The sequence below is a fragment of the Dryas octopetala genome, chromosome 1 (assembly GCF_963921425.1).
Source record: "Dryas octopetala chromosome 1, drDryOcto1.1, whole genome shotgun sequence".
NCBI lineage: Eukaryota > Viridiplantae > Streptophyta > Magnoliopsida > Rosales > Rosaceae > Dryas > Dryas octopetala.
Window position 1 is genome coordinate 11,038,682 of NC_141366.1, and position 281,639 is coordinate 11,320,320.

General features: G+C 35.8%; 35 protein-coding genes, 1 long non-coding RNA gene and 6 pseudogenes across 55 annotated transcripts; 14 read left to right on the forward strand and 28 right to left on the reverse strand.

The window, feature by feature from the left end:
• Positions 1-11,571: 11,571 nt before the first annotated feature.
• On the forward strand, positions 11,572-15,401 carry LOC147297771 (protein ACCELERATED CELL DEATH 6-like). The gene is made up of 4 exons (XM_086239065.1): positions 11,572-12,267; positions 13,389-14,024; positions 14,136-14,659; positions 14,748-15,401. The coding sequence occupies exons 1-4, from the start codon at positions 11,616-11,618 to the stop codon at positions 15,399-15,401; spliced, it is 2,466 nt and encodes an 821-aa protein (XP_086095191.1). The 5' UTR covers positions 11,572-11,615.
• A 1,005-nt stretch (positions 15,402-16,406) lies between these two features.
• LOC147297772 (endoplasmic reticulum oxidoreductin-1-like) lies at positions 16,407-20,750 on the reverse strand. Its single transcript, XM_086251821.1, has 10 exons — positions 20,514-20,750; positions 20,143-20,274; positions 19,220-19,478; positions 18,803-18,913; positions 18,397-18,515; positions 17,936-18,040; positions 17,637-17,839; positions 17,411-17,534; positions 16,867-17,054; positions 16,407-16,753 (listed from the first exon to the last, which is right to left on the reverse strand). The coding sequence occupies exons 1-10, from the start codon at positions 20,667-20,669 to the stop codon at positions 16,732-16,734; spliced, it is 1,419 nt and encodes a 472-aa protein (XP_086107947.1). The 5' UTR covers positions 20,670-20,750; the 3' UTR covers positions 16,407-16,731.
• Positions 20,751-31,265: 10,515 nt separating this feature from the next.
• Positions 31,266-32,963, forward strand: WAG1 (WAG 1). Its single transcript, XM_086229085.1, has one exon. It carries the CDS (start codon positions 31,306-31,308, stop codon positions 32,800-32,802), a length of 1,497 nt encoding a protein of 498 aa, XP_086085211.1. The 5' UTR covers positions 31,266-31,305; the 3' UTR covers positions 32,803-32,963.
• Positions 32,964-35,763: 2,800 nt separating this feature from the next.
• LOC147297774 (Leucine-rich receptor-like protein kinase family protein) lies at positions 35,764-40,927 on the reverse strand. The gene is made up of 3 exons (XM_086246718.1): positions 37,024-40,927; positions 36,402-36,782; positions 35,764-36,009 (listed from the first exon to the last, which is right to left on the reverse strand). Exons 1-3 carry the CDS (start codon positions 39,944-39,946, stop codon positions 35,993-35,995), a joined length of 3,321 nt encoding a protein of 1,106 aa, XP_086102844.1. The 5' UTR covers positions 39,947-40,927; the 3' UTR covers positions 35,764-35,992.
• Positions 40,928-45,126: 4,199 nt separating this feature from the next.
• Positions 45,127-48,331, forward strand: LOC147297775 (putative glutathione S-transferase). Its single transcript, XM_086233615.1, has 2 exons — positions 45,127-45,500; positions 47,820-48,331. The coding sequence occupies exons 1-2, from the start codon at positions 45,186-45,188 to the stop codon at positions 48,162-48,164; spliced, it is 660 nt and encodes a 219-aa protein (XP_086089741.1). The 5' UTR covers positions 45,127-45,185; the 3' UTR covers positions 48,165-48,331.
• A 482-nt stretch (positions 48,332-48,813) lies between these two features.
• LOC147297776 (putative glutathione S-transferase) lies at positions 48,814-50,237 on the forward strand. Its single transcript, XM_086236311.1, has 2 exons — positions 48,814-49,306; positions 49,694-50,237. The coding sequence occupies exons 1-2, from the start codon at positions 48,995-48,997 to the stop codon at positions 50,036-50,038; spliced, it is 657 nt and encodes a 218-aa protein (XP_086092437.1). The 5' UTR covers positions 48,814-48,994; the 3' UTR covers positions 50,039-50,237.
• Positions 50,238-50,487: 250 nt separating this feature from the next.
• LOC147297777 (putative glutathione S-transferase) lies at positions 50,488-52,763 on the reverse strand (annotated as a pseudogene). Its single transcript, XR_015121130.1, has 2 exons — positions 51,313-52,763; positions 50,488-51,040 (listed from the first exon to the last, which is right to left on the reverse strand). The product of XR_015121130.1 is annotated as a putative glutathione S-transferase (transcript).
• Positions 52,764-55,993: 3,230 nt separating this feature from the next.
• On the reverse strand, positions 55,994-57,916 carry LOC147297778 (uncharacterized). The gene has a single exon (XM_086239180.1). It carries the CDS (start codon positions 57,914-57,916, stop codon positions 55,994-55,996), a length of 1,923 nt encoding a protein of 640 aa, XP_086095306.1.
• A 2,659-nt stretch (positions 57,917-60,575) lies between these two features.
• On the forward strand, positions 60,576-61,977 carry LOC147297779 (putative glutathione S-transferase; annotated as a pseudogene). The gene is made up of 2 exons (XR_015121120.1): positions 60,576-60,965; positions 61,354-61,977. The product of XR_015121120.1 is annotated as a putative glutathione S-transferase (transcript).
• Positions 61,978-62,113: 136 nt separating this feature from the next.
• Positions 62,114-63,428, reverse strand: LOC147297780 (putative glutathione S-transferase). Its single transcript, XM_086236143.1, has 2 exons — positions 63,060-63,428; positions 62,114-62,692 (listed from the first exon to the last, which is right to left on the reverse strand). The coding sequence occupies exons 1-2, from the start codon at positions 63,372-63,374 to the stop codon at positions 62,348-62,350; spliced, it is 660 nt and encodes a 219-aa protein (XP_086092269.1). The 5' UTR covers positions 63,375-63,428; the 3' UTR covers positions 62,114-62,347.
• A 3,303-nt stretch (positions 63,429-66,731) lies between these two features.
• Positions 66,732-68,047, reverse strand: LOC147297781 (putative glutathione S-transferase). Its single transcript, XM_086230222.1, has 2 exons — positions 67,636-68,047; positions 66,732-67,310 (listed from the first exon to the last, which is right to left on the reverse strand). Exons 1-2 carry the CDS (start codon positions 67,948-67,950, stop codon positions 66,966-66,968), a joined length of 660 nt encoding a protein of 219 aa, XP_086086348.1. The 5' UTR covers positions 67,951-68,047; the 3' UTR covers positions 66,732-66,965.
• A 5,767-nt stretch (positions 68,048-73,814) lies between these two features.
• LOC147297782 (uncharacterized) lies at positions 73,815-76,649 on the reverse strand. Its single transcript, XR_015120006.1, has 4 exons — positions 76,611-76,649; positions 75,054-75,290; positions 74,089-74,148; positions 73,815-73,913 (listed from the first exon to the last, which is right to left on the reverse strand). It is a non-coding gene; the product is annotated as an uncharacterized LOC147297782 (long non-coding RNA).
• Positions 76,650-77,938: 1,289 nt separating this feature from the next.
• Positions 77,939-79,161, reverse strand: LOC147297783 (putative glutathione S-transferase). The gene is made up of 2 exons (XM_086239558.1): positions 78,708-79,161; positions 77,939-78,358 (listed from the first exon to the last, which is right to left on the reverse strand). Exons 1-2 carry the CDS (start codon positions 79,020-79,022, stop codon positions 78,014-78,016), a joined length of 660 nt encoding a protein of 219 aa, XP_086095684.1. The 5' UTR covers positions 79,023-79,161; the 3' UTR covers positions 77,939-78,013.
• A 3,103-nt stretch (positions 79,162-82,264) lies between these two features.
• On the reverse strand, positions 82,265-84,233 carry LOC147297784 (2-oxoglutarate (2OG) and Fe(II)-dependent oxygenase superfamily protein). Its single transcript, XM_086228844.1, has 3 exons — positions 83,371-84,233; positions 83,134-83,204; positions 82,265-83,041 (listed from the first exon to the last, which is right to left on the reverse strand). Exons 1-3 carry the CDS (start codon positions 84,204-84,206, stop codon positions 82,926-82,928), a joined length of 1,023 nt encoding a protein of 340 aa, XP_086084970.1. The 5' UTR covers positions 84,207-84,233; the 3' UTR covers positions 82,265-82,925.
• Positions 84,234-84,608: 375 nt separating this feature from the next.
• LSM2 (Small nuclear ribonucleoprotein family protein) lies at positions 84,609-87,655 on the reverse strand. Its single transcript, XM_086251442.1, has 3 exons — positions 87,503-87,655; positions 87,226-87,384; positions 84,609-84,917 (listed from the first exon to the last, which is right to left on the reverse strand). Exons 1-3 carry the CDS (start codon positions 87,503-87,505, stop codon positions 84,798-84,800), a joined length of 282 nt encoding a protein of 93 aa, XP_086107568.1. The 5' UTR covers positions 87,506-87,655; the 3' UTR covers positions 84,609-84,797.
• A 725-nt stretch (positions 87,656-88,380) lies between these two features.
• LOC147297786 (putative glutathione S-transferase parC) lies at positions 88,381-89,725 on the reverse strand. 2 transcript variants are annotated; one of them, XM_086251428.1, is made up of 3 exons: positions 89,657-89,725; positions 88,931-89,302; positions 88,381-88,820 (listed from the first exon to the last, which is right to left on the reverse strand). In XM_086251428.1, exons 2-3 carry the CDS (start codon positions 89,246-89,248, stop codon positions 88,473-88,475), a joined length of 666 nt encoding a protein of 221 aa, XP_086107554.1. In that variant the 5' UTR covers positions 89,249-89,302; positions 89,657-89,725; the 3' UTR covers positions 88,381-88,472. The 2 variants fall into 2 exon arrangements, with proteins under 2 accessions (XP_086107554.1, XP_086107545.1); XM_086251419.1 differs by lacking the exon at positions 89,657-89,725 and having other exon boundaries at positions 88,931-89,630.
• A 104-nt stretch (positions 89,726-89,829) lies between these two features.
• Positions 89,830-96,238, reverse strand: UBP25 (ubiquitin-specific protease 25). Of its 3 annotated transcripts, XM_086251407.1 has the most exons (10): positions 95,723-96,238; positions 95,258-95,607; positions 95,103-95,143; positions 94,945-95,020; positions 94,713-94,805; positions 93,701-93,787; positions 92,850-93,601; positions 92,170-92,298; positions 90,266-90,404; positions 89,830-90,158 (listed from the first exon to the last, which is right to left on the reverse strand). In XM_086251407.1, the coding sequence occupies exons 1-9, from the start codon at positions 95,907-95,909 to the stop codon at positions 90,302-90,304; spliced, it is 1,818 nt and encodes a 605-aa protein (XP_086107533.1). In that variant the 5' UTR covers positions 95,910-96,238; the 3' UTR covers positions 89,830-90,158; positions 90,266-90,301. The 3 variants fall into 3 exon arrangements, with proteins under 3 accessions (XP_086107533.1, XP_086107525.1, XP_086107517.1); XM_086251399.1 differs by having other exon boundaries at positions 89,830-90,099; positions 95,103-95,607; positions 95,723-96,237; XM_086251391.1 differs by having other exon boundaries at positions 95,103-95,607; positions 95,723-96,232.
• An 888-nt stretch (positions 96,239-97,126) lies between these two features.
• Positions 97,127-101,661, reverse strand: LOC147297788 (Nucleotide/sugar transporter family protein). Of its 2 annotated transcripts, XR_015119825.1 has the most exons (9): positions 101,426-101,661; positions 100,013-100,120; positions 99,894-99,928; positions 99,330-99,442; positions 98,791-99,052; positions 98,424-98,692; positions 98,058-98,219; positions 97,718-97,817; positions 97,127-97,333 (listed from the first exon to the last, which is right to left on the reverse strand). XR_015119825.1 is itself a non-coding variant. In XM_086228829.1 (8 exons), the coding sequence occupies exons 1-7, from the start codon at positions 101,525-101,527 to the stop codon at positions 98,095-98,097; spliced, it is 1,014 nt and encodes a 337-aa protein (XP_086084955.1). In that variant the 5' UTR covers positions 101,528-101,661; the 3' UTR covers positions 97,405-97,817; positions 98,058-98,094. The 2 variants fall into 2 exon arrangements, 1 of the variants encoding a protein (XP_086084955.1); XM_086228829.1 differs by lacking the exon at positions 97,127-97,333 and having other exon boundaries at positions 97,405-97,817.
• A 523-nt stretch (positions 101,662-102,184) lies between these two features.
• On the reverse strand, positions 102,185-105,777 carry LOC147297789 (uncharacterized). 2 transcript variants are annotated; one of them, XM_086228830.1, is made up of 10 exons: positions 105,309-105,777; positions 105,132-105,185; positions 104,596-104,679; positions 104,177-104,302; positions 103,810-103,877; positions 103,389-103,458; positions 103,190-103,255; positions 103,030-103,107; positions 102,903-102,940; positions 102,185-102,574 (listed from the first exon to the last, which is right to left on the reverse strand). In XM_086228830.1, exons 1-10 carry the CDS (start codon positions 105,642-105,644, stop codon positions 102,556-102,558), a joined length of 939 nt encoding a protein of 312 aa, XP_086084956.1. In that variant the 5' UTR covers positions 105,645-105,777; the 3' UTR covers positions 102,185-102,555. The 2 variants fall into 2 exon arrangements, with proteins under 2 accessions (XP_086084956.1, XP_086084957.1); XM_086228831.1 differs by lacking the exon at positions 102,185-102,574 and having other exon boundaries at positions 102,721-102,940.
• A 2,101-nt stretch (positions 105,778-107,878) lies between these two features.
• On the forward strand, positions 107,879-112,359 carry GOX2 (Aldolase-type TIM barrel family protein). The gene is made up of 12 exons (XM_086230159.1): positions 107,879-108,036; positions 108,744-108,906; positions 109,037-109,161; positions 109,401-109,447; positions 110,052-110,129; positions 110,252-110,376; positions 110,587-110,653; positions 110,729-110,791; positions 111,078-111,147; positions 111,230-111,330; positions 111,458-111,562; positions 111,962-112,359. The coding sequence occupies exons 2-12, from the start codon at positions 108,770-108,772 to the stop codon at positions 112,151-112,153; spliced, it is 1,110 nt and encodes a 369-aa protein (XP_086086285.1). The 5' UTR covers positions 107,879-108,036; positions 108,744-108,769; the 3' UTR covers positions 112,154-112,359.
• Positions 112,360-112,989: 630 nt separating this feature from the next.
• Positions 112,990-117,843, reverse strand: LOC147297791 (bystin-like protein). Its single transcript, XM_086228248.1, has 11 exons — positions 117,450-117,843; positions 116,944-117,067; positions 116,753-116,804; positions 116,128-116,452; positions 115,395-115,474; positions 114,938-114,985; positions 114,459-114,605; positions 114,193-114,265; positions 114,036-114,111; positions 113,779-113,868; positions 112,990-113,647 (listed from the first exon to the last, which is right to left on the reverse strand). Exons 1-10 carry the CDS (start codon positions 117,792-117,794, stop codon positions 113,789-113,791), a joined length of 1,350 nt encoding a protein of 449 aa, XP_086084374.1. The 5' UTR covers positions 117,795-117,843; the 3' UTR covers positions 112,990-113,647; positions 113,779-113,788.
• Positions 117,844-118,673: 830 nt separating this feature from the next.
• LOC147297792 (UDP-Glycosyltransferase superfamily protein) lies at positions 118,674-124,262 on the reverse strand. 2 transcript variants are annotated; one of them, XM_086248856.1, is made up of 18 exons: positions 123,921-124,262; positions 123,741-123,832; positions 123,541-123,574; positions 123,316-123,371; positions 123,056-123,196; positions 122,618-122,766; positions 122,447-122,536; positions 122,276-122,342; positions 122,120-122,183; positions 121,907-122,015; positions 121,030-121,196; positions 120,768-120,878; positions 120,605-120,666; positions 120,444-120,496; positions 120,207-120,282; positions 119,697-119,825; positions 119,255-119,314; positions 118,674-118,967 (listed from the first exon to the last, which is right to left on the reverse strand). In XM_086248856.1, the coding sequence occupies exons 1-17, from the start codon at positions 124,183-124,185 to the stop codon at positions 119,297-119,299; spliced, it is 1,683 nt and encodes a 560-aa protein (XP_086104982.1). In that variant the 5' UTR covers positions 124,186-124,262; the 3' UTR covers positions 118,674-118,967; positions 119,255-119,296. The 2 variants fall into 2 exon arrangements, with proteins under 2 accessions (XP_086104982.1, XP_086104973.1); XM_086248847.1 differs by having other exon boundaries at positions 121,907-122,021.
• Positions 124,138-126,292, forward strand: ABCI14 (trigalactosyldiacylglycerol 1). Its single transcript, XM_086248868.1, has 3 exons — positions 124,138-124,273; positions 124,802-125,061; positions 125,162-126,292. Exons 2-3 carry the CDS (start codon positions 125,015-125,017, stop codon positions 126,165-126,167), a joined length of 1,053 nt encoding a protein of 350 aa, XP_086104994.1. The 5' UTR covers positions 124,138-124,273; positions 124,802-125,014; the 3' UTR covers positions 126,168-126,292.
• Positions 126,293-128,345: 2,053 nt separating this feature from the next.
• On the forward strand, positions 128,346-131,883 carry LOC147297794 (coiled-coil protein (DUF572)). The gene is made up of 9 exons (XM_086247521.1): positions 128,346-128,492; positions 128,607-128,876; positions 129,048-129,197; positions 129,312-129,446; positions 129,691-129,756; positions 130,366-130,419; positions 130,556-130,666; positions 131,233-131,317; positions 131,436-131,883. The coding sequence occupies exons 2-9, from the start codon at positions 128,679-128,681 to the stop codon at positions 131,690-131,692; spliced, it is 1,056 nt and encodes a 351-aa protein (XP_086103647.1). The 5' UTR covers positions 128,346-128,492; positions 128,607-128,678; the 3' UTR covers positions 131,693-131,883.
• Positions 131,884-132,678: 795 nt separating this feature from the next.
• Positions 132,679-136,816, reverse strand: LOC147297795 (interactor of constitutive active ROPs 1-like). Of its 4 annotated transcripts, XM_086255584.1 has the most exons (4): positions 136,454-136,816; positions 135,023-135,081; positions 134,787-134,888; positions 132,679-134,058 (listed from the first exon to the last, which is right to left on the reverse strand). In XM_086255584.1, exons 3-4 carry the CDS (start codon positions 134,798-134,800, stop codon positions 132,927-132,929), a joined length of 1,146 nt encoding a protein of 381 aa, XP_086111710.1. In that variant the 5' UTR covers positions 134,801-134,888; positions 135,023-135,081; positions 136,454-136,816; the 3' UTR covers positions 132,679-132,926. The 4 variants fall into 4 exon arrangements, with proteins under 4 accessions (XP_086111710.1, XP_086111706.1, XP_086111715.1 ...); XM_086255580.1 differs by lacking the exon at positions 135,023-135,081; XM_086255589.1 differs by lacking the exons at positions 134,787-134,888; positions 135,023-135,081.
• Positions 136,817-139,601: 2,785 nt separating this feature from the next.
• LOC147297796 (E3 ubiquitin-protein ligase DA2L-like) lies at positions 139,602-146,614 on the reverse strand. 2 transcript variants are annotated; one of them, XM_086243207.1, is made up of 10 exons: positions 146,245-146,614; positions 145,347-145,412; positions 144,947-145,238; positions 144,432-144,483; positions 144,306-144,351; positions 144,097-144,178; positions 143,840-143,981; positions 143,655-143,757; positions 143,283-143,349; positions 139,602-140,666 (listed from the first exon to the last, which is right to left on the reverse strand). In XM_086243207.1, exons 3-10 carry the CDS (start codon positions 145,136-145,138, stop codon positions 140,112-140,114), a joined length of 1,239 nt encoding a protein of 412 aa, XP_086099333.1. In that variant the 5' UTR covers positions 145,139-145,238; positions 145,347-145,412; positions 146,245-146,614; the 3' UTR covers positions 139,602-140,111. The 2 variants fall into 2 exon arrangements, with proteins under 2 accessions (XP_086099333.1, XP_086099323.1); XM_086243197.1 differs by having other exon boundaries at positions 144,947-145,412.
• Positions 146,615-150,508: 3,894 nt separating this feature from the next.
• LOC147297797 (VQ motif-containing protein) lies at positions 150,509-151,109 on the reverse strand. The gene has a single exon (XM_086243220.1). The coding sequence runs from the start codon at positions 150,978-150,980 to the stop codon at positions 150,654-150,656; it is 327 nt and encodes a 108-aa protein (XP_086099346.1). The 5' UTR covers positions 150,981-151,109; the 3' UTR covers positions 150,509-150,653.
• A 4,989-nt stretch (positions 151,110-156,098) lies between these two features.
• Positions 156,099-157,765, forward strand: LOC147297798 (exopolygalacturonase-like). The gene is made up of 4 exons (XM_086229826.1): positions 156,099-156,158; positions 156,472-156,780; positions 156,870-157,385; positions 157,497-157,765. The coding sequence occupies exons 1-4, from the start codon at positions 156,114-156,116 to the stop codon at positions 157,725-157,727; spliced, it is 1,101 nt and encodes a 366-aa protein (XP_086085952.1). The 5' UTR covers positions 156,099-156,113; the 3' UTR covers positions 157,728-157,765.
• Positions 157,766-158,660: 895 nt separating this feature from the next.
• Positions 158,661-164,295, reverse strand: LOC147297799 (polyadenylate-binding protein-interacting protein 9-like). Of its 2 annotated transcripts, XM_086238790.1 has the most exons (10): positions 163,577-164,295; positions 162,583-162,693; positions 162,439-162,483; positions 160,158-160,230; positions 159,955-160,067; positions 159,774-159,833; positions 159,572-159,619; positions 159,394-159,462; positions 159,048-159,109; positions 158,661-158,965 (listed from the first exon to the last, which is right to left on the reverse strand). In XM_086238790.1, the coding sequence occupies exons 1-10, from the start codon at positions 163,832-163,834 to the stop codon at positions 158,908-158,910; spliced, it is 897 nt and encodes a 298-aa protein (XP_086094916.1). In that variant the 5' UTR covers positions 163,835-164,295; the 3' UTR covers positions 158,661-158,907. The 2 variants fall into 2 exon arrangements, with proteins under 2 accessions (XP_086094916.1, XP_086094909.1); XM_086238783.1 differs by lacking the exon at positions 159,048-159,109.
• A 3,078-nt stretch (positions 164,296-167,373) lies between these two features.
• On the forward strand, positions 167,374-167,978 carry LOC147297800 (2-hydroxy-palmitic acid dioxygenase MPO1-like; annotated as a pseudogene).
• Positions 167,979-173,586: 5,608 nt separating this feature from the next.
• On the forward strand, positions 173,587-174,127 carry LOC147297801 (2-hydroxy-palmitic acid dioxygenase mpo1-like; annotated as a pseudogene).
• Positions 174,128-174,820: 693 nt separating this feature from the next.
• Positions 174,821-175,324, reverse strand: LOC147297802 (disease resistance protein RPM1-like). Its single transcript, XM_086229752.1, has one exon. It carries the CDS (start codon positions 175,187-175,189, stop codon positions 174,821-174,823), a length of 369 nt encoding a protein of 122 aa, XP_086085878.1. The 5' UTR covers positions 175,190-175,324.
• A 59-nt stretch (positions 175,325-175,383) lies between these two features.
• Positions 175,384-177,781, reverse strand: LOC147297803 (disease resistance protein RPM1-like; annotated as a pseudogene).
• Positions 177,782-198,779: 20,998 nt separating this feature from the next.
• Positions 198,780-201,274, forward strand: LOC147297804 (9-cis-epoxycarotenoid dioxygenase NCED1, chloroplastic-like). Its single transcript, XM_086239980.1, has one exon. It carries the CDS (start codon positions 198,980-198,982, stop codon positions 200,861-200,863), a length of 1,884 nt encoding a protein of 627 aa, XP_086096106.1. The 5' UTR covers positions 198,780-198,979; the 3' UTR covers positions 200,864-201,274.
• An 18,090-nt stretch (positions 201,275-219,364) lies between these two features.
• LOC147297805 (gibberellin 2-beta-dioxygenase 1-like) lies at positions 219,365-221,239 on the reverse strand. The gene is made up of 3 exons (XM_086239073.1): positions 220,628-221,239; positions 220,188-220,542; positions 219,365-219,827 (listed from the first exon to the last, which is right to left on the reverse strand). The coding sequence occupies exons 1-3, from the start codon at positions 221,026-221,028 to the stop codon at positions 219,576-219,578; spliced, it is 1,008 nt and encodes a 335-aa protein (XP_086095199.1). The 5' UTR covers positions 221,029-221,239; the 3' UTR covers positions 219,365-219,575.
• Positions 221,240-230,313: 9,074 nt separating this feature from the next.
• On the forward strand, positions 230,314-233,017 carry LOC147297806 (protein FAR1-RELATED SEQUENCE 5-like; annotated as a pseudogene).
• A 6,504-nt stretch (positions 233,018-239,521) lies between these two features.
• On the reverse strand, positions 239,522-241,760 carry CAT8 (cationic amino acid transporter 8). Its single transcript, XM_086247267.1, has one exon. The coding sequence runs from the start codon at positions 241,703-241,705 to the stop codon at positions 239,942-239,944; it is 1,764 nt and encodes a 587-aa protein (XP_086103393.1). The 5' UTR covers positions 241,706-241,760; the 3' UTR covers positions 239,522-239,941.
• Positions 241,761-244,318: 2,558 nt separating this feature from the next.
• On the forward strand, positions 244,319-252,001 carry UBP15 (ubiquitin-specific protease 15). Of its 5 annotated transcripts, none has more exons than XM_086244277.1 (14): positions 244,319-244,453; positions 245,186-245,651; positions 246,439-246,895; positions 246,987-247,446; positions 247,523-247,668; positions 247,815-247,903; positions 248,471-248,556; positions 248,660-248,822; positions 249,008-249,131; positions 249,283-249,440; positions 249,547-249,631; positions 250,085-250,297; positions 250,553-250,614; positions 250,897-252,001. In XM_086244277.1, the coding sequence occupies exons 2-14, from the start codon at positions 245,353-245,355 to the stop codon at positions 251,582-251,584; spliced, it is 3,030 nt and encodes a 1,009-aa protein (XP_086100403.1). In that variant the 5' UTR covers positions 244,319-244,453; positions 245,186-245,352; the 3' UTR covers positions 251,585-252,001. The 5 variants fall into 5 exon arrangements, with proteins under 5 accessions (XP_086100403.1, XP_086100394.1, XP_086100417.1 ...); XM_086244268.1 differs by having other exon boundaries at positions 244,322-244,453; positions 245,224-245,651; XM_086244291.1 differs by having other exon boundaries at positions 244,322-244,453; positions 245,224-245,651; positions 246,439-246,877.
• A 145-nt stretch (positions 252,002-252,146) lies between these two features.
• Positions 252,147-253,543, reverse strand: HBP1 (SOUL heme-binding family protein). The gene is made up of 2 exons (XM_086244313.1): positions 253,207-253,543; positions 252,147-252,791 (listed from the first exon to the last, which is right to left on the reverse strand). Exons 1-2 carry the CDS (start codon positions 253,461-253,463, stop codon positions 252,371-252,373), a joined length of 678 nt encoding a protein of 225 aa, XP_086100439.1. The 5' UTR covers positions 253,464-253,543; the 3' UTR covers positions 252,147-252,370.
• Positions 253,544-254,125: 582 nt separating this feature from the next.
• Positions 254,126-256,831, reverse strand: LOC147297810 (F-box/kelch-repeat protein At3g23880-like). 3 transcript variants are annotated; one of them, XM_086252040.1, is made up of 3 exons: positions 256,693-256,831; positions 255,173-256,416; positions 254,126-254,371 (listed from the first exon to the last, which is right to left on the reverse strand). In XM_086252040.1, the coding sequence occupies exon 2, from the start codon at positions 256,391-256,393 to the stop codon at positions 255,185-255,187; it is 1,209 nt and encodes a 402-aa protein (XP_086108166.1). In that variant the 5' UTR covers positions 256,394-256,416; positions 256,693-256,831; the 3' UTR covers positions 254,126-254,371; positions 255,173-255,184. The 3 variants fall into 3 exon arrangements, with proteins under 3 accessions (XP_086108166.1, XP_086108159.1, XP_086108163.1); XM_086252033.1 differs by having other exon boundaries at positions 255,168-256,416; XM_086252037.1 differs by having other exon boundaries at positions 255,168-256,416; positions 256,684-256,820.
• A 1,064-nt stretch (positions 256,832-257,895) lies between these two features.
• On the reverse strand, positions 257,896-260,475 carry LOC147297811 (F-box/kelch-repeat protein At3g23880-like). The gene is made up of 3 exons (XM_086252024.1): positions 260,345-260,475; positions 258,734-260,005; positions 257,896-258,021 (listed from the first exon to the last, which is right to left on the reverse strand). The coding sequence occupies exon 2, from the start codon at positions 259,979-259,981 to the stop codon at positions 258,746-258,748; it is 1,236 nt and encodes a 411-aa protein (XP_086108150.1). The 5' UTR covers positions 259,982-260,005; positions 260,345-260,475; the 3' UTR covers positions 257,896-258,021; positions 258,734-258,745.
• Positions 260,476-276,984: 16,509 nt separating this feature from the next.
• On the reverse strand, positions 276,985-279,230 carry LOC147297812 (Tetratricopeptide repeat (TPR)-like superfamily protein). Its single transcript, XM_086229566.1, has one exon. It carries the CDS (start codon positions 279,038-279,040, stop codon positions 277,100-277,102), a length of 1,941 nt encoding a protein of 646 aa, XP_086085692.1. The 5' UTR covers positions 279,041-279,230; the 3' UTR covers positions 276,985-277,099.
• Between the last annotated feature and the right edge of the window lie 2,409 nt (positions 279,231-281,639).

Below are 281,639 nucleotides of genomic sequence, written 5' to 3' on the forward strand. Positions count from 1 at the left end.
AACTTGCAAACAGGATAAATTAATTAATGGCATACTTAATTATGCCTGATCGATTACTGAATCCCATATTCTTTGCCTAATTGCCTTCTACTGATTGTTTGGAACTTCGCATATATAGGAGGTTCAATAATCGAATCCTCCTAGCTTCCACTATGTTCTCGAGTGAAGGCCTACTATCCTCCTAGCTCCCACTATCATTTCAATACGTATGTTTTAGCCTATAAAAAATAAACCAGTACATACCATATTTTAAGTTAACTCCAGATCAGTGGCCAAAAAAAAAAGTTAACTCCAGATCATTGGATGCTGTTTTTTAGTTAACTCTGGATTATAAACATAAGTACTCTAATTAAATAGCATTTGTATATATATATATATATATATATATATAGTGTACCGGAAAGTCCAAGTAAACACAAGTCTTTAAGTACCATTTAAAGACTGACTCAAGAAAAAACAAAAACATGTAAACACTTTTTCATCTTGATTCTTTTCGATCATACTCATGTAGCAAAGATTAATAATGGCTGTCATTGACTAATAATAAAAATCAAATAAAAAAGGTGAATTATACAAAACACCCCCTATACTTTGGACTTCTAAGACTTTGACGCCTATCATCCATTCAAAGGTAAAATTACTGGGGAATTGGCTACAATCCACGTGACATGACCCATGTAATGGTTTAAAATATAATGTAAACTTTTAAAAGATGCATGATATTTTGTCCTCGAGGGAAAGTGGAAGCATAAAATACAATGTGAACAAAACAAACTGACCAATGAGTGTGGTGCTTCTCGAGTGACCAAATTACACGTCATGTAAATAGGGAGGGAAAGTTTTCAAATATGTAAGCAACTAAGCAACGAGGGAGTTTTGTATTGGCTTTTATGTGTAAGGAGGCTTTTATGTTAGCATGCTTTGTTTTTTGGGCATTACGTGTAAGGATTTTATTTATTGAAATGGAAGTGGAACTTTAAAATCATGTCTACAGAGTCCATCACAGCATACCCATGTGTTCCAAAACAATTAAAAAATTAGATAAACACATAAAAAACAATTAAAAAAAAAACTCAAAAGTCTTTTTAGTGGCAGATCATTGGAAATAAACAAGAAAAAAGGCATTTGGAAATCCGGACCACATAAATGAATGCAAAACCCAAACCAAAAGGACAAAACTTTTGAGAAAAAGAGTTTCCCATTAAACAAATAATCATCCAAATAATAAAAAATTACATAAACCCAACAATATTTAACATCCAGAAATTAAAAAAACAAATAATCATTATTGAAAAGATCATTATGGAATCGAACTAGAACCACGTGGCGTTTGTACTGTACAAACAAAAATAAAATACAATCCGGGCGTTACACGTGTATATGATGATTGATATGATGTCACTATGATTTTTTTTTGTAAGATGTCCCTATGATGAGGTAGTAAAACATCAGATTGAAGACTTTCTTGTATGAAAAAAGGAAATTCTATTATTATATTTAGACAATTAGACTCAAGTAATATATATATATATATATATATATAAAAGATTGATGGCCTTTTTTTTATGGTTTGTTTCAAGCTCCCAAAATCTAAAGCCTGGCCCAGCCTGCATTATGTTTCATATGTAGTAATGCCTCTAAGAAAATTTAGTTTGCAAGGCATATGTACTCTTTTTGTGACATATTCATATATATAATTCAGTATAATAAGATGCTTGGTTCCAATCTCCAAAAAATCCGGGGGTGACACGTGTATATGATTGATAAGATATCACCATGATTTTTTTGTATGATGTCACTATGATGAGGTAGTAGAATATTAGATTGGAGACTTTCTTGTATCAAAACGGGAAATTCTTGATAAATATAAGCATACATGTATAGTTATTGGACTACGAAATATTAGTTATTGGACTACGAAATATTAGTTACGCTTGGTGCTTGGGGGGTTACATTGGCTGAGAAGGGTGTTTCAAAGGGAGGGGTCGCTAGCGTTGGCTGGGGGGTTGCCCGACCCCCTACCTTTGTGAGTGGATCCGCCACTGATTGGTCCACATAAGATGGTGAGGATATAAGGTCCTCACTCTCTGAGCATTATGGCTTAAGATTTAGGTCTTGGGAGCCCAAAATTTGAGAGCAAACCTTAAGCCGTTTTGCTACGTAGTTCAAGCACAAACCTTATACAAATGAAAATCTACATAGTAGTATATGTTTATTGATTCGTTGTAATTTATATTTTTCTATTTTGGTCATTAATTAGTGACTATTTGTAACTAGTCTTTTTTTCGTCGGATATATATTATTTATTTTTGTTAAGATTTATATTATTTTTTTAACCCTACTGCAAGTTGATCGGTGCTTATAATGAAATACTAGCCTTTTAGTGCGTGCATACCTCAATTTCCTTTTCATATACACATATTTAAATATTGTAGGTGGGTTTATTTGTCCAGTGGCAATCTGCCCAATTTCTTTTAGGAAAATTTAAAAAAGCCACGTCGAGTGCTCCGCAGGGTGTCGAATACTCGGCAGTGTAAAAATAAGGGACTTGTTTTAATGTGGGTTTATTTGTTAAAAAGTGGACTTTTTTGTCATTTCAATATTTTAAGTGGGTTTATATATCATTATATCAGTTAACTCTGGATTATAAACATAAGTACTCTAATTAAATAGCATTTGTGTATATATATATATATATATATACAGATTCCTTCTATTGAGGTATACCTCAACTTAGTTATGTTGAGGTATGACTTTGTTGGGGCTCACACGAGTCGTTTTGTGTCGATTCGAACCGTTCATTTTTTACATCTTTATTGATAGATCATCCAAAAAATTAGTTAAATCGGAAATCATTTGCCTATCTAACTTTGATAAAACAAATTGACGGTTTCATCAAAAATATTTGGTTCGTCCACTTATTTGATCAAAGTTAAATAGGCAAATGATTTCCGATTTGGCTAATTTTTTGTAAGAATGATCTATCAATGGAGATATAAAAAATGAACGGTTCGGATCGACACAAAACGACTCGTGTGGGCCCCAATAGGGTATACCTCAACATAAATAAATTGAAGTATACCTCAATATATATATATACTATACCGGAAAGTCCAAGTAAACACAAGTCTTTAAGTACCATTTAAAGACTGACTCAAGAAAAAACAAAAACATGTAAACACTTTTTCATCTTGATTCTTTTCAAACTCATGTAGCAAAGATTAATAATGGCTGTCATTGACTTAACAGAGGCGGATGCAGGGTGGGGTCAATGGGGTCAATTGACCCCATGAACCCAAAAATGCTTGGCTCCCATGAACCCAAAAATGCTTGGCTTGAGGAAAATTTTTGACCTAGGGGTCGACAATGGGCCGGCCCGGCCCAAATTTTTCGGGTTCGGGCCGGGCTTGGGCTTTAATACACAAGCCCAAGGCCCGCCCATCGGGCTTTGGCTTGCGGGCTTGGAGGGCCGGGCTGGGCTAGGCCCGAATGGGCGGCCCAAAATGGGCCTAAAGCCTGTTTAGACACATATATATATCTTCAAAAAAAATATATATAGGATTTTGGCTATGTTGTGATTTGAACATGAGATCTCACATAACAAGCTTCAACTCTCAACTAACTGAGCTGACTAGTTTATTTGTCAAGCTTGTGAATCGTAACATATTTAATAGCTCTTTCGTTTGTTTACTTCAATAAATTATTAATATGCTTATTAAGTTATTATATAATACTATTATATTAGTAATAGTGTAATACCATAAATAATAAACTTTTAAAATTATATACAACATTACAACTATAATAAAACATAAATGTACATATGTTTTATTATATATTTTATTACATATTTTTATAAACAAACGATGCAATTGTGTTGTCAACGATCCGAACCGTTCAAATTTTAGTTCCTCACTCAAAGATAATTCGTGCAAAAAATTAGCTCAATCAGAGATATAAAAGTGACATAATGGTGGTCGAATTAATGAACGATCATGATTTTTCTAATGATGATCGAATGGGTAGATGAATTTCGATTTAGCCGATTTTTTATACGGATGATTTTTGACTATGAACATAAAAAATGAACGGGTCAGATTGTTGAAATCACGTTGTGGTCTTCATAATTATGGAAACAACAAGGTTTCAACGGGAAAGTTATTAGAATTATACTCTTCAAGTGTATTTGTATGTAGAAGCTCACATATCGATCGTGTTTTCAACGATCCGAACTGTTCAAGTTTTAGTTCCCCACTCAAAGAGAATTTTTGCAAAAAATTAGTTTAATTGGAGATGTAAAAGTGACGTAACGGTGGTCGAATTAATGAACGATCGTGGTTTTTCTAATGATAATCGAATGGGTAGATGAATTCTGATTTAGCCGATTTTTTGTAAGGATGATCTTTGACTATGAAAATAGAAAATGAACGGTTCAGATCGTTGAATTAATGAATTGACGATCGTGGTTTAATAACTTTAATTATAGTTGTATTATAAAAGTTGTATATACACATATACATTTATGTTTATTATAGTTGTAATGTTGTATATAATTTTAAAAGTTTATTACTTTATTATTTATGGTATTACATAGTTTACACTATTATTATTTACTAACATTATAGTATTATATAATAACTTAATAAGCATATTAATAATTTATTAGAGTAAACAAACGAAAAACCTATTAAATATGTTATGATTCCCAAATTGGGCTTTGGGTCGGGTTTTGGGCCGAGCTTCGAGCGGCCCATGGGCTTCAAAGGGATGACCCAAGCCCAAGCCCAACCCAAGAGACTTTCGGGCAGGGCCGGGCCGGCCCAAATTTCGGGCCAAATCGGGCTTCGGGCCTAATGGGCCGGGCGGGCTTCGGGCTTTAGGCTTTTTGGTGAGGCCTATTTTGACCCCATGAAGTTTGGGTCTTGGTGGCAGGCGTAAGGGCAAGAATGCATTCAATGTGTTTGTGTAAATGTCTAAACAAGAAAATAAGAACTAGACTGTAGAGAAAAGGGAAGAAAGGGTGAGTGACAGTCACGTGAAAGGGTGAGTGATAGAGCAGAGCCAGACCAGACCCAAGGGCCAAGGCAGAAACGAAGGGCTGAAATGCTGAAGGCAACTTTCCCTGCGCAGCTGCGCGCCTACGCTCGCTCACGACGTCAAACCCAGAAACGTCATCGCCCCCTGTGCGGCTTCTCCCTCGCGACGGCCTTTGCTCGCTGGGTTAATTTTGCCCCCATAATAGTTGATTTCTGAATCCACCACTGATTGACTAATTATAAAAATTAAATAAAAAAAGGTGAATTATACAAAACACCCCGTATACTTTGCGCTTCTAAGACTTTGACGCCTATCATCCAAAGGTAAAATTATTGGGGAATTGGCTACAATCCACGTGACATGACCCATGTAATGGCCTTAAAATATAATGTGAACTTTCAAAAGATGCATGATATTTTGTCCTCGAGGGAAAGTGGAAGCATAAAATACGATGTGAACAAAACAAACTGACCAATGAGCGTGGTGCTTCTCGGGTGACCAAATTACACGTCATTTAAATAAGGAGGCAAAGTTTTCAAATATGTAAGCAACGAGGGAGTTTTGTATTGGCTTTGAAAGTTCATGGGTGAAGTGTCAAATACCCTATACTTGAAGGGCAATTTGTGTAATTCCCTTTAAATATAAAAGTTAGAAATTAAAAATTTCATGTTAGGATATTATTTTCTTGACAGGTAATTTTCAATAAATTAATCTGGTCGGATTTATCGATCGATGGCCGGCCTCGTTTATATAATTAAGCATATATACATTGTTGAACACACATCTGTCTCCAGTGCATATCGGTACCTTGATAAAGTTGACTTAAGAGAGCTAGCTAGACTTGGTTCAAAACTTGACAGCCATGCATGGATCCTTCCCTGTATGAGGCGGCATCATCTGGTGATGTTGGTTTCTTTAGAATCAGCGACGGTGATGTTCTCAATTAGAAAACCCCTAAAGACAATAATATCCTTCACATTGCTGCTGAGTTTAAGCAAATAAAGTTGTTTGAACAACTTCCACTTGATCATGATCAATCTTCGCTGTTTTGGGCCACCAACAAGAAGGGCAACACTCCCCTGCATATTGCTGCGGGAGTAGGCTGTGATGAAGTAGTAAAGTTTCTGGTCGAAGAGGCGAAGAAAACACTGCATATTGGAGGAGGTGATCAGCAGGAAAGCGGAGCAGTTGATGATAAAAAGTTACTCCGAATGAGTCTGTTAATGGAAGCGGATCCTGAATTGTGTGGTTTGACAAATAGTGCCAACGAGTCCCCCTTGTTCCTAGCTATATTCGACTAACAAATTTGACAATACCCTCCTTTAGTCCTTCAACCATGCACAATCATTAGCACCAAAAAAAGGGGCAATGTTACCTTCCTTGAATGTTACAATTTACATATATATAAATAGGGAGGCGATTTTCACACTTTACTTTTCTCCATTTGCACTTCTTATAATTTTTTAATTATTTTTCACATCATTTTATCATTGTGTTTCCAAATGTACCCTTTCTAAACATTTTTACTCTATATCTATATATTTGTTATGAGGGCTCCCTGTTTCTTTACACATTAAATTTATGATTCTTCATCTTCTTCATCTCTCTTTACTCAAAAATTGTTTGTGTTCCGCTCATATTCTTCTCTTACTTTCTATCTCTGCTATCAAAATCATAGACCAAGATAATTTATTTCCCTTCAAATTTATGGTCTTTGCAACCAAATAAATGAGAAAAGAAAAGGAGTTGTTGGGAGAGGAGAAACAATACCAACACTCGCTTTGACTTTTGCAACCCAAACTAGCTAATAGATCGAATTACTTCCATATCAAATTATTTCTATTTTACATTTAATAAATAAAAAATGAAAATTTACTGAAAAAAAAAAAAAGGAGAAGCAACATCCTAATCGAAGGATGAGTAATTATATTGCTTATAACTCCTTATTGAATGACATTACTCATGATAGACATCTAATCAATAAAAGGTTTTACCAACATGTAAATGCAATTGAAAAGTCTTCACCAACTTTGGAGTAGCTTTTGTAACTGATGCTATTTAGGAAGGAATTCATTCGAATACTCAATTGTTTGGCATATGGCCAAGGAAACTCACACTGCTAGTTTCGATGGTGGAGTGGTGGTCTAAATATAATAGATCTGGTAGAAAATCAAACCAAAAAATGTGTTGATTTATTACCAATATGGACACTTAAGGAGAGAGTTGATATATGCAGAGCGTCTAGAGGCTCAAGGAAGAAAGCTTGGGTTGGTTTGACGAGGAGAGAATGCAACAAAAAAAGTAGACTAGGCAATACATGTAATAAAATATATAAATAATAATTAAAAAAATAAAAAAGAGTGCAAATGGAAAAAAATGGAGTGCAAAAATCACCTCTCTATAAATATATATAATTGATTCACATTAATTTGGGTAAACTCTTTTGGCAAATCATCCTTTAAAAACTCAAATTAAGAAACCTTTCTAAAACCCAACACCAGTAGTTGTCATCAATTTTTCACTATTCATACAGTCGACCTTTCGTTAAAATTTCATTGGTTAAGTACATGGACCTATCTGAAATATACTCCAAACTTACCAATCAAAACTAAACAGCTACAGATCAAGACACAAGATGAAAGGGAGGATCCAGCTCAGGTCTGCAACTTGGGGCGACCCTTGGAGGAGCGGGGAAGCCGCGTTGCGGGAATCAATCTGCTGAGTTTAATGTATTTGACTTCTATTATTTGAGTAATTGTCCTAAATGAGCTCATTTGGGTTTGTGGGCATGACTTTTTATCTTTTTTAGCTATATGTAATTAGATCGAATATCTTTTGTTTTCAGGATTTCATATTTGTTACAGTTCATGTGGATTTTCCCTGCTCTCATTCTTGTCTAATTGATTGCCAATCTACATCAAACCAAATTGCTTCTTTTTTTTTTTACGTGCGGAATAATTATTAAAATATCGGATTATATTTTAGAAAAATGATTCCTGTATGGAATGTTTTATTGCATTTCTCAATGACTGAAAATGCGCTTTTGGCCGCGGCTATTGATGGTGATTTCTGGTGGTGATGGTGTTGGAGTTGGGTGGTGGTAGTGATGGTGTTGGAGTTGGGTGTGTTTGTTAAGTATAGTAAATAGAATTGTTGGTTGTGATATTGAGTTTAGTTGTTGGTTTTCATAAAAATAGTTTAGGAAAAAATGTTGGGTGTACTAATGAGTTTTAAAATTTTTCAAAATGAATATGAGTGTAAAGAGTATATTAGACTTACTGATAAAAAAAATTGTATCTGAATGACGACACCCTATTACATATTAACCTTAAACATATCTTTGTGAACAGGCCCGGCCCTGAACAGATCCAAGTGGAGCACCCGTACAGGGCCCAACAATTAAGGGCCCCTACAAATCTTTATATAAAGTAGATGTTTCAGTTTTCCAAACGCATCCAGTTGGTTCTGTTGGGCTAATTATTGTAAAACGTGAGCTAATTTCATTGGGCCATTATATTGAAACACATGCACTAATATGTGGGATTCAGAAGGACTCCACTTTCTTTCTTTTAGAAGCTGATCTGATCAGATATTTATTGGGCCAACAAGCTTTTGAATAACTATAATTAGTTTCTTGGCATTTTTATCCAAATACCACATGAACTATAAGGGGTGTGCTCTCATATCACTCAAACTTTTTTTCTTGCCAATTTACCACATGAAATTATCAATATGTGCTAATTTACCACCTAACATCCATTTTTCTGTTAAATCATCAAAAAATTTCTCAAACTTTCCACTTTGTCCTTGAATACAATAAAAAAATAATATTATTTTAAAAACTTTTTTTAAAATATAATTATAAAAAAACTTAAAAACTAAAAAATAGAAAATGGAAATACCCTTGTTTTTAGGGGGTTTACTTAGATTTTTTTTTAATATTTAAAATGCATTTATTATATAAATTGACGAAAATACTCTTGAAATAAATAGAAAATTTAACTAAAGTGACGGTAGGTGGTAGATTGACCAATATGTGAAAGTTCAGGTGATAAATTAACAAAAAAAAAAAATTTAGGTGGTATTTGAGTACACCCTCTATAATTCATGTGGTATTTGAGTAAAAAAGCCTAATTTTTTTAATACAATTATTTTTGGCTCAAATAATCATCATTGAATCCAGCTGGAATCACGTGGAGTACGTTTGGATTGGCTGAATTGATTGAGACAGAACGAGCAGACAAATTATTAACCCAACACTCCAACTGCCTCTTAATGATGATCGTACATTTGGTTACTATTTCGGATGAATAGTGGCCCAATACACATGCATGCAATTAATTATAGTGGGAGATGCTGTGTTGGACAACTACAATTAAAATATAATTTAGACTCAAGTTCATTTTTATTTATAAACTATAGGATCTATTTTAAATTGATCCATGTACTATTAAATATTTTAAATTAACACATAAACTAAATAAAAGTATACAAAATAACCCATCTGTCAAATATTAGAGGAGTAATTTTGTCATTTCATCCGTTAACAATATTTAATTAATATTTAAATAACCAAAATTAATATAACTAAAATAATTATTAAAAAAAACCCGCCCAGCCCGTTCCCCCACCCCCGCCACCTTGCCCCTCCACCCCCGCCACCCAGCCCGTCCCGCCGATCAAGACCCGCTGGCCCCACATGGCCTTCGCTGGAGAGTGAGCCGTTGTCGAAGACTTTTGAACCTGGTTTGAACCGGTCCACCACAAGCGCATGAATGAAGGAGTTGGAGCCACCCACAAGCAGAGGCACCTTCCTCCGAGAGGTAATGGCAGAGATGGCTTGGTCGGCTACACGGTGGAAGTCGACAGGGGTGAAGTCGGTGTAGAGGGGGTCGAAGTCGCCGAGGAGGTGGTAAGGGACGTTGAGGCAGTCGGGGAAGGGAAGCTTGTTGGTGGTGATGTCGAGGCCCTTGAAGACTTGCATTTTGTCGGAGTTAACGATTTCGAAGGAGGGGAAGCGAATGGCGAGGTCAAGGGAGAGGGAGAGGCGGGACTTGCCTGCGCCGGTGGCTCCCATGATGACGAGGAGTTTGTCCTTGCGGCGGGGGGTGGCGGTAGGGGCGGAGGCCATGAGGGGCCAGCGAGTGGGGGAATGGGCTGGGTAGCGGGGGTGGAGGGGCAAGGTGGCGGGGGAGGGAGGGGTTGGGTGCACTGGCGGGGGAGGGAGAGGCTGTTTTTTGCTCAAGTGGTGGAGGGGCAAGGTGGCGGGGGTGGGGGAACGGGCTAGGTGGGTTTTTTTTAATAATTATTTTAGTTATATTAATTTTGGTTATTTAAATATTAATTAAATATTATTAATAGATGAAATGATAAAATTACCCCTCTAATATTTGACATATGGGCTATTTTGTATACTTTCGTTTAGTTTATGTGTTCATTTAAAACATTTGATAGTATATGGACCAATTTAAAATAGACCATATAGTTCATGGATAAAAATAAACTTAAGCCTATAATTTATGTTATGCAATTATTGTTTTGCTAGTATACTATATATTTCTTTAATCTTACTGCAAGTTGATTGTTGCCTAAAATGAAATATAATATTTCTCGTGAAAACAGTAAATAAATATAAGCAAAATATTTCAAATAAGACTTAAACTTTGATTTTTGTGTCAATTCAAGATTGGTATTATGAGTTGTATTTAATATTTTAATATGCTCTTTTAATTTTAATTTTGAAGCTAATTTACCATTTTCATTAGTTCAGTTACATTTTTTTTTCAAACAAAAGACCATGTAAGTGAAGTAATTTAACTTTTATAAACTTGTATTACAAGTGATGATAAAATTATTTCTCAAAAAGTAATCATGTGCGTGACACGTGGTGATAATTTTTATATCGAATTTGCAACTGAATTGACAACAATAACATATTAACATCCAAAATAAAGTTGAGAGGAGAGATTGATAAAACTAATAATTCATGTTCTGAAATGACTCGACACAAAAGACTTTAAGTCATTTTTTAATATTTTTTTCTAAATATAATTATTAATAATGGTGATATGTCATTTTGATGAAGTAGAGACTGTAGAGAAGAATGCTTATCAATAAACGAATAATGATTTTTGGCTCAAATAATCATTATTGAAAGATCATTATGGGATCCAACTAGAACCACGTGTCGTTTGTATTGTACAAACAAAAATAAAATACAATCCGGGCGTTACACGTGTATATGATGATTGATATGATGTCACTATGATTTTTTTGTATGATGTCCCTATGATGAGGTAGTAAAACATCAGATTGAAGACTTTCTTGTATGAATACAGGAAATTCTATTATTATAAGTGTGATAAATATAAGCATACATAGCTGTAAGAGAAATATTAGTTTTTGGACTACGAAATTTCACTATGAACTTTCCTACTTACATTTTTTCCTGTTGTTACAATGATTGATCGCCTCCTATAAGTACACACGATTCACACAATCCTCTACTCAGTGCATTGCAAAATTTCTCAACAACCTTAAATAAGTTGAGAGAGGGATCAGTTCAAAGCTTGCCAATTATGGATCCTTCTGTGTATAAGGCAGCAGAAATGGGTGATGTTGGTTTCTTGAGAAGAATAAGAGATGGCGATGTATCAATTGATCTTCTCCATCAAAAAACACCGAAAGGCAACAATATTCTTCATGTTGCCGCTGAATTCAAGCACACAGATATCTTCAAAGAGGTCCAATCGCTTGATATTAATCAATCCAAGCTATTTTGGGCCACCAACGAGAAGGGCGACACTCCACTCCATGTTGCTGGGAGAGTAGGCTGTGATGAAGTAGTAAAGTTTCTCATCAACCACGCCAAGACGAAGACAACGTGGCGACACGTTAAGGGAGTAGATGAGGAAAGAGGACCATCTGATCATGGAGAAGCTAAGAGAAATCTACTCCGAATGACTAATTTGAATCAGGATACAGCATTGCATGTGGCTGCTCGGTATGGTCGCAGTGGAGTAGTGACTCTGTTAATGGCAGCCGATCCTGGACTGTGTTGTTTTACTAATAGCGCCCACGAGTCGCCCTTGTTCATTGCTACTCGCCAAGGCTTTCGGCTCATAGCTCTTTCTATTTTGGGCGCGTGTCCAACATCTCCTTCTTATAATGGTTTTAACGGTGTCACAGCTTTGCATGTAGCAGTAACTCACCTAGATGAAGAAGACAAAGGCAAACATGATAAATTAACTATATATATGTACATTATAACGACAAGGCAACAACTTGCAAACAGGATAAATTAACTAGTGGCATACTTAATTATGCCTGATCAATCACTGAATCCCATATTCTTTGCCTAATTGCCTTCTACTGATTGTTTGGAACTTTGCATAGGAGGTTCAATAATCTAATCCTCCTAGCTTCCACTATGTTCTCGAGTGAAGACCCACTATCCTCCTAGCTCCCACTATCATTTCAATAACTACTTTTTAGCCTATAAAAAATAAACCAGTACGGACCATATTTTAAGTTAACTCCAGATCATTGGATGCTGTTTTTTAGTTAATTACTCTGGATTATAAACATAAGTACTCTAATTAAATAGCATTTGTATATATATAGTGTACCGGAAAGTCCAAGTAAACACAAGTCTTTAAGTACCATTTAAACACTGACTCAAGAAAAAAAAAAAACATGTAAACACCTTTTCATCTTGATTCTTTTCAAACTCATGTAGCAAAGATTAATAATGGCTGTCATTGACTAATTATAAAAATTAAATAAAAAAAGGTGAATTATACAAAACACACCCTATACTTTGCACTTCTAAGACTTTGACTTCAATGGTAAAATTACTGGGGAATTGGCTCAATCCACGTGACAAGACCCATGTGATGGCTTAAAATATATATAATGTAAACTTTCAAAATATGATATTTTGTCATCGAGGGAAAGTGGAAGCGTAAAATACGATCGATATGAACAAAACAAATTGACCAATAAGCGTGGTGCTTCTCGGGTGACCAAATTACACGTCATTTAAATAGGGAGGCAAAGTTTTCAAATATGTAAGCAACGAGGGAGTTTTGTATTGACTTTGAAATTTCCTGGGTGAAGTGTCAAATACCCTATACTTGAAGGGCAATTTGTGTAATTCCCTTTAAGTATATAAGTTAGAAATTAAAAACTTCATGTTAGAATATTGTTTTCTTGACAGGTAATTTTCAATAAATTAATCTGGTCAGATTTATCGATGGCCTCGTTTATATAATTAAGCATACATGTTGAACACACATCTCTATCCAGTGCATATTGGTACCTTGATAAAGTTGAGTTAGAGAGCTAGCTAGACTTGGTTCAAAACTTGACAGCCATGGATCCTTCCCTGTATGAGGCGGCATCATCTGGTGATGTTGGTTTCTTTAGAATCAACGACGGTGATGTTCTCAATCAGAAAACCCCTAAAGACAATAATATCCTTCACATTGCTGCTGAGTTTAAGCAAATAAAGTTGTTTGAACAACTTCCACTTGATCATGATCAATCTTCGCTGTTTTGGGCCACCAACAAGAAGGGCAACACTCCCCTGCATATTGCTGCGAGAGTAGGCTGTGATGAAGTAGTAAAGTTTCTGGTCGAAGAGGCGAAGAAAACACTGCATATTGGAGGAGGTGATCAGGAAAGCGGAGCAGTTGATGATAAAAAGTTACTCCGAATGACTAATTTGGAAACGGACACGGCATTGCATGTTGCTGCCCGATACGGTCACGGTGGAGTTGTGAGTCTGTTAATGGAAGCGGATCCTGAATTGTGTCGTTTGACAAATAGTGCCAACGAGTCCCCCTTGTTCCTAGCTATTCGCCAAGGATTTCTTCTCATAGCTCATTCTATTTTAAACGAGTGCCCAATATCTCCTTCTTTTCAAGGGACCAACGGTGTCACAGCATTGCATGCGGTGGTAACTCACAGTAACAAAGTCGCCCAAGGTAACTAAATGAGTCTTGCGTTTGTTTGGTGTTCAAATTTAAATTGTTATTGAAGCGATTTTCACTACCTCTCGATCAGTTCTAATTTTACTATATCAACATGCATGCTAGACATTGTGAAGAGTATGGTGTCCAAATATCCTGAGACCATCAAAATGGGTGATGCGCTCGGGTGGACTCCCTTACACTACGCAGCATTGAGAGGGAACCTTGAAGCAACTCAAGTGTTGATGGAATGCGATAGTTCTGCTTCTTACGTTCCGGGTTTGTCTGGAATGTCAGCTCTACATGTCGCGGCTTATGCAGGTCGCACCAAAGTAATCAAAGAGATTATCCGATGTCGGCCGGATACTTGTGATTTGCTCAATGACAAGGGCCAAACGATTCTTCATGCGGCAGTTTTAGGTGAACGAAAAAATGTGGTCCAGTACATATTGAAGACACCTAAGCTTGCGGGACTTATAAATGAAGCAGATGAAGATGGAAACACTCCTCTGCATCTTGCTGCCATTTATCAAAATTGTGAAATTCTTAGGGTTTTAACATGCGACGAAAGAGTGAACACGACTGCTATCAATAAGAAATTCTCAAAGGCCGTTGACATTTTTCTTGGCGACGATAGTTCTAAAGAACGGGTACGCAAATTAGGCCCAATTCCTTTATAATTAGAAAATAATTGTACAGGAATAGTGACCGTAACTAATGAACTTTTCTATGTTATAGCAAATCAAAGGTGACCGTATGGGTTTGCACCATCTGGAGCGCTCCGTTGGTGTGCCATTTCTCCAACAACAAATCAACCATGATTTCTCGAAATTAGAATTTCCGGAGAAGGATAGTTCTATGGCACCGGCCAGTGGCACAGACAAGAAGGAAAGGTCACAAGCTTTTTTGGATCAAGCCTTGCAAATTCAAGATACCAAACTACTAGTAGCGACACTTATTGCAACTGTCACATTTGCAGCGGCTTTCACCATCCCTGGAGGATTTAAAACGGATGGAACGGCGGTTTTATACAAGAATACGTTTTTTCGAATCTTCGTGTATTGCGACTTGATCTCCTTCGTTCTCTCAATTTATGCAATTGTTAGTGGATTGATGACGGTAACTACCTTAGAAAGACTCTTACAAATCCGTCTACCCTCACCTGCAAGTCTTCCCATTCTGTTGTCCATTCTAGGAATGTTCTTAGCATTTGGTTCCGGCTTGATGGCAGTGGCGCCCCGCAACAACCACAGAGTGGATGTGGTTGACATTTTGGTCTGTATCTTCGTGATCACTGTATTCATAATAGCTGTCATCTCCATGTTCAAGACTGGATATCAAACAGCCAGTATGGGAACAAAGATCCGCGAGCTCCGGAACCGTGTAATCTAACGGCATTTAGTTAAGTCCACTCTTTATTATGTTTTGAAAGTCCTGATCTCATGAACACCCGGATCGTCCGAACCCAAATAGTCCCTATACGGCATTACATGGCACCCACCGTATACCCTATACCAGAAAGTTTTTATGCAGCATTCTCGTATAAGATGCGAGTCATGTACCGCTGTATAATATCCGGATTCGGACTAAATCTTCTTGATCCAAGTGCTTATGCAAGAATTTCTGTAGTTTTAAGTGTACTTTTTGTTTATCTTCCACATGTATATGTTAGTCTCAGTACGGTAAGTTAATTAGCTGCAACACTGCTTTGCAAGATAATTTTACAAGACAGCTGATCAGGCTATTGATGATCTTATTTCTAGATTCGCTTTCACTGTTGTTCTCTAGCTATAGATTCGCTCTTATACATTCTCTTAGAGCATGTACATTGGTAATTGCTAAATGCTAAATTTAGCAGGATTTTTTAGCTTTAGCTTTAGCTATAGCATTTATGTGTTTTGCTCCGATGGCTAAAAACTATAGCTATATGAGATTAAAAAACCAGTCAACTAATGACTGCCATGTGGAAACCAATTCACGTGGGAAGCAACTAAAACCAGCCAACCAAAGCTGCCTAGGACCCACACATGCACACAACAAATGGGAAGCAAGCAGCTGACTCCACTCACTCTTTTCTTGAACTTTCCAACAAGTGGGTCTCTTTTTTTCTTGGCTTTGGAGCATGCTATGCTAAATTTTGTTACTAAATTTAGCACCAAAATTTAGCAATTGCTAAAATAGCATTTAACAATCCTCTCCCATTGTAGCTCATTTTTCACCAAAAATTGCTGTCTTTGCAATAGCATTTAGCATTTAGCACTTGCATTGTGCATGCTCTTAGCTGTTATCCACTTATCCCTATGTTGAAGTGTAATATATTACTAATAAAAGAAACAGAAAAGACCCACTGGCTCCAGAACAGCGTTATTTACTGGCACTTAGTGGTCGAGTCTATTAATTTATGACATTCATATTTCAATAAGCAAACTAAAATATTTGTTTTCCAGTCCCAACAATATCATATCACTGTTGAACAGACGAAGTCCAACCAAATAAAAAAAAAAGGAATGGAAAATTGACAGGGCATTAATTTCTATATCTGGATCCCATAAGATATGGATATCTTACAATTATAGTTGAAGCCTGACATCTGTATAGCTCCAAAAACTTGTTTCCAAAATTCTGATTCATTAGTAGACTTTTACTTGGTCAATGACTCTTTGTGTGGTATGCTTTATACATTGCTCCCAAAATTGGTATGAAGGGATTGGCGGATGAATTGTTACAGTAGTAACCTACGTAACCTGCAAAAATCATTCATAAATAATTTTTCAAACCTGCACCCTCCTGCTACCTGAGACTATACATACATGCAACAAAAAGGCCAACTTGCTTGCAGGATAAACTACTGACATACCTAAGCCTGATCACTGACTCCCATATTCTTTTCCATGTGCTGATTGTTTGTATAGGAGGTTCAACAACCCATCCTTCTTCCACAATGTTCTTGATTGAAGGTCCATTTTGACGAACAAATTTGACAGATTCAGAGAGTCGATTTAGCAGATTTAGCAAAGCAATCACTTCATTTCGTTGCAGCTGCAACTGCACACACAAAAGAACATATGAGAGACAGAGACAAACACAAAGAGATGCATTCAAGTTCACCTACACTAATTAACTGCTTCTTCCCTTCAAAAAAAAAAAAAAAAATTAACTGCTTGTTATAGATCCTTAACCCAAAAAGTTAAATATTTAAAGTTGGAAAAACCTCCCAAGAAGAATAAGCGGATCAACAGGGTCACCAGTTTTGGTAGTTAATGGAATAAATCCGTTTGGGGGTAAACCTACCCATTTAGTGTTCTTGGTTAACCTCGCAAAATGACCAATCCGATCCAGCTTTTAGAACAGTAAGAAAAGTTATGTTGGGAGATTTGTTAAAGAGAGCTGCAAGAACTTACAGGTTGATCTGGATGATTTTGACCATCAACAGAAAAGAGGATCTTTAATGCAGTACCAAGACCAAGAACCTGAAGCTTTCCCCAGAGCCGACACTTCTCACAGCCCACACAATCCATTAATGCACTGCAATTTGCAGATGAAATGAATAATTTTCTCCATATCAAGGGGGTCATGCTTCATCCAAAATAAATCAGTAATTAGTGAAGTAAATGCTCTGAGACAAACCTAATGTTTCTGAATTTCTTTTGAATCAGTTGCTTCAATTGGGGTCCACTTTGACCTTGCCAGAGCTTTGCTTCATCAAATGGTAGAGGACATGCAGCTTGGAGTTTAGGATTGTAGAGTAGCTGTCTCATCAAAGACTGTGTTTTCAGGTCTTCCTCATGATTACCAGTGTCATACTCAGCCTGCTCCAAGTAATCTGCAGCCTACAAAACATTAAACCCACCAACAATCAGTATAATGTCAGCATTAAGAAAATTGATTTTGTGTTGTCAAATAAAGGGTATGTGGGGAATACTTACTTTAGTCACAGCACGAAGAACAAAGAGAAATGTGAAGTACAAATTGTGGACACGATATGGATATCTTAAAACGCGATCATACATCAGCTCCATATTTTGACCCCACTGAAATTTGCATGCAGGAAGGTTAAATGTTGCTCAACTGAACTAAAAACAGGGCAATTCTTTTATCTACTGGTTCTACCTTGGTCATACAAGTCAAAAATTACATGCATGACCCATCCAATTATGAATTCCAGGTCATTCACTATATATATGTTCACCAGTCTAGATTATCTCAATTAATCAATTTCAACTGTCTGATTTTTGGCAGATATAAAAACATTGTCCAGCAAATTTAAATTTGGCAGACAGCTGAAAACTTACTGCTTTTATTGTTAACCACTCAACTGGACATTAAAATGAAATCAAATGGACAGGGAAAAGAAAAATAGTCACATGATATAAGGCAGAAGTAGAACCAGATCGGTAGTTTTGTCAAGAAGATAATCAGCAGCTATGTGGATCGAAATTGAGGAGTGAAGACCAGATATTAATTTGTATAAAACTTTTTTCTCCTGGCAAATGTCCTGAGATGAATCTGCAGAACAAGAAGCAAAAAACATTGAGTTGAAAATAGGCATCACTAGATAAAACATATTGATACACACTCAAGTTCTTCAAGCAGGTATAGAGATAACTCATTGATATGCAACCTGGCCTCCATAAAGTATCATGTCACCTTTGGATGTCTAATTACCTGCTCTTGCAGGTGTTGAATTGGCTATACAAATAACCTCAATATGAAATCAAGATTGAAAATTTTAAAGATAAAATGCTACAAGCAGTCAAATTGTCCACAAGAATCTTACAAAAGGTTCAACTCACATTTGGGGCAATTTTCAGAATAAACAGCATCCCATATCCTTCTAGCGGATGGACCAGAATAGCCAGTGTAACGCTCAGGGTTTAGTAGAAGGTTCACATATGTCATCTCACCTGCAGATCTAAGTCAACAGTCAATCGCTGCACAACATTATTAAAAAATATTTAGGAACCGAAGTTTAGGGTGCGTGCGATGAAAACTCCAGGTTTGTAAATTTGAAAGTAAGATTAATGTTTTCATAAGTAGGTGATATCTCTTAAGTTGTAGCTTTCCATTTCCCAACTAAATCATATATGACTGATTTCTGATCTAAAACGTCAATGCATAATATATACTCCAGCTACCAACAGACAAGATCTTCAAGACTCAATTACAGTTATTACAATGCAGACCAGACTCCAATATATATTGTAAATTACCGTTGTCAGTCTCATCATCATTTGTCCATGGGTTATCTGTCTCAAACCAGCCTCTGAAGGATCTACTGTCTAGTGTGCGGTCAACAGTCCCCTGCAGCTTTCCCTCTTGACACACTAAACTGTCAGATGGAAGGCCATGGTGCCAGGGCCTCTTAAAAGGTTCTGGAAATTCATTTTCTGGGCATTCACAAACACTGCAGTCACGCAATTGGCACATACCATCTTCAGTCCAAAAGGGACAGTCACACCACAGCTTGGCCTATCATATGAACCAAGTGCGTAAGCCCCCACTAGGTAAAAACAAAAGTAATGACAAGCTTACTAAATTACTGTAATATAAGTAAGTAAAATGTCAATGAAAATTTCCATAAATTATATATCAATTCTGAAATTTTTCCTCGGTGACAGCTAGATTTGTATGATTATCCCAGCACTAGAATGTTAATTAAGCATATATGTTAAACTAAGTGATAAGTTGGACGCCACAGAAATTGTAGCAAGTTTGATTTTGGCCTATTCCTGGTACAGCAGTTTCCAGCCTTCATGCACAAAAGTACAGGCTCAAGTATTCAGACTAGCCAATTCATATGAGAAATGCCAAAGAATATGAGTGGATCATATTTACCACTACTGTTTACTGAGGCCCTAATGACAATTGTGCATCTTAATCAAACCACTTCAGGAAAGTCATGATATTTTATACAACCAAAAATATATATATATATATATATATATTTAAAATTTGGCTGTAGGACAATCAAAGATTGAAATTCTTAATCTTGCTTGAAAGCTATTTGATCTGTTTAATTTCTTAAAGACCTTAAGCAGGGTTCGAACTGCAGGGTCAGCTGGCAAAATATTAACAATACCCAAGAAGAAAACATCTTTAGCGGAAAAACAATAAGAAGGCTCACGCAGCAGACCTTAAAATATCGGAAAAAGGGAGTCGTCACAATCTCTTGTAACAGAGGATGCAACACTTCTGCATTAACACTGTCTACTGTCTCATAATCGCAACAGCAATCCTCAACAATGCCACTGTACTTTTGGGAATCCTACACTCAGAAAAGATGATTATAGACTACACAGTGTCACAGTAATAAGGTCTTTATGCCCCCATTACATAATAATTCCTTTCTTGATTATGAATTTATACAAAAATAAGCAACAAGTGAGGACCAATGCTTAACTTGTAACAATATAATCATGAGACAAACCACAATTCACAAACTCAACTAAAAGACATGCATATTAGAACATGATCAGTTTTTTCTTTGATCAACATAAAACTTACCTGGGGACAGTGGCAGGACTTGGGATCCTTAAAAAGTTGAGAGAGGTTGAGTCTGAAAGCAGTTCTTGTAGAGGTGAGTGCTGTGGCTAAAAACACCACCACCACAGCACCCACTACAACCCATCTCCTGCTATTCACATTCTTGTCCTTCACCATCTCCAATGCCACCAAAACCTCCTAAAATTGTGCACCAAACACATATATGATAATATCAGTGTATGCAATTGTATACATTAGACTGACTAGAAATGTTGGTAACATTAATGCGCGTTGTTGCTTTTGTTCGTTTGGTTTTGAAAGTTCAATTCACTTTAATGGCATGCCCCACAGAGGCTACAGAGCAGAGACTAGGCAGATACAGAAGCTTACGCGCCAACGCTCAAGGGGAGGACTAGAGAAACGGTCCACCTGCTCCTGGTTAGAGCAAGACCTCGACACGCATGAATTGAATTGGGTAATTGACACGTGGTTGGGTGGTATTGGACAGTGAAATGGACATTCCGTTTGAGCGAGTGGGCTGTATGTGAGCTGGGTTTTCTTAATCTGTGAAAGCTCGTTTGGTCAAGTCTGTCATATGTGACGTGCTCGAGCCAATGACGGGTCGGCGTTTTACAATAAAATCATGGGTTGCTTTACTTGCTAGTTATTGATATTCAAAATCCAATTAAATCCGTCTATAATTAATTAGTTTTATGATTTTATCTAATTTAATCATATTTAGGCCTCGTTTGGGATTGCGGTGGAAGACCCAAAAGCTGCTGTGGATGACAATTCTCAATCAACTACAGCAGTTTTAGTGTTTGGTAAAAAAATTAAAAACTGCTTTTCCCCACAATTCTCAACTCCCCACAACAAAAACATAAAGCATGTTTCTAGGTGCTTTTGAAAGCTGCAGTGAATCACAGTAACAATGAATATTTTATTTTACCCATAATATCCTCATTGATTTCTATATTTTTAATTTGTTTATTTTAAATTAAAAAATATGTTCATTGTTAGTTATATTTTATATTGTGATAATTAATTATGATATTTTATTTGCACGATTAAAATTATAATATACCTAAAAAAATAATAGACATAGTTATTTAATAATGTTGTTCTTAGAAAAATTAATGCTAATAAAAATTTGTAGCCAACAATTTAAAAAACAAGTAAAATACATTTTATTTTTACCAAACAAATAAGTAAAGACATTTTTAACATCATGTCTATTTTAGTAATTATACACTGTCACAGCATTTTTACATTAACATTTATCAAACACTTTGATACTGTTTTTTGCACTCACAGCACTTTTGAAAACATACTTTACCAAACACTCAGCTGCTTTACTTTACAGCTGTTTTACCTCACAGCTGTTTTTTCACACACCAATACCAAACTGGCTCTTAATCTGATTAACTTTCACCAATTAAATTAGATCTCTAAATTCAAAAGAAAACAATTTTAGAGTACGTTTGTCACATTTATCAAATTTCAAATTAATCCAATAATGACACCATCATTACTATTATATTGTATTTGATGAATAAATTTGGTAATTCTATCATTATTTTTTCTTTTCTTCTCAAAATTAAGGAGTCAGCCAGTCAAGTCAATAGAATTGATTGACAAAACCTTTTACCCTTGACAAAAGAAATAGTTTATCAAAAAATGATGGGTGAAAGTTTTAATTTTGTGATTGGTCTCAAATGATGAGTGTAAAGGCAGCCTTTAACTATTTAACTAGTAACAAGTTAATTAGCAAGAGAGATTAACCTATTCATGAATAAGACAAAGAAATTAACCTATTTATATATAAATATATATGTCTTTTATAGCTAATGCATGGATAGACAACTTCAATAGTTATTCATTGGCAAAATTAAATTTTCAATCATTGAACAAGATCGATGTCAGACGTATTCATTGCCTTATGAAGATCAATGGATGGGCAGCTTCGCTAACCACATGTTCTTTTGTCCCAATACCATTTCATTAATGAGATAAGTCGGATAATTGTGTTCCCTGAATTTCAATTAGACCGCACCAAATTAAGTACAAATTAAGACAAATATTGTGGAGAAGCCATAGTTTATAAGGAGGATAAATTATTTTGTATAACCGATATATTATCACGTGGTATAACAAAAAATTATTATGTATAACTAATATATTAATATTACGTGGCATAACCTACCTATGTGTTATAATATAAGTGGATGTTATTAATATTATACCCTACAAATATAAACTTGACGTCTAATAATACCCTTACACGTTGGATTAGTTACACCACATGACGATATATCGGTTATAGCCAATAATTTTTCTAGTATAACCAGTCTATGTGTTATAATATGAGTAAACTCTATTAATATTATATTATACAAATATAGACATGACATCTAATAATATCGTTACATATTATATTAATTACACTATATGACGGTATATCGGTTATACCAATAATTTTACCATAATAGTATTCGATCAGTTGGGCCAAACGAACATGTGAGATTGTCCATCCCTTTGATCATTATTTTTAAAAATTTGAGTGATGAAAGTTTACGATGATTCTGATGAAGAGCTTATAAATATCGGACCTAAGAATGAAACCCATTAATGGGCCTGCTGAACCCTGCATGCGGACCTCTTGAGTCCAATGGGCTCTGACTTTGCTTATTAAGATGGTTTCTAACATGATATGCCCCAAGTAATTTATACCCTAAATTATTTTGAAAAGATGATATATATTTCGTGATTTGAAAAAAGAAACTGCTATTAGCTACCTTCTATTTCTACTCTTGATTTAGTGTTTTAGTGTACTTTTTTTTTTTTTCACATGAACAGCAGTTTATAATATTCAGATAATACCAGCTAGCCACATTACTTAATTATTTGCCTGCAGTAGCAGTAGCAGTACTTCTTTATTCAATGACAAATTGGTTTCTTTTATTTCAACTATCTTTAAAGATATTTATAATATATATTTATGTACTTTGATCATCATCTCTAAATATTATATATTTTATTATTTTCTTGTTTTAAAATTGAAACTCTCTGCCATGCATTCATGATAATTAAGGCCGGTAGATTAAGTTTTTGCAACTGAAATAACTATAAACCAATATTTTAAGTAAAGTGGCCAGTGGTATCTGCAGGTTCTATAGATCGAATTCTTGGACTTATCATATCCTGTTGTTTTTATGAGCAAAAAAAAAAAAAAAATCCTGTTATTTTTAACTTGGCATCTTCTCCTATAATTAATAATGCATAAATGGCGCCTAGCTATTAATTAAATTTTTAAGTACATATTGATCAATCAAACTCATCAACCCAATTTGGTGGAATCACACACAAACACAAACCCATGCATGCATATACACTCAACTGCATCTATAATGTATTGTTGGTTAACACTACCTAATTACCTGATTATTATTCCACTTCTCTTCGAAGTTTTAAAATATAAGCTAGCATCTTAATTTATAGTTGATGGGCTGCACAATTATTAGATTTGAAGTTTGATGATTACATACTCTCCTTCTCTCTCTCTCTCATTGAGTTAATAAATTTATGGGATCCAATTAAGTTAATGATTAGGAGTTTGCAAGTATGATAAACAATGGAAATAACATGCATGTGACAATTATGTGAAGGAGCAAAAAAGACTTAAACCAAGAAACATACATGAGCTAGGGAGCTTAGGAATTATCATTCTATATATTATGTATAATAAACAATTAAGTACATATATACCTAACTATATATGAATGTGGTATTACAAAAAAAATAAAATAAAATAAAAAACAAAAAAAAACTATATGAATGGGACCAATGGGCTGATACATTGTATCCACTATCCAAAAAAGGAGAGAGAAAGCAAGAGTATGTTTCCATCGTATTTCGTAAATTTCCTTCTCTTCCATACATGCTGTACATGCATGCACCTGGTCGTTTTGAAAAAGAACCAAGTACTTAAAGGTTGGTACGTTAAAGTTAAGAAAAACTAATAGCTTATGTGCAAAAGATAATTTTATAATGGTTCATTGGTGCAGTTGAACTACTTACTAAGAGAGCATATTTTCCAGGGCCCAACATTAATTTCAATATATTTTCTATTTCCCACCTCCCTTTCATAATTTGTTGGCCCTCTATGTTTAATTAGGGTCCCATAAACACTCATGTCAAACTCAAGCAGATCCTACATATGGACACTCAGTGTGCCATGTCTGACTCACCAAAGAACATGAAATGAGAAATAAATGCAACCAACCATGAAAGGAAATATAAATTAACCAGAAAAGAAAAAGGAGAGCATCCACTGTGGTGGCACATGCATTTGCCACATGGCCCTACTAATTGGCACTAATCTGCTAATTAATATGTTCGTGATCGAAGAAGCCCAAAGGATCCTGGACCTACACCCCAGACCCCAGTGATACCATGCATTTTGTTGGTCAGAAAGAATTCTAGGGTCAAGGACAAGACATCTTTAAAATCTCTCAGAAAAATAAAAGAAAAAAGAAATGAAATATGTAATAGGGTACTGGTGCATGGACATCCACCCTAGGGCGATTAAGAAATATAACTCGCTTCTTCCAACTTGGACATATTCTATATTCTGAAAAAATCTTGAAACTATATATTATTTACACTACGTATGAATGATAAATGATTGATTGGTTATTCTGATAACGGTAATTTGATAGCTGGATTTATGGGGAGAATTGTGACTTGCTACCAACTTTAATTTCTTCTGTTAAACTTGTGTCTTGGAGCAAAAAACAAATAGTTGGCAGTACTCAACAAACACAATATATATTGTTCAACCATTGCCTTAAGTGACTCTTGGATTCTTTCTAAGCTTTTAATGATTCACCAGGCAAAGGACAATCACTATAATTGAATTATGGAAAACTACATAATATGACTTGTTTGATTGAGCCTCCTATAATTTTGATCTTTATTCGAAAAGACCAAATTATTCCTCATATGCATATATCCGAATTATTCCTCATATGGATCAAGTGTGACAGGAAATATATAATCGTTTCTCGATCCCGAGAATTTCTCTAGTGGGTTTTCGGTGGATTGGTCTGTATAGCTCAAGAGTTTCGGAGTTGTGGAGTGAAGATGGCTAGAGAATATCGAAATTGAGCTAATCAAAGAGATGATCAAGTGCATATATCTATATGAGAGTAATTCAATCAAAAAATAACTCAAAGAATTAAAATTATATATTAAATTTTGTAGACATAGGTCCTCTAGGAAGTTCATTAAAACAGATCATTTTATAAAGTTTTCCTTTGAAACTGCCAACATTAGTAGTGCGCTAAAAATAAGGTCATGTATAATTTTTAACTGCTAGATCAGATATGAACAGACCTTAACCTTAAAAGAAAAAATAAAATGAACTTATACTGTTTGATCGCTTGTAAAATGAGGGCCTATGTTAACTATTCATAAACATTCCTAACGTTTTTTTTTTCTTTCTTTTTTAGTGTTCGATCTATGTTTATGGTGGTGGCATATATTTAATGGAGTTATATCTATTCCAGCAGATCGACCCACCAGCAGCTCCATCTCTCTGATCATGATCAGCACGAGAGAAGGACAGAAACATTATTTCTTCTGCCTACATTATTATTAACATCACTGAATACCACTTCGGAAGGTGAATCCATTATTGATCAATTATTATTATATAAAAAAATTCAACGATCATAAATTTGTACTATTTTCTGTAAATTAAATATGAGAAATATAATTTAATAATTGGGAGTCAAATATGGAGCGAATTATCATTGAGTGGTAGTGTGAGCGACAATGTAGGGACAGTGTTGATCACGTGGCAGACAGCATCCTCTTCCATTTCAAAGTGGGTCCCAGCCTTACTGAGTGAACAAGTCATCTTGGCCCATCACATGGAGCCATCCATAGCTTCCTATTTAATTTGGTCGAGACGTACCTTGCTCTATCAAAGACGTTAATAAATTAGCATAGAGTAATTAATTAATTAAGTTAAATACAAAAATGGTCCACGAACTTTACAATGAATCTCAATTTGGTCCATTAACTATAAAAAGTGTCAATTTGGTCCACGAACTTTTCAAGTTGTACTAAAGCAGTACAAATGTTAACTTTTATTGAAAAATTTAACGAAAACTGGTCATGTGCACAGCAAGTGACCACATTTTCAAAGGCATTTTAGTCCGTTCATCACATTTTCATGTGACCAATTCCGTTAATTTTTGGATGAAAATTAACATTTGTACTGGTTTGATACAACTTGGAAAGTTCGTGGACCAAATTGATACTTTTTATAGTTAGTGGACCAAATTGAGATTCACTGTAAAGTTCGTGGACCATTTTTGTATTTAACCCTAATTAATTTTAGATTAGCACATATATTAGTGTTAGTGTATGAGTTAGTAGTTAAATAATTAATAAGTTTTATTGTTACAGTTAGTTATTAAGAGTATATAAAGTCTTGTACTCTCCTCTGTAATATTTACATGAAACAATATATGTAGTCTCTCTGAATTTTTCCTACTCTCTCCTTCTATCTCTCTCTCATTTTCTCAGCAATCCTAACAATTAGAAGTCCAGTTATATTAATTGTTGTTATTTTACTTACAAAAGCAAAGGTCGGCTACACGTTAAATTTAATTCATTTTCATTCTCATGCATAGACTGATACTTTGTGTAAATCAATTAAAGTTGTACATGAATTAATGCTCTTTATTTTTAGATGCAACGTTAAGACTGTTTAAGTACTGGCTGGCTATAAGAACTAAGATATTAAGATCCAAACTAATATAGGAATCAACATCATGAGCATTGAATATTGAAAATTATTTTTATTGTTGAATCTAGAAACTCATGCATGCAACCACAATTTTGATATTATGTTATGTAACTCCTAAATCCAAAATTTTTAATTAGTTGTTAAAGAAATATTGGACAAAAAATGCGTATCAAGCTAATATAGACACTAGAGAGCTTTAGTTATTAATAAGGTACCCAAAGCAAGGAGATAAGAATGAAAACAAAAATTCAATTTCTTACATAAAGATTAACATAAATCTAGGGGAAAAAACAAAGAAAAGTTGACTGACAAGTAGCAATTGATATGCGTGCGCACAAGCAAACACCAATCGCCAATTGCCGTTTTGGCGCACAAGAAAACTTGACTCAACGTACAAGTTTTTTTTTTTTTCTTTCTTTTTGGCCGTCAATGTTTTCCTTATATGTAATAGAATAGAGTTGAGATGAAGCAACTCATGTATATTCGTCGTGTAGGATTTGCAAGTAGCGAGGTTTCAACTTTCTTTTAGAATTGGATGAGAATGGTGAAAAAGTATATGGACATATAGGTTTATTTAATTGGTTGTCAAATTGATGTCATGCATGGAGACCCACTGACCAAGCTAGCAACCGCGCGCACAAGAGAAGAAAAGGAAAATATTTTGCCCAATTCCCACCCCTTTTAAGAAAAGTCTACCATATTTTACAACATTCTATAAAATGGTACTATTGAAACCTTCTTCTTTTTTTTTTTTAGAATAACTTCATCAAATTATAGGATTTTCTTAGTTGATATTTTACTTATACATATATATATATATATATCGAAAAGAACTCTAGAGCTAACCACTTAGTAAAAATAATATGACGCTAATCATTCTTTTGAACCCACTACACAATATAGTTTTATGATATGAACTGTTTATTTTTTAGGTTCACATTCAAAGATCATCTTTGCAAAAAATCAACAAAATCGAAAATCATTATTAGTAAGCTAATTGTGCTCATGTAAATGGACGAACACAAGTTTTTTAATAAAACATGAAATGGTTGTAATGATAATCAAATGACTAAATTATTTATAGTTTGGTTGATTTTTTGCAAGGTTAATTGATCTTTAATTGGAGACCTAAAATGTGAATTCTTTGGTTCATAAGATTACATATTGTGTACTAAGTCCAAAATGGTGGTTAGGATCATATTATCTAACTAACTGATTAGCTCTAGAGTATTTTTGTAACCGTTCATATTTTAGGGCATCATTCCAAGATCACTTTTCTAAAAAATCAGCCAAATCGAAAACTGTTTAGCTAATATATTACTGTCAACAACATTTACCCCTTTATTTGATGGACTGTATTGTTTGCACAGTTTGGAAGACCAAACAATTACAAGTTTCACTGAAATTTTACAGGGACGACCCTTAAGAAGGGACCTAAGAAATGGACGGTCTCGATCATGGAATTCCCCACTTTGTGATTGCTGGGTGGTTAGGTGAGCGTGAAATTCTCCGCTATATATATATCAAACACAATGATATATATCACACATTTTAAGACGATTTAAGAATTTAAAGTTTATGATTCGGTACTAATTAAAATAGAAAGACAATTATATAGATGTTTGAAAGAACACGACTTGTACTCTAAACGTAATATCAATAAAAAAATATAAGTAATTAAATTAATCCGAACTTTCTTAATTAATTTACATGCAGTCAGTGCTAGTTATTTTCAGAAAATAATTATATATATACGTGTATATAATTATTAAAAAAAAAAACCAGATGGGATTGTCAATATTATTTGTCTCTTGGTCGATATATGCCTACATATTGTATACATTATTTACATTGGCAAGCATTATCCTTGATGGACTCCTATATTATATAAGATGCCCCCTCAACATTATTGAGTCATTAACTTGCATGCTTACTGCTTGCTATATCTTAAACCCTAGCTAGCTTGTTCTTATCCCAAATGGAGGTTGTAGTTTCCCAAGGCCAAGGGTGTAACTTAATTTGAACACAATAGCCAGCCTTTTTAAGTAGCTAGTGCATATGGTGTTGTAATAATATCATTGGTGAGAACTGACCTACCCTCGCAGAAACTAATAAGCAACAGGTCAGAAACAATTAATAATAATTCATTCAAAATGGAATTGAAATGAATCGTAGTACCAAAGTCATGAGTCATGACTTTCTACCCAAAAAAAAAGTCATGAGTCATGACTACTCACTAATATTAACTAGTACGTACTGCTCGAGTGTTTGTGCTTACGTAGCTACCCACAGCGACACATGCAGAATTACAGAGCCGACTAGACTGTATATTATAGCCGTTTGTGTCACCTTAATATTCAAATTTTTAATTAACTTCATTCACACCCTTCGATATCATAATTAAACGCGGCTCCTCTTAGCCCTTTCCCTTTGTCAGCGCCTTCAATTCTTCAAACACCCATCCCCATCACCCTCCTGCGCGTTGCATGGGGTTTTGCTCCCCTACGCATTTACCATACCTGCAGTTAATTTTCTGCATAATATCTTGATCTTCCAATTAATCGAATGGTCTTAAACAGTAGCTCCATATCGGCATAATTAAGTTATAGGAATTGACTGATAGGTTTTGTAATAATTCATTGACTAATCTCTCTAATCTTTACATATATGAAAAGGTATTTCTCTTTACAATTCAATAAATCATAATTTTGACATGTATTCAATGTTGTATTTTTTTTAATGATTTAATTCTTTTGTGTAGCTAGGTTAATGTGTACCGATCAAATTGTACTTTCTTTGTAAAAAGCAATTGCTCCTTAATTACATATATAGAAGTATAGAACATTAACGGGTTCATTATTACTTTTTATAGCTTTGTTAGATGTATAAGATTTGATTGAATAGATTAAATAATTAGATTCATATATGTGCATGTATTTATGGAAGAAATTTCTACTTTGAAGAAAGAAATTAAATGAGAGAAAAAGATGGACTAGTTATAAGAAAAACTTATCCATTTCACTCCCCCAAAAAAATAGTGGGATTAGTATGGATAAATTTTCTCTTATAATTAATTCATCTTCTTTATCACATTAATTAGAAGATATGCACTCTCCATATTATTTTTTAAATACACATGAATTTAATTATTTTAATATATTCAATTCTTAAATACACATGAATGCATATAGTTATTTAATATATTCAATCTAATTCTATGTATTAACCAGCCCTATGAGATTAACTAATTACTATCATTAACCAACTTGGATCGAATATACAACATGCAGATCCGGCCACTTCCTGATTCTTAAGTACTGCATGTTTAATTTCATGTATTTTTTGTCTTGTTATGATCGATTCAGAGGAAACCAGAATCATATCTCTAAGTGGTCCATTCATATTCTATACATCCGATTTCTTATTAATTATAGTGATATCAAGTATCTAAGACTATTAGATTAATTGGGTGACCATGATCTATAAATGGAGAAAAAGTGCTAATATGGTAAATGTAGAGGAGCAAAATCCACATGGGATCATGCATGCCTCATTCCTAGTATTCCCAGAAATCCCTCTAATTAAACTTCCTAAAACCCTCTCTTTCACATATACAGATATACTATAAAATTATTTTTCTCTTTCATTAATTAACATGCAGATGCTCAGTTTGGTCAACCTACCACAGTACCACCTTCTTTTGTTACCATTTCTCAGTTTCTCTCTCTTCCAGTCTCCACCACTGCAAACCTATACATAATACATATGCAGTTGGGTCAACCAAACACCTTAATTAATCCCCACAGGCCCTACGTACTTACCTTTCACCCTCTCTCTCTCTCTCTCTCTCTCTCTCTCTCTCTCTCTCTCTCCTCTCTTCATTCTTTATAAGCCTCCAAACCCCTCCAAATTAACTTGCATTTGCATATCATCAATATCGATCAGCACTCAAAAACTCAAGCACATATATATGCACCAGCTACCCAGCCAGCAGCCATGGACGTCGAAGAAACCCCTTTCCCCATATCCGACTACGCAGATCTGGACCTGAGCTTCACCAGCTGCACCTCCATCTCCACCACCACCACCGACCGCACCTTTGCCTCCTCCTCCAGCGCCCGCTCCAGCTTAGCCCGCAGCAGCCTCACCCTCAGCTTCAACGAGTCCCGCCTCTCCACCACCTCCTCCTCCGCCACCACCACCACCACGCACCTCCACCACCGCAAATCGGACTCGCATTGGTCCGCCATCAAAGCCGCCACCACTCTCTCCTCAGACAACAAGCTCCACCTCCGGCACCTGAAGCTCCTCCGGCACCTCGGCACCGGCAACCTCGGGCGCGTCTTCCTCTGCCGCCTCCGGGACTACCCGGCTGCCAGCACCTGCTTCGCCCTGAAGGTCGTCGACAAGGATTCCCTGACCGCCAAGAAGCTGAGCCACGTGCAGACGGAGGCCCAGATCCTCTCCGCGCTCGACCACCCGTTCCTCCCTACTCTCTACGCTCGCATCGACGTGTCCCACTACACCTGCCTCCTCATCGACTACTGCCCCAACGGCGACCTCCACTCCCTCCTCCTCAAGCAGCCCGGATACCGCCTCCCGCTCCAGGCCGCCCGCTTCTTCGCCGCCGAGGTCCTCGTCGCCCTCGAGTACCTCCACGCGCTCGGAATCGTCTACCGCGATCTCAAACCCGAAAACATTCTCTTACGCGAGGACGGCCATATCATGCTCTCCGATTTCGACCTCTGCTTCAGGGCCGATGTGGACCCTACGCTCCAGCACCGCCGGCTCCACAAGCTGGGCCCCCCAGGAAGAACCAGAAGAACGAGAAAATCCTCGCGCGGTTGTTTCGGTTCCAGGGAACAACAAGAACCAGCGGAGATGGTGGCGGAGTTCGTTGCGGAGCCCACCACGGCGTTTTCGAGGTCCTGCGTTGGGACCCACGAGTACTTGGCTCCGGAGTTGGTGACGGGTAACGGTCACGGTAACGGCGTCGACTGGTGGGCTTTCGGGGTGTTTGTCTACGAATTGCTGTTCGGGACGACGCCGTTTAAAGGCGGGAGCAAAGAGAGCACGCTGCGTAATATAGCGTCCAGCACCTGTGTGAGGTTCCACGTGGCGGAGAATGAAGAGAAGGGAATGAAGGAGGCGAGGGATTTGATAGAGAGACTGCTGGTGAGGGATCCGAGGGAGAGGCTAGGATGCACCAAGGGTGCTACTGAGATTAAACGGCAACCGTTTTTTGGCGGGATTAACTGGGCCTTGCTACGAAACTACAGGCCGCCGGAGGTGCCTGGGCTCAGGAGGAAGCCCAGCAAGGCCCATATCAGCCCAGTCAATGGGGTTTCGTTTTCATATTCTTCGCAGAGGAGAAGAAGGCGGTGGTGGAAAGGACTTGGTCAGTTTGTGAAGACTAGATACAACAAATATAACCACAGTAATAGCAATTACTATCAGTATGTCAGTAATAAAATGGTCAAGAAAAGTGCTTAATTAAGTTTAGTTTTTTTTTTTGGCCAGGCTTAAGTTTAGTTTAATTACATGGCTATTTACCTTTTTGTTTTTTTGCAAAGAAACCCTTTTGAATTGTCGTGTTAGAAATGAAGATTGAGGGAAGGACTTGTAAAAAACTAAAAATAGGTAGTATACAGAAGTCCCTGTAGAGATGTAATTTTCTGAGGCATGCACTTACTTGTGAATTTTAATGTATACGAATCAAAGTCATAGAATGAAGATTCACTTTTTAGTTGTTTCTAAAAGTTCTAATTCTTGCCTAAGTACGATCATTTTAGTTCTACTTTTTATGGTGTCTAAATGCATGATCTTATGCCCAATTTCTTCTACATAGCCTGATGAATGTGTACATAATTTGCATAAGTGGATAATCTTTGAATTTTAGTCGTATGCAATCTTATGTCTAAAATTTTAAAGCTAAAACTTAAGTCCTAAACTCTAAAGGGATATATTAATTTCGATGCAATCTAATAATCCAATAGACGAATATAATATTTCTAAAAACAGTAAAATGATGTTTGACATGTGATGCATTCATTTATATATATATATATATATATTTTTACCACCGATACTTTCTATATTATTAAATAGAGGCTTCAACATCAACAATTCAACTCCATGAGGGACTTAATATTAAGAATAACACATATAATAATTGTATAACGTGTTCAATCCCACTATTGAATGTGTTGGAGGCAAATGTCGTAGGTAACCCAAGAACAGTAATGCTACACTTACCACATTTTTATACCACAATTTCATACCATCTTACATGGCATTCATACATTGGATACTACAAATTAAAAAATAAAACTTAAAAAAGAAAAAGGAAATACATATCCAGTAAAATAATGACACATCAGGTGGGATACAAATGTGGGAAAAAAAATGTGGGACAACTAGCATTATTGACCCAAGAATGTAGTTCTTTAGGCACAATATATCCAATTATAAAAACTTAAAAAGTTCTAGTGGACTATAAGATGCGGCAAACATAGGTGTCCAATCGGAGGCATACATGTCTGAACTATGAGGTAATCCTAAAATCCACAATAAACCATAGTACATTTTTAGTTAAAGAGTATTCTACATAGCTAATAAAGTTATTGGTTTAATAATATTTCTTAATTTTACAATTTTGGAGATGTTTTAAGTTCCAATTTTGTATTTTCTAAATATTTTACATGTACTAAAAAAGAGAAGAAAAAAGAAGAAGCATCAATTTCATGCGTCATTAAAATTTATTATCATTTATTTGCACCAAGCCACCAACTCATAGTAATATATTTTCATTTTTTGTTATGAAAAGATTCTTTCTTTGGTAAGTCACTTTATTTTTTATCTTCCCATATATGTTTATTAATAGCTACATAAGCATCTATGTAGCGCGTGAGTAGTCTTAATTAACCATGCTTTGATGTGGGTCTCATACTAATTCCTACACGGCTACACATAACATGGTTACAATTATTCATGCGCCACATAAAGGAGTGTAGTAACTTTTCGAAGCATATCTGCATATATTGAAAATTGAAGCGATTTTATGCAGGGATTTTTTTAGCCAAACAACCATTCCTTTGATACCATCCCATTCCAAGTGGGAGTGGGATTGATTCTTCCGCCTTTCCTCCCGGCTATGAATATGGAAGTGGCCATGATCAGTTTTAAAAAAGCTCTATGCGCATAGAGTTGGGCATCGCACTTGGAGGCCTCATTGCAACATGAGTAGGCTAGATTTTATTTAATAAATTCAATTGTTGCACCTGTGCAACATGAGTATCTATTTGATCACAGATTAATGCTCGATCGTTACTTGAAATTATATGTAATCTAGATTTTATTTAACAAATTCAATTGTTGCACCTATATTATATATCACATGAGTATCTATTTGATCCCGGATTAATGTACGATTCTTAATTACTAGAAGTTTTATGTAATGAAAGTAAAATGTGTAATAGTCCATTCTGTACGTGTCTACAAATTAATTTTCTTTTATGATTGCTTCTCCATTAATTTACATTTCGACTCGGGCATTTCTTGAATGGAGGTAAAAATGAACTCTTAAGAAAAAAAGAAAAATAATTGGGGCACTTATATGTGGGATTTTTTGTCCAGATCTGACAGCTAGAGAATACAAATTTCTTCTGCCTCTTATTTCTGTAAACATCTGAAACTGAGTGTTTTAGTGGGTTCAAGTCTTGAGAGGAAGTAGTCTTGGTCTCGTTTGGTTTGGTTTGGTTTTTCCCAACTTTGTCCGATTCACAGCACCAAATCCCACCGAGAGAACACTTCTGGGGCGGTGCATGGTTCTCGGGGTAAACTGAGCCAAACCACGCTATACCCACCCCTAGAAGTAGGTGGGAAACTCCCTAATTCCTTGGGTTGGCTAGTATGTTGAGAAGAAGTAGTTGGCCTTTAAGGCTGAGATTAATGAGGTTTGGCAACAGGAAAGAGCAGTGTGTTGATCTCTGCATATGAGAGAAAAACAGAAAGAAGCTGCAAGAGTCATAAATTGTTGGTTGTCACTAATTTGGTTTTGAAAACAAGGTAGACCTCTAGACTGCTCCCATGGGCTAAACTAAAGCAAATATCTAAAAGTTTGAAATTTGATGAATTTCCTTGTTGGAAAACATCAGGCTATTACTATACTAATATTCTGTCGTGTTATAGGATCCATTAGTAACAAATTTTATTGTTACAAACTGAGTCCTTCAAATTAAGCAAAATTCTAAGTTAATTACTGATCCCACAGCTTGAGATAACATGAGAGATTATTGCATCCTGCTAGCTGGTTAGTGTAAATGGTTCAAACCAAGAAGTCAAAATACAGATTGCTTATTTGTGGTTTACGGTGGGTGCTCGGAGGAGGTTTTGCAGGAAACAGTGATTTGAGAGATGGATGGAAGAGAAAGTATAAAGATGCTTGATAAATTTTGGGATTGTGTCAAAGTGGTGTGTTTTCTTTAAAGCCACAATATTATGCTTCTACAAACTAATCTTAATACAATCAAGGTAGCGCAGAGATGGTTAGTACAAAGCAGAACATGGATAAAATCTTTATTTTCTAGAGCAATCCAAGTGAGAGGGCAGATTACTTATTCAGTATGTAGTAGTATGGGAGAACATATGAGTCTAAGCAACCTTTCTGGAAGATGGAGTGAGCCTACAACTCCATAGAATCTGCAAAATTCATAACAGTGCAAGCCAATGTTAGTTTTCTGAATAATCGGTTTATCTAAATAACAAGGAATATCTAAAGTAAGACCACATAATACAAGTTTCCCTCTCATGGAAACCTCAGGATTTCCAGTGCAGAACTGTAAATTAGAATAACCTTCTAAACTAATACAGATGGCAAACAAATAATAACATATTTAAATTTCTGCTTCAGAGAATATTAGAATTTAGATATTTGGAATGTAATGAAGTTTGGTTAATAAGCAATTCATCACTTTTAATCAAAACAAATGGGGCATTGGAGCCCCATTGATTGCCTCTGGGATTTTAAAGGAATGCAGAGGGCAGTAACAACTTCTACAGCTAGAAGGATAAAAACTAATTTGCTTTCTAACCTCTTGAAGGACCTTCATCTAAAGGACTCTCAGATGTTGGTGATGATGAGCAATTGCTCACAGACTTCCTAGCATCAATCATCATTGCAATGACCTCTCTCATTGTTGGCCTATTAACTGGGGATGTACTGGTGCAGAACAATGCAATCTTGAGAAATAGAGTCATCTCCTCGATTGTCCTTCTCACACGCAGATCTATCCTCTTGTCAAATATTTCAGGTGTTGGCACTGCATTACGTATTGCTCTTCTCACCCAACTGACTAGGTCTCCTCCCTGCTCCAGTGGTTGAACAGGTGACTTTCCGGTTACTAGTTCCAGCAGAACCACTCCAAAACTATAGATGTCACATTTCTCAGTCACTTTCATTGTGTAAGCATACTCTGAAATAAATTTCAAGAAAATATACTGTCAGAAGTAGCAAGAAGCATTCTTCCCTTTCTTTTTCTGGATTCAGTATTGTAAGTTCCAACACCATCAGTTAAACATTTGATACAATCATAAGGTACAGATTTTATGTTTGAGATTATAATCTCATCTCCATGAAATGTTGGACAAACTTGAGTTATGCTCATATGAGTGCACAATGGGTAAAAATAAAGAATACAATGAACTATTTCTTACCTGGGGCAATGTAGCCGTATGAACCTGCAACAGCAGACATGGATTTTGAGTATGGGAGTTCAATCAATTTTGCCAAGCCAAAATCTCCTACATGTGCATTAAGAACTTCATCCAATAAAATGTTATTTGACTTAATGTCACGGTGGATGATTTGAGGCTTGCAATCATAATGGAGATAGCACAAACCCTCTGCTGCTCCAAGAGCAATCTTATACCGAGCATTCCAGTCTAGAAAACATCTTTGCTCATTTGCATGGAGACATTCTCCCAGACTGCCATTTTCCATGTACTCATACAAGAGAAGATTTGAGTCTTGGTGGTAGCAGAAGCCATAGAGCTTAACAATATTACAATGCCTGATCTTCCCAAGGGTTGAGATCTCAGCGCGGAAGCTGCTATCAACACTTACTCCTTCTCCATGTGCCTTGAGTTTTTTAACTGCAATCGCCTCACCATTAGCCATAACAGCTTTGTACACAGTGCCACAGGCTCCCCTTCCTATAACTGCACTGTCTGAAAAACTGCTAGTAGCTTCAACAAGGTCCTGGTATGTGAAACCTTCCTTAGGAAAGTAATAGTTGTCTGATACATTTGGCTTTACTGGATCTTCAAGTGAAACAGTGGTAGGTCCTCGACGCTTTATTGCCCAACAGAAACCCACTATGAAAAACAAGGAAATTGATCCAATTATAACAGAAATGATGCTCACTAGTTTCTCTTTAGATGAACCCTCCTTTATCCAGCTTCGTTTTGCAGTAAGAGATGGAACTGCAGGTGGGTGACAATGGTAAGAATCTGATCTGCACAAGCCATTATTTCCAGCAAAATTTGTAGGATCCATCCTTCTAAATACAGGGGTGTTTGGCACAGTTCCCACAAGGTTATTGTTAGAAAGGTTGCACACCAGAAGACTAAGCAACTCACCAATTGAGGCTGGAATTTCTCCAACAAGCTGATTGTCATTGAAGTAGAGGGATTCCAACATCTGCAAGTTCCCCAATTTGTCGGGAATTGCACCTGAAAGATTATTATGGCTAATGTTGAGGGCAATCTGTAGAGCACTGAGTTGACCAAGCTCGACAGGAATGCTACCAGAAAAGTTATTTCCCCCCATCTGCAACTCAGTCAGTCGGTCCAGGCCCCCTAGAGTACTTGGTATTCCTCCCATCAAATTGTTATCAGAAAGCTTCAGAAGTTCCAGCTTCACTAGATTTCCGAGTTCTTCCGGGAGATTGCCAGTGAAGTGGTTCCTACTAAGATCAAGCCTTTGTAGTTTTATGCAATTTCCCAGTTCATGAGGAATGCTCCCCGAGAGCATGTTAGATGAAACGTTGAAGGTCACAAGCTGCAACAGACTCCCAATCTCAGGAGGAATATACCCAAGAAAATAGTTATCCGACAAGAGTAGCCTTTCCAAATTTCTAAACCTGCCTACCTCTGGAGGAATTGGTCCTAAAAATCGGTTTTGATAGAGTTCAAGAGCAGAAAGAGTATATAATTCCGTAGGGAAGCTTCCAGTAAGATGGTTGTCTCCTAGCATTAGCTTCATTAGAGACTTGCACATCTTAAGACCTTTAGGAATGTTACCAGACAACCTATTTGACCCAAGGCTTAGAAATAATAACTTCTGATACTTGCAAAGATGCTCAGGAATGCTACCAACAAGATGATTTGCAGACATGTCAAGAACGATGAGGGCACTGTTAACTCCAAGGAGAGGAGGAATTTTACCCTCGAGATGATTATCAAATAGTTGCAAATCAACCAGGGAAGTAAGATTCTGAAATTCTAGTGGGATTGTGCCTGTCAAATGATTTATAGACAAGTCTAACATCTGCAGCAGCTTCAACTGTCCAAGCTCCCTATGTACACTTCCCTGCAGCTGGTTTTCAAAAAGGTTAAGCAGGTGGAGATTAGGAATGTAACCCAACTCCCGGGGTATGTACCCACTTAACTGATTTTCCGAAAGGTCTATGTCAACAGCACTGGTACAATTCCCTAGTTCACTTGGAATTGTTCCATTCAACTGGTTGCTATATATATACAACCTTTTTAACCGCCATAACTTCCCAAGTTCTTTGGGGATCATTCCACTGAAAGAATTTTGATGCAAGGCAAGCAATTGCAGCCTACTTATATTACCAATCTCAGGAGGAATCAGACCACTTAAATGGTTTTGCCAGAGGATTAAATCAGTCAGATTTTGAAGTTTTTCAAGCTCCCTAGGAAGGGAACCTTCTAACCGGTTCTGAGCCAACCCAAAAACCTCTAAGCTCTGACACTCACCGATAACTATTGGTATCGGCCCTGAAAGGGTGTTTTTACCTGCCCTGATGACCTTGAGTCTTTTCAACTTACTAATTGACATGGGAATGATGCCAGTAAGATTGTTATTGTAAATGAAAAGCTCTTCAAGTGAAGTTAAATTCCCTATCTCCTCAGGCATTTCACCATAGACATAATTCTCACAAAGATAAAGCTTTCTAAGGTTGGTCATTTTGCAGAATGGGGTCAACAATTCTCCATGAAACCTATTGGTGCATAGGTCTAGAATCTCTAGATTATGACAGTTAGCAAGGTCCTTAGGAAAGGGACCAGAGAAGAAGTTCTTGGACGCATTGAATTTAGTTAAGTAAGGTAGATTACAAATGCTTGGAGACAAAGTGCCAGACAAATGAAAACCACTGAGATTTATAGAAGTTACCTTGGAATTGGTACACCCCACACCGGTCCAATTGCAAGGAGTTAAATGTGATGAATTCCAGCTTTCAAGATTGTTACTAGGATCAGAAAGGGCTGCTTTGAACTTCAAAAGAGAAAGACCCTCTTCATCTAATGAGTTTATGGAGGCAACACAGAGACAATATATGAGTGCAAAGTGGAACAGCTTTTGGAGGAGGAGAGGACTACCCTGCCAAGCCATTTCTACTATACAAATTAAGAAATCATATAGGAGCAGATGAAGCAATGTGGATGAGATATGACACAAAACTACATGGTTGCTCAACAAGTTTTATGGCATGAAACTTTTTCGAAGGAAACCAGTTGTTCAAACCCAACATACCCTTCAATTTGGTACCAATGAGGGAAAAGCTAAGAGGGGCACATCATGAATGCCATGAAAGCGGATGCATCAATTAACAAGAAAAATTCACAACAAAAGAGAGTGAGAGAGGAAAAGAATGAAAACTGAAATAGGAATTCTAGGGGTGCTACATGCACTTAATGAGGCATGAATCTCTCAGTGCATGATATCCAAGCTTAGAGAAAAAGTCCTTCACATTCCCAAAAGAAAGAGATAGAGTCCTTCCACAGTACAACTTTCTATCTTATACAACAACAACCCCGGAAAAACTAAAAGGAAATTTTGGTCTCAACAGTAGCATTAACTAAAGGGTAGCATTAACTAAAGGGACCGAAAACCAATTGAGATTTAAAGCCCAAGAAAGCAAAGAGAAATAAATAAGCCCATGAAGCAATGAATAGAGTCAGAGTGTCAGAGATGAGGAAGAGAGAGCGCTACACCTACCTTTACAGAGAAAAAATGAGAGGCAAACAACAAAAACAGAGAAAGATTGATTGATGAAGGCAAGAAAGTGGAGGAAGACCGTGAGAGTCACAATCTGAAGCAGTAAAAGAAAGAAAATAAGAAGTCAACTCTACCACTTTACAGCAAAGTGCTTCTTTAACAATTCTTTACTGTACTTGCTCTGTTTCCTCTTCTTCTTCCTCTTCCTCTGGTTTTTTTACTTTTTCTTCATGGCATCCACCACGTTTTGCTTCTCACTTCCCATCATTATGATTTTGGTGCCTTCTCTTCAAAACGGTGCGGATTGAGAGACTAGTCATGTGGGAATCTGAGATTACAATCTGTGCCATTGTTGCTGGGCCTGCCAAGTTGGGAGTAAATTCCTTTGGCTTTTATTGTTGATGGGACTGTGTGTCTTGGGTTGAAATGATTTCTTTGAAGACTGTGATGTTTGAGTGGCTTAGTGGATTGGTTGGGAATCTCTTGAATACAGCAATGATATAAAGTTACAAACAACCACACTAAAATGATTTCTTCGCACCTGCATTGCATGTAATTGTAATTAAAAGCTCACTATCAAAATGAAATCTATACTTTGGATGCTAAAACTATTGTAAAGTATTGAATTGGAATTGGAAATTAATCTGGGCTGCATGCAGAGATGTAACACAAAACAACTTTTTGAAAATTCAGAGGTCTGAGGTGAGAATCATTTTGGTGCAATAGCAGAGGTCTATGTATTCTCAACGCCCACTCAACCTGAGCAGGTCATCAGTGGCCAAAAAAAAAAAAAAAAACTTGAGCAGGTCATCATCATAAAATGTATCTAGCTAAGTCATGTCATTTGTCAACAACAATTCTCTACATGTGCATTATATAATGTAATGGGTATGTCATATGTGTGACATGTAACAAATCATTTATTTTATACTTTCCTAGTTAAAGTCACACTGATATTTCATCTCTAATATTCATTCCATATATTTTTTTTTTTTTAAAAATCGTTACATTTTAAATTCTAAATCAATAATTATTTGTTATTGTATTATCATTTGACGACTCAATTTTTTCTCATTAACTTTATAAATATACGGAAAACCAAACATCATGGAGTACCATTTATGACGAGCTGCCACTAGCTCAATTCCCATTCTCCCTCAACAATTAAAAAGCCATGCTATATTATCTAATCTTAGCCCTACCGGCCTATGGTGTAAGTGTTCATCTTAATCACGAGAGAAGCTTCTAGAGTGGGGTCTTCTCTCCAGTCGTTTTCTAAAGATGTATGAATGAGACCAGCTTAGTCCATTGCCAAGTGATAAGGGCCATTTTTTTTTTTGTGGGTGTTTCATTTGCTGGAAAGTGGTAAAGACCAATCGATCAAATATAGCCATTGCAACTATGCAATGTATTAATTAATATCACACATGAAATGTACAATATTGTAACTATTGTCACTAGGTACTATGCATGATATACTAATGAGTCCAAATGGGCTCAACAAATACAACAAGGCCCAGAGACAAAAACAATGGGCGAGCCCGTAGGCATAGTCCAGCAGAGGCTGTGGATTTGAGAATTGCATGGGCCGTTGCAGAAACTATTTTTCTCCTTTTTCTGAGTTTCCTTTTATTGGCAACGAACAATCTAGTAGCTTGTCTGACATTTTTTTTTTTTTTTATGTAATTCTTATTATTTAAAAAAAAAAATGGCCGGTTTATTCGAAAAAAGTCAGAGTACAATCGAAAACAATATGATCAAATTTGTATCAAGTTGAAGACTTTGATCTCTATCTTTATCGTTTGAAAAAAAAAAAAAACCGAAAAAGATAATGAGAGTTGATCTCTAATTAATGGATAAATTATAAGTGTGTGTAATATTTATCTCGTTTTTCAAATTTCACAGGTACTTCAGCTTAATTAAATTACCCTTAAAAAGGGATAATTATATGAAGCTTTTTGAAATCTTTTCAATATAACTAATAATTTAATTTGTTCAAACTTCAAATTCATAGAATTTTGTTAAACTACAATTTGAAATAACTGATAATGAAGTTTTAGATTAATATGAGCATAGTAATCTGCAATGAAGATAATGATGCAAACTTATCAAAATGAATTTGATAATAACAAATCAATCTGATACAAATTTTGAACTACGTACTCTGTACGTAGATTCCTATATATAGTTCCCAGAAAGGTGACAATGACTCATATCTTTGTCAGACGTCGGAGAAAAATCAGGGTGAAAAGCTAGCAAAGATGAAGAGAGCATGCATTGGTGTGTTATTGTTCCTTGTGGGTTCAGCCTTGATGCAAGGCCTGCAGGCAGCAGAAGCTGGTGTTAATGCATTCCACTACTACTGGGGCTCACCATGGCACCACATGGAACCTAAGCATTTCAAGTGCCTTGCCGCTGTCCGCGGTGTTGGGGGAACTTGTCATCGTGAGATTGTTACGTCTTTTTATTCACGTACAGTCGCCATCAAACAAGATTGCTGCAAGGCCATTGACCAACTTGATGACGATTGTGCCAATACCATCTTCAGCCGCTTCCACAACAATTTTTTCCAACTTCTGGTGAAGGAACATTGTAAACTTCTCAAACTGCAGGGCGAAGCACCACCAGCACATCACAGAGGCTCACATGGAGAATCACCTGCACCTGCACCCGCAGCTCCTCATCATCATCATCATCATGGCAGAAGGCATGGACCTCCACCTTCAACAACACCAGTGGAAGCACCTTCGACAACGCCAGTGGAAGCACCACCAGTACTGGAAGCACCTTCGACAACACCAGTGGAAGCACCATCACCACCACCACCATCCGATGACGACACACCATCACCACCACCACCATCCGATGACGACACACCCTCACCACCACCACCATCCGAAGGCGACACACCATCACCACCACCACCATCAGATGACGATACTCCATCACCACCATCCGATGACGACATACCATCACCGCCACCAACATCAGATGACGATACTCCATCACCACCATCCGGTGACGACACACCATCACCACCATCAGATGGCGATACTCCATCACCACCATCCGATGACGCTACACCATCTCCACCATCAGAAGACACATCAGCACCATCACCAGCACCATCAGAAGACACATCAGCACCATCACCTACCCCATCAGAAGACACATCATCCCCATCACCAGCACCATCAGAAGACACATCAACACCATCACCTACCCCATCAGAAGACACATCATCCCCATCACCAGCACCATCAGAAGACACATCAACACCATCACCTACCCCATCAGAAGACACATCATCCCCATCACCAGCACCATCAGAAGACACATCAGCACCATCACCTACACCATCAGAAGACACATCAGCACCATCCGAAGACACACCATCACCGGCACCATCAGAAGACGCACCAGCAACACCACCAGTTTCGTGGTCTTTTGGTTATGAATAAAATAATTAAGTTAAAAGTACCCTTTTTTTAATTTTTCGTATTGATTGATAACCATAGGAGTAGAACAATGTTTAAGATATCACACTTAGCTAGCTAGCGATTAGGGATATTTCTCCTGGATGAATCTCCATTATTTGAGTTTGGGCCATGCATGTAGGTATATGCTTTTGGCATTTTGGTATTGGTAATAAAGTTAGCTCTTTTGTCACTTGGTTATGATATTGTCATAATTGACTTTCTACTACTCTATATATAGCTCTTAAATATTTTTTATTCTGCAAGTGCAATATATAATTGCCTCCATTTCGAAAGTTGTGAATTTTGAGAAAAAATAGAACTGTCGAGAAATGACTCTGGGCCTAGAGAGAAGATGGGCTATAACTGGCAAAGGCTGATCCAGGAACAAATCCAAGTCAAGCCCATGAATCAAAATATAGACTAGATAATTAAGAATACCCATAAATGAATGATTAGGTGATGTTTGACCAAAAAAAAAAAAATGATTAGGTGATGTACTTGCATAGTTGCATGCGAATCTAGCTAGTCAGTCAATGTCAATGTGAAATTGTAATAGAAATAGAAATAGAAATAAAGTCAACTATACAGTGACGAATGCCATGACGTACGTACTAGTTTCTTTATTGTTAATTAACAACTAATTTCACTAAGGTTAAATTAAGGGAGCGTATCATTTTTCTTATTATATATGTTGAGAGTAATGTGGAGCAATGTCCCACATCGAAAAATTAAGGCTTAGCATATGTGCTTATAAGTCTTGGGCCTCTCCACCCATTGCCAATTGGTTTTGGGTTGGATGCTCTAATTTTATCATGGTATCAGAGCTTGGTTATCCGCGTGTAAGGCCCAACGGTCACACGTGCTCCCACGTCACCCAATATAATTTGTTCACGTGTAAGGCTCAAAATATCGCCACACGTGCGGGGGCGTGTTGAGAGTAATGTGGAGCAATGTCCCACATCGGAAAACTAAGGCTTAGCATATGTGCTTATAAGTCTTGGGCCTCTCCACCTATTGCCAATTGATTTTGGGTTGGACGGTCTAATTCTATCAATATATACCTTGACGTCCGTGCCTTCACTTGTGAGAGTTGATTACCCACAGCCTCAGTTGTGAGTCAATACCTGGTGAGTAGATCGAAGAAGGTTGCATCAATGGCGGAGGAGGTAGTTCTTTTGGACTTCTGGCCGAGCATGTTCGGCATGAGAGTCAGAGTAGCGCTGGCGGAGAAGGGTGTCAAGTATGAGTACAAAGAGGAGGACGTGCTGAACAAGAGCCCACTGCTTCTGCAGATGAACCCAGCCCACAAGAAGATCCCGGTTCTCGTCCACAACGGCAAACCGGTCTGCGAGTCGCTCAACATTGTCCAATACATTGATGAGGTTTGGAAGGATAAAGCTCCTTTCTTTCCCTCTGATCCTTACCAGAGATCTCAGGCCAGGTTCTGGGCTGATTACATTGAGAAGAAGGTAACAACTTCTTTTGCCTTTTTCTTTTTTTCGTATTAATTTTCTCTATATATTTTGTTAATTTGCAATCTAGCTAATATCATGTTATCAATTTAGCACTGTTTAGATTAATTTGTTTGGGATTGACTTTTTGAAATGATGTTCTCTTATTGCCAAACAAATTAAATCTATCTTGTTAGACCCTATCTACATCTAGGGCTGGGTTGGTTTGACCGAAAAACTGAGACCGTACTCGAAACCGTTCCAATTGATGTCGAAAATAACCGTACCGGAGAGAAACCGTACCGAGATATTGGTTTGCCAACCGAACCGGTATGTTCGGTTCCGGTTTAGATTCTAAGATCTTAGAACCATCGGTTTACTGAACCGAACCGAGTATATATAACATTTAATTTAAATATTAAATTTTATACATTTTTATACCTTAAAATACCTTTCTATAATACATTTATATACATTTCTATAATTTATATAAAATATATATAAATTTATAAACCCTAAACCCTAAAATTAATAATTTATATAATAAATTTATATATAAAAACTAATTAAAAATACCTTAAACTAATATTATACTATATCCTAAACAATTTATACCATATAACTATAAACTAAATACTAAACTCTATATCCTATTCATATATCCCATACCCTATACCCTATTGTGTATTTTAAAATTTTTAAATCATATACCTTATAAGGCTTATTATATCCTATACCGATATAATTGATAATAATTCAATAATTTATAGTTGTTATATAACTAATAACTATAATCTATAGAAATGTTTAGTACGGTGTAATATGATAATAGTCTATAACTAATAATTATAGTCTATATAAATATTTAGGGTATAGAAATGTATTATATAAAGTATGTTTTATATAAATTATAAAACATATATAATACAAAGTAAAAAATCCAAACCCTAAACCTCACCCAAACCTTAAATCAAACCCCAAAATACCCTAATGTATAAATTTTTAATGGATTTTTAACTTTTTTGGGTCAAATGGATTTTTAATACTTAAAAATCAGAGTTTTTTTTTTAATCTTCTCTTCTTTCTCCTGCCAACACTCTCATTTCTCTCACTTTCCCTTTCTCTCTCCTCGACCTCACGCTCGCTCTCTCTCGCCGTGCCTTTGACCGGCGGTATCTCTGTCGTCCGGCAGCTGATGGAGGCGAGACCACCTCCGAAATGCTCGCTTCTCCCTCCTCTCTTTGCCCATATGTTTTGATTTTTCAGAAAAGCAAGAATTGCGGCGACTCGAGCTGGGGCAGAGCCGAGCCCTTTGTCGGTGATCTCTGTGCTCTGGTGGCTTCGCGACTTCCCACCACCCAAAACTTATTCTTCTCGTCGAGCTGGTCCCTCTGGTACCTTTCCTCACGCCGACGACGCCCCACGGCGGCGAATCGAAGCCACCCAGTCCGACGGGTTCTCTGCGAATCGAAGAGCAGCTCTTCTCTCTCTCTCTCTCTCTCTCTCTCTCTCTTAACTCAAGCCGGTCAAGGCCCATACCAAGCTGAGCCAACCGGAAATGCCGGTCCGACCGAGTGCCGGTTTACCGGCATTTTGGTTCCAGTCGATTGCCGGTTTGGGGTTCTCGGTTCGGTAACCGGACCGAACCCACCCCTATCTAGATCCATAACAAAATCTCAACTCTTCAATAGTTCAGATTGACTGTCTCCCTAAAAACATATTATGGCAAAAGAAAATTTTTCTATAAACCAATTTCAATTTCAATTTTTATTTTTTATTTTTTTATTCTTTGTGTTTGGATAATTGTGTGGAATTTTTGAGTTTTGGAGGAGCTACTAGTACCTTAGCATAAATGGAATTCTTCATGCATAGAAGATTAATTTATGTAGGTATTCAAAGTAGGTAGGGTGGTTTTAAGGTAGGAAAAATTATAGAGTATAACTGATATACTGTCATATGGTATAACTAATTCAACGTGTAAAATTATTATTAGATGATGTATTTATATTAGTAGGGTATAATATTAAGAACATTCACTCATATTATAACACATAGACTAGTTATAATACATTTCAGTGTATTGGTTATACAGAATAATTTCTCCTAAGGTAGGTAGAGTAGGCAATCGCCTGGGGCCAAAAATGTTGATGGCTCCCAAATTTTATAGATCCTTTATGTATTTATATACCGAACATTTTTATGATTCGCCTTGGTCTGAGCTCCTAGAATTTTAGGGCCGGCCCTGGAAGTAGGAATAACATTTTTCATCAATTCATTAATTAAGTTGATCTCTAGCAAAATGGTTGAAGCAATCTCTAATTTATAATTAAATTGCAGTTATATGATGCTGGAAAGAGGATATGGAGCACAAAAGGAGAAGAACAAGAGGCAGCCAAGAAGGAGTTTCTTGAAGTCCTTAAGCTGTTGGAAGGAGAGCTTGGAGACAAGCCTTATTTTGGGGGTGAGAGCTTTGGGTTCTTGGACATTGCTCTTGTCACATTTTACTGCTGGTTCTATTCCTATGAGACCTGTGGAAACTTCAGCATAGAGGCAGAGTGCCCCAAGCTAATTGCTTGGGCCAAGAGGTGCATGCAGAAGGAGAGTGTCTCCAAATCTTTGCCTGACCCAAAGAAGGTGTATGAATTTACTCTCTTCTTGAAGAAGCATTTTGGTGTGGAATAGGGGGAAGAAATCAAAATGGGCACTGCTTAATTTCTTGTAATTTTCTTTGATTCCTTTGAGCTTGAGTACTTTCTAGTGACGTGTGTTATGGTTAGACACTTTGGTGTGTCTGCTGAATGTTGTCTGAAAATTTGCATCATAGGAATAATAATAGACAATTTGATGTGTCTGGTCAATGTGTTCTGAGTTATTTTTCGGCTACTTGTCGAATATAAATACTTAAATGGTTCTCTTTTTTATAAAAATACTAGCCTTTTTGGCACAGCACTCTTTTAAATATCTCTACTTGTCTTTTATTCTCAAAGGTGAATACTAGTCTTTTATGAGATCACACATAATTTCATCTCACACCCACCGAAAAACTTTATGAAACAACCCTCCTTTATACCAGAACAGTCAAAGATAAAGACTAGTCTTACTCTTTATGGTCTTATGACTCTTATATCTATTAGATATGTCTTGATAATATGACTTAGAAATATGGTAGAAATAGTTGTATCGAATTTATCAACATGTGGTGGTAAGCTGTGCAACAACGAAAGCAATGACATATTATATATATATATATATATATATATATATATATATATTGAAATGTCCGGGAGGACCTGGAAGGTTGAAAGCATATCCCATTCTAAGCAAACGACATAGAACCTGCCACACACCGCTCGCAAAATGAGCCACGTACGACATTACCACGTGAAGCAAACCTGAAAGGCTGAAAAGCCTTATAAAAACCTGCCTCGCATATCTTTTATTAGATATACCTTGCACTCAGTCTTTGAGTTAAGCAACAAGCTAGCTAGAAGAGGAAGAAGAAGTCTGTGTCAATGGCGGAGGTTGTGGTTTTGGACTTCTGGGCCAGCATGTTTGGGATGAGGGTTAGAGTAGCTCTGGAAGAAAAGGGTGTCAAGTATGAGTACAAAGAGCAGGATCTGAGGAACAAGAGTCCACTGCTTCTGCAGATGAACCCGGTTCACAAGAAGATCCCGGTTCTCATCCACAACGGCAAACCGGTCTGTGAGTCGCTCATTATTGTCCAATACATCGATGAGGTCTGGAAGGATAAAGCTCCTTTGCTTCCCTCTGATCCTTACCAGAGAGCTCAGGCCAGATTCTGGGCTGATTTCATTGATAAGAAGGTAACTTTTTGGTTTTCGTTTTTCGTTTTTCCCCTGTTCATTTTGTATATTTCGTTTGCAATTTTATTTCATGTTGGATGTGATTTGGGTTTAAAAGAATTGCTATTGATTGGACCAAATTGCAATGATATACATGAATGAGAGACTCATTTTCTCATTTTCTAGATGGCATACTTTTGTATCTGGAGGGACTGTTGAAAAACACAAAGCAACTCCAATATTACATTCTTTGCATTTGGATAAATAAGTGGAATTTTTTTTTTTTTTTTGGGGAAAAAGAAAACTGAAAACTGAATAGTGTTGGTAGGCATAGTAAGAACATTATTTTTCATTTCATTGAATTATCTCTAGAAAAATTGGTGATGCAAATGTTTCCAAAAATTGCAGCTATATGATGTTGGGAGGAAGATATGGACCACAAAAGGAGAAGAACAAGTGGCAGGCAAGAAGGAGTATATTGAAGCCCTTAAACTGTTGGAAGGAGAGCTTGGAGACAAGCCTTATTTTGGGGGTGAGAAATTTGGGTTCTTGGACATTGCTCTAATCACATTTTACAGCTGGTTTCATGCCTATGAGACCATTGGAAACTTCAGCATAGAGGCAGAGTGCCCCAAGCTCATTGCTTGGGCCAAGAGGTGCATGCAGAAGGAGAGTGTGTCCAAATCTCTACCTGACCAGAAAAAGGTGTGTGAGTTTGTTCTTGGTATGAAGAAGATGCTTGGTTTGGAATAGAGGAAGAAGATGGGCTTTGCTAGCATGCTATCACCACCACCATGTTAGATAGTCCTGCAATAAATTATAAAGTGATAGGCTGCTCTTGTAATTTTCCAGTGAGATACTTTGGTGTGTCTGCTGAATATGTTATGTCAAAAAGACTTATGTGTCGTGCAATAATAATACAGACACTTTGATGTGTCTGCCCTTTGTTATATATCTGTTTTAACTTCTAAGTTATATGTTTATATATATATATATATATATATAAAGGGTTGTTAGTTGAATACTCGAGTGGTTCTCTTTTACAAAAAAAGTTAATTATAGCAAAATTTCATGAATTATTCCACAAGTATTACTGTGCAATACTTGTGCTGCGCAGGTGACTCATAATTGAGGGTTATTTTTTGTCATATTACTCCTCCAACGTCTCATTCAGCTCTTACACAATAATTAACAATAACAGTTAACAACAATTTGATAATTTGACTACAAAAGCATACAACAAAGAAATATGAAGTGCTCTATATGTAGAGGGCTTGGTTCTGTGCCCTGTTATTGCAAATATAAACCCAACAGAGGTTGAAACTTGAAAGACAGAAAAAGCAAATAATCTTACAAGTTGGAATCACACTGATCCACTTTATAATAGCCCTGCTTTCTCATATTACTCTATTCCAAGCTCAGCCCTCAGCTGCAGAACAAAGTCATAGACCCTTTTCTGGTCAGGAAGAGACTTGGTCACACTCTCCTTGTGCATGCACCTCTTAGCCCATCCAATGAACTTTGGATGCTCTGCCTCTACACTGAAGTTGCCGAATATCTCGCGCATATAAAACCAGCTATAGAATGGAATAAGTGCCACATCCAAAGATCCAAAGGTCTCACCCTCAAAGTAAGGCTTGTTTCCAAGCTCTCCTTCCAAGTTTCTAACAACCCAATGCACTCAAGGAACTCCTTCTTTGCTGCTTCCAGTTCTTCTCCTTTTGTTCTCCATATCTTCCTTCCAGTCACATATATCTGCATTTTCCATCACCAAAATTTGCAGAAATTAGAAATACAAGGCTAGAGACTACCCTTACCTATTCTATACTAATTCAGGCAACTTCAGATCTTTTACTTATATTGTTCCTACTGATATTATGCTTCTGATATTGGTCGTACCATACAAGACTTTTTCCTATAGACCTAATAACAACACAAAAAGTATAAACAGATAGACAATCATATTTCTCATCATTTCAATTGTTTCATATCAAACACATTCCAAAGACACAAATGATTAAAATTACCTTCTTGAGTCGGCCCAGAAACTGGCTTGGGATCTGAGGTAAGGATCAGAGGGCAACAAGGGAGCCTTATGGTTCCAAACCTCGTCAACGTACTGAAGCGCAATGAGGGACTCACAGATTGGTCTGCCATTGTGATTGAGAACTGGGATCTTCTTGTGAACCGGGTTCATCTGCAGCAAGAGTGGGCTTTGTTCCTCAAGTCCTCGTCCTTGTACTCGTACTGTACGCCCTTCTCAGCCAGTGCAATCCTCAGCCTCATCCCAAATGGGCTGGCCCAGAAGTCCAACAACACAACCTCATCCACCATTGAAGTCTTGAAGATTGATGGATGCAAAGTTACAAGGGTGAAAAAACTAGCTTTTAGATATCAAACTTGGGTGGTGTGTATATATCATTGTGTGTATTTATTTAGAGTTAAAGTTGAAAGCAAGACCCCCGAAATGGAGAATATCATTACATCAGAATAGTTAAGGGGAATCTTGACAAAAAAATGAAATAGTTAAGGGGAATAATATTTTGAAAGGAAGTTGGGGAATTCTTAGTTGCACCAACCTCCATGTCCACCTACCTAAGCAATTTTCCTCCAAGAACCTAACACCTCCCACTGTAAGATGTGAAGGAAGTAACTAAGTAAGTGATAGCTTCTTGAGCTGCACATAATGTATTCCCTGGTATTTGGGTGTGGAATTCTTTGGGTTTGCAGCAAGTGACCAGGTGCAATGCAACTTATTGTAGTGAAAAAAGCAGATGTGTAACAAGAACAGGATTCATAAAGCTCACATTTAGGATAAGAAATTTCATGAACTCATCAAGTATATTTTTAAACTTCCTGCTATAAAGTTAACAAGTTTACAACAAATTGATAATTTAACTACCAAATTAAACGACAAAGAAACATAACCAGAGGTACAACAAAGTACCCCATACGGTAGAGGGCTTGGTCAAGTACCCTGTTGGAAGGAGAGGCAGCCAAGAAGGAGTTTCTTGAACAAGAGGCAGCCAAGAAAGAGTTTCTTGAAGTCCTTAAGCTGTTGGAAAGGAGAGCTTGGAGACGCGCTTTATTTTGGGAATTGGGGGTGAGAGCTTTGGGTTCTTGGACATTGCTTTTGTCACATTTTACTGCTGGTTCTATTCCTATGAGACCTGTGGAAACTTCAGCATACAGGCAGAGTGCCCCAAGCTAATTGCTTGGGCCAAGAGGTGCATGCAGAAGGAGAGTGTCTCCAAATCTCTGCCTGACCAAATGAAGGTGTATGAATTTACTCTCTACTTGAAGTTGTTTGGTGTGGAATAGAGGGAAGAAATCAAAATGGGCACTGCTTAATTTCTTGTAATTTTCTTTGATTCCTTTGAGCTTGAGTACTTTCTAGTGCGGTGTGTTATGGTTAGACACTTCGGTGTGTCTGCTGAATGTTGTCTGAAAAGGATTTGCATCATGAGAATAATAATACAGACACTTTGATGTGTCTGGTCAATGTGTTCTAAGTTATTTTTCGGCTACTTGTCGAATATAAATACTTCAATGGTTCTATTTTTTATAGAAATACAAGCCTTTTTGGCACAACACTCTTTTAAATATCTGTAAATATCTATACTTGTCTTTTATTCTCAAAGGTGAATACTAGTCTTTTATTCTCGATCACACATAATTTCATCTCACACTCACTGCAAAACTTTATGAGTCAAAACCCCTTTTGCTTAGAGTAGATTCAACCCCTTTTTTGTTAACACTCTTTTGTATCAATACAGACCCTTTATACCAGAACAGTCAAAGAAAAAGACTCGTCTTACTCTTTATAGTCTTATTTCTATTAGAAATGTGTTGATGTTGAACAAAATTTTTAAATAAATAATAAATATTACCCAACATAATTTCACCCAAATTCATTTATGGAAGGAGGGTTTTATTATTTTGGGTACGACCCATTCAAGATGGAGTGCATCTCTTAATTACAGTCCCTTGACTTAAGGGAATACCCTTTGATTCCAATTGCAATGAAACCAACGGATCACTTTGTGAGTGTTTGGATTTTTAATAGGTGAAAGACCTATTGAAAATGAATTTATTTGCAGCTGTGGTTGCACCCATATTTTAGGTTGCCTACGTACCCATTGCAGGATCAAACCACACGTAGTTCAATGAAAGAATTTGACTTGATTGGCTTTGTGCCATTTGGGGTTGAATTTATGATTTGAGTTTGAGAGATTTGGTTTTGTACCAATTTAAGAGAGATGGTTTTGTACCATTTGAGAAAGGTGGTTTTGTACCAATTTGAGAGTTTAAATTTGGGGTTTGGATTTGGTTTCGGTTTTGTACCAATTGAGAGAGTTGGTTTTGTAACAATTTGAGAATGTTGGCTTTGTACCAATTTAAGAGTTTGAATTTGGGATTTGGAAGAAAATGTGCCCATTAATATTTTTGTACCATTTATTTGTTAAATGACACATTTTTATAATGGGCTAACATGAATTTGGTTATGTGCCCACTAATTAATATCTTTGTATCAATTATTTATTAATTGATACTCTTTATATTTTTAATGGGCAAAGGTACTTTGAAAACATGACCACTGGATTTGTGACCCCAGTACAGGTGATTTAATAATGTTGGAATGAGGTCCAATATCTAATTTTGTTGGCAGCACAATTGCATTAACATGCAATTTTTATTCAGAGCAAATTGAAGACAAGCCCAAGAAAAGCTTCACGTGGGACCCACTAATTTTCCCTAAGACTTTGTTTTCCTTTACTTATTGAAGATAAGAATCCAACAAATTGATTTCTTCTTGTATCCTGGAGCTTGACTTTATTTCCACTTTGCTGCATGGTTATAATTTAGAACCATAATTTCTTTTGTGGTCTTGTACGGGAAATACCCATCTCTTGAAAGAAGCCTTTCTTCTTTTCTTTTCTTTGGAGGGGCACATTTGGCTTTTGCTGGCAGAAGTGCAGCACCTTTTTTCTTTATTGTGCTGCATTGCCATAGCCTCATTTAATTTGTTTTTCTCATTTTCTTTCTTTTGCCTTTTTTTTTTTTTTACTACGGGCCCAACTTGATTTTTTTTCTTGGCTTCTCACGTGAAGCACTATGGAAGCAACATCACATCTTTTCCTTGGCTTCACAACATGTCAGAGACCACCTTTTATTTTCGTCTCTTTTTTTGACTAGTTGGCTTGCCAATTTCATCTTGGGAACTTGGATATACTTTCAAGCGCGACTTTGATTTCTTTGTAAGCCGCAACTTATTTCATTGGTTGGGTTCTTTCTCTCCCTTTTTTTTTTTGCGTTCAACAATATAGCAAAAGGAGATCTGTTGTTTCTCCTAATCTAGTTGGCAATTGAAGGCATAAGAAGTGATTTCTTTTGTGGGGTTCAGCACAGAACCACCAGCTTAGAAAATTAATTTTGGGGGTTCATATCAGAATCCCCATCTTGAGAGAAAGCAATTTATGGGGGGTTCAGACCAGAACCCCCATCTTGAGATGAGACGGATTTATGGGGGGTTCAGACCAGAACCCCCACTTTGAGATGAAAGTGATTTATAGGGGGTTCTGACCTGAACCCCCATCTTAAAAGAAAGAACACTGCCAAGAGGCACTACCTTGAACTTGAACAGCAACGGTCTTGCAGTAATTCTCTCTTCTCTCTGTACTTTCTCCTTCAGCCTTTCGGTCTCCTCCCCTTCTCTCCTCTCTTTTTTTCTGAACCCCTTATGCTCTATTTATAGAGTCCATGGGAAGTCCAAGTGATGAGATCAGATGGAGATGAGATAACTCTCTCCATTTAAATTTAAACTCATCAGATAAGAGATAATTAAGCTTTCAGATAAATCCACATTATCTCACTTTTCAATTTATTTTCATTTGAAATTAATGTGGCACATGGCATATGGGGATCTTATCTCAACCTCAACCTTTGTATTTTTTTTTTAATTTTTTTACGGTTCAACAGATGCCCCCTCAAGCATCGTGCGTGGAACGGCTTTGCACGTGCGAGGCTTGAAATTTCTTCTTTTTGAGATCCATTTATAAAGACACGCTTAAGGCTTCTTTGCAACTTGTCCATAACATAAATGGAAGACTTTGTAGTACACAGCAGTTTAATCACGTGCAGATACTATTGGTGGAGAAAAGTGAATTTTGAGATTTTACGGCTGCATCTAGCTTTTGAGGCTAAATTGCCTACGTACCCTTTTAAGGGATCAAGCCATACGTAGTTCACCCCTTTTGATTTGGGGAAGAAATTTTTTTTTATTATTTTTTTGTGCCTTAATTTTTGCTTGAGCTGCCCTTTTGGATTTTTAGCTCAACAGGCCCTTTTTTTTTTAAGATCAACCCTAACTTTTGCTTGGACCGCCCTTTCGGGTTTTCAATCCAACGGGTTTGCTCTAACTTTTGCCTAGACCGCCCTTTCGGGTTTTCAGCCTAGCGAGCTCCTCTTTTTTTTTTTTTTTTTTTTTTTTTTGTGCCTTAATTTTTTGCTTGAGCTGCCCTTTTGGATTTTTAGCTCAACAGGCCCCTTTTTTTTTTTAAGCTCAACCCTAACTTTTTCTTGGACCGCTCTTTCGGGTTTTCAATCCAACGGGTTTGCTCTAACTTTTGCCTAGACCGCCCTTTCGGGTTTTCAGCCTAGCGAGCTCCTTTTTTTTTTTTCTTTCTTTTTCTTTTGAAACATGTGGCTTTAAGTTAAATCCACCACTATCTCATTGTTGTCAATCATTTCTTGGATTATATTCTTGAGAACGTTGCAATCCTTTGTAGAATGACCAGTAACTTGATGATACCGACAATATCCGGAGCTATTTGCCTTCTTGGCTTCATTCGGTCGTTTTGGCTCGGGAAGCTTGATAGCTTTGGCTTTGAGAAGCTCAAAGAATATTTCCTCGACATCCTCTTCGTCAAAGGTGAATTTGGCTTCTTTCCTTTCTTTGAGCATTAGCTCCCTTGGTTCCTCTTTTCCTTTGCCTCTATCAGACTTTTTGTCAATTTCAGCAAAGGTAGCCATTGACTCGGTCTCCTCCTCACTGTCAGTTGTCTCATGTCTTGAGTACACCTCTTGGGTTATGGTTTTCTGGCGCGCAATTTGTTTTTCAACGTTGCATGCCTTTGAGACTAATGCATCAAACGTTTGGGGTTCTCGAGCGCAGACAAATGACGCTATCTCAGGCAAGAGATTACTTGAACAAATTTGTACTGCAGATTGTTCACTTAATTTCTCTATGTATTGAACATTAAGGCTTCTCCATCTGGCAATGAACTCATTAACATTCTCATAGGGACCTTGCCTAGCTTCAGTCAAGTCAAGAAGTGTGACTTTTTTCTTGACGTTGACAAATTGAGCTAGAAATGCTTTTTGCATGTCTTCCCATGTGTGAATGGAATGTGGTGGTAAATGAGTATACCAGGTGAAAGCTGATCCTTTGAGCGACTGAACAAATTGCCTTATGAGCAAGGCATCTGACCGTGAAGTCTCCCCACAAGCTGAATAGAAATGAGCTAGATGTTCAAGGGGAGAGCCGTTTATCCCATCAAACTTATCAAAGACTGGTTTATGATAATTTTTAGGGAATGGGCATGCATCGTAGTGGTCCGGGTAAGGTTTCAAATACCCAAGAATTGGTGGATTTTGGGACATCAGAGCTTTCTTGATTCCTTCAGCTACCAGTGACTCTATGTCCTTTTTAGTAAGCGGACATGTGGAACCCTGTCCTTTTTCCGATTTTCCACTATTGTTGACATTAGCCTTGGCTAATTTAGCAGTCAATCTTGCTATTTCTACATCATGTTCATCTTTCAATTTTTTCATTTCTGCCTCTTTTTCAGCAATCTTTCTTTGCAGTTCTTGATTTTGTTCCTTAATACTCATTGCGCTAATAACCATAACTGACATGTATTCGGACTTTACGTCCTCATTTGTCTTGGACACATGAGACTGGGTTGTTGATTTCTTTAGAGTTTCCTCTTCTTGAAAGAAAGACTCAGCGTTTCCATACAAAGGATTGGAAGACCATGCTGGGTCTTCATCTTCAGAGGTATCATTTGGGATCGACATATCCTCTGGGTACCCATATGACATCGCCCAGACCCATGCAGGAATGATGGGGACTAGGTGGGGTCTTGGCTCGACCTGGGACTCAAGAAATGCCCCCTTCTTCGGGTCCACAAGCTCGTTCATTGTTGACTGCCCCCATGGGTATGGTCCTTGAACATCTCTACCATGCCCCATGTGTGGGTCGGTAGAATGTGAACCAAAATCTTGTACTTGGGATTGGGCACTTGTGTCAATGATGTCTTTTTTAATGGGTGGTGGAAGTGTTGTTGTAGCTTCCATTAATGCTTGTTGTGTAGATTTGAGGGTCTCGGCCTTTCGGCTTGTTGGAACCTCCTCTTCTTCTTTGCTGGAAATTATCATGGTTGACTCTGTAATGGTCAAGTTGATTGGTATAGACCCAATCAAAATTTGGGCAGTCTTGGTGACTATGTGACTTTTGGCCTTGCTGGCATTGGCTGTGGTGGATGTTGCTCCAACAGCTACTTTTGAAATGGCTTTAGCAACCTCAACAGCACTAGCTTTTGTGGCTTTCTTCCTTAGAGCTCTTGCCATCCGCTTCTTTGAAGTTTTGGTGGCATTCTTTGATGAAGTCCTTACTTGTTGGGCCTTGGTGACCTTAGCTTTGACTCCAGCATTTAGCCTTGGAACGTTGCTTGAAAATGGTGCTTGATCGATGACAAATGTGGTATGGTAACCAGCATGTTTCGAGCATCCGCTCTCTGTTTGAGAGGCTGAGAGCTCATGGAAGTAGATTGTGACTTGTGGTGCCATTTGATCTATCTCTCTGTCTCCTTTGACTTTCCTGAGAGGCAAATGCAATATAAAGGATTAGTTCCATTATATTGGAGATGAAAGGGAGAATGGGTCCCACTGGGCGTGCCAAAAATTATGTTGAACAAAATTTTTAAATAAATAATAAATATTACCCAACATAATTTCACCCAAATTCATTTATGGAAGGAGGGTTTTATTATTTTGGGTACGACCCATTCAAGATGGAGTGCATCTCTTAATTACAGTCCCTTGACTTAAGGGAATACCCTTTGATTCCAATTGCAATGAAACCAACGGATCACTTTGTGAGTGTTTGGATTTTTAATAGGTGAAAGACCTATTGAAAAGGAATTTATTTGCAGCTGTGGTTGCACCCATATTTTAGGTTGCCTACGTACCCATTGCAGGATCAAACCACACGTAGTTCAATGAAAGAATTTGACTTGATTGGCTTTGTGCCATTTGGGGTTGAATTTAGGATTTGAGTTTGAGAGATTTGGTTTTGTACCAATTTAAGAGAGATGGTTTTGTACCATTTGAGAAAGGTGGTTTTGTACCAATTTGAGAGTTTAAATTTGGGGTTTGGATTTGGTTTCGGTTTTGTACCAATTGAGAGAGTTGGTTTTGTAACAATTTGAGAATGTTGGCTTTGTACCAATTTAAGAGTTTGAATTTGGGATTTGGAAGAAAATGTGCCCATTAATATTTTTGTACCATTTATTTGTTAAATGACACATTTTTATAATGGGCTAACATGAATTTGGTTATGTGCCCACTAATTAATATCTTTGTATCAATTATTTATTAATTGATACTCTTTATATTTTTAATGGGCAAATGTACTTTGAAAACATGACCACTGGATTTGTGACCCCAGTACAGGTGATTTAATAATGTTGGAATGAGGTCCAATATCTAATTTTGTTGGCAGCACAATTGCATTAACATGCAATTTTTATTCAGAGCAAATTGAAGACAAGCCCAAGAAAAGCTTCACGTGGGACCCACTAATTTTCCCTAAGACTTTGTTTTCCTTTACTTATTGAAGATAAGAATCCAACAAATTGATTTCTTCTTGTATCCTGGAGCTTGACTTTATTTCCACTTTGCTGCATGGTTATAATTTAGAACCATAATTTCTTTTGTGGTCTTGTACGGGAAATACCCATCTCTTGAAAGAAGCCTTTCTTCTTTTCTTTTCTTTGGAGGGGCACATTTGGCTTTTGCTGGCAGAAGTGCAGCACCTTTTTTCTTTATTGTGCTACATTGCCATAGCCTCATTTAATTTGTTTTTCTCATTTTCTTTCTTTTGCCCTTTTTTTTTTTACTACGGGCCCAACTTGATTTTTTTTCTTGGCTTCTCACGTGAAGCACTATGGAAGCAACATCACATCTTTTCCTTGGCTTCACAACATGTCAGAGACCACCTTTTATTTTCGTCTCTTTTTTTGACTAGTTGGCTTGCCAATTTCATCTTGGGAACTTGGATATACTTTCAAGCGCGACTTTGATTTCTTTGTAAAAGGAGATCTGTTGTTTCTCCTAATCTGGTTGGCAATTGAAGGCATAAGAAGTGATTTCTTTTGTGGGGTTCAGCACAGAACCACCAGCTTAGAAAATTAATTTTGGGGGTTCATATCAGAATCCCCATCTTGAGAGAAAGCAATTTATGGGGGGTTCAGACCAGAACCCCCATCTTGAGATGAGACGGATTTATGAGGGGTTCAGACCAGAACCCCCACTTTGAGATAAAAGTGATTTGTAGGGGGTTCTGACCTGAACCCCCATCTTAAAAGAAAGAACACTGCCAAGAGCCACTACCTTGAACTTGAACAGCAACGGTCTTGCAGTAATTCTCTCTTCTCTCTGTACTTTCTCCTTCAGCCTTTCGGTCTCCTCCCCTTCTCTCCTCTCTTTTTTTCTGAACCCCTTATGCTCTATTTATAGAGTCCATGGGAAGTCCAAGTGATGAGATCAGATGGAGATGAGATAACTCTCTCCATTTAAATTTAAACTCATCAGATAAGAGATAATTAAGCTTTCAGATAAATCCACATTATCTCACTTTTCAATTTATTTTCATTTGAAATTAATGTGGCACATGACATATGGGGATCTTATCTCAACCTCAACCTTTGTATTTTTTTTTTAATTTTTTTACGGTTCAACAGTTGATAATATGACTTAAGAAAGTTAGAAATATGGTAGAAATAGTTGTATCGAATATAATCCACATGTAGTGGTAGTGCAACGACAAAAGCAATGACATATATATATTGACATGTCCGGAAGGACCATGGAAGGTTGAAAGCATATACCATTCTAAGAAAACGACATAGAACATGCCATACACCGCTCGCAAAATGAGCCACGTACGACATTACCACATGAAGCAAACCTCAAACACCTTATAAAAACCTGCCTGCCTCGCATATCTTTTATTAGACATTACTTTGCACTCAGTCTTTGAGTTGAGCAACAAGCTAGCTAGAAGAGGAAGAAGAAGTCTGTGTCAATGGCGGAGGTTGTGGTTTTGGACTTATGGGCCAGCATGTTTGGGATGAGGGTCAGAGTAGCTCTGGAAGAAAAGGGTGTCAAGTATGAGTACAAAGAGCAGGATCTGAGGAACAAGAGTCCACTGCTTCTGCAGATGAACCCGGTTCACAAGAAGATCCCGGTTCTCATCCACAACGGCAAACCGGTCTGTGAGTCGCTCATTATTGTCCAATACATCGATGAGGTCTGGAAGGATAAAGCTCCTTTGCTTCCCTCTGATCCTTACCAGAGAGCTCAGGCCAGATTCTGGGCTGATTTCATTGATAAGAAGGTAACTTTTTGGTTTTTGTTTTTCGTTTTTCCCTTGTTCATTTTGTATATTTCGTTTGCAATTTTATTTCATGTTGGATGTGATTTGGGTTTAAAAGAATTGCAATTGATTGGACCAAATTGCAAAGATATACATGAATGAGAGACTGATTTTTCTCATTTTCTAGATGGCATACTTTTGTATATGGAGGGACTGTTGAAAAACACAAAGCAACTCCAATATTACATTCTTCGCATTTGGATGAATAAGTGGAATATTTTTTTTTTTTTTGGGGAAAAAGAAAACTAAAAACTGAATAGTGTTGGTAGGCATAGTAATAACATTATTTTTCATTTCATTGAATGATATGGTGAAAAATTGGTGATGCAAATGTTTCCAAAAATTGTAGGTATATGATGCTTCGAGGAAGATATGGTCCACAAAAGGAGAAGAACAAGAGGCAGGCAAGAAGGAGTTTATTGAAGCCCTTAAACTGTTGGAAGAAGAGCTTGGAGACAAGCCTTATTTTGGGGGTGAGAGCTTTGGGTTCTTGGACATTGCTCTTATCACATTTTACAGCTGGTTTCATGCCTATGAGACCTTTGGAAACTTCAGCATAGAGGCAGAGTGCCCCAAGCTCATTGCTTGGGCCAAGAGGTGCATGCAGAAGGAGAGTGTGTCCAAATCTCTACCTGACCAGAAAAAAGTGTATGAAACGCTCTTGGTATGAAGAAGATGCTTGGTGTGGAATCGAGGAAGAAGATGGCCTCTGCTAGCTTGCTATCACCACCACCATGTTAGATAGTCCTGCAATAAATTATAAAGTGATAGGCTGCTCTTGTAATTTTCCAGTGAGATACTTTGGTGTGTCTGCTGAATGTGTTATGTCAAAAGGATATATGTGTCGTGCAATAATAATACAGACGCCTTTTTTTTTTTGGGTGAAGTAATACAGACATTTTGATGTGTCTGCCTATTGTTATATATCTGTTCTAAATTATATGTTTATATATGTAAAGGGATGTTTGTTGAATACTTGAGTGGTTCTCTACTTCTCATTCGTCCTTTTTGAAAACTTGCTATAACCAGTGACCAGGTGAAATGCAAGTTATTGTAGTGAAAAAAGCAGGTGTGTAATGACACAAGAACAGGATTCATAAAAGCTCACATTTAGGATAAGAAATTTCATCAAGTATATTTTTAAACTTCTTGCTATAAAGTTAACAAGTTTACAACAATTTGATAATTGGACTACAAAATTAAACGACAAACAAACATGACCAAAGGTACAACAAAGTACCTCATACTGTAGAGGGCTTGGTCAAGTGCCCTGTTATTGCAAATATAAACAACCCAACAGAGGTTGAAACTTGAAAGCTAGACAGAAAGAAAAAGCACATGATCTACTCTATTCCATGCTTAACCCTCATCTGCAGGGCGAATTCATAGACCTTTTTCTGGTCAGGAAGAGACTTAGACACACTCTCCTTGTGCATGCATCTCTTGGCCCATGCAATGAACTTTGGGCGCTCTGCCTCCACACTGAAGTTGCCAAATGTCTCCTGCACATAAAACCAGCTGTATAAAGGAATAAGTGCCACATCCACATATCCAAGGGTCTCACCCCCAAAGTAAGGCTTGTCTCCAAGCTCTTCTTCTAGAATCCTCAAGTACTCAAGGAACTCCTTCTTTGCTGCTTCCTGTTCTTCTCCTTTTGTTGTCCATACCTTCCTCCCAATCTCATATATCTGCATTTCCCATTACCAAAATATGCACAAAATTAAAGGGTTACTTGTATTTTTCGTATTAAAGGGTTACTTATATTGTGCTTATATTGAAAATTAAGCATCTTTCTTTATATATCACAAACATAAACCTTAAAGACAAAGGAAACAACCTCCTTTTAGACTCAAGCACAATATTAGCATTGAGAACATAAAACAGAGTATGTATTCCCATTTAATAATTTTTAATATAAATCCCAAATAATAATCCTTACAACCTAAACATTTTAAATCTTAAAATCCCAAAACAACATGTTTTGTTTACAAGCATAATATCAAGACAAAAATATAAACAGACAAACATATTCCAAACAAAAATGAGTAAAATTACCTTCTTGTCAACGAAGTCACCCCAGAACCTGGCTTGGGATCTGAGGTAAGGATCGGAGGGCAAGAGGGGAGCCTTGTCGTACCAGACCTCGTCAATGTACTGAAGGGCAATGAGGGACTCGCAGACCGGTTTGCCATTGTGAACGAGAACCGGGATCTTCTTGTGAACCGGGTTCATCTGCAGCAAGAGTGGGCTCTTGTTCCTCAGGTCCTCTCCCGTGTGCTCATATTCGACTCCCTTCTCAGCCAGTGCAATTCTCAACCTCATCCCAAATGGGCTGGGCCAGAAGTCTAACAAAACTACCTCATCCGCCATTGAAGTTCTGAAGAAGCTTGATTGATGTAAAGTTACAAGGGTGAAAAAACTAGCTTTGGGTGGGTTGGTGGTGGTGTAGTGGTGTAGTGGTGTGGTGGTGTAGTGGTGTAGTGGTGTGGATCAGAGTGTGTATTTATAGTAAAAGTTCAAACTTGAAAGAAAAGAAAGAAGGGATGGTCAATGGCCCCAGAAATGGAGAATAGTAGAATACCATAATATATCAGAGTAGTTAATAGCTCAGGTGGGGAAATCCTATTTTTCTGTCTGATATTCTGGACTCTTCCATTTGAATGCATTATGTCACTGCTTTCGACATCAAATCTTGAATTGCATTCTATAATATAGAGGCGTACCCTATAAACTGGGCTAAGAATGTGATTTCTTCTTCTTCTATTATTTTTCTTTATAATAAGAGTAAATTACACACAGATACCTCAAATATATATCTTTGTTCATTTAAGTACTTCAATAAAAAAAAAAAAGTTGATTAGAGTTACATCAACTACTTATTTTGCACACCCAGGTACATCCGTCAACTATTCTGTTTGGCCTGCTGTTAACTGCCTATGTGGCACACTTACATACCTTTAAAAAAATGCCACATAGACAAAAAAAATAAAAAATGAAATAACTTTAAAAAATAAAATAATTATTTAAAAAAACTAAAAAAATTAAAAACCAAAAAATAACAAAAAACAAAAAAATAAAGAAAAAAATGGAGTTGCAGGCTTGCAGCCTCTATCCGCCTGATACCTCTCCCTTCGAGACCCACCCAACCCAGCCACCCACCACTCCGACCCCAGCCATCACGCCGCCGACCCACCCGGCCACCCACTCTCTTTCTTTCCCGGCCCCTCTCCTCTCTCTCTCCCCGAAACCCCAGCCCAAGCCCAGCCTAGCCTCGATCCCTTATCCCTCCGCCCCCCCCCCCCCCCCGGCGTCGGCCACCTAACCCAGTGACCCACCCACCTTCCTCCCCTCTCCGGCCACCAGCTCCATCTTTCTCTTTCTGTCACTCTCTCTCCCTCTGTTTCTCTTTCTCTCTCTTAGATCTGAACGAGGGTAGAGCTCGGGTTGGGGCTGGGGTTTCGAGGAGAGAGAGAGTGTGTGTGTGTGTGTGTGTGTGAGGTAGAGAGAGATGAGAGGAGAGGAGAGGAGAGGAGAGGAGAGGGGAGATAGATGGGGTGGGTGGCTCAGTCGAAGAGAGAGTGAGCTAGGCAGAGAGAGAAAGTGAGGGGCGAGGAGAGAGAGAGTGAGACAAAGAGAGAGGAGAGGAGAGGGGAGAGAGAGGGGGTGGGTGGCTCGGTCGGGGAGAGAGTGAGTGAGGCAGAGAGAGAAAGTGAGGGGCGAGGAGAGAGAGAGTGAGGCAGAGAGATGAGAGAAGGGGTAGGTGGCTAAGTGGGTCGGCGGCGTGGTGGGTGGGTCGGCGGTAGAGTGGCTGACGTCAGAGGGGTAGGTGGCTAGGTTGTTTTTTGTTTTTAATTTTTTTAGTTTTTTTAAATAATTATTTCATTTTTTAAAATTTATTTTATTTTTTATTATTTTTTTGTCAACGTGGCATTTTTTTAAAGGTATGTGAGTGTGCTACGTAGGCAATTAATGACAGACCTGACGGAATAGTTAACGGAGGTACCTGGGTGTGCAAAATCAGAAGTTGAGGTACCTCTAAGCAACTTTTTTTTATTGAGGTACTCAAGTGAACAAGAGTGTATACTTGAGGTATTCGCGTGTAATTTACCCTTATAATAATGAATCTTGGACAAAAAGTCTAGTCCTATACTCCTATCCGTGGATGGTTTAAAGTTTAAAGTTCAAAACTTTAAACTTTAGACCTATGTCCTCTTTTTTTTTTTTTTTTACTTGTAAATTTTATAATCCATTTTTATCCTAAAAGAATATATAACAAAATTTTCAACTTTGGGCTTTCTCAAGCTCAAATGCTCAATGCTGGTCATTGGGCCGCACTAGTTAACCTGGGCTTGGTTGGACCAAAGCCTAGGGAGCCAATGGGCCGCAGACTGAATGATGGCTGATGAGTGATCAATCAATCAATTTTTTTTTTTTTGCCAAAGTGATCAATCAATCTTGATTGTTTACAAATGGTAATTGAAAATAAGAATGAATGAATGAAACTTCGGTTTCTCTTTTTGTTGGAAAATTTTGTAGTGTGATTGTGAAGTGGTATTATTAATTTATGTGTTATAATACGAATGTACGACGTTTATAAATTTAGAATTTAGGATTTTAAGTTTTAATAATTATACACATTATAATTTTAATCAATTTGTTATATGGCCATGTGCTATTATGGTTATATGAATATCTCAATTTGGTTTCAATTTTTTTTAGAATGTTATCCCTTTTAAATTAGAATGTAAAATTGCAATATTTTACTAATAAAAAACTCTTACAAAAATTAGTAAATTTAGAGCTCAAACTTTTAATATTATTTTAAACTCAAAATTGGTGATAAAAGTTTGAGTCCAAACCCACTAATTAAAAACCTATTATAAGCCCAACACTCATTAATCATTGAGATAGATTAAAAGCCCAACACTCATAAATCAATGAGATAGCATCTTTACAAAGCATGAGGACAGTCCAACGTGCGATAGAGAGAGAGAGAGTGTGAGTGTGTGAGTGCGTGAGTGAGAGAGAGAGAGAGAGAGACAGAGAGACAGAGAGACAGAGACATAGAAAGAGGAGACTCACCTTCACAAAGCTCACTGCTGCTGATTGAAGGTTCTGCTCAAAGTTTGGGTGCCACAACTCTCAAAAATTGGTGCAATTTATTGAACGTTTTAGTTTGGGGTTGAATGGGTTTTGATATTATGATGTTAATTCATTGATTAGGGTTCTTAATTACTACATGGGTATGGAAAATTGGGCTAATTTCTCATTCTTCCCCCTTATTTTCAATTTTTTTCCTTTGAATTTCGGTGAATATCGGTCCAATATCGGGTGATATCGGCGAAATATCGGGAATACGGGTGAAGATTTTGCTACACCCCCAATCGGTATCGGCTACTCCGAAAAACGACATTTCGGAATGTCGGGCGATATTTTGAACACTGACGTCTGCACCTACCTAAACCTTTCCCAATTGTGTCCAATTATCTCTTTTATAAAATTTAAAAAAATAATAAAGCAATTTTCCACCAAGAACCTAACACCTCCCTTTGTAAGATTTGATGGAAGTATTCTTGAGCTGCACATAATGCAGTCCCCCTGGTATTTGGGTGTGGAATTCTTTGAGTTTGCAGCAAGTGACCAGGTGCAATGCAACTTAATTATTGTAGTGAAAAAAGCAGGTGTGTAATGAGTAATGACACAAGAACAGGATTCATAAAGCTCACATTTAGGATAAGAAATTTCATCAAGTATATTTTTGAACTTCTTGCTATAAAGTTAACAAGTTTACAACAATTTGATAATTTGACTACAAAATTAAACGACAAACAAACATGACCAGAGGTACAACAAAGTACCTCATACTGTAGAGGGCTTGGTCAAGTGCCCTGTTATTGCAAATATAAACAACCCAACAGAGGTTGAAACTTGAAAGCTAGACAGAAAGAAAAAGCACATGATCTACTCTATTCCATGCTTAACCCTCATCTGCAGGGCGAATTCATAGATCTTTTTCTGGTCAGGAAGAGACTTAGACACACTCTCCTTGTGCATGCATCTCTTGGCCCATGCAATGAACTTTGGGCGCTCTGCCTCCACACTGAAGTTGCCAAATGTCTCCTGCACATAAAACCAGCTGTAGAAAGGAATAAGTGCCACATCCACATATCCAAGGGTCTCCCCACCAAAGTAAGGCTTGTCTCCAAGCTCTTCTTCTAGAATCCTCAAGCACTCAAGGAACTCCTTCTTTGCTGCTTCTTGTTCTTCTCCTTTTGTTCCCCATATGTTCCGCCCAATCCCATATATCTGCATTTCCCATCACCAAAATATGCACAAAATTAAACAGTTACTTGTATTGTGCTTATATTCAAAACTAAGCATCTTTCTATATATATCACAAACATAAACCTTAAAGACCTAAAACGAAACAACCTCCTTTAGACACAAGCACAATATTAGCACTCAGAACATAATAATCCTTACAACCTAAACCATTTAAATCCTAAAATCCCAAAACAACATGTTTTGTACATAGCATAATATGAAAGCAAAAGTACAGACAGACAACCTATTTCTCATCCTTGAATCATTTCAAATCAAACATATTCCAAACACAAATGAGTAAAATTACCTTCTTGTCAACGAAGTCACCCCAGAACCTGGCTTGGGATCTGAGGTAAGGATCGGAGGGCAAGAGGGGAGCCTTGTCGTGCCAGACCTCGTCAATGTAATGTAGGGCAATGAGGGACTCGCAGACCGGTTTGCCATTGTGAACGAGAACCGGGATCTTCTTGTGAACCGGGTTCATCTGCAGCAAGAGTGGGCTCTTGTTCCTCAGGTCCTCTTCCTTGTACTCATATTCGACTCCCTTCTCAGCCAGTGCAATTCTCAACCTCATCCCAAATGGGCTGGGCCAGAAGTCCAACAAAACTACCTCATCCGCCATTGAAGTTCTGAACAAGCTTGATTGATGTAAAGTTACAAGGGTGAAAAAACTAGCTTTGGATATGAAGCTTTGGGTCGTGGTGGTGTAGTGGTGTGTATAAGAATGTGTATTTATAGTAAAATTTGAAACCTGAAAGAAAAGAAACAAGGGATGGTCAATGGCCCCAGAAATGCCATATCAGAGTAGTTAATAGTCGAGGTGGGGAAATTCTAATTTTCTTCTTTATTTGGTATTCTGGACTCTTCCAATTGAATGGCATTATGTCACTGCTTTCGACATAAAATCTTGAATTGCATTCTATAATCAATAATATAGAGTCATACGACTCATAGACTCTATAATATATAGTCATTCTCAGAATGTCATTTCTGCTTCTATTATTTTTCTTTATAGCAATGAATCTAGGACAAAAAGTCTTTGTAATCCATTTTTATAATCAATTTTTACCCTTAAAGAAAAAACAACAAAATTTTCAACTTTAGACTTTCTCAACTAATAAGCTCAAATGCTCAATGCTGGTCATTGGGCCGCACTAGCTGACTTGGGCTGGGTTGGACCACGGCCTTGCGAGCCAATGGGCCGCAGATTGAATGATGGCTGATGAGTGATCAATCAATCTTGCTTGTTTACAAATGGTAATTGAAAATATGAATGAATGAATGAAACTTCGAATTCTCTTTTTGTTAGAAAATTTTGTGGTGTGATTGTAAAGTGGTATTAAGTGTTATAATATGAGTGTATAATATTTATAAATTTAGAATTTAGGGTTTTAAATTATAATAATTATATACATTATAATTTTATTTGTTTCACCGTCACGTGATATTAGGATTACATAATATTCACATTTAAAAAGTACTACGAATTTATTTCATATTTTGCTCTTTATTCTTGAATAATTAGATGTGATCGGTAGATGAATCCCTATGGTAGCTGCTTAGATGCCGTGTTGAGGCAGCTAGGATTTCCAACCGCACCCTATGAGGCAGCTAGGACTTTCTCACTATGATCTTGACATATCATGGAATGAAGAAGATATTAAATTAATTTCCCGATTTATCAGTTGGTGTGTTTGCAACTTTGCATGCATGGTTACCTCAGAAGAGGGGTTTTTATAAATCTTATAGATAGGCTTCAACTTTTCACAAAAGCATATGCCTAAAGGCATGACAATAACTGCTTGCCGACCACATGAAAGCTACACACAATTCCAATCTTATATAAATTTACAACAAGGCGCTCATTTTATACGGTCATATATTAATCTCTCTCAAAGTTGTGCCTCTCCAGCTTACCAATTTTCACTTAGTTTTTAGTATTGGCCTTGCCATCCATTATCATCGTTGTGATGGAAGACAAGGCCAAGTTACAAGCTGCAAGAGTCACTACAGAAGTAGCTGTAGCACAGTTCATTTCAGTCACCAAGCGCCGCCGGTCCAAGAAAATGTTGGACACAATCATTGAAGAAGAGTATGACTTGGGGATTGAAAAAACCTTACGCTACTCATCCATTTACAAATCGTCTCCATGACATCTCTCCAGGCGTTCTAATTTTCCCTTAGCATTGAATCAGAATAAAGAGCCCTGAATTTGAAGTCATATTAATTGCTCATTTCAGAGAGCTAGGAACCACTATTCACCTACTGCATTATGTTTTTTTTTTTTTTTTTTGTTGGTGCAACGTACTGCATTATGTGTTTTTTAATCAACCTCGCTTATTCTTCATGGAAATTTTTTAGCTTCCAAGGAGATTGCGACGGATGTAATTTTCTTTTTTGTTTCATTGAAGAAATAAAATAAAGAACCGTGAGATTGCAAATCATGTAGTTTTGTTTTTAGTCAATCATGTATGGGTATTTGGGTGGTGTTAATTTGCAGCAAGTGATATGAAACCAGGCCAGTGCAATCCAACTTATTATTTGGGCAAATATTAACCAGATGCATTGACACTTAGAACAAAATTTATGAAGAAAATTCAAACCCATGCTATATCTATATATACATACTAAATATTTTTGATAAAACTATCTATTTGTTTGATCAAAATTAGATAAGCAAATGGTTTTCAATTTGACTAATTTTTCGCAAAGATAATCTATGAATAAAGACCTAAAAAATAAACGATTTGAATTGTTGAAAAACTACATGAAGTAGGCTGTAACGACCCGACTCAAATTTTCACTAGAAATTTAAATTTTTATTTAACTATGTTTTTAAGAGATTTTTTTTAGGTGTGGAATTTGCATTTTAAAGATTATGAGATTTATTTGGAAAATAAAAAGGGTTTTTGATTTAAATATTTATTTTTGTTTTAATTTAAGCTTGACCAAAATTTGACTTTTAAAATAAAAGGGCTTTTGATTTTGACTTTGGGTCCGTTAGATAGGTTTCGAACTCACGATTTCATAGACACGCGGCACGCGCCAATCCGAGTTACGGTTTGGAAGATACAAACATGTGAAGTGAGGGGCAATTTTGTAAAATTGCCAAAGTGGGATTTAAATACCCAAAATCAGAAAATCTTTCTGATTTCACTCTCTCTCTCTCTCTAGATTTTTCTACAACTCCCTCTCTCTCTCTAGAACTCTCTCTCCCTTTATTTTTCTCCCCGCACACTCTCTCTCCCCGCACTCTCTCTTCCTCTCTTCTCTTCGACAACCTCCTGCACACACCAGCTGAGACCAAGTCCGGTCACCACCCGCCGACCCTGATCACCGGCGTGTCTCCCCGACGCTGGTCAGCTTACCGGTTCTTCCTCCAGCCAGCCCCTGCGCACGATCAACCCAGACACCCAGCCCCTGCGCGCGATCAACCTAGCCACCCAGCCCACATCCGGCGACTCTCCCGCCGACACTGACCACCGGCGACCTCCCCCTCAAGCCGACCTTCACCTCCCAGTCACCCTCTTTGCCGAGCTGCCCCTCTGCACGCGAAAACTCGCCAGAAAACCACCCAGCTGCCGCCTCCTCTCTTTGTCGGTTTCGACCACCTCCGGCCTCCATCCAACTTGTTTTCAGGCGAAACGACTGCGGCTCTTGATGATCCGGCTGAGGATCGAAGCTAGGCTATCTCTGTGAGTGGACTTTTTATTTTTGAAAATGTTTATTGGAAGTTTATAATTTAATTTATACTGGTTTTCTAGTTATTGTTTGAGAAATAAAAATCTTTGAGTTGGTTGTTTAATCCTTAATGAGTTATGAAAATCGTATCATTTTAATTATTCTGTGATGTTGATTTTAATTTGGGATTTAATCAGTGGCGATGGATTTCGAATTTCAAATGTGTTCATAAATAAGTTTTAAAACCATATATTTACATGTTAGTTTTAGCGAGTTGTTGGGCTTGGAAAAAGAATTTGGTTTCTCATTTTATATACAAGGTTTATTTAATATTTCGTTTTTTGTCGAAAAGTATTATTTCGGTCCCCGTATATTGAATTTGATTCGAATTTCATATATTGGCTTATGGATTTAAAGTTTCTATCGGAAAAGTACTATGAGATTTATTGTCAGTGGAAAAAAGAGATCTATTATTTGGTTTATGAAAAAAATGGTTTTCAAACCACCCTTTGCAGTACCTTCCAGGTTATCAGATACATAGGTCTTTGGGACCCATCATGGCACACATATAGGCTTTGGGCCGTGTGTCGGGATGCTTCGCCCTTTGGGGGCTGCTCTGTGTGCACGTATGACCAGGATTGCCTGCACGTGCTGATTTATTCACACGTGTGTATGGCCAGGATATTGCCTGCACGTGTTGGATTTACTCCACGCGTGTGTATGGCCAGGATATTGCCTGCACGTGTTGGATTTACTCCACGCGTGTGTATGGCCAGGATATTGCCTGCACGTGTTGGATTTACTCCACGCGTGTGTATGGCCAGGTTATTCAGGGTATATAGCATGGTGGAAAATGAAATTGATATTTTCAAGAGTTTAAATATGGATTTCAAGTGAGAAATATCTTTCGAGTTTTATAATGATTTCGATTTTTACTATGATTTTGATAAATTAAATGATTGGCTTTTGAGAAAAGTGTTTTGAGTTATCTTTACTTTGAGTTCCTTTAGTTTTATAATATTCTAAAAGCTTGGAAATGATGGTTTTTTTTAAACTGGGGGATTTCAAAGAGTAACAAGAGGTTTTAGAGTAAAATGCGGTTTTGAAGGATTTTCTGAAACAGAAAGTTTACTTTTATTTTTGTTTCTATTAAACTGTCCACTCACTGAGTTTGTCTCACGGATTATTTGTTTTGTCTTAAATTGTCCCCCAGGTAGTAGTTTTGGTGGAGGTCGAGCCAAACACGTCGAGGCAGTTGCAATCATCTCCTCAGTTGGACCTTGTAGGCGCCATTTAAATTTTGTAAAAATTCCTTGAAATAGATTAGCAGCTCTGATAACCACTCTACAAATTTTAAGTTGGATCTTCTGTGAAATTTGTTGGGTCTGAGACCCTTTTTGGTTGTGGTAGAGGTGGTTGCGGTATAGAAGTGTTTTTAGCAGGTCTTGAAATTTTGGGTTAGTCCATTTTCAGGGGAGGTTCTGCCGAATTTTCGGTAGGATTTTCCTTGATTTTGGATTCCCGCAGGACCTCTCCGGGTCTCAGGGTGAAATCCGGGGGCGGTCCTGTCATAGGCCCATCCACCTCATTCCACATTTAATACTAAATATGGGATCCTACACTTGAACTCCATATATATTTGATAATTTGACAAAATAAAAACAAGCCACAAATTAGAAGCATGACCAGAGACAACAAAGTGCCCCCTGCATGCACCTATTAGACCATGCAATGAACTTTGGCAACTGTGGGTGCTCTGTCTCCCCACTCAAGTTGCCAAAGTTCTCGTACACATAAAACCAGCTATAGAAAGGAATAACTGTGCTGCTCCTCCCTCTTAACTAAGAGTAAAAGGGGTGGCTATTTTTTTTTTTTTTAAAGAAAATAACTCTTCTTAGGTAATTCAGCATAAGTTGGCTATTTTTATTATATGTTTATATATAAACAGGGCTGTTTGTTGAATACTTGAGTGGTTCTCTTTAGTCCTTTTTGTAACTTTTGTCATATTTTCTGTCTAAAACATTCATGGCACTACTACAAAAAACGTAATATACAACGGATTTTATCCGTTGTGTAAGTTGCCAAAATACCGTCGTCTAATCGACCGACGTCTATTGGGGTACCATTACACAATAGTTTTTTTCCGTTGTTTTTCCGTTGTCTTGATGACATTAACACAATGGTTATGAGAGTAAAACCGTTGTATATACACCCTTAAAAACCCATGGTTTAAAAGAAACTGTTGTTGAGTAGGTACATACACAACGGTGTTATACTCATATTCATTGTGTTAATGTCATCAAAACAACTTATAATTATTGTGTTAATGTCATCAAGACAACGGTTACGTTAATTAATGCATGTATTTTACAACTATTTTAAGTATAAACACGAGGTGAAATTGTCATTAAAACAACGGTTTATTTATAATAACCGTTGTGTAAGATAATAATTTCAATTTGCTTTTGATGTATATAATGCTTTTGTACATCGATTTCTATTGAAAACCGTTATAGGATGACACTTAGTACAACGGGTTTTAACAATATAACCATTGTGTAAGATAATAATTTTAATTTGATTTTGATGTATATAATGCTTTGGTACATCGATTTCTATTGAAAATTATTGCAATACAACACTTAGTTATAGTATACCAATGCACGCTCATGCTCAAAATTAAACCAAAAAATACTTCATTTATATATGTAAGATTACATTACATGATAGGTTTCATAAGTGTAATCAGTTGTACAAAAAATACATTTAGTCAAACTAGCTTAAAAGAAGAGGTGCCAAAAAAAAAAAAAAACCTAGCTTAACATAACACCTTTACTTCCTTCCAACTTCAGCCCCCTAAGTCACAAGCATATGCATCCATATATGTCAGCTTCTTACTGCCAACTACAATCAAAACAAAGCTAATAGAATACCAATGCAATGCAAAGCAATAGACAAGTCATATACTAGCTCTAAATAGAAGAATTGAAAACACTATTATAATCCTTGATAATTTTGTAAATTTACAGAATTTGAACAACGTGAAACTTAAGAGTAACAATGGAAGATTGATACTCACAAAGATGAACCTTCTGATGGGTTTCTAGCATAACCCCCATCTGCTCTATCCACCCATGGCCTAAACAAAAGAAAAAATAACTGAGTACACACCAAAAGTAATCAAGAAGACCCCATCATAATCAGGTTATTAATGAAAATAGAAATTAGAGAGATACCAGCAGCAAAATAGATCAAGCCAATACACACACACACACACACACACTCACACACAATTAGAATCAAGCAAGATAGAAATTAGAGCAAATTGGAGCAATTAAGAACTAGAGCCAAAGGAGAGAGCAACGTGTTCTGCTCTTATCTAATTATCTTCCCTTATCTACTTGGACAATACAAAGACCACCCTGTTGTCTTTTGACAAAATTTTGCGAGTACCAGTCATAAACCCATTCATGCTGTCGTCTCTTTTACCTGACAGCTGAAAGCATAATTACTAGAGCCAAAAGTTTGAAAGTTTTCTTACACTGCTGGAAATGGTTGATCTCAGCATATTTATCCATGCGTAGGAATAATAGGCCCTCAAGTGTTTTGAGGTATTTGTATTTAGCTTATCATTGGACATATACTCTAGTAAAAGGCCATTTCCATACACTTAGGAATCGAAGGTGGATAGACTAACCTAGCTAGCCATGCAGGTGGGGAACACAAAGAATGTAAGGAAAGAGACAATAAGTATTGCTAAAAGTTAATAGTTTTTAGATATGTTAAAAAACATTGAAATGATCCTTCCATCTCCTTCATTTTCTATGAAGAAATGTAATGATGAAAGTATTTAAGACAATGTAAAGTACATTAGAAAAGGCTTGGTTGGTGCTTGCACCTCTTCTATGTCCTGTTTTGTCTACAATAATAAATTAAGAAATCCCCATTTCTTATATGGCATACTCAAAACCACTGAATTAGCCAAAAGGAAACCATGGGCTGCAGTCAAATGATAGAGAAGCCTATTTTGGAAGATGTACTTACCCAAAATCAACAGCAGCAGTGCGAAGAGCTGAGATTGAACCATATCCACTGCAATGCCCTGTTATCACTTTAGAACCAAAACTTTCTTTTTGAGTTTCAGCAATGAAGCATAACACTGAAAATAGGGGGAAGCCTTGAAAGGTGAATACAAACCTTAGAAACCAGTTGAAGAAGTTTATTAGGCGGGGCTTCAACATCCAATGATATCATCGTTGCTTGAGCAGCGGCACTTGCAGCCTACGAAAGAGGACCCACAAAATTCACAATCAACCATAATGCATCCAAACTGCTTGAGCACCAAGAGTTGTAAAGAAAAATAGGAAAAACATCAGAAAATATAATTTAAACCATTATCTTGTTTGGTAAATCTTCCCCATTTTCCACATCAATGGCTATAGACATTTACATTTTCTGCCATCTCCCCCCCCCCCCCCCAAAAAAAAAAAAGAGGGAGAAAGACTGAAACTTTAGAAAATTTTATAAATACATTGACTGTGAGAAAGGAATTCATAAGAAATAAAGGGGACCAAGTAATATATATTAAACATATAATAAAGGGGACCAAGTAACCTCCCTCTAAAATTTTTCCTTGCGTTCAAGATAAACAGCTGATGTTCTGGTTGGCTGTATAATTTTTACAGCAACAGGCTTGGATTTGTACCTAGAAACATAATCTGGAAAGCTTCAGCAATCTTAAATCCATAACATAAAATTCCTCAATTGCAGCAGAGAATAACACTCAGATTTATGAATATTATATATACACACACCAATAAGAAATAAACTTATGATCCACTTATTAACTTTTTGCAAGCAAGTAAAATGACATCTCATATAAGGTTTCAGCAAATTATTTAGTGTAAGAAGCAACATCCTGCCACAAAGTCAAAACATCTAAAGATATCCCTCTTTGCCATCGCACTCTACATAGGGCAACTTTACTTCTGTGATTCAAAATAACTACAATGCCAGCTGTGTTTTAAAATTTTTTCCTTTCACTAAAGTGTATGTGATACATAAAATATACTAACCTTTACAATTACACTTTTCGACTCTCTTCAATCACAGAGTGTCCTCTCCAATTTTCCTCCTGTTTGGATAATTGGGCCAATAGACCAAAATGAAACTCTTTGTTACCACCGCTTATTATGCAAATGGTGCTGCATGCACCAGAACCCAAACCTATTGATTCTCTAACATGCCTTTATATATAAAATTGATGGTCTAATAATAAATTGGTCTCATTAACTGATATTATGTCTTGTATGTACCCAAAGCTATTGATTCTTTATAAATACTTTATATCTAAACTTAAAAGTCTAATAACAATATAGTTCATCAATAACTTTGTGAAGATATGGAAACATTTTTTTTTTCCAGAGAGAAGTTCTAAATGAAGAAATACAAACAAAAAGCAAAAATTAAAAACATAAAAATTATAAAAAAACCCCAAATTACATGGAACGCGAATCCTAACCCTAATTTTCAATAAATCTGTGGAAATACATATAGACAGAGAGGGGGGAGGAGAGGGAGAGGGAGAGAGAGAGAATATACCTTCAACCAAAACAACGAGCCTAGCGACTCGTCGTTGGGCATGATATTTTTGGATGTGGGTTTGAGCGACCCAAAGTGGTGGTCGTCGTTCGACCCAACCTCGACCACGATTCGAGCAGTGCCGATGATGCTGTCGGCGGTGGAAAGAGAAGGAGATAAATGATTTTGGGTTTCAATGAGATCGAGAGAGAGATAGAGAGGTGCGATGGGAGCTTTTTTAGTCTTCCAGATCTGATCAGATCTCATCTAGATCTTGTATAGATCTTTCTATGAGATCTAAGGCGAGAGAGAGAGAGAGAGAGAGAGAATGGAGATGGTAAGAAGAACAATGGTAGATCGGTGAAGTCAGAGGGATGAGGGATGAGTGTGTCTGAACAAAAGGCCTTCTCTGACTTAAGTGCGATATGAATGTTTCATTAATTCATTAACGCACGCCTCCGGTTTTTGCCAAATACAAAGACCCGCAAATTCCGTATTTTTGTGTAACTTGTCTACCACAACAGTTTTGGTCCAAAACCATTGTTTTTAATAATGTTGGGAAAATCCTATGACCAAATACCATGGCCTATTATACATTCATATCACGAATTTTACAAAATCGTTGTGTAGTTAATTAAGATCACGATTTTTACAAAAATTGTTATCTATTGACCGATGTATATTCACTTTTTTGTAGTAGTGTGGGCTGCGCAGGTGACTCATAATTGAGGAGTATTTTTGTTTTGAGAGTGTTATATTCCTTCTCCAACATCTCATTCAACTCTTACACAATAATCTTTAAAATTATTGAGAAGAATAAAGAAGCAACCAATACATGAATAAGAACGAGATGAATGTGTAAGAATTTGATGAGATGTTGGAGGAAGGGTAATGCATTGTGAGAACGAAAATGCCTTTCAAATATGAGTCACGTGCGGCACCGAAGTTAGCAAAATAAAATGACTAAAGCGATACTTGTACAATAGTTTATGGACTTTAGAATTTCAAAATGAAATTCATAGACTAAATTGATATTCAAAATATAATTAAAGCACTATAGCTATAATTAACTCTTTATAAAAATTAGAGGAAGATTTAGGACTGAATGCCTGTGGAGGAGGGCATTCAACAAAAGCAATTTAAACTCCTTGCTATAACAAGTGACCAGGTGCAATGCAACTTAATTATTGTAGTGAAAAAAGCAGGTGTGTAATGACACAAGAACAGGATTCATAAAAGCTCACATTTAGGATAAGAAATTTCATCAAGTATATTTTTAAACTTCTTGCGATAAAGTAGACAAGTTTACAACAATTTGATAATTTGACTACAAAATTAAACGACAAGTGCCCTGTTATTGCAAATATAAACAACCCAACAGAGGTTGAAACTTGAAAGCTAGACAGAAAGAAAAAGCACATGATCTACTCTATTCCATGCTTAACCCTCATCTGCAGGGCGTATTCATAGACCTTTTTCTGGTCAGGAAGAGACTTAGACACACTCTCCTTGTGCATGCATCTCTTGGCCCATGCAATGAACTTTGGGCGCTCTGCCTCCACACTGAAGTTGCCAAATGTCTCCTGCACATAAAACCAGCTGTATAAAGGAATAAGTGCCACATCCACATATCCAAGGGTCTCACCCCCAAAGTAAGGCTTGTCTCCAAGCTCTTCTTCTAGAATCCTCAAGTACTCAAGGAACTCCTTCTTTGCTGCTTCCTGTTCTTCTCCTTTTGTTGTCCATACCTTCCTCCCAATCTCATATATCTGCATTTCCCATTACCAAAATATGCACAAAATTAAAGGGTTACTTGTATTTTTCGTATTAAAGGGTTACTTATATTGTGCTTATATTGAAAATTAAGCATCTTTCATTATATATCACAAACATAAACCTTAAAGACAAAGGAAACAACCTCCTTTTAGACTCAAGCACAATATTAGAATTGAGAACATAAACAGAGAATGTATTCCCATTTAATAATTTTTAATTTAAATCCCAAATAATAATCCTCACAACCTAAACATTTTAAATCTTAAAATCCCAAAACAACATGTTTTGTTTACAAGCATAATATAAGACAAAAATATTCCAAACACAAATGAGTAAAATTACCTTCTTGTCAACGAAGTCACCCCAGAACCTGGCTTGGGATCTGAGGTAAGGATCGGAGGGCAAGAGGGGAGCTTTGTCGTGCCAGACCTCGTCAATGTAATGAAGGGCAATGAGGGACTCGCAGACCGGTTTGCCATTGTGAACGAGAACCGGGATCTTCTTGTGAACCGGGTTCATCTGCAGCAAGAGTGGGCTCTTGTTCCTCAGGTCCTCTTCCTTGTACTCATATTCGACTCCCTTCTCAGCCAGTGCAATTCTCAACCTCATCCCAAATGGGCTGGGCCAGAAGTCCAACAAAACTACCTCATCCGCCATTGAAGTTCTGAACAAGCTTGATTGATGTAAAGTTACAAGGGTGAAAAAACTAGCTTTGGATATGAAGCTTTGGGTCGTGGTGGTGTAGTGGTGTGTATCAGAATGTGTATTTATAGTAAAATTTGAAACCTGAAAGAAAAGAAACAAGGGATGGTCAATGGCCCCAGAAATGCCATATCAGAGTAGTTAATAGTCGAGGTGGGGAAATTCTAATTTTCTTCTTTATTTGGTATTCTGGACTCTTCCAATTGAATAGCATTATGTCAGTATGTCACTGCTTTCGACATCAAATCTTGAAATTCAATCAATAACAATTTTTCCATAGTTCCATAGCCTTGGCCTAAGAATGTGATTTCTTCTTCTTTTATTATTTTTCTTTATAGTAATGAATCTTAGGACAAAACGTCTAGTCCTATCCGTGCATGGTTTAAAGTTTAGCCTTTAGATTTTTTTTCTTTTTCTTTTTTTGAAAATTTTATAAACCATTTTTATTTGGGTGAGACTATTCCAACTACTTGTGTTGAGTTGACCACCCTATAAATTATTTTGGAGATAATATCAATTCTACCCTTACACCAATTCCACCCCTCCCAACCTCCGATGCGCCATCCCAACCACCACAACTGCCACCCTTTCTTCTCTCTCCTCTTCCTTGCCACCTTTTTTTCTTTCTCTCATCCCCTACTGCCACCTTCTTTTCTCTCTCCTCCACCACCCCATCTCCTCCCCAAGCCTCGCCCCCACCCAGCCCAGCCCCCCCTCAACCCCCCAACCTCGACCTAGCCCCAGCCCACCCATCCTTGAATCAAGCTCCCAACCCCGACCCCGACCCCGACCCCGCCCCCAACCAATCCTAGGGCTATAAATCAGCTCGAATTTGTATCGAGTTTGGCTTGGGTTTGGTTCATTTAAGCTCGACTTGTAAAAAAAACAAACCAAGCTGAGGTTCGCTTGTTTAAAAAATAAGGCAAGCTTGAGTTTTAGTATGTTCAGCTTGAAAAGTTCGTGAGTAGATCATATTTTCTAGTTTATAAGCTTTATATCTCCTTTTCATAGTTTATACGAGAACTTGCTATTTTTATTTCCTACTTTGTTTTTGTATTGTTTGGTTATAAGGCGTTTACTACCTTACGTCTCTTTTTTAATGAGAATTTTTGCAAATGTTATAAGTTATGAATGTTTAATGAAATTATTTGGTACAGTTGTATTTCAAGAAAATCATATTCATCTATATGGTGTTTTAAAGAAGTCTTTGGTGCCTATCTAATTTAATTAAAAATATATATTAAATAAAAACAAGCCACAAAGAAGCATGACCAGAGAAAACAAAGTGCCCCATATATACTGTGCCTTTAATTGTAGGTATAAGGAACCCAAATTAAACAGGTTGAAACTTGAAAGACAGAGAAATCACATGATGTAAAGAGAAAGAGCTCTCTCATATATAATATTCCAAGCTTAAATTCGTAGAGCTTCTGTGGTCAGGAAGAGACTTGAACATACTCTCCTTCTGCATGCACCTCTTAGACCATGCAATGAACTTTGGGTGCTCTGTCTCCACACTCAAGTTGCCAAATTTCTCATACACATAAAACCAGCTATAGAAAAGAATAACTGTGCTGCTCCTCCCCACCATTATAACTAAGAGTAAAAGGGGTGGCTATTTTTATATTTTTAAAGAAAAGAACTCTTCTTAGGTAATTCAGCATAAGTTGGCATGCTGCATGTACTTGTATGCTGTTAAATGCCGTGCTCATGCAGCTAGGATTTCCCACCACAACCCCACTGCCATGGTCCTTCCTAAAAGAAACCTTACATTTCGTACTCGATTGGATTTTTCGCTTTCCTTTCGAATTTCTTGGGCTGGAATTAATTGCAAGTATGCATCTATGATCTAGTTAGTGTTTTTGCATTGCATCCTTTTATATATCCTCAATTTATCTTCAAATTTTAGCATCCATCACCCACCCGGCCACCCCTCAGCTCGCAAACGTTTTGAGATAATAGCTTGTCTCATGCTCGCCCTTTATCACTGCTTCTCAGCACAGGTTTAACAGTATATAGTTGGAATATTAATATTTACTATAGATTGAAAAAGATATTCCGGAATCTCATCGATCAATTGGCGTGTTTGCATGGCTACCTTAGAACAAAATATCTTATAGATAGATAGATAAGGCATCATCAGCTTTACAGAAAAGCATATGCCTAAAGGCAAGCCCACATGCCTGCCCACCAGATGAAAGCTACAGCCATTATCAATCTGAGAATTAAACCCTATAAACCTACAAATTAAAGAGGTGTTCATTGTAGTACAGTGTCCAGCACCAGTACTCCATCGTCCTCTCTAAATTTTCCCTTCTTTTCTTCTCAAACCTCTCTCTCTTGCTTCACCAATTTTCACTTTCTAGTATAGTATCGATCGGCCTTGCTAGTTGCCATATATCCATTATCACAGCATTGTAATGGAAGAAATTAAGTTACAACCTGCAAGAATCATTACAGAAGTTGCTGTACCACAGTTCATTTCAGTGAGCAAGCGTCCATCCACAAAAATGCTGGATACAATTATCGAGGAAGAATATGATTTGGGGGTTGATAAAACCTTGCCATCAGTTTACAAATCATCTTCATGCCATTTCTCGCGGCATTAGAGATTGAGGTCAATCTTTCTAAACATCGCATAATGCCTAGATGATGGTATAATTTCCCCTGAGAAATTAAAGAGAATAAAGAGCCCTGAACTTGAAGCATTGCTCATTTCAGGGAGGAACAACTATTCAGATGCTGCATTATCTTGTTTTTACATTGTTTATTCTTCTTCTGATGGATATGTTTTAGCTTCCAAGGAGATTGTGAATGGTGTAATTTTTTATTTTTCTCATTGAATAAAGAATAAAGAACCATGAGATTTTAAATCTTGGTTGTTAAGTTTATTTTATTTTTTTTCAAGACTCCTTCCAGGTATGACTCGTTCGTTCTCGATGGAACCAAACTGACCAAACTGATATCATTTTGGATGAACTACACGAAGTTTCTTTCTGCATTTGAACTAAAAAATGTTTTACTGTGATCAGTTTTATGACAGGACTTTTGCAGTAAAAGGGAGAAACTTAAGTTAAAAGAAACCATAAAACAGTATAACTAAGCTTTAGTGTGTGTGTGTGTGAGAGAGAGAGAGAGAGAGAGAGAGAGAGAGAAGGAGTTCAGTGATACACAAAATAAATTAAACAGGGTTCCTGTTGAACAAGAACAGGACCACTGCACCTTTCTTAAGGCAGAAACAAAGCACACAGACATTTCCTTCAGTGATACAAATTAGATGAGTAAAAGCTGTTGTGTCCATATCATATCCAGAGAGCCCAAATTGACAATGAACAAAAGAAAGTAACTTTCCATTTGTTTGAGTGGGTGCAATCAACAAAATACAAATTGTTATGGGTGTTCCAGCCCAGAGTTGAGCACGGGAGGCTAGTACCCGACCAAATGCCTTGGTGAGGAGGCAGGGACCAAGTTGGGATAAGGCTAGGAGGTTAGCGTGTGGATCATGCTGGAAGACATGAGCATGGTCCGTGGTCGACATGCCCGAGATGTTAAACCAGTAAATTAGGAGAGCATCATGCCCATTAAAGGAGGATGGTGCTAAAATAATCCAGTTTTGAACGTCCACTTAACTTGGATGTGTGTAGTAGCAATTGGTCATGTTGACTGATACTCAGTTTAACATGCCTACCTCAAGGGTGCTGCAATGTTTTCTTTGTGCGGTTTCTTTTTACAAATGACTAATCTAATACCCAGAGTAATGATCAGTTCTCATTCCATCACTCATCTTCATTATTCTCTGGTCCCTAATAAATGTGCTACAGATCAATCAGCACCCAATTCATCCCTTAAAGTACATGCCTATGCATCGGAATCTGAATCCTCCGGTTTTAGATTTTCAATTAATGGGCAACCAAGTCGAATTGATTGCAAGAAGTTGAAGTAAGCATACTTGATATCAAACTGCATATCATACCCTGCCATACATAATGGAACCTCAGTATCTAAAACCACATACAAAGTTGAACCTAAAACGTGAGCAAAGTGTCAAGAGTGCTTAATCCCTTACAGTAGTTTACAGCAATAGTGCGTCCACTGCTATCTGGAGTTTGTGTAACATGATGAAACCACATACTTGGCCTGCATTAACCTCTACTATATCAGAAGCAACTAACGAAGATCCAAAAAGCAAGCTTCTTTAGCTTGTGGAAATGCATCAATGAAAGCAATTAGAATGCCCAAATTCGCAACAAAATTGGAAGTGACTGATCAAATCAAATCCCCAAAAGAAAAGGTAGAAACTTACAAGTAAAGAATCTCTCCGGGGTTTAAAGTACAGCGAAAGGGCTTTGGCCCATTGAAGAAGAAAGGGAAGTTGGAGAGCTGGTTGTCTCTTTCCTCAGGAGAAGGGTAGGGATCGACACTAGACCAAGGCACGTATCTGCGAGGCTTCTCCAGCTCCAACGTGAACTCTCCAGTTTCGCGAGAATACGAATACTGGGCAGCTGGGTAGTCGCGGATGTACATTCGATGCACGTCGGTGGGAGGCAGCAGCAGGAAATGCTTCTGGCCCGTCACCACAGCGTAGAGATTCTCGTAGTGGTCTTTATGGAACGACGTCGTGGAGCGTTCGTTGCCAATCCACATGTTGACGGCATCGGGGAGGCAGCCGAGGGCCTTGCTGGCCCAGGGGATGTGGGGGTCGCAGTCCGCCTCCAGAGCCGAGTATTCTGAGGGGAAGCAGTTGTTCTGCTGCTGCGCGTAGGCAACTGGTGATGCGTCGTCGTTTTGGGTGGAGATGAGGGCGAGCGCTTCGGGGAAGGGGGTGCGCTGCACGTGAGCGGAGGCGAAGCAGAGGGAATCATCCAAGGGGACGAGGGCGTCGGCGCGGCCGTGAGGGGTGAGGTGGAGGGACACGTGGGCGGAGGAGAGGGATTGGGTGAGATAGGAGTCGTGGGGCCAGCGGGAGAGGGCGGGCCAGTGGAGAGTGGCGTTGGAGACGATGCAGGGCTTGTTATGGGAGACAAAGTCTCGGAGGAATTGGAGTGGGCTTGGTGGACACTCCAGTCGCTCCACTCTGCCTGAGGAACCTAAACTCAGCTCCCTTACTTCATTCCACAATCTCTCTACTTCGTCGTCCATACTATTACTATGGAGGCGAGTCGTCACTGAGTCAGGTCAGACTGTCTCAAGAAAATTACAACAAGGCAACTGGGAAGGGAGGGTTGGCTTCACATCAGTGGGCTGGGCTGTGGTGGGTAATGGGAAGAAGAAGTAGCTCCAACCCGGCCCACATGCTTTTGGGGTGGACTATTGGGTCCAGTTCAAATATAACATGTAATTTTAAAAAAAAATTTCGTTTCATTTTTTGAAATATTTTATTAACTTATTTGTAATTATCTATAATAGTATACAACTAATCATACACGCGAGTAAACTCATATACTTGAAGAGGTGTGCATCGCATAGATCATCCTCTGTTTGGGGAGGCCAAGGTTCTGGCTGTCCCTAATTTCATGGATCTTAACTAGCATGCACTATATATGATCAAGTAGAAATGCACTAGCTCAAAATGGTTCCGTCGTTATCATAGAGCTGCACTAGGGTCTAATAGGAGACAACTTCATAAACTTGTCATATTGGGATAAAAAAAGACATGTAGCAAGAACAATTACACAACATTTGAGTGCTCAAATAGGCCTTCTTTCACTAGTCTCTAAAACTGAATGAACTTCAGCCACCCCGAGCTTCCCTTCTGGTGGCATCATGCAGCAGTTCAACATCAACTCCCTCTGGGGGTAGTTGAACGTACCTCACAACAGATCCCCTAATAAAGCAGTTCCTCACTGAAAGCTGCAAAAATACATCATCACGAGGTTGTCAAATTGGAGGGGTAACATAATACTAAAGAATAAAATTCAATTTTGATGTAAACAAAGTGTCCTTCAAGCATAATAGGGGAAAGCACAACCAGAAGATAGATCAACAAGCAACGGACCATAAGAAAGCAAACACGAGTAGGAGAACAAAAGGTTAAATGAAACCAAGCATATCAGAGACAGATTCATGAGACCTAATGACCTTCCAAAGAAAAATATAACCATTGGAATTAAAATCCTAACATCTTTTCGGAACAATTGATTGACATAAACAGTTGACACAGAGATCCTTCCATCACAAGAGTACCAGAATGCTCGCCGATCAACTGAGAAGAACAATTTTATAGAAACAAAAGTAAGACAAAGGTACACAGCAGATCACTGAGATTAGAAAACCCCAGGTTCACAAATTTAATGGCGAGCATTCGTGTCACAAAAGCCATGAACATAGTAAACTCACTTACATGTCAAACGTAAATCAATGATTAGTATATGGTCTGCATAACTTTAATACAAAGAAACATAAAGGAAAAAGTGATGGATGCAAAATCACTCATAAACCACGAAACTAGATTACAACATCTGAATTACAAATACATTCTATCCTTTCATGTCGCCCAAGTGCCCACATTAGTCCCATCCAAACATAAAGAAATCATACTTCATTAGCAAATTTTGTTAGAATTCAATTAGCCTCAAAAGGTTTAGTTACTATAAGCTAACACGTGGTTATATGGAATTGTCAAAGTAAACATCCCAGTTCACTGGAAATGTTTATTTCACATAAAAATTGGACAAGAATACCCCTACAAAGTGATTCCAAGAACAGAGAGAGAGAGAGAGAGAGAGAGAGAGAAGAGATTTCAGTGATATAAAACTAAATGAAAAGGGTTTTTTTGTTGAACAAGAACATGGGCCATTGCGCCCTTCTTAAGGTGGAGAAAAGGCACCGTGCACGGGCACACATACAGACACATGCATTCATATATAGCAGTGGTTGGTCAAACCTGGCTTTGTTTTATTCTTTATCATGATTCAGATAACCAACACAACTGGGAAAGTCCTTTTTCAGCTCAAAACAAGCCTTTACCAAAAAAACCAAAAATAAACGATTCTTTTTTTCAAGGAACTTAGGGTTGGGGTCCTCAACATCAAATCTTATCTTCCACTAAGAGCTATTCATAGTCATATTCTCCATGAAATCTCTAAAACCATATTATACCTCATCATCCATGCCAATTTTGGTCTACTGTTGCCCCTTTTTGTGCCGTTAACTCAAGTCAACTAAATCTTAGGCCCTCAAATCTTCAATCCAGAGACCAAAACCATACAAGATGACTATGTCTCATTTTCTCTTTAGTAGGTGCTATCACCACCCTTAAACAAATATCATCATTCCTAATTTATATTTTCTAATATTGCTACATACCCCTCATCTTAAAACCTGCATCCTAGCTACATTTTATTAACACATTTTTTGGGTCTTATGCAACTTATCAGATAGTATTCTAAATTTCCTTACAGTGGTCTTCTATAACTTTCCCTTCAACTTCAAAGTATTCTAAGAATCGTAGTTGTCTGCACTCAACTAATCCCTTTTCTCTATCTTTGCCTTTATAATCCAATTGACTAAATATCATATAATGAAACAAAATGCCCAGTCTTTTGCATTAGAAATTCAAATACCAATGGTGAGGCATTTCCTGTATAGAATTACGCCAATGAGCAAATACCCTCCACCAATATTTCCTTACTGTGGTCTTCTATAACGTTCTTTTCAACTTCATAAATATTAAGAATCATAGTTCTCCACACTCAACTAATCCCCTTTCTCTATCTTTGCTTTTATAATCCAATTGACTAAACATCATGTAATGAACCAAAATTCCCAGTCTTCTGCATTAGAAATTCAAATACCAATGAGCAAATACCCTCCACCAATCAAAAATCAGCTTATCATCACTCTGTACATATTCAAGGAAAGATGGCCTATATTATTCATCTGTCATTAGAATCATGTTAATCACTCTAAATTTCAAAAATCAAAGAGCATGCAAGTTGTCAAAACGAAACCACAGTAGAGCAAGCTAAAATTAAAAACCAAAACCAAAACAAGCCAATCCATTATTAACCCCAAACCCTAACTTTTTATCACAAACTTAGGATTATCCCCTCAAAATACTAAACCCTAGAAACTAAGTATACAACAAGATATACAACGCACAAGCATACACATGTATATGGAAACATCAAACAGTAAATAAAAGAAAAATGATAGATACCATGTGCGGGTACTTGTCCTGGTCGACAACCCTTGTGTTCTCAAGCTTTATGTTGAGGTACTGATCGACTGAGTGCAGTGTTCCTCTGATTGCAAGATCATTTTTGAGCTCCACTGTCACTTCTCTGCCCACCAGCTCCTTGAAATATGAGAAGAACAACTGCACACACCCAAACAAAACCAGTTGGCATTATAGGGTTGCATGGAAAATTCGTAGAAAATCGGCAAGAAAAATTAAGGAACATTAGAAAATTGAAGAGCGGAAATTGAAAAGTCACCATTTTTATTTGCTAGATGAGAGAGATGGAATGAGATGGTGAGCCCTTCTGGTTTCTGTGCGATCGAAGTTGGGGACTGGAGCTGGTTTGCAGAGTAAACTCGAAGTCTCGAACAAAAGGGAAGATGGGGAATGCGGAGTTGGCTTTATTAGGGTGTTTGCCCGGGGAGTGGGAAAAATAGACAGGAAAGAAAATTTTTGCCGCTGAGAGGCTAGTTGGGCTATTGGGCTTTCTCTGGATCTGGGCCTTGTCAACCTCCATCTTGTTAGAGTTGCCAGGCCCGGCCTGGTCCTGAATTAGTTCTTTATTTTTTCTCTCTTTTCTCAGCCTTAGGCCCCCTTTTTAATGTGAGTGAGGGATGATTCCAACTCCAGTATCCAACAAAGTGGAGGCAAGTAAGTAACGAATGCAATATTTGTCTGTTTTTGGGTATGACTTCTTAAAACCCTATGGGAACCAATAAGTGAGGGACAATGTATTTAAAATTTTTAAAGATTAGATTCACTTCAATGTTATTAAGTTTAATTTTAACAGTAGTGATAAATCTAAAACTTGAAAGTATTATTCTTCACTTGTCCTGATATTAAGTATTTTAGATGAACACTTTTACTCATCAATAAATAGTAAAAGCCATCACGCACTGTATGGGTTGGGTGAGTCATAATAAGGTTACTTTGGTTGGAAAAGAAAGATACTTTATGGGTAATGTTAGGGATAACATCTAAGTGTACCATCTCTTTAATAGAGGTAGGACGCATTTGGGTGGATTCCACTTGGTGAGGCACACCTTTATTAGAGAAATGATACACTTAAATGATATATCTAGCATTTTTCATCTTTATTATAGTATAGATCGATAGAGAGTACAAGTAATTTTATTGAAAAGAAAAGAGAGCTACAAGTTTGTAACATGCAAATTATGTCCCTGTGTGAGACATGTAAGACTTGGTAAAGCTGTATTCTACTATTCTCAGTTATGAATGTCAAACTTCTTTCTAAGCTCCAAAAGGAAGTCATACACTTTGTACTGATCAGGCAGAGACTTAGACATACTGTCCCTTTGCATGCACCTCTTGGCCCAAGCCACAAGCTTTCGACACTCGGCCACCATGCAGAGGTTTCCACAGGTCTCTAACGCATAGAACCAGCTATAGAAGGGAATGAGTGCAACATCTACCATGCCAAAGCTCTCACCCCCAAAGTAAGTTTTTTCCCCTAGCTCATTTTCCAACAGCTTGAAGCACTCTATAAGTTCCTTCTTTGCTGCTTCTTGGACCTCACCACTGGTTCCCCACACCAACTTCCCTGTAGAGTAAATCTGCAACAAAATCCCAGATGGAATGAAGAAGACCATATTATATGGTATTTGGAATTGAAAATTGAAGAAGTAGAGAAAGTGAATGAACTAATGAATGGAAATTGACAGACCTTCTTGTCAACATAGTCAGCCCAGAACCTGGCATGGGCTCGCTGGTAAGGATCAGAAGGCAGCAGAGGAGCTTTATCATTCCAAACCTCATCAATGTACTGAACGACGATGAGTGATTCGCATATGGGTCTTCCCTTGTGGATCAGAACTGGGATTTGTTTATGAACAGGGTTCATCTTCAAAAGCAGAGGGCTCTTGTTGCTCAAGTCTTCTTCCCTGGACTCATAGTCGATGCCCTTCTCTGCCAAGGCAATCCTCACCCTCATTCCAAATGGGCTTGGCCAGAAATCCAATAAAACCACTTCTTCTGTTGCCATTGTTTGAGAATTGAGAGTCTGCTTGGTGTATAGCCTTTTGGTAGCTTTCTTTCTCTGTTTGTGTGCACCAAAGGCAAAGAGAATGAGAGTTTATATTGGTGAGTGGAGAACAGTAATGGGGCGGTGTCCAATTTTGTAGAATTTTCTTGGGTTGGTTGTCTAGGGGCTTCCATTCCTATCATTGCTTGCGTAAGAACCACATAGGTAGTCTTTTCCAGAGTTTGGGATTACGAAATTTTTTTTAAATATAGAGAGAAAAGAAATGTGAAAAAGCAGAGAAGAATGTAACTAGAACTAAACACTTAGAAAAACCATTTAAAGTTACGAACTTATTTTTGATATTCTTCTTCTCAATCGAATCCTAAAATTACTTTGGTCCGATAACGACAAAAAGTCCACGTAGCTCACCTACACGAATAAAATTGCCTGAATGCACAAATACAAGGCACAGCATTGTTTCCACTCTTTTCCCATAGGGAAGTTGGAGATAATCAAACAGAAAAGTTAGTATTTAGATGGGTGAACTCAATTATCCCGTATATCTCTAACTATCCGACCACATTTTGATGGAAAAATTGTCATGATCCATGAAAATGAGGGCTAATTACTGATAATACTGCCAAAATTATATCATACATAATGAATAGAATTCTAGACTTGTTCTCTGCCCAAAACCAACTACACTGCCTCAAAAGAGAAAAAATCCGGCATAGCACTTCCATATCAACTTGACATGGTGCACCTACAAGTATATCGCCATTGGAAAAGCGTAACAGCAGACACCGGCATTTGCTGAAGAAGAGTTCAATTTATAGCATAATCCTCAACTTGCTCGGGAGATATCTTTGACACTACAACATTGTTTATACAAACCATACACCAAGTCCCACCAGCTAAAAGTTTCAGGACACTGCAAATATTTATTAAAAAAATAATAATAAAAGATTGTCATGCCACCAACCTATTTCTCATTTACAAATCTTAAATCAGTATAATTAAAAGGTTAATTTGGCGTACCATGTTTGGAGTTCATCAAGGACCAAAATAATGTCACTATTGTTGGCTAAATGATCGAATACGATTGACGAGGTCCCCTTTTAAGGACTCAGGTATTTGTGAAATGAAAGTAGATTTGGCATCTATGATCAACTGATTCCTGCATTGCATAAGTAGAGTTCAGATGGATCAATGTTTCTGATTAATGCAGGTAAAAGATTAATTATGATATCTGAATAACTACCAACTACACTAAGACCCGACCAATTATACAAGCAAAAGATGATATTAAAATTCTCATCATAAGAGAAAATATAAAACACAGATCAACTATCAAATGAATACTCAAATAGTATTAAAATTCTGAGTACTGAGTTCATTATGGTATCCGTAGAGAAAAATATAATTCATTTCCTGAAGTTTTTATAATTGACCATTGGTTAACCAAGAGATTGTTCATACATCTAATATGAGAACTTATGCATTCCTATAAAACTCTAGAAATATCTAGATAAGTCTAACACAGATGAACTGCATCAAGAATGTAATTGAATGGTAGCAACAACAAAAAAAGTCTGTGCCCCAGCATTTACTGTCTAACTTTGGAACTGGACTGCTGCCAAATTCAGTTATCCACCAGCAATATCAGCAAACCTTACGCTACAGAAATGTTACTGATAGAGAAGTTCCAAGTATTCTATATGGTTTTAACTTGATTTTATTTATCAACATAGTTTACCGCCAACAAGCACTGTTAATGGTTTTGAACACCATCAATCAGAATTAAAAGACATGGAAAGACAATTTTTTCGGTCATATTGGAAGGATCAAACACTGGACCTATCCTAATTAAGTTCCTAACTCATTACCCCACCCTCCCCCTCACCACTTGGGATAATTCCAAGAGCTTACCTGAAAGACATTTACAACCCAGATCATTGGTCATTACTTGCTAAAAAGACAAAAATAAAAAGTACAAAAGGGAAATGATTGAAAAAGAAAATCAATCTTCTAAAAGAATGAAAATATAGTAACACCACCTCTTTTCTTTCTCATTTAGATTATTATACCCTTTCATTTTAGTTTTGAATACTTATTCTATGCCTGGCTTTCCCCTTTTTTTATTTTTTTATATAATTACTATTTATCCCCCCTGCCCCTAAAAGAAAAGCTAACCTATTAACTCAAAAGGCACCAAAACAAGAAAAGAAAGAGCAATTCATATCCCACAAAAAGCTTAAAGTATGCTTGCTAGAATTAAAACAAGGAAATGATAAAAAAAGAAAAAGAAAATGAGGAAAAGGGTAGAGGTGGAGTTTTACTCAACTAAAGTAGTTTGGAACCCAAAAGTGCCCCCTTCCAACATATAAAGTCCAATTGTAAAGTAAAGTTTTTAAATGAATGAAAAATAGCATAGAAAAACAAGTTAAACTTCAGAAAGAATGAAATTTCAAGATATATTATAAATATCCTCTACAAGCTAGTTGCCTTCCAAATGAGTATTGGCATTTTATCAATCCATTATGTCCTTGATATAATTACTATGAAATTTATATGCAAATTAATTTTTAACCATGGTAACCAAGAAGATAAAACAGATCCTTCAGCTATACTTAACAATTCCAACTCAATAGGGTAGCAATCAGCATGATTGAATTTCAATCAGCTCTGTGAAGGCTAAACTGCACTAGGTCTAGAGAGAATCTTTCAAGGATTTGAAAAAACACATCCACTCTTCCATAAGATTAAAAAAATAAAAAAAGACTAAAGCTCACCCACTCAAAGGAATTCTCTCACAGTTAATAAATGAAATGAATTGGCCACATATATAACTCAAAAATCTTGAAAAGAAATTACACAATGAAGTTTAAAAAATCAACAATATTTCCTACATATGTTAGGTGAAAAGTTAAAGAAATACTTACTTTAATTCATTGCCATTTAAAGTGGTTCCAATTTGTTGTGCACATATCCTTTTCTGTGAATGCATAAAATTGTAAACCTTATCTGACCAACCACATGATCGTAAAACTGAAGAAGCTTCTTTCTTGAGACTAATAAACGTAAAAATAAAAGAATTAGAGCCAATAGAAAACATAACTAAAATAATAATTAAAAAAGAAACATTTATACTGCGACATAAATCCAATTATAAAAGTAATCTTTTGGCGCAACAAACTCAAGTTATAGTTATTCAAACATATGCGAACACAAAACATAGAGATAATAATAATCAACTACATGAATCATGGAAGAAAACATATGACCCCTAAACACCAGACTAAAAAATCTACGATATAATACAAACTATGCAAGTCACAGATACTACCAAAAAGAAAAAAAGATTTGAGGCCAACAAAGTGGTAGGCAGATACAATGAATTAGAGATACAGTAAAGCTAAAGCAGTGAAGTCACAATCATTCAAAGAACCATAGCCATTGGAACAATCTAATCATATGGCCCAACTTATGAAGATAAACAATCGAAAATAATAAAAAATTCACAATGAGTACATCCTAAGCCACATATCACAGCCAGATCCTAATCAAGATAAGTTAAAACAGAGACATTTCATTTCAATGAATGAAGAAGAGTATCACATACACTTCCTTCAGTTCTTCAACTTCTTTCTGAGATTGAGCATCATGTGCAAACAAGATGCATGAATCCTGAGATTTTCTTTTGGACCCAGAGACCTCAGGGAGGGCATGGAGACGACTATTATCCGATTCACGGTGATCAGCCACTTTTCCTTCTGTCAACTTGCTCCTTGTACCACTACTTTCACAGAGATCAGTTTTTACTGAACCAGTACCACCATTTTCTATTGATGAAGAAAATGCTTGGCTATTGTTACTGTCAACAGTATCTGATTTTTTATTTCTGTTCAAACCATCCCTGTTTATCAAAGATGTCTTAGCTTTCTCACTTTTCTCCAAACTAACTGAGTCCTTCAAATCCCCATTTGATCCTGAAGATGGATTCTTGTCAGGAACTTTTCCATTATCAGTTGCAGGAGCTCTTTTGGAGCTAGAGTTTCCACTGATATTGAACTTCATCCGTGGGCTGGAAGGAACTTTATCAGCCTTAGATATGGTTGAGATATCCTTCCAAGAAGACCGTTCATGAGGTTTCACTTGTGCTCCTTTCGGCGGAAGAGCAGGCTTTGGGACTTTGGATGTTTCATGACCATTACAATCACGAGAATGTACCCCATTGGAAGCAGTACTGGCTGACACCGACCTTTGGTTGGTACGAGAGAAGAAAAGTATGTAAACCTTTTCAGATAAGACCTCTTGCAAAGTTGAAAGTGAGACAAATGAATCGTTGCAGCAATACCACCGACCCATGGCATCCTGTAGAATATATTATGAAAAACTACGATCAGCATATAGTTGATAATAACACTTGCTTCAAACTTATTGATTGCACATAATAGAAGGGTTTATAGAGACCTTAATATATGCATAATAATGACCAGACTCGGGTGAGAAACCAGAATGCACAATAGTACCAAACAGCTTATATTCTGGACGTGGATCCTGCATTGCAGTCAAAAAGTTGGCACCATTATTATTAGGGGGAAAAAGGAAAGAAAAGTCCACAGCATCACCCACATATAAGGAATAAGAAGAAACAAACAGCAGTCTCATGAGACTACAGTGCAAATAAAACATCTCCCTTAGCAGAAAGTAATGTTTCTAAGAACCTAAAGAATAACATCTGGAGATAAATAACATTTTTATTAGACACTAAGAACTGTGAGTACCTCATATTGAAATACAAGAAAGGAGATATGCAACAAATGAAACTACAGAACCAGAAATAACAATTCCAAAGGATGTAACCAACCATCCAACCTCTATTTGATACCTAACTAAAAACACAAAGACCACGATGTTTCTTCATCTAAGCTTCCTAAACAAAATATAAACCAGGACTCAAGTAATGCAATGGCACAACGTTGTTGGTCCAATAAACCATACAAAGCTGAATAAGTCAAACTTTACACATCTCAAGGATCTCCCAATTGTCATTATAAGTAATTAATAGTGCTAAATGGAAATAGTTAACATCTCAACAGGACATATGATGAGTTGGATATACAGCTCAACTCAACTAAGCCTGAATCTCACTGTGTCGATGATGAGCTGAATACCTTGTTTAAACTTATTTGACTCCCTTCCACTGTAGCAAATTTATAACCATGGCTCAACTATTATTATACTTGTCTATGGGTCACTAGCTTTTTATTATTTTCCCTTTTTTATAGAGTTTGTTTAAAAAATTTGTTAAATCAAGTAGGCCCACGGATGAAGTTAAATCACGATATATCTTATGATTTGTATAGTCAATAGGTAATTATTGCTATAGTCAATAGTTTCACCTAGTATCTAACTAAGCTCAAGTGTCCAACTAAGCAAGTCTACACTGTCCAATACCAGGTAATTGACAACTTAAACGTACCTGGCTTGCTTTGCACATGAAGCTTGAAAGGACCAAAACCTCTTCAAATGCAATGGATTTATCAATCTTTCCCCCAAATATACCCTCAAATCTCTACCAACAGAAAACAACAATGACACTGTTACTATAAATATATAAAGAAAGAGAAAAATAAGTAAAGGATGGAGCAACTTATGAATTAATGGCAACAATAACAACAAGAAGACAATAATAGCAAATAAGATGGACTCACCTTAAGTTGAATAACAAGAACATTGGGTGCTTGAAGAATAGACATTTGCTTCCTTGCTGCCACCAATTTGTTACAACTAAAAAAGCATAAATACCTCAATCAAAAGTCGAAACACGAGAAGTACAAAACATAAAAGAAAACCAGAGAGAGATAGATACCTTTCGCATTTGTACTTGTTCTGGCCATCCAAAAGCTCAGGCTGAAAGAATTTTTGCAAGGCGTCTTTAAGCGAATTACTATGCAAAACATCAAGACTAATATCCATTATCTCATCAACCTTATTGGACTCTGTGCCACAGGATATACACTTCACCTGGCTTTGCACCGCTCCCCCAAAAATCTCCTTCACCACCGTCGTCGTCCCAGTCGGAGTCCCATTGCCTATGCCGTTACCGTTACCGTTACCGTTTCCGTTGGCGATGCCGGTGCGCCGCAGCTTCTTCAGGCGAAGACACGTGTTGTGGCAAGCATCGATGACGTAGCGCAGAAACTCGTGCGCGTCCTCCTGGCGACCGCAGCGAAAGTGTTCGGCGAAAAGTCTGAGACAGCTCTGTATCTTCATAGGTGAATCTAGAGTAAGATCCAGACGCAGCGAGCGCACTATTCGCTTCTCCAGAATGCAAAACGGACAGTCGCGCTTGCGGTCCGCGTCCGAGGAGTCACCTGAGACCACAAACGAACACAAACACGTTTCAGATTGAATTAAATACTAGAACGAATTCAATCACACAAACACACAGAAGACGAAGACGAAGACGAAGGGGAGGTAGGTACTTACAGAGGGAGGAGTGTTGGTTGCGAAGGCAGAAATTGGCGAGAGGAGGAGTGTATGTGAGGCACTGAAGGACGCTGTTGAGGTAGCAAGAGTTGCCGAGGTTCTTCAACCCTAGAGGTGGGCCCGTCTTCCGCTTCTGACTCAGTAGACTCGGCTGCCAACTCATCTGCAACTGGAATTGCAGGCCCATCAACGCCGACCACCGCCTTCCGATGCTGCATCGCACGACGCCGTTTCGATGCTCCCTCCTCCGCACCACCACCGCAATACCATGCCTCTCCCTAATCTCTATTCTCTAGCGCCTTTTTCTTCGAACCAAAAATGAAAATAAAAATGAATAAAGAAAGCAAAAGAAATGTTTTTTGGATTATTTTTTTTTTATTACATTTGAATTAGGAAATAGTAAGTGAAAGGGAAGGCGGGCACTGACACAGAGAGAGCTCAAGAAGCAAATCCCTTGTCTGATTTTCGAGGGATCATTTCTTCCCCTCTTCTCCTATTTTCCCCTTCTGGCCCCTCTTTAACTGTCTTGTACGTTGTAAGGCGGGTTATGGGCCTCGTTAGGCTTCGGTTTCATAAGGCCCATTAGTACTAAAGATTTCATCACACCCCTGCTTTGATATCTACCTTTTAACAACAGTTCTAAAAAAGATTCTTTTTTCTTTTTTTGTTACATTATTTTTTTCAAGTTTTCTGTCACCTTTTTAAGATATTTGAAAAAAGTTTTATAGAAATAAAAATTAATTCTCTTAAAGGTTAGCTTTTTATGGTTATGTTGGATATATTGATTGAAGGGTATTAATAGGATCCCAAATTTACATCCATGTGATGTATTGAGGCATTGCTTAAGTGTTATGTTTTTAAAATCCATTATGCATGGGGATTGTCCCTATCCAAAATAAATGTGTAGAAGCTTTGTGTAATTGGTGCATCAACTCTTTGGGAGCATATGCAAGCTCCCTTAATGTGAAATTCGACACACTGGCTTAGATACAGCATAAGCCTAGCCCTTTAAAATTAAGTACGAATGACACATTTGTTTTTATTACATGAAAGTTCGAACTTAAGATCTCTTCCATGCACATCAAACACCCATACACAGCACAAAGGAGAGAAAATAAAATATTGGTGAATGAGTTGAGTATGGGGGATTATTTAAGAAATAATGTGAGGATAGAAAAAGGTTGGTTAGTACAAGGTTTCTGTCCTTTATTTTAATAAAAAGGATATTGATATAATGAGTTTAATCTGATACGTTAACTTTCAAGAAATCTATGATGGAGGCATGGAGCTAGGCAAAATAATATCAGCAGCCACTAAACTCACCGAATGAGGATAAAGAAAATACTAGTGAAGCAAAATTTATAAAATAGGTATGCTCTACAGAGTACAAACTGATCAATTTGGTTGCTGCAACTTAAGGGGGAAAAACCAGTTGCTACAGATGAAACACAATTGGTCATTTCAGATACCATAAACCTATAATAGTTTTATTCTAAAATCTGAGCAAAACTACAATCAAATGCCTATTTCCAAGGCCTTGTTCTTATCCATCCTTCTAAAATTCTATTATAATTTAAGTCTCACCAACCAATCAACCAACCACGGGCATCCCTGTGCCAAGAAGCAGCAATTCCACTTCAATTTCTATAATAAAAAATTCAAGCGATAAAATTTGATAGTATGGGTACGCCTAGAAAATCTGGCTACCTCATTTTTTTTCTTCCCATTTCACAAATAAAGCATCTCTTCCATATATAAAATTGTGGAAAAGTAATTAACCCTGGCACACAAGGGTCCAGGTTCAAACTATAAGTTGCACAGAGGCAGCATCATGCATGCCTAGGCAGTGATAAAAATGTGTGAATTATAAAATTTTCAAAATTTTATAAACAGAGAGTATATTACTATGGCAGTGACTCTGACACTTGCTTTACAAACAAATCATCTATGATTAGAAGTGCACCAACTTTTGAAATGCCCTCAGTAAATGCCTACCTTTGTGATGAAGATACAATTGTGTGAATCTCACATCTTTATACTTTCAATCTCAGTTCTGCTTCAAACTGTCACAAAATTTACCCCATCACAGGAGCAGCTGCAAAAATGACACAAAGATGAAAGACCTTATCCACTGAGGTTTCAACAAACCATAATCTAAAATTATGCATATAGTTCCGTCCAGCTATGTAAAACACAAAATGATATGTCACTTTTGTAATACACAATCTCATCCATTTCAGGGGCAGTTGGAATGTTGGAACCCAAAGAAAAAAGATTATAAGAAGAGATCATGGATTTTGGGAACAAACATTTTGAGAAATGTAAGAATGCATACCTCAAAAATAACTAGACCGACTCCTCCTGTCACATCTCTACTTGCTGGGATTTGATGATGAGACCATTAGTATAGGTTGGGAATTTTCAGATTCGTCAGAGCCACCTCTAGAGGCTTCTTTTTTCAACTTGTAATTATTATATGCTGCTACACCTGCTATGGCTGCATAAAACAAATGGTAACGTTATAGTTTATATTCATTTGTAGGAATAGTTCTCCACCGATTGTCTATCATGTCTTATAGTAAATAAATGAGCTCATCTCATAAATGCAACTGTGAACCAAGTATGGCCATGTGTCATCTGAAATGATCTGTAGGTCCTATGATACTAAAACAAAAATATGTATACATGGTCAGACACTTACCGATGGCATAACCAACCAGATTTATAATAGTCAGCTTTGTATCAGCGAAAAGAAGGGCAGATAATAAGACAACTATCCAATCCTTGACAACTCCAGCAACACGAATGGTCAGAGCACTTGTATGAGTGATCACAAGGAAAACTGATAAGTTTAGGGCAAAAGTGCACAGAGAGTTGAGTGTTAGCACAAGTACTGGAAAGTTCCATGAACTATTTTCTTCCATCTTTGTTTTCTCTAAAAAGATCCATGGAACGAATAGGCAAAGAGCACTGCATAGAAATTCAATGCTCATATCACTGTACAGTCATATAATATTTTACAAGTAGAAAGGCAAAGGTTGATGAATTTTACAAGCACAAACGCATACCTGCACGGGCTAACATAGTACATGACAGATATTGGATTTAATTTGAGACCCTTCCTTTTAACAAAAATCTCCATAAAAATAAGTCTTAAAGCTTCTCCAACAACTCCTCCCATCTGATAAACCACTCCAATCCAGCTAATATTTATTTCACCATAGGAAGCCACCAGAACGCCAAAACTTATCACTGACATGATCAGTAGCATTCTGCAGCTCATTACCTCGAGTCCTGCTGCTACTCCAAGAATGAAAACAGCTACTGGCACTGCAAACATATGTCATTCAAGAAATTCAAGAGACTGAGAGAGAGAATTCCTAAATGATGACTAGTTAAATATAATATCCAGACTTGTTCACCAACCTAATTTCCTACTGTTGAACAAACAGACAGCTATAAGGGGGATCATATAAAACAGCAGACATTAATCTGGATCCCAAAACATACAGATTAAGAAAAATTTTCCTAGATGATAATATTTCTCCATGAACTCTACACAGTTATAGTGGACTAAAAAGAACAAAAAAAATTAGTGAAAACTTACTGATTGCTTTCAACATTTGTGCAAATGCAACAGAAATATACATGTAGGCAGTATTTCCCAGCCAAAGAGTCATTGCAAACATTGCACCAATTGGCATTACAGATGTCACGTATCTGTATACTAAAATTTCATCAGATTCTGAGTGGGAGATCAATAAAAGTGGAAGAAAATATGAAATGTTCTAAATCATTTACATAGTTGATTTAGCCAGAGGATGAATGATCTTAGTAAAGAATACACAAGTGAAGGATCAGCCAACAAAAATGTAAGTATTTTTTTATATAAAGAAAAATGTTTCAAGTAACTAAGTTCAGCAGTTTAAACATTTTTTTCCTTTTTTATGCCTTCTATCAATCAAACTGAATCTGGAGAGTCTTTAGGATTTCAAAAGAAGGCATAGAGATGTAAGAGTGCAATAAGGATCATATAACTCCATATGTGTCAAGCCTGTAGGGAATTGGATTAGATATGGGTAGCAAGCCAAAAGAGACTAATACATCAACAGATGCAATCTTCAAAAAATAAAATATAAGAAAAAGTAAGTGTAGTCCCTCCTCTACTTACATATCTGCAGTCATTCCTTCCTCAACCTTCATAATCTGTGAAGTAATAAAATAAGTTTTAGAGCACAATGTATTTTTTACTTAATGAGCATCACAGTATTTGGTAACTTAAATAAATACCTTAAAAACTTTGGTGAGTAGAAAGCATAAGATAGAGGAGAAGACCATGTGAAGTAGAGTCAATCCAAGAGGATAAGGAAAGTTTATTTCCTTGGAAGACAAAACCCACTGCATTCCAAAGTTTAAATAAAAACCTTGTGTTAGTCCTGTAAAACAACCTCTTACAAAATTGTATCTCCACTTAATTATATTAAACAACAATGTAAAAATAGATACTAATAAAATATTTGCCACATGCATATTGTAATAAAGGTTTTGAACATCCAAAATTACTTTTATGTCTGATATAAAGAAGTATTACCCTACACCTACAGCAATACAGGGTGGTTGTAAAAGATGGAGGCTCCTAAAGTTCCAATTCCTCCTCTGTTTGCAACGAAAGCTCATTGATATGAATTTTTTTTGGAGAGAAGAGCTCATTGGTATGAATTTTTTTCGAAAAGAAAAGCCCATTGGTATGAATTTAGCCAGCCTTTCTATATCTTATCAAAATTACTAGATTCAGACCTCCAAAGCTCTACGACCTTCATTGCTTTTACACTCTTATACAGCCCTTGATCAGATTCAAAAAAAAAAAAAAGGGGAAGGAAAAGAAAACCAGATTTTCTTAAGTCCCTATCATAAGCATTTTTGCAGTTTTTCTTTCATTTTCCTCATATCTTAATGCCTGAACACAAGGTATGTGTAATCTATGGATGTCTTACTCTGTAGATCTCAATACGTTTCATGCTAAGGCTAAGGCCCTAAGATGCATGACTTACAATGTCATGCAACCGGATGGGAACTTTTTGTGCAAATTTTTGTCATTGCAACTTCTAAAGCACCACCTCAACGTACTGGAATTGAAACGGAAGACAATAAGTGCTTTCATAGAAATAAAAAATAAAATGGGTCTGTTACCATTTGATAATGCAGGCAATGCGTAACAGAACAAAACCCAGTACAATTGGTTTTTTTTTTTTTTAAATTAGGAAAAAAGAGTTGGTTGATTAGAATTGGCTTCCTCTCTAAGCTTCTTATTTTCTTTTTCATTTCTTTTTCTTTTCTTTCATGTCTATCAAGAAACAGACACAGTCAACAAAATCATCCATCAGTGCCTAATCCATACACTATCAACAATAATGTAAAGCTAACTTCAAAAGCAATAGAAGCACTAAAATGCAATTAAGCTTTAACCAAGACTACTCTTTACACGGTATAGGTTTCCAAAACATGAAAACCCCATCTCAAAACTAATACCATGCTCTTGTAACTAGTCAAAGTCGAAATGGGTTTTGTCCAATTTTCATGTCCTACAAAATTATCTCAACATTTTCTGAGCAAACAAACAAAGGAAGACCGAATGCTCGCCGAATGTGTGGGACAGAATCAGCATAATGAAATCTAACAGATCCAAGCAATCTATCTATGTACCTTGTTGAAGAAGATCTGACCGCTGGAGAGTGAGATGTAGAGCAGAAGGTAGGCGTAAGTGAGTACCTCATCCTTACACAAAGTACGCAGCCGATCCGCCATTTTCGGACTCAAAAGATTGGAAATGGAGGTACGTAATGTATGTAGTAGTATAAACTCTGTACGGCTGAGGGCCTATTTCGCAGTGATAAACCTCAAAAGCGATTATGAATTAACAAGTTTTTGGCATAGGCAAGTTAATTGTGGTTCTTCTGGAGAAGCATTTTTCTAACACAAAAAAAGAAAGTGTTTATTTAAAAAGCGTTTTTTAAGTAAATATGCAAGAATTGATTGAATTTTTTACTTTTGACAAATTATATTATCCTATTTCTAAAATAAAAGTGTTAGGTGGGCAAAAACACTTCCAATAAAAATATCAAGTTTTATTTTACAAAATCCTAATCTTAGTCCTAGAGTCCGACTATTATGAGAGACAAATGAAGAATAACACATCTGAGGATTAGATTTAACGCAATTATAAAAACAATACAGATTTCACAACTCATAACATATTCTAATCTTAATCATTTTTTTCAATTTTTCCTTACCAGATAAGGTACAAAATCTTTCCAATTTTCCATAAAAAATATATTCACATAGAGGTTGAGTGAGTGAATCTTTCTTTTTTATGGTATGCAAGAGAACCGAATGAATCGGTAACATCATATCATCAAGTCAACGTACTATTACGGTTATATACAATAATTTTTTCTATAAGGGTCCAACTGAAATTGGAATGTGTGGCGGGGTTGGTAAGGAGTATGATAACAGCTCCATTTTTATGTATTGATTTTTTGGCCAAGTTATGATTTTGATATCTGTAGTTGTGCCAATTTTCACTCTAGCCTATATAGTTTGAATTTTGGCAATTGTATCATTGTGATTGCCTATAACATTTGTAATCTAAGGACAAAACTTGCTTTAAGCAAACGGAATAGTCATGTGTGATTGTGCGACATGCCTCACGCGAGCAGGGGCAAATGAGTCATTTGTTAACCTACCTACCCTCACCATTTGAGCTAACTCCGGGGCTTTGGTGTCTTCTCTTTCTTTCTTCTATCCTCATTTCTGACTTCTATATCTCTTCAGCTTCAGAAGGGCTTTTCATTGCTGCACATGAAACAGCAACACAAGGCTTTCATTTCAAACCCTTTTTGTTGCAGGCATGCCAAAGTCTCCTTAATTCAAAACACAAAACTCTCCACATCTTCTCAGTTCTTGCTTATAAAGTACCAAGACGAAAATACAAATCAAAGTAAGAAACCTCCCAAATCAGCTTCCCTCTTATTGAATCATAAACAAACAAATCAAACTTACATAGCTTCCCTTTAACATTGCTACCAACGAAATAAGCAACACAAAACTTATGTACACAATAATTTAACTATGGCATTAGTCCCTAAGTCAAGAGGTACATCAACTATTGTTATGAGGTCACCTTTTTCGGCAGATTGTCATGCCATCCCCGATGGGTACCTGAGATTCCAAACGATTTAGGGTTATAAAACAACCAAGAAAAGTCTCAGAATTTTCTTAGGTATGAAAATACAAGTGATAAGACCTACCATACTGATGCTCACGCGCTTGTCCTCCATTATACTTGCATTGAACTTTCTAATGCTGACAGTCTTGGCATCATTTACCTGCTCAAAAAGACAACATTAAGCATGCAGCATGCTTCATTTTTAAGGGGTGAGAGTAAATAAAGCCTAGTTATTGATTCACCTCTGGGTCAGCAACTTTTCCATGCCAGAGGACATTATCGAACACAATGAGACCCCCAACCCTCACCTGAAACAAGAGACCAAAAGCTACATGCAAACTGCTCAAAGAAACCAAATGAGGAGGGAAGAGAAAAAGGAAAGAAAAAAAAGAGTAAACTGGTAGGTGGATTTGAACTTAAAATAAATTATTTTGGTCTTACAAGTTGTAGTAACAATTCAAAGTATTCCTGATACATCTTCTTGTCAGCATCAACAAATGCAAAATCATAGCTGCATAGAGAGAGTAAACATGTGAAAGAAGTTATTATGGTGCCTAAAATGGCTAAAATTCAGGAAAAATAAGTGAATACATAAGGCTGACTTTTGAAAGAAAAAGGAATAATGTAACAAGCATTGAAGACAAAAAAGGTTCTAACCATGACCAGACTGGATTGCTAAGAACAAAACAGCTTTACTGTGAAAATTCAATGGCATGAAGACATGTAGATTGCTACTATCTATTTATTCTCTGAATATTCCAACCGACAAGCTTTCTTCTTAACGTTCAGAAAAACAAGTTCAAAAGGAAAGATGCAAAAAGTAAAAATGCATCATCCTTTTTAACATGCTCGCTACATTTACCTACATGCTTCACCGTTCTGAATCAGTGATCTCAAGGCATCTGCTGCAAGTCCATATTTAACATCCACCTAAAACCAAATTAGTATTTCAGAGCTATGCATATATATATGCTGAAAGAAGTATTTGCTGAAAGAAATAATTATGGGATTATATTCATATTTAAAGTAAATCACGGGGAGAAAGGGACTAAGTAATTTGATACACATGACCAGATAGTGCTTCTCAAGTGTTTTCTAAATTCTGCAACACCCACTATAAGCACATTACCACAACGTACTGATGTAGTACCTTTGGCTACTGCCAAAGATACAGTCATCCATTTGCAAGAACAAAGTGTAGTAATATTGGCAAGTTGAAGACATACTACCTTGTGGGAAACATTGGCTTGATCATAATACTTTTTTGCAACCTCGAGACTGTTAGCATCTCTTTCACATGCTACTAACCTACCTGATTCTGGAAGGACCAATGCAATAGCCAATGATGAATATCCCTGAATTAAACAGTAATAATTATATCAGATGTGGCTAATTCATCACACTGCCAGTCAAAGAATCTCTATATGAATTATATTTCACCACATGCATCCTTTAAGCCAAGAAAGAATTTTATTATAGCCTCGGTTTTCAAACAAAATAGCTAATTGGATTTTTTTTCTGAAAAAAGGCCGCCCAGTGCATGACACATTGACACTCCTCCCATTGCAGGGTTTGGGGAGGCTCAGATGTATTCATTTTTCTGTATAGTGAGAAATACAGTTAAATTTGAATGAGGAGAGATTCATACAGTATAAACACCAACTTCAATACACTTTTCAGCCCCATGAATCTGCACAAGCATTGCAAGCAGTTGAGCCTGGTCAGGAGACACCTATTCCAGAGAACACAACACTGTCAACTTCCGTGTGCAATATAAAGAAGCAATACAAAACGTCGGACATGCCATGCAAAATTCAATTCATAGCTATCACTTTGCTATTGTAGTTTTCTTGGATGAGTAATTATGAAAACCAGTGTTAATTTACTGGTTAAAATAGAAAAATACATTCCTACTAGGTTGTTGTAAAAAGAATTATGAACTCTAGTGTTAAATGCCCACCATAGGAACCTCTGTCATGTTAGCCGTAGAAGTCTGTCCTCCATTACATACTGATACTGTAAAGGGCAATTAGCTTTGATTGTCAATTAAAAGTTTCAACTGTTTTCAGGAGGTCCTAGCTGCCTCAAACCAGCAGTCTCCTTCTCCTATATCTTATTTCCCACATTGTTTCATTGTGAAAGTTACATAAAATGATAAGAGGAATCAGTAAAAAGAACAAGTACCTGCATCTGACTGCCACGCATGGAAGCAGTCTCCTCCCTAAGTTGTCGTAGAACCTGAAATGTACCCTCTATTAAGTTACCCACAAGGAAAATGCACATGTAGAAGAACTAAAAAGCACTAAGATGCTCAGAAAGAATCAATTAAGGGAAATCAGAATGTGGGTTCATTTCATTTACCTCTGGCTCTCGAACATTGCCAAGAATGTAATCGTAAAGGCTTGGAGTAATACTAATAACTCGCTTGTTTCCATACTTTTCATCTTTGGTAACAACAAATGGGTTTGTGGCACAACCTCTTATGCCCTTCTTCAACTTGACGCTGCATGCTATCAAGCCAAAGCAACCTCTACGGTACCTCTCAGAGGAGGCTCTGAAGGTGGCTTTGGTAGTAACGTTGACAGCTGCAGAAAATGAATGAAACTTTGGTGATAGTTTTGCGGATTTTTGTGGAAGAATTACCCGCTGATAGGCTAGCATAGACCAACGATGAAGTCCCAAGCTGCTGCTCCCCATAGAATAAGCGAAGGACACACAAAACTAAGCTGCACTCTCTCTCTCTCTCTCTCTCTGTGTTTGAATTTTCCTCTTAGGAATTTCAACAAACAGTTGGTAAGCGCGCGTTACTAGCGCCAAAACAGAGACACTCAAAACTGACACTGCGATACTTGATTATCTAATGGACGCTGGGGTAAATAAACCCACATAAAGGCCCACATTTAGAGGTGTCAAACGGGTCGGGCCGGCCCGAGCACGACACGGCACGGCACGATTAAAATAGGCACGGCATGGCACGGCACGATTAAATGGGCCGGGCTGGGCCGAAGTTTTTAGCCCATCGGGCACGGCACGGCACGAGCACGACACGGGCCAAGCACGGCACGAGCACGGGCACGAAATGGGCCCGAATTAGGCACGACTATTTTAACATTGTTTTTTCTATTTTTAAAGAACTTTTCAACAAAAATATTCAATTTTCATGAAAAATAATGTTAATATTTAATTATAAATAAGAAAAAATATCATATGATTAGTTTTATCACCATAAAAAATAAAAATAAAAATAGGTCCGTGGGCCGGCCCGTTTAAGGCACGGCACGAGCACGAATGGCCCGCGGGCCATGGGCCGTGCTGGGCTTAGATCTTAACTATATGGGCCGGCCCGAGCACGGCACGAAAGCACGATGGACTCAACTTAAACGGGTCGGGCCGGGCCGGGCCGGCCCGTTTGACACCTCTACCCACATTACAAGAGGACTGAACTGGGTTGCTAGGCCCATTTTAGTTTCTATTGGACCTTATGTGGGTTTTTTTACCCGACCCGTCTGCACTTGCATTTTCCAGTAGTCCAGTCCAGTCATCAGTCATCTTTGGCTGGACTTGGACATCAAACATCAACATGACAGGACGAAAAAAAAGAGGGAAATTTTTCCCTTGTCATTTTCTTTTGGCTTAATTATCGATTTACCACCCAAAACTGTAACTCATTCCCATTTTACTACCTGAAAGTTTTTTTGTCCCAGATTACCACCTGTAACTTACATCCGTGTCTCATTTTACCTTGTTCCGTCAACAATTTCGTTAATGCTGACGTGGCGCGCTAGATGTGCGCCACGTGTCACATTTTTTATTTTTTTTTCGCATTTTTTTTATTTTTTTATTTTTATAAACTTTGAAAATTAATTAAAAATAGCTCCGAACTCAGAAAAATACATGAAAAATTTCTACGGACTCGTCTTGACTAGCACTAATTTACTATAAAGTTAAATTACCAATTTGCCCTCTAAAAATTTTCAAAAAAATTAGAAAATCCAAATTTATTTCTAAAAAATTAAAATAAATTTTCCTCTATTAAATAAATTCTAGAAAGAATTCTAGAATTTTCGTAAACTCTTGGACAAATTCTCAAAAATATTTTGAAAAATTACCAAAAGCTTGTTTTAGAGAATTATTTCAAGACTTTATAGAAATTTTAGAATTTTTCTAGAAATTATTTTATAGGGAATTTTATTTTTCTCTAAGACCGAGAGGTCTTTTGGGTAGCAAGTGTTCACGAGAAAGGTATTGTTAGTTTTTAGAAGACTAACGGTGCAGACCTCATATTTTTTGGAGTTCGGGAGATTATTCTATGAATTTTCAAAGAGTCTAGAGTATTTTAATTTTCTAGAAATAAATTTGGACTTTCCAAATTTTTTGAAAATTTTTAGAGGGAAAATTGGCATTTTGACCCCATAGTAAATTAGTACTAGTTAAGACAAGTCGGTAGGAATTTTCCGTGTATTTTTCTAAGTTCGGAGCTATTTTTAATTAATTTTCAAAGTTTATAAAAATAGAAAAATCAAAAAAATCAAAAAATGCAAAAAAGATGTGACACGTGGCGCACATCCAGCGCGCCACGTCAGCACTAACGGAATTGTTGACGGAACAAGGTAAAATGGGACACGGATGTAAGTTACAGGTGGTAATCTGGGACAAAAAAACTTTCAGGTGGTAAAGTGGGAATGAGTTACAATTTTGGGTGGTAAATCGATAATTAAGCCTTTTCTTTTCTCACAAACTCAACGTATTATCCCAAATTCATTTTTTGGGGTTCAGAATCATAATGGAGGAAAACTGTGAAACACACAAGGCTTTTGTGGATGAGACCCTCCCTATTCCCCTCATCGGATTTGGTTTCAAATGCCCACCTCCAAATGCTCATCCACTCTCTCTCTCTCTCTCCTTCCCTCTATCTCTATCTCTCTCAAGTATTATGGCAACCCCACCCAGTTTGTCTTCATGCCACCTCATACTTATAAGCTCTTTGTTATGTTCCAGTACAGTTCATTCGTTATCTCTTTCTATTTTATATACTCTTCACTAGTTCCTCTGCATGCACTCTGTTGCATAGTCTTGGACCAACGTTAAGGTCTGCTTTTCTCTACTCTGCTCATGTTTCCCTTAAATTCTGTGTTTCTTTGACTGCTCTGGTCTCTCAGTCAACTGGGTCCTGCAAACTGTTTTGAAAGACTATTATTTGGTGCATTTTTGCAAGTGGGTTTTTCAATTCCTTGTGATGGTTCTTTTTGCTATTAGAACAAATGAAAGAAAGCATGTCCGGTTGTAATTTCCTTACCATTTAATTGGGTTTAGTCTATTTTTCTATATCTACCAATTTGGTGAGTTGGTCATGAAGCTAAAGAACATATGCTAATATTGGAAATTTGAATCCCAATATTACTCTTACTAGTTTAGTATCTACCTCAAGCAAGCAAACTAGTTAAATTTCAATAATTAATGCATGACCATATTATATATCAGAAATATTTTCTTTCCCCATGTTCAGCAGACATGGGGCCCAAATATTTCTTCTATTGCCTGCTTGAGCAAATTTGATCAGTAATTCCGATTCAACTGGGTGTGTATATGTATGCAAGCGCTGTCTCTTACTTACAAAATTAATTTTGTTCTTTACTTCTCTGGATTTTTCCGTTTTCTAACTTCTTTATGCAATATAATTATTGTTCCATTATGATTTTTGTAATAGTTGAATGTTCAATGTCTTGGTCAAAGCTGCATGCACATGCAGATTATGATCTGATTTGCATGATGCTGATGTTAAATACATTTTTTTAGGGAGGCATTGACAATCAACTTTTGAAATGGAGATAACCAACGTCAGTGAGTATGAGGCCATTGCAAAGCAGAAATTGCCAAAGATGGCATATGACTATTATGCATCAGGAGCAGAGGACCAGTGGACTCTGGCTGAAAACAGAAATGCTTTCTCAAAAATTCTGTAAGATACAATCTTTATCTACAGCTACTCATAACTACCAGAAATTGCACTGCTTATTTGTCTTTTTTTTAGTTATATTAGATTGAACTAGTTTTGGAATTCTCTAAAACAAGCATGTAATCAAATGTAGGTTTCGACCCCGTATTCTCATTGATGTAAGCAACATAGACATGAGCACGACTGTTTTGGGCTTCAAACTTTCAATGCCAATCATGATTGCCCCAACAGCCTTTCAGAAAATGGCTCATCCCGAAGGTATGAAATTGTTTCACCTTAAGAATAGCATAGCACAACTGGTGAGCCAACTTCTTGCTCTTGTGTTGGTTTATAGATAAAGAGTGAATTATATATTTTTTTTTTTGGGTACTAAGTATGAATTATATTTGGTCATGTGTGCTAATATCATCTTTACCCCAAGTAAGCTATTCAAACAACATAATACTGTTGAGAGAAGCGAGGGTGTCTGTCTGATAATGTAATGTAAACTATTGCAGGCGAGTATGCTACTGCGAGAGCCGCATCAGCAGCAGGAACAATTATGGTATTGCTTGTGACCTTGATCAATTGTCTCTTTAAATAGCTGCTATTAAAGATTTAACCCCATGAATTGTTACATACTTATAGTTTTGATAGTGATTTAGTAAGTATATGCAATCATAAGCGGAACTCCCAGTGTTTACTGTTGGTAATGAAAGATCAATTGCGTTCTCTGTATTTCAGTCCTGCATGTTCTTAACTGGCAGAAATTGATAAGCTTAAGAGAAGTAAATGGTGTTGGGTTGTAGAAGGATGTCAGGTGATGTTTCCAGAAATTGTTGGGAACTTTATTTCATATCCTATGCTTTCAAATACTTTCTCAATCTTCCTGTGGAAGAATAATGTTTTGAATCCTTTTTAAAAAAAAAAAAAAAAGGTGTGCGTGCTTTCCTGTGAAGAAATAAAGAAGATTGCACCTAGTTACATATTTTCATAATTGCCTTGGAGACTCTTTCTTGGGGCCAAGTAAACATATCTTTTGGTTGTAAATAACAATTGGAACTTGAGAGTTTCATTTATGGGATTTTAACATGCTAGTTTGCTCTTTTATTACAACTTTACAAGCGCTGCCTGTGTTTTATTCTTCAAATTCTCATCGATTGTTTCAGACTTTGTCTTCATGGGCTACTTCAAGTGTTGAAGAAGTTGCTTCAACTGGACCTGGAATCCGCTTTTTCCAGCTCTATGTAAGCATTTCATTTCCTTTATTGGTTACTGTACTCAATTGTCCCTGGTCTTGAGCTTTGAGTTTTGAATATAAGTTTCTTTGCTTTACGTGATCCATGATTTTTCTGGTGATAAATTTCAGGTATACAAGGACAGGCGTGTAGTTGCTCAGCTAGTGAGAAGAGCTGAAAGGGCTGGGTTCAAGGCTATTGCTCTTACAGTTGACACCCCAAGGCTGGGTCGCAGAGAAGCTGACATCAAGAACAGGTGAACCTCATGCCTATAACTGTTATAGCAATATCTGTTTCTGAAAACATTCATGCCAACCGAGTAACAAATATTTGTGTTTTTGTTTATCTGTATGGGTTCTTTTTCTTTTTAATGGTTCAATAAGACTGATTCAAGTCAGCATTTGGTGTAAGCTTAACATGTGCAAAACTTTACTCTTATTATTACTTCTGCTTGATTGTCTTGCAGATTTACTTTACCTCCATTTCTGACACTGAAGAACTTTGAAGGTTTGGACCTTGGAAAGATGGACAAAGTGAGTGGAAATTGTGACCGTCTTAATTATCAAGAATACTGTTTTTATGTTTAATTTTCTGCGTGGGTCTTGCAGGCTAATGACTCTGGACTTGCTTCATATGTTGCGGGTCAAATCGATCGTTCTCTTAGCTGGAAGGTATGTCAGATGAGACCAAATGTTGAGATACATGAACTTCTAAGCATGACTCATAATCTGTAGAACAGTTACAACTAGGTATTCATATGGGTTTGCCAAGTCAATATGTTGAATTGATTGAAGGAGAATAGGAGATCCATACAAAAGTTATGTTATTCAGTCATTTTTTGGCTGGGAATATTCAGCTGGAAGTTTGTGACAAGATACTATCTTTTATTGACATCTATGCATATGTTCGAGTACAAATTTGATGTACATATAATGATTTCTTGCGGTATTTGGACAGGATGTGAAGTGGCTCCAGACAATCACTCAACTGCCTATTCTAGTGAAGGGTGTTCTCACCGCTGAAGATGGTAGAGTTGAACTCCTTGTTTTCTCTCCCTTGTTCTGATAGATTTGTAATGCTTGAATAACTTTTCTATGCTCATCATGCAGCAAGGCTCGCAGTACAAGCTGGAGCAGCTGGGATTATTGTATCCAATCATGGGGCTCGCCAACTTGATTATGTCCCTTCGACTATCATGGCCCTAGAAGAGGTACAACAGCTTGATTATAGCTCTTTGTAGCGAATCTCCTTAGATATATTAAATAACATGCATGCACTAACGTGATCCTAGTTTCACAATGTTTTGACATAATTAAAGGTGCTATCTTGATAACTAGGTTGTTAAAGCTGCACAAGGACGTGTTCCTGTTTTCTTGGATGGTGGTGTTCGTCGTGGAACAGATGTCTTTAAAGCATTGGCATTGGGTGCATCTGGCATATTTGTAAGTAGAGTTATGATAATGATTTGCCACATGATCATCGTGAGGGAATATACAAGGATGGAAGCACTTATTCTATCCATATATTACTTACCCTCCCCACTCCACAAAAATATTACTTCCCATATATTCTCTGATGCAACAATATTCTTAATTATCTGAGTTTAATGGGATCCTCAACACAAATCCATGCAATGTGCATACTATGAAGGGTTGTTCATATTGCTGCAGACGAACATGCTTGTTTACTCATTAGTCTACAAATATATAAGTTGGTTGTTGATGCCCATCAATTACTTTATTAGAAACAAAATACATCCATTGATCAGCGACAGTTTGCATGCTTTTTCTGCATTATATTGTCTGTCAAAACATACTGAGACTCACTGCTATATATCACAGATTGGACGCCCTGTGGTGTTCTCTTTGGCTGCTGAAGGAGAGGCTGGCATTAGAAAAGTACTCCAAATGTTGCGTGAAGAGTTTGAGCTAACCATGGCATTAAGTGGATGCCGTTCACTCAAAGAAATCACCCGTAATCACATTGTGACTGAGTGGGACCTTCCTCACCCTCGCCCATTGCCCAGGCTATAGAAACATTCATCAATGGTGGTGGAGAAATCCTTACAAGTTCAGACTTGATGTGGTTCACAGCCTGCCTTTTTTCTTGAATTACTTATTTCTGCTTTCTGTAATGATAATGGATGGTGAGATAATATTTCCATTGCTACTGCTGCCTTCAATGTATATTCTTTCTATCAAACAGAAATATATGGATGCTGATAATAATTATTGCAACATGATCTCTTTGCTGGTTTTGGCTGCTGATTTGGTAAAAGGTTGGTCTTTTTTCTATCAAACCTAATAAATGAATAATGATGGAGGAGGTCAGCTTTCAATGGCTTAAGGGGAACCCTATTACCCATGTCCCTAGACAGGCAATTGGTGTTGCCCATAGATTAGCACCTCCTAATTTTACTTATGATGCTGTAATTGATGATTGTAATTCTAGCTCTTTAGATTAAGTTTAATGCAATATTAATTTGTTTACTTGCAAAGAAATAAATTGAGAGAGGGTTAGAGGTGAGAAGTTTTTGTCTTTTCCTTTGTAGGTTAGGGAGAACTGCACAAGAAAACTTACCATACAAATAAAAGTAGAATATTGAACGTACATCTTTTTTAATACAAAGATCGAATTTCAAAAACTAACGTACAAAGATATTGTGCGTATTATATGAGAACCAATATTATAGCCATAAAAAATAAATTTTTTTGCTGAAAAAAAACGCACATCTCAAAATAATGTCAGAAATAAAAATATGAAAAGCCGGTGTAAATAATGTTAATTACATTATTATCCACCAACATATATTTGGGGTTGATATGCAAAAATCTATTTAGTAGAATTTTACATAGATTTGGGTGTTAAATTGTTAATATGTAATATTTATTTAATAGAATTCTAATCTACGTACGTCTACTTTTCTTATGGGGTTAATATGTAATATTTTATACAATGTAATCCAAAAAATAAACTACTGTAAAAACAAAAACAAAAAATAATCTGTACCACTTTTTTTCTTTTTCAAACCAATATTATAGCCCCGTAAGAAAACATTAAACAAAACTCGTTTAGTTAGTTACCTTCCGCAACCTCGTCATCATTACATTGTGTTACCACCGCATGCAAAGCTGTGACACCGTTAATCCCTTCAAAAGACGGAGATTGGACAGTTGTTTAAAATAGAACGAGCTATGACTTGTGGCAAATAATGCTGTGTCCGCTTCCGAATTAGTAGCAATGATTTGCTTGAATTCAGCAGCAATGTTAAGGATATCATTGTCTGATTGAGAACTTCATGAATTGATACACCACCACCGCTAAGGAAACCAACATCACCAGGGAAGGATCCATGGCTGGCTATCAAGTAACTCAAGTTTTTGAACTCTCGCTCAATCAATAGTTCAATACATGCCAAAACAAAATTCATTATCAATAAAAAAAATTATAGGGGTCGGTAGACCCCATTGCCCCCACCATGTCTTCGCCACTTGTCCACTACACCTTTGGCCAACTCCGTCAACAACCTGCAATAAAATCATGAATTACCAATAATCCCATGTTATAAAACAAACAAATAGAGAAAACACAGAATGAGAAAAGAAAATAAAGAAATTAAGAGAAGAAACATAACAGTACAGCATATAAAATTTCATACCGAGCAATAATTAGTCGTCCTCCATAGGCACCTCTGGAATATCAAACATATCCTCTTCAAAAGGTTTATTGATCACACCAAATGGAGAAAGTATCTAAAGTCAAGGGAACACAATATTTTCTTTTGTTTTACTTTATTCTTGGAATACAATGATAAAATGTCATTTGCAGCTTATTCCAGGACCCAAAAAAAGGGGGATTTAGAAACATTAGAAAAAAAATTTATTTTGTGAACTAAGCAACAAGAAAAAAGGATATCAATTGACATAGGATCAGCCTCCTTCTCACCACGATTGCGGCTATTATTTAGCTCCCTTCTTATTTCAGGGGTTACCTACAATTGAATCACAGAAAAAAAATGACATATTGCCACAAAGTTATCAAATTGAAGCTCTTTTGGGGAGAATGTGCTTACCAAATAGTGCTCCTGGGATTTAAGAAGCTCTCTAAGATTATCTTTGTCCTCCTTTTGTAATTCATGTTTGTACCTGCAAGGAATTATGCACACCAACAGTATATGAGGAAAGGGACAATCCCAAATCAAAAATTACAATTGTTTGCTGCCTTTTGGCTTCTTAATGCAGCTTTGAATAACCAAAAAAAAAAAATGATATTACAATTGGAAGAAAATTGATCCATCCCTCATTCAGGCAAATAAGAAACTCTTCAATCTATTCCCACCTTTGCACAAATGCAAGAAGTGACTGGTGCCATATTACAGGCATTATCCTTGTTTCCTTCAAAAATCTCATAAAATGTGCAACTGTAGCATCCAGTACGCGATATGGCAAAGCATAACTTTTCTCCAAAAGAAGCTTTATAAAATAACTGCAAAAATTTAGAAAACCAACATTGTCAAGTAACATCTAAACAATGTCACAAGCGGTCTTCCTCTCTTCATAAAACAAAAAAAGTGCTTCCAAATAAACCAATAATTATTAAAATTCATTATATTGGAAAATTGTCATGTAAGAATACTGAACAATATTATGATTATATAGGGGAAGTTTATTGAATGAGATCTCCTACATCTTTCTACTGCATCAGGAATCTTAGGCACAAATACATCTATCTTGCAAACACATACTCATTTAAGAAAAAGTACCCCTTTATGCCTTTCAAACTATGTTACCGATACTAAATCTAATACAGTTGAATACCTCGTTGTGCCACAGTATTCCATATCTGCAAGTGTCATTAATGCAACACTGCAAATACATCAGAAGCATGTATCAGATATCTCCCAGATGCATTACCAGGAAATTGAATAAGTATTATAACTTCCATAAGCAGGGAGACAAAAAACAACTTCCTAAACACCAAAACAAAGAAGAAAAGAAGAGAATTTAAGGAAGCATAGATTCTTCAACTAAAGAAATAAGCTATAATCAATAAATTTGTGCAAAATCAATTATTTGGTATGCTTACATTTCTATCAAGTACATTTTCGAGAAGAAAAACGCTTCAATAGCAACTTTGGCTATTTGAAGTTCCGAACAAACAAATCGTTATCTTGAAGGGCCAGTTTGGAAGCCTTATATTGTTACAAAGGCCCAAACTTTGGTGTATAAATGACATCATGCATCACTACCAATCTTAATGGGGAAGCAAACATACCTTGAATGATCTGAAGGAATTGAGACCTTTTGTATAATGCTACCAAGAATGACAGCTTCCCTTAGATTACATGTCCCTGACTGTTCATGACAAATGGGAGTGCATTAGAATTACCAAAACAATCATGCCAAAAGTCACAGAAAAAAAAAAAAACCATTTTCAGATCCATGCATCCCATTCAAATCATGAAACTGAGGTGAATATCACATTTCAAAAACTTGGTCTGAAGTAATATTAATAGACTTAAAAAAAGGGTAAATAACAAAAATCATAAAATTATATGCATATATCACAGACTTAATGTGTAACTGTCATTGTTTGAGTAGCTATTTGAAAATGATAATAGCTACAATAAATAGCCTTGCACGAAGCATTCATGAACAACGGACATTTCTTAAATAGATTGGAAAACTATTTCAAATAATGTTCAACAATGCAAATCACAACTTCATCAGTTCAATTGTGTAAAATAATAAACAAATAAAAAACATAGAAGGTACAATAATCAAGGAAACTTCACAAAAATGATTTAATGATGCCCCAGTTATATGAGTTCATGCTTTTGTTTTGCACCTCAATCTGGAATAGTACCACTAGACAAACTAAAGTACTTAACTTCAGTATAACAGAGAGAAGGAAATCTATGAATGATCTCCCAAAATAAACAAACAAACTTAAGCTTAAAGTTTCTGAAATAAGTGGATAAGCATGACATGTTTTAAGAATCGTATACCTTACACAATGGAAACAGTATCCCTTTGAAAAAGGCAGCAGGCCTGTACAAAGACTTTTTCAACGATTGATAAAGGGCAAAATGCAAGCGCTGATTCTTCCGAATATCTTTTCTCACTCGTGGGAGCAAGACAAGCTTGTTGAAGCGTTCTACCCTTGTCTTAACCCCGGAAGTAAAAATTCTCGTAGCTTGATACATTGCATTTGGTGACCAGTTCTCAGGCTCAGTCAAATGTAGGAAATACTCCCATTGTTCAGTTTTAGGAATGAGTTTGAATGCTTTGGGAATCTTGCCAGCAGTGTACTTACTAAGAAAAGTTCCAATCCTGCATAAACAATGTAAACCCACCATTAACAACTTGGTAACGCATAATACATGTGAGCATTTCAATTAACAAGAAAAGAAAAAGAAAGAAATCTGTCTCTTTTCAAATTTCATGTCTGATGTAGCAACAGAAACTTTCGTTAAAAATTTTTTTGATAACAAACAGATAAATTATAGCAACAGCAATTTTAATAATAGAAACATATAAATTTTGAACTTGCAAGGCAGATTTTTGTGCAAATTAAAAAAGATATGGTTTTAAATCTTATGTACTAATTAAAAAAATGGTTTGATTACTTACTCCTTATACAAACCTATAGTCGAGGTATTCAATGCAGGCAAAGGCCTCACATCTACAATCAAACAAATCAAATTAATACAATTAAAAAAATAGCAAATAAAAGATATTGAAGGAACCTTCAGCTTAAGCTAATGGTGGAATTTGAGATTCAAGAAACAAACAAGATCAATAAAATCATATCTGATTTGAACCTGAAGTGACATTTGAATCTTGCTGTTTAATTTTTGCAACTATGACATCTGCCAGAGTTCGTTGTGAACCCACATTTTTTGATAAGAATGCCTCTAGTAATTTCTCATCCTCTTCATTAATTTCCTGAAACTCAAAAGCAACAATTTTTTGAAAAAAAAAAAAAAAAAAAACACTTTACTTGGTCACATCGACAAATCAACAATTACTAGGAAAATATTTACCAAATTTTGTTTTGCAGTAACAAAATATATTAACATGACCTTTTCCAATACAAAATAGGACTTTCTTTTTTTTTCATTTTCTTTCTTGTAAGTTGTAACCCCAAAGCTAGTTGGGAAAAACAATAAAAAAAGGAAATAAATAACTTTTAACACAGTTCAGCAGCCATTTTGCAATTTCTCAGGTTCGTATGTTTCCCCACAGATTCTCAGCATCCAAACAATTTAAATAACCAATAAATAAATACATAAAAAGTCAAAATGAACACTTAGCAAGGGGCACTCACTTCATAATCGCCAAAACGGCTCTGCGTTTCAGTGAACCCATCAAAGTCATCGATGTCTTCCAGTTCTCTATCAGCTTCATCCTTGTGCGGCTCTTCAGTGACGTCTAATAATGAATTGTTAGGGTTTTGGGCACGGGTCTCCTCTTCCTCAATCTCCTTCTGCTGAATCTGAGCCTGTTTGAGGATCTTCGAGCTTATGCCCGACGATATCAGCCTCTCTTCTATCTGGTGCTGCTTGCGCGCCTCTTTGGACTTGGTTCGCTTCTTGGAGGCCACAGAGTCATTGTCTTCAGCGAGGAACGGCTGTGGATTCTGATGTCTCTCTCTCTGCCTCTTCTTCCCCATTGATGCTACAGACGAAGCTCTTTCTCACTGAAGTTATCCTATCAAAAGTCAAAACCCTAACTCCTCAGTCTAAAACCCTGACTACCAAGTGGTTTTAGCAACAGGGTCATCATTGGACCAGGTTGGCCCGGCCCGACTCGAAATTATCGGGCTTGGGTTTAGTCTAGTCGAGCTTAGAAATAGTTTTGAACCGACCCAGGTGTGGGCTATAATATCCAAGTCCAAGTTTGGATTATGGCAATTCATGTTAGTAGGTTTATGTTTGTGTCTGTTATTTTGTGTTCATGTCGGTTATTAGTCAATTCCAACCCAATTCGTTAATTAATGGTGTTTTTTAAGGTACACATTGAGAGTTATTTAACTTGATTAATTAAATAAGTTGGTTGAAGGTTAACTATTATTCGACATGAGTAAGACACATTAATGCAAATTGTCACTTCAATGAGCCTCAAATTTTTCTTTTTTGAGACATTTTATATGGACCAAATTATAATTTTAGCTCCTGTATTTTGATTCAATTTTCAGATGAACCCTTTAGTTTTGATTGTGACAATTGTACCCATGTTATTTTAAGCAAAATTTTGGCACGTAGAAAAAATATGCCATCATATATCGCTTCATGGCAGGCATCTAACCTACTTGGCTCTCTTGTACAAATGCACCCCTTCCACAATTTTTTTTGATATGATGCTTAGGCTGGATAGTTCATTTCTTGCCAAGTTGCCAGTAATCATATAAATGACCTCATTGTCCAACATGGAGACTTAAATGTTATAGATCTATCATCAAACAAGCTGTCATGGGTTTATTCCCAGCTCAGTTGGTTATCTTGGGTACCTAGAAAACTGGAATGGTTGCACTCCAACAATAATAGTATATTTACTCTCTTTTTTTATTGTAAAATGAAATATTGTTTATAAAATAAACTCAGTTCATATCCAGAACGAAACAACATGGCCTATACTGTTGTTCCGTTTCCATGGGGTGTCAAACAAGCTAGTTCGAAAGTCTTAAGAACTGCAAATATTCACAATATTGTCAATGCCTAATATTCTGAAAACGCTGCTTGGTTACAATATTAAATGACAGCATATCTCTGTGTCCATGAAACTGTTCTGAATCTGGCTCTGCACAGAACTTTGATGGCACCAAAATCAACTGCTTTACCCAAGCCTGAAAAAGTAATTAAATTACAAAAATAAACCATGTGTTTGGTAAGTCCTCTTCAATTTGTATCACAATGTATGGCCATGTTTTTCTTTTTCTCTTTCTATTTTCTGTATCAATATGCTAGATGTGCACAGTTCTCATCAATAGCATGGAATACTGAAAAATGGGTGAAGCAATTGCATTGGTCCAACATCCAAGCAACACTGAAAGGTGCAGGACATTAGTCCAGCAAACTTTGGTTGTCTGCCCTAAAGAAACATTAATTGGGATCATGATATTATGGTTATTACCTCATTGACCAAAGAATTTTCAACCGCAACCAGAAATCAATCTTAGTTTTGAGAGATAACCTGCAATTTCAGATCATAACTATGCACAGTAAGTAAAAGCAAATCTAGGTGCTGTAGGAAGAGGAAAAAGAAGAATGCTCAAAAATAGATAATACGAAATCCAATCAATTAACAATTGTTAGAGACCTCAGGCTGGAGTGACCAGGGTAATGCTTGGCATACAATGACCCTTTTAAAACAAAACAAACAATTTCTATGCAAATTATATATGCACCCACTAGGAATTGAACCCAAGAACCCGCCTCCCATCCTTGTCTCAAGGGAGAGGCAGTGTCAATGGACCCAAAGGCCAATCTCTAGAACACAACCAGATTTGAAGCAACACAAATGATGACAATTAGTTGATAACCAATACTGATTTTCATGCATAGAGTAAACTTGCCTCTGATATTAATGGTTTGGCATGCTCATCCCACTCAGTAGCCCAGCTGACAGAAGAAGCCATTTCCAATGCACCATTCCTGAGCACCTTCAACGAATCACATGCATCTGGAAAACCCTTAAACAGCATCTGTGCAGGTTATCAGAGACAAAGATTATCATTAAGAAGGCACACTAAGCAATAATCCAAATATTTAATCCACAAATATCATGAAGAAGGCACATTAAGTATATTAGTTTCACCTATTAACCACCATGAAATGCACAAGAAGACACTATCAAATTTGATGTAATTCCAGATAAAAATATATGAGATACTTTAGGTATATTGTTTGACTACCAGAGATTGATGAGGGAATGGTACCAAAAGCCACATTGTTTTGAATTATTTTAATGGAATAGTCAAAACATCCTGACGAAGAAACAAGCAAAACCTTCCAGCAATCACTAGCTGTATATTTTCTGAAGTCATTCACAACAGTAAAGCATCCAGCTAAGTTGACAAACTTACCAAAAGTTCATCAGCTAGCTCTGAAGATGATGAAAACAGAAGGCCGTTTTTCTCAACTTGCACCAGCTCCTTTATACTTTGAACCAAGATTACCATAACCAAGGACATCAGGTTTGAATGTACATCATCCCCAAAAGCATAATTTGTATATAAATATATCACGTGATGAAAAAATAAATAACTATTCCTATCATAATTAATTAATTAATTAATTAATTAATAAAAGCAAGAGTTTACCATGAGTAGGAAACAGCACAAACTGGAAGTCCACAACCGAACATGTCCACAACCTAATGGCACAAAATTGTACAAAAATTGAAAGTGAAGTTCTTGTGAAGTTAAAGAATATTTATATTACCGTAGATCTTATCTAGAGCAGTACTCAGTTTATGCTGTACCTTCATGGGAAGATCCAACCCTGATGAGGAGGTATGCAAGCATACACCAAGGTCTGCTGATCCTGTAAATTCAGATATATAACACGGGATAATTTCCAAGGAGCATATAATGTACAAGGAACAATGGGGACAAAGCACAAGCAATTGGAAACAAATGACCTACCAAGAAGCAATGGATAGTCCTCAGCTGACAGCCATGCAGTACGAAATGCCACGCGTTTGAGGTGTAATCTCCTAATTTTTTCTTCATATTTTTCTTTTTCAGGCCCTTTACCTACACATATTATTAAGTCAGTATGGAAGTGCGCAAGATACCCCCTTCTCTTTCAAAAGCACACACACAAAGCTAAAAAGAAACATGACCAAAAAATAAGCTAAAACAAACCTGACATACTAGAATGAAAAGCAGTTATGTATTACCTCACCTGTAATAACAAATAACAGCCTAGGGTACAAGTATTGCTTCCCACTGTGCATTTCCTTCCAAAGAACCTCTTCTTTAGTAGAATCATCTTCATTTAAAATAGCAGCAACACGCCTGTCATACATGACAGCTGCTTCCAGGAGAATACCAAAATCTTCATCAGGAGTCCTATAATGAAGCAGCAAATCCACAGTATGACCGGTATTACCAATGACATTAATTTTGAAAAATAGTTGATAGCTTGATGTAACTTAAAGCTCATAATGCATACGATTGCTCTATGAATTAAGAAAATACTACTGAATTAAATATTTCAAGAGCTGGATGGCTATGAACTCAAACTAGCCTCCCTTGACCTTCTTCCCAAACAGAGGGGAGTTACAATCAAAAGACTGTCTCATTGGGCAATTCAAAAAAATGCACCAGGAGAGTAGAGGAAGGGTGGGATCACTCATAATCATAATTGACATAGTTTAGCAAATGTGATTATATTCAGTATGTTGAATAAGGATTAAGGAGCTAAGAAGCTATGAATATTGAATAGAACTAATACCACAATGCCAATAATTTCATAAATGAACCAAGAGAAAGGAAAAGGATTTAAATAAATTGCAAAGATAAAAAAAAGTTTAAAAAAAAAAGAACAAGAACTAAAAGATGTGAGGTTAAAAAGAAAAAAAAATTTATTGAAATCCAAATGTACAGAAAACTCTATTTGTGCAACATCTTTAAGACAACTAATAAAGGGCAGGAAAAACACCAAATAAAAAATCAACAGCATACACCAAACCAAATTCCAATTTATGTTACAGACGGGCAGATTTCCAGCACATACTACCCATGTTACATTATCAGTATTTCACTAAATACTAGCTCACCAGCTTGTACTGCTAACTATGAGTGCCGGCCTGTTTGGCTTTGGGGTAATGTCAGTGCCAAGCAGGGTCGTAAACAAAGTCTCATTTCTGTCCTGGTTCACCATTTCCCCTGTTCCTGTTAGAAATATGTTAACATATTGAGTGTCCATTGATTATCTATGAAGCTCAATTGAGATGCAAACTGTAGATTTACAGAAAGGGATTATATATTACCAGTGCTGGTGCAATCTTGAACACCAAGGGGCTGCCTCAGATTTTTATTCAATCTGCAGAACAACTAGAAATAATTCACATATTAAACCAAATTCTCCAAATAAAAAAATAAAAAAAAAAAGTTTTAAAACAAGCTCAGCATTAACATTAAAACACCTTATGCTTTTCTTCAAGTGAAGCAGGACGGAAGAACTCAGGAGGCTGATCATATAGAACCGTGGCTCTATTAATTTGTAATACAAGAGAAGAAAAGTAAATAATAAACATTACTTGATAGTGAAAATTTCTGAATGTAGTAAAGTTTGAACACTGAGCTGACCCTCTTACTTAATTCCCCAATTTTGTTCCAATTCATGTTGCATTGCCCTTGTGACACATAAGGAACCATTTGCCATCTTCCCGAAATGTCTCTCAAACCTAAGCAAACAAGAGAAACTCAGATCTATTGCACAATAAAGAATAGTCAAAACAAAAGTCTAAAAAGTAATTCAATAATACCAACGGTATATTGCCACAAATCGACTACTTCTTCCAAGAGACAATGCCAGTAAAGTATATCCAAAATTATGCCAATCAACAATAAATGCAGATTGCCTAAGCCAGCTTGCCCATTTTACAGCAACTAAGGTTGGAACAGAAGGTGGATTCTGTACAAGCAAAATAAACCAAAAGGTTTTGTTTTTTAATACGCAATAGGATTTAAAGAAAGGGAAGTTCAAATTCAATTAATTTGTACTGTACATTTAAAGAAGTAGACGCTGAAAACTAAATTTTTTAAACCTAAAAGTTACTGTCTAGTTTATAAAGGCAACTAATTGATAAAAATCAGGACATGGTCAAAGCAAAACAATTAAACACTGCCTATTCTATAAAGGTTATGCAAGATTTTTAACAATGCAACCTTCAATTTTCCCAACTAGAAAGATGCTATCTCACCTGCACTAGAAAAACATCAGGAGCCGGTATCTTAACACAAAGAAACCAAAGAAGCACAAAAAGTTGAATCACTGGCTTGAGCAAAAGCACCAAGGGTTTTAGTATGTTGGGTAGGCCATGTGTAAATGTTGGCCACTGCTGCTGCATATCAGAATCAGAAAAACTTTAATCTTGTGGGAGACTAAAAAAAAAATATATATATATATATATTAATGGTCGGATACTATGGTTTAAAAACACACACACACCACACTACATACCATTTTGTGTATGTGAATAGACTGATGCTCTAGGACAGCAGAATGGGGTTCAGAACCTGTCCAAACATTCAAATTTACAAATAAATCAGCATTATTAGAAATTTCTCCTTTGTTCTCAACAACATAATTATCAAATAAAACAAGTAGACATCTCTTATGAAACACATTCAGAAACAAATTTTCTCAACAATGCACATGATTCTAACATGAAAGAAAAAGGTGTACCTCCATATGCAACAATATCAACCTCTAGAGATGCCTGCAATGCATGTTCAATAGTCAAAGTTACTAAAAGCCCAAAAATTTTCATGGAACAATGAGCAAGCGTGACTTCAAAATACATTGCAAAAGTATAACATAGAGAATCAAGAATTGGGCTGTTGCTAAATTGGCTATGCTTATTATACACAAGAAGAAACACTTACCTGACGGGCTAGCGAAAGAGCATGATATTGCATACGGGGGCTGCGCCCAATGTCACCCAACACCACCACGCAAGCCCTCCCTCTCTTCTCTCCTATAATCAAATTCCAAACCCCTCATAAATCTGATTATGAACTACAAAAAAAAAAATGAGAGGAAAATTAAAAAGAGCAGAAGCTGACCTTTCCTGGCCATCTCTGTGCGCTTTGGACTCTGATCTCTGACGAAGAGTGGTGTCAAGGTGCAGACAGACTTCACTTGCAGTTGAAGTCTTGAAGAGAAGGACGAAGGGAGTTTAGTTGGGACTGGGAGGTTCAATGTGGGCTGGCTGAGTGGGCTTGATGGGAAAAGAATATAGTGGGCCAACCCACAATTGGCATTTTGGGCCCAAAAGACTCGCACACTCGCACTCATCTCAGTTGCCTCTGATTTCGTCTCACCACCCATCCTCTATCCCCGACTTTTCACCATTGTTAGGGTTCTGAATTTCTTTTGTTTTATCAAGGCCTTCAACTTCTTGAGTTGAGCTTCCAAGGTATTTTGCTAGTTTTTGGTGGATTGTTATGCTATGCTGTTTATTGTGGTGCAAAATTGTTCAATTTGGAATTGGAGTTTTCTCTGCTTCTACATTCTGTATAAGAGTTTCTTGGATTATCTTCGTGAAGAAATGAATGCATTATTTGTTGTGTTTGGTAATATGTTGATGCTAGCTTGGCTGAGTTTGCCTTAATTCATGAGTTTGAGGGGTCGTTAGGATTTTAATTCCATTTACGTTTGACTTGGGATTGGTTTGGAAAAAAGCATCGTGCTTTAGAATTGAAACCAGATTTTGGGCTTATCAATTTGGTTTTGGTGCAAGCAACACTTGGTCTACATGAATACTTGTTTCTTTTTTCTTTTCTTTTTTTGGCCATTGAATACTTGTTTCTTTTATTTGTTTAATTTGATTCAAAAAGAAGTTCATTACTGTCATTCACTCTTTCTGCTTCAATTTCTCATTTCTTGTATTTTCTCTTTCTGTGTGTGCACTCTTCATTTCTTATTTATCTTGTGATAAAATCAGGTGAGCACAGTCATCACTGAGCCTGAGTGTTAAATACCATGGTAATCCAGGTAGAGCCCACTCCATGTGGTTGTATTGGGTTCTCTGGTTTTTGAAAGTTTCTCACACATACTTCCAGACTTTCCATGTGGTGCTTTCTCCTATGCACAAACATCTGAAAGCAGATTGGATTGCGTATTCATACAAAGTTCAGAAAGTTTAACAAAACCGACCATGCAAACAGCTTCGTATCTTCATCCGTTCTCTTATTTCTCTGACAGGTCTTTCTCTCTCTGTCTCACTCATTTTTTACAAGTACACAGTCTCATGTTTTTGGGTTCATGTCTTGAATTTCAATTAAAATGTTAAAACATATTTCAGAAGAAGCTTTTTAAAACCAGATGGGCGGATTAAATTACAAATCCCATATTCAAGTCAGCTTGTTAGGAAAGTTGCACTCACTAGAAGACCTCAGACATTCCAGTTTCTTGTGCCTATGCAACAAACCAGATTGTTTGCAATCCCGAACACAGATGATGGCCACCCTTCTGTCTCTGTGTTAGAAGATACAAATCATGCACCCAATTCTGAAGCAGAGACGTTGTTGCACAAATGGTCACCTCCCAGGTATTTGTGGAGGGGATTGTCAGCTCTTATCCTGGCAGGGCAGGTAATTGTTAGAACATTAAAGGGCAAAGTGCACTGGAGAAATACTCTCCAACAATTAAAGAGAGTTGGGCCAAATTCAGTCGGGGTCTGTCTCTTAACTTCAGCATTTGTTGGCATGGCGTTTACCATCCAATTTGTAAGAGAATTTACTAGATTAGGGTTAAGCAGAGCTGTCGGTGGGGTATTAGCCCTGGCTTTCTCAAGGGAATTGAGTCCTGTAGTTACATCAATTGTGGTTGCTGGGCGTATCGGAAGTGCATTTGCAGCAGAGTTAGGAACAATGCAGGTTTCTGAACAAACTGACACATTGAGAGTTCTTGGGACAAGCCCTGTTGATTATCTTGTGACACCGAGGGTGATTGCTACCTGTATTGCTCTACCGTTTCTAACTCTTATGTGTTTCACAGTAGGGATGGCATCCAGCGCGCTCCTTGCTGATGCTATTTATGGTGTTAGCATTAATATTATTTTGGATTCAGCTCGGAGAGCTCTAAACTCTTGGGATATAATTAGCGCAATGATCAAGTCACAGGCTTTTGGTGCAATCATATCTATTGTGAGCTGTGCTTGGGGAGTTACCACTATGGGAGGGGCCAAGGGTGTTGGGGAGTCAACAACTTCAGCTGTGGTTATCTCTCTCGTTGGGATCTTTATTGCAGATTTTGTACTCTCTTATTTTTTCTTCCAGGGAGTTGGAGATTCATTGAAGAGAATATAAGTGGTTGTTGATCAATACATGGTGCTGAGTTTCTCCATCTTTGTTAGTTTTATGGGTGTTTGATTAAAACAAGATAAACATGGAATGATCAATATATGTGTACTTGACTGCATGCTGTTTTCATACTTTGGCTGGTCAGCTGTCCTTTCCATTTATTGCCCCCTATTTTTCTCTTCTTCCGTTTTTTGGGAGGGGATGTTTGAGGGGAGTGGGCTGGAAACTGGTGAGTGGTGGCAGTAGCACCGAGTTCTATAGCATGAAGTATTGCTACAAATCTCTGTGGATAGAATACTTTAGAATTAGTTGTGAATGACATTTTCAAGCTTGTAGTCCACTATGATGGTTGAAGCATGATTTCTTGAAGAATATATATACATATATATATATATATATGTATGTATATTCTTGAAGACAATCATAAAGATAATCTTGAAGCATGATTTTTGGTGTCAGATTTGCAGTAAGCATCATAAAGACAATCTTGAAGCATCTTATTGCTAAGCAAGTGGTTATGATTTTGATGCACTCGGTGTTCATTAGTAAGAATTGGGATACTGAACTGTTGATGCAGAGTTTTGTACCTTTCCTTTCGCTGTTTATTGTTATAAATACTGCTCTGTGATTTGTCATCTTCACCTATGCAAGCCAAGGGCCTCACAGGGGGCAAGAGGAAATTGAGAGGGGTGTTCAAGGGGAAATGAAGCTTAAAAGAACTGTTCGATCTAAAAGACAAAGCACCTTTAAAAGAAAAAAAAAAAAAATATATATATATATATATAAAAATGGTTTATGTGAAACACTCTTCTTTTTGTTGAATTGGAGGACGAAGCCCAACAAAGAAAAGAAAAGGATCAATTAATAAGCACGTCTCCAACTCTTGTTGAGCATACCCAGTTCCAAAGCCAAGCATTATGACAAATCGACAAGGTGCTAGGAGTTTGGATGCAGCAGCTCATCATCACCATTCGCCAGCAATTCTCTGGTAGTTGAGGTGGCTTATTAATATTTAATGATGCCACAAATAATACATATGGATTATGTTGTATTGGTGTGTGTGTGTGTGTGTGTATCATTCTAATATAGCTTAGACAAACCTCATACTTTTGTCTACACTGGATGGCATGCAAATGAAAAATGCATTCCATTTCCATATATTGTTTGAAAATTCATGAAATGTATTTTTTTTCATTCTCTGTTTTGTCATTTCGAATATTGTATCCTTCTTTAATTATGTATTGTTTGAATATTAGGCTTTCTTATGCATTTGGATATTCAAAGTGAAATTTTGGTTTAAATACTATATAGCACACTTTAAAAAAACAAAAAAAAATTAATTTATGTACTAGATTTTGTTGGCACTTATTTTTAACAATATTTAGAAGGTTAACAGAAAATTTTTTTGTGGATGGGGTCAAAATCGTCGTTCAGCTCACCCAAACTTTTTTTAAAATTCTTTTTATAAATTGAATTGCAACGTTACAATATATATATTTAACCGGAATTGTGATTGCAGAACATAGCTTCCAATTAGATAGCATGAGACATTATAGAAACTTATAGAATTGGTAACAAACTAATTCAAACTTATTATTCCCTAAGCCCTAACTTGGTATTTATGTTTTTATGTTTTTAGTTGAGTGGAGGGGAATCAAACTTGGATGCATTGTGGGTAAATCTACGACCCTTCCAACTAGACTGCTACCCAACAATTGCAAATGAGTACAAAATTTTTATGAATATCTTTTTGTGTGTAGTATCACTCAAACAATATATCATACAATTTATGCTAATTATATGACAATTTAATATATGTATAATGTACACACATAATTTGATAATTTTATACTACTTATAAAATTTCATAGTAACAGAACAGAAACCAAATATAGGTTGCATAGTAATAGAGCAGAAGCTGGGTAAGATTGTTTAGTTTCTATCCCTTTCCGCGCCAGCCTCTTTGGCATTATCATTTGGCTCGGCTCTTGAAAAGTTAACATGGAAATTAATGTTTGTACCAACCGGTATAAACATTAAATTTTTATACGTTCAATTTCGTTAATGTTTACATGAAGTTAACGTTTAGTCTGCGTTTTAGTATAATTTAAAAAATTTGTGGATCAAATTAATATTTTTTATAATTAATAAACAAAATTAAAAATAAGTGTAAAGTTATCATTTTTAGTTAAATACAAAAATGAAAACTGCCCCCTCTTAAATCTCAATTGCGACTTTGCAAAATCCCTAACGACCTCTCTGTCTCTCTCCCTAACGACTCTGCCAAAACCTTTATTCTTCTTTGGCCAGATTCACTCACGCACTCAACAGGTATGTATCAGATGCACTCCCATTTTCACAAGAATTCTTCTTTCTTTTGGGTTTTCGCCAATATATCATTGAATCTTTCTGATATCTCTGTCTTTTGGTTTCTGCAAAACAAAGGAAGAAGAAGAAGAAGGGGGCATAATCCCGAATCGAATCAAAGAGCTTTTCGGAGTTTGAAGAGAATCAAAGATGGGAGAGCGCAAGGTGCTCAACAAGTACTACCCACCGGACTTTGACCCTTCGAAGCTGCCCCGAATTAGGAAGCCCAGGAATCAACAGATAAAGGTCCGAATGATGCTTCCCATGAGTATTCGCTGCAACACTTGTGGGAATTACATCTACAAAGGCACCAAGTTCAATTCCCGAAAAGAAGACGTCATCGGCGAGGTACTTGCATTATTCACTGTCTTAGGGTTTTTAATTGCCTTGCTGCTAATCTTGGTTTGCTTTCTGGGTTTTGTTTGTTTGTTTTATTTGATAGTTAGTGGATATTGTTGTTTTTGACACGAAATTGTGATGTTCAGTGGACTGGGTTATTGATGTCTTTATCATTTGCAGACGTATTTGGGAATTCAAATCTTTAGATTTTACTTCAAATGTACCAAGTGCTCGGCTGAGCTAGCGATGAAGACAGACCCGCAAAATTCAGACTATGTTGTTGAGGCCGGTGCTACCCGAAATTTTGAACCCTGGCGTGATGAGGATGAGGTGAAGAGAGGAAAAACAAGCATTCTGTGTACACCCATGTTTTGTGTTTTCAGATACCCCTATACTGTTGACGACATTGTTTAATGGCTTGATTCATGTATATTTTCCTTTCAGGTAGTAGATAAGGAGAAACGAAAAAGGGAGTCTGAAGAAATGGGAGATGCCATGAAATCATTGGAGAACAGAACCTTGGATTCAAAAAGAGAGATGGACATCCTTGCTGCTTTGGATGAGATGAAGTCCATGAAGGTAGATGCCTCATTAGTTGTTTATCATGTGACAAGGTCATCAATTTGATGCCTTTTGACTTGGATAAATGGATAGTTAATGCAGTTGGATGTGATCATACAGTTTTGCAACTAAATCATAGTGCATGACATTTCTTTTTGTCAGTTATATATATGTATATGTATAATGTGTTATGTATGCCTTAAATTCCTTTGTCATCTGCAATTCAATACTCTAATACTAATACAATGTTTGTGGCTTCCAGTCCAGGCATGCGACTGTGAGTGTGGATGCTATGTTGGAGGCTTTGCAACAAACGGCTGAACAAAAGGTATGACTTTATGTGCTTTTTTATTATAGACTACTTTAAACCCAATGGACACACACACACACATCTATATATATGGTAGTGCTCCCTGTCCAGTGTCATGTATTGTATGCATGTATATATGTGGATCTGTTTAGATCTCTTAATGCAAAAACACATGGGAGCATGATTCCTGAAGCATGCAATAGCTGCAGCTCAGATGTTACGGTTCCATGGATTTTTTACATCATGTAATTCAGGGTTCTTATAACAAAAATCAGGGTGCATTAATATAGCCATAGAAATTTGATAGGGAACTTCTAGAGCCCATCTATTATAATGGGTTGGTTGACTGTCTTTTTAATGGAAATAAAGCTGCACTAAATTAAAAGTGACTTGAATTATCTTCTTACCCTGAACCCAATCAACAGATAAACCAAATACCTTATATAATTAGGTCATCGTGTAGGGAAGGTGAATTTGAAGGAGTGGAGTGATGTATATATATACATATAATTTGTACTTTTAACATGTTTTGTGCATTCGTTTCTGTATTGAACATGCTTTTCCACCTGTTTAATCCCAGTTTTATTATTTAGTGTTGTGCATTCTAAAAGGTTGACGTGTTGACAGGAGCAAAAGCTGGAGGAGGAGGATGAAGCAGTTATAAAATCAATAGTGTTCCATGTTAGTACTGATATACTTTGTTTTTATGCCCGACTAAATTCTCCTTGATTTATTTCCTTTTCTTTTTTATTTCCTATTCTTTCTTGTGGGATGTTTGTTTTTAATGTGACCTGTTTTTTCTTACAAATTTATGCAGAACTCAAGAGATTATGTTCGAAGAATTCATGATGAAGATTTAGATGATGATGATGGAGATATGGTTGAGCCTTTAAGTGGCAACAGTGATACATCTAATCATAGTTTGAAGGTATGACATGTTGGTTGTTGTTTAGTTATTTACATATTGGTGAACTTATGTAACATTAGTGTTGAACTTAGATGCAAACTAAGAGAATGAAAAATCAAGTTGGACGACTTTATTGCCTTTAGCACAACTCCAATTGCTGTATGATGTATTAGCACGGGCATGTAAAAAATCTGAGGGATTATCAATTTTCTTAGGGAGAAATCATATTGGAATTGGGATTGTTAATTTGTATAGGAAGTTCAAATTGAGCTAAAATAAGCTTCATTCTTTTGAGAGTGGTTGCGTGGGCAGAAAACTGAATTTCTTTATATGAATGCTAGAAATTACATGATGATTCATGTTTCTGAGACAGTAACACTTGTGGTGGCGGTCAGGTACCCTGTTGCATGAAAGAAATTAATTTGTTCCCTTGTGGGCTAGTAGGCCTCAACTTGCTAAAATAACAAACACCAGTGACATTTGATATGAAATCCATGTTTTTTGTTTTGGTAAATATGTGATATCATGTTTCTGTAATGGACAACATTATGCTTACAAATCTTTGTTTGCATGTATTTGCCATGCAGAAGCAAAAGCTTACTCAAGGGCTTCCTAGTAAGCCAACAGATGTGTTGACAAAGGCCAGTATTTCTGATAGCTCAAGTAACAGAGGTATGTCAAAGTCAAACAGACACAAATTGTTTTCATCTCTGAGTTAAACAATATTTATTTCCTTCCAGATGCTTTTCATTTGGCATTATTGAGCATGTTTATTATTTGGCAATTGCAGGAAATCAAAATGGTTCAGAAGCTTCAACTGATGCTAAATTCATCTTTAAGTCTTCAACTGTTAGGGTTTCTGTAGTTAAGAAACCAGTTGTGGCAGAAGGTAACAAGTCAGCAGAAGATGATAAACCACTTGGAGAGGGGGTTAAAAATCTGACAGTACCAGATGAGAAAAAACAAGAGGGGGAGAATAAAACCAATGCCACAAGCAATGTATTACAATCATTGTGCCAAAACTATGATAGTGATGATAGTGAGTGATTATGTTCATGAACTTCTCATTTTCATTCACACAATCATGTTTTGAGGGAAATCCTTTCAGTTCATTCTTCAGCTAAATTGGTTATCATTTGTGTATTATAGAATGAATGTTGCCAAAATGAGAACATAACTTTTGAAGTATGGGCCTCGTTTTCTCAAAGCTCTGTTAAAAAATTTCCAGTTCAGCTTAATTATTTATGTCAAACATGGTGATTGTTGTATGGACAAATTGAGACCCTATCCACGGGAGAAATATTAATTAATTCCTTTCACGCCATAAAATGCCTGACCACCCACCAGCAGAAGTGTTTGTTTGTTTATACCAAAAGGTTCGGAGTTTTGATTATGAAAGCAATGTACATATAGAAACATGTGAACAAGGATATATTACAATAATGGAATATGTAATTTTCAATTTTTTACCCACTATACTCTTTCAGTACATGTGTACACGTTACAGACTTACAGTTGCTGCTGATGGTTTTTAAAGCTCATTAATCTCCTAAAGTGTGTGTATATTTATTTCGAGTGTGGCTTTTCAAGTTACTAAGTTGGATAAATATTACTAAGCAAACCATTAGAGAACAGAGAGCTCTCAACAAATTTATCCTACTAGACCTTCGATGAGACTTCCTTGGCCTTTATATCTGGGAAGAGAGAAACACTAGGAATTTCAGGAATTCCTGTGATCCCCCATGGTTGTTTTCAAATCCATAATCCAAGTCATAAGGTGCAAATTGAGTTCCCTCAATGTTAAACCCACTTCCGCTAACCTCACTGACTTACAGAATAAGAATATGCTTGATTTGCTCTGATTTTCAATATCTGATCGAGTTGCTGGTGTTATGTTTATTCTCTGCAGTATGTGATTGTTTTGGTAGCACGTTTTCTGCAGAATGCATTTGTTTCTCTTATTGCTTTGTCCTGATCTATGTACAGAATATGACGTGATATCGGAGAATTGTATTCAGGCAAGGCAGCAACAAAATATCCCATTTATTGGATAAGGGTAAAGCCTTACTCATAATTGAAATACATGTGAAGATCATTTTAAACAATTATACAAGCCTTTGAAAGTACTAGGAAAACAATGGCTAAGATGGCAGATCTGAAACACACAGCCTAACAAAAGTGAAACAGTAAGAAACTGTTTTGCCACCATCAAACACATCAACAGCAAATAGGTTTTTGAAGTTAAGCATTGGCGTGCACAAGAGATACAAAAAGAGATTATCTATTTCTGGCCCTTCTTTTTCCACAAGTCACCAAACATTTTTATCCCAGAACCCTTTCGTTTTCCACTACCAAAACCATCATCCAAATCATCAGCAGGCAACCCCACAAAACCAGCATAGCCGCCAGCTGGTGGCTCAAATACTCCACCAAAGTGTTTATCCAGGGAGCCACACCTCTCAGAAATCCTACCATTCATCTCCACACCCCCGGCAAGTACTGCTGCTGCAGCATCTGCTGCCTTTCTCCACTGCTCAGTCTGTACTCTCATCTTCTTCATCTCAGCTTCCAGTTCTTCCTTTGCTCCTTCCATTGCTTTCAGCTTCTCATTCAACTGAGACGCATTAGTTTTACTTGCTTCCAGCTCTTCTTCAAGCTGGCTTAACTTCAAGGTCATTTCCTTTTCCTTTGCTTGGGCAGATGAGATATTTGAAACTGTTTCATTTAGCTGATTCTTTAAACCCTCATTTTCTTGACCAAACACTTCTAGCTCCTTTGCCTTCTCTTCCAACTCGGCTCTTAACATGTTTATCTCATCATTCTTCAAAGCCAAGTCATGCAAGGATGGTTTCTCTGGTTCCAAAACTGATGGTGGTTCAGCTGATATGTCAACTGGTTTGGTTTCTTCTTCCACCTGATCAGTCTCGCCAGGTTCAACCTTGGGCTCAACTGCAACTTTTTCTACTGGGACTTCAAACACATCAGTTTCTCTCTGGCTGCCATCTGGAACTTCATCTGAGGGACAGCTATCTGTTTTGTTGGAATCTTGAATTTCCAATGGAGGATGTGTTTCATGGATTTTCACTGGCTCAGAAGTCACAACTGGTTTCTTAATTTTCTTTTCCAGTTTTTCTTGGGCTTCTTTCTTTGCAGCCTCGGCTGAAGCCAACTGGTCTTTCAGAATCTTTAGTTCTTCTTGTGCTTGCCCGAGTTGAGATTCTAAATCAGCGAGGCGGGTTCCAAGTTTCTTCTGATTTAGTGGATCAGATTGTGTACCTCTTGGGGAACGACGGTCTCCAACTTTTGGACTTCGGTCAGTGATTGGTCGATGATGCAGTGGATCTGAATCAGAGCTTGAAGTCCTGAGCTGATGTGAGCCTCGAGGAGATGGCCTTTGAACCATTTCGGATCCCCTATTCCTCAAAAACATGATAAGAAATTTCCATCAGATATTACCCCCATTTCCTTATATAATCACATATCACTCAGCATAAAGGTTAAGACATGTAATACATATACCATTAAAGTTAAAATAATGGCCTAATTAAGCAAAAGGACCTGCTAGGCACTGATATGGCATCATACTTATAATTTTGACTAAGATCATTTGAATACAAGTGCCCATCTGGTGCTTCAATATTATGATATGGCGAGTTACTCCATAACTGAACCTTGATCCTTAGGTTTAGACTGAACCCATAAGTTTAAGGTATGCACATAAACACATGTAATAAGATTGTAAGCAAAAGATTCTGCAATTTGATCAGTCTATCCCATTCTTCTTTCTCCTTTCATTTCTCTTAAGCTAAGAAAGTGAAGACATACATGCCTAGGAGGTGCTAAATATATACTCCATCACATGTGTACAAGAGTTCTGGACATGTTTTTTCGGAATCATTTATGGCAGGCCTCCTGAAAACCCTTAAAGATTTGTCATTTTGCCAATTGCCAAGTTACAGATTTACAGGGAAAGTTAATGCTTTACTTTTTTGGCCAGGAAAAGTGAATGCTTCATTGGCAATAAGTATGATCATAAATAAATTATCGTATAATCATGGTAGTAAAATCAAATAATTCAAACATCTGGATGTCTAAATGCAAACCCAAATTAAACTTTGTATGATAAACAAAGTCCTCTAACCTTGATCGCGGCATTTGTTGTGCTTAGAAGATATTGATTGAAGAAAAGAGATAAAGACTAGTGAGTTGAAAGCCTGTGTTCTGCACAAATTAAGTTGTGATCCTAAGAAAGAAAAAAATAGTTAGAATAAAACACATAACTAGGATATCAATAGAATACTGTTATTGGAAAATAATTTTCAACTTTCAAATAAGAATTCCATGACATTCCAAGTCAGGAAAGCTGACTTAACCCACTTTGATGCAGAATTACAAAATCGGAACAAGGAACCTCGACTGGAGCACCTAATATATTGCTGTTAGAAAATTCCAAGAAAAAAATTAATATTCTACTTCCTTTGAATGTCACTTGAGAATCATTCTGAAACTTTTGTACACAGCTTCCTACAAGATAGGATCCTTGTGTTTTTTAATTCTATATTTTTGCCACATATATGGTTTTAAAACTTGTTCGTATGCAGACATCAGACATGACATTGCAACTGAAATAATTTTCTGATTTCAACCCTATTGAAGTGTGATGGGCACCACAAACCATACAAGGTACATAAACCACACCCTCAAGGTTCAAATTCTCCAAACTGAACCACGTCATTCATTAACACCATTCTATGTTGTAGTTTGTCAAAAAATAAAAAACTGTAAAACACGTGAGTGGTTATTCAATTCAAGGCTTATTCTCACTTTTGCAAAACCCCATGTCCCTCTCATAGACCACATCTCTTCTAGTCTGCTTCTGGGACAGTGCAAAAGCAAACAACCCTCTCTTCCCCACCCACCATGTATCATATCTATTACCAAGTTATCAAATGCAGGAATACTTTCAACCTAGAAGCTCTAAACTATTTCTTGGGGTTGAAATTTGGCAGGGGCACTCTCGTTATTTGGCATTTTGGCTCCAACATTACACCACTTTTCTTTTGTTTTTCTGAAAAGCTCATGTAATATTGTAATGTGCTGGAAGGCTGAAAAAGTGGATACTTCTATAAAAACTTATGTCACAATCAAGTTGTGTCATCATTTTCAAGTTATCAGTTCATGTCAAGCAATAATTTTTTTTTATTAGAAGCAATAATTAAACATGACTCGCTAATTTCGTAATGATTCGAGTTATATCATCCATATATGATAGCAGTATAGCACCTTCAAAATTGGCACCACCAAGCTCATGTGTTATGTAGAAGGCTTAACCACGCGCCACAAAAATTTACTATATTTGACTTAAATTTTTGGGCAAACCAACTATATATTTGGGCAAACCAACTATATATCAAGAGGTCACAACATGATAAGGCTACAAGTTGACCAAATTACACTTTTTTTTTTTCTTGAAGGGTCGAAATGAAAGTAAAAGTGTCAAGAACACTCAGATCCTTGAAAATAAACCACCTCTCTATCTCTGTGCGTGTGTGTCTGTGTATGTTTCTGTTTGTAAAGAATGGTAACGAAAATTTTGAGTATTTTGGATCTCAAAACTTGTGGGGGAAGAATGGTAGGTAGCCACTAGACATCAACTCTTACTTTCTTCTCTGCCTCTCTTTCTTAACATCCAAACACATGACCACTAACATGTAAACACCCCACTGGCAGAAAATGTGACAATAAAGTAAAGAAAACAAAACCCAAAAATGAGAGGAAAAGTAAAAATGGGAAACATATAGTTCTCACCTTGCAAACTATATAAACGCAGGTAGCAGCAAAACAATATCAGTGTCTAAGCTAACACTCTGTTTTGTAATCTGAGTGGCATCTGAACTGAAAGAACTCCATGAAAGACCGTCCTTGTGAATATGCAATATAATGGGGATGAAAGAAAACCACTCATTAGCTAGAGAGTGGAAGAAAGTATGGTTTTTGAGCTGCACGCACAGGTTGTTGGGTTGGTGTCAAAACTGACAGATTTTCTTTTTTGAAACACGAAGGCTAGGCGGTAAAAACTCTGCCCAAAAGCTAGAAAGAGAGTGTCATATAATGAATGCAGCCTAGACAGAGAAAGAGAGAGAGACACAGCTTCGAGTTTGAATTAAAGGTAGTGAGAGAGAGAGAGAGAGAGAGAGAGAGAGAGAGAGAGAGAGAGCGACAGTGGATTTCAGCTTTTCAAGAAGGTGCAAGAAGAAGAGGACAAAAGGGTAATTTTTAAGAAAGGACTAATAATTCAAATTATTCAATATAAGTTATACATATAAGGATCTTGGAAAATCCAACCTACATCTCACTCTATTACTCTTGTCTTTTTGTCTCTTTTCGAAGTTCAAACCTTTGTTTTTAAAATTACAACATTTTCTTCTTGTTCTTTAATGACAATGCGTGCATTTTGACCATATAAAAATGTTCAAGAGTTGTTGCATATAGAAAAGCAGCAGTAACTAGGCAGTGCATGCAAATAATAGAAAAGTTGGAATCATCTCCTTTGTCCTTATTCTTTTGAATATTTGCAAACAAGCCCAAAATCCCAAACACCCCTTTGACTTGTAAGTTGTAACTCAACACAAACTGAGTTGTTTTACTACTCGATCACTATGCAAATGCAATTGTATGGTCTGCACATATTTAATGGCAGCTTAGCTATCACCACCTTTGTTTTTCTTTTCTTGGTTAAATAATCTTAACAGCACTTGGATCACATTTAAATGAGATTCACAAAAGTGACTTCACCCACTGCACTAAGCTTGTTATCAGTTTAAGATCTGATTTTTATCTAGATCTGATACCATTTCTCAATTTGACAATTGGGTTATGATCTAAATCTGATTCAATCTAATATGTATGCAATCATTTACGACACTTTTTTTTGCCATATTATTGTCTTACCTCATACTCATGCAAATAGATCTATATGTTTTCACGCTTAGAGAGATAAAGAAAAAATTGGTGTGCCGACTGTGTGGTGATACATATCTCTTTTATTGAGATCTTGGAATATTTTACTTAAATATTAATTAAAAGGAATGTATAGTATTGTATAAGTGAGCTATCAATGTACTTGACCCCACTAGATTCCAAGTTGGTCATAATTTCATACTTTTAGTTTTGAAGATATAATAATGGTAATATGATTTAGTGGTTGGTGCTAATTAACGTTGTTCACTATTGTAATAATGCAAAGGGTCACATTATTATTACTCTAATGTGCCAAGTCAATCCTAGTTAATTTTTTGGGAGTTCAATTTGCAATGTGAAAAACTTTTAAAGTATATACATCTAAATTTAATGATAGAAAACTATATCATAATAGGAGAAAGATGAACCTTACCAACTTTTAAGGATAAAAATTGTGTTTATACCAGATGCAATATTTACATTTTAGAATTTTCAGTGCAATGTGAGCAAAAGTGCTTATATAAAGGTACTACCAAATATATCCCAATTTCCAAGGGCAAGTGCTTCTCTCTAATTAAGTTTGTATACAATATAAAAAATTGGTAAACTTTCACAAGAAGCAAAATCTGTTGGTTTTAACTTAGCTTGTACGCCTGAAGCTCCCAGGCTTGCAGTAATCTAAACTCTTATTAAAACTCATGAAGAGGGCACTGGCATTAACTGGTGCTTAATTTTGAACCTCTAGATAAACCAACATACATATATATAAGGGTGGTTTCAAATGTTTTACTAGTTGTGAATCCCTTCTTTGGTCCCAAGTCAAATTTGGCAAGTCCAAATTAATAGCAAGTACCAAGTGGTCCTTTCTGTCTCTCTATATAGGAACCCTGTGCAAACAATGTAATTAAACAGTGAGGAATGTAGGTCATGTCACATGTGGTCCTCACTCAAACTGTAAGCCTGAAACAGTGAGGTGGTAGCCACAAAAGTTTAGTTCATCACAAGGCCTGTGAAGCAAGAGAAGTAGCTGAGTGAGTTCTGCTATATGTACCAAGAGACACACTGCATGTGGAACTTAAATGTTTATGATATCTCTTCACCTACTCTAAGGCCCAAGCTCATAAATCCAGCACCACCTCCCATTATTCAGTTTAAGACTTATTGACTTAAAACTTAAGATTGGTCATCCCTCCAATACATTAATGGTTCAAATACCATTGTTCTCCATAAATACAACAAAGAGAAGTAAATAACACTTGAATGTCCCCATACATTGATGCCCCCATCATCTAAACCTCATGACTTGATTAGCTTCTTTCTTAACCATGGAGTAATACTACACAAATATGTTAATGTGTACTTGACACATCCATTATTATAACCATAATTTATATAATAATTAACATATTGTTGTCATATAAATATATGATACGATCATGGCATTAAATTTCGAAAATATGATGTATATAGCATTTTTTTTATAATAATATTGTCAGTTTGTCTCAAAACTTAAATATGGTTATTGTAAAAATAATGTAATGGCTCAACATAAGAACACAAACAGTATTTGACCACATATAGGTTAACATTGGTTCATGAGTACGGATTTTTTTTAAGGGGGACCATTTTACTGGCATGACTGATTGTTTATTTTATATATGAGAAAGCATATCACAAAAGGTTTTGAAGACGAATTTGTGGTCATTCAATCCATCCAAATAGACCCAAAAGAAACATCATAGGGAGCTTTATTCCTTTTCCCTTAAGCACCATATCTTCTAATGGAAATATGGAATCCTTATGACATGCGAATCAATCTTACCGGGACAAAAAGATAGCGAATTATATATTTATATTAACCCTTCTCATTTTACTCAAAGGATCAAATTAATTTGTATGCAAATCAGTTCTACAACTTGCAGCCTTGCAAGGGCTGTGCAACTCCCTGCCAAGGAAAAAAAAAATTGGAAATCCCTCTCCTCTTGCTTAACCAGACTCAAAAGCAAATTCTTTATACAATATTCATACCCTTTTCTTAAACTGTATCTGTGGCCATGCTCTGCTCCAAACTATGGGATGCTACCAGGAACAGTATCTCGACCAGTAGCCACTTTCCATTGGAAAATGAATCACTATTCACTATAATGTTCAGGAGACAACTCCATTTCACAGTCGACACGATAAATATGAGGCATACATTTTACACAAAGTGAAAGGAAATGATATCAATCCTTGGGACCATTTCGAATGGAGGGGTTGAAGGGTGGAAATCATTAAGAAATAGCAAAACCAGAAGCCTTTCATTGACTAGAATAATCTGTTTTCCTTTCACATCTATATAGAGACGGGGGGGCTGAGAAAGTGGGGGAGAATCATCACTACCTTGACCTTTATACTAGTTACTTGCAGTTGTTTATGCAGTTTCCCTTGCTTGAGACTCAGCTAGCAAACTGACATGGCCAGCATATCTGTTTCAGGATTCACTATCACTATAGCTTGACTTAAACTACTGCCAGGAGTTCACGGATCTAGCCTCAGCCAGAGAAACGGCCATGGCCAGCATCATCTGTTCCTCAAAACTCTCGGGAACAATAGGATCTGGGACATTTTGAAGGTCACCCTCAATCTCATCCGCTGTTGGTAGTGCAGATGTACTGCCAACATCTTCTGTTGTGTCAGAGCTTGCAGAACTCGTCCGTCTTGTGTCAGCGTTCCATTCTCTATCATCCTGCATCAAAGTCATCCCGTGATTGATTGACACATCAGAAGAGCTCACTGCATGTTGATAATTCTCAGATTCTCTGTCCACCCTGTTGTAAAACCTGCTAGTGCCTGGAACCATATTGAACGCTGACACATTACCACCAGGATTGCTAGAGGATTCTCCACTCGTTTGCTGCCGCTCTGCAAGGGCAGCTATTGCACAAGCAAGACCACCGGATGGTGATGATGATGATCCAGAAACTGAAGCCATGGCTGATGAAACAAAACTTTGTCTTGTGACAAATTGCTCAGGCGGCGCAGCATCAACATAAGTTGGAGACTTGTGTCTCCCATTCTCCTGCAATTTTGCACAGTTCAGCAAGAGTTAAAGACCAGCTAATTTCACATTGGACAGCTAGATAGAATACAATTCACTTCAATAGTAATCACAACAGGAAAGCAGTAAATATAATCATATAGATACCACAGATTGGGAGTGTGTGTGTGTGAGAGAGAGAGAGAGAGAGGAGTTTGGAAAATAGCAGCAGAAAGAACCAAAAAAAAAAAACTCATAGCATGAGCAACAAGCAAAGGTAAATATAAAGAATAGAATCTTACAAATTATAGAGCCTTCTATGCGTCTAGCTTATCAAACACTTTTTTTTTTTTTTTTTCTCAGAGTAAGTTTTGTACAAACTCAATCCTCTTGCATCGACCTTGCTGCTCATCACCCCCAAATATATTGATACCCACTTTAAACTTATTTATTTATTTTTTAAAAATAAAAATAAAATGTATCCTCCCTCTCCCTCCCTCCATGCCGCACAGCCATGGTGCAGGTGGTCATGGCATGCGGCCATTGGCCATATTTTTAAAAAATATAGATACAAATAAAAATAAAACTAGAAGAGGGTGGGTGAATGTGATGGAAAGAAAAAGGGCGCAAATAGAAGCACCTTTTCCCCCCATTTACCTTGTACATATTGCAAATGGAAAACTACAAAAAGAAAATCAATTACATTTTAGGGAAAAGAACTATTAGGAATGGACCCAACATTAACCTTATACATCCACTCTTTCTATTCAAGATAACCCTCTTATCTTTGTGTTTTCATATTTGAGATTTCAAAGGGTTCTTGATTCGAAATATATGTTCCAAAAATACTCCATCTAAAAATTATTACTATTGAAAGTTCTTCCTCTCTAATGATTGGATCAAATCACTAAGACATTGTTAAGCAAAACGATGAATTTCCCAAAGAAAATAATGCAAATTAAATTCATGTAACAATAGAAAGGTTTACATTGTTTGGTAAGATACAATTCTGCATTGGAAGACAATTATTGAATCATTAACAGAAATTATGAAGAACTAGAAGTGGAAAGAAGTCCAAATGAGACGTCATTCCACAAACATTGCAGCACCATTTTGTAAAATGAAAAACAGGTACTCAAGCCAAATGAGTCAATTAGTGTGGCTGAGTCTCACAAAGGATCCCTCTTCCTCAATCTTGTATCCAATGCCTATGGTTCTGTCTCGAAATGACAAAATCTTATAAATTCTTACTCATCACAAGCAAACTTTCTCCTTCGCAACTCTCTCAATTTCTAAATTTCGCCACCCAAAACCTCCTAGAAATTTACAAAGTAAAGATTAATAGCCAATCCAGATCCTCATCAAAACAATACTTCAATTATCAAAGCAATCCTCAATTTGCCGCCTAAAAAGAGTAAAAGAATCCCTCAAAGCTAAAAGGCTTGCAATAAGGAAAAGAGATGAAGTGACCCCTGAAGGAAATTCCAACCCATCAGTGGATAAAATGGTATATTAAGAATTGTTGAGGTAACTCCCCAACAATTGCACTTCTCCAAGCTGCTAATTTAGACAACCATCTGGTCATTAATTTTCACCCTATTTATAACCAAAGATACGACACCTCTGGAAATATGGCTCAGGACAATCAGAAGACTAGAAGAAACCTAATAACATTCAATATGACACTTCAACTACTACTAATATTACTTGGTAATTATCACAAATAGAAATAAATTTATTTGTTACATCATCAATGTACCCGACATCAAAATGTTTGAAATACTATTGGATGGTTTGCATACATCATGGTTATCATGTTAGATCCTTCTTCGAAGAGATCTACATCTAGCCATGTAAATGTTTTCAGACTATTTGAAACCGATAAACAATCAGTATGCATGGCAATAAAGTAAAGTTTAGTTGATAACTAACCAACTTCAGTAACAGAGATACTTCTTGCATCGTTAAATACATTTAATCTACATCAGAACTTCTGCCATATTTTCTTATGTTGTTGAAACTTGTTTAATGTTTACGATGACAGAGATAATTCAAAAATTTATAACTGCTCATCTAAACACAGGGTACATCTAAGGATAATTAAATCTAAAGATTAGATAATGCAACCACTCATCTATTTAGAGAGATCTTTAACTAAAAATGTTTGATAGATGGAGCTTTCCCTCAAATAATTTGAATATGTTATACATATTGCTAATCAAGCACTTCAGCCTCAAAGATATGGTTCACAAATCTTTGTGAAACATGAATCACATGAATAATCCTCACCTTCATTTCAATATTAGGTGCCAATCAAATCAATTATTACTTACTAGGCTCCGTTAAAAGAAATCACTTAAAATCTGATTACCTTCAAAGAAACACTCCAACAAACCAAATACTTGAGTTCAAATAAAAATTCAGAAAAGAAAAAAAGAAATCATTTTATAGAATTTTTTGTTTCACTTTAAACAGTTATTAACACAAGGTTTTCAAATTTCAAATGAATATATATATATATATATATAAAAAGTAAAACAATCCCTCTGCCAATGATCTATAATTTCAAGTTAAATGAGCTTTAATGTTCTGGTACATCAAAATTTTGTAGCTAAGTTTATTTCAAACAGTTCATGACCAACAAATTTACACCATTACCTGGATAGAAAGCCAAATTGCTTCCATGACCATTAAATCCTCAAGATCCAGATCAAATTCATCCTCCCTGCAGTTTCAGAATTTGAAATAGAAACTAGAATTAGGGGTGGAAATCATGTCGTGTCAGAATTCGTAACCCCACATGTTTGATTAATTGTGTCAGGTGACTTAAAACTAACTCAACCTATTTATTAATCGTGTTGAGTACTACTTGACACTAGCCCGACCTATTTATTATCATGTCATAGTCGGATCTATCTCATAAAAAGAGTCTCACTAAAAAAAGACACTTCTCTCATAAAAGTGAAACTAAAGATTAAGACCCTTTATCTCTAAACCAAATCCATCACAAACTACAAAATAGCTTTATACCTGTACACTCTCGGAGGTGGAGGTTGTCTAAACATTGAGGCAGCACATGAATCTTGAGAAGAAACGATATCCTCTCCTTCTGCAGGAGACATGGAAGATGGAACTGCCAAAAGATGTTTTATCATTATCTACATAAATGGCATTATTATACACTAATTGAAACCACAATCTCAGTGAATGTATACCCGTTACCGAGCTGTATTCAGCATCTACTGATGCCATGTTTCTGCTTGAAGAGCTTAGTTGTCTTTTCTGCATTCTTTCTGCTTCATCCTGCAGTTCTTGTCGCCGCATTCTAATTTTCGCTTCTATGACTCGTTGTTCTTCCTGCAGATTTTCATAAAATGTAAATAATGTCTGAATTCCATCTTCTGCAATATTAGCAGAACAATCACACAATTTCAATTACGCATCAATTTTATTATGAAAAATTGATTCTTACAATTTGCTCTAGGCCCTTCTCTTCCTTTGTTTTCACACCACGAAACTCCACAGCATAATTGGTGGTTTTGCAAAAAGGACACCTCATTATGTTAAGTAAAACAAGCATGTCGAACATAAATTAACAAATAAAAAAATGACAGCTCTCCAATATTCAATTTTAAAGTACACTTCAAACTTTGAAGGTATCACATCAATAGCAAAGGATACTGCGTAGGACGAGCTGAATTGGGAACTTTCATCTGCAGGAAACACTCTGCGGGCAATGAAGACTAATCAAATCACATGCAAATATTTAAGCCAAATTATCATTTGTAAGATTTTCAGAATCATTACCAGTACAAATGCCTTTCATGCAACATCTTGATCTGTTAAGACTTGGGTAATACTGAAACAAGACAAAAAGATGCAATGGGATAGTTAGAAGTATTACATAACATCAACAATTACTATTTCATAGATTTATGTTCCATGAATTCTTCCCTGGATGGTGTCTAAGAAAAATTAGGGTAACCCAAATTTCTCAGTTACCCATGTACCAGAAAGATACCACCAAAAAAAAACTTAAGAAGAAGAAAATCAAAGTTCTTTATGGTACAAAAAACAAAACAAAACAAAAAAAGGAAAAGGGGAAATTTGGACTGTAAAGTAAACTTCTGTATTCTTACAAATTCAAAATGAGTTACTCAATCCAGCTTGTGACAGCAGTAAATAGACGGTAATTTACAATATTTTCTCTTCTTTCTGCCTACTTTTCTTCAATTTTCAAAGCAAGGAAAAAGCATTGGAGAAAGAGTACCAAGAAGGAAAAGCCAAATAAACTAAAAAGAGAGTCATAGAAAAAGTCAAACCAGAAAGCAAATTGGGCATTCTTCAAGATCGCAAGTGCATTCTTCATCTCCAGGATAGCATGGAGCAAGCTTAGATTCAAGTATGAGCTTCCTGAGTTTCTTATGATCCACATCTTTATGGTGGTAAAGCCCCTGAGGCCTTGTGTATTTCTCATCAATCACTTGTCTCCTTCTTCCGAGCTTATTACCCATCCAATATGGTTCTCTTCTTATTCACTTATTCTTCAGTTTGTTGAAAGTAATCAACCACGGTAACAAGAATAACAGACCAATTTCTCACAGTTACCAATTTCTATAAACAACAAAAGCATTCTTACAAACTCTATTTTATTTGGGAAGACTTCAATAAGAAGCTAGAATATGGTATTAACTATTGTTTTACAACACAATTTACACACACCAGCAAAATGCTTTCAATTGAATAGCCAACATTTGCAGCCCCCCCAAAAAAAAAATCCTTGCAATCCTGCAGTTGATTAAAGCAAGAGCAACAACCTCAGTACAAAGTCATCTACAAGAAAATACAAAAAGGAAAAGTTCATCCACTCCAATACATGTTATTAACAAAATATCAAAAATCATAATTCTATGTACTAACAAGAGTCACCATATTAAACTTTATAATAATCATTTCAATTTACCTCAATTTGGTGCCAAATAATATTGCCGCAGTCATATTAAAGTGAACACATAGGAAAAGACATAAACATAAAACTTGAAGTCTTCCAAATGCTTTTCTTTAAGAACAAAGAAGCAAATAATAACGCACAAAAACACCCAACGATGTTTCCCGAATTTACACTACAGTCACACACATACACTACACCAAGAACCCTAACAAACCAACAGTATACCAAACCCCTATCGTCTTTACTACAAGACTCTGAACCCGTGGTTCAATTGGCAGCAATTTTCTCTGAAAAACATTGCCAGAATCCTAAGAACGAAAGCAAAACCATAAAATCTAAACACGAAGCCTGGAAATTTATTTGAAAAAGAAACGAAAGCAGCAAGAAATGAAGAAAACGAAGCAGAATTCAACTGAAAACCTCCGAAATTTCAGGAACAACATAAAGAACCCTAATTTAAGCGGCGGAACACCCCCTGAGGCTGAATTGGAAGCAATCTGCCTCCGAAACACATTCGGCGGCAGCAAAAGCAGAAACAAAAAGCACAACAATCGAACCTAAACCCCAAATTCACCTCCAAATACACAAAACCTCACTTGCAAACGACGCAAACGAAGCAGAATAAGACAATTAACAATTCAACAGGGCGTGGTGGGAAACAAAACGTACTCTTTATCTGCGTCTCTCAAATTCAGAAGCGTAGAAGAAGCAACCAGAAATCGGAAACTGAAAACGAAACTTCAATTCTTGAAAGCAAAGAGAAGAAGACTTCGATGATATCACGGAGAGAGAGAGAGAGAGAGAGTCTCTCTGAGAAAGGAAATGAAGTCGGAGTGGTTTGTTAAGAGGAAGAGGAACACGATTAGAACTTTCTCTGAGAGACAGAAAAGTTTTCTCTCTTGCTTTTTTTTTTTTTTTAATTAAAGTTTTAAAATGCTTTTCCGGTTTTTATTTTAATTTATTTTGCTGTTAGTGTTTGTTTTCTTTCGGCCTCCGAAGTGTATCCGACGGAACTTTTATCGGATGAGAGAGAAAGAGAGGGGAGGGACGGAAGCAAGGCATGAGTGAGTAGGCAAGGGACGGTGGAGTGGTCGACGAGGAAAAGAATATGTAAAAGGGCTTAAAGCAGTACTTCCCTTTCTCCCGCGTGTCCTCACGCGCGCTTTTTTCCCCTCATTTTGTTCAATTAAAAAAAGTTTTAGTTTGTCCGATGTGTTAATTTGGTTTGACTGAAAAATAGAGGTGTTTTGTTCATTTGGTCTTACATTGTGCTAATGTGCTTGCTCACCACTGGCATTTTGTTTGGTGATGATGATTGGGCTTTGCATAATAATATAAGTGTGGAGAAAGAAAGGAAGTCTTGATGATTCATTTTTAGTATAAAGGTGAAGAAAGAACATCAAAACCCATCATTTTGTTAAAAAAAACTAGGCTCTTCATTTCTAGGGAGCCAAATTCCAATTATCTTAAAATAGGAAGCTTGATAGCTCATTTGAGCTCCATTTTTTTGCCTTACTCATTCCAATTTTTGGAAATGCTACAAAAAGGGTTGATTTTCCAATTTCCATACCCAAAGAAAGAAAAAAATTAAGCTCAAAGAAGAATCACAATAATATGCATTCATTTATGCTTCTGACACACTAAATTCATATGGTTTGGTAATATAATCATCCGGGCAGCAAATTCAAAAATATAACCACATGATTAATTAGTAGTCATTTTTGCATATATATATATATAAAATGCTCTAAAACTAACTGATTAGTAAGTTAATACAAAACTAACCACCATATTGGGCCCATCGCATAATGTAATTTCAAAATTCGAACCGTCTATTTTTTATGTCATACTTCAAAGATCATCATTGTAAAAAATCTCTAAAATCGGAAGTCATTTAGTCATTTGATTATAACAACAACTATTTATATACTTTTATCGAAAACACTGATCGTCTATTTATTTGATTTCAATTAGATGACTAAATGATTTTTGATTTAGTTGATTTTTTGTAATGATGATTTTTGAAGTATGACCTAAATAATTGATAGTTCAGATTATGAAATTAGTTATGTGGTTGTCCCAAAAGTATGGTTAGTTTCATATTAATTTACTAATTAGTTAGTTTTAGAGCACTCATTTATATATATATATATATATGTGTGTGAATTAACATTGAGTTGTCATATCCACACCACTTTCTGACAAACACTAGCTAGCTAGTCCTAGTATATATAACCTTTACATAGTCATTGGTTGACAAACCTTGTTAAATAAAGAAATAAAATGAGAGAGATAATGTCAGTTTATATATATACATGAATATTAATCAAGGGTGGGTGCTTTCAACGCCCCATGATTTTAGGTAGGAATCTTATGCCTTTCATTTCTAGAAAGTAAATTGTATGGCCCATGAAATGGTTGCTTTTTGTATGATTTAGGACTTGGTTGGAAGTGTTTTTGTAAGAAGCTTTTTGCTTAATAACGCTTTTATTAAAAGTGCTTTTGTTAGAAATTTATAGATTTTTTTAAAAAAAATTCAAGTGCTTCTTATTAATATATTTGGAAGCGCTTCCTAAGGAAACACCTAATAGATGTTCACCCGGAAGTATTTCTAGGTTCTTTTAAGACCCAAAAGCGTTTCTTTTTTTTTTTTGCCAAACATAAATAATAACGTTTTTACTATTTAAAAGTATTTTTAAGATTTTTAAAAATACTATCAAACAAGCTCTTAAATCATCAAGCCCATGAATTGGCTGACCAAAATCGATTTTTCATATATCTTAGGCTATAAAAATGTATACAAGCTAATATTTATCATGCTCTATGGATCTGGTGGTAGAAAAGATCGATAATATTGTGTAACCAAATGGCCCTAGGGGAGAACAAAGCTAGTCACAACGATTGATATATTTTATGGGTTATTTTGTTTTGATCCATTTAAAGTGTAAATGGGTGGTGCTGGTTGTTTATCTAAATTGGTTAAGGAGGGTGCAACTATGTCTTATATGTCTTGCTCTTATTTTGTCCTTTTGTCCTTTTGTCCAATGAAACCTAACCATGGTCCATAGTAACTTCCGTTGCAATAGTCACAAATTCACAATTTTCTTCACCTTTTTCTTTTAAATGAAAATTTGACCTGATTACATGCTCTGCAAATGGCTCTGCATCAATATCCCCGAGATATTTTTTAAAAATGGCTATATATGTTACCTAATTAAATAAATGTGATAGAAATAAAATTTCGCACCAAATGTAGAATTCATAATAAGTTCTATGTTAAGCATGATTTTCGTGAGATAATTAGCCAAAATTGTGCACTCATTGGAAGCCGGATTAATTCTTGAAGGGCTCTCGAGTCTGGCATATGTCAACGAGGTTGTTGAGTCATGAGTGTGGCCTATATAGAATGGATTGATAATAATAATAATAAATTGATATCATTAATTATATATTCACTAAAAACAAATATGGCCCATTTGTTCAGGAAAAGTAGGGGTGGGCATTTATTACTGAAATCGAACCCGTACCGTGTCAATTTTATACTGAAAAATAATACCGATTACATACCGTATTGTACCAATTCTAAATCGGTATAGTATAGGTATAAAATTTTCAATACCGTAATATACCGTACCGTACCAAATTATATTTAATTTAGTTATTTAATATTTTTAATTAGGTGTTGCCATATTAGTGGCTATTTGGGCAAAGAGAAAGGGAAAATAGTATAGACTGTTTAGTGATATTGTAGCCTGCAAGTACTAACTAAGTAGTGTTTATTATTTGTAATAACTACTATTGTGTATTTGTCTTGGTTGTTTGTAATTAATAAGCCATAAAGCTTAAGTACTAACTACCATTGTGTATTTGTGTTGACTGCTTGTAATAACTAATAAGCCATAAGGCTTAAGTACTACTATTGTTTTTGACTGTTTGTACTTTGTAATAAGCCATAAGGCTTAACTATTTTGGTTTTGAGGACTGTCAGGTTGGGTTTTATTTTATCTTTTGGTTGGGAAAAAATATTTCTTGTTTGTAAGTTGTAACTGAATAACTCAGTGCACACTGTATTCTATTTTATGCTGTTATTGTTTGTGATTTCTAATTCTATACAGCCAAATATTTACAATGTAATATTAGAGTTAGACAATTACTAGCAAAAGATTGACAATTAATATGTAAGAATAAAAGTGCAAGGGATTGAGAGTATGTCTTTTTGGTTGTTAAATGTTGCTTTTTGAAAAAAAAAAAAAGTTTAAAATGTTGGCACATACCAAAACCATATCGAATCATACCGAATTCATAGAACACTTAAGGTATAGTACCAGTTTTAAAAATGTCAATACCGTATCGAATAAAAATTTTGGTAGGTATCAATATGGGGCTCATACCGTCTCATACCGTACCGTGCTCACTCCTAGAGAAAAGAGTAGAAATCTAGAATTCATAATATTCAACATAGTTTGGCAATTAATTTTAAATTAAATTTTTATAAATATGAATAATACTAGAGATCCCTAAAAGTTTAATTTTTACTAATTAAAAGGGAAAAAGCAAACAGAACAATCATTGGATGTTGTAATATAAAATTGAAATTACGTTAAATAATGCAAAAACAACTAGCAGATGGTCCATATATGTCCAGCACTCCAACCTAGCTAGTGGTATAATATATGTGAAGAAAAACGAGTGATAGTCACAGACATTTGCGTGACAAAGATAGAGCCACCAAATCAGATTTCAGAAATATCAATCATTGTCAGCCGCGCGCATACATCCACAGTGACACGTAATTAAGTACACGCAACTTCTTCTTCTTCTTCTTCCAAATTAAATCTGGATTATTGTTATATGGAGGCATGGAGATGGAGCTATGATTTGGTAAGAGAATACTAATTAATTATGTATTATATATATGAATATAGATAGTATATAAAAGAAGGAATAATTAATATTTGAATATATAAAATGGATAAAAAAATCAACGTAATGCAGTACGCTATATATGAGAGGCTGAGAGCATACATATATATAAATAAATATATACAGCTAGTAGTAGTATTTTTGGAAAGAATGAATTAATCAGCCCAAAACTCCTCCATTGGAGGCATCTCCCTAAGCAATCTGTCAAACTCCTTAAACGAGAAATCTCTCATCAAAACTGAATTAGTCCTAGACATTCCAACGTTGACAGCAGTACTCCCAATTCCATTGATTCCCTGCTGATCATCTCTGAAAAAGTACTGGCTCGTCTTTGCATTTGGCTCCTGTACTTCATACGCAACCCTCGAGTCTTTCCCAGTCAGACTCTGCACCACATCTTTGAAACTCATGGCATCTGTCTCCACATACTTGGTGTTGATGATCACAACCTTCACACACTGCTCTCTACCGCGGCCCGACATTAAAAACAATAATTACTTAATTTGCTTAATCGATCGATTTGAAGGCAGCAAACAAGGGTTTCTTAATTTCTGCTAAGAGATCTCTAGATCGAGTAGGTTGGGTTGGAGTGGGTTTAATTTGCATTATTAGTCGAAGCTAGCTGTGGTTTTTATATATAATGGGGAAGCAGGTGGATCTGGAAGGAAATTGTGGTGCATGGAAGACTTGTACGGCAAGTGGGCTTTTGACAGTTTATCAGATAAAAGTTGACCGTTGTGTTTGTGTGATGATATATGATGTATGCATGTGTTCGCAGTCTAGAAGGACCCGATTGGGTCAAAGCACGCCTTTGAGAAAGTCATGCATCTTCTCATGAGTCCATGCATGTCACAGGAAACAGGAAGGGGCACGCTTCATTAATATTGTAATTAAATTCGGGGCCATACGTACGTCCACATGGGAGTACCAGTACCTAGACTTCGAATATAGTACGAATTTAAACGCGTATCCAATAGTTCACAAATCCGTGCACTACCAAAAAATGTGACAATACATATGTAAGATGCCAATTGAATTCTTCATTGTAACTAATTGGTTTTTTTTTTTTTTTTTTTCTGATTTTGAGAGGAGGAGGGATCGAATTTGGATAGAAAGTGGGCAATTACATGATCTTTTCAACTAAACTACTCAACAACTGCACTAATTGGTTGAATTGTGAATAATAGTATACAACACGGGTGGTTCATTAATATAAAGAATTAAAGATAAGATAGATCATGGCACAAACTGTAAATTGATATATACTTTAAATTGAGATATGTTAAGTTCAAATTCTCAAGGTATATGTAAAAGCATTAAAGTTGACCTATGTGAGGTTTGCAAAGGATTGATCATATCCGAATTTACCTTAAATTCTTGTAGGGGATAAGGCAGTGAGTAAATGGTGAGGATTTTGTTCACTACCAAACAAGGATAAAAGGGCATGCAATTTGCATTATTTGCTAACATGCATGAATATATGTGAACATACATGCATGAATGTTGCGCGCAATTTGCATTATTTGCCAATTAACATGCATGAATATGCCAAGGGGTCAAAACGCACGTTAATTAATTACAAGTGGCGTGGTGGAAAGGGTTCATTGTTTTGGACAATTATATGTCAATCGACATCTTATGCTTTCAAATACAAAAAAGAAAAAGAAAAAACGTAAATGGTTTTAACTGTTTCTTTCATTGTTCAACTGTCGTGAAAAAGTCTAAGTTTGTCCTACTAGGTGAAAAATGAACGAGTGTAAATTTTGTCATTGTATTGCTCTTGGAATTAATTTGCAACTTACAAATAAGCTCGATCATCTTATTTTATATTGACAAAGTACCGTATCCATGTGGCCACTTCAACCTAGTACCCTCAGAAGCCACGCACACATTTTGACATTATTCTTCTGGAAGTTGCTGGATAAATCTTCTATGGGGCTTGCCCCATTTGGGGCAAGCCCCACCGAAGACTCACTCGAAGTTGCTTGCTATTTCTGTTGCAAAATTAACGGTCAGTTTTACTTTTTGAGGCTGAATAGATTTATATATCGAGAATAATAACTAGTCAGGTAGAGCGCGCTGAGCAAGTCAAACTATATATAGTTTGACCACGAATTGATCACATACTTCCTTATGTATTGGCAAGAAAAATTGACATATATATATATATATATATATAGAGGAATGCTTTATTGTAGGATATTACATTTAACACTAAATGTATGATATCTCATGGGGCCCACTTCTATGTAGTTTTTTAACAATTCGAATTATTTATTTTTCAGACTTATATTCATAGATCATCTTTGCAAAAAATTAGCCAAATCGAAAATTATTTGCATATCTAACTTTGATCAAACAAATAGACGGTTTTATTGAAAAAATTTTGTTCGTCTATTTGTTTGATCAAAATTAGATAGTCAAATAATTTTCGATTTGGCAAATTTTTTACAAAGATGATCTATAATTAGAGATTTAAAAAATAGACGGTTTGGATTGTTGAAATATATGAGAGTGGGCTCCACGAGATATCCTATAAATAATTTTATTTGTAGGATTCTACAATAGAGCCTCTATATATATATATATATATATATATATATATAGTTTAGGAAGAAGAAGATTAGTGATTGGGTTGACAGTTTGACACAGAACTGGTGGTCAGGTAGTTGTTAATTAGTAATTAAGGAATTAAGGAAGAGCTGCAAATAAGTTCCGTCGAAAAAGACTCACTTACTTTAGATGTGAAAGTTTGAATTGCTAACTGATTTTCATTGATCCATCATAATACATTTTGTATTTATTATGAATAACGTACACACAAGATGTGAAAGATAGAAAGCCTTGAATTTTAAATTTTAAATTGTCTCAATTAGATTTTATTCATTTAAATCAAAATAAATCTTAAATTCTAATTTTTTTCCATATATATTAAAGTTATATATCATATTCAGCACCAAATAAGTTGGGACGTACCATATATATCGAGTAAATGGGGATAAGGTGCTATATATGTCATGAATCTCATGATATGCATAGATATGCAGAATTGTTCATGATTTCATCATAAATGTTTTGAAAATAAGTAACAATTTTAATTGGAACCTGTGATTACGGCTATATATATTCAACTGTAATTTTAAGCGCCAACCTCTAGTCAAACATTTAAGTTAAAAAGAAAAAAGAAATCTTAAATTAATATAATTAGGAGGTAGCTAGATAGCTCATAAACCGATTGCCTTATTCTCTTAAAAGATAAACTCAATCCTTAGGCCCAGTTTGATATTGCTGTGCTGTGAGAATAATCACTTTTAGTTATTCTGTGAGAATAATCAGCTATGATTTAAAGCAGTTGAGTATTTGGTAAATCATGTTTTAAAAAGTGTTGCTGGTATGAAAAATAATGTTTGAGTGTTTGGTAAATTTACTGTTAAAAGTGTTGTACCAGTGTATAATGATAAAAATGGACATAAAGCTAAATTTCTCATATTCAGTAAAAAAAACACATTTACATGGCAAATTTTTTTCCTAAGAACTAAATTTCTCAACATTTATTCAACAAAAAAAAAATTTAACTATAACTATTTCTCAAGAATGCGAATTGATTATCTCATCAATCAGACTTTTGTGAAATGGCATTCAAAAATCCAAACATCAGCAAGCCCAACATGTTATTTACCTAAACCTTTCTTTTTTCTTTTCTTTTTTCTTCTTCAATGTCTACCCAACATGAAGTTTAAAATATGGGATTGGACTTCAGACAAGACATTCATTTTTAGCATCAACATCTATATACAAAATGGAAAAAGAAATGTCTGTCACCCCCATTTAAAGCTAAAAGTAAATTCGATCTTGCATTTCTCTAGCACACATGAAAGAGAGGCACACATTCAGGTGGTGCATATATACCGCATACACAAGGACTTGATGTGCTCCCCAATAGTGCATATGCCTTTTCGGATAGAAAATGCTATACAATATATATAATAAGCTAAAGCCAATTGAAATTGGTTATCTACAAGCAAATTCCTCTTCAACGAAATAGAAACAGAAGCATTGGCATCAAATGACACTAATGCAGATTACATAACAGATAGAAAATAAAAATGAATAAAACAACCAAAAGCTCAAAGGCAACAAAAAGTGAAACAACCAAAAACCCAAGGAAAACACAAAGCAAAGGCCATACATGGGGAGGCCATAGCAGAAGAAAACCAATTAAATAACAATCAGCATAAACCAAACCACAATAGGGGGTAAATTGTAACACCCACAACAATTGCCCATAGCCAATCCACAAAGGATAATCAATAACCCAAAATATTCATGGATCATCAACAATGGAATGAATATCTCAGACACTATATATAACTTGTTAGAATTGGAGATTTGAGAGACAAACACAACTGAAAAAGAAAAATATAACTAAAATTTCAAAAATTAAATTAAAAAGTTAACAATTGGAGTTCCAAATTCATACATAAGAGGGATTACCAAGAAAACAAATATGTGGCTACCGTGTAGAAGAGAAAAAAAAAAAAAAGCAATATATTAACCACTAAATTAAACAAAAAAGGGAAGAATGAAAAATTGAAAAAGATGAGAGATTTTCTTGGGTCTTGCTGCTCCTACAGAGTGGAAGAACATGGGAAGAAGAAGAGGAAAAAAAGAAGAGAAGAAGAGAAGAAAGACGATGGCGAACTCACGTTGCAAGGAAGAATGTGTAAAATAAAAGGATATGTGATGTAAATTGCAAAAATCAACAAGGGCGTTCTTGGTATTTTATAAAATTTCATTAATCATATGCCGGTTCTTTCCACTTCCCGTCAAAGAGAATTTCAAAAGTAGCCTATGGATAGATTTTAAAAACTGCTGTCATTGGCCCATTGTTGTGAAAAAAAGTTGATTTTACTTATCTTACCAAACGGACTTTGGCCTAGAAATGTTAAAAATAAGCGATTTTAATCTTAAAAAAGTAATACCAAACAGGGCCTAAATGATACTCCTTGTATTAAGATCAATTATATCTTAATTTGTGTTGCTATATATGTTAATTTGAATCATATACATCAAAATTTATATGAAGAGGGAACAGTATTTATCAATTAATTGGAAATGTCAACTATATCCTATTTCATCAAACAATTTTTGTGACATTCAATAGCATGGATCATTTATCAACCTCCAATGTTTTGACCTTTTTTTCTTTTAGAAATTTTTATAAACAGAAAGAAATAACTCAATTATAGGCCAAAAGAAGAAAAGATCGATATTCAAATGATATCATAAAAAACAATAAGCCGTACCATGAATTTCATGACAAATTTCACAATATATTGTACCGCAAAAAGAGAATGACAATTAAATCACAAAAGGGGAAACAAATCTTGGGTACTTCAATTCATCATAGGCAAACCCTACGTCGAACCATATATAATGGATGTCACACTAGGAGATAAAAAAACCTCAAATCTTTGCAACAAGTACCCCCAAAAAGAAGAACAAACATGGGTTTGGGTTTGAAATCTTCTATAGGGTTGAGGGTTTTCTTGTTGTTGTTCTTGTTGGTATGGGTAACAGAAGGTGTTGATCATCAACCCAAGTTCTTCAATGTGATGGATTACGGAGCTGTTGAAGGTGGAAAAACTGACAATAGTAAGGTAAAGTAATGTTTTATGGCTCTCGGATTTGGTTTACTGTGTGATCGAAATTATGGATTTGAGAGGAAATGTATGCTTTAATTTGTTTCAAAATAATTGTTCTGATATGGACAATTTTTGTTATGTATTATATAATTTATATGCACTAAAATCTTCCTACGCATATGCCTGCATCAGTGTTGAGTGTTTGAACTCTGACTCGCTTACTCACTGATCAGTCACACGAACCTGATATCTGCATATGCGCGCATATCTTTATCATAATAATATGTAACTAAGCAATAAATTGATTACTCTTTTTCAATGCATTTAGGCATTTTTGAAGGCATGGAGTGAAGCATGCCAATGGAATGGAAGGTCAAGGGTGTGGGTTCCAAAAGGAACATTCAAGTTGTACCCAGTAATATTCTCAGGTCCATGCAAAGGTCCGATAGCGTTTGTGATTCTGGGGACTTTGAAGGCTTGTACTGATCCATCAACCTTTAGTACTGAAAGTTGGATAAACTTCCGGTACATCAATCAGTTGACGGTAGCCGGAGGCGGCAACTTGGACGGCCAAGGAGCCTCGGCTTGGCACATGAACAGTTGCAGGACGAATCCCCAATGCCAGGGTCTCCCTATTGTAAGTTTAATATAATTCCATTCATGTGATCACAATTTCAATTCCTAAGTTTTGTGGTGTATAACGTTTGAAATTTGACATTTTTGCAGTCTATGACTTTCGACTTCGTCACAAATTCAAGGGTTCATCACTTGAGATCATTCAACAGCAAGAATGCCCACTTGAAGCTTTTCGCATGCCGCAACATGGACCTATTTAAACTCCGAATATCGGCCCCCGGCGACAGCCCCAACACCGACGGCATAAAAATCGGAAGCTCGTACCGCATCAGGATCTTCAACACTGCGATTGGAACTGGCGATGACTGCATAGCCATGGTGTCCGGAAGTGAAGGAATCCACATTTCTAAGGTTGTGTGCGGGCCTGGGCATGGCATCAGCATCGGAAGCCTTGGCTTGCGCGACAAGGAAGACGACGTAAGAGGAGTGATTGTGAAGGACTGCATATTCCGGGGGACTGATAATGGTGTGAGGATTAAAACTTGGGCTTCTCCATATGAAAGCAAGGCTTCGAATTTTACATTCCAAGACATTTTCATGGATGGTGTCCTCAATCCCATTACCATCGATCAAGAATATTGCCCCCACCCTCATTGCAATCAACAGGTATATTCACAAACTATCAATCTGAATTATTAATCAAATGATTTCTTATTGACAACAAAAGTATTCATCAAAACAATATCCACGAGGGTTTTTAATTCTTCTTCTCTTCAGATTTCTTCCCATGTGCAAATCAGCGACATTACATACAAGAACATATGGGGAAGTTCCTCTTCACAAGTGGCAGTTACTCTGAAATGCAGCCGAATCAGGCCCTGCAAGAATGTAGTGCTGGAGGATATCAAGTTGTCCCACAATGGTCCAGGAGGAGGGGCGAGTTCGCTGTGCCAAAATGCAATAGGCGTCTCTCACGGCTCACAAAACCCTCCTCCTTGCTTAGTATAGTGCTGCTCTTTACAGCTTTTATGTTTTCAAGTGATCTCTGGCACCCATGTCTTTTTGGGGTCCTAGGGTATCTATCTAGTTGTAGAGGGAACATTTTCTACATTTCATGTCCTAGACACTCTGTGTAATCAACATCTAGTATAAATCTAAATGGGTTTTCTGTTTCATCCACCCACTTGAATTTCATGTATGCTTCTCAAGGGGGAATTTTTTGTTGTTTGGCTATTTATGAATAAATTCGTATAAACAAGAGCTGTAGACAAGCCTTATATGGAGGCCTAAGGCAACTATCTGGAAGAGGAGGCAGCCTGTTCACCTTCCTTTTCAGTAGGCAACTCATCATCTTGATTAGTTTGCCAAGAAGACAATCCAACTCCTCCTTTAGTCGGCCATTACGATGCCACTGCTCAATTCTCCCTATAATCCTTAGTATTTTAAAATGCAAACTTCACCTAAGTTTCTAACTGCCCAAATCATAAAACATGTAATAATCTGGTCCCAAGTCCCAACAATCATCACAACACATGTATCAAGTCAAGCTACATATTATGCACTTCTTGATTGGAATCATTGAGGGGCCTGATACTAGATTAGAAAAAGATCATTAAGGGTTGCAAAGGAACCTAAGTTTGGGAAAGGAAGAGCTACATTTTTTATTTTGTTTCTTTTCAAAGAAAAAGGAGGAGGTTTAGCCTCTGTCTTTAGTGCGAGGCTAAATGATTTCTACCATTGGAGATACAAAACGCCCACTGTGCCTGGTTTCCTTAAGTCTACCCATCTAGACTTACTCCCATCAGAATTTAACAACAGTGAGACATTGGTAAACTGTAACATACAGCCATTTATTCAGTAAATACAAATTGCTACGTAAGCTTTCTGAGTGCGTGCACAAGTGTGTGCAAGGACATACTCACAATCACAACACAACCGAACTGAACCGAACTAGAACTTTGAAATAAATTACTAGGTTATAAGGTACGATTGTCAAGATCCAAACCATCTTTTAAAACTTCAACTGAAGCAGGGTCCTAATACTACAGTCACATAATAAGAACCACTGCAACGAAAAAGATGGAAATACTGAAAGGAACATATGATTAACCACCCCCTTCAAACACAGCAAAGTTCCTCTGCAAGCTCACATCAAGCTCCATCCACGGATCTTTTCCTATGGCGTTGGTTAATGCAATGTTGGACGAGTGACACGTGGCCGCACAGGTGTCTTTGAAGGGCTTACCCTACAAAATCACAGTAATATCAAGATATGATGATATTGACTTGAAGAGTTAGGATAAAACTCATTTGGATCAGAGACCACACCTGATGGGTTGTGTTCCCAACACCATCCCACTACAATTCAGTGCAAGTATAGCACTTTCTGCCTGTTCATCAAAGCAACAGAGTAAGGCAATAGAATTTTTCAAGGCAAAGATCATTTATTTGGAGGATATTACAACAAAATATTTTCTAATTCCTCAACATTTTGCTAAGCAAATACCAGACAGAAGAAAGGAGGACAGAGAAGATAATGACAATGTATCTATACATCTATATATGTATTAATATAATGTTATATATTACTGTCAGGCTATCAATTAAGATCCACATATAGACATGATTCCACATGATCCATGGTCTTGATTGTGCTTTACGGTCTTAAACTCACCATCACAAATTCAACAAAAGCTATACGAGTTGAATGCACATGATCCCCCAAAAGCCTCAAACGAGTAACCTGCAGATGTTAAAAAGAAAAAGATCAATATCAAATTACCTTTCATACCAAACAATATTTACCTGAAAAATGAAAAACGAAAAATAACATGCTTTGAAACCCTTCCTACCTCACCACAAGCTGTTTCAAAGAAATTCTTCACTTCAGCTTGAGAAACCTGCACATACAGGAAAACACCATAGATTCCAGTTTTTCAGTTGACATATATGCACATATAAAGGATGCACCAATCCCACATCCATCATCTGGGATACAAGGATGCACTGAGAAAACCAATAATTTCATTCCAGTAAAACAAGAAAAGTGTATACCTTCTTATCGATATTTGTACAATACACAGTCCTGCTACACATTTCCCGTTCATCTTCCGACTGCACATGAAATTATAAATATCTCATGAAGCAAATATCTTCTGAGTGCAACCTTACAAAAACAGAAGTGCGTGCATCTTTCAGAAAATAAAGCCACGAATTTTTAGAGAATTGTTGATACCCTAGGGAGGAATGTAGGATTCACTGGAAGGATGGCAGTCTTTGAAGGTAAGACCCTAACTGGATAGTACCCTAGCATTGTCCCACCAAGGTTCAAAGCTGCTCTCGCACCATCTGTTGACAGAATGTCCATGTAACAAGCAACATATGAGCAATCATAAGATGTAACAGAAGGCTTGCAGGCTAAAAAAAAATCCAACTTACACTCATCAGCAAACTCCACAAATGCAAAACGGAGTACTGAATGCGGATCACCACAAATTCGGCAATCAACAACCTTCAAATATAAAGATTACAACAAAATTTCAGGTATGTCATCTAAGTCATTATTAAAACCTGGTATCCTTGCAGAAGAGATGAATTACATAATCTTTGGCATTAAGAATAATGTTTGTGTGCCTTTCAATGATTATGAATTACAATAATTCAATGGAAGGAACATAAGCATCAATCTTGTTGCCAAAGACATAAGGAAAAACATTTAACCCCTCATGCAGCTAGGCACAAGGCATAAACCTTTCAGATCAATAATATATACGTGCGTGCGCACATGTAAATATAAAACTTTCTTATGCTTCAGCACAGATCAGTCAATATGAACACTGTAAAAAACACAAAAAGTCGGATGAGGAAATTAGAGGAAGAGTCATGTTATTTTTAGAGAGAGATCGAGTGAGAGAGAGAGAGAGAGAGAGAAATAATTCCTTTAACTTGCTTCTGATTATAGGTTAATTACAGAGTTATAAAATATAGGAAGGATTAAAGCCCAGAGTGCACTGATAAACCACGAAGCACAAACACTGACACATAGCACAGGTATCAGATGATAATGACATAGAAATAGGGTCAATCTCTAAAAAATTAGCACGCAACATGTGGTGACACAAATATAAGTATATATTTTCATAATTCTCTATGCATATTTTTATCATTTTTTTTCTAACCCCCTTCCTGCTTATGAATTCCAAGTCTTCATAATTGAGATATGTCAAACCAAAAATTTTATATTTTATTTTTGAACATGCATAAAAAAGTGAACGATATGGGTGTTGAATTCTGCAGAAGTGCTGGATGACAAAATTATTATTTATTTCGGACACAAATGCTGTTCAAGTATTGGTATCCCCTGGGTGTCCAGTGCAGACAGCAACAGCCCACAAATAAAAGTGTTGGTGATTCATAGCCCACAACCTTTCATAAATAGAAATAACTAGTTCTAATGGAAACCCAGAGTATGTGCAAAACCAGAAGGGGTAAATGCCATCATTAACAGCAGGCATCCACCATAACTCCATATACAATAAAACATCATAAGAAATTTAAAACACCTCTATAGCCCAAATCACAAATCACAGCAGAAACATCATACAAAAGAAGAGATTCATTGGAAGCACAATTTTTAAACCTTATGATTATAAAAGCTTCACAAAATTTTACAGGTTTATAGACTGCAAGAGAATATAGTGCAACTCTTGCAGTTCTCTTGCAGTGAAAATGTAACAGTTAATAGGCTTATTTGATATTGGTAAGCCTGCAAGAGAACTTTTACTACGTTGGTTTTCCTGCATAACATTATTTTAAAAACTTAGAAGATATTGATTAGACTGTTCAAATGCCTTTACTCAACTGCTGCATGTAAATCTTATAAGGCTTAGCAACATCTGATAGTCACTGGGACAACTTGGAGAAGCTTATGAAAACAGAGGAAGCCCAGAAAATCTCATTTGAGATCTTTACCAACCCAGGAAGCCCAGAAAAACTTCACTTGGAAAATAGTAGTCTCATTTATACAAATTTAGGAGGAAAGCGACATAAAATTTTGAATGAGGTTTGACATCCATAAGCAAACAAAGAAGCCCTCAAACTTCTTAACATTTTTATTAAATTATTTTTAAAAATAATATTTCAATCACATTACTTGATACAGAACTGACTTATCTAAAAAGAAAAAAAAATCCTAATACAGATGCAACAATACAAACACAATATTCTTGGCCAGAAGCGAGCATCAAGGCAAGCCTCAAAACTACCTTGAATCCATGTGTGTGGATCAAGCCAAAGGTATCAATTCATACAAACAAGTCATGCATACAACTAATACAAGATATCATAAATAAATTTATTTATGTACCATAGAAGTTTCAAATACAAATACATTGACAATACTCTTAAATGTAAAATTCCAGAGGATAATCACATGGAATTTAGCAACACTGCTGCAATTTACTTTGTCACATGATCTCAGTCCTCATTGTTTAAAATGAAATGATTTTTATAAGGGGACAAACAAAACATGAGAAACTTCATTTTGGGAGGAAAAAGTGTATTGTTATGGAATTATGCTCTATAAGACTTGAACAAAGAATTCTAGATAAATGAAGAAAGAAAAGGAAACACCCAGGTTTTGAATTTACAAATTTATTGAAAAACCACTTTCTAAAATAAGAAAACATAAAGCGTAGTTTGGGAAAGTAATACGACTTACTTGTCCACAACTACTAAATATGGCAGCAAGACGCTCTTCGGTAACCTAATTTAGAAAGAGACAAGTTTTATAACGGTTATTCGTTTCAAATCAGAAAGAAACGACAAAACCAATATAGGTATCAGGATCTTCTATTTCACTTACTTGCTGATCAATATCAGAAACATATACTGTTCGTCTAATACTATTTTCCCGCTCAGCTCTGAAAGCTCTCCCACTTAACCTTCTCTTCCCCTGATTATAGTTATTTCTTCTCTGGAAAACGCAAAAAGAATAAATTAATATAACCAAATACAATGAAGGAAAATAACCACATGTGTAGTGCGTAACCTTATCATAAGCAATTTCATGAAACTTATCTTTTCATCCTATTCTTTTCTAAACAAAGTCCGTTTCATCACAAAAAAAACTTCTTCAAAGGTTCTCAATTGATAAGAATTCCAACAACTAAATTATTATTATAATCATTAAGAATGATAACTAAAACAATAGAAACATTAATAGTAATGGTAATGATAATGATAACTAGAAAAATGCACCAAACAAAACCCCATGTTGAATAATAAGAGTAAATTGCTAAGCATATCTCAAAAAATTTTGCTAATCGAAGGTGCCACTGAATTTCCAACACAAGCACCCAAGGCATACAAACATAACGGAAAATACATTAAAAATTAAAAGGCCAAACACAAAACATAGAACTCATTTACTCACAACACGAACAAGTAGAAACTCCAACTTCAGATCATGAATTCAAACCTATCAGTAAACAACTGAATTTTAAAGAAACTATAGATACGGTTACAATACTGGAACCCATCCTTTTCATTTATATCATACTACACAAGCAGTAAGCTTTCTCATAAATAATAATCAGTAAGACAAAAAATGTTGCAGAAGAAAATTCAAGAACCCCATTCACCGACAACACGAACAGTTCCCAATTCAACTGAGAAACCCAATCCAAATCACATTACATCCAATTACAATAAATAAATAAATAAATAAATGAAAGCCCACAAAACCCATTTAGCTAAATCCAAACATATTCATAAGAAAAACAAAATACAAAGCAAACCCAATTTATTTAAAACAAAACCAAAAAAGAAAAAACGGATCAAAAGAGAATGATCAGTACCCTTCGATTGTTGGGCTGATTATCAATGGCTGAGAGCTTATTATTATTGACAGCGAAAGAGTTGTCAAAATTGGGATGTTGCTGGTGAACATAAGAAGGGAAAAACTCTTTGGCTAAAGGGTTCAACTTGGTGAACATATCCACCAGTTTCTGCACATCGAATTCGGATTTGGATTCGGATATGGGTTTTGGCATTGAATCCAAGTTTGAGTTCTTGGCAGGGGCTGCCTCAGCGGAAATCTCAGCAACCGCAGCCATAGAATCAAAACCCCAGAAGAAAAAAAAATGAAAAAAACAAACAGCAACTACTACAATAATAGTAAAAACTATATGAGAATTCAGAAAGAGATTTAATTTAATAAATTAAACTATATCTCGTTTTTCTTCTTCTGTGTGTTTGTTGCTATCCCTCTGTGAACGAGGGTTTAGAGCTAGAGATTTTGGAGCGTAATTCAACGAAAATAAAATAGCTGAAATTGTGAGAGAGAGTAAAATAGCTGAAAGAGGAATATGGGTTAGTGGAGAATGATCAGAGCTGAGGTGGGGTGATGGAAATGGAGGTGTTAATAGGAGGAGCAAACAGTTGGCCTTGGGCTTTGGCTTCTTATGCTAAATGCTATGGACCCTTCACTCTCTCTTTTTTTCTCTTTTTATGGGTTTTTTTGGTTTTTGGGTTCCGGATTTGGCTTTGTTTCAGAGAGGGAGAGAGAGAGAGAGAGAGAGAGTTTTCGAGTGTGAAAATGAACGGGGACGTTAAAAATGGTTAGGAAGGACAGCTAACGTAAGATGACTCCAGCAATAACAAGATTTCCTTTTTATTTTTGTCTCTATCTTCTTGCACTCTGACTCTCTCTCTCTCTGATGTGTATTTTATGTGTAAGTGTACCACATAGATACATCATTCATAACTACCCGTATCACTCCTCTAAGGTTTTTTTTAGAACTTGATAATAAATTAAGACTATGTGGATAATATGGATATTGTACCATGTATAAGAGATGTAATAACGGTAAAAAAATTTATATTCTAGTAATGAAAAAGTGACATCAAGATTTCAGAGTTAAGAACATGTTTATATGTCATATGCTATTGTTAATATCATAAAATGTTTTCACATATGTGATGGACATAGAGGAGACACAAAATAACTAATTAAGATTGTTCTAATAACAATATTTTCAATCTTAAAACATTTTTAATTCCTAGTAAGTGTTAACAATATATATTTTTTTATGGCTTTGGTTAATTTGAATATTTGATAATGGCATATATTCATTTTACTGTTTGTTATGTTTGAGAATATATATATATATATATGTAATGTCTATAACTTTCTACTTTATGCCTTGTGCAATTTTGCGTTGTTACAAAGAATAGGTTCTTGCTTTTAGGCAATGTGGTTGGTTTAGGGTGTTTTGACTTTTGGTTGTAGGTAGAATTAAAGGGTATGGACCATGTGGCATGTGGGGGAATTTTATGTGCCACATGTTAATTTTGGTTTCTTTTTAAGTAGTCTACTCCAATGGAATATATGTAAACTGATGGGCTGTCTACTATTATAAAATCCTTCGGAGTTGGTGGTGATGGTCAAAATTACATTTGTAGATCATGAATATATGTCATGGTCATGAAACATGTGAGAGTGACTTTCATGGGTTTTCTTCTTCCTTTCTTAAGGTTGGAAATTCTTTTTAGGTCCATTTGCAGAAGTCCATTTCAAATTATGATACAACAAAAGGTTTGGTTAATCTATTATTATTAAAAAAAAAATTTCTTTAATACTATTGTAAAAAGATGAGTCTTTTATACTATATTTTAAATAGAGAAGACTCTAGGATTTCAAATGATTATTTTGTGAGTAACTATTTCAAATATATTGTATCTAGTTATTTAAAATATATTCTTTTTTACAAATGTTTTATAGTTTATCCAAAACGAAATTAGTTTTGCTATCAAATTCAAATCTTTCCTGTAAAGATTTGTAGCTCTAGTGATCAAAATTCAAAATTCAATTCACCCTCCTCCTTTAATCTCCGTTCTATTGAAATTGAAATTAGATTACAATCTTCACCACATTTATAGAGAACAAAATTATGTTGCACACTCCCTTGCTACTTTGCTAGTATGTTGTTTGAAGACCTTTTGGTGTGTCTAGGCCCAGGTCCATCCTGATATTATCTTTGTTGTATTTTGGGCTTTTTAAACCTATCAGTTTATCAAAAATAATTGTTTTTTTTTTTTTGTCTAAAGATTAAAGAAAGCTTGATCAAGTATGGAATGATGATAGTAAAATGTTTATTTGTGGGTAAAATAGCTAAGAAATTATGATTTATGAGGCTCACTATGATGGTGAATTTATAAAGTCCATGGGTCCCAACCGCCCTCAACTTACAACCACAGGCAAATATACAATCATTAATTGTTAAATAACATAAAATAAAAAAAGAAGAGTGCAGACTGTAGATGCACTTTTTCTTTGTTATGTATTATTGGATAGAGAATAGAGGTGAGACTCTTTAGAGAGCTGCCGAAACTGAAATGTATAAATAAAAAGAAGAATTGCTGAGCATGAGAATCACCTTTCTGTCTTGTTCTATACTTCTATATAATTGTAGGTTTGTTGCTTGTTTTTGTATGATTAGCGTGGGCCTATGGTAGATTGTTTTGTCAATGTTGAAAGATTTAGGCATTTGTTTTTGTACTTTGGACACATAAATCCAATTAATGTGACATGCAACTATTGTTAAATTAAATACCTCACGGAGTCACGGGTACTAAATATTTATGCTTGGGAAATGGGCCTCAATGATCGGTATACTAACCAGCGCAGAAGAAAGAGAGAATCAGAAGCTTGAGATTACAGCAAAGGGCCCACTGGCCCGAGATTATATATATATATATACATTTATTCTATTGTATACTCACCCTGTATTCGCATATTCCATTCATGCATATGCATGTACATGTAGTATGCTCGTGTACCTAGGAGGCTAGGATTTGATGCGTGTTGAAATTTGTATTCAAAATGTGAGAGGGTGATGTAGAAATAATAATAAGTTTGTTATTTTATTACCAAATTATAATGTTTTTTTATTTTAACTATTAAAATATTTATGTCATTTTACTTTATATATTAAATTTCAATTTAAGTACTAATTTAAAAAAATATAATTATATCGAATTGTGACTATCTAATGGTCATAACTTTTTTATTGATTTGTTATTTTTTCAATATTTACAAGGTTTAAACTTTAATGTTTAGTATTTGGGTTATAGGATTTCATCTTCTAAGCCTAAATCAAAAGTATTAAACCCTTAAAAGTTTTGAATTTTTATAAATTTAAAATAGTCACAACTGTATAACAAACTGATTTGTGACCTAATCCAAAATGTCTTGCTTTAAGTTAGTACCTAAATTAAAAAAAATTAGTGTTTTGCTATTTTCCTAAAAAATTATTAATATTTAATATTTAATTATAATTTTCTAAAAATAATATGCATTCTTATATTTTGCAAAAGTTGGTTGATGAGTCTAATTACGATTTATCACGAATCCATACACACAGACACCTTAGTGACTACAGAGATGGTATCTTTTGTAACAAATTCCTAACTACACTCCTTCGTAACCGTGAGAGGGAACATGGGTTGACCTTTCACGCATTGTAAATTCCTGTCTACTTCGATCTTCCTCCTACTTATACCCAATTTGGTTCATTTTCCTTTCTAGTCTATTTTTTCTGGAAAACTTTCCTTTTTTCCCACAAAAACAATTCAATTTTCCAGGAAAAATTTAATGGGGAGGACTGGTTTGTTTGATCTTGAAAGGCACTTTGCCTTCTATGGAGCATATCATAGCAACCCAGTTAACATTTTAATACACACTCTGTTTGTGTGGCCATTATTCTTTACTGCTCTTGTTCTTTTCCACTTCACACCTTCTCTCTTCAATTTCCCATTTGGGTTTTATGATCATGTTTTTGTATTGAACTTTGGGTTTGTTTTGACAGTGATCTATGCTTTGTTTTATGTAGTTTGGACAAGAAAGCTGGGTCCTTGGCAGCTTTGCTCTGTGTTCTCTGTTGGGTTGGAGCCAGTGTTGTTGCTAGTAAGCTTGGGCTTTCTTTGTCATGGAAGGAGGTGCTGGCTGCCCAGTTGTTCTGCTGGGCCGGACAGTTCATGGGCCATGGGGCGTTTGAGAAACGAGCACCAGCCCTACTGGACAACCTTGCTCAAGCACTGCTAATGGGGCCTTATTTTGTGTTGCTTGAGGTTCTTCGATCAAACAACCTTTGGCTATGAGGCTATGAGCCTTATCCAGGGTTTCATGCAAGTGTGAAACAAAAGATGGAAGCTGATATCAAGGAGTGGCAGCTCAAGAACCAAAAGAAACTCTCTTAGCTTAGATTAGATGTTCCACAATCAAATTATACTAGTTTTGGTTAATTTGCATCCATATTTTGTCAACTCTATATCCTTCTTTCTTTTTGTTCAAATGCAACTTGCATTTTTTATGGGTATTGCCAGTTGCTTGGTTTGTTGGGATATTTGCTTTCTTGGTCAGATTATTTTTAATGGTCTTTTGCCAGTTGCAAGTTGCTTTGTAATTAATGCAACTTTCACAAAGGAATCTTGTGTTATTTTGTTCAATAAAAAAAACCCAAAGCTATTCGTGTGGGATAATAAGCTAGGTTATAGGCTTATAGCAGTACACAAGTTTATAGTTATGGCATATGCATAATGCACATTTTAGTATTAAACTATATATTGTAGATCTTAACAAATTATTCTTATTTTGATAAGAAAAACATAGATAAGAGTTTTCTTCTTTAATAACCTCATGTTGTTCACTAGCTCCAACTTGCTCTAAGCCCCTTGACTCCTTTTAGATCATTGTATGTGTGAGAATATGAATATAGAGTGTGTTGTTCTATATTAAAAAATTACAGTTTTATATAAGGATTTTAGGTCTTTTTTCCTTTTGTCCAAAAAAAAAGGTTTTTTTTTTTTCTATTTTCAATTAGTTTTGGGTTAGATGCTCCAACTTTTTTCATAATATGGATCACCCATGTGTGATAGGCTAAGTGAACACACGTGAAGGTGAAGGGGAGTGTGAGAATGTGGGATGTCTCACATTGAATAATTACAGTAGTAAATCTTATATGAAAGGATAAACAGTTTGGTTGGTCGAAGACCAGAAAATATAGGATTGGATGAACAAAATTAACAGCAACCAAATAAATCTTCAAATATTATTTTTGGGTCAACAAGTACATAAATGCATAGACAAAGAAAAACATAGTTAACAATACATGGAGATCAACTTTAATTTTTACCCCATATTTCTTATTCAAAAAGAAAAATGTAAACAACAATAAGCGTTTTGAAAAGCACAGGTGATGAACTCCTGCTTGCGTTCTTCACTTGAGTGAAGTTCTAAAGCCATCTTCATGACCTTGAAGCAATTCAACAGGAAAAGAATTGAATGGTTACCTAGCTTGATGTGTTGCAATCAATAAAGGTTTTGGAATTGGTTGCTCGCGAGACAGAGAGAATGGAAGACTCGAATGTGCTGAACGGCCTGACGGTCTTCACTACTCTTCTGAAGATTAGCAATAAATTCATAGTGCATTTCATATAGAAGCAGTTTGTCGAGTGATTTAAGACGATGAATGCCAACTGGAAGAAGCTTCAAATTCCAACATTTAGACATGGTTAGCTTCTTAAGCTCAGGCATTGCCCCCTCCTCGACCACCATCATTTTTAGCTGACCAAATTGTTTTATGTTTAATACCATTAGTTTCTTAAATGTTTGGGGTTTGAACACCAGCTTTCCCCAGCGTAATAGTCAACCAAATCGAGTTCCATCAAATTGGGCAAAGCTTGAAGGGCCTTAAGTGGGTTGGCAATGCTAGCACTCAGTTTGACCACTTTAAACTAATCTTGGCCAAACACAATTCCCTTCCATCTTCTTTTCTGAGATCTGTCACCCCCAACTTTCTCAGACCTACTAACTTTGCCATGGCTTTTATGAATACTCTGTTTCTTTTCACACTAATTAGTGACAACTTTTGTATGGAAGCTAAAGCTCCAACATTACCTGCAGCAGCAACCTCTACTTCTTGGACAGCTCCGAAGGTCCCACAATTCTTGACGTGATCACAGCGGTCAGCGGTTGACTAAAAGGTTACGCATATTGTGGAGTTCATAAATCTCTTCTGGTAAATAGGTCACCTGAGTTTGCTTGAGATCCAAGGTTTCCATTGAGATAACTTTCTGCAACCTCCTCCATTGTCTGAGCCCTTGTTGCCATCACAAAGCCTTCGGCAATCCACATGCTGGAGTAGTTTTCTGGAAATAAGCCAAAGTAGAAGAAACAACTTTTAAGATTAATGCTCGGGACATTGCAGCCAAATATCTAATCGCCTGAGAATCGAATGATTCATGCCACGTCCACTTTCAGAGCCAAGGCTGTCATGTACCTTGTTCCACTCGACCTTGGTTCGTGGCTTGTTTGCTAGCAGCATACCGACAAGTGAAATTGAGAGAGGCAAACCTCGTTTTCTGCCACCACTTTTCTCAGTAGTCGCAGGAAGAAGTAGTACTACTGGTTGTTCCTGCTGCCTTTTTGCCTCGAAATTGCATAAAATGCTTACTAAGAGCTCTTCGTCTGGAAAACATCCTTTGCAAGGATGGTTTTGCAAAGGATGTTTTCATCTGCTTCAACAACTTGTAAACGGAATTGGGATTGGAAAGATAGGCAGCAGGACTACCATATATGATCCATCTCCAAGTGCAAAAAGAGACCTGAAAACTCAACCACAATTCTTTTGATTCACAACTCAAGTGTTTTCCAATGACATGCAGGGCCATGAATTTTGACTTTCCATTTTTCTTTGTTTCTGGCTAAATGACACTTCCTCCGTACATTTTCAACTTTCGTCCTATATTTTCAATTTTCAGAATTTTAGTTATGTACTTTTATGACTAGCTATTACATTAAAGCTTCGTTTGGCGCTGCTTCTCAGAAGCACTTTTATTTAGTAACACTTTTATCAGAAGCGCTTATGTTAAGAAGCACATATAAATTTTTATAAAACTTCTAAGTTGTTCATGCAAAAGCACTTGAAAGTGCTTCTTGATAGGTGCTTCTCAAAAAACCCCTTAGAAGCGCTTTTATCACTCAAAAGCACTTCTAATTATTTTTGCCAAACGCTACCAAAAACGCTTTTACTAATTTAAAAGCGCTTTTGACAATTTTAAAAGTAGTGCATGTGAAGTCAAATTTGTCTATTTTAAAGGCGGAAATTTGACTTCACATGCACGTATTAATTTCCTTCTCTCCTATTTTCCTAGACTTTGAGGCTTTTTTTGGCCTACACTTGAATGCCCTTTCAATTAGTTTTCCAAATTTTTTATTTTTGCCTGATACTTTTCTAAAATTATTTAAAAAGGGCATTCAAGTGTAGGGGACAAAAAAAAAAAGCCTCAAAGTCTAGCAAAAAGAAGAGAAGGAAATTAATTAAGGTTATTTAGAAGTTTCTTGCCATCCACGTAGTACAGTTGGCAGTATTAAATTGTTCCAGGCCATCAAACTAAATTATTTTGATTGGATTGACTTTGAAAGAGTTGACTAGTACATCAACGATAGCCAAGTTTCTCATGCAAGTGGTCCTTGTACTTGAAAATGTTGACTTTGCACATACATAAAAATATAAAATGAAGTTATCGGATAAAAAAAAAACATCTTAATTCCCTTTTCTTTTCAACTATCTACCGTAAAAAAAAACATATTATATATATATACAAGGAGCTTCAAGTGTAGAATGTTATATTTATAGGATCTCAATGTGTGGCTCACTCCACATTGTATTTCAATGATCCGAACCGTCTATTTTTTAAGTCTAAGACCATCCTTACAAAAAATTAAGCAAATAAAAAATAATTAAGTTATCAAACTTTGATCAAATAAATAGATAAACAAATTATTTTTGATAAACACTTAAAATAATGATTATTTAATCAACTATCAAATAGTTTCCGATTAACTTTTGCAAATACGATCTTTCAATGGAGACAAAAAAAGTAAACGGTTCCGATTATTGAAATACAATGTCGAATGAGCCCCATGAGAAATCCCACAAATAAACTTAAATGTGAGATCTCACACCTGAAGGGGCCTATATATATCAGGCTCATTCCGTTGAGGTATATCTCATCTTAAACATGATGAGGTATGGTTTGTGGGACCCACTCCGCATTGTAATTTGATGATCGAAGCCGTCTGTTTTCTAAGTCTCTATACAAGGATTATCCTTATAAAAAATTAGGTAAATCAGAAATCGTTTAACCATTTGACTAAAGGGCCATCATCCATATATTCGTCTATTTATGTTATCACAATTAAATTATAAATACTGATTTGATTGCTATTGGGAGGTTGGCTTTCTGTATATCAGATTATTTTAATGATCGTCCGGTCTTCCCTAGCTAGTTGCTAGTTGGTCTCTGTGCAAATGAATACAAATTACACAAAACAGTAATTAAACAACTTATAATTAAGGGTTTATTTTATATTTAGTACCTAAACTTTGACTCTTATCTTAATGTGATACCTAAACTTTTATTTGTCCCAATTGAGTACCTAAACTTTTATTTTGTTTCTAATAGGTACCAAAATGAATTTCTGTTAAAATTGTCAACAAAAGTTAGGGGCAATATAGTCAAAGTATATTTTAATTATTTTCTTTATATGTTTAAAATTATTAAAAAAAAACACACAACAAACAAAAATAATAATAAATTATAAATTTTTTGAAGTGATTATATTGCCCCTAATTTTTGTTAACAATTTTAACAGAAATTCATTTCGGTACCTATTAGACACAAAATAAAAGTTTAGGTACTCAATTAGGACAAATAAAAATTTAGGTACCACATTAAGACAATGGTCAAAGTTTAGGTGCTAAATATGACAAAAACTCTATAATTAATTATTTGATAAAAAAAGTTTTTATTTTTCTTATAAAGCATTCTAATGTTTGAACTTTGAAGCACATATCATATTCATTTTGTTTCATCAAACAGATGACCTCAAACTTTTAAAAAAATGGTTTTCTCTGTCAGTAGTTTTGCACACATGGCGCACAAAGAGAATAAGTATATATGAAAAAATAATTGTCTATTATTATTATTTTTTATGGAATAGGATTATGTGTTTAACGAAATATAGTTTGGGAGATATGCATGGGCCTTGAAAGGTGATTTGAGATGTATTGGTAATGGATTATAAAGATATACAGAAGTTGGACATCTCCAACATGCACCTCAGTTGGACATCTCCAGAATTTGGACATATCTAAGTTGAGCTTTTTAGATTTTTGGGTCTACGTCGACTTGATATTATGGGTTGATGTTATGGTCGACAAGTTGGTTGACATTGTCCCAAATAAGACTTGATATTATGGGTTGACGTTATGGTTGACAAGTTGGCTGACGTTGTCCCAAGCCTTATTTGTATATTGATTGAACATGATGAACATAAAGAACAAAATCATGAAGATGAAATTCAAAATTATGAATATGATGAACATGAAGAACAAAATAAGGTGGCTGCAACAATCATCTAAGAGTAATTTAGTCTGAAAATTGGTCAAAAAAGAGATTATAAAACAATTTGCTCTAAAAAGTGAGTTATTGAGTTAAATTTCCTAAAGAGGTTGGGAGAAGTTTTAGACACATAATGATGTGGTTAAAAGTTTAGATAGATTACGAGATACTTAAGTTAGTAGATAAGTCTAATCCGTGATGTAGATATACATATATATCGTGTAATCCATAAGGAATATTTCTCTGGTGCAAAATAAAATTTACAATATTCTTAAGAAAATGTTATTAACACTCCAAAAAAGTCATCCTACACTTCAAATATAAGAGAAAATTTGTATATTTTGAAGTGTATCTGTGTATGATAACATTTTTAGAGTGCCAATAACGTCACCCTATTCTTATGAAAGGCGTAAAGAATTTTCCACTTCACACGCCTTCTCCCTACAATTTCCCATCTGGATTTTATGATCATGGTTTGTATTTATTTATTTTTTTGGGTCAAAGATCATGGTTTTCTAACGAATTTTGGGTTTGTTTTGATTGTGATCTATGCTTTATTTTATGTCTGCTTGGACAAGAAAGCTGGGTCGTTGGCACCTTTGTTCTGTATTCTTAGTTGGGCTGGAGCCAGTGTTCTTGCTTGTGGGCTTGGGTTTTGTTTGTCATGGAAGGTTGTGCTACCCAGTTGTTATGCTGGGCTGGACAGTTCATGGCCCATGGGCTGTTTGAGAAACGATCTCCAACTCTTTTGGACAACAATATTTGCTTAAGCACTTGTAGTGAGGCCTTACTTTGTGTTGCTTGAGGTTCTTTAAACAGCCTTTGGGCTTTGGCTACGAGCCTTATATACCCCAGGGTTTCATGCAAGTGTGAAAGAAAAGATAGAAGCTGATATTAAAGAGTGACAGCTCAAGAACGAAAAGAAACTCACTTTAGCTTAGATTAGATGGACCACAATCAATTTATACTAGTTTTGGTTCTGCCCCTCTGCCCCTGCAATGACATGAATGCATTAGTTAATTTGCATCCTTCTTTTCTTTTTGTTCAAATGCAACTTGCATTTTTAATGGTATTCCCAGTTGCTTGATTTCTTGGGACGTTTGCTTTCTTTGTCAGATTATTTTAATTTTTAATGGACTTTTTCCAGTTGCAAGTTGCTTTGCTAATGCAACTTGCACATAGGAATCTTGTGTTATTTGTTTAAGTGACAGAAAACAAGCTCAAACACGAAGCTATTGATTGGGATAATAACTAAGCTATAGGGCATTTATGGCATATGCATAATGCACATTTTACTATTTTACTATATAGTGTAGAGTTTAACAAATTGTGTTTATTTTAATAAGAAAAACATAGATAAGACTACATAGAGATCTATTTTACCCTCTAAAATAAAAATGTAAACAACATTAATAAGCGTTTTAATGAGTATTGCAGATGGACTCCTTGCTTTCTTTACTTCAATGAAGTTCTAACTTAACCTATCTTCATGACCTTCAGTCACTCCTGCCTCTGCAGCTGCCTAGAGAGGAAAAAAAAGGGTCAAAATATGATCAAAATCATTGATCTGTACATAGCAAAACTACAGTAATTAATTCAACAAGAAATAATTGAATGGTTACCTTGTGTTACAATCAAGAAAGATTTTGGAATCCAGTAAACATTTGGTTGCTGTCGAGACAAAAAGAATGGATGACTCGAATATGTTGAACCAGATGACGGTCTTCATTACTCTTCTGAAGCCTGGCAATGAACTCACTGTGCATGTCATATAAAAGCAGTTCGTCGAGGAATGTAAGACCATCAATGCCAAGTGGAAGCAACTCCAAATTCCCACATTTAGCCATGGTAAGCTTCTTAAGCATAGGCATCGCCCCATCCTCGACCACCATCGTTTTTAGATGATCAAATTGTTCTATGCTTAACACCATTAGTTTCTTGAAGGTTTGAGCTTTGAATTCCAACAAATCCCCAGTGTAATAGTCAAACAGATCAAGTTCCATCAAATTGGGCAAAGCTTGAAGGGCCTCAAGTGGGTTGGCAATGGTAGCACTCAGTTTTGACCACCTTAAACCAATCTTGGCTAGACTATCAAGCTTGGGACTAATCCACTTGGGTAGCCTTTCTAGGCGGCCTTTCAAATTTAGACGTTGGAGAAGGAGAGGAGGTCCCTGATGGTGATGATCAGGGGAACATATTATATGATCCAAATCAAGATACTCATCCTCCCTTGTTGATCTTACATCCAACGTTGAGAGATGCTCCAATTCCTGAACGGCTAAACACAATTCGCCTCCATCTTCTTTGTTGAGATCTGTCACCCCCAACTTTCTCAGACCAACTAACTTTGCCAAGCCTCTTATGAGCTTTCTGTTCTTCTTCACATTAATTAGTGACAACTTTTGTAAGGAAGCTAAATCTCCAATATTGCTGCCTGCAGCAACCTGTACTCCTTGGACAGCTCCAAAGGTCACATGATCACAGCGATTGACTAAAAGGTGGCGCATATTGTGGAGTTCACATATCTCTTCTGGTAAATAGGTCACCCAGGTTTCGCTAAGATCCAAGGTTTCCAAGAGTGCAAGCTTCTTTATGGACTTTGGAATTTCTTTTATTTTGGTTTGTCTCAGACTAATGTACCTTAAGAGAGTGAGACCAACAATTTGGTCGGGAAAGCTCTCCAAAGGAGTACCTTCCAAATCCAAAACCCTTACATATTTGGAGGTGTTAAGTACCATTTGAAGGTTAGAATAAGGACTTGTCTGCCCATACACTAGTAAAGTACGAATATGTTTCAAGTGATCTATACCCCAAGACCTTGACAAATCGATACCAAGGTAATGAACAGAAAGGCGTCGAATTTTCTTACCTGAAGTACTACTTCTAGTACTAGTGCTTCTGCTGTTTGAATCCAAGACAGTGATGAAATTCTCAGCTTTTGAAATGAGGAACTCGCGAACAAGGTTCAAAACACGACAACTCCTCACTTGTCCATCGATTTCCCTTGAGCTGGCATGAACCAAATTTCTTCCTACGAGTTCATTGAGATAGAGTTCTGCAACCTGCTCCATTGTCAATCCTCTTGATGGCATCACAAAGCCTTCAGCTATCCACAAGCGAATTAGCCTCTCACGCCTGATGGAGTAGTCTTCTGGAAACATGCTGAAGTACAAAAAACAACTTTTGAGATTATTGCTCGGAAGATCCCTGTAACTTGGCTGCCAAGTGACTCTGCTGATAATCGAAAGATTGGATCCGGGTCTAATTTCAGAGCCAAGGCTGTCATATAACGTCCTCCACTCCGCCGTGGTTGGTCGCTTGTTTGCTAGCAAGGTACCGACAGCTGAAATTGCGAGTGGCAAACCTTCACACTTTGTCAGGATTATTTGAGCCAATTTATCAAGCTCAGGTGGACAATTGTGACCACGAAAAGCCTTCTTGCAGAATAGATACCAAGCTTTTTCCCATGGTAACCCATTTCTCAAATCATGGATATACTCAGAGGACTTTGCACAAACAGAAGCTACATCAGACTTGCGAGTAGTTATGATTACTTTACTCCCACGCAAACCATCTGGTAAAGCATTTACAATGACTTCCACAATTTCTTTCCTCCAAACATTATCTAAGACAACCACAAACCTCTTTTGCTGCACAAGTCGTCCCAATTTCGCTTTGGCGTCCTGAAGAGGAAGCACTAATTCTTGTTGCTGCTGCCTTTTGGCCTCAAATTTGCTTAGAATGCTTCCCAAGAGCTCTTCAAGGGGACGTGAAGTCACATCAACCCAAGCATGGAAATCAAAGAACTCTTGGACCCTTTTGCTCTCGAAAACATCCTTTGCGAGGGTGGTTTTGCCAGAGCCGCCAGGACCCTCAATCGAAATGGTCAAAAGCCTTGAATTGTAATCTACTTGCATCAACTGTTTGACAAGCTTTTCTTTATGCTCCTCAAAAGTCAAATCCCACTATTTCGTCTGCTTCAAGAACTTGTTGGTAATGGATTGACAAACTGTGATCTCCCTGCTGCAGTCTGAGGCTGCTGAAGCTCTGGCAGATTTCTTCCGAGATATGAAGTGTACTCCTCATTTTCTCTTTCATGTCTTTGATTTTAGAGGACAGCTCACTCCTTGCCTTCGTCACACTGGGAAAATGACGAACGTCGTGGATCACCCGAGTGACTCTGTGGTGATGGCCGTTTTGTCGAACCTGAACCTGGAACTTGTCCAGAGCATCCTGAATCTCATAAGCCATGTCTTGGACCTCGATTGCTCTATTTTGATGCACTTGGGTGCCTGATTCATCAACCTGTTGCTCCGATGAGTCTCTTAGATAGGCTTCCATCGTCTTCAACAATGTATGGGCTGTTCCAACAACCTCGCGGACCTCAGTTTGATTGTTGAAATGATATTGGGTGAGGATCACCTCAGCTAACCCCAATGCTAGTGAAACAACAAGTTCAGCCATAGAAGAATTGGTGTAGTGCAAGAAGATATCTGAAAACCCAAGTGGTCTGCCCTCTAGTACTTATTACTAGAGGACTAGAAGAACAAAAGCAAACTAGTTGAACTCTTGAGTAAGAGAAAGGCAGAGAGAACTCTTTTGAATCACAACTCAGACCCCAATCTGATGAATTTCCCACTTACAGAATTCAGTATTTATAGACCCTCTAAACAAGGCCACATGAAGTACAAAAATCAAAATAACTCTGTCATGCAAGTGTCAATGCTACACACGAAATTGCCTGGGAAGTGGCAGAGAAAATGGCCAGAAATACAAGTCTCACATTTTTTACTGAGTGAGGTACCACAATTCCTAGCTTGAGGTTGCAAATTGCATGGAAAAACTAAATAATTAAGAAAGGTCTCTAAGTCTAAGTCTTTCCCAACGGGATATGCCCCTACTGATTACCATGCATCATTGCATTTATTTTGACTTTTCCTTTTGTTATTTTTTGGTTTTTCAAAAGACATTTTTTGTTTTGTTTTAAAAAAAAAAAGTAATAAAAGAATGAATAAATATCATTTTGCAAAGCAACTCGCAAGGGAAGACCATAAAAAACCTGATAAAGTAAGTGAACCTCCAAAGATAATCATTAATAAACGATGTAGTTGCCATAAACTGCTAACTACAAATGATCAACTAGCCTTAAACAAATAACTTCATTAATATTAATTAATGTATGTTCTTCTAGAGTCATCATCCAAGCTAGTCAATGCAGTGTGTGACCTTTTCTTCTTTGACTCTCTCCGTCTAGCTTGCGTCTAGCTTGGATCTGTATGACCTTTTCGTCATGGTTTCCAAAATAAATTGAAAGCAATTAACTTAAAGAGTGGTATGAAATTTTGATAAAATCTTCAAAATTTCTCTTTTTTAACTAGTATCGATACTATTAATAATATATTTTTTAGTACATTTCTAATGCATTTTTATTGATATTTCTATGTAAAAACTCACTATATATATATTTATATACATTGTTGATTTGTTCCCTAAAAGGGACATCTACTGCAAATGAATCCAAATGTGATTGGCTCCCATTTTTTTAGAAGATGTTATCAACAATATATGTTAAATATGGTGCACATAATATTATTGATGCAATTAATTAACTCAAAGAGAAATGAAAAATAGAAAAGAAAAGTCTAATACTACCCAATGGCGGGAAAAGCCAAAGTATTTTCCTATGGCAGGGCTATCAATTTAGACTTCTTATTGCCTTTTTGTCTTTTTGTCTTTTTTTTTTTTTTTTTCTCTTACAATTCATTCACCACAAAGATGCTTTCAAGTTTCAAGTCTGCATGCATGCATTACCCAAAAAGAAAAATTGGGGGTCATATCTTCCATCAATTCCTAGGTGTGCATCTGGTGTCGTTTTGACTAGAGCTTCAAACATGCTAGATGTTTTATAAAAATCTGTTTATCATATAAGTTGTTAGTATTTAGCTTTCTGTAAAAAATTTGAACTAGGTTTCAAAATTTCTCTTGAAATTTTTTGTTCCACCATTGAAATTAAGCCAATATTGTGCAAGCAATGTTTGGAGTAGGAGTAGTAGCTAAGATAGAACTCGATTATAGTGAAGGTTTGCACAACCCATACCCCACGTTTGGGCCCGAGATGCCAGCCCATATTGGGTTTTATTTGTTAGTGTGTTAGCGATCCCCATTAGAGCTTCATCAACCATTTCATCTAATGGGCCTGAGGTACTAATTTAGCCCACCTAAGACCTACGGATCTGCAACTCTTTGAGGAACATTGTGCAAAACATGGGTTTCAATGACCACCTAGGATTCGGCCCAAGAAGAAAACTGACTCAAAAAAACCATTGTCATTCTTTGTAGAATATATAGCCCAAAACACAATCTCAATCCTATAAATTAATTAAGGATCTAATCTATAGTTTGTTGATGATTTTATTTCTAGGGTGGAGGGTGCAAATACAACTAATAACCTTAGAAAGGTTATAAGACAAATATAAACACATTAACATTAAGATTTGTAAAATAATAATAATAATAATAATATTACTTCTAAAAATAGAAAAAAAAAAAAATGAATCTTACAAGTACCATTTTGTCTAAGAAGTTAACTTGGGCTCATTAGTGCCAGGTCTTGATTAGAGGTCAGCCCATGTTTTTCACTCACAATTCATATCTACTAACTATTATGTTTTCCCTTTTTAAATGGATATCATCTTATAATTTGTACTTTATAGTAGGGGTGGGCATCAACCCGTCCAAACCCGGCCCGCCCGCCTCCACCGACCCGCCAAGCAACAAGCCGACCCGTTCGATCACTAACGGCCGGTGTCGGCCCGCCCCTTCCACCGACCGTCGAAGCCGGCCCGCTCGCCAAGTTTCCAGCCACCATCTTCTTAGGCAAGCCAGTAGTCACCATCTTCTCAGGCACTGCAAATCTGCAACCACCTCCATTCCGCCACCAACCACCTCCATTTCTGCCACCAACCACCTCCATTTCCATCACCGTCCACCATCGTCCACCATTGCAACACAAGAACCACCTCCACCAGCCACCATTTCTCAGGCGAGCCACCTTCTCCTTCTCGGCATCTTCTCTCTTCTGCTTTTCCTTCTCCTTCCTGGCCAACCCATTTTCCGACCGTCTTCGACCCGTCCCCGACTGAGATCCGAGCCGTTTAGTCCCGAGCTGATTAGTCGGAGATGGTTTGGGCTCCCACCCGACCCACCCGCCCGATGCCCACCCCTACTTTATAGTGAGCGTTCAAACATTCTCTTACATTTTGCATTTATCATATACTAGAGAAAATTTTCCAATAAAATTGTTCCATTTTTACTTTCTTGCCATGAATTTGTCATGATATGTACATAACCTTGGACCTACGGTACTTTTAATACCATTTTGTTAGAAATACCCTATATCATGGTTCGTATAAAAGATGGGTTGTGGAAGATGTATATATGACAACTCTTTTTAATTAGGGAAAAAGTTTTACAAGAATTTGGTTCTCATTTAGTACCGAAGAACGCAAAAAAAAAAAAAAAAAAAAAAAGACAACAAATGCTAAACATAGACCCAAAGAAAATGACTCGAAAAACAATCATAACACTTCCACAGAACAAGTTTGTGACTCAAATGAGCTCCCCCAACTTTTTCTATGCAATATTGCTTCTTAGAAATTTCCATAACAACCAAGTTCCACTACGAAAATCTCACATAAAAGCAATGACAATGGACATAGACACATATATAGTCAAATAGTGAAGGACAGAAGGTAGGTACAAAGCATAAAAAACTCATTTATGAAACTCAGATATCACCATCCAAATACATGAGAGAAACAAAGAAAACCAAGTGATTAGCACTGAGCAGACGATTCGACCAAAAAAAAAAAGCACTGAGCAGACGAATAGTGGGTCGGTTTTGGTAAAAGTCGGTTAGACGTACTACGCGGCTTCCCACGCGTCAGGACTTGAATGGTGGCGGGTGTCTTTATGCTTTTTATAGTGAGATTCGAACGATTACGTGTCAACAAACTAAGGCTCAAGTGTTTGGCGGCAGTTTTAGGTCGTTGGACTGTTACGTTTTAAAGAAAATCTTTGTTTGTCCCCCCTTCTTTTCATTTTCATGTGTGTCAATTTTCTCAATCTAACCTAACACATCACTGCCACAACGCATATATATATTTTTTTTACATTGGATGTTTCTTAGCAGCTGGCTTAATACTTTCACTCTTTATTTTTTTCAGTTAATAAAAAGTACATGTGTCCGGGCCAAAAATAAAAAATAAAAAGTACATGTGGTGTAGTTTTCTAGAATATATGTAAATTGACCCATATAAATATTTTAATGAAGGAAAAAATAATAGAAAACAACAGTAATATACTTTAATGCTTTTTCTAAATTGTATTCAGGAAAATAACTAGTGATTCACGTCTGGAAAGTGTTGAGTTAGACACTTAGACAACCACCTAACACTTCCCTATTCATTATTTTTTTTAAGTTTAACAGCATATATTTAGAATAGTAATATTACAATCTTTATATTAATATATCTTAATTCTTAACTGAAAGAAAGTTATTCACTTAATAATATTACAATTAATAATTTTTGTATATCTCTTTGTATATGAAGTAGAATAGTACTTGAAAATAACCATTTTCATAATAATAGTTTAATTACTTTCAGAAAAAAAAAAAATCTAACTTTAAAGACCAGTACTGTTTTTTCAAAGCTAGTAGATCGACAGACTTAAAATGGTCATTTGGCATTTGGGACCTACTTTAGTTTTAATGAAAATGGACCCATTGATTTATTTTGGAAGTTAAATATCGATTAATTTAATTATATTGTCTTCCTTTTCCAACTCTTTTTCAATGCACCGACATTTTAGGTCTTTATAATTATCTTTTATTAATTTATTGAGAATGCAAGCCTAAGAAAAACAATCATATATATATATAGATAAGCTTTGTAATATTTTAAATAATCTTCAACCATAAAGTCAGGTGTTTGATAAAAAGATTTGACGCCCCCTTTATTGCTTTTGTAACATTTAAATCATGTGGATTAGTTGACTAATTAATGATGTTTATGAACTATATGCAGATTAATTGAAACTGTTATCTAGAATGGATTGCGTAAAGTTTCTATATGTTGGCCCATTCACCGACCCTAGTTTACACACATTTTTTAATGAAAATTTAATATGGTTGGTACATTGTTAACGTTCATACACATTTCGCATGATGTTTTAGTTTTTTCTTCTGTTTTAGTCCGGACTAGGATTTGGGAATAGTCCTAGATGCTCGCTCAAAGTATTAAGAAAAAAAATGAAAATGTTCCATGTAGGTTAAGAGAATCATTCTTATACTTTTGGTTTAAACAAGACCATGCCATGATTCTATTTATTGATCTGATAATATTTCTATTCATTTTGTTGGAAAAGGTTTTAAGTCCAATTATCCCTCCTCCAAATAAAAAAAAAATATATATATATAATCAGCACCTGCTCGTTATGTTTTTTTTGCATTCCTTAAATTCCATAATGGGTGAATCATTAATTCATTATTATTCCTCATTTCCTCCCTCTTTCTTCCTATTCCAAAATCTCACAAGCAAACATTATTCATTATAATAATAGAGTTTAAGACGGGAATAATATAGTAATTTCAATCTAATCTCTGTCATCCAACATACCTGACTTTCTTTCTAACTTCAATCTCAATTTCTTCCTAATCTATATTATATATATATGACCAAATCACTTTCAGCCAAATATATAATTTGCACTCGCATTGTGTGAGTGATCTAGAACGTAGTTTATAAAATACAATATTTCTGGCACGTACCACCTAAGGCATAGGGGCTTCTTCCTCTCCACTTTTTTTTTTTTCTTAATTATATATATCAAGATTTGAACTGAATCTTCCCCTCACCCATCCTAATCTAATGTCATTTGAGCCAAGGATCAAGAGCACAACCCACTTTTGCTCGTTTAAATTTAAAAATCGTAACAGGAAAAAAAAAATATTAGATTGAGGAAAGCGTGAAGAAAAAGAGCATAAAATATCTATTTAAAACTCTCAATCAAGTGGGTAGTTAATGTGATAGACAAGCTCTTCAAGTGAGTGGTTGATATGATAGACAAGTTTTAATATGCTCTCGATAGTTATGTGTGCCACTATTATTAAATGTTGGCCGGGTTAATGGAAACATTAGTTTGTCCTATTTGCTATGGCACACGTATATGAATCATATGATCAATTGTAAGAACCAAAAGTATAAGAGATATAGCTGCAATTAACCCATAATTGAAACCTTTTAGCCTTTCGTAAGATATTGAACAGACTTTGTTACCATGATATTTTGGGACAAACTTGGCCACGTGTTCAAAGGGTACACGCACACTTGTCTTTTGTCCACAATGGACAACTGTATATGAGAGCAGATAAAGCTGCATAAATGTCTATAATTAATGTAATTTTTTGAGAAAATAAATTTTAGTAAGAACAATAGTTGAAGTAAATTGGTGCACTCAGCTCAACATTGTGCGCTGTTTGTTGTTGATTAAAGCTTATGATGGCACAAGACGCTGAGTACGAGTGTCTGAATCAGATGGTGCATGCAGGGTCCTATTTGTTGTTCATTAGAATGGCATTTGGCATCATGCACGCTCTGCAACACTTGGATATTTTTTAGACAACCAACAACCCAACAAGTGATTAAAAGTTTCCGATAGCGATGTCTTTTACCTCTCTTTTATCCTGCGGCATGGTACATTGATACTACAGTACTACTACTTTTTGGTAATTGATACTACAGTACTACTACTTTTTGGTAGTGACTAGAGGATGGAAATCCAAGTGCTTAATTAAAGGGTTTTTTTTCATATTTAGTACCTGAACTTTGATCATTGTCTTAATGTGGTACCTAAATTTTTATTTGTCTCAATTGAGTACCTAAACTTTTATTTTGTGTCTAATAGGTACCAAAATGAATTTCTATTAAAATTATCAACAAAAGTTAGGGGCAATATAGTCACTTCAAAAAATTTATTTTTTATTTTTAATTTTTAATTTTTTTTGTTTGTTGTGTGTTTTTTTTTTATAATTTTAAACATATAAAGAAAATAATTAAAATATACTTTGACTATATTGCCCCTAATTTTTATTGACAATTTTAACAAAAATTCATTTTGGTACCTATTAGACACAAAATAAAAGTTTAGGTACTCAATTGGGACAAATAAAAGTTTAGGTACCACATTAAGACAAGGGTCAAAGTTTAGGTACTAAATATGAAATAAACCCTTAATTAAAATAGAAAATTAGGGAAATCCCTTCAAATTTATATTTCTTTCTTTAAAACCCATATTTTTTTTTTCATGTATTAACCCCTTTAATTAATTACCAACTCGATCACATACTTTTCATATATTTTTTCCTAGTCAGCGTTTTTAAAATTCAAATATTGTAAATCTCTTTTATGTCCTCAATTTCATGTCAGACATTTTTTTTATTATTTGACTATTTATTGTTTGTAACTGCTGTTATTATTTCATAAATCTTTGGTGTTTTAATACTCATAATTCATTATTTGGACCTTTATTTTCTTTAAATTCAAATTATGAATGTTTTATAAACTTCTAAACCACCTACACTAATAAAGTTTCACTACTCACATATCCATTGATTTCTATACTTTGCCATTATAAGTATTAATGTGTATGAATAAGCTTACACAATAACTAAGTGACCTACATCGAAAAGTAAATATAATGAACCTACATATAATTCTTATAAACAAATAAATAATCCACAATAACCAAGGAACAAACATTTGTATAGAAAAAGAAAAAAACTAAGAAACCAACATGAATTATTCAATAAAAGCTTACGTTACCATATTCAATAAAAAAACCTACATTTAATAAAAATACTATAAACAACCTACATTATAATTATTTAATAAGAAACCTACAATTAATGAAAATATAATAGCTAATACACCTGCAACAACAGACAAAAAATAAATAAATACTCCTACAACATAAAAACTCACATATCTCCATATTAATAAAAAAAAATCACACATTTCTAAAAGAAAAAAAAAAATTTATGTATCTATTACTTTCTATATTTAAATATGAACGACCATAATTCTAGTAATTTAATGATTCTCTACTGTAGTGGTTTGTTGGAGAGAGAAATCTAAATTCAATATTAATTACATAATAGCAAAACTTGTAAATAATAGAAAATTAATGAATTATTGTTATCCTACGTGGCATAGGATTTTGAATATAAACTTTAGCTATTAAAAAAATAATAATTGTAATAGACTTGATAAAAAATTAGTGTAACGGGCTAATATCCTAATACCCAAATTAAAAAGTCTGTAAATTTAACATGAAAAGTCTCCAAGTCCGAACTCTCGCACAACATATTCCATTTTGTTTGATATATGTGGGTTGCAAATAAGTTTCGCGTAAAGTATGCAAATTTGTTTGATATATGTGGTTTGCAAATAAATTTTGTACCGACAAAATAGTAAGTTGTGGTTTTTCTTGATTACCCAAAAGGAAAACGTAAAAGATTATCCACCACGTTTCTTTTTCTTTACAGGAACATTAGTGATAGTATGACTTCTAACTTTCTTTGAAAAGGAAGTAAGAAAAATATGATAAATTTTAGGAAAAATTACAGTTTAGTCCTTGTAACATTTTTTATTTGAAAAAAAAATTTATGATATTTTTTTCTTTCAAATAAAGCTTTTATTTTTTCTAAATAAAGTCATTTGATCATTGTTTTATCAAAGAAATATGTCATTATTTTTTTATTTTTTGAGGGTATAAGGTACGGATTAACCTCATACCTTCCAAGGGTATATAATGAGGTTTGTGAAGGCTGCATATTAGATTTGAACTTTGAGATTTTGGGCGGAGGTTTGTCGAAGAAGTAAAAATGCACTGCCAAACAATTGAAACTGGCCGCAGACCGCTCGACGCCTGGTATATGTGAAAAAAATAGAAAATAATAGACCAATATTGTGTAACATTGAATGGTTAAAATATTATTGAACTTTAATTAGAATTTTAAAAACTGTAAGACTTTATTAAGTATTTATAAAATTAAAGGCCCTAAATGAAAATCTTCTGAATTTTAACTTACATGTCTTTTGAGAAACTAAGATATATGTTCGTCCTAGGCCATAAAAAAAAATAAAAAAAAAGACATATTTTTGTTCTAACGCTTTAACTTAATATATATATTTATTTATTGTGGGTACATGCATTATGATGTGTAGGACTTGTAGGTATATTTGCATAACTTTATACCCACGTACTGACGTCGATGTATTTAAAGTCAAAACACTACAAGTAAAACCAACCTAATACTCAAGATTGATGAAAATTAGATCTTATTCAAGGATGATAGTCTATTTTGTATAGACAATGTTATTTAGCCTAACTTTTCTATGCTCACAAAAGTTTGACTCACTCTTCCTCGACTAAATCTTGTATGGGGCATGCCCATTGAAGACTCTCTCCTCTTCCTCTTCTCTAAGTGAAAAGAAAATAAAAAGGAAATAAGTATTTGGTTAAGCCTTAGGAAGTGTTTGGCAACATACTGTGGGCCAGCGGGGGGTTTTTTTAAACACAGTGACAGAACAATAATTTGATACATTGGCTCGGGCACACCATTCTGAAACTGATTTGACGCTTCCCAAACATGTCCCATGTGTATGACCATCTTTTTGCATTTGGTTCGCCATTTTCCATTTCCATTCGGCTCTCTCTTATCCACACCGTGTCCTTAGTCATCCCAACCCAAACTCTGTGGGTCAAAGAAAAGTGGGCCCACAGACAAACACCTGACAAGAAAACGGACCCAGAATTCATAGCCCATTTGGCCTGTAGTTAAAAGAAAGGTCCTATACTCCTATTATTTTGTGTATACACTTTCCCCACTATCGTCCTCTTTCGTCTTCACTCCTTCTACCCCCAATAATGTGGGAATACCAATAACAAGATTCCGATTCTCTACTTATATATATTTGCTTTTTTATTCTTATTATGTTTATAAATTGGGTTATGAAGATGTTGTAAAGTTATCTTTTTGATATTAATCAAAATCATTTTTATCTCATAATCCTAGAAAATTGTATTGTTTTACCATTCTAATAGTATTAGCACAGAAAATATAATAAAATAATGTTATCTCGGGTTTGAAATCCGAAATAGGATATTAATTAGTAGAAGAACGTAGGAGTTACACCTTTATATATGCATATATGGCTTTGCTAAATGTCTCTATCTCTAATCTCTAATCTCTCTCTCCATGCTTATATGTGGTGTGTTCTCTCCTAGCAAGCTAGGGCTATGGCTATGGTAAGATGGCATTTTGTGTCGAAGAAGAGAAAATGCTACAAGTGGGATGAATGGGAAAGTTGAGTGATCATCGATGATCGAACAATGGATATATGTTCCAATTAGTGGCCTTTCCTCTTTAGGATTTGGTATTGACTGATCGTGGTAGCTAGCCTTAGCAGTGACATATCACCAACTAACTAAATGTGATAAATCATGATTATGAATATAAAATTCCACGTGAGCTTCTCTATTTTGGACTGTTGGCAATGGGGACATGTTCCAGATAGTCCACCTCATGTGTGTTGTCCACTTCATGCCTAAACAAGTTGGTCCTATTGGTTCTCATCTTGTCACAACAACACCAATCATGAATATTTATTAATTTGATTCATGATATATATGTATATTATTCATTGCCAAAAAAAAAAAAAAAGAAGGAAGTTCGAATTATACACTTGGCGTGCACGCAAAGAACATGAATGCATCAACCTACATTGGTCCCCTAGTGGAATCCTGCAGGTTTAAATATTTAACATAAAATATGATTAAATTCATGGGCTTTAAGAAACTCTGCCTACTTTTTGTAGAATTTGGATATGTGCACGGTGCTCCCACCCCAAAGAATAAGTATTAGCTCGATAATATGGATTATTTTGCATTTGTAAGAATTCAAGTTTAAGCCATTTGAATTCATAGATTGTCTCATGCTCATTTTTTAGATCTATCATTGAATTATTCGTGCATGTTAATTAAAATTTTTACATAGGTTAATTTTAATTCTTTTTCCTCCTGTATTTTCTATTTTTCTTTCCCTCCTTATTTAATATGGAAATGTTGTTTTCCTTTTTTTTTTAGAATAAATCATATCATTGCATTAAAACAGCCAAAAAGGTAGAAAGAATACAAAATATGAGCCCAAAAACTTACAAGAAAACAAAAACCCACAAAAGTGGAGCAGAAAAGCCCACAGAAATTTCAAGATTTCATAACATTAGCATCGAGCAGATACTATAGCCACTAAACGGAGCCAGAGAGGCACCGTAGTAATTAGCGAACTAGTCGCGTTTAGGTTCACGATCCTACCAACATCTCTAAGTTGAGGCTGATAATAGCACAAAGTGGCGGATCGGACAGTAGTAACCGGTGGAAACATGATCGGTACCGGAGAAAATAGTGACTCCCTAATACGTTGTGATGAGCGCCAGATAAAACCTAAAAGCATCAAAACACAAAACAAACCACATCGGAAAAACTCTTATGAAGAGAGGTGGAGAAACTCTCGCAAGGAGAAATGAAAATGCTCTCACTTATTAGGAGGACAGTATTTCAAAGGACAAAAAAAAAAAACACAAAAAAAGGAAAAAAAAAAAAACAAAAGAAAGAGGGGTGAGGGGAGGACCAGTCTGTGAGAACACAAGGGCCGCCCTTCTCCCACGGAGAGGTTGAGGAGAGGAGAGAGTTTTTTCTTTTGGGGTGGCGGGTAGGGTTTTTCTGATCGATGGATATGAAATGTTGTTTTCCTTGAAAGTATAGAAAGGTTGAGTAAGAGTTGAAAAACTGAATAGGTAGAAACTGACTTTTTAATTAATGGTGGTAATCGATTAAACAAGGACAAACCAATGTATTCTAAATTGACCATATGTTGCTAATAAAGCTTCAAAATTTGTTTGCATTGAACTCTTGTACAGTGTGTCGCGCTTGCTTCTTCTTTGGTATAAGCTTGTTCCACTTAACAGTTTATACATTATCTTGTACATATGCTGTGAATCAATATGATAAAAATAATTTTATTTCTTTTAAAAATTGATTCTCAACTTTTTGTGTTGTTTTGTATAGCTTCAAAGAAAGATTTAATTATTAGTACCTCTTGTCTAAGACTTTTCTTCTTTTTGTCTTCTCCACTATTCTTTTTTTTTTTTGGCCAAAGTCTTCTCCACTATTCAAATTCCATGTTCCAATACTTTTTTTTTGTATCAGAAATATCTCAAAGAGTCAAAGGTAGCTTCATTAATTATTAATTAGAAAAGTATGTGATACAAAAAGATCTTCTTCCTGTATCAAAGACATTAGTTATGCAGGCGGGCTCCTCCACCCAAATCATTGTTTCTTCCTGCAACATATATAACATGTATAGCTTGGTGGTATGTGATACTCCATTAATTGCTAGCTACTTGGTGGTTCAATTGGAAACTTACTCAAACCATGTTTCAGTGCTCGCATTGTTATAAAGGATAGAGAACCCACTGCCCACCCTTTTCCATATATATAGGCTCATTTAATTGAGGGATTTCTCATTTAAGATTAAATTAATAAGAAATTTTTTGTGAGGCTCACTCCACATTGTATTTTGATTATCGAAATCGTTTACATTTTAGGTCTTCATTGAAGGATCATTCTTGCAAAAAATTAGTTAAATTGTAAACCATTTACCCATTTGATTAAATGGTCATCATTTCAAGTGTTTATAGAAAATATTTTGTTCGTCTATTTATTTGATCAAAGTTAAATAACTTAATAGTTTATTGATTTGTTAAATTTTTGCAAGGATGATCTTTGAATATAGACCTAAAAACTATACAGTTCAAAACGTTAAAATACTATATAAAGTGGGTTCATGAGAGATCCCTTAAATAAAATTATTTGAGGAATCCCTCAATGGAAGAGGTCTATATATAAATATATATCAGGCCCCTTTAGGTGTGAGATCTCATATATGCTTATTTGTGGGATCCCAATGTGTGACCCACTTTACATTGTATTTCAACGATCCGAGCCGTCTATTTTTTAAGTCTATATTCAAAGATCATCCTTACAAAAAATTAAGCGACTCGGAAACCATTAAACTATCAAACTTTAATCAAAAAAATAGAACAAAATATTTTCGATAAACACTTGAAATGATGATCATTTAATCAACGGTTAAATGATTTCCGATTAATCTAATATTTTGCAAACACTATCCTTCAATGGAGACCAAAAAAGTAGAATATTTTGATTATCAAAATACAATGTGAAGTGAGCCCCATGAGGATCTCACAAATAAGCCTAAATATATATAGAGGCATTCCGATGAGGGATCCCTCATTTAACACTAAATGAGGGATCCTCTTGTGGGGCCCACACGAGTCGTTTTGTGTTGATCCGAACAGTTCATTTTTTACATCTCCATTGATAGATCATCCTTGCAAAATCAGCCAAATCGAAAATCATTTGTCTATCTAACTTTAATCAAACAAATGGACGGTTTCATCGAAAATATTTAGTTCGTCTATTTGTTTGATCAAAGTTAGATAGGCAAATCATTTTCGATTTGACTGATTTTTTTGTAAAGATGATTTATTAATGAAGATGTAAAAAATGAACGGTTCGAATCAATACATAATGACTCATGTGGGCCCCACAGGGGGATCCTTTATTGGAAGACCTATATATATAGGGAGTTTCAAGTGTGGGATGGGGCGGATGGGCCTACTGCATATAGTTTTTCAATAATCCGAATCGTCTATTTTTTAGGCCTCTATTCATAGATTATCCTTAAAAAAAATTAGCCAAATCGGAAATCATTTGCCTATCTAACTTTGATCAAACAAATAGACGGTTTTATCGAAAATATTTGGTTTGTCTAATTGTTTGATCAAAGTTAGATAGGCAAATGATTTCCGATTTGGTTAATTTTTTGCATAGATAATCTATGAATAGAGGCATATATACATATATATATATATATACAAGGGTCTTCCAATAAGAGATCCCTCATTTAGTGTTAAATGAGGGATTCCCATGTGGGGCCCACACGGATCGTTTTGTGTCGATCCGAACCGTCTATTTTTTACATATTCATTGATAGATCATCCCTGCAAAAAATCAGCCAAATCGAAAATCGTTTACCTGTTTGATTAAGCGGTTAAAGTTTATGTGTTTATAGACGAACTTGTTCTTCGTCTATTTGTTTGATCCGAATTAGATATCTTAATGGTCTCCGATTTGGCTGATTTTTTACAAAAATGATCTATCAATAGAGATGTAAAAAATAGATCTTTCGAATCGACACAAAACGACCCATGTGGACCCCACAAAAGGATCTCTCATTTAACACTAAATGAGAGATCCTTTATTGGAAGGCCATATTACATATATATATATATATATATATATATATATATATATATATATATATATACCAACAGCCCCATGTTAATGTTTCCAACTCCCTCTTGATCATTATTGCTATTCCATGTGCAACATTGTTTCCTACCGGGCCATATATGTTGGTATTGGTATTTGGTAGTAGACCTTTTGTATTTTGTTATGCTTCATATATAACGAGGCTATGGCTTTTGGGGGGTGTGTGTGTCTCAGAGTTGCATCATGCATATATACCAGTTAAAGTAAGGCAATCCCAAGAAGGGGGTGGCTAGCTAGCTCTCATTCTTTTCTCGAAGCTTTGTAGCATTTCAAGTATGCATGGTAAATCGCGTATAATTAAGTGATAGATTCGTTTCAAAAAAAAATAAAGTGATAGATTAGTTAGCAGCACTTTTAACACTAATTAATCAAATAATTAATAGCTATAGGTATTAGGTACAATGTTCGTTGGTTTCTAGTCTATTGGCAGTTGGCGGTTTTTTCTGGTAAAGTCACTTCTTGACCTAGGTAGCTAGCTACGATTCCCTTCAATTATTTTTGGGATATATTCCTATGACCTCCGGATATATACACTCCCGATCCAACCTATATAGGTTAAATATTTAGATATTTTGATAGACAACATGAGCAACTTGAAGACATAAAGCTTCAACCATTAAAGCTACTAACTTTAACAACACAAATATCTGCCGTTTGGTTTCATTCGTCGTTAGCACTCCATTGTCATTATTAATTGCATTCCATTGTCAATTTTTTTTTCCTCTCTAGCTTGAATGTGATGGTTGGACATGATTTGCAAAAGATTTGTTGTGATTGTATTCCCTTATTTTAGTACTTTTTTCACCCATTACACAACATGTTGTACGCTAAAAGTTAATAACTTTTTTTTTTGAGGAAAAAAAAGTTAATAATTTTTAAATAAGCACATATGTAGATGCATAATTTACAGCATATATATGCTCATGTAAAAGACTTAATTTAAGAAATAAATGAAGAAAGATTTATTCAATGGACAAATTCACTTGATTAAGGCTTAGTTTGAGATTGCTGTGAGAAAAAACAGTTATGAAGTAAAACAGCTGTGAAGTAAAGCAGTTGAGTGTTTGGTAAACTATATTTTCAAAAGTGTTGTGAGTACAAAAAACAGTATGAAGGTGTTTGGTAAATTGTAATGTAAAACTGATGTGGTTATTTATAATTACTAAAATGAGGGTATTATGGGTAAAATAAAATTTTTATTGTTGCTGTGATTCACTGTAGCTTTCAAAAACACCTACAAACTTGCTTTCTATTTTTGCTGTGGAGAGTTGAGAATTGTGGAGCAAAGCACTTTTTCATTTTTTTACCAAACACCAAAACTGTTGTGCGTGATTGAGGATTATCATCCACAGCAGCTTTTGGGTCCTCCAAAACAATCTCAAACGGGGCCTAAGTTATTGATTTCAACAATTGAGTCTAATTTAATTATTAAATGCAATATACCTTCAAAAAATTTCAGGAATGCACGATGTGTTTGTCACAAGACTTTATCTTAACGAAAGTAATGAATTTGAAAAGTATATCATATATGATCCGAATCCCAAACATACCGTGCATTGGTTTGGGGCATTAGCAGTTACACAAGTTTAGGTTAGCCTAAACCTTTGAAGTTATATGGGCAATATTATAAAATGATCAATTTATGGGGAAGATTAATATATGTGCCATAAATTAATATGCATGATTAACCTAATTAGATATGAGACTCGATCAATGTTGAGGATATTGCATGGCATTTCATCTTTAATTAGTTAATTAGTTTGCACCCTAATTTGACAATAATTGCAAATCAACTTGGGGATGACAAAATAATCAAAGTAAAGCATGTGCCACCATGTGCACACGTGCATGGAAGATGAAGTGAGCTAGTGACCCATGCCAAATGATCGACCATGGTCCTTTGCATGTGTACTGTGTAGATCGTATCTTAATTACAAAAACCATATACTCACACTAGCTTGTGGTAGCATGCAAAAGCATTGACCATGTTGTATGCGTTGAGGTGAAACATATATATGATTAGCTTCAGATTAATTAATAATTAATTCCATTGATCTTAAAATTATAAGTTAATCATATTTGATCTACTTAATCATGAGTTGCATATGATATATAGTTTAATTATTTTGTTTTATCTAATCAGGGTTTTTCTGTTAGCATTCATGATTTTTTAACTAACTTCGAAATTCCCATTCTTAATAGATGTGCATGATCATGTGCCTATACTGCTAGCAAATGATAATTGAGCTTAGCTACTCTTGTTTTTGTCATAATTTTTTATCAGAGATATCAAACTTAAATAATTCCTTAATAATATGCATGATTCACTCCATGTTATAGTTATAAGCCGCAGGGCATACAGATGATTAATTAAAGAAGGTAGCTACTAATCATGATTAACTAACATTAATTAGAGTACTAAATCATGTCGATCATGTGAATTTTCCACACTTGTCGTGGGTCACGAGAAATTAATTCAAAATGAATATATTATCACATTTTTCCCCTGATCTTGGCTAACCCCACTGGTTTCATATCCACACCCATTGCCCATGGCCATGTTATGTTGCAGCCTGCAGCACTCAATAAATTCAGGCAACTTAATTAAAAAACTGATAGTTTTATTGTACATGATAACCAAATCTGCAGTTTAGGCTTAACTTATTGTGTGGCCAGCGGCCTTGTGTTATTTATAATTAAACAGGTAATAAAATACATCCTATAATAATTGTGCTCCAAAATGTGCACACTGTTGGTGGTTATGTGCTGCACATGAATGTTTTATAACATGACCAAATTAACTAATGAACAAAATAAACAATATATGAACAACCTTTTAAAAACTATTAGATCAAGCCTACTTACCGAACCCTTCTTAAAACCTTCTATTGCCCAACTCTTAGCGAACAAATTAATGTGTGTGGAAGTGCATGTTGGAATATATATATATTAATTGATTGTGTGTTTCATTTGTTTACTACTAATCATTTATTGATTCATCTTAATTTGACCATGGCATGCATGTGTGCACTTGACCAATATAATTCCACAATATATATTAAGATTTATAAAGGAAATAAAGAAAAAAAATGGATATTATATTAATAGAAATCATTCAACTTGGTAGTAAACTTGTAAATGATGAAAATGATAATCAGATATTTAATAAATTTATGATGACTGATTTTTTACAATAATGATTCAGATATGAAGATAGATGATTCCAATACTGAAATTCAATTACGTGGCGGAATTCAATAAATACTATTTTCAACTTAAATAATCATTTATACGCTGCTTGTATTCTTAAAATTTGCAACTAGCCCTCTACACTTTCCCTCATTCCCCTAGCCTTCCATTGTTAGCGTGCGGCCTCTGCCATAGGTCCATAGCTTGTGGCCGTAGTCAGAGTTAATTTCTTAAAACAGATAAAAAAATTAAGTTGGAAATAAATTAAAGTTTTCAAAATAAATAATAGTAGAATAGGAAACTCGAAAACTTTTAAAGAGCTGGATATGATGAATAAAAAAATGAATGCAAATAAAAAATATCCGTGAGAAAATAATAATTAAATTAAGACCCAATCAGCTTCTGTATTATAGTCACAATTTGACACGTAAAAAGCTTAAGAATGTTGAATGTTGAAGATGAGATCAGATGGCAATTTAGAAAAAGATCATCTCCACCAAATCAAGTTATATATAGTGTTATAAGAATATAAAATTCTACCTTTTTGAGGTTAGAGTCATCCATGACATTAAGGAGACTAATCCCCGGCCCACTCATAAAGAATTGTTATTTTTTCTTGGTACATAAAAATATGTTATTTATATGTGGAAGAACATGAAAGAAGGATATGGTTGTTAAACCCATGATTGGGAAGTTGAGAGCCCGTTAAATTAATTAATTAGTTTTTTATTATGCAAGCTCTTTTGGCTGAGTGATGGAAGAAGAAGAAGAAGGAATCTCTACCTACAATAAAAAAGAAACAGAATAATAAATAATTAAAATAACAATGTCGACCATGAATGATAATTGGTAATTTTGAGGTATATAAAGCAAGAAAATCTTATAAGAGATATGCCAACAATAAGTGATAATTATTAAGCACATAAGAACAGAAATTCCGTTAAATGGATCATTGAGCCATCACCTTATCTTCTAATAATAAGGAATTCTGAAATTTGAAAAATTAATCTCCAAAAAAAGCCTTCACCAAGTACAAGAAGTGAACTCTTCGATCATCTTATGTTACAGTATCATATGTACTATTTATTTTAAAAAATTGTAAAACTTCACCTGAAATAAGCATACATATAAGTGTATGATTAGAGATCGTATAAAACATGTGTTACGATTGCACTATCAAAGAATCTTTTAAATAACTCACAACAGAGTTGCGAGATAGGGAGAAAATATTAACATATATCACAACTGAAAATCAATCAAAGTTTTATAACGTCTTTACATATGAAGAAGTCTAATCCAAAGTATTGTCAAGGGCGAGTGAATTCACTGGGGAGAAAGGAACGAATACGAACTTCCAACAAAAACACGCACTACACCAGAAATGAATAGGACTGTGAAAACTCACAATATGCAACAAAACCTACATCACACAAGAGGGCAATGCCCTCTTCCTCCCCGTTGGATCTTTTTAATATGTAGTCATATAGATGTAAAGGGCCCTCGTCCCTGTTAATGCTTGTGAAAAACTACATTCCGATGTCACTAATATAAGAAACCTCTCATGCATGTGTCACCTATAATTACTTAGTACTCTAGTACAGTAATACCTTATTATACAAGTAAAAAAAAATTAAGCTTTGTGTTTTATGTTTTGGCTCTCCGTAAACATCAAATTCTAACTCTTCCCCTGTATATACATGGTATGTTTCATTCAATTTTTATTAAAACCCCTAGCAAGTAGCTAGGGGTGTTGATGTTAATTGGTGTTTCAATTGGGGTGTAAGTAAAATTGTCATAACTCTTAGCCTATGACCACCGACTTTATTTGGTCCAAAGGGACCAATATTCTACTTCTACCTGGAATTCAAATGGTCTGTTTCTTGAGTAATTTGGTGTGGCGGCAGGTTCATCATCATTTACACTTGGAAAAGGATTAGGATTAGGATTAGGAAACCATATTTTTCATTGAACATTTTTCCCACACTAAAAGGACACATGGAAATGCAATTCATCTTTCCGTGTACATAATGTTTTTTGTTTTTGAAATCTATAGCCATTGGGAAAGAACCTAGATTGATTATGACCTGTGTTATTATTATTAATTTTCATTTTGGCGTCTTTTTAATTTCATAATTATTTAAGTTTAACTAACAATGCTACCTATATATATATTTGTATTGACTGATGACCATCTTATAACAGCTTTTGATGGCAATAAGAACAATTTTTAGATCGACTAAGAAAATGTTTGTATAATTAATTTGTTATAAATATATTATTAATTTCGTTCATTTTGTTAGATTCGAATTGCAGTCTTACACTCTTCTTTCTCTTTTCTCTTGGTCTTCCACATGCAATCTCTTCTGTTTAGACTGTCTGGAATAATTTTGTAATTAATTAATGTTTTACAAATGGACCACTGCTTTAAACCAAAATTATGACTATCCCCCTTTCACATTGCGAATTTTTTAAGAAGATTACAAACGACTCACTGATAAAATTAAAGTGATCAACCTTTAAATTTCTTTGAGCAATTAATGTTTATTTACACATGTTATGCATTATCAATAGTTTAATGAGACGAACAATAGTTTGGTACATTGTTATGGCTTATGACAAAGAGATTTTTAATTTTTTTTTAATTTAGAAATAATCTTGAAAATAAATGATTATGATCATAAAATTACACTACAAAATGAACATGAGAAAAAAAAAATATACGAGAATAAGACACAAAGACCTATTTGATAACTGGGATTTGTTTGATAATTTATCAGCACCAAAGACGTATTTCTAGTCATGAAACCATATGGACAATGAAGTTGGGATTGTGCACATTTTCAATTTCATCAAATAAAAAAAAAAGCATGCATTAATTTAAATTAAAAACCCAAAAGGTGCCTAGCTTTTTACATATTCTTTTTTTATTTGCACCATGGATTTCACTCAAGACATATAGAAATGGTTTTTAACTCAAACGAGTGAGTGACATGAAGAAGATGGGAGGGAAAGCAAGCGTGTGGGGCATTTGATGTGACCAAGATTTTCAGGGTGAACGAGGAGACCAGCAAATAGCGCCACGTGTATTCCGATGACTTTGGTTGAGAAAGAGGGAGGAACGCGGGGTTAGACGTGTACAAAAGGTCCAATTCCGGAACCAAATACCCAACCCAACTCATTTCCATTACTCTCATTTCATGATCATAAAGTTTTAAACTTAACAATGGGCCCATACCCAAATTCGAAAGAAAAAAAAGTTTTAAATGGGGCAGTTGTATCACACATAATTATTCAGTATTACAGTCTTATGTGTTGTATTTATTTTGAAAAATGAAGATATAAAGTATAAACACACGTCAAAAGATGAATAATGTTATATCATATAGGACCACTCCACAAAAGAATCCCTTAAAAACCCCCCTCACTTTTCTCTATTTCATTTTCTATTTTTAACTTTCTTTCAAATATATTCCATGTCCCTATATATGCCCAAGACCCAATGTTTGTTCTAAGTTTAAGGAACTTTCTCTTGGAATAATAACAATAAAATATGAAAAAAGGCTAATTTGAATGTAATATAATATTGATGCGCACACACACATTACACATAATAGAGTAATAGAGTCACATTCTCACATAGTAGAGGGGTCGTGTCAAGTTATTAAGCAGCTATGTCCCCCACCACCTCGTTTTTGATCACTTATTGGCAATCTTAATTGAGTCCCCCATTCTCGTAATCCAACACGTGGTCTCTTCCTACATGTTTGAGGTGGACCTCCTCCCCCTCTTCTCCTCCCTATTTATACCCTCCATCTCTCTCACCCGTTCCCTCAAATCTCACACACAAAGCCTCCCACACGGCCACACCTCTCTCTCTCTCTCTCTCTCTCTCTCTCTCTAAAACCAAACCAAAAGCAAGGCGCAAACACTCACTCTCACAAGTCACAACCCAACAAAGCAAAGGACAAACAAAGACTTGCCCTTCAAGGCCAATCAAGGCTCACCATTCACTACTAGCTACTACTATTATTGGGGGCAGACTTGAATTTTACTAAAATAGAGAAACCATGCCTTCCACTGCAGCAGCAGCAGCTACTACACCAGCCACATGGGTTCAGCAGCCTGCTAGATACCCTTCTTCTTCTTCTGTCACTGTCAGACATCATCAGACCTTGGGTTATTCTTCAAGCTCCATTTTCTTGAACAAACCAAAACAAAAGCCCAACCCAAACACAAATATCAGTTGCTCTCTCCAAACGCCCTCTTTACTCCATATTCCCAAACAGACCCCAACATACCATCAACCATCTTCGACACCTACCATTTTCACTACAAACCCAAAAGACCAAAACACCCACACTCCTTCTCCTTCTTCTAAATCCAATTCTTCAAAGCCTCAGCCCCAACAATGGAACTTACTACAGAGAGCAGTAGCCATGGCCTTAGACGCAATGGAGAGCGCTCTGGTCTCCAACGAGTGCCAACACCCACTTCCCAAAACAGCGGACCCCAAAGTCCAAATCGCCGGAAACTTCGCTCCGGTCCCGGAGCACCCCGTCCAGCACTCCCTCCCGGTCACCGGAAAAATCCCGGAATGCATTCGCGGCGTCTACGTCCGGAACGGCGCCAACCCACTCCACGAACCGGTCGCCGGCCACCACTTGTTCGACGGCGACGGCATGGTCCACGCCCTGAAATTCAACTCCGACGGGTCCGCCAGCTACGCCTGTAGGTTCACCGAAACGCACCGTATGGTCCAGGAGCGGTCCCTGGGCCGACCCGTTTTCCCGAAAGCCATTGGCGAGCTCCATGGGCACTCCGGCATCGCCCGCCTGCTCCTCTTCTACGCGCGCGGACTGTGCGGGCTTGTGGACCCCACGTGCGGAATCGGCGTGGCTAACGCCGGCCTGGTCTACTTCAACGGCCGATTGCTGGCCATGTCGGAGGACGACCTGCCGTACCACGTAAGAGTGACCCCAACAGGGGACCTGAAAACTGTCGGCCGGTACAACTTTGACGATCAACTCCAGTCCACCATGATCGCCCACCCCAAGTTGGACCCATCAAGCGGTGAGCTTTTCGCGCTGAGCTACGACGTTGTTCAGAAGCCGTATTTGAAGTACTTCAAGTTCTCGGCGGACGGCAAGAAATCGGCGGACGTGGAAATCCCGCTGGCCCAGCCCACCATGATGCACGACTTCGCCATCACCGAACGGTTCGTGGTAATTCCGGACCAGCAGGTGGTGTTCAAGCTGCCGGAGATGATCCGCGGTGGGTCCCCCGTGATTTACGACAAGAGCAAGATGTCGCGGTTCGGAATTCTGGACAAGAATGCCAAAGATGCGAATGGGATCAAATGGGTCGAAGCTCCGGACTGCTTCTGCTTCCACCTCTGGAACGCTTGGGAGGAGCCCGAGACTGACGAGGTCGTTGTGATCGGCTCCTGCATGACCCCACCCGACTCCATTTTCAATGAATGTGATGAGAGCTTGCAGAGCGTTTTGTCCGAAATCCGGCTCAATTTGAAAACGGGTAAGTCCACCCGACGACCCATACCCGCGGACCATGTCAACTTGGAAGCCGGAATGGTCAACCGGAACCTCCTGGGCAGGAAAACCCGGTTCGCGTATTTGGCTCTGGCTGAGCCGTGGCCTAAAGTTTCGGGTTTTGCCAAAGTGGACTTGTTTACTGGAGAGGTGAAGAAGCATATCTATGGCGACGAGAGGTACGGCGGCGAGCCTCTGTTCCTTCCCAGGGACCCCAATTCGGAGAACGAAGACGATGGCTATATTTTGGCATTTGTTCACGACGAGAAGGAGTGGAAATCCGAGCTGCAAATTGTGAATGCCATGAATTTGAAGCTCGAGGCCTCAATTAAGCTTCCCTCCAGAGTTCCGTACGGTTTTCATGGGACATTCATAAGCTCAAAAGACTTGGAGAAGCAGGCCTAAAAATCCAACACCATGTTTCTTTAGCAAACGGCAGAGGAGATTTACCAGAGGGATGCTTACAGATACGCCCCCGGAGTCTCCTCCTCTGTTTCTGTGTTCTGGGTTCATCTTAATTAGAATTAGAGTTTTAGAGTGAGAGGTTTTGGGGGACCAGCTTGTAGCTTGTGGGTGTAGCCATGTAGGTAGAGTTGGAGCTCAGCTGGTTTCTGCTTATTCTTTCACTCTAACTTGTGTGTATTACCTGGTAATAGTGGTAAACATGATTATAGAAAAAGAGTGTATATGTGTATGTGTAACTTTGAGACTCTGTTTCATCAAGTCTCTGTTTATTTTGTAACCCTGTTTTGGGACTCTGTGTCCCTCTGTTTTTCGCTTGTACATGCTGGAATTTATATCATATTTATATACTTACTACAAGTCTACAAGTAGTGTATCCTACTATCCATTTTGTTATTTCAAATATTTTATTCTTTTTTCAAACATGGTGCTTCATCTTCTTTCTGTTTTGTCCATCAAATTTGAAACATGATAATGGGATTGAACGTCGTCATATTAGTATTACCTCCTCCAGTCGAACCCAATACTAAAAAGCAAACAGAGAAAGGAACGAAAAGTTTTGTATAGAGAATGATGATCTTGTTAAATGTGTTGGGCTAATTAGCATCCATTTAGGCCTTTAATCAAGGAGACCGAGTGAACTAGAATGAGCCAATTAATGATGAGTATCCACCATCCAATGCAGACTAGAAAAGTGTTCAAATTGCAATTGAGTGGACCTGATAATGGGTCTGTTTAGTTTAAGAATTAGAACAATGCAGAAATGAGTTTGAAGCCTGTTTGACTTGTAAAATCACTTTAGCATTGGTTACCAACAAAGGTGAATGATTGATTGCTTCTTAAAAGTCACCAAATTCTATAGGGAAGGTACTGTGCCTCACCAATTTTCATTCGTGTTGGCAATATGTGATTGGTAGCTTTGCTAATGTTAGTTTCATTAACCAAGCAATTGAAGAAAAGAACATTATAGCAGCAGAGATATACTAGCAAGAATTCAACTCTTGCTGTCAATGTTGAGGCATCAGTATAGATATTTTCAGAATAATGGTAAACTCAATAGCTCAGTTGGGTGTAGATATTTTTTAGTCAACTTTGCAAAGCTATCGACTAATTAGGAGGAGTTGAAGTATATCAAATTATCCATGAAGGTTTTCCACATAAAAATTGTTGCACATTCAGTGATTTTGCTGCATAATTTCAACAATAACAATGATGCTGCAAAAGTAATTTCAAAAGAATATCAAGAGGTAAACAAAAATTGATGCGATGGCAGGCACAGAGAACTCAGGCAATTTGTTGAAGAGCATTGACTTTTATATAAAGAATTGTGGGGATATGAATGAAACTCAATTGTAGGGAAAGCTTTCTCCCCCATATGGAGTCTATGAGTGCTTTGGTGCTTGGAGGGTCCATCCCATACAAGCTACCTTGAGAACAAAGAAGGTTTTTCATCATGTCAAATTGCTACAAGTTAATGGTCCAAGTGATTGGGCACTACTAGCTAGCTACTAGCAAAATTTAGAGGGTGCATGTTCTATGGAGGATGGGCTTTTCTGTTCATTGTGTTTGGAATGTGTCTGATGAGCAGTATGTAGGGCATGTGGTCTTATGATCTTATCTAGGTTTTTTGTTCAATGGTTGACCTTAAGGTATATATCCTTCAATATTTATGCTGCAGGGGTTTAGTCATGGTCTTGTTTTGTTTTTTATATTGAGAAGCAATGCCTATTATGTTCTCTGAGGTTGTACACATGATATATGCTTTGATTGGGTTCCATTTTGTGCCCCTTACAATTGAGTGCATTATTATATAAATTGTGAAGAAAAGGATAATCCTTGACAATTTCTTATCACCTAAAAATAGGCTAAAATGGCTTCTATAGTACGAGCCCTCCCCCACCCTAGACTTATTTTTCTTTTCCTTTTTCTTTTTTGGGGTTCGAAAGATTAGGCTTTAGATAAGGATATGCTTATGTAGGTACCTATTGGATCCCATTTTAGTTGGTGTTTGTCATGTCAAGTACTGTCATTATGTAGTGAGGATGAACATTATGCACCTAAAGTTAATGGCTTTTGTACACCCCTCTATTTCCTAGTCCTTTCTTGGGTTCGAAGATTAGGCTTTACAAAAGGAGTGGATGTCGTTTTATTACTCTTGTACTTGTAGCTAGGCAAGGGATTTTGTTGCTGAAAGTTAGATAGGCAAATAGACGGTTTTATCGAAAATATTTGGTTCGTCCATTTATTTGATCAAAGTTAGATAGGCAAATGATTTCCGATTTGGCTAATTTTTTGCAAGGATGATCTATCTATGGAGATGTAAAAATTGAACGGTTCGGATCGACACAAAACGACTCGTGTGGGCCCCAACATAGTATACCTCAACATAAATAAATTGAGGTATACCTCAACAGAAAGAGCATGTATATATATATATATATATACACATTCACGTGTGGACTTAGGCACTCAGCACCGAGCGCTCGGCCATTGTAAAAAATGTGTCTCCGAATGTTTTTGGCGACACGTTCGTACGTTCATTCATCCGCACCTAATTGAATATATATATAAATATATATATATATATATACACACAAACATGCCTCTTCTGTTGAGGTATACCTCAACTTATTTATGTTGAGGTATACTCTGTTGGAGCCCACACGAGTCGTTTTGTGTCGATCCGAACAGTTCAATTTTTACATCTTCATAGATAGATCATCTTTGCAAAAAATTAGCCAAATCGGAAATCATTTGCCTATCTAACTTTGATCAAATAAATGGACGAACCAAATATTTTCGATAAAACCGTCTATTTGTTTTATCAAAGTTAGATAGACAAATGATTTCTGATTTAGCTAATTTTTTGCAAGGATGATCTATCAATGAAGATGATCCTTACGAACGGTTCGAATCGACATAAAACGACTCGTGTGAGCTCCAAAAAGGTCATACCTCAACATAAATAAGTTAAGGTATACCTCAACAGAAGGAGCCTGTACACACAAATACGATAAATAAACATAAAATTCTTTCGATAAATACAAAATTTTCTCATACTAAACAAATACATGCACCAAGCACATTCATATGTGGGAGTCTTTAAAGGTACGTGAGAGTAATGCCCTACGTTGAAAAATTAAAATGTACCTTATAATTTATAAAGTTTTGGGCCTCTTTAATTATAATAAATTGGTTTTGACCCGCATTATTCCTATTGAACATGTAATGATCGAGATTGTGAGAAAAGAGAGTCAAGAGACCATTTATACAAGCAATATGTTATATACCCTCTTTTTCGTGATTTCATCAGCTAGGTTTCTACATATTCTTTTTTGTCTATTAGAGTGCACTGCGCTAGAATCCCCATGTGTACATTACGAAGTCGATCATAATGTTGTTATATATACATATGCTACCTATGTTGGGTACAATTTACATGTCACTGAATCGTGTACTATAAAAAACTGATATAATAATGAAGTTAAAGATTGAGTAACTTATAGGGAACAAAAATATCACTAAACCAATAACTAGTTTGTAAAGTATATATACTTTAAGACATAGAACATATATACCCATACATAAATTTAATAGTTAATTTGCTCCTCATGAGAAATTATTCATGCCTTCATGGTCACCTTTCTCAGTAATAAAACATTGCTAGGACATATTTGTCAGTTACGAAGATATATCATACATCCATGCATAATGCTGTCATGTGAAAATGTAGACATAAGCTAGCAAGTGAATGCAAGACAAAGCCTTCGAGATCTCGTATATAATATTCGTCTTAGGTTTCCTTTTCATTGTTGTTTCAATTCGTTCCCATGTTTCGTCCATTTGCCCGACACAGCTCGTGAAATAAAATCACAAAACTATCTCTTTTGGCGACCAGTCACAGTTCTTGGAAGAACAGACATTTTCATGAGAGACTATGACATTGAATGAAAGTGAAAAGCTGAAATATTAGCCATATTCATGGTTCTTGTGAGATCGATCCATGTGTTTCTCATCTCAGCATTATTTGTTGAAACCTTGACACTTGGCAAATTTATAATTCGTTCTTTTTAGTTATTTGTCATGATGCAGTGAGAGGAGTCCCGACAAGGATATATTGAGTTCGACTATATTTTATCACATTATTTTTTGGTCTCTGTTCATATTAAATAATATATATATTTATATAATACACATCATATTATATATGTGTAGCTTGCTAAATTGAAGAGAATATTAATTCAGATGTGTGGAATGCTTGTGTGTGCCTATTGAAAGCGTGTGGTCAGACTCATCAACTACTTTCAGCACAACCTGTTGTATGATCAGAATCAAGACAATGCTTCTGATTTGCAGTTTATTGCTATCATATTGGAGCTAATGAATCGTAGCTAATTAAATAAAACTTGCAATAAATATAGGGTATCATATTAGACTGAGTGACATATATACTGTAATTAGGTCCACACGTCCTAATATTATTCTGTCTCTTGATTGACAATTTGAGACAAGATAACTATATTAATTATTTAAATATTCATTTAATTATCTAGCTAGCTCTTTCTATCCTTTTGATCTGATTGAAACATGCATTGAACCTCGTAGGTATTGCTTAAGATTTTGGAAGTTATGTACCTCCAAATATAGCTCGTATCTTTAATTTTTAAGAAAATCATGGTATATATGGCAGTGTAAGATCGACTTATTGAGTTGTGGGTTAATTTGCGGAATATATATTTTGTGAGCTAGCTAGACTTAATTATTGAGTTGGTAGCTACATGCATATATATTTTTATTAAAGAGGAAAGGAAAGGTCGTAGTCTGTGGAAGAGTAGGAGACATTGGAAAACTAGAGCTTAGTATATGTGCTTATAAACTTTGGGCCTCTCCACCCATTGCCAATTGGTTTTGGGTTGAATACTCTAATTTTATCATGGTATCAGAGCTTGGTTATCCGCGTGTAAGGCCCAACGGCCACACGTGCGTGCTCCCACGTCACCCAATACAATTTGTTCACGTGTAAGGCTCAAAAATCTCGTCACACTTGCAGGGGCGTGTTGAGAGTAATGTGGAGCAATGTCCCACATCGGAAAACTAGAGCTTAGTATATGTGCTTATAAATCTTGGGTCTCTCCACCCATTGCCAATTGGTTTTAAGTTGAATGCTCTAATTCTATCATGATATCAGAGTTTGGTTATCCGCGTGTAAGCTTAACATATGTGCTTATAAATCTTGGGCATCTCCACCCATTGCCAATTGGTTTTGGATTGAATGCTCTAATTTTATGATAGGCGAGCTAACAATCAGTTCTTTACCATAAGTATATATTCCTATTTCCCTACCCATCAAATTTAGTGCAATGCTCCACTTACTCATAGTGGAAGGTATTAGTAGTTAGCAGTCATTTTCTTCTTTAATTTGTTAATACTACTGTATCTTTCTTCTCTAACCGATCTCTATTGCATCGTCTGGAATCGGAATTAAGTAGCATATACACTGCATTAAGCCAATAATTAGCCTCAATTAATAGTAAATAATAACAAAAATAATAGTAAATAATCACGTGCATTTACGGATGACTTCATATAAAGAAGAATCCAGCGGGCTTAGATCATCAGTACACGACTCGGATTGTAATTACTAATTAATCAAAATAAAAAATGAGTAGAAAATCATTTCCATATATACTTGATACATGAGATCATATATTTTAGGGGCAGTTAGATTTTATCTTTAGATAAGATATAATTTTCATTAAACTTGGGTATTATAATGGATTTGAATATTCTAGTCCTTTAAAATATACCTACATGTGGGTACACATTAATATATTATTACTAAATTATAAACACGTACGTACCTACAGTACATTTAACACATCCCTACTTCAATTAACTTAATAATAATATACATACAAGTTTATAATAATGTATATCTACATATACATACAAGTTAATAATATACATCTACACATACAGTACATGCATTAAACACATCCCTACTTCAATTAACTTAATAATAATATACATACAAGTTTATAATAATGTATATCTACATATATGTATTTAAAGTCAAAAGTATATATTAGAACCAAAATTCAATCTAATATCTGATTTAATTAAAATTAGATCCTCGATCTGGAAACATGAAATTCTAAAGTTCTATGTAATGCATGCAAAGTGGTACACGAACACACACTCTCTCTCTCACTCTCAAAAGTGGGTAGTAGGCAAGTTAGAAACGCCTGCTAATTTGAGATAACAACAAGAAACACTCAGTTTCCAAAGAATTAACACATATATATATATATATATATGAATCTGTCCTGATTGATTGAAAACCACACATACCAAACTCACAAAGTGCTGAAGTCAGTGGTTATTACGTACAGAAGTACGTTTGGGTTACTGCCATGCATATATATATATATGGTAGTATTAATTAATTAATTTATATATATATATATGCAAATGACTTCCTTGACTATATATAATGCATGCATGCATATAAGAATGCTGTAAAACTAACTAGTTAGCAAGTTAATGCAAAGCTAACTATCCTATTGGGTCCACTGTACAATGTAATTTTAAAATCCGAACCATACATTTTTTAGACCCTACTTTAAAAATCATCTCTATAAAAAATCTCTAAAATCGGAAGTCATTTAGCAATTTGATTATGGTAACAATTATTTATATGCTTTTATCGAAAATAATAATTGTCTATTTATTTAATCACAATTAGATGACTAAATGATTTCTAATGTAGTTGATTTTTTACAATGATGATATTTGAAGTATGACCTAAAAAATGGACGGTTCGGATTATGAGGTTAGTTATGTGGTGGGCTTAAAAATATAGTTAGTTTCGTATTAACTTATTAACTAGTTAGTTTTAGAGCTCCTCTGTATACATTTATGTATAACTAAGTAAAGGTAATAGATAATGATCCATGTTTGTTCAGTTCCAACGTCTTGCTTCCCAATTGGCTAGCTACACGAACGTACGTAACACGTCTCTACTTCACTTCAGACTCTTGGCTCTTCCCCAACCTGCCCGCACAACTGTTATATATGGGTGCTTAATTGAGTAAAGCATATATGATCACTAATTAACTAATTAACTACAGTTATTAGAGTACCTCAGTTAAACGGTTGTAGAATTTGTTCTCTTGCATTCGAGTTCAATCATCTCTCCTCAAATTAAAAAAAAAAAAATACTAATTAACCATGTGAATAACTGAATATATATTAAAATAAACATTTATTCATACATTGTGCGTTCAAAATCAGAAGCTGGTCGAGGATAATGAGGGTGTATATATAATTTATATAGAGGCCTGCATGCAGTTGGAATGCCAATTAATGCATTAATTAATTAATTTGCTGAGCAATATTAATTGATCTAGCTGGCTTAATTTGCCACTCACTAGCTAGTTTCCAGTTGGGACTCATGATGATCAAGATAATTTCTTTCGACGAACCTTCCTAGCTAGTTATCTAATATATTAGATATATATATGTATATATTTATGTATATATTTATATATTCGAATTATATTAGTTTAAAAGATAGGGGCTACAAAGTACAAAAAGAGTTTCTACATGCATGTATAGGTGACAACGTACCACATGAAGATGACGATCCACATACGTAGTAAAAGATGACTTAATTAGATCATGATGACTGCTAAATGCTGCCATCATCACCAATTCACCATGACCTACGTGAATATGGACTACATATCTTTATATGATCTTCGATCAAGAAGTTTCTAGAGGTAGGTAGCAAGCTAGCTAGCTAGATATCTCATATCTATTAAGTTGTGTTAATTAATGCTGTAGTACGTAGATAGTAAATTCCAATCATTGAAAAACCAAGGGTGAGCCCACAGTGACAGCTTTAAAACTTTGAAATCTAGCTCTTTGGCCGCAGATCAAGACCTGAATATGATCGACTGCAGAACATGCATGCATGCATGCCAATGCCATGAACAAAAAAAATACATGGCTAGAAACTGTACCCAGGATTTGTGCGATGTATAGCTGGGAGTGTCGTACGTGCCCAAATAGAAACCAATGACATGAAATGACTGTAACATATATACTAACATGTATATATGCAGTATATGCGTCATGCTTAATTTGTAAGCACTGGTTATGCATGAGATGGAGCACATTCAGCACAGAAATATTGCATGTTTGAAGTAGCTAGCTAGCTTGCAAGAGATCTTATTAATTATTACCATATTTTGGCCTTCGGGAACTGGGACTGATCCATCGATTATAACTCTGGTTTCAACTTTCAACAAAAAAGACAAAGTCGCATACGTACATTACATAGACAAATTATATATATACATTGCACGTAAGTAAGTTTGAAGATGATGTTCTTACTTTTTTTAAAGTAAAGATATCTTTACATGAAAATTTTCATATATATATAATCAAAATTCAGACAATACGTACCTTATAACTGAAAGGATGGGTCGATCGAGCATAAGCTTGCATGGATGCATGCACACACCTCAATCACATATCAACTTAGCTACCAATTAGCTACTTGGAAAATGTTTTAGTTATATATATATATATATATATATATACAAGGAGTGTAATTTTGATTTCTAGGAAATTTTGGATGTAAATTTTCGCAGAAATTTCGATTTCGATAAAATTACACAAAAACGACGGAAATTACTATCAAAATACAGAAATTTTGAATGAAACTTGACCATATGTTTATTTAACATATTATCAACTACATAGATAAAAAATATTGAAAAAATCAAATTATATAGTAAGTTTCATGTGATATAAGGTGAATATAATGCGCGCTGGATGCAAATACTATTAAAAAAAATGGGTCACTGATTAATAATTATATAAATAACACTTCAAACCCTAAACCCTAAACTATATACGTCCCTCTATATACCATATATCATGTAAGGCTATAACCCTCCATATACCCTATACCATGTAAGGCTATACCCTCTATATACCCTATAAGGCTATACTCTCTATATACCCTATACCGTATATTATTAAATTTACTCAACCCTACCTCCTAAACCATAAACCATTCCCTAAACCCTAAATTATATTAAACTTATATAAAATTATAAACTTAAATACTCCATAGTGATATTTAGTTTATAAACTTATATAAAATTACTAAACCCATATTATAGTTTTTCTAAAAAAAAAAACCATATTATAGTTTATATTGTTTTAAACTTTTAATTAGGTTTTATTACATTTTTAATACCCTAATGTCTGACAAAAAAACATATTTAAATATGTAATGTATATAGTTTTAGTACAAAGTTTTTAATTAAACTAGTTAATACCCATAAATTATGTAATTATGTTTTTTTTGTACAAAATTATATAATTATGTTTATATAGTTGTTTAGTTTATATATATTTTTTATTATTAAATTTTTTATACTCGATATTCCTAAAACTCTAGAACTCTAAAAAATTATAAAACCTATTAGGCTATTACTTCCACCAATTTATAATACTAATACCCAATATGCTGATGGCCAAAAAAAAAAAAGTAACGCTAATACCCACCCGCTTAAAGGCTTACAGCTAAAGCCTTTCCCAAAATAAAAAGCTAAAGCCTTGAATAAGCTTCTGAGTATATTATATTATATTTGTTATTTGTTAACCACTTAACTAGTTAACCCTAGTCATACGGTGAAACACATATCTTTTCACTCCTTTCTCAATGTTGTGCCGCCGCTCCTCTCTCTCTCTCTCTCTCTCTCTCCCCTTCTCTTCTTCATCTTTGTTTCTCAGTTCTCTCTCTCCCCTCTCTCTCTCTCTTGCATCTCCGTCACCTCACTCTCTTTCACTGTCGATCTCTGTTCTGGGGTCACAGGGGGAAGCCGGTCGGGAGGGGGGCTATGAAATGCAGAGAAGTCGCCGGAGGAAAGCTGGGAAATGCAGAAAAGTCGCCGGGGGGGGGCTGGGAAGTGTAGATAAATCACTGGGGAGGGTTGGAAAATGTTGAAAATGGATGGGTTCGAAATTTCGAAGAAATTTGGGTGAAATTTTGCAGAAATTTAGGTGAAATTTCACCGAAAGTTTACAAAAATACACGTGTGGTAGCTTCAAAATTTCGGCCGAAATTTAAGCCAAATTTCGCCAAAAAATTATCGAAAATTAATAGGTATGTTATAAATTTTCGGGGCTCCCCAAAACGAAAATTTCGGCGAAATTTTCGAAATTTCATTCCTTGTATATATATATATAAGGAGTGTTCTAGAACTAACTATTTAGTAAGATAATACGACACTAACTATCATTTTTAGCCCACTACATAATATAATTTCATGATTCAAACCGTATTTTTTAGATTCTCATTTAAAGATCATCTTTACAAAAAATCAACAAAATCAGAAATCGTTTAATATTAGCAAGATAATTGTGCTCATGTAAATGGACGAACATAAGTTTTTCAATAAAACATGAAATGATTGTAATGATAATCAAATGACTAAATGATTTCTGATTATATTGGTTGATGTTTTGCAAGGTTGATCTTTGAATGAAAACCTAAAATATGAACGGTTTGGATTATGAAATTACATTATGTAGTAGGCCCAAAAAAGTGGTTTGCACCGTATTATCTTACTAACTTGTTAACTCTAAAGCATTTTTGTATATCATATACATAATACATAACACATCATGAACAATTTAAAATCCAGGATCAAGGAATCGACCAACAGTAATTAACATGATATCTATAATGACATGTACGTATGTACACTGATTATAAGTAATTAACGTAACAATAAATGCTTTAACATTATATAATTATGATATCTTCTAATTAAGCTCATGTTTCGGGGAATTTGTGTCATACAACTACGTACCCTATGGCATACAACTATTTTCTATTCATTTGATGTTAATGATCGAGTATACTATTAATTAGGATAGGATATGGATTCTCCTCTCTTAGATTTATATATCATATAATCATTGTATCAAAGACCAACTTCATGTTTTAAACTAACATCAAGGATCCAACTTTACTTAGTTAATGAAAACATGAAGTATGAGATACGCATCGATCACCAGAAAGCTAGGCACAACGTGACAAAGAAAAAAGTAAAAAAGAGGCACAAAGTGACAAGAAATGCAGTACCCAGCTAGCTATATCTTTGTTGTTAATTTGGTGTTTAATATATATATATATATAGTTTGACAAGGGGAGCAGGAAACATATATTATATATTCAACAAGAGAAATTAAAGGTATATAGGGATCGAACTATATTGACATTGTACTGGTTTAAATTAACTTCAGTTTCCAATCGGAACTTGGCCCAAAAAATAATTAAGATATATAGATATATATACTGGTGGGGTACTTGTCAGTGTAACATATCATGCATGCATAATCATGAAACTAACAGATCTTTAAATACACTTGAATTTAATTATTTATTCTATCTAATTCTATTATATGCACCAAACGAGGCCTAATTAGCTTAAACGTACAATCCATACAAATGCACAAGCGTCAGCTGCATGCCATATACAAATTAAGATTTATATGATAGAGCAATCTGATATATATATTGTACAATCGTCAGCTACTACATGATCAGTTCATTCTAACTTTAGGGTGTGGAACTTTCTCAGGATTTTGAATTGCCTCTTAGCGAAGCTAGCTAGCTATATATATATATATCCTTCAAGATACATATATATAATAACATTTACTAAATTTTAGGAATATATTGATCCAAGAATGACTCTCACATGGGCTTGTGGCCTTTCCAAGATCTAAAAGGCCATCATCTTTTATTCAATATACTTACAAAATTAATAACCAAACAAATTAGTTGGCTGCTTTAACTGTGAGTACTGTCGTCATAATATTATTAATTATTAATTTCCTTAGCCAATCATATACATTATCTTGATTCGGAAATCAAATTAATGAATTGTTAAATAGGAGCTAGGCAACTACAGTAACCCAACAGAATACATTTTGGAAATGCAGCAATTAATGCTTACTACCAAATAGAAGATATCGATATATATATTCTGCTGCAGCTCTCAGGCTCTCACTGTCTCACACCCACAACATGAATTAAGATTCTATTTTTTATATATGCAGCCATGCATGGTGGTCCACGAGGCCTGTAGTGCTGTTATGATCAGTGTCAAAAAGCAATGAAATAATTGGGTACATATATATATATATATAAGTTAAGCATTGGACTCACTTACTGATCAGTGGTCATTGTACATATATGCCGCCATGCAGGGCCAAAGAATATATGCTGCTTCGCTTTCCGAAGAAACAAATTTTAATTCTTATGCATTAATTTGAACAGAAAGAATATCGATAGGAACAGCAGCACACAATGTGTTGGCTACGTGTCCACAGCTGAATAGGAGGTCCCCTTACGCTCATTTCGGTAATGATGAAAAAATTTGGTGTTTAACTTTATATTATGTGCGGATGACGATACCAATTTACACGTATAATTTATAATGGTATCATTTAAGGTTTTTAATTTAAAATAATGTCAGTTGATTTTACATACTAAATTGTAATATTTTTTTATTTTAACTATCAAAATGTTATGTCATTTTACTTTAAATACTAAATTTTAATTTATGTACCAACTTTAAAAAACATGGTTATTAAATGTGACTGTCTAACAGTCATAACTTTTTTATTGATTTTCTGTTTTTTTATAAATTAAGCTTAAAGATTAATATTTAGTTTCTATGTTATAAAACTTCATCCTCCAAACATAAAACTTCATCCTCCAAACATAAATTAAAAGTATTAAATTTTTATAAATTTTGAATTTTTATGAATTTAAAACAGTCACAACTGTATAGTAAACTAATTAATAACCTAATTCAAAATATTTTGCTCTATGTTAGTACCTAAATTTAAAAAAATTAGTATCTTGCTACTTTACTGAAAACTATTAATATTTGATATTTAATCTTAATTTTTTATTTTAAATATTAATATTATATTTGTGTTATAATTTAAAGAGATTAATAACCGTATATATTTAATTTGGGTGCAACAGCCCCACACAATAATTTTACAAATAAACAGCATGAGAAGAGTCCTTTTCTACAGAAAAGCTACGTGTCATCCACCTAATTTATCCCTTACTGTCCATGTCAGCTTGCCCTTTTCAAAGATAACAGCCTCACTGCATCAATTACATCATGGCTTATGCGTCCTCTTACGATTGTTGATAGTTGATACTCGATCTGTTGATATTTTTGTGTTGATACCGGTGCTTAATTATGTTGAGGAATATATATCCTTTTATATTTTTAATTATATCATTATTATTCTGATAAATACTAAAAAAGAAATTTTAAACTAAGAACACTTAATTTAATTGAGATGTAAAAAGACACTAATATGGGCACAAACACCATACATATATAGCAACACAAAAAATATCATGAAAGAATCTTATTTGGCCTTATATATGTACCCACATGGGACATGACTATGCTAATTAACTATAGCTACAAAATTGTAGACCGTTTAAATCAACATATATACTAGTCGTGCTTTGAATAGATCGTAAATATATAATAGGTTGGTTAATTTGCATGGTAATGAATAATATATATATAGGTTAAATTGTCATGATCACTTAATTAGTCTAGTGATACGGACCAGACTCTCTTTTATGGAAGGAGGTTCTTTAATCAAATATCATAGATAACAATTATTGTTTAATCAAAAAAATATTGTAGATTGAAATTATTTATGGTTTCCACCATATCTTATGGTTAAAGCTTGGTTAGGCGAGTTTTGTCTCCATATATCTAGAAGTTTCCAGAGCAATAATTCTGGCCTCAATCGTGAAAGTTCCAGAATTTTCAAACCACATTAATTTCTGTTTCTGACTTGCAGAAGGAATCAAGTCATGAAGCATATCTAACACAATTAAAATATGGCAAAAGAATCTGGTGGCCTAGAAGATCTCCGGGATTTCAGCTGGAAAACTCAACCACAAACTTGATATTTACCTCATCTTGAAAACATGCATAACCACAAAATATTCCTAGTTTGAACTAGAGACTTGCCATGTCTTCTAGTTTGAACTGCAAAACTGGCCTACACTCTGAACTATTTTTTCCTTTTTTTAAACCTGCCTACACTCTGAACGAGGGACAATAATTTGGGGAAAGAAAAAAAAAATATTACGGAGCAAGATCATAGTATGTTTCAATGATTCTAACCTCAAAATCAAAGCTTAATTCCTATATATAAACTTTGTTTGTACTACTTTAATTGATTATTTTGTATACAATATTTTAGATAGAAGTGAAATTTACATATGTGAGTCTTACAAAGGTAGATATTGTTTCTATTAAAAGAAATTTATATGTTAGATGATTAATTGAGATAGTACAAAATTTCATACCGGTCTGGCAATATGGTATATACATATTTTTCGCTACCATAGTAAAATTTATTTTTTTTCTTTTTTTTCGAATATGGAGTAGTTAATCTTAATTTTAGATTTTGTGTTGGGCCAGGATTTTGCACTTTACATTTGGGTGAGTGGGTTAAGGCCCCGACAACGCCTTCTACAAGTAGAGGGCCAGAGGCCCTAACACACTGAGGGAGGAGCTAAACAGCCGAAATCCAGGTAAGTGGCTCCCAATTTGGCCCAATAGTCTATGACAACGCTTCTTGCCCTTTACACGTGGCAGAGCGTACAGTCCCAGTTCTTCCCCAATAATTTTTGCAGCCTAGAATCACATTAGGTAGTGGGAAACACGGAGAGTGAAGTTTTTGGGGTTAGTTTAAGTAATGGGAGTAAGTGGTGTTTGTGGGTAAATCCACGTTTCCACAAATGACAAATTGTCACGTAGCCGAGCCAACTACCAGATGATGTCTATTGGGCCATGCAGTGAAGAGTTTGAAGATGGAGGCCCTTTTCAAGAAGCCCATCAGATGCCTACACAAGGCCCAATGGCCCATTTACCACCCTACATAAAGCCCTTCACCCCTAAGGTGAAGAGGGGCTGATTTCAATTTCACTGATACATTACTGCTTTTCAATGGCTTTTCACAGGCTAGTTGTTCCCACAAAGATGTAATCTTTCTAAATACAACAATACAGAAATACAATTGGCTGTGGATGTAGCCCAGGTTGGGTGAACCACCTAAAAATTGCTTGTGTTCTTGATTCTCTATATTCTCTATGCCTACAACCATATTTTACGTTGATGTACAGAGTTTTGCATTAACAAGTGGAATAGTAATTATAATATGTTTAAAATTAGATTCATTTTAATATAAAAAGAAATCAAAAATAAAATACTATATATTCTTATTAATGTCCAATCAAATGACACATTTTACTGTTATAAAATTATAACACGAACTGATATGATTATATTCTTATTGATGAAACATTTAATTTAAAACTCGAACTATAATCTTGTGGGGTCTTTGTTGTGACTTGTGTGCATGCTAATAGATCTTCTTTTCTTTTTTTTTTTCTTGGTTATATTGGAGCATGCTAATAGATCTTTAATCGTGAGATAGATAGATTGTCATTTTGCCCTGATCCTTCTTAACTTCCAATTGTCTGAGAGGGCTCATTGTGATGGTAGCTGAGTTTGGTGGTTCATGATGAGATGGGTGAGCAAATGACTTAATTTAGAGCATTACCAATACCATCAATTGAGAACTTCAACATTGTATACGGTGGCACTCTAGGAGGAGATGGAGCTAAACAAAGAGCATAGCCGCATAGGCTTGTCCTGCTTCCACAGTGTAACACTCGTGACAGTTTTATTACCCATTTTGTAAAATATTCCACATTCTCTGTTCGAGCAAGTAGTGACCTGGCCTTTGTGGACACTCTTCATTTCAATCTTTTGGCAGTCCTCAATCTGTTTGAATTTTATGATTTGTTGATTCTAAACGTATGAGAAAACCTTATAGAGGACAACCCAAATACAGAAAGGAAAAATATCGATAGTGTTTACCAAAGGAAAAGGAGAAATTTGATCTGATCCTAAGGAAAAGTGGTGTACAGGTTCTTATTTTAGCCTGACTTATAAATAAAAAAGAAAATTTTGGTGAATTCAATGCCGATAGACTAATTACTGGATTTTGTTCCATGTTTAGTACCTTAGGAATATTAAACTTTTTTTTTTTTTGCCACCAGGAATATTAAACTTTTAATATATATATACATATATGCTACAAATAGTTACTCATGTGTCCATGCGGCGCGTGAATAATCTCAGTCGTGCAATATTTTGAAGTTTATTGTGCATTTGTGCTTGAGTGAGCTTAAGCGGTTAATATCATTTGCGCACTGAGTTAATTACACTTACACTTCCTGAGATTTATCGTCTTTTCACATATACCTCTTAGGGTTTCAAAAATTACACATGCACCTCCTGAGGTTTCAAAACTATTGCATGTAACCCCCTATAAGAGAAAAAAATAAATAAACAAAAAAAATTTGTATTGTGGTTGGACCTTATATCTTGAGTAATCTTATTAAGTCATTTCACCCCTTAGAATGCCTTTTTGCATAATTTCTCATAATTTTTCGTCTCACTATAGGAGGTTATATGCAACAGTTTTGAAATCTCAAGGGGTGTATGTGTAATTATTGAAACCCCATAAGATGTATGTGAAAAAACAATAAATCTCATATAGTGTAAGTATAATTAACTCTTTGCGCACCGGATAAAGAAGTGACTAGTGAGTATATATATTCATAACATATCTGTATAACTGTATACAGTATATAACAAATGTAATATTCTTAAGGTGCTCGACTTGGAACAATAATAATTTATTGGATCAAAGGAAAAAGTATAATAGAAGGCCCATAAGCTACGTTTGAATTGAAATAGGCTTTGTACTCTTTAAATGTGACTAACAGAGTACATGGTTCAGTTTCAATATCCACACCTAATAGGTTTCATCCAAACACAAATTACAAACAAAATCAAAAAAGCCCAAAAAGAAAACACAGCACACCCAATACAAGAGGCCCAATAAACACAAAATATAGACAACAAAAACCACATATCAACTATAGAATTTTCTCTATGTGCCCAAATTAAGAATATATCTTCCTAAGTTCTAATTATGCCCTCAATGATCATTTGGTCTAGTAGATGACATCAAGTTTCTTTTTGTTGGAGTAGGTTCTGAATTTGAATCTTATGAACGATAATTTAATTAATAAAGAAATTGCTATATAAACACTCATTTTCCTTTCATTAAACACTCCTCTCTTTTATGTAGTAAACTTACACCTTTAACCCAAACTCAAATGACAACCTACCCCAAGTCCCAAACCCACCCTGACCCCAACTCCTCGCTGCCACTGTCAATGGCGGCTGGGGGTGGGGTCGGTGATTGTGCTAGGTTTGGGTTTTTTTATTTTTTATTGTGTAATGAGGATATTTTAAAAATTTTAGAGATGTGTATTAAGAAATTGAATAAATTAAAAAGAAAAAAGGATGTGAGGTGAGGTGAGGTGAGGCGAGGCGAGAAAGGAGCGTGTAGTACAAGAAAGAAGGGTGTTCAAATAATAGCCCTAAAAAAACGTTATAATTGTGTCCATGACAAGCTTAATGTGTGGAATGAGGAATGTATTGACTATTTGTTAGTTATCCAAAGTAGAAACCATATCCGATTAGACCAATAAATAATTAGCCCAGAATTTGTGGGCACCAGAATACTATGATTAAAGAGAGGGAGGGAGGGAAGGAAGGAGTAAGACAATTAACTTGTACGAAATGGCTTGAAGAGTACAATAATTCTGTTTACATCATTAAAAGCTTTATAATGATAGACATTAATTGTGGTAGAGATGAAGATGAACAAATATCCTGTGGGGACACTTTGTGATCAGCAATCCACCTATTTGCATAGATTCAGTCGGTTTCAAATCCCCAATGATATTTCCAAAATTCTTCTCACAAAAAAAAAAAAAAAAAAAAGAGATGATCAAGTTGTGTATTGAGTTAATTACACTTACACTTTCTGAAGTTTATTGTCTTTTCACATACACCCTCTAGGGTTTTAATAATTACACATACACCCCCTGAGGTTTTAAAACTGTTGCATATAACCCCTACAAAAGAAAATAAATAAATAAATAAAAAAGAAAATATTTGTATTTAGATTGGACCTTACACCTTGAATAATCTTATTAGGCTATTTAATCCCTTAGCATGTTTTTTTGCATAATTTCTCATCATTTTCGTCTCACTATAGAGGGTTATATGTAACAGTTTTAAAACTTCAGAGGTGTATGTGTAATTATTGAAACTTTAGGGGGTGTATGTAAAAAGACGATAAATTTCAGGGGGTGTAAGTGTAATTAAATCGTTGTGTATTACTAACAAGAAACATAGTTAGTGGCCAAAAAAAAAAACAAGAAACATAACTACATTTAAGTGCTAACACAATATGAAACAGGGGAAAAACAAGAGAAACAGAACACACAGTATACACATAGTATTCCATCAATGGGAATTTCTTTTGACGAACTGAATTATGATTATCTTAACCTATTATGATTTCTGAGTATTGAAATTAAAGACCCCATATCCTAAGAAGTAAGGACTATCTGCTGAGATTTTTAGGAGGCTGCAATTCTCTCAAAGTGTCCAAGCCTATTGTCAGCCAATCTTGAGTTGTAAGCAGAGTTTTTGTACTCAAACCATGTGAACTCTTTGTACATGCTTTCCTCTTCTCCTTTCATGACAGAAGGCAAGGGAGCTATTTTCTCACTCAAGGGTGGTCCCCCAAAATAAATCATTGAAACTCTTGATTTCAATCCATTTGCTAAAACCCTGTGCCTCACACTTTGGAACCTCCCATTTGTCAAAACCTGCAAATCCACCCACAGACCCAACAAACCCCATTAGTAGATAATTTAAAAACAAATCCAGGGTTACATTTTTACTTTTAGATAGCATTGTGATGTGAAAATAGCTTGTACAGCTAAAAACCAATCATTAAGTAGCCAAAAAAAAACACACAAGGATGTGGTGTTTATCTAAAGTCTAAACAGTCAACTGTTCTGACCCATATATTTAGATTCACATCTTTATCCATGGTAATAGGGAATTGACAGAGAAACAAATTGGAATCTTTCTCTACAGTAAACAGTAAACACATTAAAAATTAAAATTTTGTTATTAAACAAAAAACAAAGAGGTGAATGAACTTATTAGAACAGAAGCAGTACCTGTAAAGAGTCACCAACATTGATGAAGAAGGAGTTCTGGTCAGGTGGGACTGAAATCCAACTCCCATCTCTCAAAGAAATTTGGAGGCCAGAGGTGTTGTTGGATCTTAGCACAGAGATGATTTGTGGGTCTGTGTGCTCTCCAAATCCAATCACATTTGTGGGACTGCTCAAACCACCTTGAAGCTCTGGGCATGGTGGGTAGTGATTCAGTCTGAAAAAGGAGTCACTCTGTTCATCCATCAAAAGCTTGCTGAACACATCCCTTGGTTGAATCTTCAATCCTTCAGCCATCAGTTCAAGAATCTCACAAGCCATTCTCTTCACAGCTGATATATAATCATTCAAAGCAGAACTGCAATATAAAAAATATAAACAAATTTAAAAACAAAATTTGTGATTGAATTCAAGTTCTGTTTGATTCCGCTTGAATAACATACCAAAACTCTTCTGGGTTTGTTCCAAAAACAGATTGAAATCTATGAGAAATGGATTCTGTATTGGTTGTTAGAAGAAGGTACTCCACCCAACCCACATCACCATTTTTCCCAATATGTTTGCTACCATATCCCAATGGATTGGGAGGCCCTGCCTTTTCCTTCTCTGAATGCGGCAAGGAGAAGAATTTGATAGCTTCAGATTCCAATCTGGAAATGAAATCCATTGGGACACCATGGTTGATGATCTTGAAGAAACCATACTCCTCACAGGCCTTGACAATGAGCTGTTTGGAGTCTGGTTTGGAGAGGTCTATCAGAGGAATCCCAGAAAATAGCTTGGAATGTTTGCAGCTTCTGGTGTAAGACAAGTGCTCAGTAGCTGGTTTAGACGCGAACACCATTGTTGTAGATGTTGTTGCTCTTGTGTGTGTGTTTATGTATACCTGTTGTATGTGGCTATGTGTGTATCAGAGCGAGAGAGCGAGAGAGAAGGAATTGAAGATGAGAATCGTGGAGATGATGGAATTGAATTGAATATTAGTTAGTTGATGGATGATGGATGATGGAATTGTTAATATGAAGAAAGTTGATAATTGATATGGCTTCAGTGGAGGGAGGGGCACTTTGAGTTTGAGCGAAGTGGTATAAGCTTCTTGGCTATTTATAGGGGGAACACTCAGAAACGACTTGGAATGTTCATTCAATAAACACTCTAGAAGAAAAAGAAATATATATATATAAAATAAATAATATATAAGTGACTCTTTTTAATTGAATATATTATATATATCACTGAATTATTATTTTTATTTGCAAGAAGCGGAGGATAAATATCCACCTCTTGACGTGAACATGGAGTACGTAAGTGCTTTACTACTAAAATTATAATTCTATATATATATTCTTTAAATTTGCGCAAAATAAAATGGATAAGAATCGAACCATAAATGGTGTGTATGATAATAGCATTTCACTGATGACTCTATAAAAAGTCCACCAAGTAATAGGAATTTTCCTATTAAATTGCCGCAACAATTTTTGTTCATCAAGTTATATTTTTAAAAAGTATATAAAAGGTGCTCGATGAAATAGTTTTTTTTTTTTAAAAAAAAAATTAAAGTAGGAATGTCATGTTTTTGTCCCACGAAAAAAATTTCTGACTAGGTCACTATGATGCTCAATTACTCAAATTATTAGCTCGCTCCACATATGATTTTGAAGTTTGAGTGTTCATTTAATAAAACTGTATAACTATATTTATAATAGAAACTTTATGAGTTTGGAAGAATAAAATATGACTTAACTGTTATTTTACTGCCTAAGCTTTTAAATGGTGTGGACATAATACTTGATAAAAACCAGTCCAGTCATCACCTCCCCAAGGGATCTAAACATAATGAGTAATGGCTATTTGTTCCACTGAAAATGATCACCGGCCAGAGTTAAATTAAGGCTTTTTTACCCAAATAGCACCTGAACTACAAGGGGTGTGCTCAAATACCACCCAAACTTTTTTTCTTGCCAATTTACCACCTGGAATTATTAATATGTGCTAATTTGCCACCTAACATCTATTTTTCTGTTAAATCATCAAAAAATTTCCCAAACTTCCCATTTTGCCCTTGAATACAATAAAAAAATATTATTATTTAAAAAACTTTTTTTAAAATATAATTAGAAAAAAAATTAAAAACTAAAAAAATAGAAAATGGAAATACCCTTTTTTTTTAGGGGGTTTAATTAGATTTTTTTTTAATATTTAAAATACTTTTTTTATATAAATGACGAAAATACCCTTGAAATAAACAGAAAATTTAACTAAAATGACGGTAGGTGGTAAATTGGCCAATATGTGAAAGTTCAGGTGGTAAATTGGCAAGAAAAAAAGTTTGGGTGGTATTTGAGCACACCCATTATAGTTCAGGTGGTATTTGAGTAAAAAAGCCTTAAATTAAATCAAAGGAAATGGCCACCTCCGCTAGCTAGCTAGATTCATTGAATATTTATCCTCTAATTTTTTTCCTTTATTTTTTTTTTGGTTCTTCTTACAATCTCACTCTGAAAATCAGTATCTTATAATTATACTAGCTCCGCGGATCCGCCCTAATTTAATAATGATAGTTGGTAACATATAGGATGCTAAAAGCCTAAAACCTATAAGTACGTTGTAGCTCAAGTAGCATTGGATAGAGTAGAAAGGGGTAGAATCTGTGTTCAAGTCTCCTTGTTAGTTAAAGAATATATATATATAGAGGCCCGTTCAAGTGCGGACGTTCGCAAATTCGCACTTAGTGTTGAGCGCTCGATAGAGCTCGACTATTATAAAAAATATGCTGCTAAATGCTCGGTGGCACGTTCGTGTTGAGAGTAATGTGGAGCAATGTCCCACATCGAAAAACTAGAGCTTAGCATATGTGCTTTTAAGTTTTGGGCCTCTCCACCCATTGCTAATTGGTTTTAGGTTGGATGCTCTAATTCTATCATGGTATCAGAGCTTGGTTATTCGCGTGTAAGGCCCAACGGCCACACGTGCTCCCACGTCACCCAATACAATTTGTTCAAGTGTAAGGCTCAAAATATCGCCACACGTGCGGGAGCGTGTTGAGAGTAATGTGAAGCAATGTCCCACATCGGAAAACTAGAGCTTAGCATATGTGCTTATAAGTCTTGGGCCACTTCACCTATTGCCAATTGATTTTGGGTTGGATGCTCTAATTCTTTCAGTTCACTCGTCTGCACCTAATCGAATATAATATATATGATGTCATGGCCCTTTTGTTAAGGAATTTATTAAATAAGCTTATTTAAGGGATTCCTTATGCGACTCACTCCATAGAGTATTTTTATAATCGGAACCATCTGTTTTTTGGTCTCCATTGAAGGATCATCCTTGCAAAAAATTAGAAAAATCAGAAACCATTTGACCATTGATTAAATAGTCACAATTTCAAGTGTTTATCGAAAACATTATTAGTGAGAGAAAAATCCATGTTTAGTGAAAAATTTAATGAGATAGCAATCAATATTCTTAAACATATATCTATACTAGTGTATTCCAACCTTCAGAAATTAATCAAATATCTAATTTATTAATTAGGTTATGATCAAAATTTTCATCACCTAACTCTGATGGACCATTATCCAAATCTTCTAGGCATCAACATAATCAAGATATCCGATAATTAAATTTTTTTTAGGAATATTGATGAATTCTAAGTCTCTTGGGTCCAATATCTTGAACTTTCCCCCATCATGGTTTTCATCCACTAAATCTTCTTAGGTTTCCATCTATTTTTCTTCTTAAATTTTGTTCCCAACTTCAAATGCATTATATAGTTTCTCTCAATGAACAATTACTATTACTTTAATATTTGAATAGGATGCTTATATTTCCACCCATTTATCATATTTTTCCATGCAACTTATTTTTACACCCCTATTAAATTTCAAAAAATAGCGTGAACAATAATAGTTTGATGAAATTTCTTAATTATTGTTCTCATCTTTAGTCACTTGATATGAGCCCCATATTATATTTTTACATCCGTATTATATTTTTCAAAATTTAATATGGCATGGGGTATAAAAATAAGGTTGGTAGGAAAATGAGACAAATGGGTGGGAATATAATCACTCATTTGAATAATACTAGAGTTACTAAATTTATAGATTTTGTTTGTTCAATAATGTGTCAATATATAGGTTGTATTAGTACCTAACTTGTTAAAAACAAGTGAGATTCAAAGTTTGACTCAAATTTGTATAATAGATAAGACACTACCATGTCAAACAATTTTTTTTTAATAGAAAAGAAGAATTAGAGGACTATATATATAGGTAGTGGTTCAGGCATATATCCTAATTGGCAATAAAAAAGAAAAGGCATATATCCTTACTGGTAAGTGGTAACCACACCTACCCTTTCAAGAGTAGGTATCAAGTAATCCCCACCTAAGTAGGTACGTATATATAGGTGATTTAAAAACAAGTAAGGCTACAATCTAGCAATAAATTGCCAAACTATAATGTGTTAACGTTAAGTAGTTTTCTTTTTCCTTAATTATCAGGAGATCATGTAGCTCATCGATGTCACATCCTCCATCCTATAAATATATAAGACACCACCATAATGTAGCATGCCGTGTAGATTGCTACCTACGGTACCATTGGCATGATTGTGTGAAATTAAGTGATCTTCTACTAAAGCTATATATGAACCCCCATTATAAGACAGGCTCATTAAATATATAAGATGAATATGCAGTGATACACATAGTAAATCATGTGGCATGTCACATCATGAACAAATATTATGTTTATAATTTATGGCATGCCATTAATTTACTAGGAAGGGGGACCCAAGACATTGATGGTGGCATGGTGCTATATATTCTCCTATTGTATAAAATAATTTCAAATGTTTAATGGCTATATATATATATACTCTCAATCGGTCCCAATTTTGAGTTTAAAACTCCATATGATCGTGAGTGTATAAAATATTAATCCAAAAAGGTGAAGTGGATTGGATTGAAGAACATGCATGTTTAATTATGACTAGATTTACAGTGTGGACACTACACTATGTGAATCTAGATTTATTGGCCCAAAATTTATACTCTAGATATAAAAGAATAAAAAATAAAAAATGAACCCATTAGATTGAAAACTACGTCGGCATCACATAGGATGTTTACACATTAGAATTTTCCAAGATATGTTTTTAAGAGAGATCTTTGAACTTGGTATCAACTTTCAAGGATACGGCAGAGTGACTATCCCAAAAAGGTTAGAAGGATTGGATTGAAAAAGATGGCCATCACAAACAGTTATGATAGACTTCAACTCCCAAAACATACTCATTCTCACCAAAAATTATAGGGTATAACTAATATACCGTTATGTGGTATAACTAATCCAACGTATAGGGGTATTATTAGATGATGCGTTTATATTAGTAGAGTATAGTATTAATAACATTCACTCATATTATAACACATAAACTGGATATACCACGTATCAATATATTGATTATACATAATAATTTCTCTATTCTCACACCATTTTCTGTTATAGCTATAGCCCAAAATATAAAATCATTTTATGATATTATACATTTTTAAAAATGTATAATATCATAAAATGATTTTATTTATTTTGGTCATGGGTAGACCGACAAGTACTACTATGTTTACCTAACAATTATAATCTCATAGCAATAGTCTAACGTTTTTTTGTTTGGGTGTGTAGAAGATGCTCATAATAGTCTCACATTGGGTGGGAAAAGCTTTAGATAAGGCCATAGATAATATTACTCATTGGTCAATGATGACCAAGACATTAGAATTGATCTATAAACATGGTATTACTCGTCGGTCTTACTATTTTAAATAAAAAAAAAAAGTTTAATTACATCATGACCAAAACTAAAATGACAAAAAAAAAAATGCATATAAGCATATTAGCATAATTTTTTTTTATAAAAAGAAAAATAATATATAATAATAACCTCCCAATCACAAATTCTTAATATATCCATAATCTAAATAAAAATGTCTCATAATAGTCACAATGACATATATTAATATTTGATACTATCAAGCGGCTATTATTATACTTGCTATCTATTCACATTTAACTTATAAGACTAACAGAATGAGCTATTTTAAAAAGCATATTTGATTCAAGATAAACATTGATGGAATTAGAATATATTGATAAACTTAGAATGAGCTACTTCAGCATTGACATTCTGTTTTCATCTATGAAAGATTGGCAAGCAATTGGTTGCCAAAATTGTCAGAAAATAAAGCAGTCCTGTGAGAGTTGGTTTTCCCTTTTATGACTTAGTATATAGACAGTTTCTTTTTCTGGACATAATTAATTAAGTATTCACATGGTTGATTTACAATATTGTAAAGTTTTAATATATAACCCAAATTACTTTGTACTTCAAATTAAACACGCAATGGGCGCATAGATTGCATAAAGAAGTTTTGCTAGGTACAACTTGAAAAATTGTGAACCATAAATTGGTGAATTGTGTATTACAGAACTATATATAATAATTAATTAACGGTCTATAATTATTCACATATGTACACACGACTGTAATGACATAATTACTTCGTACTTTGAAATACTCATGCAAGGATCTCATAAAAGAGTTTTACTCATTACAACGTGGATGATTGTAAACCATTAACCGGTGAATCACGCACTACAAAACTTATGAAATAATTTATAGTTATCCATTTACATGTGTTGGATTGTAATAATACAAACAACTTCTTACTTTATTAAATTCAATCGGTGGATATTGCATAAGAGGATTTTTCTTTTAGCTAATAATTGTTTGATATACTTGTAATATGCATGCATTGATGTATCTCTCCGGCCATTATGGTAAGTTATTGATATGATTGTGTATCACTTTGAAGTGGTGTACACGCATGGAAGAGAGAGAGAGAGAGAGAGAGAGAGAAAGACGATATATCCTTGCTAGTTGCTGTTGGGAATATATAGGCCCACAGGTTGCAAAGTTGGAGTTTTGAGACAGAAGCTAGAGAGAAGGCCACATACGTACATGCATACACAGACGTGTTTGAAGCGCAGCCTGGAGTGAAATAGACGGCTGTGAGAGGCTGAAATGGGCGTGCTAGCTTGCGAGATAAACAGCAGGGCCCATAAGTCCCTCCCTATCGCATGACGTGGCCTCCTAATATTCGTAGCTCTTGTTTTCTTTTTTTGGTGATTCTGTCGGTCGTACTAAAGTCTACTCCTATTAGTAGCTAGGTTATCACCTATCGGTCGACGCCAGGTTGGCTTAGCCATCGCCACCTCACCCACCCACGCACTATATAAGTAGCTATGTTATGACTTGTGGGTCGACGCCAGGTTGGTTTAGCCATCGCCACCTCACCCTCCCACGCACTACTTTCCTCCTTCCTCGCCAGCTTTGCCTGGCTAACCTAACGCCACCACTTTCCTCCTTGCCTTGTCATCAACTCATCCTATTCATTCACTCATTCATCTCGTTTTTACACATGCCACTCAAATTTAAAAGACGCTCTCGTGTTGTTCTTTACAAATTTGTTTCAATGTGCTATAATATTAAGCAGCAAATAATAAAACTCAAATGAAGTAACGACCAACAAAATATGTCTAAGAAGTGAAAATGCCACTTAAAAATGAATCATGTATGTATGCATTTACGTATTATATTTTAAATATAAATTTAAAGTTTTTAACAAAACTTTACATTGCAACAAATTTTAAATTTAAATAGCATTGCGCGGTTTCATTTTTTGCTCTCTCACATGATATTCATATTCATAGTATCCTGTCAAAAACCGAAGGGACACGCTTTGATTTGATTACTCTCCTATTCTCTTCCCATGCTTCTTATCATATCATTTGTTTTTTTTGGGTAAGCGCCGGGGGGTACTCTTATCATATCATTAATGGAATGTGTCCCACTAGGATTTCCTTATTTATTTATTTAAGGTTAAGACCTAGAGTGGTTAGGAACTTACATTTCTCCTCAGAAGTTTTGGGTTCGAATATTCATAGTAACGGGAAAATATATTATGTACTTTAATAAAGCCTAATAAACAAAATAACTTATATATGTTTGTAGCTCAACTTTTTGGAACATTATATATAAAATTATATATGCTCCTATTCTACCTTAATAGTCCCAAGTTTTACATTTTTACAACTAGCTACGTTTTAGTCTCCTTGACAGATATTATATATTTGAATTCAGATCCCTACTTGTTTTTTTTTTATATTAATTTTTACTTGATTTTTAATTTTAATAATGTATTTATTATCTAAGAGTATAAAGTAAAATATAAAATAAATTCGTATTTAGTGTGAATAAAGTTACATGAATTTTTAGATTTATATTAAGCCGTTATAATTGAAACAAGCAAAAACAAAACAAATAGAGAATCCAAATCTCATATTTCTCAGTTGTGTTTATCTAAGAGATTTAATTTGAGGAACAAAGTGAGAGATATTGTATTTAAAGGTTGAATTCATTTCATTGTTTAACTAGATCAACATTTACATGCATATATATATTGTTCATCACTTGTTTATCAAATTAAACCTTTTAAGCGAGTCTTTCTATCTCCCAAAAAAAGTGGCTCTTCTAACATAATTTTTGTACACATTAAACATAGTAAAATAACTAATACACCTTCTCCTTCAATGATAGACGTACAAGATAACTAATAAGAAAGTTTTATGTACACATTAATCATAGTAGATTCTTTTTATTTTCATCAATTTATTTGAACACAGATTCAATGAATGATGCTATAGTTCGCGAATGTACTCTGTGTGTGTCCCTACCATAACAAATGGCCGACTTGTTGATCTAGATTTTCTTTTTTTTGGGGAAGGGAGAGAGGGGGGTGGGGAAGGAGGGTCCAAAGGGCTTTCTGTAGTAGCCACAAAACAATTCCTTGCTCAACAGTTCATCATGAGCGTGGCATGATTTGCTTCAATTTTGATGTGACCCATATGATCATGAAGGAGATGGAGATGGAGATGGAGATTCACCTCTGACTTATGTTATATGGATGAGCTTTTAGAGCCTAAAAATGAACAGACCTCAAAAACCTTTTTATCCCTATAAACCATTACAATTTAAAGATGGAAAATGACATAAGGAATTTGAATGCCATCACATCTTTCACACAAAGTACTACAATTATTTGCTCACGTTTCTCTTTCAACTTTCTAGAGTCAAATCACATCTCCATCCTTGAGTCTCGAGATCCCTTCATCATAGGCTCTGCCCTACCTTATAAATATCACCAAACTTTCGCGAACATTGAATAATTGATGTGATTACAACTTTATTCATTACCAAGAGGAAATGATCGTACATACATATATGTGCATGAATACAGGCTCATGAAACACAAAATCACATTTTTAATTTGATACTGTGAAATTATCTTAAATGAATATTTGATGACTCAGGTGATATAGATATATAAATTAAATTAAATTGCAGAACTTGACAGGCTTTTGGTCCACAAACATCTGCGGTAACAGTACGAAACAAACAGGCTGATACAGTAAATTAAAAAAAAAAAACATTAAAATGTAATATAAAAAAAATATGACGACATGAATTTATATAAAACGTAAATGTTTTCTTATTAAATATCCGATAAAATCTATTCTATTAATTAAGAGATTCGCAATCTCAAGTACTCCAATACCCTCAAGTGAATCAAATGCATTTCAATAACTAAAATCTTACTGTTTCTTTTTTGTATGGTAACTTTTTTTAGGTAGAACCGTAGAAGTCAAAGAAAATGTTGGACAAAGAAAAGTAGCTAGTCACGTTAAATGAGATGTTGAATGAGTGTCGGCGATGTGTCAATGTCCAGTGAAGTGTTGAAAGAATATGTGTTAATATTTCAAGGGTCCCGCGTTTGACAAAAAAAAAAATATTGGCTTCCCGCTTGTTTAGCTCTGGAGCTTCTTCCAGACTTTCACTTCACAAACATTTACTTCATTATCAAGGTATGTCTTAGTTTTTCAATTTGTCTCCAAAAATTCATATTTTGATTTATGTTTTCGTCTTTTGGGGTTTTTTTTTTTTTTTTTTGAATGCTTATTACTTGCTCTGCTCTTAGACTTGGTATATTGCAGAGTTGAAAATGAGTAATTCAACAGCTACAGACATCAATGATAAAGATGATTTGGGTGATTTAACTTGTAAACCAAGATGTGGTATGGAGTTTGATTATGAAGAAATGGCCTACAATTTTTATAATGAATATGGGAGGAAAATGGGGTTTTCCATTAGAAAAGACAACCAAAACAAAAATAGAAGAACAGGTGAAATCACTTCAAGAGTTTATCTTTGTTGGAAGGAGGGTTTTCGACCTAAAGCTAAGCAAAATCAGATCATTAAAAATTCAAGAGCAGAGACAAGGACAGGGTGTGGTGCTCAAATGGTTATCAAGTTGAATAGATATAATGGTAAGTATTTTATACATAGTTTTGTGGAACAACACAACCATCCACTTGTGAAACCAGAGTGTGTACATATATGCTTCCATCTCACAGGGAAATACATGACTCACAAGCTATTCAAATAGATTTAGCAGAAGAATCTGGGATATTGCCTAGTTCTACATATGAGTTGATGGGAAGACAAGTTGGAGGAAGGGAATCTCTTGGATATACAAAAATAGATCAAAAGAACTATCTTCGATCTAAGAGGCCAAAAAAAATGGCATATGGTGAAGCTGACAGCTTGTTGAAATATTTTCAAAATCATACACTAGAAAATCCCTCATTTTATTATGCTATACAATTGGACAATGAAGAACAAATAACTAATATATTTTGGGCAGATGCTAGAATGATAATTGACTATGGTCATTTTGGTGATTTTGTTTCATTTGATACAACTTACAATACCAATGAAGCAGGTCGCCCATTTGGTGTGTTTGTAGGATTTAATCATCATCGAGAGATTGCAGTTTTTGGGGCAGCATTGATGTATGATGAATGTGCCGATTCATTTATTTGGCTATTTGAAACATTTTTTAAGGCAATGTCCAAGAAGGCTCCAAAAACCATTTTCACATATGGGAATCCTGCAATGGCGAAAGCTCTTGCAATTGTTATGCCAGGCACATACCATAGGCTTTGCACATGGCATATAAAGCATAATGCCATAAAGCATAATGCCATAAAGCATTTAAATTTATTGTTCAAGGGACCCAATGTGGTTAAGAGCATTATGTCAAAGTTTATGGATGAATAAGAAGATGAGGATGAATTTCTAGCTGCTTGGGATGCAATGCTTGAATACTATAAAGTGCGTCATAACCAATGGTTGGAAAGCATCTATAAGTTGAGGGAAAAATGGGCTATGGCATATGTAAAGTGGGCATGGTCAGCAGGAGCAAAAACCACCCAACTGAGTGAGAGTTTTAATTCTACATTAAAAAAGTATTTGAACTCAAACCATGATGTGCTACAATTTTTCATGCATTTTGACAGGGTGCTTAATGGAAAAAGGTATAAAGAGTCTCAAGCTGAGTATGAGTTGTGTTGTAAAAATGCACAGGTGAGAGTTCCTGCTATGATGGTAAGACAAGCAGGTAATATTTATACCAAAACAATATTTGAGGATTTCCAACAGCAGTATGGGGACTCTATTGATTTACGAATAAAAAAAATTGATGATAATGATGAAAATATTGTGTATACAGTTGTTGCACCTTATGGTGACTTTAGAGAAAGACAAGTAAGGAGGAAAAAAGATTCAAACAACATATCTTGCAGCTGTAGATTATTTGAGATGAAAGGTATTTTGTGCAACCACACCATTAAAGTCCTTCGGGAAGCCATGGACATGCTAGAGATTCCTAGTCAATATATTCTTAAAAGGTGGACACAAAAAGCAAGAGCCCAAAGTGTACAAGACATGCATGGGAGGGACATTCAAGCCGATGCTAACTTGCAACAGACTTCCCGATATAGGTCTTTGTGCCACACATTTACAAGGATATCATCTAGGGCTTCAGAAAATGAAGATGCTTATAGTTTGGCCCTTGACTATGCAAAAAATTTGAGCAAAATGATTGAAGACATGCTAAGTTTAAAAATTGATGGTCAAGTGCAAGATAAGAATGAAGACCCTACTCCCATTACTAATATAGATTGTGCTAATGGTTATAGTGCTCATTGCCCGGATAATGTAAATGTTGTCCAAGCAAAAGGATTAAAGAAAAGAGAGACTTCTCGAAGAAGAAGACGATTTAAAAGTGTTTTGGAGAAAGCTTTAGCAAAGAAGAAACGAACATCAAGCTCTCTTTTGTCAAAGGTAAAAGTTATTTACAATTGAATAATATATAATGACATGGAGATTTTTACAATTGAATCTAACTATGTTCATTATGCTATACAGGAATCACAAAATTATAAGGAAGCAAGTGCAACAGAAAATTATATTGCTGCTCCTCCATTACCTTCTAAATCTTCTCAGGTAAAGTTTATATTATCTTAAAAATTTATCCTATTAATTAATATGTTATACTTAAGTTTATTGGGCATATAGATTCCTACAATGATGGGTGGAACTAGCCAATGTCTACCAACAATGTACCCTGCAAATTTGGTGAGTGCTTATGAATTTATTATGTATATGTGTATCCTTGATGTTGATAATGGATTATTATTGGTTTGTTATAGTTGCAGGATAGCATGCTTAATTCAATGTCATGGATGGCATATGAAGAACCTCAATGTACTACCTTTCAAGCGTTACTTCAAACTAACCCCACCACATTTGCCCTTGCATATCACGATGAAGGACCAACACCTTCAAGTTCATATCACATTTGAAAGGATACTAGAATTCAGATTTAAAAGTTGAAGAGAAAAGCCTAACGGCAAAGATGCCACTGATGTTCTCTTTCTGTGGTGGAGACATAGTTTAGGGACTATATACTTTGAAAAATTAGAGTGCAATGTGCAGAGCATCTCTGTAGCAGCAACCTTAATATCTATTCATAGCAACTCTCATCAAATTTTGTGATCATTTTACTTTGTTGATGTTTTTTCTTTTTAGTCTCTATTTTTGTACAAACACAAGGTGAACAAGAGAGAGAAATGTGATGATTATAAAGGGCTAATAGAAGAACATGAAGATTAATTAGGCAAAAATTAGATAGGACAAATTGTTGTGCAACCCAGCAATAAATGATTGAATTAATTTAGAGTTTAAAAATAGGAGGGGAGTTGAAGACCGAATGAAAGGCACTAGAAGCAATCATAGTCTAATGGAGTGAATGTTTGTGAAGTGGAAGTCTGGAAGAAGCTCCAGAGCTAAATAAGTGGGAAGCCAATATTTTTTTTTTGTCAAACGCTGGAAGCCAATTAGTATGTGTTCACATTGTTTAAGGAACACAAAAAAAAAAAATTTTGTTTAAAGAATTAGATAAAAAATAAAATATTATTTTATTTGGATAAGAATAAATATGGACATCATTACTCCTATTGTGCATTATGAAACCATTAGATTGATTGAAGGGCTAAGATACAAAGTTGGCTACCACTTACCAGTCTGGTACCAAAAAGCCTGGTAAGGAATCCGCTCTCATGAAGACCATAATGGAGACATAAAAGTCTTAACAAAAAGTATAGGGCCAACTGACAAATATTGTCTGTGGGCATGCATATATAATACATAAATATCCTACCAAATATTGAAACTAAAACAAGATTCTTCAAATAAACGATCCAAAATGGTTTGGGCCCTTTGGGGGTCACTAATTTCTCTCTGGTCAAGACTCAAGACTCATGGAAGGCTTGGACCTTAATGGGTGTGAAATCTATGAGCTATTTTCAAGCCACGTTGTGTACTTTTCTCGTGAAATACAGTTGACAAAGAAAGAGATTGAGAATATGTTTTTAGGTAGAAAACTTAGAAAAGTTCACAGGTTCCTAATTATGGTCAAAAGGAGGGCACGCCGGCACGGTTGTTCAATAATTAAATATAAAATTAATAATTCCACTTCCCATTTATTTTTTATTTAAAAGATTAATACAAGATAATGAATAGAAGTGATAACTTTTTTGTGGTCGTGATCTTTAATAGACTTTTACAAAACCGAAGCAAAGAATACTAACTGTAATTACATTCTCCCAAATACAACTAAAAAAATAAAACAAATAAACTATTCTTGGATTCTTAATATTTTAACTTCAGTTCCTCCATCTTTAAAAATGGAATATGTGCTATTAGAGCAGCATTTTAAAGTGACAAAACAGCTTAATTACACAAAATAAAGAATTTTTAAAGCTATAGGGAGTTCATTATTTCTAGTTAACTAATTCAATTGTTTTTAATTCAATATTAATTGATAATAAGTAGAAAAAATAAAAAATTTATACTGTTATGCAAAACTTTAAATTGTCAATGCAGGATTTTATGATATGAACATCCTCTGACTCCTATATTGAGAATTAATTCGCCCACTTGGCCACTCCCTCGATCCCCTCGAGATTTACTTAAAATCACAAACAGAGAAGAGACATGCAACAACAAAAGAATGGCAGTGAAATTGACAGTTGGATATATGTAGATTAGTATTTGGTCATGTCCGAGTTGTTTCAAAGCAGAGCATGATTTATGAAAGAGTGGGATTGTAATTAGTCATCTCCAACTTCTTTTCAGCGAATGGATCTTGTTCCATAAGCATGCATACATGTGCATTGTCATCATCATTTCTCAATATAAAGTGTGGGATATACATATCTTTCATATAAATCAACTAGAGTGCACACTAGTAATGATCACTCATTCATTATAAAGCGAAGAATTTTTCATTCGTTTAACCACTCAGTAACAAATTTTAATAATCAGAATCGTTCATATTTTAGGACATCATTTAAATATCATCCTTATAAAATATCAGCTAAATCGAAAAATATTTAGCCAGTATATTACTATCAAGATCATTTATCCTTTTATTTGACGGACTGTATTTATCTGCACAATTTGAATGACTAAATAATTACTCATTTGACTAATTTTTTACAAAGATGACCCTTAAACCCTTAAGAAGAGACCTAAGAGATGGACGATCCATTAATTGAATTCTCCACTCTATAGTTGCTAAATGGTTAGGTAGGGTGAAATTTTCCGCTCAATGATAAGCGAGTGATCATTTTTGATACAAACACACTGCACATTATACATAGGTCTAATGACTAAAAATCTATATCTTAATAATACAAAAATTGCATTCGTCAAATTAAAAATTAAAAATGCATCCACATCACATATGTCGGTGTCTGCATGTTAAAATTTCCTATCTTCACAAAAGCATTGTTAGATTAAAGCATATTCGTTTACTCATATATAACTCAGAAAGTATGTCAATATTTGAATGCAAGATTCTACACTATATTAGTCAAGATGTGAAAGAGAGAGATGTACTGCTCTTGTGTCTTGACAATGACACAAAACATACCATACTGGTCAAAAGGCAGTGGATTGCCGCGTGAGCTGATGATATGAAAAGTATGCATATGAAAAGTATCACTATTATATATTTGAATGCATAGACTTGTGCTGCTTGGAAATTGGAATAGTCAGTTAATAATCATTGCAAGGTCTTATCCAACACATTTTAAATGATGCCTAATCCTCTCAGGCAAGAGTTAGGCTAGCTCTGAGTGGTCTCTCGCTATCTTAAACTTATAATATTAGAGATACTAATAATAATAATAATTATTATAACTTTAATCGATAATTGATATGACACATAATATGTTAGTTTTTTAAATAAATAATATTCTGAGTAGGCTAATACATAAACAAATAACAAATTCTCATATAATTAAGACCTAAAAATTTGAGATAATAATTGATGGCTCAGTATTACTCTTCCTCAATAATCATAATTCATTTTTTATTTTCTGGGTGCCAATGAAAATTCGAATTTGTTTGATCCTAGGTTAGGTACAGTACTAGTGAATGGTGATGTAAAGCCATTTAATTTAGGAATAATTTTAGTAAAATGACTCAAACTATACTCATTATCACAATTGAGGATGTGACATTCACTTTGATGCAATTAAAAATCTCAAACTTTCTATTTGGCTCATTTAAGGATTTTTGGTAAAAAAAATAATTTTGAAGGGAAAAAACGTGTCTTTACCTTAAAAATTATAAAAAAATAAAAAATAAATATAGAGATAAAACTAAATAAAACTAAAAAAAAAAATATCCACAAACCCTCCCACACCCAGCCCCAACCCTCCCAACCCTCACATCTTCCTTTTTTTGGTCAACGGTAGTCCCTATCGCCGGTGACCCATCCCACCTGCACCTCATTCTTTTCGTCTCTTTAACTCTCTCTCTTTCTCTTTCAACGAAATCACATAAAACTCAGACCCACCCATCAATGGAAAGCTCTCAAAGGCAACAAGAGAACCCAAACCCTTGTCCTATGATGCCCTCTCTGAATAGCCACAGCTCCAACAACAGCACAAGTAGCACCAGCAGCAATGGAGGAGGAGTCCAAGCTCCTCCACCAACAACCCCAACACCCCAACCCCCTAAATCCAGGCTAGGGGTGGGCGCGGTGCAGTTCGACTCACTTTTCTCCCGGAACCGTGCGCCGCGCCGGACATTAATACACGGTGCGGTTCGGTGCTTAAAACCGTGAAAGAAATAAAAAAACCAAACCAAACTAAACCATTCAAGGTGCGGTGCGGTTCTCCACTGCGGTTCTGGGCCTAATGGGTTATTATTCAGATTAGCACTTTGGGGCCTCACATTTATTTTTTTAAGCCTAAGCCCAATTATTTAATGATGCAAACTCATCCTAATTAATAAGTTTTGGCAACAAAAAAACAAATTTACAAGTTAATTCAATGAACTTAACCAAAAAGACTCACACATTAAACTTTGCTTAACCTGCTTAGTACTTAAAACTTAAAAGTTAAAAACAAAATCAATTATACAAGTATACAACCAATGACTACAATTACAAGTTAAGAATCTGCTTAAAACAAAGTTACTAACTTACTAGTTACTACAAGTTATAAACCTTATATGGCATATACCCTATACACTTATATAGTATATAACTATATATTATACCCTAGAACTATAAACAATTAAAAATTTTAGTATATAGAGTATAAACTATAAATAATATACTAATTTTTTTTATATAGAATATAAAGAATATACTAATTTTATTATATAGGGTATTGGGTATAACTAAAATTATATACTAAAACATTAGTAATTTATTATTATATTATATATCTAGAAAATAGGTCATAGGGTTATATAAAATATATTTTAGGGTCTAAACCCTAAAATATAGTTACGTTAATATTAATTCTAATATTTTATTAGGATTTACAGTTTATGGTCTAAAGTGTATAAAAATGTGTACAAAAAGTGTATAAAAAGTATATAATAATTGTATAAATATATATAAAAATATATATAATGGTGTATATATGTATAAAAATATAAAAAAATATATTTCTTGCAAGTATGTGGTGCGGTTTGGTTCGGTGCGGTTAAATAAGGTGTAGAACCGGAATCAGAATCGGAAAGAACCAGTGCGGTTCGGTTTTTTTGGCGGTGTTGACTTTTTTTGGTCAACGCGGTTTTTTGCGGTTTTTTGGCGGTGCAGTTCGGCTGATTTTGGTGGTGCGCGGTTAAAATGCCTACCCCTACCCATGGCCACCAGATCCGAATTCACCAACCAGTATCCCACCATCTTCGTCCAAGCCAACACCTTCTCCTTCAAACAAGTCATCCAAATGTTAATCAGATCAACCAAAACTACCAAGCAAGGCTTCTCCTCATCTTCAAAACCCGATCCGCAATACCAAAACGCACATCCCACCCATCAAATCCATGCCCAAAAAGCAACAATCCGGATCCGGGTTCAAGCTCTACGAGCGCCGAAACTTCCCCAAGAACAACCTTCGTAACCCATCTTCCCCTCCCCACCCTTTTCCCCTCACCTGCAGACAGTCCTACTTACAGCGACTTATCTTCGCCGACGACCTCAAGCTTAATTTGATATTTTCACTTCCAAATACACATACAAACCCAAAATTGAAATGCAAGTTCCCTTTCATTTCCAGACTTCCTTAGCAGCCAACCAAACACCCAAATAAACCCAAATCCCAAATTCAATGTGTTTTGTATGTTTGGTTTGGGGAAAAAAAAATTGGAATTTGGGGTGAAGTTGTAGAGAAAGAGAAGAGAAAGAGAGAGAAAGAGAGAGAGAGAGAGAGAGATAGGGTTTAGGGAAGAGGGAGAAGCCGGTGCGGGGGAGGGGGTTGCCAGCGCAAAGGGTCGCCGACGGTAAGGGACGGGCTGACCGGAGAAGGGAGGAGGAGGGGGTGATGAGGGTTGGGCCTGGGTGTGGCAAGGCTGGGGCTAGGGCTGGGGCTGGGGCTGGGTAGGGTTGAGGTAGGGTTTGGGTAGAAGGGAGAGGTGGGTTGGGGCTGAGTAGGTGGGCAAACTAATTTTTTTATTTTGCAAACTATTTTTGTTTTTTATGATTATTTTTATTGTTTAACAATTTTTTATAATTAGTTTTATTTTTAAATAATTTTTAATAATTATTTTATTTTTTAAGTATAAAGACATTTTTGTCCCTCAAAATTAGTATTTTTTACCGTAAACTCTTAATTGAGCCAAATAAAAAGTTTAAAATTCTTAATTGGAATAAACTAAATGTGACATCATCAACTGTGACAAGGAGTAAAGTTAGAGTACTTTTGCTAAAATTATACCTTTAATTTATACTAGTTATATAAACTATTTTTATAAATAATCACAGGCCTTCCATATGGGCCATATCCATTTAGCGAGTTAACTTGGAGAAAAGAGGTCGGGGGTATTTGAGTGTTAATGGGGCCAAAGGCCCAAAACAGCAAAACTACCCAATAATGGTCCGGGAGGGGAGCGCAGTATGGAGCGGCCCAATTCAGCAAACAAATTTTATATCTTTACAAATTCGAAAACCTCCCCCACCTCAAAAGGAATACACACATTATTACTTGATATTTCATATAGCTACCATGGTCAAAGAAAGGTTTACTTGACAATTTTTGCACTACTTTTCTATTTTGGGGGCTAAAACTATTGTACCCATTCAAGCAATTGGAAGTTTTTCATTCAAGACCATGGCACTTCTTCACCTCTTCACTTAAAGTCAGAGCTCATAAAATTGGAACACACCTATGAGATTGGAGGGATATAGTGTTAAACTAATCATTCCAATTGTACTGCAGAGTATTGTAAGGAAAATACTCATCTTCTGGTATAAAGCTACCAAAATCATGAGACTAACACAGATATGAAAGAGACAACTTTTATTTTAGGTAATTTACAAAAATCCAAAAGATAGTGTGCTTGCACTGAATGCTAGTATATATGCACATTTCAAATAAGAAAAATCTAAAATCTAAAACCTTAGCTTGTTTACCGATTAATTTATAGTTGAAACTACAAGATATGAAAAATGATATTGAATGATGTGGGAGTGAAACATTGCCTTCTAAACGACACTTTCGAAAGCATTAGCTTATATTAACAAATTCTCTTAAGAAATATCCTAAACATTGTCCTTACCTGCTACAGCACCCATTTATTGGCTTTCTTAATTCCCTCTTCAGTTCTCCATTCTTCTTCAATCTGGTTACCAACTAATAAACTGTAGACAACCATTACTGCAGCAGATGAAAAACCTCAAGACTAGTAGATAACCACAGCACCCCTTAACTGGTATTTTCAATTCTGTCTTCAGTTCTCGATTCTTGTTCAATCTGGTGAGCTAGATCATATGTTGCATGTACACCAACCAACAAATAGTAGAGAACCATTACTGCAGTGCAAATGAAAAACCTCCAGAATGCGTTAGAACCCAGAGACCCAATGAGAAAAACATTAATTCCAATGGACAATGCAGGCAACCATGGAACAAGAGGAACCCCCCAAACTTTGGGAACTCGGTGCTTCGGAAGCAATGTCATCCACACAGTCCCCGATAACCAAATTAAAGCAAACACTACATACCAAAGCCACCCTCGCATTTTTGAATTCCAAAGCGCTGTAATTCCAATTGAAGAACCAATTATAACAAACAAACATACAAGAAATTTGGCCATATCATTCCTTGGTGTCACATCCTTAACATAATACCGCCTCACAAGCAATGCGATAGCCACAAACATAAATATGGAGAGTGTACTGAAAGAAAAGACACTCGACAGGACATCTAGACTAGTAAATAGTGCTACAATTGCACTCAATATGGTTACCAATATAGTAGCATAAATGGGGGTACCAGTTTTGGGGTGAACCAGAGCGAACCAGGGCGGGATCATATGGGCTCTGGCAATCTGAGTGGTATACCTAGCTTGCCCAAGAGACCCAACCAGCAGGCTTGTAGTCATTCCCTTGAGGGCACATATACTCACTAAATACTTGGCCCAATCCATCCCAATGGCTTCAAAAGCAACCGAGTAGGCGGCATCTGCATCAATTTCAGTGTATTTCTGCATCATAGTCAATGCCAAAGCCATCAAGCAATAAACCATAGTGATCATACTCATAGAACCAACCAAACCTACTGGTATGTCCCTTGAGGGCTGCTTAGCTTCCTCAGCCATAGTGGCAACCATATCAAAACCAGTATAAGACCAGTACACAACAGCTGCAGCCTTGAAAACACCCTCTGCCCCAAATGGGAAAAAGGGCACCAAATTTGCAGTCTTGCCACGAACAAACCCAACAACTATAATAAACACAATAACCATAGCACTAACTATAGAAGTAATCCAATTCAAGATTGATGTCCTACTTGTCCCACTCATTGCTATACCATTAGCAACCAGAAGCACCACAACAGCAATTGGGTCTAAGAGATTGAAACCATTAGGCAAAAAATTTACCCGAAATCGAAGAAAATCGGAGTCGTCAGTCCTGATCATGCTGGCAAAGTACGAAGACCAAGACCGACCCAGTCCAGCTGCGCCAACAACGGCCTCCAAGAGAATGTTCCCAGCAGCAATAAACGCCACGAAGTCCCCCAATTCGATCCGAAGGTACGAGAAAGACCCACCAGCAACTGGGACTTCGACGGCGAATTCAGTGTAGCAGAGCACCGAGAGCAAAGCAGAGAATCCAGAAACAGCATACGAGAGCACTATGGCCGGTCCAGCATAGTCACGAGTCGCCTCGCCGGTGATGACGAAGATGCCAGAGCCGACAACAGAGCCGAAGCCGAGCCAGACCAAGTCCCACCATGTGAGGCAGCGCTTCATGCGGTTCTCGCTCTGTTTTGGGAGTTGGAGGAGCTCGAAGGAGTCGGAGGAGCGGTTGAGAAGACGATCTCGGAGGCGAGAGGGGGTGTGGGAAAGCGCGTCTTTGTAGGATGTGAAGGTTTCGAATGTGGGTTCTGGGAAAAAGTCTTGCTTGGTCCATCTTCTCCAGTAGCTTCTGGGCTGTGCTTCTGGGTATTGCTGGGGTTGGGAGTCCATGGGGCTCTGTGTGTGTGTGCTTTGGACTTCGGAGTGAAGAGAGTATCTGATAAAAGAGTTGTGGACCTGTGGTTGTTTGTTAATTTATTCAAGGGAGAAAAGAGTATCTCTGAGAATTATGGAGGGATACCATTGGAATTTCGCAGAATCTTACAGTCTTTTTCGGGTTATTAGTTTCATTTCTTTTAAGATTTTGCAATTGAATTGATGCAAGGATTGGAGCTACATACATTTGAAGGCCACTCTTACCTACAGCCACATTCAGCTGTAGTTATCATTCTATACATAATTAAAGAATGTGTCAAATTCAAAATACTATATTTCATCGGATCATTTTAATTACATTGTATCTGGTACTCTATTGTTCTTCTCACTAACGTAATTTTATTGTTAAAAAGTTCAAGTTCATTCTTTTTAATCTCTACGTAGATTTGGGCTCTTAAAATTACTAATTTGTTAAAAATCAGGAATGGCAAATGAATAGGGACCTTGGATGATGGGCAACAGCGCCTAATTGGCTCAATAGATTGAACTGGTTGTTTGTTGGCCAAGTAGGACAACATTGAAGTAATGTGTCATATTTCGGGAGAAACATCTTCATCAAATCCAAGTGATTGATTTCCATAGCTACTCAAACTCTAGTTAGTTAAATAAACGTGCTACCAACCAAAGAGAAAACAAAAGAAGTATTCAAAAGAAAGTTGTCTCTTTTTTACTTTTTTCGTTTTGGGAATGCTATCCACATTTTCCAAAATCTTCACCGATCTTTTTCTTTATTATTTTCATTATACAATGTATTTTTGTGATCAAAATTATTTACTTTTTAGATAATTATTTAAAGATCATCTCTGCAAAAAATCAACTAAACCGAAAAATCATTATCAAATAAACAAACGGTGAATCAAATTATTACTAAAACCGTATGTTTATTTGATCACAGTTACATAACTAAATGATTTTTGATTTGATTGATTTTTTACAAAGATGATCTTGATAGTTAGATATAAAAAATGAATGGTTCTGATAATAAATTTACACTGTAAAATGAAAATAATAAAGGAGAAAATCAATGAACAAAGTAGATTAGAGAAAGTGAATAACATTTCTCTTTTTTTTTTTTTATGCTGAGGAGATAATTAAGTTTTTAAGTAATTATTCATTGTGAGATAATGAATAAACTTATCATTAATAAAGGCTTTATTCAGTTATATTTTAAATAAATTTAATGTGTAAATAATGGAGGAAAAGAATTCAAATATTGTGAGACACTATTATGTTGGTACCAAAAATTAATAATTGTGGGTAACAAGTATAGTGGCCCAATTATAAGAATTGATGAGAAGAAATGCCCATTGGATTCCTAACTATAAGACATAAAGTTAGGGGCTAACTTAAAAAGAAGCCCAATTGACCCAAAAGGAATGGCAGTCCACGAAGGTGATCTAAGTCTCTAAGTAGAGGGACATTGAAAATCAACTATTAACCAACCAATTACAAAGATTGTTTACAAACTCTCAACGTTACAACCTTGAACCCCAATTTACCATTGTGAATCTGTGATCTCAACTTTCTAATACTAATAATTTGGAATTTAGTGTATCGGATTTCTCCCATCTTTGTTAAAAAAAAAAAACAAGTAAAGAATTCGATGTGTTATTATGTTTGATCCATTGGACATAATCAATACATAGTATTTGGTCAACAAATACGACAAACATGTAATCTTGGAATGAATTGCAAACAGAAGCAAACTAAAAGATGGAGTGTAATTGTTTCCAACAATAAACATATAAGTGGGCCTCAAACTATAATTTAGGCTCTCAAAAAAGCCGAGACATGGCCTTGGCATTGTCCTCATGCCATGAGTAAGCAATGGATGCAGCACCACGGGTTGAATGCACAGAGGCACAGAGGCACAGAGACACAGAGTCCAGTCCACAGAGATTAGAGATTAGAGATTAGAGATTAGAGAGACAGAGAACAAGACAAGAATTCTATATATTCTATTCTAAAGGAGAGAGAGAGAGAGAGAGAGAGAGAGAGAGAGTCGTACATACATACATTCATACATTGACATTTGAGTATTTGAGGCATTCATCACGACCCCCCATGATAAGTCACCGGACACAGTCGTCGAACGTTAACGCTTATAAAATTATATTCATTTCTTTATTTATTAATCACGTACCAGTCAATTTTTTTTTGTTTTAAATTGCCTCCGCAAACAATTATCCTCTTCAAAATTCAATTCATGGATCATCGACCATTAAACGTGGGCCTCTGTTCAAAATTATTGGGAACATCATCCTCTGGGTCCCACTCCCAAACCCCCCATTATTCTCTAATTTCCACATTTTTTGACCGACCTCTGACGCTCCTGGGACTTCCAAGTCCGCCACAGAACAGATCCGACGGCCCCAAATCAATCAATCAGTCATCTTTCTTTACTTTAACCAGGTGGGTCCCGCGTCTTCAGACTTGATTTCAAATGGGTATGCGGCACGTGTTCGAGACTGAATGAGCGCACACCGATTTGATGCAGGGGAGATTTCCCGAGTGTTAAAAAGTGAGTGAAGTGTGAAGTGAAGCGAGCGAATGGAGCAGAGACAAGAGTGTGTTTTGTTTTGAGCTTACCAACTGAGGAATCAAAGAATCATTTTTTCAGAGGAAGAAGGAGAAGCAGAACCAGCAGCTCAGAGTGTGTGTGTCTCTCACGGGTTTTGCTTAGATTTCTTGCTTGTGCATGAGGTATGCTTCTTCTAGCTCTTTTTTTTTTTTTTTTCTCTGCTTTTTAAAAATGGTTTCACTATGCTCTACTTGAATCTCTGATTTACATTGCTTCTTCTCTTCTGGGCTCCTTTTTGTTTTCTCATTTAGCTGAAATGAGTGGAGTGCTTTGCTGGTTTCTTCTATTGTAGAAGCGTATGTGTGTCAAAGTAATGTGCTTGGAGAAGTTGTTGACTAATTTTGAGTCTTCAGCATTTATGATGAATGGATGGGTCTTGTTAGGGCTTTAGTTAGCAAGATGTCATGTTATTTGCAAAGACTGGGAAAATTAGATGGATTTCTGAAATGGGGTTCTCTTAGATTTTCATTTTGAGTGATGGGTGTGCTCAAATGGAGAGATTTGTAGTTATTCTCATTGCTTTTATTATGGGTTCCTAGTTTCTGTTAGTGTTTCGATAAGCAAGTTTTTCGTGTAGCCTGTTTTATTGGACAACGTTTAAGATAAACTACTTCACTGGAATTAGAAGAATTTTAAAATATAACTGTCACTTGAATCCAATCGATTGTTCCTTTCTCAGTCCCTTCATTTTACCAATACTAGATTTATGCATGCTATTTCAACACTGTTCTGGTAAACATAAGTCATATGTTTGTAAGTGAATGAAAAAATCTCTTATAAATTCAAGGCTCAGAATTTAATCAGGTTCTATTTCATTTATATTTAAATATATTTTATATTTTGTACTAAAAAAGGTCAGAACTGTATTTTAAAAAATATGAGTCCGAAACAGGTCTGAGTGGTGGTCCTGATCCATGTTGCCACCCCAGATGTCAACTTACTTGGACTTGTCTAACATTAAGAGATCATCTCCGGGTTAGCGATTTTGAGGGATATCTGACATGAGTATGCTGGTGGGGACATGCTTGAGCCAAGGGAAGCTGATATACCTGCCCTGTTTCTGGTTTTCGTTGTGCTTCCTTTGGTTGCTTATGTTTTACTTGGAAAATGGAGCGAGGCATCTAAGAAGAGAGAGAGGATAAGTTTGCTTGCTCAACTGGCTGCAGAAGAAGCTCTTAGAGCAGAAGCAATGGCTGTTGCTGATGTCATTCCTCCTGTGTCTTCTTCAACGAATTCTTCAAAGAATGGACTTCATGCATGTGCCAGATGCTTTGGTCCAGCTACAACCCGCTGCTCTAGATGCAAGTCTGTCAGATATTGGTATGCTCTAATTTGACAGCAAGAACCATATTGTCTCTCAGTATTTTCCTTTTGTTTTCAGTATTTATAAAAACTGCTTGTTTAATAAAGGAGATTCAAACTTGATTAAAATTTTAGTATTCCAAGCATTGTGAGTTCTAATTTGATACAAATTTATATTTTTGGGAATTATGCACTACAGAAATGGTTTTTGGTGGTGTATTCAAGAAAGAGTTGCAGCTGTATTTTTCCTTTTGTATAATTTCTTCCTGGGTTATAGAGCCTATATTTGATGCATGTGTGGTGTGCTCAAACTATGCTTTTGTACTAATAAATTGAAAACTTGATTCAGTCCCTTGTGCTCAAATGAGTTCTTCACCATATTAAGGCAGGAAACTTAAATATTGCTTTGAAACTTAAATCATGAATTGCATGTTGGGAAAATGTGATTTATAATTTGAGGCATATTAAGGTTGTGGGAGGTATGCATTTATGAATGGGAACTTAGAGTGCAACACTCAACTAACTATCAAAAAGGGTAAAAGAAAAGTGCAACATTCAACTAGCTAAAATGTAGAATTGTATTTCCCTAGAAAGTCAGAAGTATCTAATTCGGTGATTTGATCCTTGTGTTGAATCAAACTTGGCACTGTCCAATGAAAAAAAGGAAAGAACCAAAAAATAAAAAAGGGCAAATGCATGCCATACATATTTCTCACTATGAACTTCTTATCAAAAAAAATTTCTCACCATGAACTAAAGGTGGAACATGATCCTGGTCTCTAACTGTTTAACTGATTATATGCAGTTCTGGAAAGTGTCAAATAATTCATTGGAGGGAAGTTCACAGGCAAGAATGCCTACAGTTGGAACCTACTAGTTCAAGCTCATCTCCTACGGCTGTCTCATTTGGAGAGTCTTTTCATGAGAAGTTCTTACTTAATGATAGCATCAATTCACAGTACTTTGGGTGTAAGATGGAGCTGATTTTAGCGGAGGAAGCACATGCTGAAAATATAGTGTATCCTTCAATAAGCACTGGTGTCCCTGCTATGAATGACTATGCTTCAGTTGATACCTCTCAAGTTCCCATGCTGGAGAGAAGAACTGTTGACAAGCAGGTTTCCCGAAAATCCAACAGAGAACTGTTAAGAAAAAAGGATGGAGTAGCATTTGATTCTTCTGAAGAAACGTCTGGTGGTCGGACTACCCAATCAACCTATTCTAATGTTATTTCATCAAATGAGGTTTTTATGGAGCATAATGTTTGTATCACTTAATTTTTTGGTTATCATTCAATTTATTTTTCTCTCTGTAATTTTATGTCTGATAGTTATGCTAAACTGGTGGTTGCAGTCAAGAAATTGTGACTCTCACATATCGGAGGAAGAAACTCGTAAAAAACACAATGTCAATATTTCTGACGTTTATATAAATGGACAAGCTACTTCAAGAAATACGGTGCATGAGAATGATAGATTTCAAAGTCAGCATGGCAACATATTTGAATCAAGAAGCAACTCTGGATCAACATTCTCATCATATTCTTCAAAAAATGGAACAGATGTGAATGAAATTGGGTTGGACTTCATTCCAAACGGAGGAAATTCCCTTAAAGGGGAAAAGGCATCCATTGATGAAACGGCAGAGTTCAAATGTCCTGAACTGACAGCATTGAAGGGAAGTGCAAAGCCTAAAAGAGCTCCATATTCTCTCGCTACCAAGGTGTCTAAATTACCAAAATCAACAATGAAAGTCTCTGGAGAGCAGTATTGCTTGGAGATAGAGAGGCATGGACAAATTGCTGAAGATTCAAGTCAGTCTACTAAATCACTATTCTTTAAACATACCTTGCACATCATAATTCTTCTAATTCTATGTTAATGATGCAGAAGTGGCTAGAATGAGAGATACCACCCCACAGGGAAGCAACGGAATCGCAAACATAAGGATTATGAAGATGATGGGTCTAAAGAAGCCAAAAAACTATACCGGACAGGATGTCCCCAATGGAGGTGGTTATCAACATAATACTAAGGTCACTCTCTCTTTCAATGCGTCCCCATATGATTTGTTGATGGAAGCTCTCCTGAATTAAACAACCCATCCTCCATGAATTGTATTATTCTTCTGGGTTCTGAGTTGTAAGGAAGTTCTCATTGATGTATGCCATTTGCCTCGCAGGTGCTGTTTCCTTATGACGAATTTGTGAAGTACTTTCAGTGTGAAGTCTTTGACTTATCACCTCGGGGCCTTTTAAATTGTGGGAACAGGTACAATACCATAGCTTATGTATGTATTAATAGGTCATGAGCTAAGAACTGGAATCCATGTGATAGAAATGAAAACTCCATTCATACTTTCAGATAAAATAAAGAAATGAAAATTTATCGATTGGCATAACTGGACCAGAAGTTGACAAAGATTGATTTCATCATATTGCTTCTGGTAATTCATCGAATTAAACACCTAACATATACTGTAATTTTGTGATCATGTACATAACCTGTTTGTAATTTCCTGATTTTGATTTCTTATAAAAGCCGTATGCTTTTTTTAGTACATAAAAAACATACAACTAATACCATTTATTAAAAGTTTGACTGAAAAATGACTATTGTACTTTTTGGTGATTCAGACTGGCTGTTGATTATGGGATTCATATGAATAACATTCTATAGTCCAACCATTTTTTTTTTTCCTGATGTGCTGTATTATTGGGTTAATGGGTTTGTGACACAATGACCAAGCATTGTTGCACATGAAAGAATGAACAGGAGCTTATGTGTTTTCTTTGAATCTTCTATGCCATTTATGTTGATTATAATTTTTCATCGCAGTTGCTACGCAAATGCTGTCTTGCAGTGCTTAACCTGCACGAAGCCTCTCATTATCTATTTGCTTCGTAGATCACATTCAAGAGCCTGTAATTACTTTTCCCCATATCCCTTTTATTAGTTGAACATTTTAATTGGTGGTGTTTTGTTTGAACACACATGTAAATCACTTTTGTTTATAATATGTGCTAGGTTGTGGTAAAGATTGGTGTCTCATGTGTGAACTGGAGCAACATGTGATGATGTTACGAGAAAGTGGGGGCCCTCTTTCTCCTAGCCAAATTCTTTTTCATCTGAGGAGTATTAATTGCCAAATTGGTCATGGAAGTCAGGAAGATGCCCATGAATTTTTAAGGTCTGTCAAAAAAAATTTCCACTTATGTATTTTTTCATTTTGTTGATAGTGATGTGCTGCCATTTGCATATGTTTCCTTATATATATGTTCAATTTGGAAATTCAAATTAAAAATTTGAATTTTCAAATTTTGGTGGAAGGATGGTGTTTGGTTTAGTATATCATATGATGCTGTCTTTAATCAGGCTTCTAGTTGCGTCAATGCAATCTATATGCTTGGAGGGGCTGGGTGGTGAAAATAAGGTTGATCCCAGATTGCAAGAAACAACTTTTATACAACATACATTTGGTGGGCATCTCAGATCAAAGGTGCTTAATGTGTACTTGCACCTGTCTTAAGTTGGCCATGAACCATCTTTTAATCAAACTGATTTTATTTTTTAGTTTTTAGTTTTTCTTGTTTTCATTTCTTCTCTTTTCCCCACATTAATCATGGATTATTCAATCTTGATGCCACCAGGTCAAGTGTTTGAGATGTCATCATGAGTCAGAACGATATGAAAACATCATGGATCTTACATTAGAGATATTTGGTTGGGTTGAGTCACTTGAAGATGCACTGACTCAATTTACCACCCCTGAAGATTTGGATGGAGAAAACATGTATAGATGTGGAAGGTTTGATGATCTAATCTTAGTACTTGATAGAACCCATGTATATTTAGAAGTTTTAGTTTTATGGTACAACTTAAAATGACTTGCAAACATATCTTTGGGGAAAAAGGTGTTCTGCATATGTTCGAGCCAGGAAGCAGTTGAGCATACATGAGGCGCCAAATATTTTGACAATCGTCTTGAAGAGATTTCAGGTATCAATATGATTTGATTTGATTTTCTTGTGGGTGGGGTTTTCTTCTGAAGTCTTTTAACAACACTAAAGATTTTGGTTGAGGTGCAAATGTTGGTTTGTAGTTCTATATAACAAGCCAGAATGAAAAAAGTTCTATATAAAAAGTGATTTACAACTTGCTTTGGTAACTACAAAAGTTGCTATTGTACCTTATTCAGGTTATGGAAACTTAAAGTAATTTTGTATTAACTATTAAGCAAATAGCATTTTATGACTCTGTCTCTCACTCACTGAAAACCCAAACACAAATTTAAAATCAAATTCCTAGTCATCTCATGCTTCCAAGTTCCAACTTTTACCCATAAAAAATTTCAGGTTTGACACCCTGCTAGATAACTGTAGGGATTTCTGGCCTTTTATTCTTGGATTACTTCTCTTGTTGGACTGTTAATCATGGCTGTTGCTTCATCAGGAGGGAAAATATGGGAAAATAAATAAGTGCATCACTTTTCCGGACATGCTGGATATGATTCCATTTATGACTGGAACCAGTGACATTCCTCCACTTTACTTGCTCTATGCTGTTGTGGTGCATTTGGATACGCAGAATGCATCTTTTTCTGGACATTATGTGGCATATGTGAAAGACATGCGAGGCAATTGGTTCAGGGTAGATGACACTGAGGTAAGTGCTTTCCCTCATTTATATTTCAGTGCAAGGCTTTGGGAAATCTATGACAGAAGAAAAAAAAAAAAAGTTTTAGAGGTTCATTCCGAATATAGCTACTATATGTATGTGCTTTGTTCCTTTCCCACTGTTGACACAGTTCCTCATGGTGCATGTATTAATGGTGGACAAAAATATGTTTAAAGTTTTATATATTTTGTTTTGTTTTTTTCAATTAATTGGATCCTAAGGTTGATCATGCTTCATTAACAGGTTCAGCCTGTGTCAATGAGCCAGGTTATGATGGAAGGAGCATATATTTTATTTTACATGAGGTAAGACTTATTGGGTTTAAAAAAGTGCTCTATGATTTCTTTCCTTACCTTTTATCTTTTTGGGTTTTTAGTTAGCATTTACGAGATTATATAAAGGAATCTATTAGCACTCGCTAAATATTCCTAGTTATGGTAATGTGGATGAGGGGTTCAGTTGGTGTCCTTGCTCTGTAGATTGCAATGGATCTTTGCCCTGTCGTTTGTACCACACCTACCATTCATTTATTTATTGTGAACCTTTTAACTCTCTTCAAATTTTGAAATTTGTTTTGTCCTTCGAAGGTCTTGCCCCCGCCCTCAAAGAGCATTCACCGGAAAAGCTATCAGGCAGCAAGTTCCAAACTTTGAAAATCATTGCATGCCAAAAGCTCAAAAGTCAAGACCAGGTCAAAGCAAATCCAGCAGTCAATTTGTTAGCCCAGAGCATTTACCAGATGATATCAGGCCAGCAAATAGCTTTGCAAACAGCACCTCTAATGACATTCTCAGGGGATCCAATGGGAATGTTTTCCCAATGATGGAAACATATGCTGAGCCCATCGGAATGGAGTTCTCTGATGCTACGTCAAGTGATTGGTCCCTTTTTACAAGTTCTGATGAGGCCTCTTTCACAACTGAGAGTACTAGAGACTCTTTCAGTACTGTAGATTATGCTGATGCGTGTATGGATCCCATCTCATCAATTTTCAGCACCTTATATGCTCCAGAGTATTCTCGCAGTTCTGTTTCCTGTAGAAAATTTTCAAATAGTAGGCCACACACTAGCTTTGTTTCTAAGGAGAAGGGTCTTGTTTTGGACTCGTACTCGTCAACACATCCTATTGACAGAGTACAGAAGCGGAACTATTCAAAACAGGTGAGTGATTCCCCAATTGACCACCCTTCAGATAGTAAATGCAGCACGTTTGTAAGATATGGGAGTAACCCAATACACTGTCTTGACCGAACTTCTGATCATTGTAAACTCTAGCCCATGAGATACCAACTGATTAAATAGATGAATTAGTCTGGTAAGAGCTGTGCCTCAAAATTTTTGGTTTCAATGTATTGTTGATTGGGGCATCTGGTTCTTATCGAAACAAGTATAAAGAACAATCTTGTTAGCTGTTTAAATATCATTGAAAATTGTATAGTTCCGGGATTTTCCTTTGCTTCAATCTGTTCTCATGATATCTTCGTTCCCAATCAATAAACTTGTCTTTCACTTGTAGCTCATAAAAATAGGTGAGACTACTTGGTGCCAGCAGAATTGCTTTTTGGGAAGCATTTTCGCAAATTTGAATTGTACTATTATGCAATAAAGAAAGTAATAAACATTCCCATAATAGCTTGTAGGTGCGTGGTTTCTAGGCTTCAGACCAATATGCAATCCTGATTAATATACAAGACAATAAGACATGGATGTTTGCATTTCTATCAAGTTGTGTTGAGATTACGTGACGATTGGATGGACCCCAGGCAATGGGGTTATTTGCTGCCTCTGAGCTTCATTTATGTCACAAACTCAGACAACTTTACTAACCACGATTCCATACAGTTAATTACTTCAAAAAGTAGACATACCTCTTTATTCTTTGTAAATTATAAGCAGAGTTTTACACTATCAGTCACAACATTTTTCACTACAGCAAAAGGTTAACGGAGAATTAGCAGGTTTCAGACTTCCCACCTTACTCACCTTTCACCATGTAATCTCAAGAGCTTTGAAGTCTTAAAACATGGTGAATTTGTTCTCTATCACTCTCATATTGCAAGGTTAATCTTCTAAATCAAAAGACATCCAGATCTCATTAACCCTATGATCAAATTCAAATGGAGAATTGTATTGTGCAACAGTATAAACTGAAGTGTGATCAGCTCCATGGCTTTTCTCAATGGCAGCAGACCAACCTGTGCCTGCAAGACTGGCCAGCAACGCAGCAGCTTCTTCTCCGACACTCGAGTCAGATACAAATCCACTGAATTGTCTTACTGCCACATATGTGGGTTTCCATGTTTGAACATGGAGGCCTTCTGCTGGGGGTGGGTTTTCTTGGTTCTTCTTCGGCACATAGAAGCTCACCACGAATGAGGATTCACAGAAGGGTCCATCGCTTGGTGAGACTTCGCTGAGCACTGGGGCAGTCATCTCTATTTTCTCCTCATACTTGTTCTTCCCTTGAATGTAGTTAAACAGCCTATTCACAACATACCAAAAACAACCATCTAAATAAGAACTTTCAAAATTTCTCATTTCTTCAATAAAATTTTGTTTTAACATCTTATTTTCAATCACTAATAGAGCATTATTTTGTTGTTTCTTTATGACAATATTCTTTGTACTACACAGTGTTGGTACACTCACATCCACAAAGAATTTTTGTATGTGTCGATTATATATAGCTTCTTCTCGAAACATGCATGTGAAACTCACATGCATATATTGCATATGCCCGTTACCTATAGTATGTTTTTCACTGTGAGACGTATCGAATTAAGCAAGGCCCGGAACAATTCTAGCTCACTCAACAAGAATACATGATAACATGAACAAAAACTAAAGAAAACCAAAAACACCAAGTATACAGAGTAATTCATGGAAAACAAACTTACTGCAAGAAGCCAGTTCTGGTGGCTTCAACCAGAGAGATATCTTGAATAGGAGCTGTTGATATCCATACCGTCGAATTGTATCGACGAATTTCATATTCATTGCCAACCTCAATTGTGTCATAGCTTGGGCACTCTATACTGTTACATGATGGTGGAAATGTTCCCAAGTTTCTCTGAGTTTCTGTCCACAACCCCATATGGAGATTGGAGAGGAGGCTCAAGAAAAGTGAGAGCTTATACATGTTAAAGGCAGCCATGGTGATTGGTGTAGTAGTGAAAGTTGGTGTGTATTTGTATCCCAGAGAGAGAGAGAGAGAGAGAGAGAGAGAGAGAGAGAGATGGTAACTTTTTTGAAAGGTTGGTTTGTTGTTGGAGAGCATCAATGTCTAAGGGCCACAAATTTTGTACGACTTGTTTGGATGTTTAAAGAAGAGTTTAGGAGCAGGTTCTCATTGGAGAAAATGCCCTTGTAAAGACTGAAAATTTACAATTTTGGTTATTGCATACTGTGGTACTAATGCAAGAGTGGCACTATTGTGGTTCTAGGGAGGTTTGGGGGGCATTTGTACAACTTCGTTTAGAGGCCCATGGGCGTACACGTAGTGATATCAAATTTTCCATTTTGAGGTCAGTAGGCCGTTAAGTTGTGGCTCGGTTCTGTATGAGATTTCAGAATCTTGATTTTGAGTTCGGGCCCGGTCCGTGAACCAACGCATGGGCCCAGTCTGTATTCCTCTAAATATATAAAAGTTGTCATGTACAGCACCATAAATATATAACACTGTCAAAGCCATATCGAACTGTTATTAGAATGGCATCCAATCCTATTCACCATGTATCAATCAAACACATTAGAATGCAAAACAGGCAATGATCATTTTTATTTGTACACGATTAACTTGTTTTCAACAGCCCCACATTGGGTTAATGTAAATATCCATTGCAAATATATCCATTCATTAAAGTTGATCAATACTTCCATAGTTCCATTCAATTTTTTCGAAAACTAAGTAGAAATACTACGCAATACATTAACTTCCATAGTTCCATTGAATTTTTTTGAAGACCAAGTAGAAATACTACGCAAGTACATCAGCACTTCAGAAAAGCCATGCCAAGACATTACACCAGCACTTCAGGCAGAGGACGTTACTGCACTAAAAATCTGCATCATAAAAAAAAATAAAAAAAACCACTATGTTAGTCAGTGCTGAGTATTATAGTTACAGCAATAGTCATGAAAACTTTTCCTATTACTTCCTCAGGAATGTGAGTGTAACTTCCTCTTCATGCTTTTCATAAATGAAACCTAATTGAAAAATGAACTATTGTATAAATGAAACCACTGGAAAAGGCATTCAATGAATTGACATTTTTTTTTTTGGGAAAGAAGCAACTTTTATTGATCTTAAGACATGATACCATTGAAGCCCCTCTTTCACCCAAAAAAAAAAAAAAAACATGATACCATTGCACAATTCTATTACAGCAGCAAATACGACCATGAAATATGAATACACGAACTTCACTAACGAAGCAGCAACATGTCCACAATCCACTGTTTAAAGTCATACAAAGTTCAAATTATATGTCACAAATCTACAAGCACTTATAAAGTCCAGTCTAACCATTTGTTATTATTTTGTTTTTAACTTCTTGCTTTCCAAGTTAAGTATACCCCAAAGCTGAGTAAAATTTAATCACAAAGACATAGTTGTGTTCTATGGCAACAGAAGCAAGAAAGAGAATCAGCTAAAACAGGAAAACGCAAAAAAGAAAAGAAGAAAAAAAAAACCCACAGCAATTTGATATGCAGTGTTCTTAACAGGGCTTTACTGAAAATTTAAATTACTCACATCAATTTAGTCACCTAACATGCTCTTTAATGAACGTACATATCAATCTGGCAAGCAAAGAACAATAAATTTTCTTGACATGTATGCTCTCAATGCTATAATTACCTTACATGTTCTTTCCCTTAGTAAGAAACTGCAGTGGTCTTGTCGAGTAAGCCAAGACTCTCTTCATAAGAATAAACAGAGCAATTTTGATGTCCACAAATCCCAAGATTTTTAAATTGTTTGCTCACAAGGTCTAGTGAAAGAAATTCACGCCTTGATGTGTTAGGGATGAGCATATCATTAACAAAAACATATTTGTCACCTTCATCAAGAATCAACAACACTTCACTGCTCTTCCTGAAACATAAAGGCTTGGGTAATCTTCTTTCGGGACCTTGCGGACCAAGAGTTATCAATTTGGTCCACGACTCCTTTATGCAATACTCTTTCATAACCCATATATCAAGCAAATAATCCTCACGGGTGTGATTCATCGTGAACATAGCAAGAGATTTGTGGTCCCCTGAAACAGACAATCGGAATCTCAATGCACCATTCCAGATGAAACTCTCTGGCATCAATATCTCGCGAAATAAATCACTGTTCAAGTCAAACGCCAATATAAAATACAAATGACCTCTGTCTGTCCAATGCAATGCAGGCCAATGAAGAGCTCCATTAACAAAAGCCTGCAATGCCTTTCCTTCTATTCGACATAGAGGAGCATCGTAAGTAGGCTTGGTCCATGAGCCTGTGGCTAGTGAATAAACCTCCACTTTAGTTGACCTCTCACGATCATAAAGGCTGACAAGTCTCACAACCTTATAGTCATTGTTGATAGCATCATAACCGAATCCAATAGTAGCCTCATACCCACCGTGCGTACTAAAGGTAATACTAGGCTCAGGAAGTTCCACTGACTTTCTTATAGATGGGTTCCATATTATGAAGCTGTAACCATAGCTAAATATATCATCCGCAAGGCATACCAGCCCGTTACAAACGCTGACCGCACGAAAAAATGAATTGCACAATTTTTCCTTGTGGGCAACTGGAAATTCTAACTTGCAGTACTCATCAAAATCATGGTTATCATAGAGCAAAGAGTAAAGCTCGCACACCCGTGAGCCATAGCCGGGACTACCAGAAACACCATGGAGAAGGAGGAGGTGAGTGTTATACTGGTTATACAAATTGACTGTTCGGCTGAGGTGGGCGCGAATAAAGCTTGGGTTTTTGATCTTGGACCTCCATGACTTGCACACGGAGGTGCATTTGAGCAAACATTTAACGGGCAGTCTAGATAGGATATTTTGAATGATTTCCTCAGGCAAAGACTCTATCATTGCTTCAAATTTCAATTCCCTTGCTGAAATTTTAAGAGAGAGATCACTTAAATACAAAACAAAGCACATTCAAAGAGCAACTCCCACACAGAAAAAAAGAAGCAAGCCAGCTACAACATACAGCAGAGTAACATTCATAGAAAGAAAAATAAAAACCCTAAACAAATCAAAAAATAAGGGAAACCCTAAAACGTGAGATTATTCAGAGGAACTGAATCTCCACTTTAGAAATGAGAAATCGAAACTCATGAGATGAAGAGCTCTCAAAAAAACCCAGAAAAAGAACTCACAGTACGTACTTGATGCGCCGACAAATGGAGCCGAGGAAGCGTTTGTTTCTTTTTCTCGCTTTCAGAGAAGAATGGAGCTCTTTCTAGGGCATTGTTTTACTCTCTCTCTCTCTCTCTCACTTCTTTAGTTTGCAGGGAAAAAGGGTTTTCTGACCCGCGGTTTTACTTTCAGACCCGCCACATTTTTAAGAACTAGAATTGAGAAATGAGAATACATCATTTTACTGTTTCACCCGTGATTTTACTGTTGGACCCATTTTACATTTTGAGAATACATCTTTTTCAAGACTGCATATATTAGGAATTATAGTTTCCGATTTATATATTAATAATTTTGAGAATAATTGTTCTGTCATTTTGGTTCAACAGTTAAAGATTGATGATTAAGGCTCGTGTGGGCCATGTTTACTTGACATGAAAATCAACTCATCCTTCTTTTTTGAAAAATTATTATATGTTACATAATGTTACTCACTGAGCACACAAGTCCATTCTAATTTTGGTTGGTACGCATTGCATTAAGAACTTGTTAGCAGGTTGCTGAGGGAATGATGGAAGTATAATTTCCATGTTATTTATTGTTATCGTTTTTGTGGTTTCTCAACTTTCAACTGAACCAAATAGTTTTTCACTTTTACTCTAATTACTAAATTAAATCAACAAAGGAAAATAAATAATGCTTCTGTCATCTTCATTATTTTTGGAATCATCATCTTATGCTCTTTTTCCCCCCATTTTTCTTACATGTCTCACACTCTGCTTGGTTGCTTCGTGAAACAATTAAAGTGCTTCCAATAGCTCATCACAACTAAAGGAGGCTAATAGAAAGTCTATCAAAGTTGTGATTGTGATTTGGGAAAAAACCCTGATAGAAATTATAGAATAGAGTGAATAGGTAATGCAAATTTTGAACTTTGGTTTTTGGTGTTCAGTTCAGCATGACTCTTATATTGCAAGGTCCTCTGCTGTTTCTTTTAGTTTTGGGAATGGTACCTACACCGTCACTATGACCAACTTTGCTCTTGTAATTTCCAATGTCCCGAAAACTTTTATTGGCAAAGGTGGCTGATCTATATGTTAAGGTAGCTCTAACAAATTCAGTCGAAAAAGGTAACTGTAACAAATAGGATTGTGAAATCAAGACATCCAACTGCAAAACCCACAGGGCTCATTGCAAACATCCATTCATTAAAGTTAATCAATACTTCTATAGTTCCATTCAAATTTTTCGAACACTAAGTAGAAAAACTACTAAAGGAAATACATCAGCACTTCGGATAAGCCATGCCAAGACATTACACCAGCAAATCAGGCAATGGACGTTACTGCACTACAAATCTGCATCAAAAGAAAAGAACAAAATAAAAGTAAAAAACCACTATGTTAGTCAATGCTGAGTATTATAGTTGCAGCAATAGTCATGAAAACTTTTACTATTACTTCCTTGGGAGTGCGAGTGTAACTTGCTCATCAAGCTTTCCATAAATGAACCTAAATTGGAAAATGAACTATTGTATAAATGAAAACCATTGGGAAAGGCACTCAATGAACTAACCTTTTAAAAAAAAAAAAAACAACTTCTCTTGATCATCTCAAACATGATACCATTGCACAATTCTATTATAGCAGCAAATAAGACCATGCAATATGAATACACAAACTTCATTAACGGAGCAGCAACAGTTCCACAATCTACTGTTTAAAATCATACCAAACTGATATTATATAAGTCACAAATTTACAAGCACTTATAAAATCCAGTCTAACCATGTTTATTATTATTATTTTGTTTTTAACTTCTTGCTTTATGAATTAAGTTTACCCTAAAGCTGAGCTAAATTTAGTCACAAAGACAAAGTTGTGTTGTCTGGAAACAGAAGCAAGAAAGGCAATCTGCTAAAACAGGAAAACGAAAAAACAAACAAAAACCCCACAGAAATTCAATATGTAGTGTTCTTGACAGGCGCGTAATGAACATATAATAATATGGCAAGCAAAGAACAATAAATGTTCTTGACATGCATGCTCTCAAAAGATATAATAACCTTACCTGTTCTTTCTCTTAGTAAGAAACTGCATCGGTCTTGTCAAGTAAGGCGAGACTCTCTTCATAAGAATCAATGAAGCAATATTGATATCCACATATCCCAAGATTTTTAAATTGTTTGCTCACAAGGTCCAGTGAAACTAATTCATGTCTTGATGTGTTACGGAAGAAGTTATCATTAACAAAAACATATTTATCACCTTCATCAAGCATCAACAATACTTCACCGCTCTTCCTAAAACATAATGCCCTAGGTAATCTTCTTTCTGGACCTTGTAGACCGATTGTTATCAGTTTGCTCCATGACTCCTTTACGCAATACTCTTCCATCACCCATATATCAAGAAAATAATCTCGACTGATGTAATTCATCGTGAACAGAGCAAGAGATTTTCGGTCTCCTGAAACAGACAATCGCAGTCCCAATGCACCATCGTAGATGTAACTCTTTGGCATCAAAATATCGCGAAGTAACTCACTGCCCAAGTCAAATGCCAATATAAAAAAGGAATTACCACTGTCTGTCATACGCAATGCAGGCCAATGAAGAGCCCCATTAACAAAAGCCTGCAATGCCCTTCCTTCTACTTGACACGGAGGAGCAACGTAAGTAGGCCTGCTCCATGAGCCTGTAGCTAGTGAAAAAACCTCCACTGTAGTTGACATCTCATCTTGATCCAAAAGAGTGACAAGTCTCACAACCTTATAATCATTGTTGATAGCATCATAACCGAATCCAATAGTAGCCTCATACCCACCGTGCGTACTAAAGGTAATACTAGGCTCAGGAAGTTCCACTGACTTTCTTATAGATGGGTTCCATATTATGAAGCTGTAACCATAGCTAAATATATCATCCGCAAGGCATACCAGCCCATTACAAACGGTGACCGCACGAAAAAAAGAATTGCACAATTTTTCCTTGTGGGCAGTTGGAAATTCTATCTTGCAGTACTCATCAAAAGCATGGTTATCATAATGCAAAGAGTATAGCTCTTCTGTTGGCTCAAACACGGTCGTGTTGTGGCAGAATGTCATGCTCTCACTACCAGAAATACAGTGGAGAAAGAAGAGGTGAGTGTCATACTGGCTATAAAAATTGACCCTTTGGCTGAGGTGGGCGCGAATAAAGCTTGGGTTTTTTATCTTGGACCTCCATGACTTGCACACAGAGGTGCATTTGAGCAAACATTTAACGGGCAGTCTAACTAGGATATTTTGAATGATTTCCCCAGGCAAAGACTCTATCATTGCTTCAAATTGTCAATTCCCTTGCTGAAATTTCAAGAGAGAGATCATTTAAATCCAAAACAATGCACATTCAAAGAGCAACTCCAACAAAGAAAAAATAAATAAATAAATAAGTAAAGAAAAATCAACTAGACTGAAAAAAAAAAAAAAAAAAAAAAAAAAAGAACAAAAGAAAGCAAGCCAGCTACAAAATATCAAAATATCCAAAAGGGAAAGCACCCTAGGAAAAACCCTTAATCTTCAGATTTTTCAGAGGAAACTCAATATCCAGTCCACTTTAGAAATGAGAAATCGAAACTCATAAAAAAAAAAGAGCTCTCAAAAAACCCAGAAAAAGAAAAGCAGAGTTCAGACTGAACTCACAACTTGATGTGCCGACAAATGGAGCTGAGGAAGCGTTTTCTTCTGTTCCTGCTTTCAGAGGAGAAGAATGGAGCTCTTTCTAGGGCATTGCTTTACACTCTCTGATTTGTCTAGTTTCCACTTTGCAGCGGAAAAGGGTTTTAAATTTTTTTTTTTGTGCCTGAGGAGGGTTTTAGTTTTTTAAAGGATTGATGCTTAGTTTCGAGTCTTTTGACCCATTTTGTAACCCGCGGTTTTACTGTTAGACCCGCCACATTTTTAAGAACACTTTATTAGCTTTTAAAACTTCCACCGTTAGATTCATCCAGCGGCTACAATTATTTGTTTGTTATCCGCTAGTTTTGAAGACTAAATTGAGCTTGGTTTCTTCGAGCTTGATTTGTAAGACTTATTTAATCCTTAACTAATAATCAATAAGATATATTACAGGTGAATTCTTTATTTGTTTGTGGAAGAGCTTGACGTAGGAATTCCCTTACATTAAGAAAAAGTAAGAATAGTCTACAATTTAATAATCATAAATATTTATATTTTAGAATAGTATTCAAAGATCATATTTAGAAAAAATTAGTTGATCAAATTAGAAATTATTTAGCCAATTTATTAGCGCCAACATTTTTTCAATTTTATCTAACATATTATATTTATATACCTCTGTCTATCCGATAGAAATTCATAGTTAGGTTAGCCAGCCCGGTAACCCCAACAAGTGGGAGGCTCCGCACTTTCCCTATCATACGATTCTGCCAGACTATTATTTAAATGACCAAACAATTATCGTTTTGATTAATTTTGTATAAGACGATCTTTGAGGAGGGACCTAAAAAATATACGATTTCGATGATCGATTGCATTGTTAGATTGTACTTAGAGAAAATTTTCTTACTTTTCTTAAAGTAAAAACATCCTTAATTACATGAAACCTCCCTTTTACTTTCTTTTTATTAATTATTTGCTACACATTGTTCTTTATTCGTTTTATGTATTCATAGTTTTTTATAATTTATCATTACGTCCAGTCGAGTAAGCTCAAGGTTGCCTCATTGCTCAAACAAGCAAAATTAAGTCACGTTTAAGCTTGTAAAAGTAAATATATATATCCAAGCCTAGCTTGAGGTCAATAAATTTAAATCTAGCTAAGTCTAAGCATTATGATACATGACTTGCCTTGATTTGCTAGCTTATACACCCCTAATTATTGGATTAAGATTGAGTAGTGTTATTGCCGTCCTCTTTCATCATATATATTCCTATACATTATTTTCCCACCCGGCCTCTACCCAAAAAAAAAATAAATAAAATGTTAAACTACTTGATCTTCCCACCTACCAACAGTCTCACATTGTCCCTACCTAGCTCATTCCATTCTCCTTAATCCTAATTTTAACCCTAAAGTGTAAAAAAAAAAAAAAAAAAAAAAGAAAGAAAATGGCTTTGAGTGAACAAAAAGAAAAATTAATTCATAGCTAGCATTTTTTGAGTGTGTGCATGTGGAGCCATATTCATGAATTCATAACTTAAATTTGAAATACATTACGAAGATTGAAACATATAACGACAAGTATAGTGATGATTCGATCCACATGAAAAAAAGAAAAAAATTATTCAATGACAAAACTTGAGACGCTCTTCCATATATGGCCAGATCTTGACATACATATGCCATATATAATCTTCCCTGAATTTTAAAAGAAAAATGTGTAAAGAATGACAAGTTGTAAACTTCCATATATACTGTTTGTGGGTAAACCCACACCGACCCAACAGCCAATCCTGGCTGGACACGTGGCTGGTCAGACTTTGACCTCCACATCATCATTGCCCAGTACTTCCTCCGCCAGCTCGGACCGGATCTCCATGTCGGGTCCACCATGTTTGGCCCGGGCCGAACCGATGATCTTCCAGGGGATTGAGTGCCACGGTCATTCCAGTTCGGCTCGGCTCGGCACCGAAGTGACCTCCTTTCGAGTTCTAACGTCGGCCAGTTAGGGCTCGGAGGGACCCTTATCTCTCGGGTCGGCTCGACTTGGAATCCCATGCCCGATCCGATCACACATAGACTTCATGCATACGCATAAGGATATATGTTCGGTTCGGCTCGGCTCTCCGCCGCCATCCCCAGGAAGATCACATTGGGATGAACCGCCACACTTAAATGCACCTGACACAAATCTTCTGACAGATAGGATATCCAGTCTGCATTCATGACTGCTGGGGCAGTTTGCCTGAACCTTCCAACCTTGCATTTAATGGAGCATTCATTGCAGCATTGAATGCTGAGGAGGTGAGCAGCTGTACATGCAACTAGTTCTGACCGGGCGCGTGGGTCACTGGCAACCATGCATTCACATACAGGTATCTTACTCATCAAGACTTCCTTTGCTTATATATATCAACTCATATGTGCAAAAACCATCATTATGGATCTACCCACAAACACTTACACAAAAATTCCCACTCACCAAAAAGCTTACCCAACTTGCTGAGAATAACCCAGAACATTTGCCTTGTTCTTCCTATTCTCCCAAGTTCATCCTATATTCTTCCTCATCCACCATCAAACACCATCACTGATTTCATCATCGGAGCGTGTTTGGCTGGTACCACACCGGTCCATCTCCTTTGATCTTGTTTCTTTTGCAGGAAGATCTCAATCAACATCCACTTCATCATCCAGCAAAGCATCTGATCAGCCAGATCAGCATTTCTAAGTTGTTGCATCCGAGAATTTGCATCAACATATACAATTACGCTTCAGCATATATGGGTCCAACCCCAACCCCAAGCATACTTAATACAGACATATCATCTTATATATAAAAGAGTGTGCTTACACGCCTTTCTCTTCAATATGTAACATTATATTCCATCAGAAGAAATGAAACCAGATACTATAACGCTCATAGCCTGCGGCTCTGTTACCGCCGCTATCGTTGTCATATTATTTGTGTGTTACCTTCTTGGCGCAGCCAACAAGAAGAAGCAAACCATACGACCCAGCAGAGATGTTGAAAGAGGTCATCAAGGTAATGGAACCAAGAATGGTGGGATGGTTATTTTGACAGGAACTGGGGCTGCTTTGACTGCTGCAGTTGTTGTAGCCAGCCTCACTATTGATGGTCATGGCAGTGGTGGTGGCGGTGGCGGCGATGATAGTGGTGGTGGTGCTTGTGGTGGTAATGATGGTGGTGCATGTGGGGGTTGTGGCGGCGACTGCGGAGCTGATTAGAATATGCTATACCCTATTATTTTTTTCACGTTTTTTTTTTTTCTGTGGAGGATAAAATTAAGGTTATAATATTTGCGTTTTTGGAATGTATACTGTTGAGGAGAACAAGACTTAATAATTTCAGTACTTAATTGGTTTGTTTTCTTATGGGGCTGAATTTCTGTGCCATGCAACTTGCACGAAAAATAATCTCCCATTTGTACCAATCGATCGAGCATATATGTTCTTTGAAGTTTAATTAATTAAATAAACGTATTATATATAGTTCAAACGATTCGCATATCGTTACTTGTTGCTTTGCCATTTTTAAAATTTAGGAAGGAAGATTTCACTTTGAGATATTTTTCAATAAAGTAAAAAAAGAAATAGAACTAAACTAATAATTAACTAGTGGTATCAATCATTTTATTATAGCATAATGGCTACTCTCCATATTAGTAAAATGACTAATACGAGAGACTATTTTATAAGAGTTTTTATTAATTTAATGACACATATTTAACTTTACTCATATTCATTTTATTACCCAATAACCTGTTATAAATTATTAATCTTAAAAAAATAAAATAAAATAAAATGCCTTCACCCAAAGTCATTTTGTTCCTCATCCCGTTTTTTTATCTCATCTGTCGACAGATTCACCTCATACTTTTTTAGGGTGTAGAATGAAGTTTGTAAGATACATGTTAGGTTTTAAATATGGCATTTTGGATAAAACTCAAAATTTCAGAGTTAAAACTTAACATAAAATTGACAAATTATGTATCATTTGATTAATTTAAATGCTTTTATACAGTTATCTCTCACAATTAGTCCTTCATATTAACCGCACTCTTTATTATAGTACATACTCACAACTCTCCTCCTATTTGTGAAATTTAGTCACTGTGTGAAAAACGGTCTAGAGTGAAAAATATTAATTAAGAAAAAATTAGGCTACAATCCTTATCACATTGAATTTTTTATCTAATAATTTCTTTTGTGATACGGTAAAAAATTCATTAATTTTCATTTGAAAAGTTTGTTTCAAAATGATCGACTCTAGTATATTTTAGGTTTGGGAATCTAGGCTTCTTCAAAAGCACAAGACCTACTTCAGTACGTATATGGCTTGTTTTCTCATAGTTATATATGGGTCTGAATTTCTATGCCATGATATATAGATCGATATATATGCTTGCACCAATGAAGAATTTTAGAACTCATCACTCATGCATGGTGCTGCCTTTGAATAACGCAGCTGTGGTAGCCACCATAACATGCGATGTTGGTGCGTGGTGGTGGCCAGGGTTGGTGTGGCGGCTGGGCTGGGCCAGCTGGTTGGGGGTGATGAGCGTCGACTGTGGACTGTGGAGGTTGTGTGGGGGCTGTCAAGGGTGCATGATTAGATCATGTCTTTTTTTTTTAATATATTCTGATTTTGGGAATAAAATTAACGTGGCATATTTTAGGTTTTTGGAATCTATAATTGCTCATGGGAACAAAAAACCTATATATTTCAGTACTTTGGCTTGTTTTCTTATAGGGGTCTGAATTTAATTATCCGCCATGCAACTTGCAGCAAATTAAAGGAATTAATTTCTCCCATTTGTAATTTTGTAATACCGAGTCATGTGCATGTGCTAATTTAAAGTTTAATTAATTAATTAAGACGAATTATAGTATAATTAGTGTTTTTGTATATATATCATCATTACATTTTTTGCTGTTGCCTTGTCTTGACTACTACCAAACATATATATAATAAGAATCCCCATATAAATGCCAGGCTTCCAAATATTATCACATCATTTAAATGATCGATGCATTTTTACACATTAAATCTTTGAAAAAAAATATTCTCTTTGGCCAAAAAAAAAAAAAATCTCTTGAAATATTGGATGTAACCTCTATACTAGTTATATATAACTATATATACACTTGATCGATATCCTTCTAAATTATAATATTCACAACGTACTCTCCTCAATTTCAATTACATCAGATCGATTGATGTCCTCAATCGATGGACCCTCAATTTGTGAGATTTAGTTATTAAATGAAAAGGATCTTTAGTTACATTAAGATTAGTGACTTCAAATACTTATTATAAGGCTGTCACTAAACCCATATATGGTGTTTGTTGAATGTGTTTAAGGGCTTAGGCTTTATACTTGGTGAGGTTTGGATTTTGGGCAAGCTGCTCCATATGGGTTTTGGATTTGGCCAAGGCTAGCTCTACTCTCTAGACGAATTTTGGGCTTAGTCAAAGCTCCAGACAAACTTTGCTGTAGATATTGGAATTGGCCTACTCTATGCGTGGTTGAGGTTTCATATGAGTTTTTGAATGAGTATTTACACACACTGATCTCTAATCACCTTGTGTTTTAAATATTTGCATATTATTTATGTCATTAATTACATGGCATTACCACGTGAATTCTCACATTATGCATGCGATCAGAGTGTTCAAATAACACTCCACCATTTAAAAATTAACTAAAAAAAAAAAGTTCTTTCAGCTCCCAAAATGTTTTTATAGGGGCATAAACACACGAAAATTCCAAGTAGTTGCTTTGGTACAATTTTGAAAAAATATATATTTAAACAATTACTCTTTAACTAGAATGCCATTAATTTCCTAGTTCTTGTTTGGAATATCTGTAAAAGGATTTATTTAACATCAAGTCATTACTGATTAGAACTAGCAAGGAAACAACATGCAAGCTTAAGGAAATTCCTAAGCACAAAAAGAAAAGTCAACTTATTATTTAAAAAAAAAAAAAAAACACAAATTATCAAACAAACTTTGCGCAGTGATCCTCAAATTAGTTAAGTCTAAATGAAGAATTAATGGCAACATACGGAGATCTGTAGATATAAAAGAGTGCGCGCAGTAGCCAGTAGGTACATACGGAGAGCTTGGATTAATATATGTAAACTAAATTGTGAAGAAAATGAGGGCATATGCTATAGCACTTAGCACCTGTGGCTCTGTGATTGCTACTGCTCTTCTCTCTATTATATTTGTGCGTTGTATTTGCTACAGGAGAGACAAGAAGAAGAAGCAAACCTGCAGAGTACCAACAACTCCATCGGCTCAACGGGCTTACAGCGGCGGCGATGTTGAAAGAGGCGCAGATACTAGTCAAAGCAGAGGACCCAATTATGGTTCAAGAGCTGGTGTTGCTTTGGCTACTACAGCTGTTGTAGCCCCCGTAAATAGAACTGGTGGCGGTGGCGGTGGCGGTGGTGGCGGCTTTGGTGGGGATGGTGGACATGGTGGTGGTGCTGGTTCTAGTGCGGGTGGTGATGGTGGTGCTGGTGCTGGTGGTTGTGGAGGAGGAGATGGAGGAGGAGGTGGTGGAGGAGGTTGTGGGGGTGATTAATAAGACCGTGCTGTATACTCTTGTAGTAAAAAGTATTTACCACCAAATATCATCTTCAACTCCTTGCACCCAAAAAAATAAAAATCCTCATATATATATATTATGTATTTAAACTTTTACAAGTGTGGAATTAATAATTGTTCATGAGAACAATTTATTTGTGTACTTGGCTTTTTTTTTTTTTTTTTCTTCTTATGGAACCCTGAATTCGTCCAACTTGCACCAAATTAAAGAATTTCTCCCATATATATGTGTACCAAGTTACCGACTATATCGAGTCATCTGCATCACTGCATGTGCTATATAATTTGAACGGTTAATAAACGTTTATATTACAAATTTACAACATACGTACGTTTAATTTGTATCATAACATATGCTTTGCTGATCCCATGCATGGAAATTATATATGCAACGCCATTTTTTTTTTTTTTTGCGCCAATTAAATCTTCTGGAAAAATATTCCGTTGAAATGGATGGAACCTTGCTATTGTTTTTTGTTATTTTTACCAAAAGAACAAATAAAACGGGGCTATACTAGTTATACTTATACCAGATTAAATGAGTCCGGCCGGCCTTACTTATCATGGTCTCATAGAATATTACCATGAATGAATTGATGTCATAAAACAAATTTATAATGATCATATCGAAGTATCGAACTGATGGTATGGATATATATTTCACATAGCGCATAATCTTCGCAAAATAAAGCAAATTGCATTAGAGCGGATTCAAGACCTTTTAAAAAAAAAAATATATATATATATATAAGATACAAGAATGCTTTAAAACTAACTGGTTAGTAAGACCTTCCACAATGGTGAGTTTGAGCTTGAGAGTGAGAGTGAGAGGAAACTCTCATTTTGTCTACAGTAGGCCGGAGGTATGAGAGTGAAGGTGAGTGAGAGTGGGAGTTGAGGGCTAGGTGAGGGTCCGACTGAGAGTGAGAGTGTGTGAGTTTTTAATTTAAGTCGGCCCCACCAAATGTGAAAAGACCATGAAGGGCTTATGAAAAATTCAAAAAGCTAAAGCTGCATCCAGAAATATGAAAGAAGACAGGGGCAAATCAGTACATGCGGAGGGAAGGAATAAAGTGGCCGACAAGCCACTGTTCACCACAGCAGTTGTCTGCCACTCGCCGGGACGCACGCTTGACACACACAGTTGGCCACGATCTTGTGACCGTTGCAGATCAACGGTCATCAATTAAAGCCCGGTTTGATAAAAAAAAAAAATACAAACCAGCAACACGTGGCTGCATTTGGAGGTTCAGATTAATGTATCCGTTGGAGATCAACGAATACAATTAATTGACCGTTATAATGCAATTAAAAATACAAAAAAAATTTGAAAAAATATTTAAAAATTCTGAAAAATTTATAACGGCTATTTCATCACTTTTCCTATAAATTGAGCATTCACACCTCATTTTTTCACACATCTATCTATCCAATTCATTCATTTTATCAATCTATTCAAATCACCTCACTTTTCCTAGAAAATTCTTTTTTTCCAATCATGGGAAATGCAAATTAAGAGAAAGAATTGGTTCAATGAAGAAGAGGTAGCGCTTGTTGAAGCTTGGATGAAAAATTCGGAAGATTGTGAAATCGGATCCAATCAAAGAAACATGGAATTTTGGAATAAAGTGTACGATCAATTTATTCGGAGATATCCTCTCGCCGTGAGGAATGGGAGACAAATTGGGGCGGTCATGGCTCACTTCAAGAAAATGGGGCAAGCTACCTCAAAATATTATAAATGTATCTTGGCGGCCGAACGATCACGCACTAGCGGGCAAAATCAAATTGATACGGTGAGTTTTGTTGATTAAACTCAACATCAATGCCCCATTTACTTAATTTTTGCTAGTTAAACTCAAATATTTTTCTTAATTAAATTCACATATTTATGTTTGATCAATATGTGTGTACTATATTTCAAATTGTGTGTACTTTATTTTTGCTAGAGAATTATCAAATAATTTTGTTAATTAAATTCACATATTTTCATTTGATCAATATGTGTGTACTCTATTTCAAATTGTGTGTACTTTATTTTTGCTAGTTAAACTCAAATATTTTTTATAATTAAATTACATATTTATGTTTGATCAATATGTGTGTAATTCCTTTCAAATTGTGTGTACTTTATTTTTGTTAATTAAATTCAAATATTTGAGTACCATTTATAATTCATTAATTTGTTTTCATATTACTAGGTGAGCTTTGCCAACGCACGATACCAAGCAACAAACTCGGGAAACCGTCCTTTTGCTTGGCACTATTGTTTTGCTAAGATGCAACACTTTGTGAAGTGACAACATGCACTAACCGACACCTCCACTGATGCCGATACCGAAGCTGAAGCGGTTCAATTGAGCGCGGATGAGGATGCCTCGGCCTTTCAACCACTTAGCGGTAGTCGCCCGAGGCCATCTAGCAGAAACAACTCTAAGAGGGCCAAACAAGTTGATACTAACGATGATGACCTTGCCGATAGTATCAGGTTTCTTTGCCAAGGGCAGAAGGACATAGCTGCTTCACGCGACTGATTGATCAAAGAGCACACCGATTTCAAACAAAAGCAGCAAGATTATGAGGTCATGGGCAAGGACCCCACCACCATGCACGGAGAACAACGAGCGTTTTGAGAGGCACGACATCATGAAATTTTGGTGAGATGGAATGCAAGTGCTGCTAACGAGGCCAATTAGGGCTTGTCAAGCTCGGAAGGGTACTTCCCCAACACTGACTTTTTACAATATGACTGATGTGTCATTGTTTTTCCAACTATGTCTGTCGTGTACTTTATGTATGCATTTTTATTATGAATTAAAATAAAATACCCTATTATTAAATATGTCTCGGATTTCTTTTCTTTTCCAAGATGTTAAGATAGCCTATTATGACTGATGATAAGATTCTGATTCGTTTAACTTTCCAAGATGATAAAATTCAGATTTGTTTACATTATCACACCTAGTCTATAAATTTCACGATGTCTAACTTTACCAATTCACCCTATTTAGTAATCTCAAAAAATTTGTTTACACTATGCTTCAGGATGCTTCACCCTATTCACCCAACGATTATGATTCAGATGAAGAGATGTTTTAGGCACAACTAGACATGTACGATGACCAGCTCGCAAATATGACGGTGTGTGCCATGGCTGCTTACCGACAACATACACAACGAAGTCAAAGAAGGTTAATACATGGAGGCACATCCCAACCACGACAATATATCCCTCGAGACCGACAACTAGGCCATGGTCTTATCATGAGCAACTATTTCGACCCTGGAACAAGATATACTGAAGAGATGTTCCGACGGCGCTATCGGATGAAGAAATCATTGTTCCTAAAGATGATGCAAGATGTGTGTAACAAAGATGTCTACTTCCAACAAAGACAAGACGCTGCTGGAAGATGGGGCTGCATGCCAGAGCAAAAACTGACTTCAGTCATGAGAATGCTCTCCGCTGGGTACTCGGCTAATGCCCCAGACGAGGGTTTCTAAATTGCCCAAACCACAGTGCTGGAGTCATTCAAGAAGTTCATAAGAGTTATTCCGGAGGTGTACGGAGCGGAATACCTCCGCACACCAACAGTGGCTGATCTTCAACGACTATTGTGTAAGGCTAAAAAAAGAGGATTCCCAGGTATACTAGGGAGTCTAGATTGCATGCATGACGAATGGAAAATTGCCCAGTAGGACAACAAGGGGCATATCAAAGCCATTATCACACCCCAACTATGATATTAGAGGCAGTTGTTGGGTACGACACGTAGATTTGGCATGCCAATTTTGGTTTTCCAGGGAGCAACAATGACATCAACGTATTGGATGGCTCACACTTTTTTGATGATGAGGAGCAGATGTGAAACCATCAGATCAAGTATAAGGTTAATGACAATGACTACACAATGGGGTATTATCTAGTGGACCGGATCTACCCCAAATGGGCCACGCTTATACAAACAATAACGAATCCGGTAGGAGAGGCAAGTCAGCTATTTTCAAGATATCAAGAGTCCTACCGAAAAGATGTCGAGAGGGCGTTCGAGATTCTGAAGTTTAGATGAGAGATTCTAAAAAAGCCTGCCAGAGGATGGAAAACCAATGATCTGGGCTATATTATGAAGACTTGCATAATTTTGCACAACATGATCATTGAGGACGAGCGTCCAGAGAACGAAGACGATGAATCGGACGATGATAATTGACCATGTTCAGGAAATGATCTCCCGGTCTGTGGCACGGTATGACACTGAACCATATGATGGAGGCTAAAGTTATCAGCCAATTCTTTTAGAGCAACGGCTTTCCCGGGTTAGGTTGATACGCTCAACAGCACTCCACCAGCAACTGAAGAATGATCTAGTCAAGCACCTTTGGACGCGAGAAGGAAGTCGTGGTCAAGCACGACGCTGATGCCGGCGATGAACGCCGAAATGTTGAAGATGTCTCCAATACCATTGTGTGTTTGTTTGTGTTTGTGTTTGTGGCTGTCGTTTTGTATTTGTTTGTGTTTGTTTGTGTTTGTTTGTGTTTGTTTGTGTTTGTTTTTTGTTTTATTTGTTTATGTTTATTTGCATGTGTTTGTTTGTGTTTGTTTGTGTTTGTCTTAAATTTTCTTATTTTATGTTGGCGAAATGAAATAAAGGTATTGGATTTGAATATCTGTACTCGTTCTAGTCTTTACAATTAATTGTGTTGTGTTTACCATTTTAATGCATTTCAAACGGTAAAAAAATAGCAAACAATTAACTTGAAAGACCATTGGTGGAGACAAAATATAGAATTTATAATTTAGGTAATAAAATTATAAATCCAAATATAATCAATATTGACCTTATATTAAAGATCTCTTTAAAATAAAACTAATGGTATAATTTTTATAAATATTTAAGCTATAAAATATAACTTAACTATAACTTAATCTAACTTAGGCTTAATTTAATTATATACAGCTACATTACTCTCAACTCTTACTCTCAGCACTACAATTTCAGCACATATCACTCTCACTCTCACTCTCAGGACAAAAAATCACTTTTCAGGCCAAAAAATCACTTTTCAGACCATGTCTCACTCTCACTCTCACTCTCACCACTGTGGATGACCTAAGTTAATTAATACAAAACTAACTACCATGTTGGGCCCACTGCACAATGTAATCTCAAAATCCGAACCATCTAATTTTTAGACCATACTTCAAAGATTATCCTTGTACAAATCTTTAAAATCGGAAGTCATTTAGTCATTTGATTATAACAACAACCATTTATATGCTTTTATCGAAAACATTGATCGTTTATTTATTTGATCTCAATTAGATGACTAAATGATTTCTGATTTAGTTGATTTTTTACAATGATGATCTTTAAAGTATGGCCTAAATAATTGATGGTTTAAATTATGAGATTAGTTATGTGGTGGTTCCTAAAGCATGGTTAGCTTCGTATTAACTTGCTAACTTGTTAGTTTTAGAGCACTCATATATATATATATATATATATATACAAGAATGCTCTAAAACTAACTAGTTAGTAAGTTAATACAAAACTAACCACCCTGTTGGGCTCACTGCACAATGTAATCTCAAAATTCGAACCGTTTATTTTTTAGGCCCTACTTCAAAGATCATTCCTGTAAAAAATCTCTAAAATCAGAAGTCATTTAGCCATTTAATTATAATAACAACTATTTTATGTTTTTATCGAAAATACTGATTGTCTATTTATTTGATCTTAATTAGATGACTACATGATTTTCGATTTAGTTGATTTTTTGCAATGATGATCTTTGAATATGGCCTAAATAATTGATGGTTTGGATTATGAGATTAGTGATGTGGTGGACCCAAAAGTATGGTTAGCTTCGTATTAATTTGCTAACTGGTTAGCTTTAGAGCACTCCTATATATATATATATATATGTCATTTGGCATAAAATTGGAGACTTTCTAAATTGAGGACCCTGTGTGGCCGGTGGCACCACCTACATTTCTCTAGGAAAGGCTATGAGTAATACAACTTGAAGTGTAATTAAGCCTAGCATATAATACTAAATGGATTGGAGACACATAACGAGTGTGGTAAAAGTTGGAAAAGAAATTAAGTGACATAACGGTTAAAAAACAACTAGTGAAATAAGTTGAATAAGAATGAGTTGAATTCCCGGCAAAAAAACGAAAAAAAAACAGAATGAGTTGAATTGAATGATGCTAGAGTGCTAGACCATGTTTTTCTAGCGGCTTGCCAAATTGAATAATACTATAGATGTATTTATTTTTTATAACATAATAATTTTATATTTTTATTTAAAAATAGGACTCACCAATATAAATAATCGAGTCTCATGATCTTTATTAAAAATGTATAGTATAATATCTATAAACCCCTTTATTCTTTTTACGTAGTTCCACTCCACTTCCACCAACGCACTCAAAGTCCAAGTAGTTGCTTGGTACAATTCGGAAGAAAGCATTGAACAAGTCTCTTTGAAATTAGAATGCCATTAATTTCCTAGTACTTAATTGTTTGGAATATCTGTAAAATGATTTATTTAATATTAAGTCATTGTACTCATAATACTCATTACAACTAGGATAAATTATTAAAAACAACATGCAAGGAGATGGCTATGCCCCAAAAAAAGTCAACTTATTATTCAATCAAAACACAACAAACCTCACGGAATGTTCCTCAAACTACATGGCAAATGTAAACTTCCCCACATAACGCCCCCCATGAATTGTGTAGTTTGGTCCAACCCCAAGCTTACGAAATATGTAGATATAAAGGGGTGCACTAGCAACATACGCTTAAATCCAATTGTTGGATTATATGAAAATTAAATTGTGAAGAAAATGAGAGGATATGTTATTGCACTCATAGCCTCTGGCTCTGCGATTGCTGTTGTTCTGTATATACTATTTGTACATTTTATTTGCTGCAAGGGAGGCAAAAAGAAAAAGCAAACCAGAAGGCCAACAACTCCTTCCGCTCAACGAGGTTATGGCGGTGGCAGCGGCGATATTGAAAGAGGTGAAGGGGCTAATGATCATCTGAGCAGTGGAGCCAAGGATGGTGGGATGGTTATTTTGGCAGGAGCTGGTGTTGCTTTGGCTACTACAGCTGTTGTAGCCACTGTAACCAGTGGAGTTGGCGGCGGCGGAGGTGCTGGTGGTGGTTGTGGGGGTGGTTGTGGGGGTGGTGGGTGTGGAGGTGGCGGGTGCGGAGGTGGCGGGTGCGGAGGTTGAGGGGTGATTAATTCGATCATGCCATACTAATTTTATTCATTTTTCTACCTTCTTTGGCGAATTAGCTTGTCTCCATCTGTGGTATAAAACATTTAGGATAAATTAATCTTGTATGGGCAAGGCCCACCGAAGACTCACGAAAGTTCAATTTCCCTATCTATTTGAATTTCTGAATATGCATGTATATATGAAGAGTACGTTATTTTTTTTGCTTTTTATTTGGAGAAGGGAAGATTGCAAAGTGACAATTTCAGATTAAATAAACAACAGTTTTGATAATAGTTAATTTTATTTATCATTTATTTGTTTGATAACGATTACATGACCAAACAATTCTCAATTTATATAATTTTTTACAAAGATTATTTTGAAATAATAATATTAAAAATGAACGATTCAGATTATAAAAATACACTAAAAAAAAAGATAGATCAGAGAAAGTGGATAATATTCCTCTACTAGTTTTATATACATTTGATATCCTTTTATTATAACATTCACAACTCTCCTCCAATTTTTTAAATTTAGTCATGTACTACATGAAAATAGGTCTCTAGTGACATAAACATTAGGACCATCTTGTCCTAGTTTTGATGTGCCCAATAAAATAAAGACATGTGTTACATTAAAATTTTCTGAATATATAACCAAACATTCTACAACTTTTTAACCATGTAACCAAATACTCTAGCAACTCCATTCTCCGCCCCAACCCACCTACTCAACCAAGTAGCCACATCGATCCCCTCCCATCTTCACGGCCGGAGACCCCACCGGCAGCACCAGAAAGAACTCACCGAAGAGCCCAACCGCCTCTCAATAGTTCATGGGAACAAGACCTTATTTCAATAGTTAATTGGTTTTGTTTTTCTTTGCAGCTAGGGACTGCCGAATCCTCTGCATGTGCTATATAAATTAAAGTTTCAATAAATAAGGATGACAAAGAATTCAAATTCATATATATGGATCCTCTACTAATTCTTTACATATGTTTTGTTATTGCTTTATCAATATAAATGCATTGATTAGCACCAACTAAGCATATATAAGAAATTCTCCAGGTGTTATGATTTGATTGGATTCATAATACCACGTTAATATGTCATGTGATATTATAGTAACATACAATAATTTTTTCACAAACATTCAAAATTATGCGCTAAAATGTTTGAGGAAAATATTATGTTAGGATGGATAGAAGTTAGAACTTAATATATAATGTTCTTTAAAAAAAAAAAAAATTTACCAAATGAACAAATAAAATGGGACCTATTGGAGATACACTTGATCCTACGATTATAACACTCACAACTCTCCAATTTGTGGCAATTAGTCGCTACGTGAAAGAAGAAGGTCTACAGTTAAAATTAGTGCAAATAACAAAGATGTGTCACTAACTTGGTGACTTTTTTTTTATTGGTAAAAAAAAACTTGGTGACAACAGAAAGTCGTCCCAATGTCGTTGCTAAAAAGTGAAATCGGGTCCTAGAAAAAAGTTAAATTTGAAGGCCATTTTAAATGGTAAAGTTGGATTAAACATTTTACGAAAAACTCGAGGTACATTTGTGCCCTCTCAAATAGTTGAATTGGTAATCAAACAGATGATCATATCTACAAAAGACTTTAATTAGAAACTTAATTCCCTTATCATTTTAAAAAGTATTTTCAACAATAATTTTCTACTAGTTTCAACAGCCTCTTTCCCTGAAAAATAAAAAACAATAAAAACATTGCTAGACTCTTTTCAATGGGACACTTTCGAAAGAATCTGATGGCCTTTTGCCATTGGTAAAACGCCTTCCTAGTGCTTCTTGCTATTGCTTAAAGCCATTTTCACCACGTATGATCATTTCATTTTATATATTAAATACTTAAGAAATTTACTAATACAATGCACCAACTTTGTGTATATATGATGGTTATCTTTGATTAAAAAAGAAATGAAGGAAAACCCAACTCCATGCTTCCATAAATGAAAAAAGACCTCGAACCAAAATACTTTGTTTTTTCATAAACAAAAAATAAAGAAAATATTAATTATTGGCACCCTGCTAAGTATGTTTATCAAATCATGTCCTGGCATACATAAGCTAGGCCAATTGAATACGCAGAAAAGACACTACAGCAACTATAACAACTATTTGTTGGTGATGTCAAACAAAACGAAAAATTCTCTATATTCTCTCTTAGAGAACATAGCAATGGTTGTGTTAGTGTTGGTTCTTATTGGCCTTTGCTACTTTGCACGCAAAAGAAGAGAAATACTGGCCGAAAAACAGACCAGAGTGTCCCCCTCACCCAACGAATAAGTTTAAGTTTCGAGTTATCATGCATATGGAAAAATTATAGAGTATAACCGATATACCGTCACGTGATATAATCAATCCAATGTGTAAGGGTATTATTAGACGATGTGTTTATATTAGTAGAGTATAGTATTAGTAATATCTACTCATATTATAACACATAGACTGGTTATACCACGTGTCAATATATCGGTTATACAGAATAATTTCTCTAGATGGCAGCACACTTACTTGCAGCGGTAAAGAGGGAGCCATTGCGGCCTTGCCACAAATGCTTTTTCCTTCTCCATTTAGAGAGGGGAAACACAAGAATCGAACTCTTGTGAGATAAATGTATGCAGATAAGTATGTTGCTTTAGCACTAGAATTAGAAGTTCTTACAAATGTTAAAAGATAAATTGACTATACATGTAACACATTCATCAAACCCTTTCTGAAGTTGGTTGATGTTGTATGGTGGTATTATAATGTTTTATTGCCAAAATTTTCTGCATTTTTACAGAGCGCATCATAATCAAGTAGTGCATTGGTCACCACATATTAATGATGCATAAAAAATAAAAAATCAAACAATCAATCATCTATGACAATCTAGCTGTCCCATTTCCATGGTTATGATCCAGAGTATTACCTTAATCTCTTGTAAGTCCACATGGGATTGATCTCCCGCAAGAAATAAATGAACCTTGTCCTTCACTATAATCCAGCTGCACCCTGGACTCTTCCTTATTCCCTTTGATTTTTTGGTCATCCTCACTTGGTTTCCATCCTTCATCTTCCCTAAAATAGAATATAAGTTGGACAACACCACATATGGGGTTGCATTATCAGGCTCCAATTTAATTAGCTGCTGAGTTGCAAGCTGTGCAAGATCAAGACATAAATGAGTCCTGCTCGCTCCAAGAAGAGCTCCCCAAACCCCTGTATGGGGCTCAAATGGCATTGATCGAATCAAATCGACAGCTTCATCTAGAGATCCAGCTCGACCAAGGAGATCAACCATGCAAGCATAGTGATCAGGTCCTGGTTCTATATTGTGTAACAATTTCATCGAATTGAAATAGTGCCATCCTTCTTCTACTAGTCCCACATGGACACAGGCTGAAAGAACACCAAGAAAGGTGATTTGGTTTGGCTCGCAACCTTCATTCTGCATGCTCCGAAATAAGTTAAGAGCTTCTTCCCCAAACCCATTTTGTGCAAACCCAGTAATCATTGTGTTGAATGAAATGGTATTCAAAGAAGTGATATTTGTGAATATCCGATAGGCATCAACCACATTCCCACACTTCGAATACATTGAGACCAGAGAATTTTGAACCGACAAATCAAATTCCATATCCATCTTCAATGAAAGAGCATGGATTTGCATACCCTCGTTGAGACTAGCCAAACTGGCTGAAGCACTTAGCACACTGCTCAAAGTAAGAGGATTAAACCTGATTGCTTTTCGAATCATCTCAATAAACCAATGGAGAGCCTCCTCATATTCCTCATTATTTACAAAACCCGAAATTACAGCAGTCCAAGCAACATCATCTTTCTCAGGCATCATTCTAAACAATTGGATGGCTTTCTCAATCATCCCTTTGCTAGAGAATCCTGAAATCATGGTCGTCCATGAGACTTCATCCTTTCCGGGCATCATCTCGAACAGTCTAAAAGCGTCTTCAATTTCAGCACATTTAACATAACCCGCAATCAAGGAATTCCAGGAAACTATATCTTTCTTACTCACAATGTGAAATATCTTAGTAGCTTCATCCATACAACCTAATCTACAGTACATGATTATAATAGAATTTCCTAAAAAGACATCATAGTCAAATCCCATACAGGAAACCAACCCATGCATCTGTATCCCTTCTCCATATCTACCAAAACTACCACAAGCTTCGAACATTACGGCCATGGTAGTGGAATTGATCTCCACTAGCCCTTCCCTTCTCATATTCAAAAACAACTCAAACCCTGCTTCAAAATTGCCCATCTTCATATACCCATCAATCATTGCCGTCCAAGAAACCACATTCCTCTCCATCATCCTATCAAACAAATTTCTAGCATCAACAATCCTTCCCATTTTGCAATACCCATCAACCATACAGGTCTGAGAAACCACATTACCATCTACCATACCCTCAAAAACTCGAACCGCCTCTTCAATTCTTCCCACCTTCAAATACCCATTTATCAACACATTTGAGCAAACCGGTTCACGCCACTCAACTGGCATCTCAGAGTAAAGCTTCTCAGCTTCCTCAAACATCCCCGCCTTCACAAAACCCGTGATCATGGCACCATAAGACACCGCATTACGCTCAGGCATCCTAGAAAACAACTCAAAAGCTTCACCCACCATACACTTGTTCCTAATATAACCCGTGATCATCGCATTATACGATGCTACGTTTCGTTCGGGAATTGTATCGAACAGCTTACGTGCTTGGGTAGTTTGTCCATTGTCAACATATGCAGTGAGCATAGCAGTCCAGGAAATGGTATTTTTACTGGGCATGCGATTGAATATTGACTCGGATTGTTTGATATCACCATTTCTTCCATTTTTAGTGATCTGGGAATTGCAGTAAACAAGAAAGCTGCTGGCTTTTCTGCTTTTGGAAGGGTTTTGGGTTTTGGGAATTGCTTGGGTAGTAGACAAATATGAGCAGTGAATCTTATAACGCCAAATGTTATAGTTGGGGAGCTGTTTTCTGAGTTTCGTTGGCATGATTTAACTTGACATCGCCAAAATTCTCTATAACTTGTATTCTGATGAGGTTTTTTTTCAATTTTTGATACCTGAATTTTGGGTCTTTCTCCCAACTAGATACTTAAATTATTATTTATTATAATTTCATATCTACAATTTTATTTTATTTCAAATTAGTATACAATGTAACTTTTTTTAAAAAAATACTAACAAAATTTGGTCATCATATATCTAAGATTAATTTGGTCTATTCATGATTTTATATTGACTTAAATGCCTCTACTTTTGATGTATTATTTAAACAAAATCACCTTATATACTAAATTGGGACAAAATACAAATTTAAGTATAAAATTATGACAAATAATAATTTAGATATTTAGTTAGAACAAAAACCAAAATTCATGGGCAAACTCTAACATGATGGATGAAAATCCATGTAAGTTAGATTGAACTAGAAAAGTATATCCAAGCCCAACCCTTGCTTTAGTGAGCTTGGATATACTTTTCTAGACACAAGGATGGGGCTGGCATAAAAACTGGCCTGATCAATATCAGGGCCGGGTAGACAAGAAAACTTCTAGCCCAGCTTAAATTTGTTTTGTGAATTATTTCTTTAATAGAGGTAGGATCCACACAAATTGGTCTCACTTCTATTAAAAAAAAAAAAAAACTTAAGAGCCTGTTTGGTATTCTATTCAAAAATTATTTTTTGTTTTCAAAAACAAAAAAATAAGTTTTAGTAAAGAAAACGTGTTTGGTAGACCATTTTTAAAAACAGTTTTTAGAAAAAAAAATTCAAAAACATGCCTCTTTTTAAAAATGATAAAACATCGTTTTTCTCTTTTTTTTTTTTTACACTTCCTTTTTTCTTAAATGTCATCATTTTTTAAATTTAAAAATTATTTTCAAATTTCATACCAAACACGTTTTCAAATTTTAAAAATTGATTTTGAAAACTCACATTTAAAAAAAAAAATCTTAATTTTTGAAAAAAAAAATTTGAGTAGGATACCAAATGGGCCCTAAATATCACTGATACGAAAAAATTTACCTTCACAGATGTATACACCACCCATTAAATGAAAATTTTTTTCCTATTAGAGAGGTTGTTAACAAAGTGGTCAATTAAATAGTTTTATTCGTATTTTAATAATGCTATAATCATTATATTGTTTATGAAAAGGATATGTATACACATGTCATTACTTTACTTGTTAAAAAAATAAAATTTAATATAAGTTCAAATTTGACTAAATAATAGACGCACATCACTTGATGAACAAACTTGGGTAAACAAATTAGTAGATGTGGCAGCACTCCAATTATTTTTATGTAGAACTGTAGAAGTGGATGAAATAATGAGTTTTTTTTATTTTTTAAATATTTCAAATCCAAATACATCCCACCAGGCCATCCTTATCTTCTCATGCACCTATCCCAATTTTCACTCTCTCTCATTCTCAATATGTACGTACCTCATGCATGCACATATTTAACAGAACATGTGCATAGGGTCTAGTTAATCATCTAATTAAGTGATTTTCATGATTACTACAGACTATTCATTCCCCTTTCTCTCCTTGTCTCCTTTTTAATTTTGTTGGTGAAGAGTATAGTATATGCCAAGCCTACTCACTGTACAATTTGGAATACTCTTCATAGTTGATAATCGGGCAACACATCTTTTAATAAAGCATGCGATTATATTTCTTGATTTTCATGAACGGGTGGAATATTCTATGGTTGTATGATGCACTTTTATCCGTTGTTGTTTTTCTTTTTTGCCAGGATTTTTATCGATGTTTTTAGTTTTTGAAATAAATTATTTTTATTTTCATTTCAAAAAACATACACATGTTATAATTTAAATAAATCGATAACACTACGTCATCATATCACGATTAACATATAATAATTTTTCCTAATTAGGTTTGCTCAACACAAAATTTCAATTATCTGGCATACAAAATCCTTCAACCATAAACCAGCACCTTTCTATATGGAGGGAGTAGCTGGATGATAAATCAGTTAAGATTACGATTAATTGGACTACTAAATATTGCTTACATAAAATTGATTACGCTTTATTGGGCTGGTGTTGGTGCATTGTCGGGAAGAAGCATATCGCTTAATTGGGTGGGCATTCATTCACAACCCACTAATTGAGGATGAGAGGATTTTGGGATCAAAATCCCACCCAATATATGATGTGCTGGCACCACATGCACCATAGCGTATTGGACGGTCAAACATATTTTACTAATTGGTACCCCAATCTATGCCTTTCTTCAGCATCTTTTTCCAACCAAATCTTTGACTATTATCTTAGCCCCCTTAAGTGCTTGTCATCGTTTTCTCTTATCTAATAAAAAGTAATTATGGGATAAATTTAAATAGTATA

Excerpts from the sequence above, each read along its gene's own strand:
- LOC147297775 (XM_086233615.1), top strand. The coding sequence starts at position 45,186 with ATGGCGGAGGAGGTAGTTCTTTTGGACTTCTGGCCGAGCATGTTCGGC. Across the intron at positions 45,501-47,819 it reads CTGATTACATTGAGAAGAAG|TTATATGATGCTGGAAAGAG; the intron begins GTAACAACTTCT and ends ATTAAATTGCAG.
- LOC147297799 (XM_086238783.1), bottom strand. The coding sequence starts at position 163,834 with ATGGCTGCGGTTGCTGAGATTTCCGCTGAGGCAGCCCCTGCCAAGAAC. Across the intron at positions 162,484-162,582 it reads TTTCTGATATTGATCAGCAA|GTTACCGAAGAGCGTCTTGC; the intron begins GTAAGTGAAATA and ends TTTCTAAATTAG. Across the intron at positions 159,620-159,773 it reads GTACAAATATCGATAAGAAG|GTTTCTCAAGCTGAAGTGAA; the intron begins GTATACACTTTT and ends CTGTATGTGCAG.
- LOC147297798 (XM_086229826.1), top strand. The coding sequence starts at position 156,114 with ATGGATTACGGAGCTGTTGAAGGTGGAAAAACTGACAATAGTAAG. Across the intron at positions 156,159-156,471 it reads GAAAAACTGACAATAGTAAG|GCATTTTTGAAGGCATGGAG; the intron begins GTAAAGTAATGT and ends CAATGCATTTAG. Across the intron at positions 156,781-156,869 it reads AATGCCAGGGTCTCCCTATT|TCTATGACTTTCGACTTCGT; the intron begins GTAAGTTTAATA and ends ACATTTTTGCAG.
- GOX2 (XM_086230159.1), top strand. The coding sequence starts at position 108,770 with ATGGAGATAACCAACGTCAGTGAGTATGAGGCCATTGCAAAGCAGAAA. Across the intron at positions 110,130-110,251 it reads TCCGCTTTTTCCAGCTCTAT|GTATACAAGGACAGGCGTGT; the intron begins GTAAGCATTTCA and ends GATAAATTTCAG. Across the intron at positions 111,148-111,229 it reads TGTTCTCACCGCTGAAGATG|CAAGGCTCGCAGTACAAGCT; the intron begins GTAGAGTTGAAC and ends CTCATCATGCAG.
- LOC147297792 (XM_086248847.1), bottom strand. The coding sequence starts at position 124,185 with ATGGGTGGTGAGACGAAATCAGAGGCAACTGAGATGAGTGCGAGTGTG. Across the intron at positions 120,283-120,443 it reads TGTGCTGTTTCCTACTCATG|TATAAAGGAGCTGGTGCAAG; the intron begins GTAAACTCTTGC and ends CTTGGTTCAAAG. Across the intron at positions 119,826-120,206 it reads AGCTAGCTGATGAACTTTTG|ATGCTGTTTAAGGGTTTTCC; the intron begins GTAAGTTTGTCA and ends TAACCTGCACAG.
- LOC147297796 (XM_086243207.1), bottom strand. The coding sequence starts at position 145,138 with ATGGGTAATAAGCTCGGAAGAAGGAGACAAGTGATTGATGAGAAATAC. Across the intron at positions 144,352-144,431 it reads CATGAAAGGCATTTGTACTG|AGTGTTTCCTGCAGATGAAA; the intron begins GTAATGATTCTG and ends CATTGCCCGCAG. Across the intron at positions 143,758-143,839 it reads TGAATACAGCTCGGTAACGG|TTCCATCTTCCATGTCTCCT; the intron begins GTATACATTCAC and ends ATCTTTTGGCAG.
- LOC147297794 (XM_086247521.1), top strand. The coding sequence starts at position 128,679 with ATGGGAGAGCGCAAGGTGCTCAACAAGTACTACCCACCGGACTTTGAC. Across the intron at positions 129,447-129,690 it reads ATGAGATGAAGTCCATGAAG|TCCAGGCATGCGACTGTGAG; the intron begins GTAGATGCCTCA and ends TGTGGCTTCCAG. Across the intron at positions 130,667-131,232 it reads CATCTAATCATAGTTTGAAG|AAGCAAAAGCTTACTCAAGG; the intron begins GTATGACATGTT and ends TTTGCCATGCAG.
- LOC147297804 (XM_086239980.1), top strand. The coding sequence starts at position 198,980 with ATGCCTTCCACTGCAGCAGCAGCAGCTACTACACCAGCCACATGGGTT.
- LOC147297789 (XM_086228830.1), bottom strand. The coding sequence starts at position 105,644 with ATGGGGAGCAGCAGCTTGGGACTTCATCGTTGGTCTATGCTAGCCTAT. Across the intron at positions 103,459-103,809 it reads CAGAACGGTGAAGCATGTAG|CTATGATTTTGCATTTGTTG; the intron begins GTAAATGTAGCG and ends CTCTCTATGCAG. Across the intron at positions 103,256-103,388 it reads TTGAATTGTTACTACAACTT|GTGAGGGTTGGGGGTCTCAT; the intron begins GTAAGACCAAAA and ends CTCTTGTTTCAG.
- LOC147297772 (XM_086251821.1), bottom strand. The coding sequence starts at position 20,669 with ATGGTGAAGGACAAGAATGTGAATAGCAGGAGATGGGTTGTAGTGGGT. Across the intron at positions 19,479-20,142 it reads CCTTTTTCCGATATTTTAAG|GCCAAGCTGTGGTGTGACTG; the intron begins GTCTGCTGCGTG and ends TTCATATGATAG. Across the intron at positions 18,041-18,396 it reads TTGACAAAACTACCGATCTG|TGGGGTCAAAATATGGAGCT; the intron begins GTTCTACTTCTG and ends TGCAAATTTCAG.
- LOC147297784 (XM_086228844.1), bottom strand. The coding sequence starts at position 84,206 with ATGGACGACGAAGTAGAGAGATTGTGGAATGAAGTAAGGGAGCTGAGT. Across the intron at positions 83,205-83,370 it reads CCCGGAGAGATTCTTTACTT|GCCAAGTATGTGGTTTCATC; the intron begins GTAAGTTTCTAC and ends AGGTTAATGCAG. Across the intron at positions 83,042-83,133 it reads CACTATTGCTGTAAACTACT|GGTATGATATGCAGTTTGAT; the intron begins GTAAGGGATTAA and ends TATGTATGGCAG.
- LOC147297805 (XM_086239073.1), bottom strand. The coding sequence starts at position 221,028 with ATGGTGTTCGCGTCTAAACCAGCTACTGAGCACTTGTCTTACACCAGA. Across the intron at positions 220,543-220,627 it reads ACAAACCCAGAAGAGTTTTG|TTCTGCTTTGAATGATTATA; the intron begins GTATGTTATTCA and ends TTTATATTGCAG. Across the intron at positions 219,828-220,187 it reads ATGTTGGTGACTCTTTACAG|GTTTTGACAAATGGGAGGTT; the intron begins GTACTGCTTCTG and ends GTGGATTTGCAG.
- UBP15 (XM_086244277.1), top strand. The coding sequence starts at position 245,353 with ATGCTTGAGCCAAGGGAAGCTGATATACCTGCCCTGTTTCTGGTTTTC. Across the intron at positions 246,896-246,986 it reads AGGTTTTTATGGAGCATAAT|TCAAGAAATTGTGACTCTCA; the intron begins GTTTGTATCACT and ends TGGTGGTTGCAG. Across the intron at positions 247,447-247,522 it reads ACAAATTGCTGAAGATTCAA|AAGTGGCTAGAATGAGAGAT; the intron begins GTCAGTCTACTA and ends TTAATGATGCAG.
- LOC147297783 (XM_086239558.1), bottom strand. The coding sequence starts at position 79,022 with ATGGCGGATGAGGTAGTTTTGTTGGACTTCTGGCCCAGCCCATTTGGG. Across the intron at positions 78,359-78,707 it reads GTGACTTCGTTGACAAGAAG|ATATATGAGATTGGGAGGAA; the intron begins GTAATTTTACTC and ends TGGGAAATGCAG.
- LOC147297810 (XM_086252040.1), bottom strand. The coding sequence starts at position 256,393 with ATGATAGAGTCTTTGCCTGAGGAAATCATTCAAAATATCCTATCTAGA.
- ABCI14 (XM_086248868.1), top strand. The coding sequence starts at position 125,015 with ATGCAAACAGCTTCGTATCTTCATCCGTTCTCTTATTTCTCTGACAG. Across the intron at positions 125,062-125,161 it reads TTCTCTTATTTCTCTGACAG|AAGAAGCTTTTTAAAACCAG; the intron begins GTCTTTCTCTCT and ends AACATATTTCAG.
- LOC147297812 (XM_086229566.1), bottom strand. The coding sequence starts at position 279,040 with ATGCCCAGTAAAAATACCATTTCCTGGACTGCTATGCTCACTGCATAT.
- LOC147297778 (XM_086239180.1), bottom strand. The coding sequence starts at position 57,916 with ATGGCAAGAGCTCTAAGGAAGAAAGCCACAAAAGCTAGTGCTGTTGAG.
- WAG1 (XM_086229085.1), top strand. The coding sequence starts at position 31,306 with ATGGACGTCGAAGAAACCCCTTTCCCCATATCCGACTACGCAGATCTG.
- CAT8 (XM_086247267.1), bottom strand. The coding sequence starts at position 241,705 with ATGGACTCCCAACCCCAGCAATACCCAGAAGCACAGCCCAGAAGCTAC.
- LOC147297788 (XM_086228829.1), bottom strand. The coding sequence starts at position 101,527 with ATGGCGGATCGGCTGCGTACTTTGTGTAAGGATGAGGTACTCACTTAC. Across the intron at positions 99,443-99,893 it reads GAAGGAATGACTGCAGATAT|ATACGTGACATCTGTAATGC; the intron begins GTAAGTAGAGGA and ends TTTAGTATACAG. Across the intron at positions 98,693-98,790 it reads TACTATGTTAGCCCGTGCAG|TGCTCTTTGCCTATTCGTTC; the intron begins GTATGCGTTTGT and ends ATTTCTATGCAG.
- LOC147297811 (XM_086252024.1), bottom strand. The coding sequence starts at position 259,981 with ATGATAGAGTCTTTGCCTGGGGAAATCATTCAAAATATCCTAGTTAGA.
- LOC147297791 (XM_086228248.1), bottom strand. The coding sequence starts at position 117,794 with ATGGGGAAGAAGAGGCAGAGAGAGAGACATCAGAATCCACAGCCGTTC. Across the intron at positions 117,068-117,449 it reads GCCGTTTTGGCGATTATGAA|GAAATTAATGAAGAGGATGA; the intron begins GTGAGTGCCCCT and ends TTTGAGTTTCAG. Across the intron at positions 115,475-116,127 it reads TACTGTTTCCATTGTGTAAG|TCAGGGACATGTAATCTAAG; the intron begins GTATACGATTCT and ends TGTCATGAACAG.
- HBP1 (XM_086244313.1), bottom strand. The coding sequence starts at position 253,463 with ATGGCTGCCTTTAACATGTATAAGCTCTCACTTTTCTTGAGCCTCCTC. Across the intron at positions 252,792-253,206 it reads ACCAGAACTGGCTTCTTGCA|GCTGTTTAACTACATTCAAG; the intron begins GTAAGTTTGTTT and ends TGTTGTGAATAG.
- LOC147297781 (XM_086230222.1), bottom strand. The coding sequence starts at position 67,950 with ATGGCGGATGAGGTAGTTTTGTTGGACTTCTGGCCCAGCCCATTTGGG. Across the intron at positions 67,311-67,635 it reads GTGACTTCGTTGACAAGAAG|ATATATGGGATTGGGCGGAA; the intron begins GTAATTTTACTC and ends TGGGAAATGCAG.
- LOC147297797 (XM_086243220.1), bottom strand. The coding sequence starts at position 150,980 with ATGTCGGGCCGCGGTAGAGAGCAGTGTGTGAAGGTTGTGATCATCAAC.
- UBP25 (XM_086251399.1), bottom strand. The coding sequence starts at position 95,909 with ATGGGCCTGCAATTCCAGTTGCAGATGAGTTGGCAGCCGAGTCTACTG. Across the intron at positions 93,788-94,712 it reads TCATGTGCAAAGCAAGCCAG|GATCCACGTCCAGAATATAA; the intron begins GTACGTTTAAGT and ends ACTGCAATGCAG. Across the intron at positions 90,405-92,169 it reads TTAAATGGCAATGAATTAAA|GAATCAGTTGATCATAGATG; the intron begins GTAAGTATTTCT and ends TATGCAATGCAG.
- LOC147297802 (XM_086229752.1), bottom strand. The coding sequence starts at position 175,189 with ATGGAACTTGATCTGTTTGACTATTACACTGGGGATTTGTTGGAATTC.
- LOC147297786 (XM_086251428.1), bottom strand. The coding sequence starts at position 89,248 with ATGGCAACAGAAGAAGTGGTTTTATTGGATTTCTGGCCAAGCCCATTT. Across the intron at positions 88,821-88,930 it reads CTGACTATGTTGACAAGAAG|ATTTACTCTACAGGGAAGTT; the intron begins GTCTGTCAATTT and ends ATTTTGTTGCAG.
- LOC147297776 (XM_086236311.1), top strand. The coding sequence starts at position 48,995 with ATGGCGGAGGTTGTGGTTTTGGACTTCTGGGCCAGCATGTTTGGGATG. Across the intron at positions 49,307-49,693 it reads CTGATTTCATTGATAAGAAG|CTATATGATGTTGGGAGGAA; the intron begins GTAACTTTTTGG and ends CAAAAATTGCAG.
- LSM2 (XM_086251442.1), bottom strand. Across the intron at positions 84,918-87,225 it reads AGGACAAGTACCCGCACATG|CTTTCAGTGAGGAACTGCTT; the intron begins GTATCTATCATT and ends GTATTTTTGCAG.
- LOC147297780 (XM_086236143.1), bottom strand. The coding sequence starts at position 63,374 with ATGGCGGATGAGGTAGTTTTGTTAGACTTCTGGCCCAGCCCATTTGGG. Across the intron at positions 62,693-63,059 it reads GTGACTTCGTTGACAAGAAG|ATATATGAGATTGGGAGGAA; the intron begins GTAATTTTACTC and ends TGGGAAATGCAG.
- LOC147297771 (XM_086239065.1), top strand. The coding sequence starts at position 11,616 with ATGGATCCTTCTGTGTATAAGGCAGCAGAAATGGGTGATGTTGGTTTC. Across the intron at positions 14,025-14,135 it reads CAGTAACAAAGTCGCCCAAG|ACATTGTGAAGAGTATGGTG; the intron begins GTAACTAAATGA and ends CATGCATGCTAG. Across the intron at positions 14,660-14,747 it reads ACGATAGTTCTAAAGAACGG|CAAATCAAAGGTGACCGTAT; the intron begins GTACGCAAATTA and ends TCTATGTTATAG.
- LOC147297774 (XM_086246718.1), bottom strand. The coding sequence starts at position 39,946 with ATGGCTTGGCAGGGTAGTCCTCTCCTCCTCCAAAAGCTGTTCCACTTT. Across the intron at positions 36,783-37,023 it reads ATACGGCTACATTGCCCCAG|AGTATGCTTACACAATGAAA; the intron begins GTAAGAAATAGT and ends AATTTATTTCAG.